Source organism: Struthio camelus, chromosome Z, assembly GCF_040807025.1.
Source record: "Struthio camelus isolate bStrCam1 chromosome Z, bStrCam1.hap1, whole genome shotgun sequence".
Lineage (NCBI taxonomy): Eukaryota > Metazoa > Chordata > Aves > Struthioniformes > Struthionidae > Struthio > Struthio camelus.
In genome coordinates, this window is record NC_090982.1 from 84,339,792 (window position 1) to 84,591,676 (window position 251,885).

At 45.0% G+C, this 251,885-nt stretch overlaps 7 protein-coding genes and 1 long non-coding RNA gene across 21 annotated transcripts; 5 read left to right on the plus strand and 3 right to left on the minus strand.

Annotated features, from left to right (window-relative positions):
• The first annotated feature begins 16,881 nt into the window (after positions 1–16,881).
• On the plus strand, positions 16,882–26,171 carry LOC138064376 (sialic acid-binding Ig-like lectin 15). The gene is made up of 5 exons (XM_068926528.1): positions 16,882–17,373; positions 20,300–20,683; positions 23,623–23,982; positions 25,052–25,082; positions 26,075–26,171. The coding sequence occupies exons 1-5, from the start codon at positions 17,322–17,324 to the stop codon at positions 26,169–26,171; spliced, it is 924 nt and encodes a 307-aa protein (XP_068782629.1). The 5' UTR covers positions 16,882–17,321.
• On the minus strand, positions 25,619–85,950 carry LOC138064374 (ectopic P granules protein 5 homolog). Of its 4 annotated transcripts, none has more exons than XM_068926516.1 (44): positions 85,853–85,950; positions 81,793–82,731; positions 79,581–79,824; positions 78,617–78,753; positions 77,911–78,018; positions 77,295–77,368; positions 75,096–75,204; positions 74,383–74,497; positions 73,753–73,903; positions 72,320–72,475; positions 71,703–71,860; positions 67,761–67,915; positions 67,073–67,213; positions 66,647–66,811; positions 65,263–65,382; positions 63,683–63,942; positions 62,242–62,382; positions 60,667–60,811; positions 59,528–59,725; positions 58,878–58,988; positions 57,944–58,063; positions 56,898–57,064; positions 56,482–56,709; positions 54,148–54,271; positions 53,070–53,214; positions 52,411–52,582; positions 51,289–51,451; positions 50,577–50,719; positions 49,118–49,274; positions 47,956–48,150; positions 46,598–46,811; positions 45,647–45,807; positions 45,321–45,528; positions 44,444–44,519; positions 43,407–43,510; positions 42,394–42,569; positions 40,510–40,695; positions 37,826–38,035; positions 37,551–37,695; positions 35,318–35,560; positions 34,270–34,489; positions 32,643–32,858; positions 31,577–31,691; positions 25,619–30,067 (listed from the first exon to the last, which is right to left on the minus strand). In XM_068926516.1, exons 1-44 carry the CDS (start codon positions 85,910–85,912, stop codon positions 29,885–29,887), a joined length of 7,758 nt encoding a protein of 2,585 aa, XP_068782617.1. In that variant the 5' UTR covers positions 85,913–85,950; the 3' UTR covers positions 25,619–29,884. The 4 variants fall into 4 exon arrangements, with proteins under 4 accessions (XP_068782617.1, XP_068782616.1, XP_068782618.1 ...); XM_068926515.1 differs by having other exon boundaries at positions 65,263–65,385; XM_068926517.1 differs by lacking the exons at positions 81,793–82,731; positions 85,853–85,950 and adding an exon at positions 80,827–81,760 and having other exon boundaries at positions 65,263–65,385.
• A 1,232-nt stretch (positions 85,951–87,182) lies between these two features.
• Positions 87,183–113,665, minus strand: LOC104138507 (proline-serine-threonine phosphatase-interacting protein 2). Of its 6 annotated transcripts, none has more exons than XM_068926521.1 (15): positions 113,474–113,665; positions 102,273–102,373; positions 99,557–99,634; positions 98,393–98,427; positions 96,392–96,498; positions 95,135–95,197; positions 94,516–94,614; positions 94,153–94,198; positions 93,257–93,336; positions 92,293–92,391; positions 91,275–91,371; positions 90,868–90,949; positions 89,675–89,709; positions 89,096–89,153; positions 87,183–88,724 (listed from the first exon to the last, which is right to left on the minus strand). In XM_068926521.1, exons 1-14 carry the CDS (start codon positions 113,663–113,665, stop codon positions 89,104–89,106), a joined length of 1,164 nt encoding a protein of 387 aa, XP_068782622.1. In that variant the 3' UTR covers positions 87,183–88,724; positions 89,096–89,103. The 6 variants fall into 6 exon arrangements, with proteins under 6 accessions (XP_068782622.1, XP_068782621.1, XP_009664443.2 ...); XM_068926520.1 differs by having other exon boundaries at positions 87,189–88,911; XM_009666148.2 differs by lacking the exon at positions 113,474–113,665 and adding an exon at positions 111,306–111,449 and having other exon boundaries at positions 87,189–88,911.
• Positions 113,666–114,062: 397 nt separating this feature from the next.
• On the plus strand, positions 114,063–122,297 carry LOC138064377 (uncharacterized). 3 transcript variants are annotated; one of them, XR_011137615.1, is made up of 5 exons: positions 114,063–114,723; positions 114,843–115,021; positions 116,883–117,104; positions 118,008–118,274; positions 122,107–122,286. It is a non-coding gene; the product is annotated as an uncharacterized lncRNA (long non-coding RNA). The 3 variants fall into 3 exon arrangements; XR_011137614.1 differs by lacking the exon at positions 122,107–122,286 and adding an exon at positions 118,387–118,476; XR_011137613.1 differs by lacking the exons at positions 116,883–117,104; positions 118,008–118,274 and having other exon boundaries at positions 122,107–122,297.
• On the minus strand, positions 118,449–126,623 carry ATP5F1A (ATP synthase F1 subunit alpha). Its single transcript, XM_068926519.1, has 12 exons — positions 126,136–126,623; positions 125,103–125,181; positions 123,842–124,011; positions 122,845–123,018; positions 122,591–122,757; positions 122,296–122,444; positions 121,146–121,297; positions 120,791–121,015; positions 120,577–120,684; positions 119,759–119,903; positions 119,387–119,537; positions 118,449–118,658 (listed from the first exon to the last, which is right to left on the minus strand). Exons 1-12 carry the CDS (start codon positions 126,193–126,195, stop codon positions 118,577–118,579), a joined length of 1,662 nt encoding a protein of 553 aa, XP_068782620.1. The 5' UTR covers positions 126,196–126,623; the 3' UTR covers positions 118,449–118,576.
• Positions 126,624–126,930: 307 nt separating this feature from the next.
• Positions 126,931–137,787, plus strand: HAUS1 (HAUS augmin like complex subunit 1). Of its 2 annotated transcripts, none has more exons than XM_068926527.1 (9): positions 126,931–127,006; positions 127,689–127,863; positions 129,024–129,159; positions 130,207–130,341; positions 131,302–131,425; positions 132,217–132,282; positions 133,931–134,002; positions 135,934–135,981; positions 137,467–137,787. In XM_068926527.1, exons 1-9 carry the CDS (start codon positions 126,986–126,988, stop codon positions 137,548–137,550), a joined length of 861 nt encoding a protein of 286 aa, XP_068782628.1. In that variant the 5' UTR covers positions 126,931–126,985; the 3' UTR covers positions 137,551–137,787. The 2 variants fall into 2 exon arrangements, with proteins under 2 accessions (XP_068782628.1, XP_068782627.1); XM_068926526.1 differs by having other exon boundaries at positions 126,969–127,384.
• Positions 137,788–145,644: 7,857 nt separating this feature from the next.
• Positions 145,645–192,223, plus strand: ARK2N (arkadia (RNF111) N-terminal like PKA signaling regulator 2N). Of its 3 annotated transcripts, XM_068927696.1 has the most exons (6): positions 145,645–145,878; positions 160,740–161,556; positions 180,117–180,299; positions 185,294–185,420; positions 187,025–187,084; positions 189,204–189,286. In XM_068927696.1, exons 2-5 carry the CDS (start codon positions 160,833–160,835, stop codon positions 187,050–187,052), a joined length of 1,062 nt encoding a protein of 353 aa, XP_068783797.1. In that variant the 5' UTR covers positions 145,645–145,878; positions 160,740–160,832; the 3' UTR covers positions 187,053–187,084; positions 189,204–189,286. The 3 variants fall into 3 exon arrangements, with proteins under 3 accessions (XP_068783797.1, XP_068783798.1, XP_068783796.1); XM_068927697.1 differs by lacking the exon at positions 187,025–187,084 and having other exon boundaries at positions 189,204–192,223; XM_068927695.1 differs by lacking the exons at positions 180,117–180,299; positions 185,294–185,420; positions 187,025–187,084; positions 189,204–189,286 and adding an exon at positions 168,011–174,786.
• Positions 192,224–201,948: 9,725 nt separating this feature from the next.
• ARK2C (arkadia (RNF111) C-terminal like ring finger ubiquitin ligase 2C) lies at positions 201,949–247,280 on the plus strand. The gene is made up of 8 exons (XM_068928483.1): positions 201,949–202,082; positions 234,963–235,272; positions 236,953–237,078; positions 240,120–240,249; positions 241,175–241,279; positions 242,021–242,116; positions 243,183–243,289; positions 243,997–247,280. The coding sequence occupies exons 1-8, from the start codon at positions 202,022–202,024 to the stop codon at positions 244,112–244,114; spliced, it is 1,053 nt and encodes a 350-aa protein (XP_068784584.1). The 5' UTR covers positions 201,949–202,021; the 3' UTR covers positions 244,115–247,280.
• Positions 247,281–251,885: the final 4,605 nt, after the last annotated feature.

A 251,885-nucleotide genomic window follows, 5' to 3' on the forward strand; every position in this document is an offset into this window, starting at 1 on the left:
ACAACAGCACCTGGTGCTCACTGAATGCTGCCCTGCTAAGGCCTAGATATACCCCATCTAACCTCAGGACCCCTCACTGAAGCGCCAAAGTTTGAAGTCTGGTTGCCCCAAGGGAGAGTCAGTGGAGAGGGATAAGCACTTGAGTGAAATAATTGAATCCTTCCTAAAATAGATAGCTAAGATAAGTAGGAGCATTTTGACTTTCTCTACTGACTACTTTCTCTACTATTTTCTCTACTCGACTCTCTACAGCCTGTGCTGAGGCTGAGGGCAACTAGATGTAATTTTACTTTACAATCAAGTTAGATGGAACACATCTGGGCTTTAAGAGTAGATCCACAAATGGGTTAGGTCTGCAGTGAACTAGTTCTGAAGATGTACCACATGACTACAAGTTGGCTAATTACCAACTTAAGCCTAAATTCGAGATTAGATTCTCAAAACTGCTGCCTAACTGTGCCTTGTACCCCAGAGGCACACTGAGTCTTCACCTGTAATGTGTCCAGAGGTAGGAATAGGAACACAGATTAAGAAAACTAAATTTAGACATCTACATGTTGGTATCTGCATTAAGTGTCTAAGTCCTGCTATAGGCAATGGAAATCCAGTCAATGATGTCCCATCAACTGCAGTCCAGACAGCAATTCAGCTGGCCAAATATAGGGGTCAACTTTAAGGAAAGCTGGATCACTCTCCAGACTGCATGGACAATATTGACTATAACTACATCGACCGTAACAAAAGTGTGGATACCTACTCAGGCAGAGACACCAGCAAGTAGGTTTGTCAACCTGGGAGGTGACCCTGCCCCAGACGCACAAGTCCTTGCTCTTGGACACCTACAGACCCATCTGCATCCTGAGCCACTCATGCCTAGCCCAATAACCCTCACAAACCACGTGCTCGCCCATCTAGCTTGCCTGGAGGATCTAATCCAGCAGGAAGCCTGAGTATTTCAGAGCATGCCCACAGACCCCATGCACCCAGATACCCCAAGAGGAGGAAGAAGTGGCATTCCTTTCTCTGTCTTTAACCATACCTGTAATCACCGCTATACCACATGGAAATACGCTATCCTTACCGATATTGCTATATGCTCTAATTATCTCCATTATGTATTAATTTATACAGAGACTGGAATCTCTGCCCTACTGAGTCATGAATGTTGACAGATTAATGAGAAAACACAAAACACAGATTAGTGGGTGGCCTAATTCTAGATAGTAGCCCGAAGGAATGGATAAAGGTTCTGATGGACTTAACAGAAGTGACACTTATGTCACAGCTTCCTCAAAGCCTTCCTACTGGGAAGCTCCCAGGTAGCTCCCTGCCCACCACACTGGCTTTGGTGAATCTCACTGATATCTCGTGATATTCTCCAAGCTTAGACATCTGCCTCTGGCCAAGAACACCACGGACAGCATTACAACTCTGTAAATTTAATCCATCTGGCTGGCCTTAATGTGCATTCATTAGCAGAAGATAACATTAGAAGTAGGCTAAATCAATATAGACAAAAGATTAGAAAAAATTGAAAAGACAGTATATACCTGATCTTAATGTTAGTTGTACCAAGTTAAGCTAATGGGATAGCAGGAGAGCATAAAAAGCAAGAGGTAAGATGTGATTTTTCACTAGTAAGGCTAACAAAATACAAGCTCAACTCTCCAGAGCAGAACAGGTATATTTGTTTGCCTTATCTAGCAAGAGTGTCACAGTAGATAATAAAAGAGATGCTCTAAGACAATTTTCTTTTCTACCTTTAGAGACACAAGTTAGACTCCCTAATAATAAGAAACCTTTTCTCTCATCTTTGTTATCTGTAGCTTCACAGGCTTTGTACTGCAGTCTTCCACTTCACCATGGATGAACTGTATTGCACATTTCTTATTCACTGTGTTGTATTTACATTTTTAGTAAAGTACTTACAATATCCTGCGCAATTCTCTAGAGCGTTTCCTTGAACTCCCTTGTAAGTGCTCTCTTTATGAATCCCTGATGCAACTGGGGAACTGTAAGCAAAGCACTTACAGGCTAAGAGCTGGACCAGGGAACCTCCCAGCTTTTCTGTCCAAGGTTACATTGAAAGCAAAGAACATCACTTATAAGTGGAAAAGGCCTCTTCTCTAAATAAAATTAGGTGTGAAAATGAGCGGGTTGCTCTTCAAACCAACGTAATGGAATTACACACTCATAAAATATGAGCGTGAGTTTAACTGGGGTTTAACTATTCATGGAGGAAAAAAAAATTACATTGATTTCTTTACATTCAGATGCTAAAACACAAACGGGAGACTCAGGAGTCAAGGGGCATCTGTCTAAGGAGTCTTCACTGCTAGTCTGTGAAAAACATCATCACCTTATTTGTCAGCCCTAGTGAACTGGCCACTCATCTCATTAGCTATCCTAATGCTGACGACCTTTTGTGTGGGTAAAATAGGTAGATGAGGTCCTTCCAGTGCCTTCAAAGTCTCCTAGCTAACTTTTGCAAAATTGCTGTATAACAAATAACCAGAGTCAAAGGTTCTGGTAAGGTATTTCACAATGATGAGTTTATTACTGTGTGCTGCAGCGCATACAGTCTTGTGCTACAGTCGTATTACGTGACTCCAAGAAATTAAACTATTAGATATGGCCTCCCTTCCAAGTATCACTCAAACACTACAACATGCATCTTTCTTGTATGCATTAATTATTATTCTTCATTGTTTGTAGAAAGTAGGCAGGTTATTGCTGCTAGCTCACAAGCCCCTCCTAGTTCCTCAATCAATTTAGGAGTGGTCTGCTTTTACTGCTACTGATTTTGAAGACACAGTTGCAGTTCAATGTCTTAGGCTTTCTTCTTTCGGTGGCACATGAAAGCCTGGCTCTAGAAACATTTTGCACCCATTATGGAAGGTAACAGTCAAGGTCCAGTAAGACTTAAAAAGCAGTATGAAACATTTTGCCACAGTTACTTTACGACCAAAAATTGGGGTTTATCTAAGCATAAAATTAACTTGGTTTGTGACACGGAAATACTGAAGAATTCTACTGAAAATCAGAAGTCAAGAGAATTCAGAGCTGAAAAATCAGAGCCAAAGAACAGAAACAAGTTAGTTTCAAAACCTGAAATATTTACCATTTTCTGGTTTTCAGCTATAATTATTTCCTGAAATCAATACCCAGTACAAGAGGTAGAGCATGGAAAAGTGAACTGTTTTAGTCCTATCTCATCTTCTCAGCCCCAAGTTCTCACCATGGTTTCACTATTCATTTACTGTGTATTTTCATCAAATTCTTTTCCTGAGCAAAAATCTCCCTATGGAACATCTCTTGTGGCTTTTTTTTTGTTAGGGGTGACCAACAAGCTACATAAGAAAGAGCTTGTGTTACCTCTGTCTCCCCTGACTTGAATCTTCTCTTGTCTGCAGGACAAGACAATAAGAAAACCTACCTCCTGTATCTGGAATAACTTTTTTTCACAATAAGGTTTTCATTATACATTCCCAGCTCCTCATCATCTTCCCTTTGCTTTCTTCTGCTTCTGTGAGCTCCCTCTCCTCCTGACTTCTGCTGTTTTCACACAGCTTCCTCTCAAGTCCATTTTCTACCCTTGCTCCTTCCTATCTTAGAGGATAGCTGCTCGTAACCTCAATCTTCCTAATACTGACAACCTTTTTCCTTTTTCCTTCCCTTTTCCTTTGGCTCCTCTCCCTCTAAACATCCTATCTTTGCTTTCTGATTGTCTCTTGGGACACCTCCTCTATCCCCAGTAAAACTTTTTACTTCTTCACCCCTTCATTATCGTGGTTCCTCACCAAGACCTGCTCGCTCTGACCCTGCTCCCAGGACCCTCTGCCCACTCCGCTACAGGCACTGAGGTGAGCCCCCGCTGGAGGATGATTCCTGCATCCTTTGATTGGGGTCACACAGGTGCTAGCAGGACAGCTTCATTAGCAATGTGCAGCGCAATCGTACTTTTTGAATGCTGACCGTGGGGTACATTTATGCTTCCAAGTCCTGGGCTTGGAAATGTCACCCTTCGTTCTGCACCAAGTGATCTTGCAGTGATCACTGTGGTAAAACACACTTCCAACACGTTGGAGGTTTTCAGAGGAAAGGCAAAGGCAAGTCAGATTTGCCGTGTTTACATGAAGAGGAAACAACAACACATTAAGCACGAGACTTCTTTAACTCTCGTGTCCAGCACGGTCTCTGTGTGGACCTTCCTAAGCAGAATAGAGTAAGAGGAAAATATAAGGAAACAGTTTCAGCACCAAAAAGGAGGCAGAGGTTTACAATGGCACTTTAGCTATTTTTAGAACAGCTGCTACTGTGCTTACTGTTAAGAATACAGAACAGCAGTAAGGAGAGCATTAGTGTTACTACACTGTGCTGGCGCTACTTACGGGCCAGGACTCCACTGCGCAAGCAACTGTTCATGCACAAAATAAGATGGGAGACCTGTGCCTGCAAAAGTGCCCAGGCAGGTCATATGGGACATCTTGCCACAAGATGTGTTTGACGTCTCCTATGAAACGGACCCACACAGGCAAACATTCATTTTAGGTAATATATCATGCTTGCTATATGTGCGCTTGAGCTTTAAAAAAATGTTAATGACTTTATGATTGGTTTGCAGTTTTACTTGCAACAATACTGGATGTTAGCTTTGCAAAAATTAAGTTTGGAAAGTGCTTCAAGTGTCTATAGCCTGGAAATGTCAAAAGGCAGAAGCACCAGATTAAAAATGGACGGATACACAATTGCATACAAGATATATGCGTAAGCACACACACTACATGTGGGTGTATTTGCATTATAGTTCTTCTTCCCAGTCTATACGAATTCTGTGCATTCTGGGTTCTCTGGAAACTTGGAGGAAATCACGCCACTCCTGCATATGGCTATTTCTACCCAGAACACTTGTGTGTGACACTTTCCTCTACTCACAGGGCAGAGGAACCCACAGCAAGTGGCAGGATCGGACAGCAAATGCAGGATCTTCAGCCATCTCCTGCTCCCTGAAACGTTCTGCCTTCACTCTTAGCCAGAGGAAGATACAACCCTTTCCTATGGGAGGTTCATACACCCCCTGCATACAAAGCAGGAGTTTTCATCTGAACAGGAGGATCCAGAATGATAACCCCCTAGACTCATCTCTCTGATTCACATGAGCGTAACCCAACAGATCACTTATCTTCTTTGACTTACCTACACAATTTAGATAAGGATGACTCAACCCTACCTACACACAGAACATCTTTAAAATACACACCCGCCTCCCCTGGAGAGAGAAATCCCACTTGTAGTTAAGTGTTGTGCAGTGGTGGGAGCTTAGCAACAAGGCGCACTTCTGTAGGTAACCTTTCTGCCAGCCACTGTTGGCCACACAGCAGCTAGCAGGCTTTCTGCACGCAATAAACACAAGTTTCATCCTAGGTAGAAGGAACACAGCAGTAATTTGGAAAAACTGTGCAACAGTGAATCACCAGCACACAAATTGCAAGTCAAAAAAAAACCATAAGGGGATATTGAGCTGCTGCCCTTTGCCCCAAGCATCCCCTTCCTGTTTTGGCGATGCTGCAGTGAAGGGCTCATTGCGCCTCTTCCCTCTTCCATCCCCCCATTCCTGGAGTACTCTGAGCATGTTGTTAGTGATATACATCATCATCGATCCATCTGAAGAAGCACTCTGGCTTCTCTGGCACCACTGACCACTTAGACGTCACTTTGCCACCACATGTCTCTGGATGCCAGCAATAGCATTGCAGCTCTTCCAAAACAACAGTGGGGTCTGAAAGCACCTCTACACAACACAGTCATTTTTGTATCTGTCAGAGAAGAGGTCCTTAGTGAGATGGGGTGTACAACCCCCGCAGTGTGCAACCACAGTTTGCTCTGGGGCTCTCACATGCCCCAGCCACAACAGTGTCCACCTGTAGGCACAAGCAGAAGCGGGACCCTTACTTGAGTTCACTCAGCCCTTGCAGCCCTCTGCAGCTCTGTGGAAAGTACATACCTTTCATTTCTCTCCTAAAATACCTAAAGGTACAGTATTTCATCTCCACAGGGTGAACTCACATGCACCGTTGCCCAGGGACAAGAGCAGCATTCCCGTAGGACTGGGAGAGCAACAAAACTGTTACCAAGGTATTCAATTCAGGTTTCATGGACTCCTCCCTCAAGGTAAATTACATACTATTTGATCGCTCTTTATTCACATAATAAGGAAGACAAGGTCTGACTACTTAGCTGAATCAGAAAAGACAAAAAATGGATTCTGGAAAGAGAGGTTCCACACAGCACTGCCTCAGACAAACCATCTCACCCAAAACATAGCAGGGATTTCATACGAGGGAGAATGGGATTACATTCAGCCAAACATGACTAATACAGCATTGGAATGAACTTGCTGTGTCAGAATTTTTTTTTCCCAAGCCAAAGATGAAAGTTGGTAAGATGCAGAGTCAGAACTGCATTAGTTTCAGAAAGGCAAACGCTCACTAACATAGCAAATGATAGATGCTGTGAACTGAAAATCATGCTGGGAATTAAGAGAAGAGCAGGGACCAAATCAGAAATGGAGATCTATGCTTATCCCTGAGAACTTTGCACATGTGCTGAAACAGGGGGTGACAGAAGTAAGCTACATCAAATGTGTTTGGGAAAAGGGCTCAGTTAGATTAAGACATCCAGACTTTCTCTGCTATCGTAAGTTCTTTTTATAGAAATGTTTATTGTTTTATATTTTGCTCGAAACGAAAACTTCCCCAAAAAACCTTCCCCCAACTGATACCTCTGGGAATCTTAAGTCCTTTCTCATCTTCAGCAAATTTTTGTCAAACACAAGATTCAGAAGAAACAGATGCCAAAGAAGAAATGACATTTTCAGGGACTACAGTCTCCGTAGCTCTGGCTTAAACCCCTCTGAGATTTTGGGGAATGGTCCCTCACAGCAAGTCAAACCACACATCAGCCGCTTTCCAGTATAGCTGAAAATCATAGCTGCAAGCATTTTGCTCCTTCCCAGGGTGGTAGTTCTGCAAACAAGCAGGAATCCAAAAGACTCCCATGGACAAACCAGGCAGAACCAGTGCCATCCTTCAAGCCACAGCACGTGGCAGGCCAAAGACTTTGGAAGTCTACGATATCAGAGGAGGAATGTTAGAACAAAAGTCATGCAGGAAAGGCACATTGTCGTTATAATTCTCCCAGAGGAGGTCGCTAACTTGTGTGCTACAGATTTACGTAATAAAGCCAAGGAGGTAACAGAGGGCCTATTTGCCATGTAACTGATAATCACATTGGCAAGTTTTGCAAGTTCATTTGTTTCATTGTCCTTTCAAAGAATGATGGCTATTCATAAGACTTGCAAAAGCCTGTGCTTTTAGATGAAGCTGTGAACAAGCAATGAAAGAAACGCATCTAAACATCTGTGACTTCAGACACGTGGGGCTGTCCGTGCGCTCTTCAAATATACATAGCCAGATTTCTCCTGATCACAGGAGGGGTAACCAGCCACCGGTGCTGGAGAAGACAGCTGCTTTCAGGCATGTGACAAGGCCATCCACAATGTAAATTCTTCTGGGAATCCATCCAAAAGCATTCAAAGGATAACTGAATGGCATTTATACATTCAAAGAGAAAAAGGGCTAAAGGCTGGGAAACTAATATTTATTCAAAATAGTCAAGCTTGACAGGCAAGTAAGTGATTACACCACAAAGACTGCACATCTCTGTTCTGCCTTCCCTTGCTATATCATGGGCTAATCTTTCTACAATATGATTATCTGCTACAGGGTAAATAAAGCCTTTCGCCTACAAGAAGTTGGCTCTATTTCACCTATGTGCGCTAGACCAAAATCCATCTGTATGACCCAGTCACCTGCAGTCCACTCCTTCAAAGCCTGTCTGGATGGTGTTAGTCAGCCAGCTCCCCATCAGAAGGGGAAACACTCCTTTCCCCTCCTACTGATGGAAAATACAACAAGGGGGAATCTAGGGCCAGATACATATCGTTATTTAGGTACTTAAGGACATACTGTGACGAGGTGATTTTTAAACATATGCAGATAAGCTCACACCCAAACCAATGGATTGCGGAAATCTCAGAAAGGGTTTACTTCTACCTTTTTGGACTGCAGATCATCGTCACATTTTTGCCCAACCCCAAGATGCACCTCTTTTTCATCCCACTTTCTAACTGCGTTTCCTCACTTTTCCTCACTTCACCTTCTGTGTGTTGAGCAGCTTCCCTCCTCTGGCGCAATTTGACTTTCTGATCTTGCCTCAACAGGAACACTAAGCTTTCATCAAGGTCCCAGTGGTGATTCAACGGCCACTTGCACAGATGGCTGTAAGCAGGAGGTACTAAGTGATGCAAATTGATGTATTGTTTGTTTCAACTCCACGTGTGGTGAGAACTGATATGAACAATGCACTCCCTCAAACACTTCTCCTCCAGGTTATCAGCCTCTGATCTTAATCCCAGGAGTCGATGTCATAATTCACAACACTAAATGAGTGTGAATTCCCCTAGGCAGGGACCTTATCTCACTTTGTATTGAAAGAGCCATGCAAGCTTATGGCAATAGTGCAATTAAGTAAAGGTTACAGAGGCCCAAAAGTGTTGGCCTGAGCTGTTCGGGAACACCTCTATTTTATTAGAGACCAGAGAAAGCAAAAGTAAGTGCTTTTATACGCTCTAACTCACGTGTCTCCTCCTGGCATTTTCACCAGTGGGACCTCCCAACCCAGCAGATTCCGGTACCAACACAGAAACTGCCAGCCTTGGGCACCTACCAGCATGCATGTGAGCAAGTGCTGTGATCTGAAGACAGCATTCAGCACACTGCAGAACAGTGACTCAATAACCTTGAAAGGAGTTTGCCATTTATTGCCACTAAAATCTTCCATTGGCTATCAGAAAGTTCTTGTGAGGCAAAGGTAGATAAGAAGCGAATACATGGGCAATAATATTTTAGTAACATGCTCTGTTTAGCCCTCTTGTCTGCACCTATCAAAATAGCACACCCTCTCTCAGCACACTGAACTCTAAAATAACGACCCCAAATGAGATAAAATAGCAATACAATCCCATCTCCAAATCACCTTCGAGGGAACTCCTGCTACAGACAGCAAAAATGATTCCTTCTCCTGGCTCATCCATGGGAAAATCACTCCACCAGGGCAGGCAAAGTTGCCACAGCACTGCCTTCATCTCAGCTAGTTCTTCTCCCAGCTAGAAAAGGAGCTGAGCCTGTATCCCCAGGCTCTCCTGATAATTCAGCTAAAGGCCTCCTTTTTCGGTAGTACCTACACTGCTTACCCTTCACGCAGGTCATGAACTACCTACACAGACTATTGGCAGTGGTACCCTCAAAGGCAAAAGTGCCTACAATACTCTAATAACGGCATGCCCTTAAAATATACTTGCATCTGCCTATGACTCAACTGCAGATTTAACTGCAATACAGACAATGCTGGGACAATCAGATCAAGGTTGTCAAAGAACATTGCTTCTGGATGCAGTTCACGGGAAAGTCATCACTCTGTCTTGCCTCGTGGATCACCTCAACAGCTTGACTTCAAGAAGCCCATCCACAGCTCACCTTTCCGCTCACGTTTTCCCTCTGTGGTGGGGAAGGGCCCGAGTGCCTTGCCTCAGTCCTTCCTCTCGCACGTGGAAACTCAGTACCTAGGTCAAATTCAAGTTTTGGAGCTCAGTAGAGGAGCAAATGGATGAAAACCATGTGTGTTATAATGGAAGTTATATACTAGGTCAGATTAGGCAGTGCAGTGGTCGTCTTTGCCCTTTCAACCTACCCTTGAAAGTCATCACCTTCAAACACGTATTTAAGAGTGAGCACAATGGCTACATGCTCACACAGAATGGAGAACCTCTTGCTGGCACTTACAGGTGCATAAGCTGAAGAGTAGTCAGAGCACCTCCGGAGGTGTAAACTGACAGATTATGCCAAGAGGAGTAATTCAGCTGATGTCTGTAGGTGAGCAAGGGAAAACAGCTGCATAGTCCAGGCCTTAATCACATTTCACATATGTGCCAGCTTGGGGCAGTATGGTTAAAAACAAAACAAAAAAAATTGCCATTTGGGTCAACGAAATGCTATGAACTATTAGACACTACAAAAGCGCTGCAAATCTGCCTCTAAGGACTCAGGGCATTAAGTGCTTCTGAGTCTGTTTTGAGTCTGCAAAATGAGACAGCACAGAGGCGATGGCGACCTGAGCTGAGACCATGCACTGGTCCCATTGCTTCACTGGCTGAGGCTGTTGTATTAAGGGAAAGTTCAGGACCTGCTTCTGATACCCTGTGCAGTCATGGATGTAATCAGTCCATGCTCTTTTCCCAAAGTGCAGAGCACAGGAACACAACTCCTATCTCAGGGAAGAGCTTTGAAACGCACAGATAAAGGAGCATAAATCTCTTAAGTCATCAAGTTTTGCTCATTCAACAAGGAAAGATACAGCACACAGGCTTTCTTCAAGGTAGAGGGGGAAGGGTGAGCCAGGACTTCTTTTGTTGTGACATTTCAAGTGCCTTTAATGAGACATATCATTTGGATCAGGCTAAAGGACAAGGTTTAGTGGCTCTGTACTGCCAGTTGGCTCACCCCCTTTCTCATTAATTCCCAGCATCGCACATAGCAATCTGCTCTGTGCAGAGCTTCAATGCTTAGCAGTCCAAGGGAAATGAACTGCCCAGTAGCGACTGCCTTGCTTGGCCAAAACTCCGCATGCACAGTTGAAACTGCAGACAGGACCTGTATGCAGGAGGTACCTGTATGAATGCTGCATCTTATGCAGAGCGCTCATTTGGCGTTATTATTCGCACGATGGCACATCCAGGGTAGGGAGGAAGGACAGCAGTGGTTAACTGGACCCAAGCTCACTTAGACTTGAGAACCATTGTGTTCAATCTTAAAACTCTCCATTGGTGTCTTTAAGCAGCAGTCCAGTCCCAGGTCTCTTTTAGGTTGTCAGTATGGTAACCTGATGGTGCTATCAAGCATTTCAAGTCAAAGCAGTGATTAAGCCAGGTGCATCTACACTGTTAGTTATGCTTATGATCAAGCCTGGTGCTGAGACTAGATGATCCTACTGTAACCTCTGCAAGCCCATAATAAAAAGTTACTCTATCCTGAGCCCTAGTGCTGCCTGGAAAAGGTGGGCACAAGTGTTATCATGGCCCCATATTCATTTTCTCATATGGTTTTGACCTGTCTTGGTATGGGCAAAGTTGAGCATACCACATCCCTATCTATCAACAGTTGGCCCAAGATGCTTTGAACAATCAGGCTAAACAGCCAGCAGTGGGGACAGAAAGTCTCCTTTTAAAGAGATCAGGCCTATTCTTCATTTCAACATATGGACATGACTGCAGAAGTCAACAGATATGTGGACAACGCCTTACTGGAGAGAGCCTTCCTTATACGCTTGTTCTTCCGTCCATGATCCTCTGCCAGCAATCAGACAGAGGCTGAGTTTTTCCTACAGTGATGGTCTGCTAGAGGAAAAATACCCAAATATGGATTTAACTTCTTTCGGCTTAATTTCACTAAAGGCAACAAGGGCTCACCAGCATCCCTGTTGATACCCCATCAATTCTCCACTGCACGTTTGATGATGGAACAGCCCTAGGTATTGCAGCAACAACTTCGCAGGTGAGCAGCTGAACCTGGTTTCAAATGGGATCAGCAGGAGCTCAGCGCAGTGGAGACCGTGCCCTGTAGTGGTGCTGAGTGCCAGTAAGCAAGCTCAATGTCACCTGCAGGAACGCTGCCTGGCTTAAGCACCCTCCATCCCTTATTAACCCCCCACCCCGATGTACTTTTCTTGCGCTGTAGGTTCTTTGTTTTTTCCCTCCAGCTCTGTGAGGATCAAGCAGACACACAGGGGAGTTTGGCGGCCCATTCTGAGAACTGCAGCGGCTCCCTGAGAAACTCAGCTGGCAGAAAACAGTCGGAGGGAAAATTCCACTGGCTTCTTGGATTCACCTCCCAGCTACTTCGCAGGCCCAATCTCTTCAGGGAAGTGTGCCAGATTTGACAAAACATAAGGCTTTTGCATTGAACATGTGCAGACTGGCACCCTCAAAGGAATAGGGGCAGGACTTATACATGCCACTGAAATAATTAAAGTAGAAAACCTTGGAATTAGAATTAAGGCTCAGAGGGAGGGAGGGAACAAATGGCTCCAGTCTGGTCCTGGAATAAGGGGGTGCATTGTCAGCAAAGGCACCGATACACCAGCACAGAGGAAAATCTCATTGTGTAGGTCCTCACTGCAATGAGTGCTGACATGCCCTTCTCCAGCTACATGCTGCAACTTGAATGCACTTCGCTACCCTCTAGGACTGGACAGGCACTCAGATTGCAGCAGTTTAATACAGTGTTCAGCACAGAAGAAATCCAGAGGGTTTAGCTAGCAAATTGCTGTCTGCCAGCAGATGTGGTGCACAGGATATCACTGGAGGGAAGGGCCCATCAGCTAAGAAATCGTTCTTGAGTGCTTTCTGGTCTCCCTGCAGAGATTGTCAACTGTCCCTTACAAAACGCTGCTAGAGACATTAGATGGAGCCAGACAGCAGCAACATGGGTGGATTCAGGAGACTCACCAAGTTGTAGCACTGGTTAATACCAGCAGTAGGAGAATGATGCTCAGCGTCAGCCATCTTTCCACATCTCCTCTCCAACGCTAACCTCTACAAGAAATCAGCCAACTAGGAAAGGTTAAAAGAAATTAGGAAAAGCTGCAAGGCCAGTAAAATATTTGTACTAGCAAGATAAAGCCACTGACCACTTGAGCAGTTTATTTGTACATTATTCACCTTTTCTCCTGTGATTTTGCTATCAGATTGTCCTTTTAAATTGCAAGCTACGTGATATGGCATGTAACTCCTTACAGTGCTACTAACAGATAGTTAACTACAGCCACAGCCAGACACAGACCTCCTGAAACCACACATCTCCCACCTTTCTCAGTGCCACTAGCACTCAGGGCAGACAGCTGAGGCAAAGTCCAGGGAAGCAAAGGCTGATGATGACATTTGCTAAAGGCAGTGGGAACTAGTCAGTACCATGTTCTAAGGATGACCTTCAAAAACCTAAGACTGCTATTTACAGGACCACACACAGCCATAAAGGTGATGGGGGCATGAGATATTCTCCATCCGTTGACAAAGAGCATGCCATGAAGTGGCCATACCATTAGTAGCATAACAGATATCTCCCTTTACTTTGCTAAAAATTTGTCCTTGCCTACATTTGATCGCTACTGATACTTTTTTTTACAGGCTCACCTAATTTTAATTACAGATTCTTTTTATTTAAATGGGTTCCATCTATCTTCCAAGTGGCAAAACACACAAAAAAAACCCCATTCCTCCCTATTTCTCTAGATTCCTTATATTTTCATAGCACAAGAAAGCAGTGGAAACTAGGGTATCTCTGGAACCAGATCTGCCATTGATGCTTTTGTACAAGTACTGAGGGAGGACATTAGCCAAGTGGCATAAAAATTGCTGTACTTCCCTATGGTCCTTAAAAAAGATTTGTCGTGAAGAAAAAGGACACTTGATAAATATGGAAGGCTTCCTGTTTTGGGTGTTGGATCGGAGGCAGCCTTCAGAAATCTTAGACACTCTCTCAGCACAAAAGCAGAGGAAAAGGTCATTACAGCTGATACCGAGTCTGAATCATATCAATCAAGAGAAGATGACTAGAACCATTCCTTCATGCCCACACTCAGCTTGTGCCAGATGGCTTCCTGTACATCACCGCAGTTCAACAACTTGCATCAGCAAGATGCTGCTCTGAAAGCAAGCCTTGTAGTCAAGTCGCTCTCAGTGAATTTGCACACGTGCAATTGTCTGGAACGTGGTACATGAGCCTGCTGATACAGTGCAAGAAGAAAAATGGAGTCAAGCTCCCTTGCTCCCAGCAAAACTGCCAGAGCTAGCCCTTTCCAGGGCTGAAGAATAAGACGCTAATTTGCATTTCACCTCAGACTGGCACCTTTGCTGTGTTTCAATGCCTCTGAGAAAGCACAAATCGCAGCCTGAGAGCAGAGACTAATGTTTGAAGAATTTTATTTGCAAAAAACACCTTTCTTCCACTTATGTGAGTTGCCTACCTAAGCTGTATGCCCCTCAGATAGGAGGGAGCAAAATGCTGGTCAGCACAGGCAGTTTCTTGTTTGTATATACTGTGTTGTCAGGGCTTTTAACAAGCCTAAGAACACCGGTATGGCAAAAGGCAAATGCAATTTGTCTGCTGGAAAGGAGGAGAGAAAAGATCAAAGATTAACATACTTCTGGTATCTCTATTAGTGGCTGAAAATGGAGACTCAGCAAAGCACTTAGATACACAAGACATAACTCTTCAGAGCGCATGGCGCTCTGGAATGCACGCCGAGCAAGGACAAGCAACATACCGGTGTCTGAGCATCAGACAAATGCCTAGTAAAACCCATCCCAAATATCTCAAACTGGGCTACAAGTCTTCATTTACCTCACAGGACGCAACATTTACCTGCTCGAGACATTGCACGATTCCAGCTGCCCAACAAAGCATTAACTCTTCCTAACCACCAGACGTGTTCCAAGACATGGTCTTAAACACACGGTCTGAAGGCAAAAGTCATAGTATGTTGTCAGCAGGAGGAGTATACAATTTCAGAACAAAATAGCACTTTTTAAAGCAAATTGGTGTGTGATGTGGAGGGGATCATTTTTCAAGTATTTTGCAAACATTTACAGTTAAAGATTTTCACCTCTCTATTTTCAAGCTGGGGAAACATTTCACTACTAATAGTGAGATCGTATTTCTCATGGTCTGAAAAAGTAGTCTGAAAAAAACAACCAAATCCAAAAGACTGATACTTCTGCACTACACTGGTGACCCTGCTAGCAGGACGTGATAGGTTTTACACCCAAGAGCTAGGCAACTTCTTGTCCACCATTTCTTCCAGGTGTCCTCCGTACCCCGAGGCTACCTCGGTTGAAGTCAGTGGCCTGACAGCTGCTCAGCAAGGTGGCACCCACTTCTTTGCCATGGTTCAAGCATTTGTAAGCACTGTGCAATCATTATGGGCTGTACTCCCTATACTTTAGAAAGCAACAAAATTTTCTTCCGACCATTTCCGTAAGTACTGGATCAGACCCTAAATTACTGTATTCACACCACTGTAAGGAAAATTCAGCCTGCCATATAGAGTGGGCAAGATTTACCAGCTATTCGTCCAGAGGCCAAAACAAAGTGAAACATCAGAGAGGAAGAGGTTCATGATGACTGTGAACTGCAGCTATTCTTACCATTGATTGTTTAGGCCTCACTGCAGCAACATGCTTTAGGCGTGGACTTTACTTAAAGATCAGAGTTGGTGAGACCCACTGTGCTAAGAATGGGAAAATCGCAACCCCAAAAAGTTGGTAGAACAAATAGACAAAAATCACACACAGCCCATGACGGAAAATGGGGAAGCTAGCCAGAAAAGGTGTATAACAGATTGGATAAGAGTGCGGATCTCTCATCCACCGTTTCTGCCACTCAGATGCCCAGATTACTCTGCTGACCGCAGCATATGTTACTTCTCACAGATCTCCTGAAAGTTAGGGAACAAAGGGAAGACCTGGCATCAGTGTTGTGGGGAAGTAGTTAGGTCTCAGGCACAGAAAGTAGAACTCATTACTAAGCAGCTTTTTCTTACATTGGCTATGGGAGCCCTCCAGTGGCTGCACACCCGCTGCTGTCCAGAAGAGGAATCACAGAGGTGCATCTGTCCCGCTCCCCAAACAGGAGAGAGGCAGCAGGCTCCTATAGTGGACTAGCCTCAAGGAGGAGAGGAGGGAATCACTCTTGCCTCAGGTCTGAAGCAAAAGCCGCAAACTTCAAGCTAAGCCCAGAGAGGGAATACCCACTCCAAGACTAAACTTAATGTCACTGGATCACTAAATGGGAGAGAAGAGTGAGGGGGGGCACAAGCAGCATTTCATAAGCCCTGATCTCTGCATCTCAGCAAACTGCACAGCAAGTTTGCTAAGGCTAAGCCCAGGAGGAAATAGCAAGTATTTGCATACGGATTCTGAGCAAAAGCTGGAGTTCAACTTATTTCAAATGCAGGATAACAAGAAGGAGGAAAATGATTCATCATCTGTCAGAATCATGGGAATCTGGGCAGAACGATACCACGGGGCACTACAAGAGTGAGATCACAAATCTCTGCACCTGCTCCACGTCCATGATATTCAAGATATTCATGATGCTGAAGATATTCAAAACACATGCAATTCCTGCCACCAGCACAAAGCCATCAGAGCTAGGGAAGCCTGGTCAGTGATCTGTTCTACTTCACGTCTCACCACAAGTGAGATTGCAGCCTTTCTACCCACATCTCTAGTGCTGGTTCTCACATGGTAAACCAGAGAGGTCCTTTGTGTGATGCCCTGCATGACATGCACCATCAGATTCACCCAGTGAGCCCTGTGGATGGTCAGAAATATGTATTTTCGAAAGCGGTGGAGGAGCCTACTGCTGTTCTCACCCAGCCTTACAGGCAGTAGATGATATCTTCTAGATAGGTGGCTGGAAGACTTGCTTGGAAATAGAAAACCCAAGGGCCAAAGCCACTGGAATAAACACAAGACAAAACAAAGCCCATCTACAGAGATGTAGGCCAGCAGAATCTATTCCTACAAGTCCAAAAGTATATTTCTCACTGATATGATGAAGGGGAGAGATTCTCATGATGAGAAGTAGCCACATCATTTCCAAAACAATCTCAAACAACAACAGCTTGGGGCACAGTGGTCAAAGGCCACTGAAAGAGGTGGGGTTCTACATCCAGGGATGACAGCAACCAGGAAGCACAAGGGGTAGAGCACAGCGGGTTTGCAGAGTCCAGATTCAAAATGAACTGCCTCAAGCAAGGAGAGTGAGGGTCTCACTTGCTGTCCTCCTTTGGTAGGACTTCCTCATGATCAGCAACCAGGGGGCACCTGAAAGCTGGTCCCTTTTGTCCCATCACACACATGGAGTGGGAGTTTACAGCCCCAGTCTGCAGCCCCCATCCCACCCCCCCACTTCAGCTGGAAAGTGGTAATGCTTTGATTTCCTCCCTTCTATTTTTCACATGATTGACCACAAAACTATTAATATCTGAATCCAGTTCCAGTTCAGCCAGACAACTCATTCCCTCCAAGGAGACGAAAACCACAGCTTCTTCCATTCCTGGAAAAACCTTTTGTGGCTGCAAGACCAGTAGCTCAGATGTAGCTCTGGTTTGCTGATACATCTCAGTGGCGAACGTCAAGCAGCATGAAAGAGTTCGGTTTGTTTCTTCTCTGCCTCCTTTGCATCTTCAAGAAGGGTGAGTTCTGAACTTGTTTTTCTTCTCGCTGTAGTCAAAGTGCCAGTGGAATTTACTGGTACAACTAGTTCTCTAAGAATTGTCCAATCCATCATGCTGCTTAAAAGGATCCTGATTCCAGATGTTTGTGACAACACTGGAAAAACCTGAAGTTTGACTATGCAATTGTCAGAGGTGTCTTTGGTTTGTTTCCTTTCTGTCTTAATTTTTGGAGGGAATTCATCTTCATCTAACTTTCCCCTATGTTGTCAGTTAGATGCAGCATTTTCACCAGCATCCAGAAACGCTGCTTGACCTTCCTAGGAGTTATTTTGCAATGCATGCAATTTGCTCAAATTCAACTGAACACTTAAGCTCATGTTTAAGTAGGTGCTTAACTTCCATTAAAATTAATGGGATTTGGTTAAGGGTACTGTCAAACACTACTTGCTAGAGCAGGGCTAGTTCTTAACGGTGTCTGTGGTGGTCTCCAGCTCTTGATCTTGTTATCATGTTTGTGACTGCAAATCCTTTCTACTGACAATTGGCAGAAGCACTTACCTGACAGCTCCTTTCAGGAGTTATCTTGCGTGAACAACTATTTTCTGCTATTTGCCTGTGACCTTTTATTTCTTATGAGGCCTTCAATCCCAGGAACAAACGGAGACTGGAAAAATAGCACGAGGAAGCTATGGAAGACCCACCATGTCGAAGCTTTAAGGATGTAACAAAAGCTCGACAAGGAAATTATACACCAGATGCTGACAATTCCGTCCACTCATAATCTGGGGTCTTCAGGTAGATAGTGTTTCTATAGAAATGGATGAAGTTAAAGACATTAGAAGGACTTATTTTTAACGCTATTTCTCATGTGGCAGGCGAGGGAATGTTTATGTGCTAACAGAATGCTCTTTGCTTAAGGTAAAACAAAGTGCAGATGAGAAACGTGGCAGAGAAAAGCAAATCACGTACCAAAAAGTACATGATTTGCAGTCCTCCAAAACTAAGGGGTTACACTGACACACTTGAGTACACAGATGAATTATTCAAGCCACAGTCAACAGTGACAGGAATGGAAACAGTAGAATGTCAGCCCTGCATTCTCTGTACTCACAGGTCTGCCTCTGATCAGAGAAACGGTCAGAGTTATGGTAAGATTCAGAAGATCCAAAAGAAATCAGAAAGCTAATCAATAGCAAAAAGGGCTAATTTTGTAGTGTCAAAATAAAGAACATGAAAGAAACTGGAAAGCAATAGCATTCTATCTTTGTACTGCCAGTTCCCAATGTTCAGAGTCCACGAGCTTCATGGAGCTGCCGTGGCCATGTAGCCTGCTGTATCAGACTACCCAGGCTGCGAAAGAAAATCGTATTGTTATAGCAAATGACAAGGCAGCCCAACTCCAGACCTCAGTGATTAAAATACCGGCTTGGCACCAACCGCAGAAAAATAACTTAAAGAGAATCAGTCCTGTACTGGCCTTGGTACATTGTGAAGCATACAACAGGTTAGTACTAGCTGCCCAGTCATGGAGAGATTTGCCAAATGTTACAGAGAACAGATATGAGAATAAGGAATAGCCCTTATCTTCAAATTTACTTGTACTGATTAACCTGACAGCTGAATGCCCACAAATCACAGTGAAGCCAGCAGGATCAGGGATCTGCAGCAATTATTTATTGGAGGCCGTTACATTTTCCCCAAGTATTTTCCTCTCAGCTACTGAGGGGAACACTACTAACTTGATGAAGCCACCAATGAAGCTTTTTAAGACATAGATGTAGCCAAAGACATTCCTGAAGCCACAATCTGGTGCAACAGCTGTTGTAACTGCCATCACAGTCAGTAAATATACATATCCATATAGAAAGGGAAGGGCTTCCTACAGTTCACGTTTGTTAATGCTAGGGGTTACCGGTGGATGGAAGTGGGATGAGACACCAAGTCTTCCCTAAATATGCATCAAAGAGGGGGTGCGCTGCTTCGGCTGAAGGCTATTTTAATCAGATAGAAATAATCAAATTGAGTCTGGAGGCTATAAGGTTCAACTCCTCCAACAGTGCTAGGATTCACCATGGCCAGATTTGGCCAAAAGAGCAAAATTCCAACCGTTTGCAACATATCAGCTGGAAAATTCAAAATTTCCCCTGTTGTGACAGAAGGACAAGGCCTGCCTGGGAAGTTACCGGCAGCTAGAGTCCATATGATGATAACCTGCTCTGATAACAGAGGGCTTCCTTCCTCCTACAAATCACATGGGAGGAGAGAGAGGGAACTTATCTATTCACACCAACCTTCGTAAGATGAGCATCTCCGAGTCTATATTTGTGAATAAGATATGAGAGGATCTAAATAAGAGGTCACTGTGTGACAACAGCAGCATTAGCTGTTAAAAATATCAGACGTTACTACCCTCCCCAGAAATAATGCAACCACCAACTCATTTGCATAACAAATTCTAAAACACAGGAGTGTGTGTGCGTGCATTGGGGCACGCTCAAATACAGGGCTATCCTACTGTATTTCGGTGCTGATAGTCATTGAATTTCTGGATACGTTCAAAACTTTTGTGCTTTTTTTCAAATTCCTCGCCTCCAAGCACACAAAAGAAACAAGTGGCAACTGCAAAAGACTTATCACAACTTAAGGTGCTACTGAAAAGCAAGATGCCTGCTCAGACAGCAAACTGCTTTCAACATGAGCTAGCTAGACAGTCCCCTCAGTTCAACTGAAGATCAGTAACTAGGCACACCACAGTGACACAGCTGTTTAATCACCTGGAAGCCCTCAGCAAGAGCCTCAGTCAGCACAGGGCCCACCAAGGGAACAGAGCACCCATTTTGACTAAGATTAGAGTAGATGCAGAAAGGATTCCCTAGAATTTTCCTCTCCTTCCCCATTCAACGCTCCAGGTAAATCAGTCTCAATTGTCTCTTTTTGCTTCTAGGTCTGCAGTCCAGTGGCTGGTCCATTCAAGTCCCATCTGATGTTACTGGTGAATTAGGGAAGACGGTCATTCTGCCCTGTACTTTCACACACCCCTACAAAATATTTGACCGGACCCTCACTGCCATTTGGAGGATCAGGGAACCTTACAATGGTACAGTCGTTTTCAAGTGCGTTGCTCAAGGCTCCAGTGAACTCTGTAAGACTGCTGTCAGCTATAAAAACAAATACAAACTGCTTGGCAACCCACGGCACAAGGATCTTACCATCAGGATCGACAATCTGACCTGGAGTGACAGTGAGAGATATTTTTGTCGAGTGGAGCTCTCTGGAGATATTCACGACAAGTATGAAAGCAGGAATGGGATAAAGCTCCATTTGATCGGTAAGAGAACATGAGAGCCAAAAGAGGCACCACCACCCCATGGGGAAGTGAGAGCGCCAAAAAGATGAGGAAATTGATGAGACCAACCAGACCAGTGACAACAGATGTTCACCTGAGATGCTCTTCCAAAGGGCTGGCTATTCTAACCCTAGTCAGCCTGGGAAAAAAATCTTAACAACGGGGCTGGGTACACTCTTCACCCTCTAAAGTCTTCCAGTATGAGGTGATACACACAACACAAGGAACGGAATAGGAATAAAACAGAGCAGAAAATGTGATAAGGAAACAGCCAGCCTCTGGCTGCCAGGGGTAAGGGTCAGCCAAGTCCGGGGCCTCCCACTTCTTCCCTGCAGCAGAAAATCTGTGCAGCTAGCAGTCAGCAGCTCATGGGGTAGGGTTAAAGATATCCTTTTTGTCAGGACTTAAACTGGAGAGCTCAGCCAGTGAGTATGTGTTAGGAAACAGGCCTGCATGATAACAGGGGCTCAGGAAGACAAGATATCTGGCACCCCTGTGCCAGGATTTGTAGGTCTAAACTTCTCTGGAGCACGAAAGGGTAAGTACAAACAACTCTGACAAAAGTCAGATCCTAGGAGCTGGCATACCATCTTCATAGCTCTCTATGAAGAGGCCTCTCTATTCTTCCCCTCTCACAGCCACACTTACTACCACCATCAAGCTGCTTCATTACAGCGCCTTGTCCTCACCACACAGGATCACAACCAGGCCACAAGCTCCTTGGTCTCACCAGAGCGTGGAGCTGCACCTGGATTAGGGGAGGCAAGGAGGAGCTTCACCTTCTCTTGAAGGTGTTCACAATCTCCAGCCTGGACTGTGAACCCTGAGCAGAAAAACCCTGAGCTTGTACTGAGGCCTGTTACCTGTCCCTGTCTGCGAAAGCAGCATCTGAAGCTGCTTTAGTTGCATGTAGCTAACTGAACATAATATTGTCCCACTGGAGACAGTGCAGTCCCAGGCATCTCCAGACTTGGCCAGAGATCCCTTAAAAACCACAGGTGCAACAGGGACAAGGCAAAGCATCTTCGACGGACTGCTAGACAGCAGTCACACAAGGTGAAATGCCTATCCACACCCTATCAGTGACAGGAAAAAGAGAAGCTGCAAGAGGGACATATGAATCCCCAAATGAGTTCAGGACCCAGGCAACAGTTGTTAATGGGCATGATGGACATACACAGGGACAGGACAGGACATGCTCCTTCCTGAGGAGTCTGTAGTCTAAACAGACACAGGGCAGGAGGGAAATACAGACACAGCGACAAACCACACAGCAGCTCGATGCCAAAACCTCCGTCTCAAAGTTACAACTTGCCCCCACCCCAGCATCACACTGCTCCTACTGAAACCCATAAGGCCTTCACAGTACAGAAATCCAGCATAAGAACTCGTTGCTGCAGCAGGACTTCTTGTTCTTTTTCAGCTGATAATCTGGCTGAAAAAATACCTTCTTCCAGGGCTGCTTAGCATGACAGGGACACGGCAGAGTGAGAAGAGGGTGAATTTCCAGCACAGACCACACAACTCTACCTGCACCTCTTCACTGTGTTCCCTCGCAGGCATGTCCAGGGCTCCCACACTGCGTGTGGCAAACTCACCCCCAGGCTGCTATGTGCTCGAATCACACCAAGCATTCAATTATAAGGAGACCCAGTTCAGGAAAACTCTAATTCTATGTCTGAGGGTGTGCTTACAGATGTAGAGAGTGCTGGTAGACGCACAAGGTCTCGGGAAGAGACTCAGACCTTAACCAAGAGTGCAGAGATACTGTGCGTTGCATCATTTTGCTTGTGAAGTGAAACTGCCTTACCTCTGCTGTGCACTGCGGGGCTCCAGACAAGGTACAAGCATGAGTTAAGTTACTTCTCAGGAACTTCTGTGTATTGGAAGCTCTCATTTAGAGCAGCTCCTTGGCTTTCTTAAGTACCCCTATCCAGAGCATGACCAGGGCAGAACGGCAGCAAGATTTGTGTCCTAGAGGCTGCCTGAATTTAAACACTAGAGGCATGATAACCAGCCTTACCCTCCTCCATCTCTCCAGTTCCCTGTATAGTTCCCTCCGTTAAGACTAGCTTGGTCATGTCAGCCACACTTCCTTGGGAGACTAGACCAAATGTGACGTGTCTAATAAAACCTCTCAACATTCTGCTTCCCCCAAATGCTCTTCACCACTGTTCATTCAGTCATACAATCTCACGTGCTTCACGTACAGGATATGCAGTTAATAGCCCTGTCTTAGTATCAATGTGCTACCCTAAAGCAACCAGGGGGCCAAACCTGGTGGTCACTATCAGGCTGGAGTGAAACACCAAATACAGACTGTACCAGAGAGGGGAAAGGAAGTAAGTGTCCGGACAATAATTCATCAAACCTGGCAAGTCTCAAGCACTGAGCAAAGGACTTGCACAAATGGACCCCTCCCCATGGGCTCTGCAGGTCACAAACCAAGGGAAGAGCCGTGACATACTCAGAAGAGAGCACCACAGTCACCTGCTCCGTGACCCACTGCCAGATGCAGCCAGCCTGTCCGAAAAGCTGACTGGCTGTACCCACTGCCTAAGTCACAGATGGCACTGGGCTGTAATTTATGGTAAAACCACAGAAAACAGCCCATCTTCAAGGATGGTTGCCCTGCTATAGCACAGTGCCTCTGCCTTGTCCCATCACACCAGGGTGACGTGGGCTGAAGTCAATAACAACTTAGTAATCTGCCTAAGAAACAGCAGGGATAAAACACAGTTCTCATCTCTACGCATCAAGTGAAAAAGTGGGGGGGAAAAGTAAAGTGAAAAGTGAAAGTGAAATTTGATCCCAGTGGTACCTGTTATAGCATGTTGAGAGTCTGCTATGACCAAACATTTTGCATGAGAGCTGGCTTTGAAACTCAACACACTCTCTCTCTTTTGCTCCCATTTCTGCAGCTGCCCCCAGGATCATCAACATCACCGTTAGCTCGAATGGAGATCGTACCTTCAAAGCACGCTGCACAGCTGAAGGGGAGCCAGCACCTTCCCTGACATGGACCGGCCCTCACTCCAGCAACTTCACCTCCGTCACGAACACGAATCACCAGGTCACCAAAGAGCTCCAGTACCTGACACACGATGGAAAATACACATGTACTGCTGTCAACAGCCACGGGAGAGCAGAAGGGGCTGTGTACTTCTATAAATTCAAAACGTCCAACAGCTCCCTTTTCCTGATCCTGATTTTTGTACCGTTGGGAATTAAAGTACTTGTTTTGCTGGTGATAGTGAGCTTTACTGTTTTCTGGAGAGGAGGTACGTATCGCTCACTATTTCCTTTCGTAGTCTTCCTCCATCAGACCGGTAACAAGCAAAGCAACGCAGCAGATAAAATCAGGCAGGAGATTTTTTTACGATTATTTTCCACCTTAGGAAAATGACATTTATAATGGGAAATCCAAGAACAAGTAAAAGGAAACTCCTGGCTGGCTGGTCACAGCCTGCAGAAGTGAGGTCTTATTCTGGAAGGAATCTTTAAAAAGACGCAGTGAACAGGAGTTTCCCTAAGCTTGAGGAGAAACGTTAATAAACTAACAGATGTGCAATTAGCTGAGAAACCGCTGCCTACGAAGTCAGATTTTTGTTTTGGTTTTTTTTGTTTTTTTTTTCTGGGGGGAAGTAGACTAATTACTAACTTTTTCCATTTAGCCCTTGGGCAGGATTTACCTTCACTGCATTCCACCAAATAGTTTAATTTCCCAGGGTCAGCATCCTCATTTTACAGATTGCCCATCTCAGTCCCCACGGCCTCGATATCAGAGTGCTTCATAATCATTAGTGAAATCTCATCTTCCCAGTGTGCCAAGGCCATGGGAGCAGGGAAACATCTAGTTGTCAGAGATGAGAAACAGCTCACAGCGAACTAAGAGACTGCCCAAAGGTCATACAAGAAACCTCCAGCCAAGAAACCCAAAGGCCCCTGGCTCCCAGCAGAGCACCCAGCCTAACGCATCATTGCTTTTGTGCTACACTGCAGTGAGGATCAGTCCAGGAAGAGTTCCTGGGTCTGGGTCTCAGGCCAAAAGAAACGTGACACCAACAGGTATAAAAATAGTCTGATAGCAGCAGCTTGCAGGGAGCTACTACTTGCCTTGAACTGCAGGAGGTATAAGAACAGCCAGAAGTACTTTGCTCCTTATATTCAGGTGCCTAATTCCTACCCTCCTGAAGGCTAACCACAGAACTAATCAAACTTTTTTTCCCCCATTCACTGGCATTTTATAATCACCCTGTAGTGCAGTTTCCCTAGAACTCTAGGTCAGTTGTGGCTTCCCAGCTCACTCTGACCACACGGCTAACTCGCATCTTCCTTCTTGGTTAACAGGTCCCTTCACTACCCCAACCAGCCTGGCCCGGTAAGAACATCCTGCCTTCTATTCATGTCATCCAGTAGAAAGTTGGAGATGGCCAAGGAGAGAAACTTGGCCTTGGTCTTGGCAACAACCTTCTGGCCTGAGAGCAGGCTTCTGGGACAAGGACAGGGCTGGGCTGATGGCCAAGTGACCCCACATGAGGGACCACGGCCCGGGCACTGCAGGGAGCGCGTTCTGGCTTGGGTATAGGTGAGAACACACCCTACTGATTTGAGGATGAGCTGCTCTGAGCATAAGCGCCTTGGGCAGCAGCTTGCAGAGATTAGACGTAGCAGCAGCAAGGGACTAGCAAAAAGTTCAGGTGGGCCACTGGCCCAGAACACGGTAGGAAGCTGTGATGAACTAGCAAAAGAACCATCCACCCCGGGATGGGTGCAGGAACCGGTGGGATGGGGTCACGTCCAACCTGAGTTACCCTGTAACCCTTACTTGATGTCTCCTTCCCTCTTGCACATCCAAGAAACGTGGTCATCTGAGCAAGACGCTTAGGTGCACACCAGCAGAGGCAGAGGGGACTTGCAGGTAATTAGGAAAAACATTTAATTGTAGAAGCATAGCTCTGCTGATTTAACAGTCTAAATGATACCGCATCCTTCACTGCAGTATCATGTATTTGTATCATGACAGAAAATGAAAGCTTAAAAGCCAAGATGCTCCATGCTCTGCATATGCATTAGAAGACCCTTAACACTATTTCTAAAGTGGGAGAGGTTTGTCACTACCCTCTTTAGCTTCTGAAACAGCAGACAAGCAGTAGTTAATGCTAATAGTGTTGGAGGTCATTCCGGAGCCTTTAAGATGCAAAACATTAGATGCAAATCAGATACTGAAGAACCATCTGCTATAGAATGGAGGATCCATAAGCAACAGTATAACACATCCTCTGATGCTCCTTAACTCTTAGCTGACGCCACACAGAAAGACTAGTGCAGCCAAAAATGCATCTTCACCTTATTCACTTCTCTCATTGTCAGGCCACAGTCACAGGACTCCACCTATGAGAACCTGGACCGCAGGCACTGCGGCAGCCCCACTTCGCTAACAGAACGAACTGCAGCACCACGAAGTTAAGGATCTGGTCTGTGACACTTGTACCTGCTTGCGCGGTTTGATTTCCTGCTTGTCAGGTGCAAAATCAGGTCATTTTAGGGTGCTTAGCTCCCCAAATATAAGACTGCAATTGACTGATATGTGGAAGATCAAACAGGACTTCCAGGTACATGTTCTCCCTCCTGGCTGTGACTTACAAGCAAGAGCAGCCATCAAAGGGAAGACGGATAAAGAGAAGGATGCAAAGGGAAGATAAAAAGGCGGCTGGAGCTGGAAGAGCAAAAGAGTCGTCTAGTCAATCTGTAGTTTTCAGGCTGTATCAAGATAGCGCTTAGCAAGCGGATGGGAGTCTACCATTTCCTCCTGTCTTGAAGTAACTTTTTTTGCTACAAACTTTTTTTCAGAACTACTTTTTCTCCACTCCACTTTTCCAAATACATGCAGCTTATTAGAGCCAGCAACTGGACTATTCTGCTATTTGAAACTTCAGGTGTGAAGAAAAACTGTTGCAATTTCTGTAGATTTTTTCTTTTTTAATTCCTTAACTTCCAAAAGAGGTGTTCTGGAACTTTAAAAGAAACCTTAACTTTCAAGAGGAGCCCAAACAAAATGAAAACAGGAAAAGAAAAGTCTTCAGAAAGCTGGGAGAGTTGAAAACAGGAAATTGAAAAGGTGGTCTGTACTGCAAGTTCACTTGCAGCTCTTGCTAGTACTACCACAACTGGTACATAAGTAAGTGCACATGCACACACAAGCACTACCTCAGGGCTTTGAGATAAATGTCATGACCATCTGCCATTACTTCTTATTCAGGCCAAATACAAAAAACCCTGGTCTGGGTCACTTGTGAATGGTGAAAGAATGGGACCAACGCATTGCCAGTGCCAGAAAACAGCACTAGGCTAGAATACAGGGCCACATCCATTTATCCCTTTGGCCAAAGGGTGTTCTTTCACCATGCATGAGTAGACAGACCAAGATCTCAGCTTTCATAAAGCATTTTAAAGGGGGGAGAGGGTGCAAGGAGACTTCCCATGCTTTTCCTCCCTCTGTTTAGAAATACTTTTTTAAGATTTGATTTGGGAACAAAAATACAAGTATGGTAGAGTAAGTGGATTTGTATTCTTCCCTCCTACCAGTGCTAAATTAGATCAGTTTAAGACAAACGGAGACGGCACATGCAAGCTCTTTACCGCATCAGGTGTAACACAGGACAGCCTGAATGCAAACAACCTTCACCAAGAGGTTCTGGCAAACCATTTCAATTGTAGCCCATAACGAACAGTTCTCTGAGGAAAAATTGCAATTGGCTGAGCTTCATCAGTAAGAACAGCCTGAAAACATGATCCCATCAATACCACGTCCTTTGAAAGACTTCATACATCAGCCTCTGCAACAATTATGGAAAGGCAATAATCATCATGCCTGTACAGAGAGCCACACAATAAACAGGTTTGTTTAGACTTGAAAATACTGCAGACAAAGAATGAACAGTTCACCTAACATTAATGACCCAAAAGTCAGCATCTAGCTTTCATTGTAGGCAGAGTGAGAAACAGGTACCACCAGAGGGCAACTCATTGCATCTGTTTCAGACAGTTTTCTTGATGCGACGCACACGCACCTTCAGACCTGTAAGCTGTAACTACAGGAAACGGGACAAAAGGAAAGGGTGACACTAAAAAGCCCCAAGAGATTTGTGGAGTTTTACTAGGACAGAGAAGCATCACTTCTGCCATTTCATAGCTGAGCTTTCTCCTGGGCCCTGGGAACAAAAAAGACACTGTTGCGTTACGTACACGTTAGGATGAACAAAAGCAGAGCGTGGATTTAATCCCCTCATTTCAGAGAGAAGGCTCCCTAAACCTCCATCAACTGAGTAACTGAGTGGCACTCCCCCAATCACACTTTCATCTCCAAGAACAAAGATGCATTACCTGCTTGGAGTCTTTCATCAAGTTGAAAATACCATGGTGTTGGTCAGGAATTACTTGATTTTTCATTTTATTTTGCATGGTCTTTGCAGATAGAGCATGTTATAAATACATCATTTGTAAAAACTCAACAGCTGAAACATTATCATTTTAAAAGTGCTTTTCATACATATATTTCTGGCTTTTTCACATTTCTTATACACCAACTGATAACATCGAACCTAATAAAACCAGTGTTTTTCAGTCTTTGGGGAAAAAAGAGAAAAGAAAAAAGCAGCAAAACATATTCTTCCAGTTGTGAAATTTCCAAAAGAGTCTGTTAAAAACCATGCTGCATTGATGGTTTCATCTGGTTAATATACAGAGGATGTACATATACGTGTAGGCTCGCAGATAGAGCAAAGAACTGTAAGACCACATGAAGGTGAAGGTGATCCAATGACCCAGCTGGCATAGTTAGCAGGATCTGTCAAGAGAGAGGTGGTTTGTTCTCCAGCACTGAAATCCCAGGTAAGTGCAATCCTTCAAAGCGATTCGTTATTGAATGGACAGTAGGTAGCACACTTCCTTTCCCTAGTGACCAAAACTAAAGTTTAATGTGTGACCATGTTCTAAACACAAAGGCACAGTTCATACAGGAAGAAAAGAAGCTGTCATTGCTCCTTCACAGAGGTCTACAGATTGGGACTACAGGACCTTGGGCCCCCTGGAATAGGTCCAAGTTAGGCAAGCAACTTGGAAACTCACCTTCTGCTTTCCCTAAAGAAAGGTGCATCTTACACTCAGACAAGGCAACAAAACCAGAGATCATTAAGCTGAAATAACAGATTTACAGGCTCATTGTCCATGCTTTGGCAACAGAATTTTAACAAATGATCACCAAATTCAATACAAGAAAAATAGCTTTTCACAGTGTCATCCAAAACCCTGTCACATCATGCCCAGCTACGAATAAAAGAATAAACTTCAAGCAGTGTCCACTTGACATACCACTATCTCCTAAAGAACCAGACTTTCAGAATTAAGGAATCCGTTACCTAATGTGAACATAATCACCTGTTCCCTTCCCAGATGCTCAGAAATCCTGAAAAATCAGCTTCTAGACGTTATCTGACTTAAAAACAACATGGCCAGAAATTAGTTGCATTTAATTAAGCAATATGGAAGCAGACCCACTAGGTTTTAGAAAATAGGAACAAAAAATAAAAAATAAAAAAAACAGTTCTTTAGTTCAAATTTTAGCTTGTATTTAGAGAAGTGGGAGAAGATTGTAAACATGCCTTTCAACTACAGAGTTCTGTGGGATAGCAAAAAATTTTTTAAATGCTATGTTCCCAAATCTAATGAGTTTGCAAGTCTCTGAACACACAATCACATAAGATTTAGAGGTATCTTGGGTAAGACGGTCAAAACCTCTTTTATACACAACCCTCCATCCAGTTTGCACTGGCTCAAGCGATGACACATCGGAAAATGAAAAGGCACAAAGCAAAAACTTAAGACGCTGCAGGAAACAAGGATGAGCTTTGCTGTCTAATGATTTGTATATCTCCCCCACAGGTGTGTACACACAGGAAGACGCGCAGGTCTTTTCAGTAGACAAAAATTGAGCAATTCCACAGGCCTACATATCATAAGAGCTTTAAAGAAAAAGAAAAGGATAAAACTTGCCAGTGTGCACTCACACCTCTGACTTATTTAAAGTGGAACTCTGCAGGTAAAAGTTACTTGTGCAACAACAACTTCAAATGTAAACCAGAGTAATCCAACATTGCGTGAAGCTTTCGGAGCTCAGTGCCGCTATCGGATGCTGTCCAAATAATGCACTTCTGGGTAGAGAGTGTTAACAAGGAGAGCCAAGAGATTATTGCCATCTCGAAGACAATGTTCTGGATGCTTGATGAACTGAGAAGCCTGGGAGAGCTGCTCTTGATAATCCATGTATTGTTTGTTTGATGCCATAGATTCAAGAGCATTCAGTGCCTATAGATACAAGGGAAAACTGCATTAGCTGTGTAAACTTCGGTCCACATCTTTTGCAGGTGTAACAAACCAGTTGCTGAACCACCATAAGCACGATTCCACTGGAAGTTCCTTATCAGCTAGAGACTATGGAGTATTCTGAATAAAGCATTTGTACAAATATGATCAGGTAATACTGCTTCAAGTCACCTCATATTTTCTAAGCTGTTCCCTCCCTGAAATCAACACAACAGATGTTCTATTTTAAGGCTTGCTATGAATCTGCAATATAAGTGTTGACATATATTTACATCATGCACTAAAGACATCGTCTTAGGGGAATCAAAATACACATGAAAATACAAACTGCAACAGTGTCTTACAGACATCTTTAACTTTCACAAATGTATTACTTTGCTCCCAGTAATAATATTACAGGGACAGCATCAGGCTAGAATTTGTATGTTAAAAAAAAAAAAGTTCCTCACCTATGTTAGCAGTACCGCCTACGGTGAACGTTGTAAATGAAATGCGTGCAGAAAAATCTTATTTCTCAGAGAACAGAAACCTTATGCACCTACATACCGAAATAACATGGATGGCATACAAACTGCAAAAGGAATATTTGTCATAGGGCTTTTAAGTCCTGCTTTCACATAAGCAAGCGTTAGTGCAAATATCAGCTTAGTGTCATTGCAGCCTATAGACTGTCCTGAAAAGCAGGACAACCACGAGACAGCATTGTTTATCATTACTATTTTTTATTCCTTCTGTTATGTTCCAAAGTTTCTGAACTCGGGCTTTATGGACATAAATTGATCTGTACCTTTTATTTTTTAGTTTAAGATTAGAAACGGAGACCTTCGTATTAATATAGAAGGCTGTGTGAACAGGTTTACTTGGGAGTCAACTTAGGGTCCCTTTAGCTTAGGGCTCAGACATACAACCCTCCAACCACAGTTCAACAAGTTACCATCCATCAGCTGAAAAACAGTGTGCCAGCTCTCAGGTCCATGACAACGGCCAGGCAAAGCACAGTAGTTCAGACTCAGCTTTAAGATGTTTCAAGCCACTACATTTTAACTTGCACTTGATGTGAACTGCTGTGTACACACTATTGATCACAGCAGCTCAACTGGAACCCAAAACACACCCAGGTGGAACGCAAGAGCAAAGTTTTAAAAACTCACACCATCTCCAAGCCCACCCTGCCACTGTCTCTGGCAAATTCCAAGATGGTGGTTTGAAGTATAGGAAACGTTGCATGAACTTGTGATACATCCCATTCCCATGAGGACGCAAGGGAGAGCAACAAACTATTTCCGGATTCAGATGTAAAACGTTAACCAAAAAATTAAACACAGGAGAAAAAGTCCAGAGCGTATTCATTGCTGAATAAAATCAAAAAGTTCATACAAGGATTTAGCCTGAAGCTCCAATGCTTGCAGTGACCCTTACGTGCCTCACCACACAAGCCAAGATAGCACACAGAGAGAGCAATCCAAGAAGCCAATGACCGGCACACAATACCTGCTGGGCCTTCTGCGACAGCTTCGGCTCTGAACCCACTTTCAGGCGGACTTGATTCTCTGCAGGAATCTGCACCAAGAGGAAGGCGGACAAACTGCGGGCAACCACCCGGAACCTTACACAGGGAAAAGGAAAAGGGACATCAAATTTCAAAGTCCTCAACAGCACAAACTTAAAGTTCTGTCCTATGAGACATCTCTCACACGGGAAACAGTAGAGGCTTTGGAGGATCTTTTGAATGCATGAAATAAAAATACTGTAACATATACCCTACAAATATATCATGATATACACTAGAGGGTAGTATAATACCATGTATATCAAATGTGGCACCTCCCTTAAGGCTTAGCTATAGCCTTGAGGTTGCATCTGAAATATTTGCTTAACAGCCTTTGAAACATCCACATCACCAAAACCAAAGGATGAGCTGAACAAGAATAAGATTTCAGAGTAATTTCAACAGCATCAGGATTGCATCCCAGGAGGTCTTTATGAAGTTACACTTAAATACTATGTTGGATTGGTGCTCCACATACATTTACGTATTTCTCCTTGGCATTCTTTCCACTTTAATATCTTACAGCCAAGTTTGCTCTCTCTCTTCAGAGAGGAAGCTGAGTAACAAGCATGTATTTCTTTAAACATCTCTTAACATTTCCCAACACCTCAAGGTTAAGATGGAACAGGCAGAGTGCATATAATCATACAAAACACTTGTGATGCGAACTGGAGCAGCCTTCCACAGATGAGGTTAAAATATTTTCCTCTAATAAACAGCCTACCTACAAACTCAGAGATGGTAGCTGAGCCAGAATCACACCCACTGCAGTTACTCTCTGATGTAAGTACTCTCTGATGAAACTGTAGCTCACTACAGTTTCTCTCTGATGGGTCCAAGTAACTTCATAGATCTGGGGACAGCTTTGATTCAGAACATCTTTCGACATTGCTCGACAGATGTATGATCTGCTCGACAGATCTATTACAGTCTGGATTCAAGCTGCAGCTTTTTTAACATGACAACTCACATTTGAATCAATGAACTCGCTGCACCTCCAATCCTTACCTGGGTGACAACGGAGACCTCCTGCCTAGCCCAAAAGCACCAAGTATGCCAGAAGTCAGTCTCTCTTCAGCCAGCTGACTCTGCCTGCCCTGTATTGAGAGCAGCGTCCGAATGACGGATTCCATCAGAATGGCATCATCTTGCTCCATCTGAATTAGGGATAGCTGCATGGCCTTGTGCCACCAAAGAAACAGCTTTGCCTCCTCCTTTGCTGAGCTTTCGGTAGATTAAAAAAAAAAAAAAAAAAGTCAGAAGTATAGGTTAAGAAGATTGTGCATCTCCCCATTAGCCCTGTGAAGACTTCAGGTGGTAAGTTAACAACAGCTAATCTTAATTTATCAAGTCAATGTAAATTATTGTGCAGCTGAAACTCTTATTATTATGGACTAGATGCAGAAAATAACCAGCAGGTGTTCATAGCCTGTAAGAAGACAAAAAACAACGCTTCCTTTCAAGCTTTAAATCTAAGAATTAATGATATTGCAGCCATAAGTGCATTTAAGCCTATTCTAAAACTTGGTCTAAAACTGATGAAGCTGGATCTCTACCCCTTTCCTTTACTTACCATTAAAACACCTTAGGAAGCACTAGCTGTTTCCACAATAACTTAGACTTAAAGATATGATCTTCTAGAAGAGGAAACATCAAAGGTTTTTGCTGAGCAAAGCACAATGTGAAGTTCCCTTGTGATATTTTTAAGTCTTCCTCAAACAGTTGCAGTTGAAGGTAGTGAGCTCAAGTTTTCCACATATAGCACCAGCACGAGCTTTCTGCATCAAACCATCCTCAGATTACTCTACCCAGCTGTTTCCCTCAGGCCAGGCACACTCAGTTTTGAGGCACAAAACAAGGATTTAACTGGCTGCGTAAGGTGGCTTTGCTGGCTTCTCCCAACTGTGGTACTCAAATTACTACAACTGTAAGCTACCTGCATTAGTCAAGGTATTCTCTGAATTCCAAGAACACAGAGGGAACGTGCATTTTCCTAAAATGTTCCCTCACAGCAAGTAGGAACACTATCAACATTAAAATACAAAGATATTCACCAAGTTTACTAAATTCTGGCAATAATTTTAGCAGCCTGTAAATACAGCTGTTAAACATTGTAAATACAAAGTATTACCATTCTAACACTAGAGCTATCTAGAGCCATCCATCATGTTGTCCCACCACAACCTTGTTTCCCAGAAACACACACCTCTAACTTTGGTCACCCCACCAGACACACTGGATTTTATTCAGAACTGCTGACATTCCTCACTGCACAGCTCTGAACTCAAGACCTTTAGAGTATCAAACTAAGTATTTAGCACATAACCCATCCCACCTAGTGGACATTCTGGAAAGTGAACCCCACAGTGATTTAGGATTTCAGTAGTAATTTTAACTGAGCATAAATCCAGGCTGCCATTGAAATCAGGCTCCTCTGATCGAAAAGAAAATAAGAGAAGTGTTCAACCAGACAAAATTTCCCCTTGTGTTTCATCACATGGCTATTGGTCTTGGCACTGGGGTCAAAGATACATGGAAAGATCGACTATCACATCCAGCAGCCAGGTTATAGTGACTATACAACTACAGCCTTACTTAAAAGTCAGGCCACATTCAGAAGACTCGAAATCTGTACCTTGGATACACTTGCTCTAGCCATTTGCTAATGGTTTGCAAGATTTTCATTTCATTGGTAAGCGTCTGGTCAGTGTTTAGACATTGTAGCAGGTAGACATATAGGGTCAAATAGCTTCCCAAAGACAGACACTCCTGCAGGAACTCCTCCATGGTTAGCTCAGGAACTTGGAGGGAGGCAAGTATAGGGCCCCAGCCTAAATCCTGGTGGTGAGGATACTCTAAAAAGAAAGCAAAAGGACAGCACAAACAGCATAAGCAAGCAGTGCTTGGTAAAACCCAAGAATGAAAATTACCTTACTGTTTTCCTTTAAATGGCAGAATTCAAACTGTTTTAACTGTTCCAGATAATCAGTTTGTGACACCACTGTGATGGCTAAAGATTAAAACAAACCAACCAACCAACCACACACACCCTGTGTGTGCTGCATCTCCTCAAGGTCAAAGTGAGATGTTTTCCCAGGGTTAACTTAGTAAACTTTAAAATTTTAACTATGGAATTGTAAACATTTCCTTCAGGTAGACTGACATGTTATCAAATAGAGCGTGGTAGAAATCATTATGGAGATCTACAGGGTTTATGAGGGGGTGCCACAGAATTTGAGAGATTTCCCAGTAGTGCTCCCCCACCCACCCAAACCAGTTCACAGAACCCTACAGGAGGGGACACGAATCTCTGTTTTGTCCTCTTGGGATGGTTCTTAAAAATTATCCACCTCCTTAGCTACAAAAAGGGCAACCATTACACAGAGCAAATCAGTTTAATAGAGAATTGACAGATACAGTTCCCAAGGAAACAGTTAAAAACAAACCCAAAGCACAATGACATAACTTCTTTATATCTAATTCTCACAGCACATACATACGTGAAAGTTAGGAGCCATCCAGTACAGAAAAAGGAGCTCTGATTACGAAAGGCAGACTAAAAACCAGTTCAAGCTATCAGGCAGCATGAAGTTAAAAGGAGTCCCGGGTGATTCATATTTAATGGGCATCAAAAGACTGATCAACGCTCTTGACACAAGCGGCAGAGCAAGCCGCCCTCCTACCTTCAATGAAATAAGCTGTGATGCAAGCTTCTGTCGTCTCAGCCATATGCCGGACAGAGGCCAGACTCTGACACGCCGCTGTGAGAAGGGGCATCGCCAGTAATCCATGCACTTTACGGTCAATCCACCTTCGCAGGCTTCCCCGTAACGACTCAGCTGTTGCGACGCTGGAGTTGTTCATCATCATCAGTGTTTCTGTGAAGAGGCTGCTGAGGGCCATATGACGCGTTTGCAGATTCATATCTGAAAGTCAGAAATCAGGGAAACGCAAACCATTTCAGCATATGGAGGCTAGGCCTTAGATGACCTACATTCAGCTTCATCCCCATACACTCCTTCAGGTCCTGGGAAAAGTCAGTTGTTCGTTACATACCTGCAATAAGACACTCTCGTTCCTAATAGCCTATTTCCTTGATGACTTAATTCATAATTTACAAAACAGCCAGAGTCAGTTGATAAGACTGTACAGCACCCAGTATATCTAAGCCTATTTTTCAGTTAGGGACTTTCAGCACTACTACAGTGCAAATAAACGGAATAGTAAAGCATGTTTATGGTCTCCAAGAAAGTGTAGGTATAAAACTACAATTTAAAGCCCAGCTCAGAGCCAAATCACCAAATTTTTAATGATTTTATATGAAACATGATCAGGTTGAGCCCTGAGATTTTGCAATCCTCTTATGCATTTTAGGCTACCTCTCAATCCCAGCATTCACATCCAGAATCTTTTTCTGAAAAAAGATTTTTGATTGTTTAAACGCATTAACATGGGCCATATATAAGTGTCCTTGAAGTGCACATATTTCCTGCACTTAGCTCTTAAAAGTCTAACTGCAGAGCAGAGCTTTCCACGTGCTAATGAAAACATAGCGTTGCTATAACAGAAAGTTTTCAAGCAACGTCGCAGATTGCAGCGAGGAAATATTTCAACTGCGCATAAGGGGAAAAAAATTATGCACAAAGAGGGACTAATTACTGGGAAAAAGTTTCCCAAAGTGGCTATGAAATCCCCAAAGTGTCCCCAAGTCCCTCTAGGTCAAGCACAGAAGCTAAATCTAACGCACACCACCTCTCCCCTGCCACGACGCCTCAGGGCTCCTGCTCCACAGCCTGGTTGTGCTGGGTGAACACCATGGAGCTTTCATCCATCTCTTTTAGCCCCTTAACACATGCACGTACATGCACAGGCTCACGAGATGGAGCTGATCCTCTTATTATTGGAGCTCCTTTCTCCTCCAAATTCCCTCTGAACTTTCTCAGCTGTCAGGAGCGTCAGCAGCAGCAGACAAGCCCTCATTTCTATTTCAGCCAAAAAGAGTTCTTCCAGCTAACTCTGTGGCTGCCCTACAGAGCTTCCCCAAGTTGAGACACAGACACTGAGACCCATTTATCAGTGTCACAAATTTTCAAACTGAAAATTTACAAGGGAAGTCATCTTTATTATAACATTCCTGATGTGATTCCAGTAACTTATCTTGACAACACTAAAGCAAAAAAAAAAAAAAAAAGTGTCTGCAGTTTTCTAATAGAGGGAACACTTCTGTTCACTTTTGCTAGTATACTTGTGTGGATCGTGGACAGGACGTGACATGACTCCTACCAAGCACTTTGCTGTAATACAGCAAAATGACTAATTTGACCCAAACACTTATTCTGCTTGGAGGAAGGTCAGGATGGTACTAGTACCAAAAAACTAGGTCAGTAAAAATCCTGGGGGTATGGACACACCATACTACTAATGTACACCAATGTAATTTCCCTACTTCAACATTGTAAAATTTCCTGATTACAGTGTTTTAGAATCCTTGCTTTAGAATCACTTGTTCGACTGCGAGCATGTATTTGAAAGTGTCTTTTTTTTTTGCGGGAGAGGGGGAGAGGCACTGATAGCAAAGAAAATCCCCTCAAACTTTGTATTTTAAAGGTTCTTCAGGTTCAAACCAATGACAGGGGGAAAATCCATCTCTAACAGATCTAACGCTCCTGGACTAGGAATATTGTATGCTGGCCAGTTTCAGCTGTAACATAACCCATTTTTTCTGTTGGTCCTATCCTTCTTGACAGCTCTCTGGAGGATCATATTTTTGTTTTGTTACCTAAAGCAACATGTCCTACCCATAAGGGAGACTTTACAGTAATGCAATTACATAGTCAATAAAAGTCCAAAAATCCGTACGCTAGAATAAAGGATCTTGACAGCTTTAAAACAGTTCATCACCTCATTTATACAAACCTGGAGGATTAAAGATGATTATATCATCTAGCAACTTGGACATTTCTTGTTCCAAAACTGCAAGAGTAATCTTTCCGCTTTGTTCCAAGGTGCTAAGAAATTGAACCACTTGGTGAATATATGCTCGGCACTTCAGCGTTGCATCCTGTTAATTAAAATTTAAAAAAAAAAGTCATTCCTAATATTATTTCCATGGTCTATGTATGATACATAAAAGGTGGGCCTTGCAAGTGACCAAAACAGCTTAAAGACACTGCAGAAACAATTCAACTTACAAGGTGGATGTGAGTGTCCGAAGATGCACCAAAGCCTGCTGAGATTTTTAGGAGCTTCACTATCAGTTCAGCTGCTGCATCCCTGGCAAGGATAACAGAAGGAGGATAGTGGCTGTTGCAGTAGCTGATGATGCTTTGATAAGATGAGATGCCCACAAGTTGCCAAGGAAGGGAGCTGGTCTGTCCAAGGAGATTAATTACTGGTGATTCCTGAAGATTTAAAGACATGATTCTGAGCTCTACCTTCTTTGATGTTTTAAATTAACATTTACAATACTCGATATTGGATATAAGTTCAGACTTCAAAGTTTGAAGTAGCCAGAGCAGAAAACCCACAGAAATAAATGATTGCTGGGAGTCCAGCTGAAAAGCAGCTGCTCATTTCAGCAGCAAGCAAGCACACACATTTCGCCTCTACTAGTCACACAACGGTATTTAGACTGCTGCAACAGTCTTAACCAAGCACTGCGGCCAAAGGGAGACACATTAATGTTTGATATCTAACTATATAAAGAAAGTTCAAAAGAAACAGAGACCCTAAACAGGTAAGGCAACTCGAGCGGAAGTTAAAAAAAGAAAAGTAAAAAACAAAGTTCACCGCAGATCCAGGGGCAGAAGCCAGGTCTCAGAGTTTTCTATGCACTGAATTATCTACTAACCTAGAGGGCTCGTCAATTATGCGTTCCTATAAATAACATCCTGAACAGTACCAATAGCTGGCTACAACATCCACAACTCTCACAGGCAGTGCGAGTATGCAGACTGAAGTTTCTCTGCCAAAAAGAAGCAGAAGGTCTAGCCTCAGCTACCACCTTCTTCCTCTCAAGGGTTTCTCCAGAGAACAATAAAGAGCAGCATCACCTGGACGCTGAGAAGTATCAAGTTACTTTAATTTTACAATGAACAAATATTGGAATTGTGTTGACAGCCAACATAACCTAAATGCTTTAAGGATTCAGGACTAACCAAATGAAATTATATCAACGAGAACATTACACTGGTTACAGCAAGTTGTTGCTCAAGTTGCCCTCGTACTGGAATACGAGGCTCAGAAATAAGAGTTTGACATTTAGGTCAAGTTGCCACAGGAGCACACTGGGAAGTAAAAGCAGAGTAACAGCATGCTATTTGAAACACATTCCTGGAGGCTAGAAGGAAATTCCTAAGGTTGACTCACACAACATACAGACAGGTATCTTTTGAAGCTTAGGAAACTTCTCCCAGGCAAAAACATTCAAGGTAAAAACAGCCTGCTATCCACAAACTTCAGTAATTTTCCTAAACTGGAATACAGCGTTGACCAAAGGCCGTGGTGACATCTTGACAGAGCATCATGCAGTGCTTCACAGGAAACAGAAAACGGAAGACACTGCACATGGGAAAAAACAGATGTGAAAGGGGATTTCTTGGAGATTTCCCAGCCGCTCTGGAAGAGTCTCCCAGAAGCAGTGCACTAAATTGGACTATATCATGCACCCACAAAGAGCTCTTAGCAAAAGCAGGGTTTGGAAAGTTCATTGCAACACCCCGTGTTTCTCTTTCCTATTCTAACACTTCTTTTCTTTCTCAGGCAAATACTGAAATGCAACCGTAAATGTGACAAGTGCTGAGGAATCAGAGATGATGAAATTTGTCTTCAGAGCGAGGAAAAAAAAAAAAAACTCAACCACTTTCAAGAGATGCAGTAAACTTTCCCCAATAACTCGTCACAGACAGACACTGACAGGCTTCTTAAAGATATATTTGGTCTTCAAGACATTATATCACTGTGACATGTCATCACAGTCTATATGTCATCCTGAGTTAGAAGGGGGTGCATTTTATGGTAAGAAATAAATGTTCGCAAGAAGCAGTTCTGAAGCCTGAATGACAGTTATTTATAACTTCCCAGAAAACATGTTAAAATAAATGAATGGATATTTTCCTCTTAGGCAGCTATAAAAGTATAAAGCCTGATTTCAACTATATCAAACTAGGAGTGATATTTCAAAGTTTATTGTTTTATAGTCCTGGGTGATCAGAGCTGGAAACCCACACCATATGGAGCCTGGCTTAGCTTTAGGTCCTTAATGAAAGCAGCAGGTATCGTGACACTACAGGGGAAACGGGTAAGGGCAGCATTAGACTAGCCACACTTAAAATTGCGAGGACAGAAATAACGAGAGATGCATCTTCCTGCAGAGAGGAAAAGGCTACCGCAGAGCCTGGAACAGCACAGTTCATGAGTGGACGCAGGACTCGTTTGTGGAGTCTGCCGATATTACTATGAAGGATCCAATACTTAACTACAAAAGGAAAAGCAATTGCACAATAGCTTTACATGATAACTAAATTTTTTAAACACTACTGAAACTGACCCCACATATTTGTTCCCTCTCCCCACCCAGAGTGTCACTTTGTGACTCCTGGAAACTGCCAGTACTTACTTGTTCACTCTTTAAACACAACTGGGTAACAGCTCTTATAGAAACTTCTTAAAATGAACAGCAACTCTTCCTTTCTTCATCCAAGTGATACCAAATGCCTCACATAAGGACTTAAGTCTTAGCCATCTCAGGAGTACTACTGTGCTCTACACTTACATCCTACAAGTGAAGTAGTAGTCACCACCTGCCTCCTTGGCATGGCAGCAAAGTAATCTTCTTCTTCAAAGGCAGACAGGTCTGAACCTTTGCAAAACTCACCTCTTTGCCTATAAGCTGCTCCTCCTTTGCCAACAGGACCATCATATACAGCAAACAGACAATCATGTTGTGAGTCTCAGGACGGGGGTTGGGAGTCCAGGCATCAGAGAGGACACTGACCCAGTTTATCTCACATAAAACATAACCCAAGAATAAGAAACAGCTCTTGGGGCTGCCTCTTTCAATCTAGCAAGGAAAAAGAAAAAACAAGGCATATCAAACAATGTAAAATAAAAATAAATCCATACTTTCCAGCTCCTTAACCAAACATAAATCTACAGTAGCATTCTAGGTCAACAGCAGTAGACACACACCACCCCTCCATCACTTCCCACCCCCCACCAAGAGTCACCCATGTAACCTTCTATCCCTCTCAAATAACTGGTACTTTATGCTAAGCTACTACAAACCAGAAAGAAATAATCTGTTAAGTTTAATTGCATGATTGCAAAGATTTTGTTTTGTTTTGTTTTTTTAATTAAAGGAAGACAAAGAAACTCTAAAACCTGTTTAGAACTGCATGAAGAATTCAATCCCTAGAGAAGTAAATCCTGGAGCATTTCTACCCTCAACTGCAACCTTACATTGTAGCAGACAACATGAAAAATGAAAAAAGAAATACTGGGGATCACTCTTTCCATATGGTAATTTTAACGTCAAAACCACTCCACAGGCAGTGGCAACATTTATATATAGACTCATTTCCCCAGTCCATAATTATTATGGCCTACAAATAAAAAAAAGTACATTCAAAAGTCTTAGGAAGCGTCCTCTATGATGGCATGCTTTCAGTCGATTAACAGCTATTCCAGAACATGAGAAACTCGCTACCTACTGACAACCACAGCAGGACCAAACTGATAATAAGCATAATTATTTCCAAGAGGTGCAAACATCCAACGACAATAGGCTGGAAGCAAGTGTGTTCTGACTGCTGCCCACTATCCCCGACTCCTAGTATTGTTTTAAATCTTCCTTGCTAATTAGCGCTGATCAAACTCTAGGCCTTTCATGGCAAGTTTACTAGGGAGTTGTTCTGTTTCCCTCCCCCCCGCCAAAGGGAAACACTGTGCAGAGACTGCAGCGTGAACAGTCAAGACGACCACAGGAGTTTGAAGTGTTTAAATCAACAGTACGGCCTCGGGGGTAAAGGAGATTTGTTCTTCTTCCTGCCACAGAAACCATAAAGACTTCTACAGGCTCATATGAGACCAAAGACTCAAAAAACTCGTGTCAGATCTATGCATCAGCAGTACCGACTCACAGGCACGCAATTACCTGCTGAACTAGCCAGGGTACAAAACATGGGAGTTAATGCTGCTTTTGAATTTACAAGCCTAAACTCTTCCAATTGTGAGAAGATGGGTAGTATCTGAAGCAGTTAATAGTCTGCTCATACAAAGTCAACTCACCAATGTTTTGTGAGCAAACCTGAATCAGCCCCAAAAGGGGCCAAAAGATAGATACGTTATGTCAAGCTTTTAACCTAACAGTCAGAGGCCTAAAATTTGATTCACTGCATCAATCGAGACTTCTCAGCCTCAGTTCTCAGTCTGTTACAGCACTTCCCTACCTTGTAGGGTAGTACGAGAATAACACTGCAATAGCGAAATATACGAACTCTAACTACGGATATACGAAATACATATAATAAATGAGACGTTCAGATACAGCAGTGACAGACTACAAAGTCTGCCTTACAGCTCCCCACAACTTCATGTAAGACTCAATAACACTCCTTCACAAACACCATGCATCACAGAAAGAGCAGCTGTGCTTTCTGCAATAAACTTTAAAAGCTTACCGGTTAAAGAACTGTCTCGAGCACTCCATTACTTCCAAGGACAACACAGATTATGAACTCAACACATACAAGGTACTCACTTTAAAGAACTCTTCCATAAGCATCCGGTCTGGATGCATTTCCTTCCACGGAAGCCTTCTGAATTCAGTATGGAAAGCATAGAGGATAAACTCTGGCATTCTGGGGGCTGTACAACACTCACAGTAATGCATTAGATGCAACCAGAGCGCCCCACGGTGGCCTGGCAACAACTTATCTAGAACAAAAGGAAATAGTCCAATTAACACCAGAAAAAACTCCAGGGAAGCTTGGTTACAGGAGAAAAATCCAGGTTTCAAGACAACAAATGATAACAGCAAGTTAAAAGGACATGAGCCAAAGGCAGAGGGAGGGGCAAAAAGCAAACCAACCCACCTCTTTAGGCTTTTAGATTTTTGGTCTCTAAATCCACGAGTGTGGAAATTGTACAGATTTCATGCCCTATCTCGTTCTTTCAGAAAAGTTGCTGGACAATAATCTGAAGTTAGAAAACACTCCTTCCCTGTAGGACTTCACTGCTTTTACAGATTCTTTAAAAAGAACTAATGAATCTGCAATCTTAGGATGATATGCCGCGTGGCGATATGGTACTTATTTCCTTAACATTAGTTTGAATTCTGTTCACCCCTAGAAGCTGTTGGCTGTTAAGCAGCGTCCGTGAAATGATTTGGTGGGTATTTTCCATTCCTATGTCTAGTTATGCACTAGACTCAACAAGCAATGCTAAATACAAGCTCAAAATGACTGAACCTAGAGATTAAATTACCCCTCCTGGCTAGCTGCTGAGACACATGCATTGGTCGCTGCTACATCCTTTGCTTTCCTCCACGTTAACTGTACCATCTATCAATCACTTTATCCGCCCATGCCACAAAAACAGCTGTCTTTTAAGGCTGAGATAAAGAAATATGCTGTTGGTACCCCCTGCAGTCATCATCTTAGCTAAAAGCCCCTAACAAACGAAAGAATCCCTTGTCTCACATCTCAAAAAACATGTTTTGATGAGAGAGAACAGAAAGTGCTGCTAAATTGAAACAGCATGGACTTCACTCACCTTTAAAGCTTTCGTGCAAAAGCTCGACGCAGTCTGTAAACAAACGGACCATGCTGGATGCTACAGCAGTGTCACTCTCTAACCAAGGGTAGCAGGGCTGGTTACTTGAGAAAACAGAGGAAGTGAAGCAATATAAATTTCAGGGCTGACTTACCAGCATAAATACTTAGACAATTTAAATACTGTAAATCACAGCAGACGAATATAGTACAGGTTGTCAGCAGCCCTTTCAAATTCAATCTTTAGCACCATCCTTTTCTCCCTTAAAATAGGAAAATATTTTAATGTCACAGTGAAGGCCCTCAGTACCATTAGGCAAGCAGAGACTGCTTATTTGATATTTCATAATTGAATTACAGTTCAAAAGTGCAGAAATTTCTGAATGTCAGCACATATCACCGGCCATCAACCTCCTAATTAAATGCTGGAGATGCCTTCACAACTCAAAAGGCTTTTGGCTTTGAAAGAAGGTTGAATTCAAGTGTGTAACGTGAGAAATAACTCTTCTTGTGAAAACAGAGGTACGCAAGACAACTGCCAGTAGACCACTGTAGGACCAATTTAGCTAGATCTCTCTTTATACACTACTGGCATTTGAGGTTGTACTTGACTGGATATTTGGGGAGGGTGTTTGCTTTTTTTTTTTTTTTTTTTTTTAAACTAGAGTTATCCATACTATGGAAGCTAAAAAGAAATAAATAAATAATCTAAAAACTGTATTTTAATGCATTTCCAGAACTAATTGCAAACTATGTTCTTCTCCTCTCCACTTCTCGAGGAGTAATTGGTTATATTTCTTGTACCTAAAACAATTATTCTACAACGAGTCAGGAAAAATTGACTTAAGCAACACATGATTTAGTTCCATAACTGTTAAGGATATGACACAAGTAATAGCTATTTAAATTAAGGGTTACAATACAATGAGTTGGGGGAAAAAAAAAAAAAAATCAGGTGACAAAGTAACCCATTACTACAGGGCTAAAGTCCTTACTTCAGCAAAAATTGATTTAATTTTGAAATGCATCAGTACATACCTTGCATCTTCCTTATCTAAGACCAGTATCCACGGTTTAAAGAGTCCAGCAATGATTGAATACAAGGACTGCAACGCTAGAGGAAAATAAAGCATAAAAGTTCACCTAACGTTAGCAACAGTATCCAAATCACGCTTTTCTAGACTCAGATAAAATGACCTTTGCTTATTCCAACATTAAATCAATTCTGCACGGTCAAATAAAAAAAGAAAGTACGATATGATCGTCATTAACTTCAGTTAACAAAACAATTGTCTTAAATTTAAACAACAACAACAAGCGTTTTGCATTGTTTAGATGTTTTATTAATACCACTTCAACCTCTACAATCTGAAAGATGCGTTATTATCCACATTTTAAAATTGCACATACTAAAAGAAAAGGTTTGTAAGGCTATTTTCTCCAAGTCAAAATCAAACTATGATAAAATTCAGTAGTCTTTTGCACTGAGCATAAGCTGGGGAACAAGAGACCATATTTTCCTTCGAAGAAATTTGAAAGCAAGTTCTGGATCAGGAAGTGAAAACAAGCTTCCTCCAAGAAACAAAGATAAAAAAGGAAGAAGTGCCACACAGCCATAACGTAGCACCGACATATCCTTCCTGTCCGCATTTTAATGGACTCATCATTGCATAAATATAGAGCGATCAAAATTTTCTGAAAGCTGGCTAAGCACAGCAACTGCCCTTCCTAGCACCGCAGCTCCCAGGGTCTGCCAGTGCTGAGATGCCAGAAAACTCCTTAGGATGGCACTCATATCCTTGCAGAAACCCTCACAGTTAGGATTTTACTGTATATTTAAATGAAACTATCTTCAACAGAAGAGATTAAGAACAGGATCAGCTTCTTTAAGTCATTTACTATTAAGGCACATTACCCGCTAGAATTCTGTTACTGCCAACAGGCTCCTGGGCTAAGCTGACAACTTCAGTGTCAATGAGCCGCTTAGTAAGATACTCCAGAAACGTATTCACTTCAGCCACGTAAGGACTCCACTTGGAAAACAGGCCAAAGGTCCTGAAGTCCACTGAAGCCAGTCGGAGTTTGCAGAAAGAGGTAGAAAGCCATTCTATCGTCTCTCTAATCTGTGAGAAGCAGAAAGCTACAGATCAGCTAAAGAAAGCCTGCACGGCAGTTATTTGTCACTGGCAGGCCTCTGTTTTAAGGTGTAAAATGTAGTTAATCAACCAGAGAAGTGCCCACCTGTTCTGCAGAGAGCAGAGCTTCTGCAGCATCCCGCAATGCAGGACTTCTGGTAGAATCACTCTTCTTGAAGCTTCCCTGTTCAGTCACCGAGAAGCCACAGCCCAAAGCTTTCAGTGATGCCTTCCAGCAGTCAGGGCTCAGAAGCTGCTCCGAAGAGCCTTTTGGAGAAAGAGAAAGTAAGCACTTACGAAAGTCACAATAAGGATATTTATTCCTTTCTCGATACAAGCTAGAGAAGCCTGAAACTGGAGCTCTCTAGTACGGAAAAAAAAAATTTGGTAAGGCAACGCTTTGAAAACATCAAGGTTAAGGGCAAGAGACGTCCAACGCCCAAGCACAGGTAACGTAGATGCCAAAGAGGAATGTTAAATACTTTCTTCTCGGAGAGTTTCCCAGGCACTTCATACATCCGTGGCTACCATAGTCTACTAAGAGATAGTTGCTGCTCATCACATAGTTTGACAGAAAGGAAGCACTGCTGTTCCCATTTCAGAGGCACAGCAGATTATAGGTAAAATCTAATGTCAAACAGAACGTGTACAGCAGACTTCAGTATCAGTCCCAGGTCTTCATAATTCTTGGTTTGACAGTGAAGACTGCTCAAGAACAGGGATGCTGCACTGCAGATGGTGGCATAATTACCAAGTGCTTCCATTAACAGAAAGCTCTTCTTGGCCCTTCTCCTGTAACACGGGCCGAAAAATCCGTCATCACCAACGTGCGTACTTTGGTCTGCAGAAGAATGCTGCTTTCTAGGTAAAGCTAAATTAGGCCTCATACAATCGTATCGCGTAGCGCACACACAAAAGCGCATAAAGAAATCTAAGGAAAAAAAAAGTGTAAAATCATTCTGTTTGTTGCTGTGTAACTTTTCTAGCCTAAAAATACAGACTTCACGCAATAAAGTTCTGCGTGAAAGAGTTGGAACGCATTGGTTCAGATACTCACTGTGCATGAACAATCTTAAGAAATCACTATAGTGATCAGGGAACTGATACTGGAGAAGGTTGGTCCAATGCTTGCAGAAGATATTAAACGGCATTAAAATATCTTCTTCAGGTTCAAGGCCACATGCATTGAGAGCCAAGTGAATAGATTCCAGAAGCCTGGTGCGTTCAGATAAAGGCGGCTTAGTAATGTTTAACCATTGCGTAAGGTCGAACTACAACAGAGAACAAGAAGCAGTTATAAGCAGAAGCTTTAGCATTTAAAAATAAGTCACAATATCTTTGGGGAGATGGTGAGGAATAAATTTTTCGGGGAAAAATTCAATTATTTTTTTTTTTTAATATATATTCAAGATAGACCTTAGAAATTTGCATTGCATCATCTCTAGCTCTAAACCAAGGTAACCCTCTCTAAAGGGATATTTAGCATATATTTTCAGCATACTACAGAAGTTCCTGACTTCATGAAATAACCTTTTTTAATCTGTTCTCCAATTCAGAAAAGTACATGCACATTTCTATTCTTTAGTACCACTGCCAAACCTTAACACTCGCAACCGTTCGACTGGGCTAATCTGCATAAGACCATTAATTCAGGCAGCGAGGCAAGGCCTTTGCAGACTCTAGGCCACCTGTTCAGACCTAGGTCAGCAGTGACAATGGTGATTTTTGACACTAAGGACGACTCAAAGGCGTGAGGAAACTGGATCATCTGCTGCTCACAGCTGCCAAACCCCATCTCTGTATTACCAATGAAGAGAATCAGCATGATATCAAAGGATATCCTAACTTCACTGATAATACGGGGAGCCAGTATCATGCAGCCCTGAAACAAGAGACACGCTAATTACTTGCTCTTCTCTAGCACTGGTGTTTTTTAAAGACTGCATACGTGGCACCAATGTTCTTCTCACCTAACAGAGGTGAGAGATTCAGCCATCATTCCCAATTTTTATTTTATTTATTTTTATCACAAATCGGGATTGATTGCCTTTTGGGATGATAGGCTCTGCAGAGATATCAGACAGAAGAAGCCATCAAGAGCCTCCATACTCTCATATCAAGAGTAAGGGCACACTGAAGAAGCAGCCCAAGGAAACACACACTGAGGCTATTTGGGCAAGGAAAGCGTAGCTTAAGCTTCCTATTCAGTCTTGCCCTCAGCCTCTCCTTAGCTTTATTACAACAAGCACCATTCATATGGGCAACAGATACAAACCCAGTACTTTAAAATAACTCTGATGGCTAGTTCTGTAGATCTCTCTCTTCCTTAGCCTAAAGTCAGAGTCTTTAGGGATGCAACACCTACACAAGCAACCCACAAACCAGCAAAAGAGACAGCATTCTTGAGTAATTTACCTTTGTCAGCAGCATGAAGACAACATCGCTGTTATCGTCACTTAGAAAGGCCACAACTTTCTCATACAAAATCACAAACTCACTAGGAGAGGCAACAGGAGTGAAGTAAGGAGAAAGGAGAGTACAGAGCCTTCGATTCTGGAGGATTGTCTGGAGGAGACGCTTGCACTCTGATTTGGTCCCACTGATAAACACCTGAAAAATGGGAAATGGAGAGAAAAATGGCCCAGTATGAACCCACTGGAAAAATACCTCTTAAAGCTTTTTGCCAGGACAAATACACTTTTTCCCCACCAAAATAGCTTTCTCAAAAACAAATCGTATGTGATCAGTTTCAATTAAATACTTCCACTCCACAAAATCTAACTGTAAAATAAACGCGTTTACCTAGCACGCTTAAGAACAGCGCTTGTAGCCACAGAAGCGGTACAAAAAAAAAAAAAAAAAAACACACCTAGAAAGCCAGTTTTTCTGATGGGTTAACAGAAGAAAACGAATCCATATTTCAGTAGCACTAGCTGACTTCGGTAGAAATGTAAACATAATTATGACAAAGGAGAGCTCTCCTGCACCTTAGCCGTCAGAGGTGCATAAGGACAGTCGTACATGGAAACAAACAGCATCTAAGAGATCAAAACAACTGTTTGGACACAAAGAAGAGGCTAATGCTTTTTTTCCAGAGCACTCATGTAGTAAGCTCCCCAGAGCAAACAACAGGCGCTTGCTTACGCTGTCTGTTAGCAAGCTTCTGGCTAACTCCCGACTACGAATACTGCAAGGCTTTAGAACGGAGGTGCCTAAACACAGAGGCTGAAAACACGTCAGCTAGGAAATAATTAACAACAGCAAATTATAGGCCAAAACTCTATTTTAAGCACGGCAACTGCCCACAACTTAAGTACTTAAGTACCTACTTCGACATTTAACACATCGAATATTTATTGGCCCTAAGCAGACATCTCAGAGCAACAGGTTTTTTTTTTTTTTTTGCTTATATGCAAGCTTGAATTCTTCTACAGCTTTGCATACAGTTGGCTCAGATAAGAACGGCACAGAAGCTCAAAAGTTAATTTTTAAGCTTCCAAAGGTTTTAGACCCTCATTACCAGCAGGCAATTGGTATACATGTTAGGCACGCAAAACTGGAGAGAGAATAAACTCACTTGGCCTAGGATCTCGACGCAGGAAGAGAAGAACTGCCTTGTGGGAGGGTTGCGCTGGGTTTCATCACATACATACTCCACTACTGTAAAAAACAAACTAATTCCAACCTTCTGAATCGCTGGCAGAGGCTGCACCTTGTAGATATTTACTAAGGCCCTGTTTAAAAAAAAAAAAAAAAAGCAGATTAAACTTAAGTATGGAAATCAATCTACGGTAAGAAAGAAAAAAGGTTTCTTGTCAATGTACGGCAATTAAGATGGGCACTTCAGCGTTACAGAATAATCAAGCGAGGTTTATCTTAAGTAATTTCACTACCTTCAATGGGTACCTCCAAACCTCACAGTCTCCATAATCAGAGTCAGAAAGTGATCATTAAGACAGTATAGTTCAAGAAGAAAAAATAAAAAAAAACAAAAAAACAAACTACTACTCCCTCATGTGCTTAGGCCATCTGAACTACATTTGTCCTGCAAGAACACTTACCTCACTTTACTTGTTAACTTAAAAGACTCAGTAATAAAAGAATGAAAAAAGGATCAATCTTTTCTAATGCACTGTCAATTAAGTGTTTTATTGAGCTCAAATCAAACCCTCCGCAGTCTGAGTCTGAATAAATTACGTTAAAACAACACTGGCAGAACATGGAATTCCACAGATGTAAATCCCAAGGACTGGATCATGTAACAGAATTCTTCAGGTTAATGATAAGAAAGAGCAAGCAGAAATAGCTGCTGTTTTACTTGTGGAGCAAGTATGCCTTGTAGGTAGTCAACTACATTTAAAAACAAACAAACAAAAAACAACAAAACCCATAGTTTTCCAACACCATTCTTCTTGATCTTCTAGACTTCAGCTAGAAACTGGGATGAAGTCTTCAGGAGGCCTTCAGGAAGAAAAGGCCTTAGGCTAATCTATTCATTCACCCCAAAAGTCAGATTATATAGTCCTCTTCCACTGCAATACATTTTGAAAAGTTGCTACGATTGTTTCAGTCATAACTCTCATCATCACAGAACTACCTTCTCTACTATTAGAGGGAATGGCCTACAGACACAGGTATTAAAAACGACTAGTTATAGCTCACGGCTGATATAGCTGTGGTACAAGTTGGCTATTTCTCAGAATTTTACAGAGCATCCCTGGCATTACAAAACTTGCTTTTACAGGGTTAGAAGGGCTATTCTAATGCAGAGCACAATCAATTAAAGTAGAATCCAGTGTCATGTGCCACGTTGAGGCTGAATTACGTGCCATGTTGAGGAGTTACCTCTTCTGATAATATGTGGAGTTGCTCCTTTAGAGGTCTTTGTTACAAACATACAGGTCTCAGGATTCAGACTCTGTTGTCCAGCCAAGCTGATACGCATTACCAAGAGCACACAAAGCACATTGTCACTCCAATACACAGAAAACTAAGTAAAAAACAACACTGCCTAAAACAGTGTCTGAACAACCTACGTTATAAAGTTTTCCACATGTACTGCTGCTTCCACAACACCCAGAGAAGGTGGCTTTGTAGCTTCTGCTTGCAGCTGTCTCACTTCTTTACGCAAAGCATGAAGCTGCTGGCTCACTGCTTCGTTTTTGTGCTTCCCTTCAAACTAAATGAGAAAAAGGTATTCATTTCAAAATAATATCTCCTGCTAAAATTCATCCAATGCTGCAACTAATTGCAAAAATGAGGCAGAGCCCGGCAAGCAGCTCAGAGTATAGACCGTTTTCCCCAAGAATTTTGATCAGATTTAGTACGTTCTGCCCAAGTGCTCGTTCTGGGCCACGATCCTATTTAATTATCACATGGTGATATGATCTATGCCTTTTATGCAACACTTAGTTCACAGGGACTGAAACTTAGAGGGGATCAAGATATTCACATACTGAGCAACATTCAAAAGCTTCTGTAAACGCTTTCATACTTTTGTTCTTATGAGCGAGCATATTCCTACGTTTCACACATCAGGAAGCAGCTGAGAGCAAAAGCTGAGAAATACAAACTTCACTCAAGGACTGACTCTTCTGCAGCTGATCTGCAGCTCCTTTTGAGCAAGGATCATTAGGCGTTTAAGGGTACATAGCACCACCAAACCAAAAAAATCCACTCTCATAACCATTTAATCATTTCAATAGCCCCAAAACAGCCCAAGAACAGAAACAAAGCCATGTCTCTAACCTGGACTGTTAGAAGAGCTGCTCCCTGGCAGCCTTTATTTGAACTTCCTCGGCACTCCAAATGGAGGGTGATCTGTTCTTCCCGGTTGACATACAGCTTCGGTATTGTGTCCAGTATCTCACTATTGAGAGCAACATGCTGGGATTCCCAAATGGCTGCAGTTCTGAAAAACATTTATTGCTAAAGTTACCAAAGTCTTTAGCAAAAACAGTAGCGCTAAGAATTTAAAAGCAAGAGGTAGGACTTCAATGTGATGTGCTATACAAAGACACGTGACACTCTTCTAGAAAAGATAAAAGGTTATTAAATGAAATAGAGTTAAGTTTCAATGTAATACTACCTCGAAGTATCAACAAGTGGCTTAAAAACAAAAACTACTCAAGTCTGCATGAGTTTTGTTTTTGTTTTTGTTTTTTTTTGAAGTGATTCTATTACAATCTGACAGGAAATTAAACCATAGACAATACAACTTCTTCATCAGACAGAAAGACAGACTGTGGGATGATTCAGTCAACAGAAAAAAGCCCACTTAAAATCGCTGCTGGAAGCATTTAGATACATCCCACCTTGGCCTTCGGCAAGGTTGTTTTTTTTTTTTTATATTGTTACTAACCAACTACATTGGGTGAGACTAGCTATACATTCACTAGCGCTCTTTGAAACTCTGAAAATACTTCAGCTGGATTCTCTTAGCAAGAGCATTAAAAACAGTCTCCGCTCTTTCATGCGCAAAGTTAACAATGCCAGAAATCAGATTTCTCTCTGGAGGGCTCCACTGCCTCAAATAACCATCACTGAATTTGTTTAAAAGGGCAACTAAATTCACTGTCAACAAAAACCTAGGCTAAGGGGAAGCTTGGTTTTATGAAGTGTTCCAAATAAGAAAAGAAACTGCAGATGTTAGATGTGAGCTGATGTAATCTCAGTCATTAGATACAACTTGCACAGTCAACAAAAGCAGTGGAATAACGATATCATAGCCAAGTTAAAAACACGGGGCCAAGAAGCAGAAATTAAGTACTGCTAGTCTTACGCTAACACTACAAATAAGGCTGCTATAAATGGCAACTGAAAGACAGCTAGATACACTAGTAAGGCAGAAAAAAAACAGCTAAGTCTTACTTGGCATGTTGCTGCAAGATGTTAAGGTCCATGCGTATAAGCTGAATTGCTTCTTTCTGACTTACTAGACTGGCAGAGGAAATAACTGGCACAGGAGCTTTCACTGGCTGAAGTGGAAGAGGGGGCTTGGGAGTATCAAACTTCTTCAAATTATTCATTATTCTCTCTTTGGCTAGAAAGGAAAGTGGAAGCACGTTTTGTCAACAAGAAAAATTTAGAAACAAATGAAACTAAAACATTACTTAAGAGAATTCTGACTTTTTTTTTGTGCATGAAGCATGTTTTTAAACAATGGACAAATATTTATTTTCCCCAGGATTCCTCCCTTTTTATTATCACTGAGCTGATCTTTCTGTTTGCGTTTACCAAGTTTATTTCACCCAGCTCATTTTCATTCACTAGCTGCCTTACACACCATGGGAACCCAGGCCCCACTGCTTCTCTCTGTTTCCCTCAACCATTCCTACTCTCTATTCCTCTTATTTTCTACTTCTTACCCCATTATTTTTAGTTCATCTGACAGACGCTCCTAGTGCCAATCTGTTAAGCCAAAGGCATCTTCCTTCCTCTGCAGTGCTATGTTCCTAAAGGAACCAGGACTTCCACACGTTAATAATTCCCTCCACCCCAGCTTGGTTAATGTTATCCTTATCTCTTACCTAATAAAGGGTTAGTGAAATCCATTAGCCCTACGGAAGTACTAGGGGCTGCATGCGATTCGAGCTGAACCTGGAGCCAAAGGTTTAGGGCTTCCTGAAACTCATGGTGTATGAGTTCAACGTTGACATATTCCATCCACAAATCCTGAGGCACAGAAGAATCACATTATCGTGACCGTTTTGTTCATTACCACATACCATAAACCCATCCCAGTAGCTGGGGCACTAAAATAATTAAATCAAACTAGAGCCTCTGGTTTTAAGTCACAGTAGTATATTACTAGGGGGGAAAAAAAAAATCTAAACTACAAAAAAAAAAAACCCACACAACAGAAGTCTTATATATATAGATAAGCCATGAAAAGCATTCATGACCCTTAGAGAAGTCCGACAAACACATGTGGTCTAAATTCTAACCAACTAGGAGAGAGAGGAAGAGACAATTAAAACTCCTCTCCTTTTAAAAGAAGCGGAGGAAACCAAATTGCCTAAGCATGAGTGACTAAAATCAGAGTAAAGCAGGCTGCATTTCAATACTCACATATACTGCAGAGAACAAAGCAGAAATACACTAGGAAGCACAAAAAGAGGCTCTTCCAAAGCCTCCCTCTCAAAGCTCTTTTAACTATTAATCTCTCTTCAGGCCGAATGGACAGAATAATATACACTTCCCACGTGCTAACTTAAATTTGATCCAGACTTCTTATAAACTGCCAATGTGAGCAGACTTGTGCTTCCAGTCTTTTGTTATTTAAAGATTCAATTTAGATAATCTCTAAAGTTCTCTGAGAAAGCAAAAAAAAAAAACCAAAAATTATAGAACAGTACAGAATAAGGCATGTCTCAATGAGAACAGAGTCAAGAAGCCTGCGCATGAATGCTGACTTAAATGTAAAGCAAGGCAATTGGGACAGCATGGGATTTTTAACAAAAAATGTTAGAATTGTAAAGCTACCATACTTGCCATGGGCATAGCAAAGACCAGTGACACTAAGTCTCTCACACTACTAAAGAGCATCCACTTTACCAAGAGAAGTGAATTTTGGATCCCAGATTGCCAATGTTATAAGCACTTCACCTGTTGATTCTGCATGATTTTAGCAAGTCTATATGCATCATACTGCTTCGGTAAAGAAGGAATGTACGTGTCTCCTTTCTGAAAACTCTCTTCTTCTAACCACAACACAAAAACATTACAAAGCCTGAGAAGAAAAAAGGAAAAAATAAATTAACATGAACCTTAATTGCAGGCACGTGCAGAGCATATATTACACGGTAGACTGATTCTAGGAGTTAAAGTCAAGGCAACAAATCATGCTGTAAGGTGACAAGGTTCAAAATTTAGATGTTTCAGATGCTCTTAGTTCAGTGGAAAGACACTATTTAGAAAATACAAAGGGCAATAACCAACACAATTTTTAAAAAGAAAAATATTTATTCTAAATAGCATAGGGGACTCAGGACAGGAAACGTCTCTTATGTCAGGAAACTACATCTATAACCCTATTCAAAAGGCCAATGAAGAAAAAAAAAAAAATGTTTGAGCAAGTTTGGCTCCTTGCCCCACCGCTTCTCTAGAGAGCCTGTTCCAAAAGCTCACACCTGCAATGAATTGCTACACCTTCTAACTTCTTTTTAGACTTAAGTTCATGTCTGGTTTATTCTCAATTCCTCCTCTGCTAACACTGTATTACATATATAAATATATATAAATATAAATATAGATATAGATATATATATATATATATAACATATATATATGTAATACCACACATTTTATTCGCTGGCATTCACTGCGCGTTTATAGCGAGTAAATACATCCCCTCTATCTACTTCTGCTCACCTAGCTCACAAGCCAAGTTTCTGGTCATGTTCCTCAACTAAAACAAGCTTTTTCCATTCTAGTAGCTTTTCTTTGCAGCTATTTTAGTTGGAATTTATCATTCCTTCTCACTGCTGTGCAACTCCATACATAGTATAGCAAACAATATTTAGCCAGCGTCTAACTGATGAATACTACGCATTCATTCATTATATATGTATTGTTTTACAGCAACCGGAAAAACTTTGCCCAAAACATACTAGAATCATTTTAGTCTTTTCCACAAACAGGTCATCCTCAGTCATTCACACAAATCCTTTTCCCGGTCCTTTCTAACATGCGTTCCCAAACAGGCTGTAAGGTCTCGGGTCGATTGAATGGCATTAAATCTTCATGTCGTGCTATTAAATACCACTAGCAAACTCATGTTTTATAACCCAATATAATTGATGAGAAAATAAAACTGGATTGGTCCCAAGATTCAGCCCTGACAAACTCTACCAATATTTCCCCTCCCGTCCAGCTGGCCGTTAAACTTCCTGAACATAAGATTTACTTGGCTGTGGAGCAGTCTGACTTTCTGATGGAGTAGGGAAACCCTTTGAAATGAAAGGCTGACAAAATATTAGTCAAACTATAGCCAGTGAGCATGTCTGGATTATTTTTCATATAGGACTGAAAAGGATTTATCGTTTCCCTTGTTTGTACAGTATCTATTGACTGCTGAGGAGGACGCATTTAAAAGCTTAAATGTGTATACGCAAGCCCCCAGAACCAGGGACTCCTTCCAAATAATCCTTTCAAAGATAGTTTCTTGAAAAATCCAGATACTGTAACACGGCAAATATTTTTAAGGTAGACTTCTCAAACCAGAAATCTCCGTGTAACAGAAAAAAGAAACACGGACTTCAGAACAGCACAGTTAAGGCTGCAGCGTGCACGAGGTACAAGGCGCTGAAAAACAGCCAAGTTAAGACTGCTGACAAAAATGAGTGTTCATCAGCTGAGCTGCAGTGACCGACCACGTGCGTCATCTCAGCCCACTCCAGCACGAGGAGACGCTCTTTCACAAAGCTCTTAGTTAAGCAAAGTCATATCACTTTCCGGCTGGTATGTGCAACACTGACTGCTACCGCAGCTCAACTTCAGCACAGCAACTGGGCAAACTGCACTACCTGAATCATGCGTTAAAGTCCCAAGTTCACTGGTGATGTTACTCAGACATAAATTGGGCCCTAGTCCATGACAAACAGACATAGACAAAGTAGCACATTTACAGTGAGTGATACACATATAGGTAGTGGCTATGTCTAAACAAATATTTGACCAATATGGGGACAACTTTAAAGAGCAAAGCTCTCCCAACAGGAGAGCGACAACTGTATCAACGTTTCTAGTAGTAAAATCAACCCCCTCAAACAAAACAAGTTGCAGCAACAGAAGGGCAGACTTGACCATGACTCCACGCTTACAAGAAACGTCTGCGGTAAATCTAGCTCAGTCAAGGGTCACGTCCCTTCGCACCTCCCACTGCTAAGATTATGCTCGAGTAATTGCTCAGGTCGTTGTGGTGGGAAAGGTTTTCTCTACCTGACGAGTTCCTTATGCAGTTCTGGGGAAGTCAGGTAATCTGATGAGCAGCTCCCCTTCTCCGGTGATCTGTCACTGCCATCTGCAGGGCTGTCCACTCTAAGTGCTTTACTAGCAGCATGGTGAAAGTCTGCTACCTCTATTAAGCGCTGTTTCATTTCATTTAACAAACTAATATGAGCTGCACTCTGGAAAAACTTTCTTCCAATGCAGCCATCTACAGGTAACCTAAAAAAAGGAACAAAGAAAGCTCAGTAAAAAGCGTCAAATCAACAAACTGACTTTTGTTTAAAGAAGTTGCTGGTACCCGCCGCTTTCAGGTGAGTTCTTAGCATGAACCATTTACTAATCTCGCTTACGACGCGACACACTAGCGCTTGCTATTCTGCTAGAGCCTTTACGCTCAATGGACTCACCCATACTGTGGTCCTGGCCGGTGAAGGTAAAGGAGGAAGAATTTCTGCCAGATTAGTGGCATGAGAGGGTGATCAGCAGGAGTAGCAAGGGCCTGGTGAGCCCAGCGGTAAATCATTAGCCTCTGAAGGGAGGGTACAATGGGCAGCTTCAGCTGGGTCTGGGCTTTCTGCAAAAAGAACATTTTCAAACAAGTGTCCCACTGCAATTCCCTGTAACAGGCTGTTTTCCATGGAAATAGATATGCAAACCAAGGCACAAGTGTTCTCCAGACTAGTTCCCAAGGGCTCAAGACATGTGCCAGCCAGCCTAGATGTAGCCCAAGAAAACCCGTTTCCTTAAAACTTCCAGGTTAACTTCTTCATCAAAAGACACTGAAACAGCTGTGAGCAAGGACAGCCCAAAAGTTATACTCCCAGACTGCAGAGCTTTGGTTTCAACTTGCTTCACTCCAGACTTTCTAACTGAGTTTGGGCAAGGAACATTGCAAATATGGTTTAAAACACATCAGACTTTGTGCCTTGTTAAGGGAGAGACCTGAACAGTTCTGAAAGTTTTGGAAAATAATTCGGACACACCCGCAAGCAACCAAATAGAAAACAATAAAAGCCCAGCTTTGTGTGAAATTCAGATCATCTGAAAAACACTCTTTGAAATATAAGGAGTCATTTTCCAACCTGTAAGATAAAGTATCTACACTTCTCATCTCAGGGGTATAAAATAAATCCACCATAGATCAAAAGGTGTTCAGATGACCCAGGAAAAAAAAAATCATATAAAAGTACTAATTACTGAATTAAGTTTTCTGTAAACAATGATATATTAAGACCAGACATTTACCTAGTAGCTTTTAAAGGCACCATTCAAAAAAGTAAAGGAAACCGTGCCAGAGGCATATATTCTCCTGGACAAGCCAAGCAGGTAAGGTCTTAAATAGTTATACTTTTGTCCTGGTAAGAAAAAGTGCCTAAAGAAAAACTAAACAATCCAAGAGAATATTTTCCTACAGCAGTTTTCTATAAGAGAAGAGGATAAACAGTTCTCTCACCTTCAAAGCTTGATCAGGAGTTAAGGCATTAATAACCAACTCCCCCTCCACGACTCTGCGAAGCTGTGAGTCTTCTTCAAATATTGACTCCATATTTAACACCACCCATGAAAACCAGACCTGTACAACCCAGTAATAAAGGAAATACTGATCACAAAACGGGGCAGGAGGAGGAGGGGATTTTTGCCGTTTTCTTAACCAGAATGTTTTTTCCAGATTCTCATTAAAGTTGCAAAAGCGGTATCACACGAAGACACAAAAAATCAGCAGTTTCCTCCCTGTCTGCATTCATCTACTCCCTTTTGTATTCTGTTCAAATTTGTGCAAGAAAGAGGAAAGCAGGTTTATGGGACCGTACATAGAACTATCCAGAGAGTTCTAGATTAACTAACCTAGTCAAAGATCATATCAAGGTCTCCCCTCTCCCACATGCACTACACATCTCCAGTTGGGATACTGCCAGGTTTTTGTTTCGTTTGGTTGGGGTTTTGCGGGGGTTTGTTTGGTTTTTTGGGGCTTTTTTTGTTTTGCTTGAATGAGGTACAAAGAAGAGAAAGTGCCTAATATCCAAAATACTCATCAGAAAAGAACCGATCTAATAGTAGAGTAGGTCTTTGCCTGTTTTCCCTCATTAAGCGTGTCAGGAAGAAATGAATAATATTTAGTATTAATTTTTACTAATATATCCAATTATATGAATTCTTGGACACAGATCAGATTAAAGCTTGATCAGTGAAAAACGTCCATCTTCCCTTTAGCGTAACAAAGTCGCAGAATTAGGCTAAATTAGGATTTTATCACAGGAAAACTCAAAAACAGAACTAGGGAGAAAGAAGGAACAAGAGAACATCTGCAAAGACTTGTGACAGCAGTGAACAACTCCCACATATTGCTTATGTCGGGAATGTTCCTGCAACACCATCACACCATTTACCTGAGAGGAATTTGCATTGCCCTCAATGAACGAAGGTGTCACATTGCCTGCCACAATCCAGCTGACAAGCGAAGACAGCAAACCTTTGTCACAATGATAGCCTAAAGCATTCTGCAAGGAAACACAAAACACCGGTTTCTGTGAGGACCCAAGAGATGATTTACAACCTACAAAAACGTCACCGCACCTTAATCTAGGTTCCTTCCTACATCATGTAGCTACTTCACAACCTTCATTTAGAAAGCCATCATTGAAATGCTTGCTTATACTTCCTTTCTCATAGGTGCAAATATTCTGTTTCAGTTTGCCACTGTTTGCTTTCTCGGCAAAGGATGTTCTAAATACATCATTTGTTCTAAATATAGTATTGAACACATGAAATCCACAGACTGCAGATTAAAATGCTACGATAGAACACCTTCAAATGAAACCTGTATTATAAACAGGTTTCTATTATTATTCTTCAAATATCAGCTACGTCATTAATCTTGACCTGTTCCAAACAGACCAGAGAGCACAGCCTCATTATCAATCATCAGGACTGCGCTGGTTACACTTAAGGAAAATATATTCACATAAAATATTAGAATGAGCAACATGCAACTTGACCACCAGCTCAACAGCCACACCAATACACCACACCCATTTACCTTGTGTTGTTGGTAGAGCAGCTTTTGCACACAGTCTTCTTGACTATATTGAAAAGCAGCTTTACATAAGTCATCCAGCAAGAGCAGCGTTGCCCTCTCCCTGTGCCACAGCTGCTGGCTGGTGAGCACCTGAACCCAGAACTCCAGTACTGCCGCTGACCCCACTCCGTTCGGCTGGCTGCTTAGAAAAACGTGAGTCTGCCAAATTAAAAGGTAGAATTACCAAGAGCTTGCACCTTCAGGTAAAGCGTAAGAATTTATTGAAGAACTCTTTAGTTCATATGAAGCTGTGGGCCTATCCTTAAAACAATATGATTTTTACATGAGCATAAAGAGCATTGCTATAAGTTATTTGCCATCTCCAGCCTTCAAGCGAGTTGCTGCAGCCTAGAGATCTGTGAAGTTTTTGCAATCAGCAAAATAGGTACAGAGGCCACGCACAGGACCCTCTGCAACCTGCAGGCATAAACAGCACCTATTTCTGAAGCGTTCCTGCAAGAGCATTTCCCAGAGCAGATGTGTTTCCCTTTAGCCCTTATCCCTCTCTAACGTTAGTAAGTCTTAGTTCATGATCTGTTTGCACTAGAAAAATAAACTACTACTGTTTTCTAAGCCAGTAATGTTTTTCATATCTTGACCATAAATCAGTGGTCAAAAGCAAAACTTTCGAGTGCTAGTATCTGCTGCATTCCTCAAACACAAGTAGGAAAGCAGCGTTATAGTCGCATTCCTTTTTTTAACAGAGTTTTGATCTGGCATCTGAAAATCTGTTTTCCAAGATAGCACATCTGCTTGACATGCTCAGAGTCATATGGATTGCCAGATTTAGAGTAAGGATAGGATTCCTTCCCTATCCCCCTCCCAATATCAGACTGGTACAGACCTTAAGTGTTCTCTACTTCCCTCTGAAACGCTGAAAACGGTCATCTGTTAAAGCAATCCCAGAAACCCAAGACACCATTTTTCCTGTTCTCGAGGACGCAGTTTAAGCCAAAGCGTTTCAGGAAAACAACCCCAACTCTGACCCTGACACAGGATATTCCGTGGCTGCAAGACTGGCAGATTCAGCATCCATTCTGACTTTAAACTCTAAGCCAGTCAAAAAACCCTACCGCTGGTGGTGGAGACAAAACACTTACCTGGATCATACTACTGAGTAACTTAACATTTTCTCCATAGCTCGCTCCTGTCAAGTGCTGTGTCACCTTATGGGTAACCTGCTGGGTCACACCTTGAGGAACTCCACTATCCAGGTGAAGGAACAGTTGGATGTTAGATAAAAACCTGGGGATGTCAACAAATTCAATCAATTCTAAAATTTCTCCTACAACATAATATTCAGAAGAGCTGCTTCTAAAAAATTCAAAATTTATATAGTATGCAGCACAGCTCAGCAGCACTGGTTGACCCCCAATATACAGGGCTTGGCTTCAAAACCATGCTGCAGAGTATTAATTGCTCCACTTAAACCATATCATAGACATAGTATGTGCAATTCAAGGCAGCTTGTAATGCAAGGCAGCTTATCAAGACTGAATACAACCACAACATGCACACTTGCACAAAAGTTAGGAAAAATTTATATGAGAAAGGAGTCTATGCATTGAAGATTATCTACACTGAAGTTACCCTGCACAGAAAATTATAGCTGCAGCACTGCCTGCTTTAGAAAAAGAAAGAAAAAAGAAAAAAAAAAAAAGAGGCATAGGCACATTCAAAACTACTCTGACATTAACAAAATAACTAAAACCTATCCCATAAGTATTTGGAACTGTAGGGCATTCCCAAAACCCATGAGAACTGAACAATGACTAACACAGCAAAATAAGCCTTCTTGCCTGACCTAACTGTACAGCAATGTATCTTGAGTTTTCAGACAGCAAACAGCAGCACATATGTTTGACAGCCCAGAAATTCACTTTCCACCTTTCTGGAGAAGACAACGCTCATCATAAAAACGTGGTAAACCCGAACAGAGGTTCCAGCACCACGTTAAAAAGCATATCCTTGTCAGTACTCCAAAGCCGCAGCATGCTCAACAGAACAGCAGTAACTATGTGACAGAGGCTCTGTCAAGCTAGTAACTTAAATGTGCCGCAGACCGTTTTCTGGCACTGAATCCAAGTGGCATCGAGCAGCCTGCCCATCCACTATTAATCCTCGTACCCTCCAAAAGAGGATGGCCCCATCAAGGTTGCCACTCGGGAACATTTCTTAACCCACTTTAACACCCAAATCCAGCTCAAGAAATTGTTTGGGAGACTGGTAGGTGGACCAAGTCAAAAGTGCACCAGGGGACCCTATCACTAGTTTACCAGGACAGACAGTTGAGGTCTAGCTCAACTAGACCTCCCAGCTGTTGCTCAGCTTACCACAATAGACACAGATAAACAGGCGACATTCTTTAACTATCCAGCTCATCTAAAGACAACCGCTCTTGTCAATACAGCTGTCCTGAGATTGGTTTTGTGGCACAGTGGCACTGTCGTGAAAGACATTTGTACACGTGATGTCAATAGCCCAGGTTTCCATAACTGTGTCATTAACCGGAGCCAGTGACAAAAAATAACTTGGCAAACCAGAAGTTCTTCTAGTCACCTGTGTCACGTTCACACTAGATGCAAAACCCAGAATGAAACATGATACGTTTAACAGTTAATCTTAACTTTCACTTTTCTTTAGCGATAAACATATTAGGAACATATCATGCTTACTGTTCATTCTTCAGGAGGTAATACTGGCAAGAGTAGAACAGGGGTAAAATTTTATCCAGCACATGGACTACCGTTCTCAGGTATCTAGACTGGACGAGTACACCCAAAAGAGAGATCCCTTCGACACAGAACTTCTCAACACTGTCAAAACAGAAACAAAATAAATAAGCAAAAGCATAAAAGTTGGGTGACGGAGCACTGAAACAGCTTGCCCAGAGAGGTTGTGGAGTCTCCTTCGCTGGAGATATTCAACACCCGCCTGGACACCATCCTGTGCAACGTGCTCTAAAGGACCCTGCTTGAGCAGGGGGGTTGGAGTAGGTGATCTCCAGAGGTCCCTTCTAGCCTTTGCCATTCTGTGATTCTGTGATAAGGACTATGAGCAGCAAGAAATAGGGTTTTTTTGTAACCTGAGATATACAGACATTCATATTCTTTATACATAACCTTTGAAGTCCTAGAGAGTTAAATCCACAAAGTTTTTTCTTCAGTTTATTTATCACAAAAGTGATAAGATCAGCCTTATTGTTCACACAGAAGAGGAATGTCAAATGATTCTTCGCAATGCCAAATAGGGTGATTTAAAAAAAAAAAAAAATCAAAATTAAAGACATTCCTTGTTTTTCTCTCTGTGTTCAAAGTCACAAACCTTCCACTCTCAAACCACAACAGCTTCATAATAATCTCAAGTTACTCTAATACTATGAAGGGTCATAATACGCAGATGACAATCTTGGCCTCAAGCAATGGCTGGGGTAGGAAGAACTCTAAGACAGTTTCTCTTTGAGGAGTAAAGCAACGTTCCACGCAGAAAACATAGTAGTCAAAACTCTAAATAAGAGGAAGATAACTAAAGTGATCGGATTCAGAGAAAACAGACCTGAGGGAGTCTTTGACAGAACTCTGCCCCTGTATCTGTACCTTAAGCAAACAGTACATTTGAGTCCAAAGAGCCTTATCTACAAACCAGCTGAGAGCACTCGGAAAGACTGTGCTGGAACACTGTTAGGGCTAGGCAGTTCAGCATTAAGATTATAAAGCTCTCAATTTATTGCTATCAGCATGAGTTTTCTTCCTCCTCCTCACTGACTATCCTGCTAAAAAAAAATTGAACTGCAGGACAAATCTTTCAGCAGATGCGGTTAAAAGTTATTCCTGTCCACAATGGTCACACTAACCCCAGCAGTTTCAGTATTTTTTTTTAAATCACTATTTCACCCAAACATGCAAAAGATCAAAATCACTACTAGCAAAATAAAGGAAACGGCATGCTGTTCAAAACCACTGTCCTTGACAAAAGCTCAACCCTTTGCATCAGAAGCCCTTTATCATCTTTAAAAAGGCAGAGAGATGTTAACAGCCCTTAGTTCATCATTAAGTAGGATGCTCAGCAGCCAGGGCTGGGCATCCACTCAAGGCAAACACAAGAAAGCACACTTACCTATGACCTAGCGTGGTCATTGCCAGCGCCAGGTAACAGCCGATAGGGATGACTGCTTTAACAGCCTTCAGGAGCGGGTGAAGCGTGACCGACTCCGTCATGTCGGGCACACTGTCAGATATGGGGACTGCAGGCCGGCCCTCCTGCACGCCACGGTCATTTCTGTGAAGCTTTAACCTCAAAATCAAACCCCATGCCCACTGATTAAAGGAAGTCTCTGGTGTTTCTCCGTAACGAACAATGCTGGCTAAGTAGGAGACCTGAAACAAAGCAGTAAAACAGGAATGAGAGGAAGCACAGCCATGCTACAGCAAGTACAGCACTAGTCTAGGACGTGGGTCAGCTCAGATGAATTTCCTCTTCTAACATGACCCTAGATCAAAAAAAAAAAAAAAATTAAAAAAAAAAAATCAAAGCAACAGTCATTATTTTTCAGACCCACTACGCAGCACTGCCAGTTAGGTTTACCTGAAAACCCTGTTTCTAAGTTCGTGTTCACCCCCAGCCCTTTTGGTAAACTCTATCAACCTACGCTGTTTGACCAAAGTTTTCCACACTACATATCTGTCTTGGATTCAGTTTTATTTGTACTTAAAAATATATATTTTCATATGTAGCATTATGCACTACTTACATAGTTCAGTAATGCTTTTCTATATAAATGTATAGGTATATTTTCTCTCTATATATGTGTGGCATTTATATTTACATATAAACATAAATATTTATATAAATATATATTTATATTTACACATAACACACACACACACACAATGTTTAGTAATGCTCAAGACCACTGGTGGGAAAAGAAAAAACACACAAAAATATCATCTATCAACCTGAAGACTAAAATCTGCCAGGTTCTTCTTGGAAAGGAAGCCTGTAATGTAGATAGGAAGAGTCTCTGTATTTATTGGCGAGGTATGTTTGTCTGTTATCGTGAAAAGTCTGTCTGGATTTGAGCACGTTTTAAACCTCTGGGAAAAAGTGTTGTACACACTCTTAGAGAGCAGCGTGAATTTCAGATCTGGAAAACACTGCAGAGATTTCATCCTCCCTGAGCAGGGAGTAGAAGAATCTGAACAGAATTTTTACTCAAGTTGCAGCTATAGGGCTCATGCAAGTCAGCACAGACCTAGCAATACAGGTGGCAACCACAGTCGAAATGAGCCAAAAAAAAGAGAACTCATCTAGCTGGCACAAGGCAACAAGCAACAATCAAGTAGTACAGAGAAACAAGACAGGACAGAGCGGAGACAATAAGGAACAAAGTGCGGGAAGAAAAGACTGGGCAAAAACACATAGGAGGAGAGCAGAAAACGCTGTACGATACTGAGAAGACAAAGCCTAACACAACGCTAAGAGCTCTGAATAAATAAATTTAAAAAAGCATTTTGGATTTAACATCCAAGAAAAAGAATTTTTAACCTTGACCCGTCTATCCTTCCATTCCCCTTCTGTAACTTGGGGCCATACCTTCCTCAGTCAAGCGTGTGCTGTAAAAATCAAAAGGGGTCTCGTCCCGCAATTTTTCTATCATTAGCAATAAATTATTCCCTATTATTCTGAAGACTGAATACCTGTTTTATGCTTTCAGAAAGCAGCCCAGCGTATGGTTTCTGGGGGAGATATTTCTGATACGCTTCCAGGACCATCAATGCAACTTCAGAATGGACAGCTGCATCCAGATGAAGAGCATCCTGCTAGAACAGTATCACAAACTTCACTTTATTTTAAAATCACATCGTTCCGTTGCACTAAACAAAAATAAGCCTTAACCTGAACAGCCAGAAAGAGGATGAGTGCTGTAATACTTAGCAGAAAATTTGGCCAGTAAGAAAAATTCTGACCCAACACTGAAGGATAACAAACAGGCATTGAGCATTACAAAGCTCAGCAGCTAAACTATTTCCAGAAAAAGTGACCTTAATAACCAGCTCATGTACCCTTTGTGAATTTATAGTAATTAACACACTATCTATGGATCTTTGGGTTAAATCACTTAGTATAAAGACTGGAAATCTTACAAAACAAAGAAACAAAAAACCCACCATCCTACTACAAATTGTATCAAAATACTGGAATTCCTCTTATCAATTACCACTTTAAAGAAGTGTTTTCCCCATAGCAGAGGGCTCCAACCTAACTCTTATCTCACAGCAAAGATCTCACATTTAAGTTTTCTCAAGACCTACTATTCCTTCCTTTTCATGCATGTTATCAAGAAACGAGGGGCAAAAGTAAAGCAAGCTTCACGTCAGAGTATCAGCAAAGGGAAGAGTTCAGTACAATCAAATGCATTTAGTATTCTGTGTATCACTGTACTCCTATATCTAGTCTTTTAACACAGGCAACAGGACTGTCCCAAATTCATTTCTGTTTCTCTGGAAAAACAATTGACCTGGACTGAGTCCCGAACAGATGGAGCTCCCAGAGTAACCCATTCTTTTCCAGGCTTTTAAATCATGCTCAGGGCTTTGCATCTCTTCATTTCAATTATGAGGTTTTTTGAATTGTACAAAGCATACCTGCATATAATCCTTCAAACTACAGTAACACCAGTGTCATACACACCTCTCGGAGGATTCCTCCATATCGGCACTATATCTGCAGCCACGGATTACCTTAGTCAAGTGACTCACAAGAATTGTCCCATCAAGCTGTTTCCTCTTGTTTAGAAAGAGGAAACTCCTGCTTAAATATCGCTTTTAATCTCAGCTGCATCACTATGGAAAAGCGACACAAACAAATCCTCAGGCAGAACGCTAGAAAATCATCGCTAAGCCTGCAGTGCCATGCCTTCAAGTGCGCGCAAAGCAGCTTATCATACCAAAAGCATGCTATTTTAACTGTTTTCACAAATTCATAACTATAGTCTCAGACTGAGTAATACTTTTTCCTCTCGAAAACTGACCAGGTGTCACGCCTCCTTTTTTTGTTTGTTTATTCATTTTTAATACTTACATGTTCACCAAGTCCCCAGTTTAGACCTTCCAAGATAATGCAGGCTAGTTTATTCTCCACTGTGGTTAGGCTGTTATTTAATAACCAGTCACGAATCAGTGCTATCTCAGATGAAGAAGGCTTCCACAGGTGCAATGGCAGTTCTTTAAACAGATACAAAGAAACCTTTGAGGACAGAAAACAGAACAAAAGGCTAATTGGTACTTAGTATGAAACAATAATCAGCACTAAGCCTTTCTACCACACACTTAAACAGTGATATGATCCAAAAAAAAAAAAAATCAAAAAAAAAAAAAAACAAACCACGATTGACAGCTCTTTACCATGATCCAGGCACACCCAGCTGTATCTTACAACACTGCTTGGTACGGTCTCTTCCCAGTTTTAAACAGGTGCCTTCTTTAAAGGACAGAGGCTAGCACTTACCATCCCAACTTTTTCAATGGTGTCTCTAACTCTATCCAGCAGTACAGAAATAATCTGTGTATGGGTGCTGGCAATTGCTCCCAGGAGTTCTCGACCAACTTTTGAAAATGTCTCTCTTGTGGAAAGACTAACGTAGGACACCTGAGAAGATGAGCAGAGAGAAGCTACTCACTATGGTTGGCCTTCACTGACAGTGCGATATTCTCTCTTCTGGAGAGCACAGAACCAAATTGCTCTTGCTCATCCTGCACAACATGGCTGATAAGTGCAAATGCCTATAGTAAAACTGATTATCCTAACATCCAAGACACCTTATGAAATTGTTACGAGACAACGCCAAAAACAAAGATCAAAACTGAACATATGAACAGTAACAAAAAAAAAGAGAATATACACAAGGAATTTCAGAGCTACAAGTTAAACCTGAGAGAGAAGAATCAAGCAAAGAAAAGTTTTTTTGTTTTTTTCCATTCTGGTTTGGTCTACAGAAAAGCTGTTTTTTCTCCCAAAAGAAAACAAGCATTTTAGGATATTCTAATTCAGTCTTAGATTGTTCGGCCATGAGACCAAGAGAACTACTTGCAAGGTTTATAAGCTATGGAGGTGAGATATGCTTCACACTTTTCATTGCCAGAAAGACCAAGAGCATGTTCATCCTTTTGCTAAACAGACCAGTAACATTACTCACCTCATATATCTCCAGAACAATCATTTTGATAAAATCCTCATCCACATCAGCCCGCTTGGTTTGTGCCATCTGAGCAAATGTGGTAAGCAGACAAATTTCTTCTGAGCAGTTCATTGATTTGAGATACTTTTCAAAACTTTCAAGGTGCTCCGGATCTAGGAAGAAAAAAAAAATGCACAAAACAAACATAAATGAAGTGCTATAGGAAGTATATCATCAATACTTACACGTTTATTCACAGTTCAACCCCAGAGAAGGGATCAGAGACAAAGAAATTCTCATCCCTGGCGGTCTGCAGATTAGTATCCTCTCTTCAGAAGTGACTGGTACCAGCTGTTTTGAAATACGGGGCAAAAAAATACTGTAGTGTGTAGTGATGGAACAACGTGCCCACATGCTTCAGCAAATATGGCAGGAACTCATGATGAAAACTAAGACTATTTTAAGAACAGGTAGAATTTAATTTTTAATATTGACTATGCAATGCTGATCATTCATAGGAGGACCTGCTTGGATCTTTTTGCTTCTAAAAAAAATACTGCTATGGTTTTAGCTTCCAATATATATTGTAGCAATTGTATAGACTAAAAACTGAATTCCTGCATATAACTTAGAGTTAATTAGCACTACAGTCACGAGAAGATGAAAACTAGGCACACATCCAAGCGGAGCAGAGAGGTTTTGATCAAGAGACTTTGCCAATTCCACATACTATGATTTCAAGCAGCAAGTAAACTAGGGAAACCATTCTACACTGATTACAAAAGAGACAGTACTGAAAGCATCTAGCCCTGGGCCTCAGTTACATCCAAGAGTTGCATGGAAAGATCACTTTCATTTCTCGAACTCAGTGAAACAAAAGTATGGAGCAGACTCTTGGAAAATACCTCTGCAAAACAGAGAACTGAAGTAGCACACAAAAGATACAAGATGCTCTTGCTTGGATTCAAGACAAGTCTCTCCTCATAACCATTATGGACATGTTGCAGGTAAGTTTTAAAATAGGATAGAAAGAAGTAGCCAAATGTAAAAAAAACATTTCTCTCCATTCCTCCCTTCAGAGGCTACCACAAAACTTGAACAGCACTTTAAAAAGAAATTGTCTTCAATTCATTCCAAGTAAACTAAGTAACAGGGTCTGCGCTGAAGAGCAAAGGAAGTGTTGAAAGCTGCATTTGGGCTGTAAAATAGCTTGGCCAGTGGTCTGCTTCCTCTGTAGTGTAACATACCAGCAGAAATGGTTTACAGTGGTCTTATCACAGCAGTTGAACATACAGAAAAAGTACTCATTGAGGTACTCAACTATTCAATCTGCACAGCAGAGTGCGTTTAGCATGCTAAGATTAAATACTTCCACTTCGGTTACGTTCTTGTTTCAAGTGCCTTCAAGAATCTTGCAACTGTACCTCAACGTGAGAGGGTCAGACTTAACAACCAACACATCTCATGAAGAAGGGCGCTGGAGAATTGTGCAATTTAAGTTAAGAGCTTCTCAACAGCAAGATAAACTAGATTTTTGACACGTACATGTGAGAGGCAAGTCACAAAGCTGCAGCAAGCTCTGTCCCATCCACTCATCTCCCCTTTCTTCTCATGTTATCTTTTGCCTTAAGAGTAGAAGTCAGGAAGTTCATTTTTAAGGTAGTGGATAAGGACCAAAAAAATATATATATATATTAGGTCACCACTGTATAAACAGGCATAGCAGAGTGAGCCAGAGAGCAGGGAAGGGGCAGAACACACAAGTCATGAACAACCCAGTGACAGCAAATGTCATATAACCTGCCATCACTGTAACCAGGGTCTTCCACGGACTCTGCTCTGCAGGCCCTAACGCCATCCCCACAAACTCACGTCAAGCTGCATCTTGGGACTGAAGGAAGGGGAGAAGAAGAGAGGGAAGAAAACAGGCTCTGTCTAAATCCTCCTGCCTCAGAGCAGAGCAATGTCATTTTCACCAAGCAGTTGCTACTTGACCCAATTTCCTTTCTCATCTGCCTATTCAATTACACAACAGCCCACTGTTAAAGTTGAGAGACCCTAAAAATCAGTTGCCCCTCAAATCTTGGTAATTTCCCTTAAACATGACAGTAATGAAGCTGGACAACATTTCTGGTTACAGTTAAGTTCTCAATACCTAGTGCAATGGAAGCAAAATGACAAAATTGTCAATTCTACATTTATGAAATTTAGGGAGAACAGACATTCGTGTCCACACAGATGTCAAAGCTCAAGAAAAAAAAGCTATGAAGTCATCGCTTACCAATGAAAACGTGTGTTCCACAGTAAATTTAACACTCGTCCCTCTCAAGAACACCTCAAGCAATTAGACTTCCGTGATTTCCCCCAGGGCTTTATTCTACATTTGGCAGCTCTCACAGTCCAGAGGTTGCCCTAACAACTACGTTCCACCGCTTTATTCCATTTTATCATGCTGATTCTGACCGTCTCTTAAAAACAGCTATTCTCCTGCCTTTACATGTGCGAGCCTAAAGCTTTCAACAATGACCAAGCCTCACTAGCATCTGCAGATGCACCACTGTCAACATTTCTCAGAGTTAATTCGGGAGATGAAATGAATAAAAAGGGTCTCCCTGCCTCGCCTCACAAGAATGTTAACGCCAAGGACTATTAGGGTATGATTTATGGGAAACTAAGTCAGCATTTTATCATTAAATGTCAGTCAAAAGATGGTATTTCAGAAGATTAGATGGATTTCACTAAAAGTATTGTTGATTTTCCCTGTCTAGACATTTATGAAAAATACCAACAGGCTGACATAACCCAGTAAGGAGAATGAAGAGGATAAAAAATATCCTGCATCAGCATACCAGGGACTTCAAAACACAGAAGTTAGCTAGATGCAAAACACCGCTCATTACTGCCAAAGCTACAATCCACTGCATCGTATTATGCTCTCTTTGTTTGAGACATCAGCACTTCATAAAAAGTGCATAGCTTCAGTCTTGTTATCCCTGTCCTAATCTGCGTAAACTGACTTACACGTTTGCTGAGTTTGCACAAACATAAGAAATATGCTCAATAAGCTCTCAAGATCTCTTATTGTCTTCCGCTTCCCCATCAAAAAAATTTCTTTGTGTGGCAACAGCTATCTGGGCTACCAGCTAGCTGAAAAGTAAAAGCAACCAGGAGTAAGATTTTTTTTCTTCCATCTGATAGTCCCAAGAGGGAAAGAGCTTGTGAAATGGGGAGTTACTGCTTTGTTTAGCCATCTCCCTGTCAAACAAGTCCTGAAATGTTTTCCACGTAGAAGGCAGCAAAAGGAAAATAGCATTCAAGTACTTTGAAATAATCCTGCCATAGCTAAAGCCACCACAATTACTGCAGAGATCAAAGGACATAAGTGAAGGGGAAAGAACGGATGGCGCACAGAGCAAGAAAAGCATCCAAAGAAGATATGAGATAAGGGCAACATGCATAGCTATGAAAAATAACAAGCAGAACTCCAACATAATAAACTACTGAAGACAAAACTGTTAAGTTTGGGGGGGGGGGGGGGGGAAGAGGACTGGTGTATTTATATGACTAAGAACAGTCAACAGCTCACAACCGAAAGAGAGCTAGAAGGGATACAAAATTCCATGTCTGGATTTAAAAACTCAATCTCCAAGTAATTTTAGAGATCAAGATGGCACCTGATACGATTATACACAAAATGTACCTACTGCTTGGCATTCTTACAGCTCTCTGAAGCAGCCAGTAGTAGTCACTGTTGCAGAGAGAAAAATCAAAAGGACAGTAAATTTCAACCTATATGACAATTCCTGATGAAATGAGAATTCAGTCAAACTGGTGCTACAATCCCACAAACCGCTTCAAGATACTTCTGAGGCCTCTGGACCAGTCATGCAGCCTGAACAGAATTAATGATGCAGCAGTAGCTGAATCAGTTAAAACTGGTTCTGAGCAAAGGGATTCTACCTTTGAGCCTCTGCTTGCAGTCAGCAGGTTGTAGAGTAGAGCAGAGTTTTTCCAGGTGCTCGTTCTCCGCGCAGTGCATGACGAAGAAGAGCTTCCAAAGCATGTTGCTGGATAAAGTTCCGTAAGGCATCTCAGACATGAACAACCAGACTCCCAGCCTGTTGGATTTGAAAAAGCAGACAGAAAGTGTTTTGTTCTGTCCCAACACTTGAAAAGGAGACACATGCCCAAACTCTGCCACACAACAGAATTAGGAATGTGAGAATGTGTCTTCGCACCTCTTTCTAAGCTGATCTCATTCGGAGCTAAGCAAGTTCCCCTAGTCTGATCCCAGGGATCAAGGCTTTTAAATCCCTCCCTATCTTGATACTACCAGTAAACTGAAAAATCCTGCATATTACAGACTTATCTACATTATTAAGAGTAAATATTAAAGCTCCTGCAACTCCCAGCTTTAAATATCTATTCCCAGTTTAATTATCTAACTCCGCCAAGCCAAAGCCGGTTTCCACTGAAAGAGAACATCAGGGTGAAGGAACTGATTTGGTGTGACCTTTTGCCAAGACACTCATTCCAGGATATCGGCTTTTCAATGCAGTATTTTGGTAGCAGCCTACCTTTTGGCCTTCAGAACATGTAGAACAGCTCTAAAGAACAGCTCATCAAACTCTAGTTGCAATTTCTCCACAGAGTAGGGATGCGCTATTGATCCGTATTGTTTATTGCAGCTAACGTATTGGGCCCAGTGGTCACTGACGTGACAAAGTGTCATCCTACACAGCAGAAATAGAAGAAACAAGTTGCAGAAAGATCGTTAAGTACGTCACCACAGTATAAAAACAGAGACACGTGCAACTAGACTAGTCTAGTTACAAGATGAACAAGTTCAAGTCTCTACTCTCTAATTTCTAAGAGGCTTCCATATAAATAACATGTACCTTCCCCACCTCTTCAAGTAAGTTCAGTCTATGAACTCCAGTGCTATCCTTTCTTGGTTTGGCAAACAAACACCACGTACTCCGTTATACGAACTTAGTTTTTTCCTAATTAACTTTTGAGCCTTAAAGCAATCTTACCTTATAAACTTGCAATACATGCAAAAAACCCAGATAGGAGTAATTATGAGAGCACTAACTTACTCAGTATAGCACAAAGGAAAATACGGATTTTGTTTCAAGGAGGACACTGTTAAGTTAGAAAACATAATCATACTAGTCAGGACATATGAAGTAACTGCTAGAGATTCAACAATAAAGAGCAACTTCTCCAAATCCTTTTTCTTATGACAATATAAGGATTTTCAAGGAGTGAAATATCCTAAAACAATTCTAGACTACAACAGAGAGAAAGCAGAAACACCAGTTATAAGTAGTGGTGATCAGAGAAACTGCTGGATTTCCATGATCTTCCAGGACAAGCCTGAGCACATCCCTGATGGAAGTCTGCCTGTCACTCCACACCTCCCCCAACTCCTCTTGCCACAGCATTTCAACCCTGCAATTGCCCACTACCCAGGCAGCTTTGGAGTCCAGAGCTCTGGGGCTTCAGATTCCTGGATCAGCTAACCCTACTCACAGGGCAAAGGCTACCCAAGAACTGAGTTTTCTATTTTATTAACAGCTTTGAATTTTAAGCCAGAAAGAGAAAGACATCTTATGAGAAATATATTTTCTTCTGCAATGGAAGACTCCATAGGAGCAGGGCAAAATTGGCATGCGCACACACACACACACACACACACACCAAATTGCTACCTACTGTTTATAAACTGTTGCAGAAGGCAGTGTTATGCAAACAGTCCACTCTGTCTTATGACTTCAGCACTTCATAAGACCTCATTATGCTGGCAAACACCCACTTGAACAGTGAAGTTACAGTAAGGATGATAGCACCACAATAATCCAAATAACAGACTTTGCAGAGGAAGCACAAGCTCATGCACATGTCTTTACTTGTACTATATCACTTGTGACTAAGAACTCCTCACTTAATGCAAAAGTAACAGAGTCTGTGCAGATTCAATGGTATCATAGAGAAGATATGCTCTTACTTGATCAGCTGACCAATTCGTTTCACAAACTGCCGGTAGCGGGCTCTGTTAAATGTTTCCAGTCCCACAGACAGAAGTTCTACTAATGAGTTTGCAAAAGCAAAAATCTTCATCATCTCATAGGGAGTTGTTTTTTCAGGAAAATAAGAACCTAAAAAAAAAGTATTCATTGTCAACTGAAATTTAAATATGAAAATATAAATAATCTATACAGATTATAAGGTCTTCAGCAAGCAGTATCTTCATATACTTGTCCAGAAATTAGAGAAAAAAGGAAAGGTGGGGGGAGAGAAAAAAAGGAATTGGAGAAAAATCACAGTAACATTACAGTCATCAAGCAAGGGGGAAGAGATTAGCTCTGAAAGCACATTTGTTAGCATACCTCTCAAGCAGATCAAAATTCAAGGGAAGGACTCTAGTATTTTGCATGTTGGCATTGCTATGAATTTGCTAGTGCTAAAACGTTCAACTTGACGTTATCTCATCTATTTCGGCTGTGAGCTGTTTGGGCAGGTTCACTTCTTACTCAGTTTGAAGAGTATCTCTCACAGCACAGTAGCATTTTTGGTTGTTTTAGTCATTAATACATTTAACATAACTAAAAAGAAGAATACTCAGCAGTTGATTTACCTCCAGACTTAATTCCAAGGAACTGCTGAAACAGTTCATGAAAGGGAAACTGTGACAACAGGACAATCAAGTCGTCTTCCAAAAGCAGAATCCAGCTTGTTTCAGGATCTTCATCCTGCAGACAAATTTAGCTTTTAATAGCTTTCCCAGCAAAAGTTATGGTAGAAGAACTTAGCTACCGTACTAATTCCAGTTTGCTTGCTAGGGGAAACAAAGAAAGCACGCAAGAAAGGACAACTGAACTCTCCTTCCCACACACACAGGCCCCTCAATTCAGGCCTGCTTGTGTTTTTATATAACAGCACTCATCAGCTAGAGAACAGAACTAAACATAACGTACCCTATTAGCATAACCAACATAACCCCCTAAAGGGAAGCACATATTCAAATGCACGTCTATTTCCATATCGTATATACATATTGAAATCCATTACGTTGCATTAAACAAGCTGTATTTTTCCCTCCTTTCGCATGCAATAGTTCCAACAAAGTTTAACTTATACCTGTTAACATTCATTACTGGAAACTCAAGTCTCCAGTACTATCTACAGTCATACCACAGAGATGCAAGGAGACAAAAATAGGTCTAAATTTAAAGAGATGCTTTATAACCGAGTAACAGTCACCTTTACTTCCTCCAGTTCACAAGACCAATACAATAAGCTTAAGCAAAAGCATTAAGAAAAAAAAAAAAAAAAAGTTCTTTACTGTACCTCTTCTCCTCCTTCATCTACTAGTGTCCAGTTTCCAGATTCTTTTCCAGATGAAGAGGAAGTTTTTCTTTCACTTGGTTTCATATGGCACATGAAGTCCACTCGATTCCTGAGGACATAAACCCATTTAAGGTGAAAATCACAATTAGAAAAATTAGAAAAAAAATAAGAATTCTGAATTTAGTCACCTCTTAGTTAAAAGAGGACATTTTAAACCAGATACAAGAAAATAACCAGTATGTCAAATACCCTGATGTCCTACAAAACTCACACCAATCTGATGTCTGAATTCAGTTTTCCATCTTCCAAGCAATATTCTGAACAACGTAAGTGGCTAGCACCCCTGTACAGCAAGTCACATTAAATAGGTAAGAAACAACGCTATTCTTTGTTTGTCTACACTAAAAACCCAAAAGTCAAATTAAAAGGAAAAGTTATTGCTAAGAAGAGGTACTTCACAACTATCATTTAAGGCTATCAGCTGGGGAGACTAACAGGGCAAGCGCAGGCCAGCTCCACTCCACATCTTGTACAGCCACATTAGCTAGACACCACATCAAAATTAGCAAGGCTCATCCTAGGCACGCTGAGCTACCGCAACTAAACAACTTCCAGAAAGGAGCCGCCTCCCGTCAAGCCAGCTCCAAGTGCGGCACAGAGATTCAAGTTTGTCTGTCTGAAACCATTTTGGCACACGTTAAGAGTTGCCCTGTTCTAACGCTCACTCATTTATTCTAGCCTTCTTCAAATGAGAAAGCGTATTTGTTTCAACTTCCAATACCGCGAACCTGACAAAATCTAGAGGAAAAATAATTCATATATCAGACCGCCTTATATCTGGGACACTAGTTTTCAGGCTGCGTACTGCATAAATTCTTAGTTGTATAGGCATATACCAGGAAATCAAATGAACATGCAAAAAAAAAAAAGGACTAAAAAAGGTTAAAATCGTAACATTTAACTTCTTATCAGCTAGGAACGTACCGGTAGAACTCTGCACATATCGCTACAAGACACCGGAAGCATATCACCTGAGCGGTCACAGATTTGGAGTGAGGGAGTATCTCCCAGAACTCATACTCTGATAACATGAACATTTTACAAACAGAACACAAGTGTTAAGATACCAGTTTCGCAAACCAAATTTAGAATTAAAACTTGTTCTTGACATGCACCAACCACAACAGCGTCAGCCCTGCGATGGGCAGAACAGCCACAGCGAAAGTTTGGCATTCTTGCATCAACAGTTGGGAGAGCCGCTCCAGACACCCCAGAAGCGTCTACGTTCAAAGTGCAAGCAACAAAACACGCTAGCAACGTGCTAGCAACGTCCTCAGCACGCACTTGTTCCCCAAACAGCTCTAGATAGGAACTGTAAAACAAAACCCTTTACTGTAGGCTCTTATTTTAGTTCCTAAATAGGAGTCCAAGTTAATTTAGGGTCAATCTATCAAGATCCAACTGACAGCCCTACGGACCAGCAGTTTGATCCTTTGCAATTAACATTTACACAAAAAAACATCAGTCTACCGTTCTTAAAGGGTACAGACTTAATGTGTTCGGGCCACAGACTTGCAACCTTCCTACTGCAATGAGCATGCCCAAGTGGGCAACTATCTCCCCATGCTAATCTCTAACAAGCAAATCAGAGAGAAAGGCTAATGACTAAAGAAGAACTCAGAAGGGGAGCAAATTATGCTTATTATGTTTTATCCAAAGCACACAACAACAGTTTTCGCTAATAAATGATTTCATTAACTAGCTTTTCCAAGCATCATGTCTTCCTTCTAGATAAGAGGGGAAAAAAAATAAAGATCACAAACTCCAACTCTGCTAAACCCTTTCCTCAAGCACTTTTGTTACAGAGATAGTATTCCCAGCAGGTAATTGTGGAAACGCGGTCAAGAACGTTATTTCAGAGTTCACAATAACAAACACGCAGGTATGTCAGAAATCACTAGCTATTCGACAGGTGAAAGCAAGTTCCAGCATATGGCATGCAGTAGGGTAACATAATGCCAAGGCTGTAATCTGAGGTGAATAAAAAAAGTTTGAATTTAACTACAAATCTCTTAGCCGTGCCTGCTTTTATGACTTTGCCTGCTGCATGCTTTCAGGGTTGTACAGGTAGACCCTGTACCATTACATTTTCAACTATTAATCCGAATACGTTTATAAAAGCATATTTTTCACACTTACTTGACAGGAGACATAAGCAAGGCAAGAGACTGCATGAAATGAAAGACACCTGAAGGGTTATCCAAGACTTTGATCTGAAAGAAAACATAAAATCCATAAAGTCTAAGTTAACCAAAAGGCAAGTTAGTTTTACCAGAGAAATTCATATTCCAAGTTTCACATTCCTTGTTGCCAGCTTTTTGTTCAGATGAAAAAGTATACACGAAAGACAACTCCAGCCCCTTGGAGGAAATGGTGCAATGGTACAAGATTAGATTTTCTCAACAGAAGGAGGTAAAAAGGAATTTAAAGGGGTAGGGGGGGACACCAAGCACACTAAAAGCTCCACCCAATCCTCAATTCCCTTTTGAGTCTCTCTAGCCAAGGAGGAGTGAGAAGAGGTATTGCATTTCCCTGCTAACCTTCTCGCGGTTGAGACAACGCGTGTGTGCGTGTGTGTCTGTGTGTGTGTACACATATACGACTTGACAACCTCCTCACTGTTATCTTGACTCCACACACCCAGAAACATGCAGCAGTCACAGGGGATTGATTAGGAACTAGACATTCTCCTCTCCTATCCACTCCACTCCCACTCCAACCTGCCAAAAAAAAAAAAAGAATTAAACATTCACACCTGAATGAATGGAACAGCCCATTCACCGATCCCAGCTGGACACCGGAGGATGTGGTTGAAGAGGAAGAGATGGTCACCTGGACAGCCAATTCTTTGCAACACTGACACCTAAAAGGAAAGTGTACAGGAACCTTGTAAATAATTTCAAGGTTCATTCTTTTACAGTCTCGCTAAACAGAAAAATAATGCTTTTTCATTTCTCACACTTTTCAACGAGCCTTGGCTTTCATGGCAAGTAATAGGAGAACAATGTTGAAAGGCTGCTGTTTGGCTTATGAGCTACAGCACCATTTTCTCTGGAGTAGGAAAAAATGTAGTAAAATTGTAAAGTAATTAAAACTAATTTATTTAAAAACCAGTAAGAACAAAAGTTTCCCAAAACTGACAGGACTGAACACTCTTACTTCCAAAACAAGAACAGCAATGCGCAATATTCGTTAAAACACTCATGTCCACCTTGAGCAGTGTGGGCTGCCAGCAGTGATGGCAGTTGGTCATGTGCCAGACCTCATTAAGACTGTTCATCTCCACTGACTTTATCAGACAAGGGAATTCACTTTAAAGATTCAGCAAGAGATTCTGTTCCCCAATGAGAAAAAAATAAAATAAAAAAGGATTGCACATGGGACAGCAGTGAGAGAAACACGACTTCTGAACTGATCTCAGGTCCTCGATCACACAGCTATATCCATGCTCACTCCCTCACCAGTCTCCGCAACCAGGTGAGAAGGTCACTTTGAAACTGAGGGTCTTCGATAACTCTACGAGTGAAACTGAAAAGAACGCTGATACATTCTTTCAGGTGGCTCAAGTCTGAAGAAAGATTTTCTGACTGCTTCGAAACTGTAAATTAAAAACAGAATTAAGGAGCTTTGATGAGCAACTCTTGCAGTAGTAGCATAAGCAGCGGTTTGGAGATTCTATAGAAAACTTCCTCTCTCTGTATATAGATATAGAGATGCTTCAACACAGTGGCTCTCTAGAACGGACAGAAAAGATGACTCAATTATAATATTATATAAAATACTTTAAATAAGTACTGGACACCAATTACAAAAAGAATATACTATAGTTATTCTCATAAAAGGCCTCCTTTCAGCATGAACTTTGTAAGAACCAGCACATTTACTATGCATATGAACAACTGGGGCTGGCGGAGGACTAGGAAGAATAAATACACAGTAGGAGGGATATTTTAGCTAAAAGATGGTATTGCCACAAGCCCAAATCAGTGAGGTGCTTCAGAAAACCAAAAAGATATCTAAGGATTAGAGCTGTGAGATTGCAAACAGCCTTCCAAAAGGATTAAAGCAGCAAGATCCAGCTGGTTTTAAAACAGTCTATAATCAGTCTGGAAAAGGGATTGTATCGTATGCTGCCTTTGACAAGGGGTCAGGATGTCCCACCCCATCCAGTATTCCTCCAGGGTGACCAGTGGCAGTAGATAACCTAGACAGAAGGCAACGCTCCTGCACTCAACTTCTGCTCTACTGCAGGCTAAGGTAAGAGAATTAGAGTTTTTCTGCAAGAGAATAATTTCACTGATCACTGCATAATATCTACAGAAATACTCCTATACATAAATCCCACCACAAGAACTCCAAAACTCCAGGCAAACAAGGTGTTCAGCACCCCGGCAGCACAGGCAGCTGCCCAGACAAGCAACACACCTTGTTCTTGCTGCTGAAGAGCCACCGACCTCAGCAGGGATGAGCTGTTGAGCAACCTGTAGATATAAGACTCCACTTGTAAGCGAGACAACACCGAAGTGTACAAGTGCAGCGCCAGCGTCTGATGCACGTGCTCTGCTTTAACTTCAAACAGCTTTTTCAGTTCCCCCAACACGCTTTCATTCATCTCTACTGTTTGATAGCGATGGTGACCTGACACTTTGCACTGATCTGCACAGACACCCTGAAAAGAAAGCAATTATTTTATGTAAGTGGTTTTTGTCATTTTGTTTGCTTAAGTGTGCTTACAGAAATTAACTCTGGCACAACCCTCCACTCAATAGATTTCAAAGCTTTCATGAAAGTGGCCACTTTACAGATGGAAAAGACAGAAATCTGGGAGCATCTTACTTAGTTTTCAGAGTTGCTGACTGCTGAAGATGCAACAGATCCCAGACTTAAAAAAAAAAAAAGAAAAAAAAAAAGAAAAAAAAAAGAAAAAAAAAAGAAAAAAAAAAAGAAAAAAAACCCCTTCAATAACCCAAAATTCAGCAAATCGATATCAGATGAAGTAACTTGTCTCTATCAGTGACAGATGTGAACAAAATCAGGGTATTCTACTTCCAGCTGAGTGCAACTGCTTTTTAGTTTATGGATTTTCATAAACATTCAGATCTGCTGTCTTAAAGCCAAAACATACACTGACGCAAGCTAAAAGCTTTTACAGGCTCCCAGAGCTCAATATTTATTAGTACTTCCCCAAAATACACTCACAATTTCTCACATGAATTGCACTCCAACTTTTCCCAAACTGGAATTCAAGGCTGAGAACAATCTTCCTCCGCCCCAGCTCTAATTCCTTAGCACAAGGAAACCACAATAAGTAACATCCCTGTTTTTCCCTTTTACGCAGCCACAAAATGTGCTTCGCAGCATGCACTTAGGAAGCTTGGCTTGAATGTATTCTTGTGTTAACTTAGTTATTATAATAACTAACTAAGTTATTAGAATTGATATTAAAAAGACAATTATCTGCACATACACACAATAAACAGTAATTTGGAAGGGACTGAAGCAAGCAGCAAACCGGCAAGCTTCGCCCACTGTATGTTGACCAGTGGAGATGTAAGAGTGAAGAGAAAATTACTTTCAGTGTAGGAACTGATCAAAATAAAACTGGAAGTCTAATAATGTTCAGTAGAACAGGTTCACTGCATTTTTATTCTCTAGTAGAAAAGACTCACACCTGTTCAGTGGATGTCTCTCTGCATCTTCTTAACTCTAAGGAACTGCATAGGAGAAGCACTAGCTTTAGAACTGCACTTGTAGGAAACAACAGTGAAACCACCATACGTAACAGTCTTCAGCGCTCTTACCATCGTGTTATCAGAATCGGTTACAAACAGTATCAGAGAAATAGTTTCATTGCTCCCACTATGACCAGTTCCAAAAACAAGTTACACAGAACAAGTTCAGGGGAAGATTTCTCCGGTGCATGCACCAAAAACCTCCCCAAAGCACTCTGGTTTATTGACAGCACTGCTACAGAGTACTAGGGCCACCCTGGAAGTTGCTATAACCACAGTTACACTTATGGAGCAACAGTTACGGGAATCGGATGCATCTCACACTCCCTACGCTCCACTCCCTATGCTCCAGACAACAGGGTCAGCGGGAGCAGGACTTGTTCCACTGCACCCGCAGCCTCTGCCAGCAGGACAGTCAGGAACGACATCAATAAAAATTACTGCTGTAGGCAGCAGTCCAGATGCAACAGGCAGAAGCAGCACCACGGTAATTTTGAAGTCCTGGCTATAGTCCTATTCCACCATGGATCGCTTGCGCCCAGTCCTTGTGAAGGACTGGAGTGGCACAAACGTGACCCAATCACAACGAGCAGAATTGACTATACACATCTCACTCTGACTGAGTACAAAGGAGTTCGGCTCCAGAAGAGATCATTAACAGAGATTGTGCTATCCTATATTTGTCAAAGTTTAAATCAAGGAACAAACTGTCTTAAACGTCAACAGGATGATATTCTTAAGTACTGGAGGGGGGTTACTGGGACAGTGCAGAGAAGGAAAAGCAAACGTAACCATCTCTTTCACAACAAACCACCCTCAATTCAGTGAACACGATGACACGGAAAGTTAATGTCTGGAATCATGTCCAAATAGTTTTAGTTCAGAAGTAGTTTCAGTAACAGCACCTGCACGGTTTTCTGTTCTTCTTTAAAAGTCCACAGCCTCCCCTTTGCGTTTTGGCAGTCTGTCGTCACGGCCTGCAGCTCAGCCTCAGCCAGTAATAGCTGCTTCCTACAGCGCATGTAGTTCAGGAGCAGTTCATGAAACTCATGCCTATCCTGATGAGCAACACTTCCAAATTCCTCTGCATAGCAGTCAACATTTTCCAGCCATGAACACGGCTCAAAAATTTTCAGCTGCTCTCTGGTAAACGGCACCAGTTCTGGTACAGTTGGGATTTCTGGATACAGCCTTTCGTTGTGTAATAGCGGTTTGACTGCCACTACGGTTGGTCTCTCGTAAGACAGTTCAGCTGACAAGTCTGGATAAACAGGTTTCAATCCCGAATGTTGAACATATACTTTGGATTTCTCACAGAGCTGTGACATGGTAACAGGAAGCTTCTCCAAGGAACGGACAAGAGGATTTTTAACGTCTTGAACGCTTTCAGTTCCTTTGTCCTGTACAAAGCCCACTAGTGTCTGAGAGCCAGCAGCACTGGAATGAAAGGTACTACCCAATACATCACAGCTTCCTGATTTACTGCCAACAGCCTTCCCAAGGCTCTGGGGCCTGCCCAGCTTGCTTCTCCCATTCTTCTCATCATTCCCCCTACAACCCTCACCTAAGGGATGAGCTTTGTGCTCTCCTCCAGCTGCTGGAGGCCCTAAAGTCACTGCTGAAGATACTTCGCTTGCTAAGGTTAAAGTACTTGAGGGGATGTCACACGCATCATTTATAGTTTTTCCATCCTCTGCTTCATCATTGAGCTGGATTTCTGCAAATCCTTCAGGATGTTCCACTTGCACTTTACTGGCTTGAGAAGACACTTCTGCCACAGGCGGGAGGAAGACATCATCAGACTCCTGGATCTGGGGCTCTTCATTACTTTTTTTCTTTTTTTCCTAGAAATAAATTAACAGAGAGTCATTAATAAACAAATCTCTCTTCCCTGCCTCCCAAACCCAACCATCATCAGAAGTAGCGATTGTTAACCGCACAACTCCAAAAAGCCCTTCTTACCAGGTTAGTTTTCATAATACTAAAGGTAAAAAGAAATGCACCAAACACAGATCCTTGTTCCTTAGCTCCTCATTAAAGACTATCTATCATTGGTCAGTTCTGGAATGATGCTTCAGTGTTTCTCCATAAAAAGCTATAAAAAACCCAGAACAGAGTCTGTCCTATTAACGTACAAAATAATCAAAGTACCAGGACGCTGACCTCTACAAAGAGTCACTAGATTGTGCCCCAGTAAGTTACTTAGAAATGCATCTTAGGCTTTATTGAGATATTTTAATGCACTGAAAAGAAAATAATTTTCAAGAATAAATATTAATTTTGAAACAAAGAGAGGTCTGGAAAGCATCTGTAAATTATATCTAAAATCATCATGAAATCTGTACAACTACCAAAATATCTATTTTCTATAGGTGTTACATGCTAGAGAGACAGAAAAGCTTAAAAATAACAGACATTTAAATCGCAAAGAGATTATTTACTTGCAAATTAAGATCAGTTTTGAGTAGACTCCCCATAACCCTAGCCTGAAGTGTACATTTGTAGTCTCCTTCCCAAAGCACAGTTTGTGAAATAATGCTACATATAAAAATCAATAAAGATGTGATAAAGATGCACTTGTAATTAGAGTATACTTATCTGTTTCTAAAAAGAGAAATTGGGAAGAGCTGGGTTACACCCCTCCAGTTTTGAATGACCCACAAAATATAACAAAGAACATAACAGAAATTATAAAAAGCTTCCATATTCCTCCAGAAATAGGGAGGAATTGTGGATATTTGCTGGTAATTTCATGGACACTTTCACCAAGCAGCTGATGCGTGATTTTGTCTTATGAGAGGGCATATAGGAAAACAAGTCTAAACACCAAGGCCTTAGCTAACCTTGATCTCAACTGCCTACTTTTAATTAAAGCAGATGCTCTCAGCTCCCTTACAAAAGGGTAATACACTGGCTTTTGCTTGCAGACTGCTCTCAACAGTGTATTAAAATCTGCAAACACTTTTGATCACAAAACGCTGCTGACACACTCCAAGACTAGTTAGAGCTATGAAGGAGAAGTTAAAAATACATCAGCACAACGAAGCAGAACCTGTAGTTACAGTAAACATCTCCTGACAATTAATTACAAAGTCAGTATTTTTCAGAGGATACTACATCACAGTTTTGTTGACAGCATTGTGATCTGCACGCTTCACAAACATGCAAGACTGCTGGTTCGTTCTTCTCTACAATCTCAAAGTTCCTCCTTGCAGCCCTCGTACAGTTGAAACTCCCTTTATCTCTGAGGAGCATTCTCCCACCACCAGGATATTCAAATGTTACTGTTAGACAAAAACAGCTTCTTGCAAAATTTATGAAGTGTCTGTCAGCTCTCACTTTCGGGGTGGGGGAGGGGGAAGCTGTAATCTTAACAGGTATTTCACCTGAGAAGGGATGAGAGAAATCAGGCCCTGAATTCACATAAAAGCTTAACTTGTTGTTCTCTCTTCTGAGCACTTTGCCTTTAAGTCTAAAGATGACGTTAGCTCATTAGGCTTGTCCTGTGCCTAATCGTTCTTTCCTAGCATTGAAGTGAACTAGTTTCAGCAAAAGACATCTATGTACAGACAACTATCCTTTCCGGAAGTATTTCTGCAATAACTGACTAGCCTTCAACAGTTCTGGGTTCACGGGTTTTACTACCTCACTGTGTTTGAATCAGTTTATCGTTACTGGTCTGCCCAGGCTCAGCTTTGGGCATGCTGTTTTCAGAAAGCCCCAGGCTTCATCCCACTCGGCAGCATGCTGAGCCTGTCTGGGGCAAGGCAGCCCTTCTCCCAGCTCTCAAGAACGACACCTTTTCAAAGGTCTACGGCTGCCTTGGGACAAGGGAATGGAAAACTCCTTACTGTGGTTGGGCCCCAAACTGCATCCTCAAACATCCCTGCACATTAACAGAGAATGAGGGTGCAGAATATAACAACAACATCATCACCCAGAAAGGGAGCAGGTCACATGCAGCCCTGCAGCACTCTGGATTCTCACACGTCCTGATCTCCCAGGAATCTTCCTCCCTCACGAGTAGTTTCATAGTGAATTACACCTGGAAGGGACAGCCAATGACCGCAGCCACCAGAGTCACTGTACACACGTAGTTAATGAACCACCAGTCATCTGTGAGTCACTGCCTTCCTGCAGGGAACTGATTCTCTTAAACAGCAGCCTCAAACATTGACAGCCCTGTGCATACTGTGGCGCTGAATCAAAACACAACCATGACATGCTTACTCTTCCAGCATGAGATTTTTTTTTTTCCTTCCAGGCCTTACTCGCTTTGGATTCAGGAATCACAGCTGTAGTTTGCACTTGGGTTTAACCCTGTTTACCAAATGGTGTTCAATAAATGCATCTGGTTTTTTTCGGAAGACTCTGACAGCCTTTGCTCTATGTAGTACAACTTGTAACAGGCAAAGCAAAAAGACATAAACAATCACATAGATATGCTTCCATTTAAACTCAGCTCCGCGGCAAGATATTTCAGTTCAGGCCTTTCCCATGCATTACTGAAATACTAATACAGCGCAGCTGCAAGAAGAGCAAAGCCTTCGGGAAGCCGATGGCAACAGCATCCTGAACCACGAACACATTCACGTCCACCTAAAAGTTACACCTGGCAACCGAAGCACCGGCTGCTGGAGAAGCAGCAGTACTCCGCGCCAGGCACGGCCTCGCGCGCTGAACGGCTCCCAGCCAGAGCGGCGCGTACGAGCGCCGCGAAGGCTCTTCGGTCCCACGCTAGGCCGACCCGTCGCTGAGAGCCAAGGAGCCCTCGCGCGGCTTCACCTCGAGGGCAAATCCAGCGGCCTGGACGGGCAGAGCCGCTCCAGCAGGCCCCGCGCCGCAAGCATAAAAAGTTTGTTTACGCCAACGCCGAAAAGAAGCCCCTTGTACGGCGCAAAAACCATCGCAACAAACGCCGCCGCCGGGACGCCGGAGACCTCCGCCCGCCCGCCGCCGCCCTACCTTGGCTCTGCCCTTGGCCCGGGCCTTGCGGGGGGGCCGCACGGCCGCCGCCTCCGCCATGGCCCCGCCGCGGCCCCGCCCGCCTCGCGGCTGCCCCGGCGGCGGCGGCGGAAGGGGCGGTGGCAGGAGCCCCGCGCGCGGCCAATCAGCAGCGAGGCGAGTACGGCGGCGGCCGAGGGACACAACACGGCGGCTGCGCGGCGGGGCGGGGCTGGGCTGGGTTGGGCGGTGCACGCAAGTCGGGTTGGGTGGACGCCGCCAGGTCAGAATTTGTCTGCCCCACTTGGAAAACTGCCCGGGAAGAGAAGTTTCTGAAGGCACAAAGTCAGCTCAGTGCTGAGGGGCACGCAGAGGTGTTTGACAGTAGCCCCACGGAGGGGAGGGGGGCACTTCTCTCCCCCCGAGCTGAGGTCTGCTGGGCTCTAGCCCCACGCCGAGAGCTGGTGTGTTGAGAGCGCGAGAGCTCTGCTTTGGGGCGACTTCTGCGCGTTTACTGACTCTGCAGCCCAAGCCTCAGCCTCAGCGGGGAATCTCCACACCCAGAAGAGCCCTAGCCCCACCTATGGCCCTGGGCCAGCTGGGAAATCCCAATAAAGACAAGATGCAATGTGTTTTAGAGCAGGCGCTTTCCCGTCACCATGCTAACCTCGTTTCGGCAGCGGCCTGTGGGAACCGTAAGGAAGTATTGCTAAGCGTAGTCAGAGTTCAATTTTCTTCCTCCGTCTCATGCTCACATGATACCAACATCCAGCACCTGCTCTGCAGAGCTGAACTCAATCAATCACCTACAAGCTGGCACGTATTGAAAACATATTAACATGACTGATGAGTTGCAGATCCCACCAACCCTCAAAAAAAAAAAGGCCAAAACCAGGCAACCTGGGGGGCAAACTGCCTTACATGTCCCAGGCCGAGGGTGAGATTACCTTTGGCAAAGGATTCTGCACCAAACTACAGGGTTTGTTCTCCTTTTAAAGGCCATTTAGATCGCAATAGGATATGAATTCAAAATGCAATAGCGATTCCTGAAGAACTCCATGCTTAGGCAAGTTATAAATTTGGGCCTGTGGCATTGTGGTCTAAGCGACGTAACAGTTCATGGCTGATCACATGTATTTGTTCTCATGCTAACCTTCCCTGGTGCGTTCTCTCCCACAACTCTCTTTGTACTTAAAGAAAACAACTTCTGAAAAAAGGGCTCAGAGAGGATGTGCTCCTGTGGGCTTCCTTACAAGAGAGGCAACTCACCCCTCCTGATCATCCAAGGATGCTTGGAAGGTGTATTAGACCCAGCCTAATGGGAATGAACAGCGCAGAAAGCAACACATCCAGCACACAAGTTTCAAAACTGTTATTTTTAAGTTATATATTTAAAGAACTAAAACTACAATAGATTCCTTCAGAAGAATATTAGGAGATTTGGTCTTCTAGAGAAAAATAGGGCAAATTATTCCTTTACATGTGCACTTTGTACATTTCATTACAATGCAGTCAGACAGAATTTAAAGCTCACTGTGGTCTCTTCCACACAAGGAAATACAGCAAAGCTCCAGAAACCGATGATGGGCTTGGGTACGCACTGAAGTCATGCAGATTCACCTTGAAGAACATCATACAACTGAATGAAGAATCATTTTTGTCACTTCAAAGTGAGTCACGTGGCACCGGATTTAGACAAATAAAATTCTATCCTGATGTCCCTGTGTCCCATCCCTAGGTCTGATGGACGTAAGGCACTGAGGGAGCTGTTAAGTAACACTGCACATGGAGACTTCGGTGAGGCTAACAGCCATGAAAAATGTGTGCTTATGAATCAAAGCAATCATCAGACACGAGGTAACAAAAGGGGCACAAACTTTGAGGAGATCTGATCAGGAAAGAGTCTCATGGCTCCAAGCCAACATTAGTAGCCAAGTTTGTTTCTAATCATGTGTGGTCAGTCCCCAATTGTAAATGGAAATTCTGCTATGGGCTTCAGAGGGAAACAGAACCAGATCCCAGCAGGATTACTGCTGAGTATGCCTCTGGGAGACAGGAAACGTGGTCAGAAAAATATTTTATTGTCAAGCTTATTATTAGAGCAGAGGAGGAAGGGATCAGGATAAACAATTGACAATTTCCCTTTCATTTATGCCATCACTCCAATGTCCCCAAAAACTGGGTTCTGAGCCTGGATCTAGCATCAATATGTGTCCAAAGTGCAGGGAGTCCTAGAAGTTAGCCAAAGTCAGGTCTGCAGAGCCCATGAACCTAAAAAAATGCAAGCCCCTCTACAGAGGGTGGCTGGAAGAGCCGACCGACTTCCTTTCAGATCTTCAATAGCCTTTTAGGGTGAGTGACTTCCCAGCAGCTCTGTAGCAACTCAGCCTCCCTTGGTGGCTGTGCCGAGGGCTGCTACACCAGGCAAGATACAAATCAACTTTCAGTATCAGTGCCTAAACCTGGAGCACATGTACAGCAAAGCCAGACCTGTGTTTAGCATTGTAATCCCTGGTGCTGCTCTAAATAAGCTCCCTGAGACTCATTACTAAAATTAAGTCCAGATTACAAACTTAATCACACTAATGACAAACTTTAGAAGTGGGCCAAAGTGGAACCTCAGCTTTGAATAACCTTAGACCTGCGTAGGATATGTATGCTCTCAACACAAACCAGCGTGCCCAAAGCATCACACAGAGCTCTTCTTGGCACATGTGACTTCTCAGTTATCTAGAGAGTAAAAGGCTCCAGACTCTTCCAGATGAGCACACATTAAAAGAACTTCAAATCAAAATTTCTGCTGACACAGAAGATCCCCTTGTGTCCAGGTCCAGTGCTTATATTCCTTTTCTTTCCCTGAGTGTGAAGATGAGATGTCTGTCTCCAGAGTTTGCTGATGAAAGGAGCAGATTTTTAGCAGCCACGTTCTGAATGTACAAGTAATTATCAGAGTCCTCAATTACTTTCTTAAAACGGAGAAGCACTTCAGTTCTGTATTGCTGGGAATAACTAAAAACATGGCCTCTGCCACGCTGGTCAGACGGACAACATCTTCTGCTTGGAAGTACTGCCCAGAGAACCTACAGAATAGGATTTTTGGTGTCTAAATCACAGCTCCAGCTCAGACAAGTTTTGGGAGGGCTGACGTGATTGTCACTCACAGCTGGTCACCTCCAAATGTCATCCCCTTTCTTCCTCAATGACCCCCCCCTATGCAGCTGCATCTCACAATAAATCCTTTCTTCACTGAATTCAGTTACTTACTGTGGCTGTTAATGATGTATCAAGCTGTAGCCATCGACTGTAACGTAATCAGGATCATCTAAAACACAGCACAAAAATAGTAGGTCTGTTCATGAGGAGCACTCATAAGAGCTCAAGGGACTTTACACAAGGACAAAAACACTACGTACTACAGCCCACCCATGATAAAGGGATGGGAGGCAGGGATGAATGCAGGCTCAAAGAGAAGATTTGCCTCAGACCCTAAGCCCCGCTACAGTATCCCATCACTAAAGCAGCACTGAAAATGATATAGCTAGTGCAGTTTAAGCAGAGAAAGGCCCAAACGGCAGAGGCAGGCTGGATCACAAGCCCAGACATCCTTAAGCTTCAGAAATGCCTATACGCAAGGCTTTGATTAGAACATCTTCCTGGGTGAAATCGAGGCTCCAAAGGCAGTGGCAAACTTTGCAGGAATTCCTGTGGGGACTGGATTTCCTACAGGAGCTTGGCCTAAAGCAATTCCTTTCGAGAGCTAATGGTCATGAAAAGAGAGCAGAGAGGTCTTCTGTGGTGGCAGAAGCCACATAAAAAAAGGACCGACGCCCACAAGTAACTCACCTGGCCCGCTGGTCGGGGTGGGTAAAGGTCCTCTCCTGCACAGAAAGAGACAGAGCTGAAGATCTGCTACAGGATTCTCCCCCTTCCTAAAAAGTCTGTTCAGGCTGTTGCTTGACTGTGTGACTCCCCACACTGCACTACCCAGAGCCTGTGAGAGGGCCCGACGTTTGGCTGGCCTGGGTTTTAGAGATCTATTTCCAAGTCATTTCATGGTTCGTTAACCATCAATAGACTGTTTGGCAGACACGGGAATCAAAGCCGATACAGTGTGGGAGAGGAAAAAATAACTAGAAAGCAATGATTTGGCAAAACATTTACATAGGAGTCTTGGGGCATGACGCGTGCACTTTACAACATTTTGGCATGCCCCTCCCCAAACTGAGACCTCAGAAAGTCATAATTGGGCATGACTCCTGTAGTGACTCAACAACCAAAACGGGACACTCATTCATCTTAAGCAACAATCTTTAGCCCTGAATCTTCCTCTTCCCTGTGGCAGAAGCATCCTTCACTTCACCCTCCCTGCCCAGCTTCTGCCCTGGGATAGTGTATTTTCTTGTCCTCTCCTCTCTCACTGCAGCTGATGCTGTTCTTCCCTCTACTCACACATGCCTTTAACTGATCCAGCCCTCCTCAGATAGATAACAAAGGCAGGGAGAGGAGAACCATGCAAGGAAACTCAGAAAGTTTCAATCACTCTTGGTAGATTAGGAGCCAAAGGCTGCTCTCTACGGGATCTCCAATTGTTTCCAGAGACAGCAAGACACAACACTTGAAATTCCATGGCTGCCCAAGGACTTCTCTGCTGTCCAAGGACTACAGCCCCTCACTTCAATCCAAAGGACCACCGAAGAGGCTTGGTACGAGAACAGATGAGCACAGGGTGTCCAAAAGCACTTTTAGAGTAATGTTCCCAGCCATGAAAAGGGAGAAATGACCCCAAAAGAGAAGTGGGAGCAAAAAACTCTACTCTGAGTGGACTTGAGGAGGTCATTGAGCAGTTTACTATAGGTAGTACATTGGTATAAATCCTGCTGTAGGCAGCGACGCACTGCATAGTCCATGGCAAGTATTTTCCCTTAACACTCCCAAATCAGGATTCCAACAGACTGAAAGCAACAAAATACAATTTTTGGAGAGCTTCATTTGCAATAGCTAATCCATCATTTGAAATTTCGCGTTATATCCCTTACCTTGATATAGGTACAGGCGCCTGACTTCTCACAGGTGTTGCATTTCTCTGTGCATTATAGTAGTTTTCATAAACAACAGGAGCTAGAAAAAAATTGACAATAGTAAAGTACAGACCTTTTATAAGCATGAACTAATTTCCAATACCAATATTCAGCTGCTAAGCCTTTCCTCCTTCCCTGGGAAGACGTCTGATCAGCTTAAAAGCTTAAAAACTACAGACAGGGGAGATCTCTTCAGGGACTGGTGATAAGTGAGTGGCAGAGGCAACAGTGCTGCATGCCAGAGAATGAATGGAGGGACATTAGAAACATTTTTTGCACCCAGACTGAGGCTGATCAGAGCAACACCACCGTGAGGAGGATTAGCGAGTCAGCACTACTTTTGGGAGATGGCACTGAGCTCTTACCTGGGGCCAAACTTCCAGTTTTGCGTAAATTTACAAAAAATTCAATATCCTTCTCAATGCTGCACATTTCTAAACTCTTGCGGATTTCCTCATATTTCTGCAAAGGAGAAATAAAAAGCATTTCTATACATCATGTTGAAAAGCAAGCATTGGGTTTTAATCATCTCTCATACCTGGGTTGAAAGCACAGTGCTCACCCTCAGACACAAGCTTCTGTGGTAGAGGAGGCAAGGGGGGAATTCCTGGAGGAATTATCATCTGTAAAAGCTCTGGTCAAAATCCTCCTGCCTGCATGCTCCTGTTGCTGGCTGGTGGCTGATCAAAGGCCACAGGCCAACCTGGACGTGACACAGTCCAGCGCATAGGAAAGCAAATAAGGCTCTGCTTTCCCATTCCCAGTGCTCGCCAAGGAGCTCCTGCATAATCTTTGGCAAAGTCACTTCCCACTACACTTCCATTGCCTCGCCTTTTTCAGCTACAAGTTTCTTAAGCCAGGGAGAATGGTAAGGGGGCTGAAGACATGGGTCACAGCAGTGAAGGTTGTCGTCTATGAAATTCTAACCGTTATGCCAAGATGCTTGACCGAACTCTCGGAAACCCCTCTGGCTGCGCTGAGGTTAAAGCAGGTAGCCATGGCAAAAGTGGTGGAGGAGACTGTGCAGCAGCAGGCACAAAGAGCTGATGTAGGAGTCTGCACCATGCTGCCCAGCACTTTGCGAGAGTTTATTAGACCACATATAGAGCAGCATAGAGCCAGTCCACTGCTGGTGCCTGGTCCTGAGCTGATTAATCTTCCCAGGTCTTGGAGCCTGAGACACACGGTACAGAGAGAGATGGGGTCTCTGTTGCTCCAACCACAGATACTCACAAAAGCTTAGACTTAGAGGGTCATTATTGTTACTACAGCCTGACAAAAAGCTGGGTAAAAAGAACCCAGATGGGTCAGCAGGGATTCAAAAGAAGACTTCTCCAGTCCAAAACAAAAATGAAGGTTTGGAGAGTGCTTGATTTGACTTACGTCATCATTCTGCACACAGTCCTGAGAGAGCTGGTTGGCGTGAAGCCACAGGGCACTGCGGAAGTAGTTGATCCGTTCGCACTCCTGAGTCTCAAAGAACTGAAAGAACAAAGACACAAAAGGACATGAGGGTCCTCTGTCAGCACAGCGAGAAAGGTCATGACTGCAGTGGGGACTAGTCCTCCGAGTCCAGCTGCTCACACATGTCCTAAGCAGCAGGGTGATCTGAGTTCACATTTCACCTCTTGATCGCATTTTAGTCTTGCCTCTGCTATCTACCAGAGAACTTTACCTGACCCTGAGTAAAGAAAGTGGATGTGAGCAAAGGTACCTCTGACTGCTGTGATCCTACGCTCTGTCATCCAGCAACATCTTTAAATGAGAGTGCATCCCTTTTTGCTGGATGGTTTGCATCCCCAAGTATCATTACAAAGAAATCTATCCCCAGCAAAGGAGCAGGTCAGGAGACAAGTCTCCCAGAGGAGAAACCATGCCCTCTATGCAATGAGGTATTTATATCAGTTTTATATATGTATGTATGTATGTATGTATGTATGTATTGTTTACATATATATATATGTATGTATGTATGTATGTATGTATGTATGTATTAGCAGTTATGACCTTTGCATTGTCACAGTGAAGTGACTGTTCTAGCCAGACGATGGCAGCACCAAACATGCAGGTAAGTAACAGACAAAAAGGTCACTACTTAAGTGCATTGACTGTCAATTTTAAAAGGTAAGGAAAGAAAAAAAAAAATCAGAAAGCTTGAAGCAGTGGAACCTTGAATCCAGTAGCCAAGCATTAGAAACATGCAGGTTAGCTGCAACAAGTCCTGCTGTTTTACTGTGGAGAGAATACAAAGCAGTGTAGGCAAATCTGCTCTAGCCCTAGCTCAAGCAGCAAAGAGAAGGAAATCAGAGGACCACACTGCAGCAGGAAGGCTTTCCACAGCATTTACCTCACAAGCTTTGATGTGTTCTTTCTGCCATTCTTCCCGGATCTTCTCCAGTGCAGCAATATTCTGCTGGTAACTCCTGTCTGTGATGAAAATCAAATTGTCGATTCATTTTAAATCAATTAATTAAAAAAAAAAAAAAACCTTACAGCTCTGTATGTGGAACATCCAAGAGAACAATTCTTAGCAATGCAATGCAGACGTGGAGAACTGTGGATCATCTACAGTACACAATGTGAATGGGACATAGTTTAGCATATGCATTTCCATTCGTTCTGGTTCTCCGCAGCGTGCGAGAGAACTTGCTTGCATTCCTTCCAAGGCATAAATGTGCCTGCACTAGCTAAGCAGAGACTGGATCTTCTCCCTCCCATGTGCAGCCTCGTGGCCTTGATGCACAGTTACGGTGGGGCCCTACACAGCCTGCCCCACAGCTCACCAGAAGGCTAAGCAGACGTGACACATCTCCTGAGTTCACCCTTTGGACAGGGAGATCCATCGCACAGGCACACGACCAGAGCAAAAGCAAGAGCTCCTGCCCTCCCCACCTGCCTCAGGCACTGGGTGCCAGCTTGGCACTGTTAGCATCCCCAGCCCTGGTGCCTGATGCCTGCTTGCCCATACTGCACAGCAGGAACAGAGGGAGCAGTCATGGCTGGGGTCATGCAAGCAGGGTGACAGAGGCTCCTCCAGGGCAAGTGCCTGCCTGACAATATCTCTAGACAGGTGTTTCTGAGGAGCTGCAGCTAAACCAAGAGCTGGAGAGTCCACCCCAGCGTCCAAGTGCCTTATCACAGCTTCACACCTCTCGAAGGGCGACCCTCTACACTGCCTCCTGCCCCAGAAAACACTCCACTCGCCCTCCAAACATAACCAGTACACTTCATTTTCACACTCACCAGAGTCTTCCAGAGCTGACTTTGTCTGAGCCAACTTCAGGAAGAGCTGTCAAAAACAGGAGAAAGAAGAAAGGTATAAGACAGCTGTGGTGTATTGCCTATGGCAGTGCAGTCCAACTGGGGAAGACTACCAGCCCTCCCATCTCACCTCAAACCCCAGAGCTGAGAGAAGAGACACGAGGCAAATTCTGACCAGGAAGAGACACTAGCTCAGCCAGCAGTGAGTCTCTCACACAGCACAACACTGTGTAGAGGTGTAGGTGCTTCCCAGTTTGGAGCACGACCTTGAAACGGTGCAGGAAGCCTGCTGCACTGCTCACTTCCCTTTCTGCCCCTTCCCCATGGCCACCTGCCTCCCTTTACCTTCTCCTGCTGCTTCTGTGTGACCAGATTTGCATTGCGGTGCACAGCCTGCTCTGCCTCGTCTTTGTCCCTGCAGCGTTGTTCATAGAGCCGCTTAGCCTAGGAGAGCCACCAAACGGAGCAGGAACATGTCAGCAAGCAAAGAGATGGAAATACAGCTAATAAAATCTGGCATGCAGGATACTTTAGAGGAAAGCACAGCCTATGAATGAAAAGGCTGGTACAGGCAGAGCACTCAAGTTCCCAGACGTCCCAGCCCTACTGCCTGAGCAAAATGACAACACAAGCTGCTCTTTGCTCAGGCAGAAAAGCTCACGGTGATTGAGTCACTGACTTAAATCACTCTTATCTGAGCCTGCAAAACTGCCACCAGCTATTTCCCTTGCATATTCTTCTGTTTTGTTGAGTAGGCTCTGCATACCGTTTATGCAGACACAACACAGAGAGAACTGAGACAGAGGAAGGCTCTTGTGGTGAGGTCTGCCCCAGCTCCATGTGGGTGCATTTCAGCTGTGCTAACTCGTAGGGCAAGAAACAAATGTACACAACACAGGTACTGCATGTGCCCACGAGTCCCAGGCGTGCGGCTGCAGGAAGCAGAGCAGCGTGTTTGCTGTACCTCCATGGTCTTCTTGTACTGCAAATTCCTGTTTTTGTGAATCGCCTCCATTATGAGCTCTATCTGTGAAGAGAACAGACCCCGTGTCAGCATGTCTCTGACCTGAAAGTTCAAGGGTGAACTACAAAGAGGCAAGGACCACATTATGAGATGGGTTTAGGCACCTTCCTCTACCTGGAGTTAGGTGCTCCAATATTCTAAACCAGTCCGAAACATTCACCCTTGTTTCTATCTAAGCCTCCATTTGTATAAGCAAAGGAGCTCTGTAAATGAAATACTAACAATATAGAGTACTGTATGACCTCCATAGGGCCTGGCAAAATTGGCAAGCCCACACTGGCTTTCCCCTCTGCTGAGGCCCAACCAGCCTCTGGTTCTGATAGTTTTCCCTCATTTTTCAGACAAGGGAACGTCAAGCCAAAAGAAGTTAAAATGCTAGGCCCAAGTCCCCTCAAAATCACAGCTAGAGTCATGTTCCTGGCCCTTACCCTGTAACACAAACCAGCAGACACCAGCGCTCCCAGCCATATTTTAGGAGCTCCCACGGCCACGCCGAAGTCTCCATCACCCCCACAGCCTCTCACACCGCTCCTAACATGCGAGCCCCAGGCGTCAGCTCACACCACAGAGAGGAGGCACAAGCTCCGCGAAAGGGAAGGCACCACATCACTAGGCTGCTACTAAGGAAAGTGTTTGGGGGGGGGGGGGGGTCCCAAATCGTAATGCAAATCTCTGAGCTACCAGTTTGCTGCAGGGACACAGGAGATGGGAACTAAATTCATGAGTGACAACCACGGCATGATGACAACCACGGCATGCGACTCAGTGGGTCGGCAACACCTCCCATGCTGGGAGAACAGCAGGGGACACATCCAGTGCTCCTGACCTGTCCCCAGCTGTCCCAAGCGAGGCACCTTTGCCTGAAAAATCTTCCTCAGCAAGGCTGGAGTCCCTGGAGCCAAGCCCCCGCTAGCTATCACCGGCCCTGGCAAAAGGAGCCCAAATGACAGCACTCAGCCGTGAGGAGGAGGAAGTCGGAGGTTGCTGCACAGCTCACCAGTGTGATTGCAACATTTAGGAGCAAACTCTAGACTTCCCAGAAGCCATGAGCCGCTAGTGGCAGGGAGGGGGCTGGGGCACAGCAGCACACATGGGCCAGGAGCGGTCCCTCGCCAGGGCAGGAGCTTGGCATTCATGCAAGCCCCGGTACACCCTGCGGCAAAGGTGCTGGCTCCCGCGTCTCCCTCAGCTCCTGACCTTTTTCCGATGCAGTTTTTGCTTTTCTCTGAAGTCCTCCATTTTCTTTGCTTCCTCACGAAGGGTTTGTGCCAGCTGGATGTGACTTTGCCCCACATTGTCTACCTCTGCAAAGGAAAAAAACAAATATATATGCCTAAGAAGACTGTGTTGCTCAAGACAACTGCTTTAGCTGACATCAAACTGACCCAGGAGACCTCTTCCATCCAGGGTCCCTTATCATCATAGGCCTCACCTCACACATCCCCTTGTCGAAACATACAAAGCAGTGGCACTTTTAAAACACCCTTAAAACATAGCCTGTCTATGTAAAGAGCTATTCAGGATCAGTCATGACAGGGCCTGCACTTCAGTTTAATAAAACTTATAAACAAGGGAAGTTAGTGAAAAGAGCACGCTCATATTTCCCCCTCATCCAGATTAATTCAGGCGTGTTTCAACACATCACACCCTAACGCACCTGTCTGGAATAGGCATGGCTCTTGGCTAGCAGAGAAGCAGCCTGGGGCACTGAAAAATCGATGCTAAAAACTTCAGGCACATCTTCACTGTCGCATTGAGCTGGCCGGGCTGAAGGAGAGGGGCCATACCACAAAACAGCAGCTCATTTGCACCTCATGAAGCTAAGCTCATTCGGAGCTAAACCAAACTGCAGCATGCCGCTAAGCCGTTTTTGCACTACTAGCTCACGACTCAACAGCAGCCCGCAGCTATTCATGGTTTAGCTACTGCAAAGACGTCGCTCACTACGGACATCAGCCAAGGTACGAGGCAGCAGACCAATCTGCATAGGGTGGGCAGCAGCAGAGCTCTAGCTACACAGATTTGTACAGCACTGGCCCTCTGTGTACAGATGTGGCTGCTTGCTTACACGCTTTCACTGCTCTCAGCCAGGCTGGCTAAATTAAAGCCAGTACATGTGCATTTACCCAGGTGGGCCAGCTGGCTGATATTGGCTCACTGGCTCACAGATGGGCATCTGCCAGGTTTGAGTGCCCATCTGGAGATGCTTCAGAGAGAGCTTTTCAGATGCAGCAAGGGCCCGCAGGACCCCAATTTCTGCTCAAAAGACAAGCTAGAGCAGAAGAGCAGGAGACAGACAGGGCACCACCAAGGAGCCCTGGAAGGGTTTTTCAGGTCAAGCTAGGGCATTGCAGGTGGACAAGTAAAACTGCTAAAGACGAAGGGATGTATTTTACCTTTGAGATGAAGTGCTTCTCCCTTCACCTATTGCAGTTCAGCAATAAGGCAATGACAAAAGACCTCAGGACCCACGGCAACGAGCGGGCAGCGTAACATGGCCAAAGCACCATTTTTTAGATGCTCTGATCAAAAATCTAAGAGAGTCCAGGAGGGACTCCGCACAGGTGGGCCTTCCTTCTCCCGCTTTTGCCTGGAGCCCTCAATCCCCAACTCAGTCTGCTGGGCTGTGGGTCTCCAAGAGGCTGAGCTAGGCCAGGAGACATGTATGTAGTCCTAGGACAACCACTGACTTTCAGAGATTGTTTCACCACTTTTCCTTCCCCATGCATTTCTATGCATCTGCCTGAGCAGGCACATGCGAAGTATCTACCCTGCTTCTGGTACCCAAACTACCTCTGTCTGAGCTCATTCAGGTATCTCGGCACTGCACTGTACAATGGAAAGCTGTGGTGGAAAGACGGATGTCTCAAAAGCAGGGATAAATACTGGAGATATCTGTGAGGATTAAGAGCCTGTAGTTTCTGACACACTTAGATACTTCTGCTGTGACACACTCTTCATACACTGCAGTTGTTCAACTCGCCTAGAAACCACGCAGCTGGAGGAAGTGCTGGGGAAACCTAAGGAGAGGAGAGGAGCAGCAGGTTGCGTCCTTTGCTCTACAGTCTGATTTTACAGCCCATGACTGACCCAAGTATCATAGAGTTTTGGAGACTTCTCTAGTATTTTCTTCCCAAACAGCTACCTGCAGGCTCCAGTGCTGCCAAGTGTCTTAACAAACTTGAAGAAGTTACTTACGTTGCTTGAAAACATCAAGAGATCTCTTCAGGGTGCTGCAAAACACAGGCACAATATTAAAAGAATGAGAAAGCATTGCCAGGCCCGCTGTGCAGGCTTTACCAACAGCAATAGCAAAGCACTTCTCCTAAACTGGCAAGTGAGTCCCCGACTGGACACTGGCCAAAGCAGCCTGAAGCAGGTTTATCTACCTTCTTTACACTTTCAGCTTTTTCCTTCTAAGTGGGTATAACACAGCTCACTTGCTTAGATATCTACTCTTTATCTTTTTTCCAGACATTGAATATTATTAAATGTTCTGAGTTGCAACAGAAATGTTTCAAGCAGCCTCCCATAAGTACCTCTTGGACTTATGAACATTTTCAACATGTTTTATTGGCCAGTGGTTGGAAATGTAGGAAACTTTTCTCCCTGTTAATATACGGTGATGAAAATTTCAGAAACATATTAAATAACAGTCCAAAATAAAACTGTAAACAAACAACCAGAGGATATCAAACTGGGCATGTATGATGTACAGAAACAAAGCAGGCAACAGAAGATGCCAAGGGTCATCAGGGAAACGGAGTTAGAGGACTGGGCACACTGGTTTTCTCCCATCTCCTCGGGGGGGATTTAGAGGTGAGGTGCTCTAGCTGTCCTCTTTCTTCCAAGGGCTTGCCCAGGGAAAGCTGGCAACACCACACGCTTCAGAGCTAAATTCTGCTTACAGCTTGCCATATCCACTCTGAGAGCCAACCACGGTGGCAGCGCTGCCCGCGCAGGATGGCAACGCAGTGCCTTTGAAGATGTGCACAGTTTGACTCAAGAAAGTAAAGGTACTTTCCTCTAGCTACAAAAAGTCAGGAGCAAAACCTAGGTCTCCTGATCCTCACCCCTCTGCCTAACCACCAGGCCACATCTCATCTGAGTGTCCACGAAGCAGTGCACTTTGGTTAGTCTATGGCTGAAGTGAAGTTGGTGGAATCCAGCTCGATTACTGGCAAAAGCCAACCTAACTGCCCTTCTTCATTCACAAGACCAATTTCAGAACATCTTTCAGTAACATCGCCATTGCATTTCAAGATTGTTTTATCTCTCACCAGCCTCCTTCATTCACCTCCTCCTTCATTGTTCCAACTAAGGACACCCATCAAAGCAAAACACACACGTGACCGAACTTACTTCAGCTCTGTCTGCCCACAGGGCTTCTTCTTTGACAAGTTAATGAGCTCCTTGCCATATTTTTCTTCTATGATTGCCCTGTTGAGGAAAGAGGGACGATAGAGGCGCATTTCAGAAACTGACTCTTGTTTTCAGCAGAAGTCAAGAACAGAAGGAGTTTCCCAAGAGATGCCCCCTGAGTTTGGACAAGGGAATAGCGGACGAGATGAACAACATCCCGTGACTGCAGCGACGGTGCTAGCATGGCCATTTCCCTCCCAGGCCACCACAAACCACCCAGTGCTATATGCAGAATCCTGCCGACTCCCGACCTGGTTATACAGGAAGGGAACGCAGTCACACTGCTGTGACCCAGCACACAACCCTTGTGGGTTGACCACCCACAAGGAGCTAAGATCCATTCTTATTAGATATCTCATCCAATCTCCTGTCCTGCCACAAACAAACCACGCGCGGTTCGTTGAAGTAAGGCTGTTATTTGCAACTACCCAGTGGTCATTCTAATGAAAACACACTTTGCTTTGCCGCAGCTCTGGTACCGATGTGTAGCCCTCTCCATCTCCCAGTAGCTGATGGTTGTAACAACCACCTCCACAGGTGATGGAGGACTACGCAGGCTGGCTTAGTCCAGTCCTGCTGGCTAAGTCCAGTCAGGCAAGTCATCTGAGTAGGTTTTAGCTCAGTTTCCTAAGGGAGCAAGGTTTGTGTGATCACACATTTTCTGCACCTTGGTCATCAGTGTCTGTCTGTACCTCCACACAGAGTGCTTTCCAATCCACTGTCTGATTTCAACCCTATCGGATGGAAAGGATTAGGGGGTCTCAAAGACAGTTCAACTGCCCTACACTTGTTCCAAAATTCAGCTGGGCCGTTTCAGTTGTTTGAGAGTTGTACAGGACTTTTTAAAATGAGGCAATAGCTACCATCTCCTCCCCTCTTCTCATCTTTAGAGATAAATTCTGAAGAAAAGCCTACCTCTTGCGGTGGTAAGATCTAGGTAACACCTTTGAGAGATCATATTGTCCTCTCTTCTTTGAAGAGAGAGTTCAAATACAATACACAAAAAGATCACAAGAGAAAACGTGGGTGTTGCACCCATTGGGTGCTAGCACCAATCAGCCTTTTGCAGTTGGTTTGAAAGCTGTACGGACAGTCAGGGCTGGACGTGCATGATCAAATGTGGATATCTATGTCTGAGCTAGCTGCCCTAGCTGGCTACAGACAGTCAGTGGAGAGAAACAAGTCCTGCTACAGGCTTGCACTAGAAGCGCTACTGGATAAAATAAATTGTTTCCTAAACTGTCTTTATTTCTAACTCAGAGGCAGATGGCTATATTGTTATTTCCACAGTTTGGGGGTGGCGTTCACTTCATTTACCTCTTTAAAAACTATACAAGCTTGTAGAGGAATGGAAAAAAATAAAGATTATAAATTGATTTTTTTCCTCTATCTGACCATTTTCATGAACTTCCATTTGAGATATGGCATCAAATCCAACAGGCATGTCCTCTGTGGCTGGGACTGTGTAATAGCTGTAGTATTCATGGAGAACTGTGCCATGAACAGAGAGGGATACCAGTAGCAAGCCCCGGTTTGGGAGAAGAGCACTCTTGAGACAGCCTGAACTTCTGCAATCTCTTCCTGGCTAGATACATTGGTGAGGACCTACAGCACCTTCAGCGGTAAACATGAAAGGGGCACAGGGTGCAGAGCATGCGTTTTGCACTCTCTCCACTGTCACTGATGAGCGGGCTGCAATTCTCATGGTTCAAGTACTCAGTGGATGGTTCCTTTGGCAGCTAGAAAGCTCTCATTTTGCTGGAACATGGGGTTTCAGACTAAACAGATGTAGGTGCATTAGACAGATTTTAATTGTAAGTCCTCCTGCTCTTCATCCCCATTACATGTGTTTCAGGCTTTTTTGTCCCAAGTTTTGTATTCACAGGTTTGTTTCCTCCAGTTCTGAATACCGAAATCACATTAATTCAGGGTTGTTCTGCAACAGTCTTTGTTTTTAGCCATTGCCAGCCAAGTGAACTATAAAGCCAAAATACTTTACTAGACCATCTCAGTTATGCCTTTGTAGCCTACACAACCTCCACTTAGGTCAAGACCTCTGATTAATAAACATGCTATCTAATGCTATTTCTTTTTAACATAAAGGCTGTAGGCTATCCACAATAACACAAAGACAGGAATAAAGAGCTCAGGACTCCTTGCAGTTTTCCAGTTCTGTCTGCAAAGACACGTGTCTCCCATGCTAAGATATTCAGCTGATTTTGCGCAGGCTGAACTGTGATTCTGCAGGGACACTCGGCACGGTGAGCTTCCTGGGAGAGCGTTTCACCCAGGCAGGTTACCGATGCCTTGCAGCACATAAGGCTGAAGTATTCAACTGCTCCTGATTCCTCTTTCTTTTTTACACAGATAATTCAAAATGTGAGCATCGGTTGAGCCCTGGGCTTTGTAACTAGCAGCATCAGCTGCTTAACAATTGAGGATTGCTGAGTATGGGACTTCATACCACAGTACCAGCCTTGTAAGGAAAGGACCATGTAAAAAGACAAGCTCCTCATCATTCAAAAATCTAAGATGCTTTACACAGTGAATAGCTAAACACAACAGAAGACAAACTGGGAATATAAGAAACAGAAGTGAGTGCAACTGCTTCACTTCCCAGGTTCAACCAAATCCATTTTCAGAGGCAACTCCGTACCTTTCCTTCAAAAAGTCTTCAAACTCTTTGCAGTTCTTCCTGCCGTCATTCAAATGTTGAATGATGTTGTCATAGCCAACCGTGCTCGTCAAATCCGTACTCTGAAAACACAAGTTAAGAACAAAAGTCACATCCCTATCAGTGCAGTCCGTGGCCGTTGTCACCTCTAGCAGGATTTACACAAGGAATGGCTCAATCAGGAGCCAGTGTGCCAGTGCCTGTTTCTGTTTCACCTATAAACTATATAAAAATATACAAACTTTTTGTTTTGGGCTAGGAGGCAGTTCCAGAATGAGAAAAGTGAAGCCAATTCAGGACAAGGATCTTTTATGGCTTTCAGAAAACAGAAAAGCTCAGCCTTAGTTCTACAGCATCGTAGAAACACGCTCTCCCCCGGCCTGAGCGTGGCTGGCCCCAAGGCACATCAAAACTGCTCCTTTAGCGCTGTCTCCCCTCCAAAGCTGGCACAGCCCTTTCCATCCTGTCCCTTCACAATGCCCTTCTCTGTTCTGCAGTTGAGGAACCGAGACACAGCCCAACAGATTTAGATCCTGAAAAATATATTTGAGAACTTGCATAGCTTTCAGAAGAAAATGGACCTATGTGGCTCACTCAGGTTTATACTGCAAAAACACAAAGATTAAGCCCAGATCTCCCATGGCCCACACAGCATAATGAGACATCTCCTCCTAGGAGTTTAGCTGTCCGTGCTGGCGTAGTGAAATAAAATGCTGAAAAAGCTCCAAGTCTCGAGATACATCCCATATTACTACTGCTTCTCCCAGTTTCTGCAGACACCAAGATTCATCTTGGTTATCATTCACTTGCACTACTCTGGGCACCAGCCTCATCTCTAGCCTTGCTGAAGGACCCCCACATCCAGGTTGGAGGTGATCTCGCAGATCTTTCTGCCCAGGATGTCTATGCTGCGGGCTGTCCTCACCGCCCACGCAGTAGCGAGTGGATGCACCCAATGGCTGCTCCTGCAACAGCCTTTTCTTTGGCCTTGTGAAAAGCAATCCTGTTCCACTCACATCAGTTCAAAACACTAGTGCCAAGATCATTTCCCCCACTACCAGGTCCTCCTCCACCAATGCTGCATGCCCTCCGCGAACCACCAGCACCTCACATAGGTCTTCAGTCTCCCAGAAATATCACTGCCACTGAAAGGTCCTGCATCCTACCACCGATGGGGCCAACTCCCATCTTCCCACAATCAAGTCCCAGCTCTGCAGTGCCACTCACGCTGCAGAGAAGCTTGCCATAGACTTTCCTTCAAATTATTTCTTAAAAATGCATATTTTGCTGTGATGTTTATTAAAAAAAAAGGATACCTATGACAATGATGTCGATGGGCTAGGATGAAGGTTAAATAACACAATCCCATTCTTTCCTCATAACTCTACCATGGCCATATGCTCCATAGGACAAAAAGTGGATTTTTGTCCTACCATTGGTCAGGATTTACCACCCTGGGAGCCTGGGCCAAAAGCAGGACTCCTAAGTGCTATGATAATATAAAGAAGAATGCTCTGACCATGAACCCTCCTTCTGCAGAAAAAGCCCAAAGCAGATGCACGGAGCTCAACAGAAGGTGCTACCTGGCATCTTCTGCAAAAAGAACTGGTTTGTGTTGTATGGGACAGTACGTATAGGAGCAAAACATATACGGAAACAGGCTGCAGAAAGGAAGCAGCGGCAGAAGCAGATATGCAGCTCAGAAAAAGGAAGCAGAAGCCACAAATAGTTATTAAAAAGCTTAAGGAGGAATAATGGCAGGATGGAGAGATTCAGGAAATGGTTTAAAGCAAAGATGACAGTGTGTAGATAACTGGAGGGAAAGCGTGGGAGGCAGAGGGAGAGATTTCTCAGGAGTTTGTACCCAGCATGAGAAGCAGGACTAGTATTTGTGGTAAATCACGCATTTCAGCATTGCGGACTTCCCTAAGGGGTCAAGGATTTGAAAGTCAGTGGCAAGAAAGCAAGACATAAAGCAGAGATCTGGTGAAATAGAACCAGCTGGAAACCCCCGGGGACCACAGGTCAGTTTTTCTCTGTCTGTGCCCTGGACGGGGAAGAAGGCACTCTGGAGCAGGACCCTAAGGGGCGAGCTGATCCCCAAATAGCCTCTGTTCGTTTAATGAGCTCACACCTCCCCAAAGTGAGCTTATTACTGAAAACATGCAACTGGTTCGCAGCTTGTGTTGCATCTTTGCTCATGTGAAAAAGGAAGCACGCTTACGCTGAAATCAATTCTCATGACGGTTGCAAAATTCAAGAACATCCTAACTTGACTTCCTATCCCCCATTTAAAAGGAAATAAGATAGAGGCAGAGAGCAACTTAGCGGCATACGTGCTGCTCAGTCAGTCTCAGCCTGGGAAAAACACAGCAATCAAACAGGTAACCCTCTATGTGCGTAGCAGAGAGAGCGCTAGTAACTGAAATAAACAGGGAATGAGCTCTCAAGATCTGCACACACCACTCTGGAGGTGGTCAGGAATCCCCCTCCCAAAAAATCCCAAGATTTTCCCAATAAAATAGCAACATTGATCCAAAAAAGGCCCAAATTAACCCATCGGAAAAAAAACCAACTACAGTTCCCCAGCTGCCCACCTCTCAATTTCCTTTTCAACCTGTAGATGCTCTGGACGAGCCAGAAGAGGCCAAATGTGGGGTCTGCCCAGGCCACCATCGGGGACAGCCAGGCTGCCTGACCTCCATCTCCCAAACCTCGTGTCTGCCTCCTTTCCCAGAGAGTGGAAAAGGAAACCAACCTTCCTGGCTTGCAACCAGGAAGCCTATAATCCCTCCATTTCAATTGTCTTAAGATGTGTTTAGTTTTTACCCTCTCCCTAAGAAAAATGGCCATTTATTTGCCTTTCCAACAGATTCAGATGCGTTTTTGCTTTCTGTTTTGGGGAATGAGCCATTTTTTCCCTCCTTCCTCCACGGACAAGGTGCAGAAGACAACCCCCAACCACCCACAGAAGTCAGGGCTGGCTGGCTTGTTCGGAGAACAAGAACGAGCCAGAACAACCTTGCCCTTATCAATGGCTCTTTTTGGAAAGAAATGTTCACGAAAATGCATTTTGCATTTTCACAACCTCCTTAGCTCACAGGAGGATGGAGATAGAGAAATAGTTACCCACAGGCCTACACCCAAATGGCTCCTACACAATGCTTTGCTGCCTGGGCCTGACAGCTCACTATGGCAGACAGAAGTGCCCAGGGAGGATATGACATGTCAGCACAAGTGGGAACAGCTGGTTCACCTGGCCCCAATACTGAGAAAAATTGTGACGGCATCCATCACCAAATGTGCGTTAAGCTCTTTATTTTATAGCCCTTCCTCCTCCGCAAGAAGGATTTAACTCCTGCATGTATGTACTTCCTAAGCACCTTCAAGCCCAAGCCTGGACCAAACTCTATTGTGTGACATGTTATACAGAATACAGGACATAACCGACCCCAACACCAGCAGTAGTATAAAACCAGCATAAAACAAGTGGATGCTGGCCCACGGGAAGAGGGTCCTTGCCCAGCAGAAACTGTGCTAGGCAGAGTAATGAGGCAGGGAAACAACTTTTGCAGGTCGTTCTGGGCAGATGTCAGCACAGAAGAATGAAGAACAATGCAACAGGTTGCGGGATCTCCCAGTGGCAGGGCTGGGAGGTAGCAATGGAAAGGAAGGGGAATAGGGAGAGGACAAAGCCATGGATGCAGAGGGAGGACAAGATTTAAAGATGAACATTAAATACACTAAGTCATAGACAACCATGGAGTAGGATGGAGTCCTCAGTCAGGGATTTAGCTAAAGGAAGGACAGTACAGATTTTAGGAACTGTTGCTAAAGGAGGTTTTGTACTTTAAGTCAATTCTCCATTCTCCACTAACGCAACAGCTGAGCAGGAAGAAATCTCCCTGGTAAACAGGGGCTGGCCGCGTATCGGCCGTACAGCTGCTTCCTGACAAGCACCAAGCAAGCAACCCGAGCCACGCAGCACCCGATCCTCCCGGTCATCCTGTCGGCTGGTAAAGCCAGTGCGCCACAAACACGGCATGGTCCTGCTGTCGCAGCGCACAGCGAGCAGAAGGGCTTCAAGGCCACGCTTGTGTGCCATGAGTCCCAGGCTGGAGGCACAGCAGCCATCCCTGGTTGCACCGAGCCCTCCTCAAACTCCCCCTACACACAGCGCTTAAACATCCCCTCGCTCCCTGGTGATTTCTTTTCTTTCGAGTATTTAGCAGGAATAACGCAGAAAGTTATACAAGAGCAGAAGTTCTCCTTGGAAAAGGGAAAAAAGAAATGGCTGCTCTGCCGTCGTACCTTAAGAGAACAGAAGTTACCCCAAAATTGCTGCCAACCCCAACTTCGCTCTGCCAAAATCAATACCTTTCTTCCCTTCCAGGCTAGAGACTGATTTCCAGCAGGGCTTCAGCTTTCACAAAACCAGTTCCCCTCCGTCCTCTGCCGCCATGAACACACAACTGCGTCCTCCGTCCACAGCCGCCAGCCTTTTCACCGGAAACTGCTATACTGGCTTGTGCATAAAACACCTGCTGTTGGAAAGGTGACCTGAAAAGCTCTGATGGGGAACGGGTCACAAAGCCCATGTTATCAAAGCACGTTTGGCCAAAAGCAGGTAAATGACCTGGATGAATTACACCAATGGGGAGGTTTCTACCTCAAAGCACCAAATCAGATCCCACCTCCTGTATAGGAGTCCTTCAGGGACACACACGGCGATGGCTATGATCTGAAAAGCATGGATGTAAACTCTTCTCCAATTTCAAGCAGTCTCTGGCACCGCAAACATCTGCTAAAATTGCCAAGTTTTCCCCCATCGGGAGCCTTTGGCAGGTCTGGGAGGAAGCTGGGCTGATATGCTCCAGGGATGCGCGACAGCCCCATCTCCTACACACGGCACTGCCCTGCCCGCGGCAAGACCCTCAGGCAACGGGGAGTGTGCCGTCAGCACCCACCAGCCCCACACCACCGTCTGAGCCACCCAAACCAAGCTCAAGACAGAGCTCAAGAAAAACATGGCACACACGGGATGTTCCCGCAGGTTTGGCTGCGGGAAAAGACCCATCAGCACCCGGGAAAGGGGGAAGTAGCTGGAATAAAATCAGATTGGCTCCTTCAATCTGCTCCTCCTCTCATCAGCAGCAGGGTTGGGTGTCATCAATAAAGTACCTGATGACAGAGGGATTTAAAAAAAAACACCCAGGCCCATTTCACAGCTGAGAAACTGAGGCACAGCTAAACCACTCATCGCCAGCGTTCAGCGAGTCAGTGAAGAGCCAGCGAGGGAAGCTAGGTCTCCGGCTCCCAGAACAGCTCCCAATGTGCCACTTCCCTTATCCGACGCAGAGAGTCCTCAAACTCCTTTTCGTACGAGCTGAACGTAAGAGTTTTGCAAAAACAAAGTCGATAGGTGATGAAAATTTGACGTAGTTTCACAGCCTTCACTTGATGCAAAGGCCAGAAGGATTTTCTTTTCCTTCCAAGGGGCTCCTTCTGAATAACGTCTCTTTAGCATCAGGCTCAGCCCATTGCCACCAGCCTGAATTTGGCTTTGGGCGCTTAAGAACTGGCAGAGCCCTTACTGGAAAGGCTGACGCATGTTGGATATGCAAACTGGAGGGAAGCAGGGAGGGTATCGTGACCGGCACAAACCAGGCTGTGGTTTGGGACACGGTCCAAGGCGGGGGGGAGCCCTGGCAAGCAATGGCCTTGTGTCCTCTCTCGCAGGCAATTTTGGCTCAGTCTGAACTAAATGGTGCTGGGGGAGGAGTAAAGATGCCAAAACTCATTGGAAAAAAAAAAAAAAAGGAAAAGGCAGGATCTAGGAGCCTCCAGGAGGATTTGGACCCAGCATATGCAAGCTGGGGCACAACGCATGGAAAACGAGAGGGACATCAAAGAAAGAACTAACCATGACTACACTGCTGCAGCAAGATCAGGTCTCAAGGCTGCCTTTGCTCCTTCAGTCCCTTCCTCTTTGCCAGCCAGCTTCTCACCTCCTGCCAGTGCAGCACGAGACCATCATGGTCTTTACCGCCTCTTGGACTCCCTAGTGGAGCTATTAACGGACATGCTATTTAGGGTATTGTCCATGGAAACTGAAAATAGATCATTTTAGGTGACAAAGCAGCAGCTGATGTTTCCAGAGAGCGCACAACGGATGTAAAACGCCGAAGGAATGGAAACTCCCATTTCAAGCTTTACAAAAGCGCTCCAGGGCTCAGCACAGCTCAGCGCTACTTACCAACAAAAAGCAGACACTGCCTGCTGCCCAGGTTTGCTCTATTCCACCCCTATAGATTCCTATAGACCCCCTATGGGAGAAGGAATTTCTCTGCTCATGAATAACTCCAGCAAGCTGAAACAATTTGAAGTTTCACAGAACAAAAAAGTAAATAAGGGATTCAAATCCACACCACACGTGGAAAAGTGCCATTTCCGTTCTGAAATGTGTGATGCTTCAAACTGGCATAAAATTACTGCCTGGAAATTTGCTTGCATTTTTAGCAAGAGGGGCTAAAATGCTGTAACATGGCATCTGGAGTCATGCTATGACTGCATGAGTCACAGCTGAAAGGAAAACTGTTTGATTTGACCTTTCCATTCTCTACCCCACTTTTCAGTGAGGTCTCCCTGCAGACCCATACCTTACAAAGACAACGGTGTGGGAGAAAAAGCTGTTGGTCCTAATCTCCCCAGAAATAAAAGGGTTTGGGCACAAAAAGATTTGGAAAGTGTTGCAGTTTAGTATTTGGTCCTGGCATTTTTTAACCATGCCTTTATATACACACATCCTCAATTCTTCACAGCTTGAGCTGCCAAGTAAAATCAGAGCTGGGCAGCTGTGGAGCCAACAAGCCAAAACACTCAGCAAGGGGCACTGCGCTGCTCACAGAGTCCTGAGTACTGCTTGAAAGATCTTTATTTATGCAGAGGTTTTAGTATCTCTTCTCAACCTTACGTGCTTAGAAAAACACAGCAGTAGAGGGATGTCTATTTTAGTATTCAGAAACACTGCGCAGAGGTAAATGGCTGTGCTATTCTGGCTCACAGGCAACGCAGTCTAGTCTCAAAGTTTCTCAAGGTCCTGCAGAGGTTACTGGGACCAGAAAAAAATCTTTATGCTCATTTCTCCAGGGCTCAGAGGTAGCACCAAGGCTTTTTGAGGTATCCCTTTCCCCAAGGAGAATGAAAAAACAGATGGCAAAGCCTAAACCAAGAGGACGGACCCACTTCACTGCAGGTTGAAGTTGCTCTTAGCTCTCGTTCAGTGCAGGCGCCATAACAGAAGAAATGAGTGTGGTCCCTAGGGCAGTGTAGGACCCCAGAGCATCGTCCTACCACCCCATACGATGCAATGCCTGCCCCAGAGCAGCACTGACTGCACTGCAAAGTCAGCTGAATTTTTTATGTTGGGAGAAGGGGGAGCAGTTTGTATCCTCCAGCTGTGCATTTTTTCCCATAGATTGACAGCCCACTCGGACACATACCTAAATTCGAGGGCTTGCCAAATTGTGGCTACTTGTCTCTATGAGCACAAAGAGTGCAGAAGGGGTTGCAAGAAGCTGCAGTTCCTCTCCATCATGTAACCAGGTGGGTACAGCATACCAGACAGAACTAATCGTAATGGGGAGGAACAGCCACCTTAGAATGGCATCCTATGAAAACCAGCATTTCAATTGATAATTTTCCATGCAAACTTGTAAGAGCTGTCCTCGCTCTATACGAACAAACGCACATCCTGAAAGTCCCAAATATGTATGTTAAAAAAAGAATAACAGGCCATCAAATTCTATGCAAGTAGATCTGTGCATAAACCCCACCTCACTCCTTTTAAATGGCAGCCTGAGGATTTAATAACGCTACTGATAAACTCCACAGTACAAAGACAGTCCCGTTCTAGAGAAAGACAAGTGGAGGTAGAGGGAAGTGAAATGGCACACCCAATGTCACACTGTGAGTCAGCAAGCAGGGAAAGAACCCAGGAGTCCGGGCTTCCAGCCCCCCCGCAACCACTGACCATGCTCTCCTCTCATCCTACCCCAGGGTAGCGTGGAAACAGGAGCCTCTGTGAAAGGAGCCAGAGTTTATCCCAGACCAGCCTCACGAGGCCCTGTGGGTGCTGCACAGCTAGAAAAAAACGCAGCAAAGAAGAAGAAATAGAGCCCAGGTCACTGTTTCAACAGGAACGACCTGAGCTGCCAGAGCACTGGGTTCACCTCCCCAGCAGTGGAACCCAACCGACCAAGCTGAATTTCCCAGGGTGCAAACAAAACATGCTGTCCTAGCCACCCGCTACACCTTCCCCCTTGCAAAATATCAGATACAGCTAGTGATAACAGGGGCCCGCTACAAGGAATCGCTGGTTCCTTTTCAGACGCTGCATCTCCCTTGTTCTGCAGTTTGGGGCAAACTATTTCTTTTCCACTGCACTTAATTTCTGCTGAGAGAGATGCAAGAGCTCTTTGCTATGCACCGGGGGGGATACGTAAGTCTCTTGCAGAAACTTTGTCACGTACTTTGTTAGAAAATGAAATACATAAGTGCATCTTTTACTCCAGACAACTTGACTGAGCCATAAACTGTTTTACTAGAATCACTTTTTCTTGATGTGAAAAGTTAGTATTTGTGGGCACCTAAAGACTTAAACACCTACATCTCCTTTTCAAAAGTCACTTAACCTGATCAACCTCAGTGGAAGTTAGCAAGTCTCAGTCTTCAACATCATCGTCTCTGCACATCTTTCTTATGTGTTACCAAATACTTCTTTTCAAAGAATCCTGCTATACAATCTGCAGATAGAAGGGCACTTGTTCTTACCTTATTCTAAGCACGATGCTCTCATTATTCTATGAACCTGCTCTCTGGGCTGCGAGTTCTTAGCCAATAGACTTAAAGTCTATTTTAGCATTACCATCGCCTCTGTTTTTCCCACCTAGTTTTACAGGTACCTACAATGACCACTATGTTCTGATCAGACCAAATGCCTTGCTGGTGAGTTACCTGAAACACTCTGCAAGAGCAGATTTGGGGAGAACCAGGCACAGATATCCAGGAAATGAATGAAATGAAAGAAGACACCCCATGAAGAAGAACAGCAGGTTGCAAAAACAGATGAAAACAACACCCCATGCTTGCTCAACTCACAGCAATTGCTGCAGAGGAAACAAACAAGATGTTAGGCATATTTTTATTTGTAGTGCAGCTGTGAAGCTGCCTGCAAAAGAGCTCTCTTAGCGCAGGCTGCGGGATGCAGCAGCGCTTGAGCTGGGGCTGTTCGGGGGCAACGCCGGCCTACGGCGCTGCTGCCCCCCACTGCTGCCACAGTCCCCATACTTACAGCTTTGGGCATCTTCCAACCTTGGCTCCCAGGTGAGCCAGAGCTTTAGATAGATGCAAAAGAGCAAGACCTCTTCATTCAAAGCAATTTATGAGCTTATGCTGAGACCTAATAAGATAAGCAAAAAAACCAAGCAAGGGAACAGAGGTTACAGCTGCAAGACCACATGGTTTCCAAACAATTTCCATCCAACATATCGAGCAGCAGAGAACAAACTCAAAACCGTGCTTTCTCAAAGCTATGCCTCCGCTCACCCAATGGCAAGGCCATGCTATGAACCACATCAGGGAACAGGTTCCAGTACAGGAAAAAATAGACACACGCAACCCACCAAAGAAATGAGAACAGTCGGGGTTTACTGCTAAATCTGTCCCCAGACGAGGTTCACAGCACAGTCCCATTGCCTGCTGCTGCAGCAAAGCAGAGGGTGCTGCAGCCCACAACAGGGGCTTCGAAACGAGACGGGGAGATGAGACTAATGTCACTTTTTAAGTTAATGAAACCACAGCCTACGGTCTGTTCGTACTTGTGATGGGGCCAAGGTCCCAGTAGCCAAAAAAAATAAGTCACTTCTACTCTCACAGAAAAACTCGGACATTTATTGTCATTCAGCAAAGTTCAAGCTTGTCCCTACAAAGAAACTCGGCAGTCATGATTCACAACCTGCAGCGCGTCAACGCTGCAAGCCGCAACGCTGCAAACGCCTCGGCGTTTGGGGGGTTTTGTTATATTTAGACTTTGTCCCATCAACTGCAGGGCTGAAATCCTCTCCCTCTGCCTCCAGCCCATGCCTAGCTCACAGCACCCACTGCCACCAGCGGAGGAGAAACACAAACTGTGACGCTTCCTGGAACAGACGCAGCCCTCCAGAAATTTTCCCTTTCCCGTAGAGTTGTCCTGGCCACTGCAAAGTCATCTGGTTCAAAAAGTAGAGTTCTCCTTCCTCTTCCCTTTTTGGTTTAGATGAAGTGAATAAAGAGGAAAGATTGCAGGAGGAAGTTAGCACTCTCTCACTGTACGTACAGCATGCGAAAGCCGTAAAAGTCTCATTAAAACTCAGGTGTTTCTGCTCATCTCTCATTCCCCTTCCCTCCCAAGCACCTGCAGCTGACACACTGTCCCTTGCGATTTGTCTGTAGACAATTTGGGATAGGATCTGCCTTTCCCATATACGAAACGAACGCAGCATGGTCTTGAGCTCTCCCCTGAGTCAATATTTGTCACACTCCTCTCCACCCTCAGCTAGTCCGACAGGAGCAAACCGAAGAGAGACTAACTCCTAGTCCCAGGGTTTGCTTCGACATCGAAGCAACCTTTCCGGCCGTGGGAACTGGTTCGCAAGCAACCAGTTATTAATAGCGAAGCCTCAGCCCAGCGCCGACTTGCTGGGGCACGTTTGGGCTACGTGGGGCAGGTGGCGAAGCCAAGGCCCCCCCGGCTTTTCGGCAGCGCTGGCGGCGCGCGGAGCCGCCCAGCCTTTAGCGCCGGTGGCCCGAGCCTCACCGTTTTCGCGGGGACGCCAGATTTCAACGGCCGAGCGGGCTAGGCACACGGGTGGGAGAAACCCCCAACGCGAAGGCACCCCGGGGACCGAACCCACCCCAGCCCGGCGCGTCACCGGCAGCCGAAGCCGAGCACGCAAGCCACGGACGCCCGCCGGGCTGCGCGGAGGCTGGGAGAGGGTCCGGGACGGCGAAGGCAGCCCCTCCGAAGGGGGCAGCTGGACCCTGCTGACGTCCCACCAAACCGCTCCTCAACCGCGGCCACCACTGACCCACCTGGGTCCTGGTCCAGCCCCTGCCCCTGTCCCCTCCGTGCCCGGCCCGCTCACCCAGAAGTGGTCCCTGAACTGTGACTCCCTCATGCTGCTGCTGCTGCTGCTGCTGCCGCCGCCGCCGCCGCTGCCGCACTCTGGGCTGGACCCGCTGCCCCGCCCCACCCCGCCCCCAACGGTCCCCAACGGTCCCCAACGGCCCCCAACGGCCCCCAACGGCTCCGCTCGGCCCCCAGCAGCCCGGCTCATCGGACGCGGGCAGTGACGTCTCGCCGGGGCGAATTCTGCCCAAGTTCTTCGGAAAACTTAAGGGTTTTTCCGTTCGTTTCTTTCCGGGTTCGGAGGAGCAGGGCGCGCTGCTGAAGGCGGGCGGGCGGGCGGACGGACGGTCAGCTGCGGGCACCGGAGAGGAGCGGAAACGCCGCCAGGAGAGATCTTTGAACGACGGCCCAAACGCCGTTTACTCGCCCGGAGGGAAGGGGCACCCAGACCTCCGTCCGATCAGAAACGCCCCGGCGGGCTTTGGCCGCGTCCCGCAGCACGCGGTGCCCGAGAGGAGCCCGCGCCGGGCTCGCGGGGGAAACGCGTCCTGACCCAGGCCAAGGGGAACCGAGAAGAGCCGGTTTGCGAGGAAGGAAAGCATCCGACTGCGGTAGGACTGAGCTTAGCTTGGCTCTTACCGCTTACGGACCGTGCCCTGCGCGGGCCCGTCTCTACGCTGGGGCTAGTTGGCCCGGGGCGCTGATTATTAAGGAATTGAGCTCCCCCAGTTTGATGAAAATAGGGGGTCGGACGGAGGAGACGTCCTCTAGCTGAGATAAGGGCAGCGGCGTGAACTCGCACGTTGTTAAGCCGCTGAAAAATTCTCACAGGCCAGGGCCCTTACAAACACCTCAACTTTCGGTGAAGTCCTGCCAGAACTCGCTGCGCCGCAGACGCCAAGTCCGGCGCACCCAGAAACACGCCCGTAGGGAGCCAAGCGTGACTCCTTCCAACGCTTTTGCGACAAGCTCCACGAATGACTTGTTTTCCTGAGAACATATAAGTTATCGTAAGCACAGAGCCCGCCATCCGGTGCTTGGGGGCACCCCTTCGCACGGTGGTGCGTGACGCAGCCGGCGCTGCAGCACAACGGCAGCAGCTCTTAGGAGCATCCCGCCGCGCTTACCCGCCACAGGAAAGCAGGCAGCAAGGGCAGCTGGATACCAGAAGGGGATTTCAGCAGAACAAATAAAGTACTCGCGCTGAGGAGGCTTTGCAGACAGGAACTTTCTTTGCTCTGGGTTCCCCAACCTCGCCACAGGAAGGTACGGGCTCAATAAGATAAATTCACGGGGAGGAACTGCACTACAGCTTGCTAGAGTTTGGAGGAATAGTTTGGGAAAGTTTCACAATGCATGCGTCCTGTTCTTATCTCTTGCCTCAGGAGTTTGCAGTTGCTGCCAGAGACGAGACCCAGGGTCAGTGACCTCTGAGCAGTTCTGAAAAAAAGGAAAGAAAGATGAAGGCAGATGACACTGCATGGGAGGAAAGCCTGATTCACACGCACTGCAGTGACCTGCGGCCACTGCTTTAGCGCAAGGGCAACTGAAAAAGTCCAGTAAGGTAAATAAGGCATTTTTTCCTTGTTTAAATAAATCTGCCCAGTTGTGATACAAGAGGCCACTGCCACTTGGCAGACATTTGAGATTTATACTGAATAAAGCAAGTCTACGTGGATTTTTCCTTCAATGCTAGTGGCTGCAGTTCTTGCCATGTTAGCAGAGGCAGCGTCATATTTGTGTGTGCTTTCACCCCAGGCTTTGAAGAGGTTATACCAACCTCATCTAAAAATGTATCAGTTGTAGTGCAATCTGACCAGCTGCAAATATACAAAAAACTCCAAAGCGTGAAATCTGAATAATTTTTTAGTCACATTCACAGTAGCACCTCAGGGCTGTGCTTGTATTTGATGCTTTATCAGGGACGGACAACCCCACTAGAACTTCTCATAACGTTCACGGTATTTCTTGCTGGTATCGATTTCTTGCTAAGACCTGTTAGCCCATTTTGGACAAGGGCTCCGTGAGGTTTCACGTGAGCAGTCTCTCATTACTTCTCCTACATACATTCATACATTCTCCATCTGATCCCATCTCACTGGAAGGGCACACTGTGAGACAGGCAAATAAGACCAAATGGGTTTGAGAAACAAATACAGCAGGACAAAATAGCGTGGCTCGAGGCACAGCAGCTTAGAGCAGTGTACGCAACTGTCATCGTAGATACCACAACGCAACCACACATCACAACTTTGGTAGCGATCACACGTCGATTCAGTATTCTTGCAGCATTAAGTTTTATCTGACTGCACAAACAGAGCAAGCAAAAACAGACACAGAAAAAAATGCAACACAGAGCAAATGGTGCCAGAGCAGCACAGCAGGTTGATTCAGGAGTAGCGGGCTCATCTGAAACCTTGCAAGTGTTTCCTTGTTTTAGAAGTTTTCCTCCATTCTGGTGGTTTCTGTGATCTCCATTGCTGTTTGCTGTTAAGATGATTTACTTAGACCTAGCCCGTATGTACTCCCAGGATGAAGCATGAAGCCCTTCAGTAGTTATGCTTTCTCTGCTTTTCAGCACCACCCCGCGGCCAGAACATCCCACAGCACCTCACAGACTTCCCAACTGATCTCACTTGGACTCACCAACCTTGAGCTCGCTGTTTTCTGACTGCAGCGGTACAGAAGTAAAACTTGGCACAGCTACACACTAACCAACAAGTAATTTAGGCTCAGTCATTGCAAAAAGAATAAAGAGAGTAGTAAGCTAAAAATGCTATCTTGAAAGAGATTTGGAAGGCAGGTATGTTCCAAATTTGTATTGCCATATTGCTGTGAACCATAAGGTCAGGTTAGCACTCTTCAAACGGGAACATATGTAAGCAGCTTCACAGTCATATAACAAGAGCTAGTGGATAAGGTGTTTTACAGACAGTGTCTGATAATAACTATTGCCACCTTCGACAGCCCCATTACATCCAAGTACCACTTTCAGGGCAGAGAATGCTTAGACTACGCAAGTATTTAGGGCAGTCTAAGCAAAAAGGCTGAACCACAATATTCTCATGCTTATGAAGCTTCCCAGTCCCATGTTCTTGCACCACACAGAGAGAGATGGGATTGTGAAAGAGAAAAGTAATTCAGTGGGAAGCCCTTCTACAGGAGCACAGTGTTACTTTAACCTGCCAACTCTTCCTAGTAAAATGTGTGAAGCTACCAGACTAAAAATAAGTTAGCTTTTTTTCAGAATTTCATAAACATATTTTAGTGATACTTTCCATAGCTTACATAATTTGCTTCTGAAAAACACAACATTAAAAGATAGCAGCTTTGCCTTAGTGTGTCTATGGTATGTACATAGGTGCTAAGTTATTTGTAGTAGCAGTGCTTGCTCTTGAGAATTTGTTTTTTCCTCCCCTACACAGACAAAAGGAAAGGATACTGACTGCAGTGATCCAGAGACAGGAAACTCGGTTGCCCCACACAAAGCAGTTCCTTATGCTCTGCTTCAGCAGTGCTTGCAGCACTTAGCGCTTGCACTTAATCCTTAGCATGGATCCTGCCAAAGGCCCACCACTTTGCTTAGTGTCCCATATTGCCTGACAGCAATGAGACACTGAATGGGACCTATACAATCCTGTTGAGGGGTAAGTGGGATTTCTTAACTACCGAAGGGAAGAGAGGGCAGGGTGACTGCCTAGAATGCTGTTTCAGAGGCAAGTGCTCACACTCTCAAAGTTAATCAAGCTGATACTACAGAAGCTTGTTAGCCTATAGCTGTGTGAAAGACTGAGACAAATTGCTTTCAGCTATTTAAAATAGCAACACAGGTTTGAACCCTGAGGCAGGAGGCTTCTATAAAGGGAATAAACTGGAGTTCGAACAAAATAGCCCCAGCAGAAGCCCTGAATAATCACAGACGCTGCACAATGTAAACGCTCACCTAGGATGAAGGGCAGGGTTCTAGTGTACCAGAAGAAATATGAATACACCACAAGTGGGATGACAACCTGAATTAACCGGCAGGTACTCCCCTCAGTGTGAGGGCCAAGGCAGAGCTAGAGCATTTTAAGCTAAGGGCAGAACTGAACTCCTCCCCACACCCCCCCCCCCCCCCCCCAGATACACATTCCAACACCATGATCTTGCGCACTCACATAAGGCTCACCAAGTGTAGCATGCAGAAAGTCAGGCACAAAATAGACAGTCAGGTCTATAATTTCCCTTGCCAAGCCATTAAGGATTGCAAGTTTACTGACAGGACTAGAGTGAACTACCGAGAATGATGGCATTTAAATCTGTAGCCGTTTGAAACAGCTAAATGTGCAGTTGTCTCAAGATACCAGGACAGACAGTTCTGAAAGAATCAGTCTTTTGAAAGCAAGTATAGTAATACTGTTTGAAGATTGACCTATAGTAACAGCTTACTATTCAGCTGGTCAGAGTCCCCCCGCCCCACACCCCTTTCACCTACAACTTCTAGAATGCCATACTCCAGCTGCATGTTTGATGTTTAGACAAATCTAACCTTGCATGTGTCTTTGTGGCAGGAGACAACTTCAGAAGCAGCTCAGTTTCTGCCAGGCACACTTCTATTGAGCTTCCTTTGACAGGCATAACTTCAGGAAGCTCAAGGCACCAAGAAAATGAGTTACGCAGCAACCAACTTTGAGAAATAGTTTGTTAGAGTATCAGACTTGTGGCTGCTAGAAGAATACTAAGAGGTCCAGATCAGCTGTCTAGCAAATGACTAATGACTCTCAGTTCTGTCACTATGGGAAATCCCTAAAACACAAAATCCAACTGCTACCCCTACGGTAAGTACTAGTACAGTTGAATTTGATCCACTCAACAATAAACACCTCCTGATTTTTCTGAGTTCCTTTAGCAAGCCTGCATCCAAGTTAGTTTAACCCCTTGTTCTCCTAGGCACGTGTTGCTAAAGTAGACAAGTGGAAAGCCAGTAATTTAGAAGAGTCAGAAGAACCAAGCCTTTTTACATGGAAACTTTTATTCTCAATGAGATCTGTACATTCAAGTCACACATACTTTTACATCTTTGATGGAGCTGGAGCACGGGATCACAACAAGTCTCGTCTGTGTGAACACGGTTAAGAGTTTATGCCTCAAAAGTAGACAGGAAACTTGTGACTATTTCCTTCAACTTCGCTTCTGTCTGGTCAGAGATCTTCCCTTCAGTCCTGTTGAGACAATTGACCCAGGAGTAAATGTTTGCTCAATCTCTCACTAAAGCAAGAAAACTATACAATGAACCTTCCAATTTCTAATAAAATTAGCAAGTGAGTTAACACACTTTTGCCTGATGCATGAAGCTTTACCACTGAAACTATACTAAGCTCCCTTCTCCCCAAGAAGGGGTAGTACTCTATAGGAACTAATGTTTGTCACATACTTTCAGAATAGCTGTACCTAGTTCAAGAAGGTCCTGTCTTCAAGATAAGGACACAACAGTTTTAGACACAGAAGGCAGGCAGGTCATCTGACTCGGGGAAGACAAGTTAAAACCATTTGACAGCAAAGGACTGCGGAAACACTCAAGCCTCCAACAGCCAACTCAGTGGCAAGGCAGGCAGTGAGCAGCACTTAATCCACAGTACTGTAATAGCTTGAAGCTATCAAAAATTTGGCAACTGACTGGGCAAACTGATTTCAACACCAAATTACAGGAGACGCATGCAAGTAGGTTTATTTTAAGCTTCAGGTAGATTTCTTAATTAAAAACTGCAGATGAGAAACTGAGCTCCGAACTGCAGCTTTAGAGCCGTTAGCAGGTTCATTTAACTTCTGGAGTTCTAGAGACAGGCATAAGGCCTGATGTTTTAGGATACCCTAACAGTTCAGTGATCAGTATCTAAGACTCCAGTTCTCAGGTCAGCGTTCTCAGAATGAAGATAACAAATCAACATACCTGATAGTAGAGAGGAGGGCCTGGTGCTGGCTCAGAACATGAGCTAGGAAAGCACTCTCAAATTTAGTGATTTTGCCGGGCTCCAGCTTGTCCAAGTGACCTCTTACACCAGCATAGATGACTGCAACTTGCTCCTCAATAGCCATGGGCACTGCATAAAAGAAAGCATTCATACCATTGGTACTTCTCACATCAGGATATACCAGTACTATACACGCTTTCTTTGAAGATTGACTGCATATATAAAAAATATGGTTCAAATAAGCCTGCCATTCAGCATGTCCACAGAACGCTGTTCTTAACACAGCCACAGAAACCCACCCCATTAGCACACTGCAGGAAACGCAGACTCGTTACATCCAATGCACTCACCATACTGTCCTTGCTTGAGGAGCTCTGTCAGGCGCACACCACGATTCAGCAGCTGTTGCGTGGCAGCATCCAGATCAGAACCAAACTGAGCAAAGGCAGCTACTTCACGATACTGAGCCAATTCCAGCTTCATGGTACCTGCCACCTACAAGACAAGACACAAGTCAGACTGAGTTTGACCACCTTTAACATGAGTTCAGCAGTTTGCAGATTATCTTCAGCTAACAGCTGTCACAGGTCATTTTGCCTTGCATACAAATCAAGTGAATCTTGAACAGATTACGTGTATTTCCACAGTTGGTTTAGCCTTGTAACTTGCGCTACAACTCGCACTTCAGACTTTCCCCTTGCCACCTGATCATTTCTACTTCAGAGTGATCATCTGAAACATCTCCCAGTCTTAGGAAAAAGATAAGGAGAATCTAAGAGTAGGTAGGGGGAATAATTGGATACCAAGAGCAGAGCCTGTATAGGGCATGCTATCCCACCCTAAAAGGGTCACAGTTGATATTTCATACCTAGATTAAAAACAGTATGGGGTTAAGCAAGCATTCTCTATACCCAAGTAGATTAGTACCCAGTTAAGCATGCTGAAACTTACTAGTGCTGCATCTTTAAGCAGCTCATCATTCCCTTCCCACCTCTCAGCAGGAGAGGGAAACAAAGATCACACAGGTTGCTCTTGGAGAACTTGAAAAACTGCACAATACTTAGGAATTCATGTATGTTTCCTCTGTATTCACTACATGCTAAGAGTGAAATGGGTTAGACAGCCTCTACTCTACTCTAATGAGAGCGAACAGCAGTTTCATGCTTACCTGCTTCATAGCCCTGGTCTGAGCAGCAGAGCCTACACGGGATACAGAGAGACCAACGTTGATAGCTGGACGGATACCTTTGTAGAACAGCTCAGTTTCCAAGAAGATCTGGAGGAGAAAAAATGTTTTATCATCTTAGTCAGATGTCCGAAAACTTTTAGAGACCTGCCACTAAGTGACACAGAAGTACTGACATACATAGAGCGAGTCCTACCTGTCCATCAGTGATGGAGATGACATTAGTTGGAATGTAAGCAGACACATCACCAGCCTGAGTTTCAATGACAGGCAAGGCAGTCAGAGAGCCACCTCCAAAGGAATCATTCATTTTGGCTGCTCTCTCCAGCAGACGAGAGTGCAAGTAGAACACATCACCCGGGTAGGCCTCGCGACCAGGTGGACGACGCAGTAGCAGAGACATCTGACGATAGGCAACAGCCTGTACGGTATAAAGGCAGCTCTCAGACTTCACTACTTCACTGGAAAGCTTGCATATCTACACCTGAGGTGATCTTACAGCTACAGACCCCAACACTAGAATACAAGCTCTATAAGCAATGTTTCCTGACCTGCTTGGATAAGTCATCATAGATGATAAGTGCATGTTTTCCATTGTCTCTGAAGTATTCCCCCATGGAGCAGCCTGAGTAGGGAGCCAGATACTGAAGGGGTGCAGCATCAGAAGCTGTGGCAGAAACCACAATAGTGTACTTCATGGCATCTGGAAAGAATCACAGACACACAACACTAAGTATATTACCTTATCACGCCAATAATTAGCAAACATAACATGCATGTGAAGTACAAGTTACAAGGCAGACAAAACTAGCTGCGGAAGTGAGACCAGGCAGCATCCCTACACTGTTACCAGAAGGAACGCTGTGCTACATTGGCATGCAGGTTCTATCTGACTAGCTCCAGGAGTTTTAACAACAAAGTTATAGCAGCTAATTTTTAACACTTATGGACTTCTTTCCCATTCAAAATGAAGTTTAGACTCCAATCAAAGACACTTAAGCTCTAGAAGTCACTCAGAGGACTACAAGTCCCTGGTTTCCTGGCTTCTGCAAGGAACTACCTTAAGTACCTTTTGTTTCACAGTCCCCAACAAATTAGCCTCGTTAAAACACATTTCTTCTGCTAGATATGACTCTACTTGACCAGTAGGCAAGAGGTAAGGTGCCTGATCTCTTGCAAGCTTTGTTACAGATGCAGCATGAGTCAACAAGATGATGGCATCTTTCTAGAAACACTGATTTAGTCCATTACACACTGGGCAACAGAAGACTCTCCACTAAACTTGCAACTGTCATTCACACTGATTTGCCTACATTTGAAACAAATGCTACATCCATAAATACTTATAGATCGTAACTGGAACCAGGCTTGCCTGACTGCCAGGAGGAAGCTCTCTGAACTCCACTGAAAAAACTAGAAAGCAACTTCTTCAAGCAATCTAGTAGTTTTGGAAGGGTTATTAGTCTTCCAATGTTCTGTGGTGAAAAGGGTTTTTTCTTTTTTTTTTCCTAGATACCTAGGATTTCTTCTCCAGAGAAGCGGTTCTCACAGAATTCTGCCTACACTTGCAACTAGGAGAGTTCGTGGCAGTAATCAACATTTCAGTCAGTCAGCCACTACTTTAAATTTAGTACGCATTGTAACAATGACAACAGGATTATCACCAGCTCCCATCACAATCAGCCATCTTCACGTCTGTACCTGCATCAGTGAGCCTCTTTACCAGCTGAGCAACAGTAGATCTCTTCTGACCAATTGCAACATAGATACAGTACAGCTTCTTCTTCTCATCTGTTCCATCATTAAATCGTTTCTGGTTGATTATTGTGTCAATTGCAATCGAAGTTTTCCTATGTAACACAAATAGAGGTTACTGAGTTCAGTTGCCTGTGGCTCTCCCAACCTCTATCCAGTTTTGTGTTTAGCTTTGTACATTCAAAACACACTGTATTGAAGTCTCTAGATATGAGAATTTTAGCTTAGACATTTAACTTACCCAGTCTGCCTGTCACCAATGATCAGCTCACGCTGGCCACGGCCAATCGGCACCAAGCTATCCACAGCTTTAATACCCGTCTGCATAGGTTCACGCACAGAGATCCTGGGAATGATCCCAGGGGCCTTTAAGCCAACTCTCCTACGTGTCTTAGAAGTAATAGGACCCTTAAAAAAAGAAAAACACAAAAACTAAACTGTTGCAGTCCATGACAGAGAAGCAAGTAGAACCAGTAAACACCTAGTTACACTTACCTTCCCATCAATAGGATTGCCCAGGGCATCCACCACACGGCCCAGCAGCTCTTCCCCAACTGGTACATCCACAATGGCACCAGTCCTCTTCACAACATCTCCTTCCTTGATCAGTCTGTCATTACCAAACACGACAACACCAACGTTGTCGGGCTCCAAGTTCAAGGACATGCCCTAGGACAAAGATCATGTCATCCTGAGAAAACCCATATCAACATTTCCAGTGAATTCTTGCTGGTTTAGTACTTAAGTGATTATTCTACAGCGCAAAATATTGGATAGAGGCTGCCTCAATCTTTCAACCTTCTTTGTAACAATAAAATATTCAGTATTCTCTTACATCCAATGCACGCATCTTTTCCCATACTGCGGAGAACCTGCCTAACTCTTGAACTTTATTTAATAATTTGTTACACTTGTAGCAGTCTAGCATGAAGTCACTTCTCTCCCCAAAGAGAACAGAAAAGAAGAGCAGGGTTCAAATAGGAATTGGACAAGGGGAAAAAAGATCTGGTTTCTTATCTGCTTCACTAAATTAAAAAGCAAGTTAGCTCACTAAAAATGACCTAGAAGAGGTCTCTGATTTTTAGGGAGCAGTCTAAGCCTTTTTAACTCTGGTCTGTTAAGACTGTAAGAAGTCAGCAAACCGTACACTGTAATGGAGCTTAGAGGCCATTCTTCACCAGTGAACAGAAAAGCCAGCCTGAAACTAAAGAAAACATCATCCTATGGCAGATTAGGTCTTAACACTTCCCGGGTAAAGGCAAATAAAGCTCAAATGTTGGCCAAGAAGCAGATACCAATATTTGAAAGCAGCACATTATAAACAAAAATAACATTTCCTTTTCACAGTGTTATTTCAACTAGTTACTCCATATTTAAGTCATAAGGAAGTCAGTAAAAGCCCCATGTGGGTAATTCCAAGCACCATCTCAGATTCTCCTTAGAAACGTCTTCTTCATATTTCCAAACTAAATAGGCTTCAGTGAAAGCTTACCTTCAGCCCAGAAGAGAATTCAACCATTTCTTCTGCTTGGACATTTCTTAGGCCATACACCCGGGCAATACCATCACCGATTGAGAGCACGCGGCCAGTCTCCTCAAGTTCAGCAGAGGTGTCAGCTCCCAAAATACGTTCCTCAAGAATAGAGGATACCTCAGCAGTGCCTGGAAAGAAATGTTCCAAACAGGATCCAGTATATTAAGGGGCAGTATGAAATCAGAAAGCTGGTCTTGAGCTGACCTTGGTTCAGGTATGCCACAGGACCAAGCAAGCATTCTTCCTTAGACATGATGCACAAGGGATATTCTTCACGTTACCAGTCAATAAAAGCAGTTTCATCTCATCATTATGAAGCATCACTAACGACTACGTTAAACAGGCACTTATGTTCTTCAGTATGTCCTATGCTATTAGCGACCTCTCCTCTGGAAAGCCATTAGACTAGAGAGATTAGACCCAGATCCGAAAGTACGGAACTGCTAGCTCTGCAGGCAGAGCATGTGACTTGACTGTAAGCATCAAAATAAATTCTCAACTCATTTTTAATCCAAGAGCCAAATACATTTAGACATTTAATGTATTTAAGGAATGAGTTGTTCAACATAACCTATAAAAAGTATTCTCCATCTTCTTCTAATTTCTGTTGGGCAGCATGTCTCCAATAGGTTTTTATTCTCTCAGTTAGGAAGCAGTAACATTGAAATTCATTTCCTAATAATACCTTTAGTGACCTAAACCACTTCAAAAATTGTACATGAACAACTACCAAAACCACAGCTGTTTGGTGCCACTGCCTCCTCTAAACACCAAGATGCTGGCAGTGCAAAGTTATACTCAAGGACACAAGGTCAAACCCAAGCACACTTGGGAAAGTCATCTACTCCCTTCTACTATTATAAAGCAGGAACAAAACCGCAATTTTGAGGCTTTTTCGGATAATTCTGCAGGAGTTGATCACAGAATTGAACCCCTGTAAAGGAGTTAACTTAAGTAAGCCAGGTTTGACGCGTGACCACTCCCTGTGAACAGTTACTAAAAGGTAAAATGAAACCTCACATATATGACTAAAAATAGCTAGTTCACTATCAATCACTGCCCTTAAGGGTTTTGTCAACTGATGTGCACGCCTCATATTCCAAGTGCAAATTATTATTCGTTTTCAACTATTTCTCTAAGTTAACAAGTTTTGACAGAGCAAGTTCTTAAACAGTACTCATATGTGCATACTTTTTTATTATTATTATTTTAGACTCACCAGTTTTCTGAAAACATGTTTTGGAGGCATGGATGTTTCTCGTAGCAACGAATGCTGCACCCAGGGTGTTTCTGGAAATCTAACATAAGCAACATGTCTCAGTTTTGAGTTACACAGCACACAGCTCCATTGACAAAGTGCAGCACTGGAACCAGGTCTAGCATTACTAATAATATGGCAAACTCTCCCAAATTACTTGCTGCATTTTTTTGCGTGGCCTTCATGCTGCACTAGCATCACAACTGCAGCACTGCGGCAACTCACACAGCAACACATCCGCTAAACTAGCCCCTTTTGCTCAGGGCATCAAAAGCTTGAGGCATAGAGAAATCGGTGCCTCCCTTGTGGTTCTGCACAAGGCAAAAATAAAATTTAGTCTTCTAAGGGTTGGCTTCTCTCAGAACAAAATCTAACTGCAAAACTGCTACAGGGTTGCTAGAACATACACAGTTCCAGAAAAAAAAAAAAAATCTGTAGTGATCAACGTCCTAAACGGCTACAATAATCTTACATCTCACGGAGAGCTCCCAGTGCAGTCCCACAGCAATGCTAAGGGCGTTTCTCTGACGGGCTGGGAAGGCCTCCGCGTTCACCTTCACCAGGGACAGCGGCTGGGAGCGGACCCTGACGGATTTCTGCACCCCACCAACACCGCACAACAAACGCGGCGACGAGGCGAGGCATCGCAGCTCGGACCGCCAGGCCTCGCGGAGCCCTCGCAGCTTCGGGGCCGTTGAGCAGCACCCGGCAACGCCACCTCCAACCTTGAGGGAAGGGCGCGGCGCCCCCTGCGCACCTCATGGGGGGGGAGACCGGCCGCTCCCCCGCGGCTCCTGCCGGGCCGGGGCACCGCTGGCGCCCGGCGCTGCCGAGGCGAGGGTGCCGGCACAGCCGCGCCGCCGGGCCGCGGCCGGCCCCCGCCGGAGCGCGCCCCTCCCGCCGCAGGCCGCGGCCCCTCAATGTCACCGCGGCCCCCAAGATGGCGGCGGCGCCCTCCCCCCCGCCCGCCGCTCGGAGGCGAGGGCGCGCTCACCAGGCCGGCCTGCCGCGGCAGGCAGCGGGCGAGGGCGGCGGCCACGCGGGCGGAGAGCATGGCGGCGGCGGCGGCGGCAGCAGGCGGCGGCTCCTCCGGACGGGACTACACAGGACGCGGCTGCCGGCCCCGCGCTCTCTCCACAAAATGGCCGCCGCGCGCTCCGCCCCTTTTGGCGCCGACGCCCCGCCCCGTGGCGGCCAGGCCGGGGGGGGGGGGGCGGTCATGACCCGGAAGCGCTTCCCCAAAGTCTCCTTTCCCCCAGCGCCTCGCCGTTGTTTTATTCTTTCCCCCCCCACCCACCACCACCACTGGAACCGGCGGCCACTCCCAGCTGCGGAAAAACGTTAAAAAAAAAAAAGAGGAAACGGTGCTTTTAAAAAAACAGCCCCTTGCGGCGGGTGTCCTTGAAACGGTCCTCAGCGGGCGGAGGGGCCCGCGAGCCCCGCCCACGGGGCGGGGGCGTGGCCAGAGCCCGGCCCCGCCCCTCGGCTCCGCCCGGCCCCGCCCCCGCCCCCGGCGGCCCTGCCCCGCCCCTCGCTGCCGATGGGCCGGGGCAAGGTGGGGGGCGGCGGCTGGTCAGGGGATAAACGAGCAGCGCAGTAAGCGCCGTGGGCGGGTGCAGCAAGGTCCAGAGCCAGGCGGGCTGCAAAGGCGTCCCTGCAGCGATGCGGCGCGTTCAGAGAGACGGGAACCCTCGCTCTGCTTTTGGGGCGCCGCCGCCTCAAGCCGGGGGGGGGGGGGGGCGCGGAGCGGACTACAAATCCCAGGAGGCACCGCGGCCGGAAGGGGGGGCGGCGCGGGGAAAGCCGGGAAGGAGGCGGGAGGCTCACAGGCGGCGGAGGCCGCCATGGAGGAGAAGATCCGGCGGGTAATGGCGGGCCCTGGGGTGGGCTGCAAGGTGCCCTATCCCGCGGCAGCGCCGAGGTGCCCAGGCAGGGGAGGCCTTCCCACACACACCCTGCCCTCGCAGTTCCGGCGGAGGGTTGATATCGCCTCACTCGCTAACGGCCCGGGCTCGCTGACCTTTAAATACAAGCGAGCTCGTTTAAGGTGCTGCGTAGTAAAAGGCCCCCGTGATCGGTTAGCGGCAGCCGTAACCGCTGCTCGCGCCTGCCGGTCGCGGTGGCCTTTTCTGCCCTGCTAGCCAGCAGACACCGCTCCCGCCCTGACGGTTTGGGCAGTTTCATCTTACCCTGCTGGAATGCCGTTCTTGCCACCTGCCCAAACACCTCTTCAGCATGTCTCGGTGTGTCTGTAGCGAGCGGCACGTGGGAATGGAAAGATTAATTGTTGTCGTCTGGAGATAAGCAAGTCCTCGGGGAAACGAGGGGCTTAAAAATGATTAAAAGTGAAGGGAAATAGTTTTCCAGGCATCTGAAGAAGACGCAAAGGCAGCTGTCTCCCGTTTTTCCGCTCATGCTTTGACTGAGGTCATAGAAGTTTTTCTTCAGGAATTTAGGACTTGCAGCACTTTCCATTTCTCACACTTATCAGCTATTTTGTCTCCGTTCGCTGACTGTTTAATGTCTCTTTTCCCACTTTTCTGGCAGGTTACCTTATGGCTAAAGAAAATACTCGGGGATCAGCCCATTCCACAGTATGAAGTGAATGCACGGACCATTGATATCTTGTACGAGCTTGCAGAACACAGTGAAGCCAGGGATAGGGATGTTTCTTTGCTGATAGATGACAGGAAGCAGAAAGCAGCAGAATACGAAGCAGAAGGTGAGTTTGAAGCTCCAGTCCTCAGTTCTGTCAAAGTTAGAGTATTTCTTAGTGACACTGTAGATTATCTCTGTTAAAATCTTATGAGAACTTATGAAAGACTATCAATAAGCTGACCATTTCTTCTGGTTCAGCTTTTACTACCGTACACTTCACGCTTTCCTTTCAGCAACATTTACAGTGACATAAGGTTGATCAAGAAAACGTTTTTTAAACCAGCTTGAGCAGGCTGTAAGTATGGGCAAGCAGATTAATTGCTGAAACCTCCTGCTTGCTGGGCTGGATAGCCCAGCACTGAAATACTGGCTGCATAGGCAGGTGAGCAACTGCTGATTTAAGAGTCTGAGTTGGTGCTTATTTCCCATTAAGGAAAGCACTTGAGGAATCTGAAACAACAATGAGGCCATTAAGTTATGCTGTAGCTATCTGAAATTAGTATTTGATAATATATTTTTCTGGAGCAAGTGCATGGTTCAGGGGACCATAATACATTTTTAGCATATCACATACTGAAGGATTGTACCTTTAAAGGCTTTTTTTCAAGAAGGAGTTTTACTTTTCTGTGAAAAGACTGATTTTGTATACATGAAGACCCCTAAAAACCCTACTTTTTTTTTTCCCTTCAACTCTTCTAGTGACTTGCCGTCAAATAAATCATGATGGAGACTAGGTGGTTGCATTAGGCTGTCAGAGCACGTGAGCGTTGCCTGTCAGGCGTGGGTGTGAGCTCTGCTGCAAACTCAGACTCCTTCAGAAGGAAGGGTCATCCCTCCTAACGCAGGTCTGTCCTGACAGGCATGCGCATGCCAGGAGCAGGTTTAGGCTGTATTGCCCAGTCCTCTGCAGAGGGAAGACCTGAGCATGCTCATCACCATAGCACAAGGGTAAACTCTTGTTTATATGGGTTTAGACACGCCAGTCAGGGAAGGAGCGGAGTAGCTCCTTTCCTCAACACAGTAGATTTGCTTGACAAGCAGAAATGTGACAGCAGTTTGTCATGTTTAAGTCTTCTTTTAAGATCGCTCTTCCCCTACCAGTGAAAACGTAACCAAAATTTCTGGAGTGGGATTGAATTCTCGCTTCAGAATTCTAGCTGCCCTCTAGGCCTCGCAAGAAAGGTGATATTAAAATGACTAATTTGGCTTGTATTTGTTTTTCAGCTAACTATCTGCAGGACCTTCTTACAGAAAGCCTGGATTTTTCCTTAACTAGTCTGTCCAGTGAGGGCACCAGCTACCTAAATGAGCTGGTAAACAGCGCGATGACACTTGAAACAAAGGACACTTCTCTTGTCAGGTAGTTCCTCCCGCTCCGCACCAGGGCTGATGATCTGTGTTGTTTCCCTCTGGCTTTTCAATTCGACAGTTTCAAACTGTACTTTCACACAAGGAATTTTACTTGTCCAGCTTTTTTTGCACCACTTGGGCAGCTTTAAAGGATGTGGGGACTGTGCACAAAGCTGCAACTCTCGATTCTTGTAGCAGGGGAAGTCTCCGAGGTCTGAAAGGTTAAGCCCCAGCCCGCAGTTAAATCTCTCCTTTTTGCTGCTGCTTTTGTGGTTAGTGGCTGTAGGATGCAACTGCCAGGACTTCCATGGCAGGTATCACAAGCTGGAGCAGCTTTCACTCAGCTCAGGCAAGGCCTGAGGAGCTGTAACTGGTTGCTCAGTCTCAGCTCCTCTCCTTTCCCTCTCTTACCTTGTCTCACTTGATGTCAGGAGATTTCCTTAGCTCAGCCAAAGAGAAAGAGTAGCTGTTAGTCTGCTCTTTCTAGGCCCCTCTTCTTTGCCTAGCCTCACCCATAATACAGTGTGCTGAGCACTGGCGGTAAGGAAAAGCCAAAATCTGCCTTGGAATCCATTGGTTTTTTAATGGTCTTCAGGAGCTTTGCTCCTCTAGCTCTCCTCCTGAGCCGGAGGGGCAGGTGGAAGAGGCCATTTGGGAGGAGGTGACCGAAGTACTGGTGGGCATGTCTCAAGGACATGTGTTTTCAGTGACTGGATGGAGTTTCTCTCACAGGTGGTTTGGCAAGCCAGGAGCGGAGCTCTTGAATATTTCAAGTTTGGAGGTTATATTTACTGGAATGCCAGGTCTTGCCTGGCTCTTCTGCTACTCAGATTGCTGGACCATTTCCTCTTCCAGATGAAATCTTTGTTAGTTAAAGGAAGCACGTATCCTCAGTGACTTCTTTTACTTTCCTCTCTTAAACTAACTGGCATTTGTCAGATGTGTCATCATAGGAGAACAAAAACACAAGTCATTTGTGGAAAGTGTGAAAAAAATAACCCCAAGTTTCAGAAGAGCTGACTCCTGAATGTTCCTACTGAATCTCTCGTTTCACTAGCTTCATCTCTGCCATCAATGATCTGACTTCGGATCTGCATGCGACAGAATCAAAAAACAGAGAAATGGAACTGGAATTGACCAGCATTAGAAAAAAACTAACTGCAGCGCTGGTGCTGGAAAAGCGGTTACAAGAGTGAGTAATGGGTGAAAAAAGGGAAAGATGTAAGCAGTACTGCTGATCTCGGCAGTGTAGTATATCGGCTGTGATCACTAGGCAAGGATCACTGAATTTTCAGATTTATGATGCGTATCTAATTCACAGTATTTGGCATCATCTATCAAAAGTCATGTGCTATAGGCACTTCCCAGTAATCAAAAGACATTTGGAGTACCATCAAAAACATTGTTTTAACCCCAAAATGGACTAAAAGCCGTTGTCAGATACGGGCTGGTGTCTTCCACCAGTTGCTTTCAGCTGAAGTTGCAGGTGAACCTGTTTTGCTTAGCACAGTTTGCGTGAGTGTTGTTGTCAAAATGGAGTAGTCAGGCAAAACAAAAAAGATTTCTAGATAAGAATCTCCTTTAACCAGTTTATGGTAGACCTTAAAAAAAAAAAAAAAAAAAAACTTGATTCCCTAAAGAATGTAATCTGTTTGAAATGTTTGGTGAAGCGTAGCATCAGTCCTTGCTTTGAGCAGGCATTGGTCCAGATGACATCCACAGATCCCTTCCAGTCTAATTATTTTCTGATTTTGTTATTTAAAGCCGTAACGCTAGGGCTGCTTGTAGCAAAGATACCGTAGCTGTGTGCTTCTCCCTGGTTTGCTATGGCCCTTTTCTGATTTTAAGTTTAGCTAGCTTAGCAGGTCTCTAACTGAATTAGTAAAGTACACAGTGGACTGTTGTTCTGTGCTGTTAGGCAAATGGCATTCCCCTTGGACAGTTATATCCCATGGCCTTTGCTAGGCTGGAGATGACTGCTGTGGATGGTTCCACTGGAGAATCTTGCACGGATATATAAGTGCTTTCTCTGTTTTCTCCCTTCTGGTGTTGGTTATATTGCAGAGTTTAGCTTGACCATAGATGATTAAGTAGTATGTATATACTGGTATCTCTTTGAATGTGAAGATTTGCTTGTTTTTATATTTTTAAGGGACCTCAAGAAAACAGAGGAACATTTGGAGGTAGAAAAAGCAAAAGCTGAGAGTCGATCCCAGAACTTGAAGTTCCTGAAAGACAAATCTGAGGATTTCAAAATCAGGATCAAGGCTGCTGAGGTAGATGGAAGGAATTTTTTAATGAGACCTTGGGAAGTAGTGGCACAGCTATGGCTGGGTCCAGAATTGTACTTAGAGACATCCCTGGAGCTTCCCAGACTCTGGAACATTGGACTCTGGTACTCCTAGGACTCTAGTTACCATGCTTCAATTGTTCCTACTACGCTTACGCTTTTCCCCCATGACATCCTATGGGAAACGCAAGGACACTTTTCCTTCTTTCATGGAGAACTGTATTAGCTCAGATTACCTTGTGTTTACTCCGAGGTACTCTAATATAATAGTATACAGCCAGTGAGCAGCAGAGCAGCTTGCTCACTGTGGTAGCTTGTGTGTCAAAATTCTGAATATAGCCATTTTTTGAGATTAATGAGTGGTTAAACACTGAAGGCACAAGTTGTACTGTCTTTTCATTCACCTTTCTTGCATCATGAAGGGTATGGGAATGTTTTATGTAATTCTTGGATGCTGTCCAATATTTTGCCAACTCTGAGGTGGAAAACATTATATTAGACTAACAGCGTTTTATTGGAAAAGCTCTTCCCAGCCTTTGCTGGGAATGTTCTTCTCCCACTAGTTTTCTGGAAAGATTTGTTATCGCTAGTATAAATTTTAGTTGTAGCTGATTTCATATACCAGCAAGATCTATGGTTCAGATAGCACGCATTTCTGTTATTGTTAGCAAACCCAAGTTAATGGTAACATCTTTCTCCTCTCTGTTATTTTTTGCTGCCAGTTGTGTCTGTGTGGTAGGAGAGTACATACTGTACAAACTGTCTTTTCGTTTGTAGGAGCAGCTTTCTGCCACAGGGTTGGACCAATCTTTGACGCATCAGTCATTAGTGAGCCTGTCTGAGGTAGGTCTTTTGGTACAAGATGGATGTTTCTGCAGTGGTACGGAGCAGCCTTGTTTGTTGGAAGGTTTCAGGAAATGTATTTTGTCATTCGATTACCTGAAAAGAGGCCCAAACAAAAATCCCATAGGCAGATACCTCTGAAGTGGGGAATATCAGGTGGGTCTGCCTCTCCTAGAGGCCAAGAAGCATTGTTGGGTGCTGAAGCTGTGCCTCTTCTTCAGGGTTAAATGAGCACTTGTTTTGGATTTGGGAAGAAGCTTTCCCTCTGGACTGATTGAGCGGAATCCTTTTTTTGTTATATTTTGGTTTTCCCTCTTTTCCTCTTTCTGCCTTTGTCCCTGATTGGGAACGTAGTCTACTAGAGAATTTCCATGTAATAAATGCATAGCTGCTGAAGGAATATCCGCAGAGAATTGGCAGTCCCTGGTCAGTCTGCTGTCTCTGTGATCTCTGTTGTAAATGAAGTGGACATCCTGTGGAATATATCCTGTTACATGGTTGCCTGTGTTTTGGGAGTTACTGGATAAAATGACCCAGGTGATTCCCTCTAGGGTGTATGGAATAGACTTGCTCTCAAATGCTTCTGAGCAGGGGAGAGAGGCAGCGTGAAGTCCAAGTTTTGACTTTTATGGTGTGCCTTTTTCTTGCACCTTTAAATAGAACATTTTTGAATGTATTGTGAGCCCAGTAGGGTAGTAAGTTAAAGGAAATAGCGTGTTTGATGTATTATTAACTTATTTATTGGCTTTTCCTGCGTATTAGTTGCTCTCTACGCTGAAAATAGCTTTCTTGATTTTACTTTGCGGTTCTCATGAACAAGCACTGGGTGGCAACATTTACATTGCACTGTGATTCAGAAGAGTGCTAACCAAAAATCATTTGCTTTGGAATGTTACATATTAAAAATTACAGGCAATTTTCTGTAGGTCTTAAGTTTTGTCCGACCTTTGTCTTCTAGAACCTGAATATAAGGGCAGGTTTGATTCACTAGCGTTCCTATAGCTACTTTGCTGAGAGCTCAGTTAGTTGGGCGGCGTGGATGACTTCATAGTGGATTTTTTGCTTTAAGTTGATTGTTTGTAAAGGGGTGAGAGCTGTAGTTCTCAGCTCTAGGGAGAAGTTATCTCCCTGTGCTCATCAAATGAGCAAATCGAAGGAGCAGTGCAAGTGGCAGGGGAATCTTCCTTTGCTGCTGCATATGCAAAGCTCTGTTTTTGCAGAGAAGCTAAAGGCACGAGAGCGTAGCTTCTTACTTCCTCCGTTCTCTCTGTCCTGGCCTACAGTAAGGTTGCCGACAGAAGACCTCTGTCTGGTGGATTCTGAGTTCAAAAAACTCCTCTCCTTTCAGGGAGGTAAGAGTGGGTGATTATACTGTATTAGAAGCAGCTGTGTATTTTCAGCCAGGAAGGACAATTAATGTATATGTCGGTGTTAAATCTGAGCTGGCTTTGACTGACTGATGACTATGATAACTGAAAGAATGGTAGATCTTTATTTTTCCATAGCTTTTGGGAAAGATCATCAGAGCTCTAACCAACATGTGTGAATTCTGAAACGCTGTAGATAATTGTAGATCTATTTCACTGATTTACATCACTTACACAAGTAAAACTGTAGAATAAACTCTGCTGCTTTGTTCTGTTCACAGAAACTGGCTGAATTAGAGCAAGAAATTGTGCCTTTGAAGAAGAAACTGGAGTCCTACCTGGATTTAACTCCTGTAATTATTTCTTTCGCAGTTCTATTGTATTACCATCAGATTAGTTTTAATGGAGTTCAAAATGTAAAGACTATCGTTGCGGTGGTTTCAGTGGACAAATATTTGCTGTTCTAAATCTCTATCGGTCTGTATAAACAGAAGATTGTACTTAAACAAAAGGCTACTTATTTGTTGAAGAAAACCAAGAAATTAAGTGTTTACCAAGCAAACTGCTTTCTTCTAACAAAATGCGTAGGAACGTGACAGGAACAGAGTGGTGGGTGAGCTCTGTATCGAGGTGAATTAAACAGAAATTAGACAGAGAAGTTTGGAGGAGGAAATCCTTAATATAAAAATATCTGTAAGTTTTACCAGTAATTTTAAGTACACAGATCAGGCTGTCGGTATGGTGGATGCAGCACACCGTGCAGGGGTTGAAGCTCTGAGCAAGATTTAAAAGATTATGGAGAAGTACCCAAATGTAGGCTCTGTTTTTCTAAGCAAGTACTCTGGCTTTTGAGTATTGTCTGCTCCATCATTTCCTTTGGTTTCTGTAGAGGGTGCTGGATGCTCAGCTCTTCAAAAAAAGCAGGTCTCTTTTAGGCAACTAAACTGCTGTCTTGAGAGCCAATGTCTCTGTATCTGTTCTTCATTTTAAATTTTGGCTTTTGTCATTATTGGTCACTCTATCGGGAGTTTCTGTCAGACTGGTGCACGAAGCACCTTTTATTTAAAGGACTTCAGTCATTTCAAATTAGGAGAACCCTCGTTACCAAAGACTTTCGGTTAAGGGGACTTCTGTGAACAACTTTACAAAGACTTAAAGAAATCATGAGTAAACAGGGGTTTTTTAGTCCATAAAACAAAAGGCCTTGGCTTTGCACAAAGTCTGCACGTTGGCCGCTTGTGATGCTTGGGACCACTGAACACCAGTTTTTCTCATTTCCTTTGAAAATTGCCCTTACTTTTACAGATGAGTATTAAGGACTTCTCTCTTTGGCATTCAGGGGAGATGTGGCAACAACTGGGGAGAAATGTGGAATGGGTTTTGGTTTTATTAAATAAACCTGTAAACTAGACAGTCACAGTTGAGTCTGACTTACCCGATGTGGCCCCTGTTACCAATGTATCTGAGCACCCCACAACCTGTCATACAGCTAACCTCATAATCCTTCTGTGTGAGAGGAGAAAAAAATTCATTCCAGTTTTATGAATGGGGCATAGAGGTCCAGAGAAACAGAGAAACTTGTTCAAGATTACATGGAAAGTCTATAATGAATTAAGTTTCCTGCCTGCTGGACCACCCTTCTCTCTTCACCCTCTCAGTCCCTGCGTTGAGTCCCTGCCACTAGACATATCTTGCTGCAACCTAACTTCTCCCTCATGTAGCTGCTGCTTTCTTCCTCCTACAAGAAAAGGATGCAGGGAGAGGGTGGAACTGCTTGTCTTTTTAATCCATCTTACTCCAAGAGGCAGCTGCCACCGCTTTCCTCAAGCAAAACAGGCCGTTCAAATTGGATTAGGTTCTTCAATTCCGTGCTCCCCCTCCACCCCGTCATCAGTGGAGACGGGGAGGGCCCTGGTGCCTCCCTTCTGGTGCAGGCAGAACGACGGAGAAAGGTTTATCCTTGCACGCAGCTAGAAGCGTTTTGTGCTTTGGAAGATTCGTGCCTGGATACATTTAATATCCAGTTCCTTGGTTGGCAGTTTTTGGAAATTCATGTTTTCTTAGACATTAGGTCTTACTAAACTTTAGAAACATACCCGACTGCCCAAACCAAAATGATGTTAAGTCTCTGGATGTCAGTACGTTTTGCATGTAAAGAGTATATGCAAAACTAATATAATTATTCCTGAATTCCTCTACGGCATGTCATTAAAGTCTTGCAGTAATAGAGGGACTTTGTGTTTCAAGCTGAAATACTGCTTTTTATACCCTTTTCTCTCTTTAGAATCCTTCCCTTGCACAAGTGAAGATCGAAGAAGCAAAACGAGAACTGGTAAGAGTTTTTAATTTTTCATAGAGACTTAAATGGGTGCTGTCATTCCAAAAAAACCTATGTGCATTAATTGGCTGTGGATTTATCTGCCGCAGATCGTAGTCTTAATGATCTCCAGAGGGAAATTTTACTTTGGTAAGGTAGAAGCAGTGCGTATTGGAAGGAGGAAGTGTTGGAGGGGTGAAGTCTAAAGCTACAAAGACAGTTGGACATAATGATACAGTGGGGATTAGGCAGCTATATCCTTTTCGATTTTGTCTGCTTCACCTGCCAGAGTGTTTTTTCACTCGTGTTGCAGCTTCTTGGTCCCATGACCTGCATTTCTGCTTCTGAATTCCCAAAGGGCAGTAAGGCCTATATTTTACTTAATGACTGCCTTGTGGCCTGCCTTGTGACCTTCCCCTATGAAACATCATGCCCGATTCATCCGTGCTTGTATAACCTGCAAGCATGATTGCTGGGAAACGTTTCATCTCAAGTTGTTGCGGAAGTTTCTGTGTAACTTCTCAGGGTGAGCTGGGCCCAATTTGAGCACAAAACCTGTCTTTATATGTTTGGGCTACATCCTGCTTGCTTGTGGACACCATGCATGATATTTGGTGATAAGCCTTACAACTGTAATCAGAATTATGGTTACGTGAGAGTATTTTGTACATTTTTGGGTGGGCTTGCTTGGGTTGGCAAGACACCTGTTTTTGTTTTAGAAATATAGATTCGCCTTACCAGCGTGAGGCCTTTATCAGGTCAGAACGCTCACCTCTGGAGTGAGTACCTGCTCAGCTTGAAAGTCTCACTGGGGCACAGTATAAGGCCATTCAGCTTGTTTAGCCCTTCATTTGGTGATTTCTTTGTAGTTCTTAGAAAGGAATTTTCCCTTTGTGTTGTAAGCTCAGTAATAAACAGTCTCTGATTTACCAGCATTCCTTAGCTGTGTCTTGTTGTAAGAAATTGAGAGATTGGAGCCCGGTGTTGCATTTCTGCTCAGCCTGGTGGTAGTTCCTAAAATTATCACACGGCAAGGACTGCAGGGCAGGGCTTCATGAACTGTTAGTGTTTGAAATGCTCTGCTTCATCTGGCAGTGCAACTGGATTGAAACTCTTTACTGCTACTGCAAAAGGTATGATGACCATTGAGGCTAACAAGCCTGTTTGGCTTATTGTGTTCATATACATTTGATGCATAAAATGCCTCAGTTAACTATTTAGTTTAGATTTGGAAATTGTACTGAGAGCAGTGCAGTATGGAAAAGTACCAGATAGCGTCGGGTCGTTTCGTCCCTGGTCTTTGGCACGTTGCTAACTTCAAAATCGCTTAGATTGTCAGATTCCCATTTGCAGTAGTGAGAACTTCTAGTTCAATACTAGGTTTAATCAGTCCTAATAATATTCCCGATGTCTGATCATTGTAAAAGTATTTGTCTAACAAAGATATTAGAAAACTGCTTTGCAGTCACTGAGTCCTCTTGGTCTTCTCTCTCTTGCTAGAATGCCTTGGAGGCGGAGTTCTCATCGCAGCTTGACATGCTGACTCTTTCGATGCCAGAGCCCAGCAAACTCCGATTCACCTGAAGTGGCCTGCATGGAAGAGGATGTCCTTTTTAATTGTCTATTTATTTGCACTAGTAAAACCTGTTGGACTTCTAAATGTACTTAGGCAGGTTTCTGCCTTTCTCTCCTCACTGTTGGATAGCACACTTGTGGTCTTTCGGCAATCATGCTCGGTTTTTAGGGTTCGTGTAGCGCTGTATTTGTAAAAATCACCCATTTTCCCATGAAATAAACCCCAAACACTCTTGTTTCCTTAAACAGTTTTTTTCCATACGTGATACAGATCTGTAGGTGGCCTCCAGATGGCAGCCTTACCAGGTAATGTCCCTGTCAGGTTTTGGTTGACCTTTTTACCTCCAACAGTCTAACTGATCCAGAGGTTTGGCTTCCCTCTTCCTCCCAGTCCAGGCTCTGCAATGTGTTTTTTTTTCCCCAGAGTTCCCTCTGTGGTGGTGCAAATATGTTAGGTCAGACTCTACACCTACTAGAGCATTGGGTTTTTGCTTATTTGTTTTATTCTGCCTTGCCAGCTCAGAATTGGGGACACATCAAGTTTTTCCACACATAGTATGTGTAATGTATACCACGTCTGTGAAGAGAAATTCTCCTTATGCCTAGAGCACATGTAAGTCTGGGCATTTGGGGCACTGAGAAATGTAACTGCTCCCTTCCATTTAATGTCTTCAGCAGGGATGTGATACATTAATCAAAATGACTGATACGGAAAATGTGATCTAGGGCTCAGAACAGTAGTTCCCAATGCCTAAGTCCTGCAGTCTCTGAGACAGCCAGCAAAGGGGATTTTCTTTTTCTGTATGATGATGGTCTGCTTTCTTGGAAACAAATGCTCTGACTTATTTCAAATTGGTCATAGTTCCGGCTTCACACGGTAACAAGTTTTATTGCCTGTGTAGGTAGGTAAAAGCTGAGATGAAATGTGCCGGCAGCGACCCCCTAAATTTCCATAGTGTCTCTGCAGTCTGAGAAAATGGAAACCCATTGTACTAGCCTGGAAGGTTTGCCTTTGTTCAAGACTTGGAGAGGTATCGGTCTACTGTTGACAACTTTTTTTTTTTTGAACGTTATAAATAGCACTAAGCAAGGAGAGGTAGGAAGGTAGCTTTATGGATACTGAAGTAATAGCTTCAAAAACAACAAATGGTCTTTACAGTAAGACCTTTCTAGATCTGAAAATACATGGGTATTTTTGCAGATCCACTGTGGGCTGTGATCATGTTGAACGTCAGTTGTCCCTTCCAGCTCTGTCAACTCAAATGGGTCCCCAGAAGCCACCTGTTCCCTCCGTGTCTCTACCACACTAGCCATAAACACCCCCAGCATTTAAAAGCTGTTTTGCACTGAAAGACAAGAGTCCTGCCTCTTCTTCCATATTCCAGAGGAAGCTGCTGTTTAGTTTCAGGTTTTTCTAATTGAAAGGTTAGGAAAGGATTATTCGCCTTGGTTTTATGACCATTCGTCCTTAACTCTTTCTAGCCTAGAAGCTGAGGTAGCAAGAGCAGTGTCTTTTGTACAGACGGACTAAACGGGCTAAGGGGAAACTACCTCCAAGAGGTAACAGATGTGGAGCGCAGAGCAGTCGTAGTAGTGTGGTACGCAGTACAGGTACAGCCATAGCTTGTCAAAGACCAGACTGAAAAAAGGCAAGCTAGTGGTCTTTGAATCTGAAAAGCAAAAGAAAATAAACTGATCTCCTTTTCCATTGGGGAAAGGAAAAGAAGTCATAGACTTCAAAGTCATCCTATGGTATTTAGGTAGACACTGGGGAGCAATTTAACAGGAAAGCCAATGTAAGGCACTGGAGTTCATGGCCAGTGATGGCTAAAGGATCTTAATCACTGGAGGTTTCTAAGAACGATCAGAAATGCTTTGCTTAAACATTTATAATGGTAGGGGAAGTCAACCATGCTTTGGCCTAGGAAGATAGATTTGATGACTGCTTGAGGGCGCTACTGGCCCTGGTTTTCAACGAGAGCCTTGAGATTTATTCAGCTTAGCATTAGACAAAGGCCTTTTATTGCCCGTGTGTGTTATCATGACTCCAGGCATGGGCAGATTTCCTGAGGCTGTGGCACCTCCCTTGGCACCCCCTAATCACACAGTACAGCTCCAATTGGGAGACTTCAGGGTTTTTTCTCCCACTGTGCCCCTGGGGCAGCTTGCGCTGCTCCCCCTCACTTCCCGGCAGCAGAACTGATCACAACATGCAGGTTGGTTCACAGTATGTGCCAGGGGACCACGTGCTGGCAAATAGCCTGACTACGGACATCAGCAGGGCTGGACTCGGACTGAAGAGCTGTCCAAATATAGCTGCGTGTTGCTTTCTCGCATGGGAAACGTCAGGAGAAAAAATACCCAGCAGCTGCATCTTAGCCGCAGGCCACAGCTGAGCTGCCTGCAGCATATGCAGCATAAATCAGCTGCCAGGTGTCAGGTTATACAGCACTGCTTTTGATAGATACAGGGAAAGTTCAATACACTGGATTTATGCAGCTAGTGGATTTCAAGTAAGATTTCTCAGCCCTTGAATTACGCATCTGCACGGGCAGAGTGCCTTGCAGAACGGTCAGGGGCGCCTCATGGCAGCATGGTCACTTCCGAGCAGTCCAGCTTTCTCGGCGCAGGGATCGGACGCCAGCGCGGGAACCCCTTGCAGAAACATCAACTCGTGAGTCTGAGCAGAAAACGTTTGATCTGGGGCTTCACCTTTTGCCCTGGCAGCTGCTCTGCATTTCCACAGGGGTCACAGCAGGCCGTGAGGAGCTGCTGCACGTGGATGGGGCTGCCAGCCGGACTGCTCGCCCGTCGTATTTTTGGAAATAACCACCCAACTGAGAGCGACACGACTGCTTGGAGAGCATTTCCTTTCCTCCTTCGGCCCACGTTCGGACTAAATCAGCTCATCTCTCTGAACTCTGGGTCTGGTTTTTAGAGACGCCATGTGTTAACAGCTCCAAGCTGAGAGCCCCTGCGCCCGTGCTCTTCACGCTACGAGGGGCTCCCACAACTTCTGGGAGCAGCTCTTCTCTCTGCGGGAGTTTGAACAGCCGTAACGCGTCACCGCGGGACTGCAGCCGAGGTCAGACGGAGCTGTGGACTGCTCCACTTTGCTTGCACAGCACAAAAGGTATGCCTGCTTTATCGTAGTGCATCCAACTCCTCCGCCTAGAAAATACTAGGATCCACGTTTCCCCCCCCCCCCCCAAAAAAAAGTAACTAATTAAAATTACACACTTAGACACGTAAACCTATTGGTCAACCTCAAGTGAAACTTTGCATAAATGTATGTTTTACCACAAAGTGATATACTTTTCTTATCAACCTAACATTTAACTTAATAATTGCTTTAGGAAAAAGAATAGAATTTACCCTGAAATAAACTAAGTGATATGGATTTATTTAAAAGAAAACGTTTGGGTACTAAAGCAAGAATAACAAGAATTAAAATGACAGAGAAACATAAACTATATGGGGCAAAACTCAGACTATTGACTTGAAATATGTACTTATTTGACTACTCAAAATTCATTGAATGAGACAATGTGGGCGGAAAGTGTTTGGGCTGTATGTTTTGGCTATATTTTAGCTAGTCCATGTTGCAGAAAATTTCTATTTGCTGCAAAAATTCCATTGCAATTTTTTTTCAAGCTTCCTTTGACCAAAAGGGTCAACAATTTTTTCATTCACATACATTCTTAGTCAAATGGATGTAGAATAATAATATGGAATCTTTGCCATTAAGTACATTTAAAACATATTAAAGTCATTTCCTATTAAAAAAAGAAGATTATTCCATTTGGTAATGTCTCCGGTAAAACATTCCAAATAGTCTTCCATTTGGGGAACTTTTAAACAAACACAAATTTGATATTGCAACATTTCTGTAGAAGTATTTAAGATTTTTGTAATTATGTCTAGTACTGAACAGAAATGTGACTGTGGTCCTTACAGGTCTGGGAAAGATTTTGTATTTCTGAACTATTCATTGAGTTTTTAAGTTATTGGGGCACTACTGAATTAAAACCAGTAATTCTGGCCTGCTCGGCTTTGTACGTTGCAGGAAATCCTTCACCTTCATGTCTGAGCGCACAGTTGCCATTAATAACTTCAAGTGGCTTTAGAAACATTTCATGTTTTCTTATACACTGGCTTCATCACAACTGTTCTGCACCAGATCTGACGGGAGGATTTCTGCTTCTCTAATTCAGAGATATTTCTTCTGCAAAAATCACCAGCGAATAAGCTGAGGCTTTACCGATAAGTATCTGTTTAAAGTAAAACTTGCAGCTCCTGCTCATCTCTCCCAGCTGGGTACCACCTGTGTGGTCGGATACAACTCTGCCTCCATCTGCCTGTAAGCAATTCAGCATTACGCTGTCCTTCCTGAAACACAAAATCTCTGGTGAAAAAAAACAAAAAAAATCTTAAAAAAAACAAACAAACAAACCAAAAAGCCCTCCAAAACCACAACCTAATCTAATGAATGCGTCCCCTTAGCCCCTTGCTAAACGCTCCTTTAATGCTAATTAAGCAGCACAGCACAGCTGCTTAATTAGCCATCAGCGGCTGGAATAAACCAGCAGCAAGTAAAGGTTTAGCTGTCCGTCTTTCTCAGGAGTTGCGGCTAAGGGATGGGTGTGCGCTGGGGCTGGACGTGGTCCCGGTGAAGCTCTTGGCGTGGCCGGCTGTGCAACCGCTGCCGGTGTCTCTGTCCCCTCGCCTGCCCTCCCAGGCAGGCGGCGGCCGGCCGGTGGCTTCGGGAAGGCGCAGGAGCGGAGGGAGGTGAAGCCTTGGCTGGAGTTCAGCTGCGCCTTGGCAGTTTCCAGCGGCTTGGCAGCCTGCAGCCCGGCTTGCAAAACGGGTGTTGTACACGTTACTCGGGAGGTGGAGTTTCTACATATGGCTGTCGCGCGGGCTGCGTAGCGATACAGCTGCGGACGCCACCGTGGGCTGAAGGGCGCCCCATCGGTGAAGGGTCGTTCTCTGGGGGCCGAAGCCTGGAGCTGCCGGAAAGCTCTTGGTCCCTGGGGGCGAGACCCGAGTTGCGGGGCCAAGGGGGAAACCAGCCGGGAACGGGGGCAACGCTGCCGGCCTGCGCGAGGGCGGGAGCTCCGAAACGCAGCCAACGCTGAAGCCCTGCAAGAAGCAGCTTTTACTGTGACGGCCCTTTGGAGGGGCTTTCTTCTCCCCCTCCTCATCTTTTGGCCTTTCTCCCCGAAAGTGCAGAATCCTTTCCGCTATTTCTCCTAATGTGGCATTTGAAAGCCTCAGACAACAAAGCTTTTACCGCTTCCCTTAGGGAGGCGATTTCCAGCCTACGGTTCCCTATTGGCGCCCTTTCCACCCTGACGCTAGGCTTCAACGTGCCCCTTCTTAATTTCACCCCGTTACGATCCATTAGCGTGTCGCCAAACAGCCTTCTCCCTTCCTGCCGCTTGCTGCCTTCAAATATTGGCAGCTCGCGCGTCTCACACCCGGGTTTCCAGGGGTTTGTAGGCCCCGACCGAGGCGGCCGGCGGGCTGGGACTGGGGGGGTTGGGGGTGTCTCGCAGGGGGGCGCACCCCGGGACTGTGCGCCGCACAGTCGGACGTCGGGCGGGACTGTGTGTGCGGCGTCGTGGGGGCGCGTGACTGGAGTGGGGGGGTGTCACACAGGGGTGTGTGTCCGGATGAGGGAGAGAGTGTGTGAGGGGGTGTGTGTGTGTGAGGGGGGGGGGGGTGAGGGGGGGTGTGTGTGTGTGAGGGGGTGTGTGTGTGCGAGGGGGTGTGTGTGTGGGGGGGGGGGTGAGGGGGGGTGTGTGTGTGTGAGGGGGTGTGTGTGTGCGAGGGGGTGTGTGTGTGCGAGGGGGTGTCTGTGAGGCTGTCACACAGGGCTAGGTGCCTGGATGGGAATGAAGGTGGTGAGGGTGTACGTGTGTGAGGGTGTGGGTGTGTGTGAGGGTGTGGGTGTGAGAGGGTGTGTCACACAGGGCGAGGTGCCTGGATCGGAATGAAGGGGTGTGAAGGGGTGTGTGTGAGGGGGAGTGCGTATGTTTGTGAGGGTGTGTGTGTGTGTGAGGGTGTGGGTGGTGTGAGGGTGGGTGTGAGAGGGTGTGGTGTGTGTGAGGGTGTGGGTGTGAGAGGGTGTGTCACACAGGGCTAGGTGCCTGGATGGGAATGAAGGGGGTGTGAGGGTGTGTGTGGGGGGGTGAGGGTGAGTGTGTGAGGGTGTACATGCGTGAAGGTGTGTGTGTGTGTGAGGGTGTGGGTGGTGTGAGGGTGGGTGTGAGAGGGTGTGGTGTGTGTGAGGGTGTGGGTGTGTGAGAGGGTGTGGGGGGGTGTGAGGGTGTATGTATGTGAGGGTGGATGTGTGAGGGTGTGTGTGTGTGAGGGTGTGTGTGTGAGGGTGGGTGGGTGTGAGGGTGTGTCACGCAGGGCTAGGTGCCTGGATGGGAATGAAGGGGGTGTGAGGGTGTGTGGGGGGGGTGAGGGTGAGTGTATGAGGGTGTACATGCGTGAGGGTGTGTGTGTGTGTGTGTGTGTGAGGGTGTGGGTGGTGTGAGGGTGGGTGTGAGAGGGTGTGGTGTGTGTGAGGGTGTGGGTGTGTGAGGGGGTGTGGGGGGGTGTGAGGGTGTATGTATGTGAGGGTGGATGTGTGAGGGTGTGTGTGTGTGAGGGTGGGTGGGTGAGGGTGGGTGGGTGTGAGGGTGTGTCACGCAGGGCTAGGTGCCTGGATGGGAATGAAGGGGGTGTGAGGGTGTGTGTGTGGGGGTGAGGGTGAGTGTGTGAGGGTGTACATGCGTGAGGGTGTGTGTGTGTGTGAGGGTGTGGGTGGTGTGAGGGTGGGTGTGAGAGGGTGTGGTGTGTGTGAGGGTGTGGGTGTGTGAGGGGGTGTGGGGGGGTGTGAGGGTGTATGTATGTGAGGGTGGATGTGTGAGGGTGTGTGTGTGTGAGGGTGGGTGGGTGAGGGTGGGTGGGTGTGAGGGTGTCACACAGGGCTAGGTGCCTGGATGGGAATAAGGGGGGTGTGAGGGTGTACGTGTGTGAGGGTGTGGGTGTGAGAGGGTGTGTCACACAGGGCGAGGTGCCAGGATCGGAATGAAGGGGTGTGAAGGGGTGTGTGTGAGGGGGAGTGCGTATGTTTGTGAGGGTGTGTGTGTGTGTGAGGGTGTGTAATACAGGTGCCTGGATGGGAATGAAGGGGGTGTGAGAGGGTGTGGGGGTGTGTGAGGGTGTATGTATGTGAGGGTGGATGTGTGAGGGTGTGTGTGTGAGGGTGGGTGGGTGTGAGGGTGTCACACAGGGAATAAGGGGGGTGTGAGGGTGTACATGTGTGAGGGTGTGTGTGAGGGTGTGTCACGCAGGGCTAGGTGCCTGGATGGGAATGAAGGGGGTGTGAGGGTGTGTGTGGGGGGGTGAGGGTGAGTGTGTGAGGGTGTACATGCGTGAGGGTGTGTGTGTGTGTGTGAGGGTGTGGGTGGTGTGAGGGTGGGTGTGAGAGGGTGTGGTGGGTGTGAGGGTGTGGGTGGTGTGAGGGTGGGTGTGAGAGGGTGTGGTGTGTGTGAGGGTGTGGGTGGTGTGAGGGTGGGTGTGAGAGGGTGTGGTGGGTGTGAGGGTGTGGGTGACGGTATGTGTGAGAGGGTGTGGTGTGTGTGAGGGTGTGGGTGAGGGTATGTGTGAGAGGGTGTGGGTGGGTGTGAGGGTGGGTGTGAGAGGGTGTGGTGTGTGTGAGGGTGTGTTTGTGGGAGGGTGTGTCACACAGGGGCGCGTGCCTGGCTGGGAGCGTGCGTGACACAAGCGTGTGAGGCTGGGGGTGTGTGTGAGTGAGTGCATGCGCGTGTGTGTCACACAGGGGTGCCCACCTGGAGGGGAAGGTGTGTGTGGCAGGAAGGGGTGTAAGCGTGGAGGGGTGTGTGCCAAACATTGTGGGGGGGGGGGTCTGGGTGTCGCACAGGGGTGTTCACTTGGAGGGGAAGGGGGGGGGGGAGCGCGTGCGTCAGCCTGGGCAGCGCTGCGCGCGCCAGTCCCACCGCGCGGTCTGCGCGTGCGCGCGCCACCCCCGCCCTTCACCCCGCTGAGGGCGGCGGGGCGGGGCGGTCCGCTGCGGCCGCGGGGGGGCGCTGCAGGGGGCGGCGCGGGCGGCGGCCGCTCTGCCCGGCCGCTCGGCGGCTCGCAGGAAGTGACGCCGGGCAGCGGAGCCCCGCGGCCTCCGGTGACATTTTCTGTGGCGTCGGGGGCGAGGAGCGGCGGCGGCGGTTGCAGCAGCAGCAGCGAGACCCGGCTCCTCCCGGTCGCTCATGCCCCAGCTGCTCCCCCGCGAGGGGGAGGCCAGAAGGGGCCCGCGTTGTCCAGGTGAGCGGAGCCGGGCCTGGCGGGCGGGCCCGGCCGCGGGGAGCGGGGCGGCGGCGGCGGCGGCACCGTTAGGCGCGCGGGCGGGCCCGGCCTCGCCGCCTGCGCCCGTTGCCTCAGCGGCGCTTCTGTGCCGCCTCGCCTTTGGCCGCCGCTTCCCGCACCGTTTGCCCTCGGCCCCCGCGGTGGAGGAGAGCGCGGGTCTGGCGGAGCCCTGCGTGGTGGGTAGCACCGGGGCGGGGGGGGGGGGGAGGACGGACGCGCCGTTATGCCGCCATCGCCTGAGTGAGTTTTGACCCCCGTCGCGGCCGGACGCGTTACTCGCGAACGGCGAAGTCCGGTCTCGCCGCCGTTTCCCCCCCTCCCCTCCCCTTGTTGTTGTAACCTTGCCCTAAGTCAGCCGAAACGCTGCCTTACCCCAGCTCTCCGGAGCAGCTCCTCATCGCTTGTGTTTCTTAATGCTTCTGTCGCCTATTACGCGATCGTGTTATATGTTTGGGGAGAGAAAAAAAAAAAAACGCTTTGAAGAGCAAGGCATTTAGGCTCTCTAGTTTTATCTTGCTTTTGTTTACCTTGAATGATGTGGGCTTTTATATATATGTGTGTGTGTATATATATGTATATAAAATACACACACATATATACACATATATATATTTATAAACGGGAAAGTTCATGTTGTTCATTCGTTACCTTACCCGAGCGCCCCCCTTGAGCTCCTAATGTCTAGTGGGTTGCAGGTGTGGTTTTGAGCGACGCAGCAGTCTGAGAAGAATATAAATTTTAACTGTGCTACTGTTTTTGGTTTAGTTTTTTTTTTTTTAAGGAAAAACTAGTCTGAACAGACTTGTAATGTTTGAACTCCTTCCCCGATTTCAGTACCACAATGTCCTTTCAGTAGCTGCGTGAGAGTCTTAAAGCAGAAGGCCACTTTTTGAAAGACTCCCATGTCTTCTTTTTTTTTTTATGGTCGTTTCTATAACTGGTAGGGAACGTTTTCAGCTCTGTTAAGTAAGACATCTAGTTATGCTCATGTCACTGTTGTTTCCTTAACAGTGAAACTAAACTACTTGTATTGAAGTTTGTATGCACCTTTTTCTGTGAAATGATAAGTGCACTAACTTAGTTATACAAGGTCTCAGTTGTAGGTAGTTACATACATAAAACTAGCACCGAGTACCTAAGTGCATTTCAAAAGCTGTAAGAACTTTATGAAGATGCTATGATATGAAGTGTAAATCCTGATTTTTTTTTTATTGACATCTAATTCTACATTTTAACATCAGAGTAAAATCTTTGAACTCTTAGGCATCTCTTTAAAAATGTAAACTTTCTCTTAAATCATACAAAATAGTTTTTACTTAGATCTAAGTCTTTTCTGCTACTTGTCAAACATAATAGGCTAAGTAATAGCTTCACTTACAGGTAAGAGCTAGCGTATTTCTGGTGTTCAAGTTAAAATTTTAAATATGAACAGTGTAACAGGTCTCCCCTTAAAAAACTAAACAAACTTTAAATGTAAAATATTTGTTTTAGGGTATCTTATGCTGAAGAAATCTATTAAGAAACTTAATGTTTGACCTCAGTGGTGTGCGGTATACTCAAAATAGGTGGAAACTGGGTGTAGTGCGCTCTTCTTTTGAGGCATTCATCTTGTGGTTCTCCTGGCCTAATTAACACCCTTAATTGCTGTTTCTGTGATATGAGCGCTAAAAGCCAGGCAGTCAGAGCAGTGCAGCTTCCCCTGTTGCCCCAGCAAGGGAAACATTGCCTTGCGGAATAAGTTCTGGGCTTGTAACAAGCTTTAGGTAGAACAGTAAATTAGTTGGGACGTGTTTGGTGATCTTAAACGTTTTCCTCCCCCCCCACCCCCCACTGAATTCAGATCACGTGTGATACATGATGTAGAAGCAGTGAGATGACATTGAACCTGGCTATCCAAATGACAGTCATTTTTGAGAATCACTTTCTGAGTTCTTAACACAGTTAGTGATCTAGAGGGGTCGAGTGCTGGCCAAAAAAAAAAAAAAAAAAAAACTCCAGGGAGGATAGTTATGTGCCACTAAAGGCTAGTAAGATGTTCTGTGATTCTAGCATACCAGTAATGCTGGTTCTCTGTCCAGGTGATTAAGAGGAGGGACGAGAGGGAATGATGGAAGGTAGTATGTGAGTATAGGCAGCTGGTATTCGTTAAAGTGTGAGGATAACAGTTCTGACTCATTTTTCAATAGTTGCATTTTTAATTATAATGTGTCAACTATTTCTGTTTGCTCTTCAAACTAATTAATTACTGGTTGGCTAGCATATAGGCATTGCAGAAGAGGTCGGATGAGAAACTTATGAGAAATCAGGAAGAGGAAAGGACTGTGGTCTTACACGTTTAAGCGTATGATGTGTATTGCAGTACAGCCTGGCCACCTATGCTTCCACTTGATAAGTGTACAAAGCCTGCCTGCTTGGTAGAAATTACAGTGTGCACTCAAGTTGGGAAACGAATGGATGCATTGAACAAATGGAGGGAGGGAAAAGGGGAAGTAACACCAAGCCAAGCAGCAAGGCAGTTAAGAATAGTAGATAGGCAGCGGTCACAATACATACAAAACAAGCACTGCTCTAACTGATAAAAAGGAGGTAGGAAGGATGTTTGTGCCCATTTGACAAATGGGCAGATCACAATGGCAGCTGACAGTGTGGAGGAGGTGGAGATTAATGAGATGAGGTTAAATAAGACTGGATGAACAAAGAGCAAATCTAGAGAATCCTGAGGGGCTTTGAACGCTAAGCATTAGGGAGAGAAAGTTGGTGTAACTTGATCGGAACAACGGAAAATAACTGCCTTGGTTGTCCTGATCCCTATCTCCTTACTACTTATTTACCATTAAAGTGTGGGTTTGTTTGCCTTGCCTTTAAGGCCATAACTGATTTTGTTCACTCTTCCTATCTGTTATATACTATCATGTTGAATCCCTGCTCCGCCAAAGATGCGTGTGCCATCTATGACCCACCTGTATATCAGTGTCTCACATAAGCATCTGTTACTTAGATGGTAGTCTCTATGTACCACGCTGTTGAAGTGGCTGCAGGCTATATTAACGTGCAGAACTGTCTCTTAATCCCTTCTGGCTAAAATATTGCTGTTAAAAACTTTGAAAATTTGAAAGCTTTTCAAATAAGTCATTTGCAATTGTTTCAAGCAACCTATATTTCATTTTCTGTAACCTTTCAGTATTCGTGTTTTGACAGTACTTCTTGACAGAATTGGGTCTATGGTCATTCTCAGCTTGCATGTTTTTATCTGCAGTTGACTAAATGACTTATAAAGCTGTAAACATTGACAGAAACTGAGTAGCAGATTTAATAACACATTTACTAGATCAAAGTGAAAGACTTAAATACCGTAGTTGCACGCATATAACCTGCACCTCAAAACAAGCCCTTTTAAAGGGGAGGAAAAAAAGTTCTATAACTTGAAAATCCTTGCTGACTTGAACATAATCAGCAGCAATGGGGACCTGAAGATGAAGCAGTAGTGGAAGAAAGGGGCAGGCTCAATATTGGGGAAGAGTTCTGTACACTGTTGTGTACATGCACTGTTCTGTGCATGTTGCTGCGCAGTTGCAATAGACAACCGAAGCCTTATGTGCAAGGAAATAAATCAACTTACTGTTTTTTGTCTCGGTCTTCCAGAACCAAAGTTAAGCAGGAAGCCATCGCCCTTGCCTTTAAGTTTAGCAATACAACTCGAAAGCAGCTGAACTATTATGGCACTGGAATCTGCCACAACAAAAACAAATGCGTGGAACTTTAAGTGTTATTTTCATTGTAATTTGCATTATCATTCTCTCGCATCTTTGTTTCAGATTTTTAATGCGTAATAAAATTCGGAGTCTGTGAGTTGAGATATAGGAAGTAGCTCCTACAAATGTATAATTCTGAGCAAAAAGAAAACCTGAATAAAGAGACTTTGTAAGTGAAAATGTGGCTATAGCATAACTATGATGAAACAACAGCAGAGGTTAATAACAGCACATCTCTGAGCTAGACTGGTGTGACTGATACCCTCTCCCACTTACTCAGTGTTGTTGTCGCCGAGGGTTAAAATTTGAATTTGTGGTTCCCTGTTCAGAAGTCAAACTCGTTAGCGTTACCTCTTTACTTGTCTGGTTAGCAGTAATGGATGCCATATGGTATAGTGATTTCTTCGTGGATGTGACTGTTTCTGCAGTTCGGGTACACACTGATTACTCATTCGGGCCCGAAAATGAGATACAACTCTGTCACTGAGGTGTTGCCATTACACAGTTACAGATGCGCTACTGAATGCACAGGGAGGTCGAGTAACATGCCCATGGTCGTGTGGTGAGCTGGCTTTAGATCCAGGACGATCCAACATCATATCCCTTCCTATTTAAGAGGATGTTTAGGGTTTTATATCAGTTTGGCCATGCAGTCTCTCTTTGAATGTTCAGTAATTTATTGAAGTAGCAGAACAGCACACAAGCTTTAGCGATATCACAGCTTGTGATATTCAGTCTCCAAGAAGAAAGCTTCAAAGCTGCTGGGACTCAATCTGAGAGCTTTTTAATTGTAAGTAGAACAGGTGGTCACTTAATTAACTGCAGGTATTTAAGACACTTTGAGGCTAGGATATTTATTTCCGTATACTTGGGTCATAGCTTTGGATTTAGAGTGAAACTTTTCCAGTGCCCTGTAGAATCTTGTTTTGCTTTAAAATTCCCTGAAAGTAGGCAGGCAGAGCCTGTCTGTCACTGGATAATGTTGTTATTGCGACATTCCTGCTAGAATGCCTTATTTCACAGTGCTTGGTTGTCAGTCTTTCAAGGTTGTTTTAGAGAAGGTAGACTTCATTTCCGTTCATCCGAAATGATTAGAGACCAAGTGACTCACTCACAGTAGCAGAGTTGGGAATAACAGCGAGCCAGACTTTATAATACCAATTGTCTGTGAGATGATGTAGTTTCTACCATTTCAGTAATTTGTTTTTCATTGGGAGTAATACATTTCCATGATACCCGTTTAAAAGTGCCACTGTATGATCCAGTAATACTGTAAAACTTTCTTCTGGAAAAAAAGAAGCAACCCGTGGTAGTCAGGTTAAGGCCAAGACAGTGCTCTTCTATTGTGCTGTGGCCTTGTAATCAGCTGTTAATTGCCTGTCTCCCGAGTCTGTCCTCCCTCTTCTTGCTCTCCGAGAACGAACGCCAACTGTTGCTCTAGGGAGGGCTTCCGAGTACCTTGGCAAAAGCAAAATTTTAGGGAGAAGTTGAGTGATGAAGGGTGGATTGGGAAGCTGCCTGCTAGTTCCAAGTACTTGCTACTGTAGTTGGGATTGCAGTGTAAGATAAGGCTTTATTAGACACTGTCTCCTAATAAAGTAAGTTGAATGCAGATACCGATATCCTGAGGCCTCATTGTATTCAGTAAAATGCCTTTGGGAGATGAAGTTGTCATTTTGGGGAAGAATAGGCTTGTAATTAGCAGTGCCCATGAGCTACTGATTAATACAACAAGAGTTGTAGTTCCTCTGGAACTAGTAATACCTTTTGATCAGCACTAAGCAGAATATGTGAGGAGATGGAAAAAAAAACATTCCTTTGTTTTAAAAAGCCTGGAAGATGAAATTTTATTTTCCATGATTCCAATTAATAAGTCATCTTAAAGGCTATTCACAGGCTTTGGATCCCAGGCCATGCTTCATTTACAGCTTTTACCAGCTCACTGTAACAAAATCCAGAAACTGCTGAATATTGCAGAACTGTGCTAGGGAAATTTAGTGAGCGTGTTGTCACAATTAGCCAATTATTAAGGGCTTATGAGAGTACAGACCTTATTTACCTCAATTTTTTTTTTTTTAAAGCTGGTTTTATAACAGACACTTGATTTCTCTTGTGTGTATGTGTTGTACAAGGTCAAAATGTTCTTTCTACTGTTTAACATTCATGTAGTGAATTTCACTGTTTGTCTGCATGGAACTCATCAAGCCACAGCAAAGTGGTGATGGAATAATAAGAACGTGTTGAATGAGCGGAAAGGGGTTGAATAAATACTCCAGACTTGATGCTTCCCCCCACCATCTCTCCTTTTGCCAAGGAAGCTGTATATATTGTCTATGTCGGCTGTTGCTAGCTAGTAGTTTTATTCTTTAGAAAGCTCTGACAGCTGATCCTTTTTCTTTTGGCTAAATAAAAATAACGCAGAAAATCATTATGGGATAGATCATGTTTTTATTTGAGAATACCTAAGTTGTTTTTCTTCATACCTGCATGGCTACCATCTGGTTTTATTTTGCTCTATTTAGAGCTGATAATTTAGTATCCTCTTAGGTATGCTCTTATTTAATCGCTGGAGTCAAATATATGCAAAATCCTGTATGTGCTGAGGGAAAGAAAAGTGTGTTTCCTTGTCTGTCGATTGTCCTCTCTGAGTAGAGGTCAGACGACTTCACCTACAAATACTATGGGAAGCATCTGAGAGTAAACATAGCGTTAGCAGCATTGTTCATAATGTAAGTGGTTTCTGACCCTGTCAGTTCTGGTTTTGAAATATGTAAAGTAGATTCTGTTTATTTGTAGAACCAACTTGTATGTACCTTGTACTATTTTTTTCATGTGCCAAAAATTTATTCTAAATGAACTCTCTCCTGCACTATTCCTTTTCCTTGTAAGGCTTTGTTCTCCTTCCATAGCAGGCCATGCTACCGTCTCACTAATTCTTCTTGTGTCCACAGATAGCGGTCTACACCTGCAGTGCCCTACAAGAACTTCACATTTTCGGTTGCCTTAGTTTCTTAGGGAGCCTCAGTGAGGAGCCATGCATTAGGATTTGTGAAGGTATAGACTAAAAGGTTAGCTATCTAGATTAGGAGTTAGATGTGCTCTTCAGTATGATTTTGTAGCACAGGTGGACTTAGTGAGAAGGTAGTGGGTTATACCCGGTGGAGTTATCCCTGTTGCTTACTTAATACTTAGTCTGTGACAGACTAATATCATGAATGCTTCCTTCAGTTGGAGCTCTTGAACATGTAGCAGCTACAGAATAAATTGCTAACAATCTGTTGTACTCTGAAGTCACTTGGCAGATCTTATTACTGGTCTTAAAATGATCGAGAACTTGGTATCAAGAACAGCCCAATAGCAATTAGTTTCTTATTGCTACTGGAATATTCATAGTTTGAATGCAAATGGATTTACCTTTAGTGTAATGATACCATTTACTTGAAAGTGCTATACCTCCTGCAGATTCATTTTATAATAATTAAATTTTACGCTTCTAAAATAACCTTATTCATTTGTTGTTTTCATTAATAGCTTGTGGATGAGAAAATGCCTAGAGGTCTGGGTTTAGGTTACAGATCCTTTCCAGACTTCCTGTAGAATCTGGACACGTCAACTAATTTCTCTTCTTCAGTTGATTGGCCCGGGAAATGGGTATGGTACTTCCCTATGTGACAGGAAGGTACTGGCTTTATACAAAGATCTAGTACTGGTGTTGAATTCAGATATGTGAAGCTTTAATATACCTGCAAGTGTATCTCTCATTTTCTGTATATTAGCATGAGGTAAAGATCCAAAAATAGGGCTGATCATAAAATACTTAAATAATAATACTTAAATAAAAACTGTGTAGCTTCACTTAGTATCTCAGTGTTAGGTCGTGTTTATTGGAAAGAAATGGAGGTCATAAATTCATACCACTGCTGGTTCAGTGACATTGGCCCTCAGATAACTTTAAGAGAACGTGAGATGCTGATGACTCCCTTTGTCTGATGCATTAGCTCCAAACGGAGCTACAAAACAGCAGGTTCAGGTTCAGTTAGGTAGGACTTGACAAAACAAAACTCACTGGTTATTGAGAGTATCTGCCCTCTTAATTTCAAAGATCATGTAATTTTGGAATGATGTTTTGCAGGATGAAGTGAATCAGTCCAATGCTCTCCCTCACCTCAGGCCTGTCACAGCTCTCAGGTGTGTTACGCTGCTCGCCTTTCTCTTTCTGGCCCTCGAGATTCCCTGAACTCATTCAGCCAACTAACCCAGCAGGAAACTCCCCGCTGTGATAAGGGGAACAGCTTTCTTCTAGAAAGTTGCATTACAAAAGGACTTGATGGGTGCTAGCTGGCCCTGCAAGCAGGCAGATCCACCTCTTTACAGTGCCAGTGAACTGTTAAGATGGGCTCAAGGCTGCTGGAGCTGCCGCCTGTGCCCCACGGCACTCGTTGCTGCTTTGATATCTGTAAAGAACAGAAACGGCAAGGTACAGAGGATTCATTTGTGCTTGTCTGAGCTGGACCTGCTTTGATTTTGCAGGAGATAGCACACGCTTTTCCTGTCAAAGCTGCACTGCTATTGTAACGATCTGCAGTTTGGACCCATTGGCAGACAATACAATCTGTGGTTACTTTCTGGATATTACAGATGAATGTTCTTAATAGAAAGCAAACCTTTACTCTGAAGATCAGGATTAGTTTGTTATTGGTGTTCCCAAACGATTTAAAATCTAGCTCTTCTGTGAGCTTTACTTTGACAGTGGTAGAATAGTAGACCAACGTTTCTTGAGAAGAAAAGCTCTGTTTATAGAGGATGGTATAAGCTAAAGGAGGAAGCAGAGAATAAGTTTATTTTGAATCATAAAAATAAATAAGCAATAGAGAATTTTGTTAATATCAAAATCTTAGGAAAAGATGGTAAATCCCTGTGCGTATCCTTGACAGGTGATCTATGCAAACTATACATGGCAGAGAGAAAAAGAAATTACACTTACGGCTTTCCCAGTGTTGATTTCTACTAATAATTTTATTGAAAGAACAGTGAAAACCTAACGGTGGATCTGTTAATATTTTTAGGAACAGACAGTTATAAAAGCTGCCACTCTCTAATTTAGAAGGAAGAGAGTGCTTTAGACTTTAAATCACAGCCCACTTGAGAAAAGGGTCTCAGTGTAAGAGAGACATGAGATTTTAGACGGGTAAATACAACCAACTTTGTTCCTTTTTTTCTATATGCTAATGAATTTATCCTTACAAGGATTGTGATTCTGTGGGATTCCAGCGCAGCTGGTGAATGTTTCTGGAACCCTGTGTACAGACTTGTAATCTAACCCATAGTTGGTAGTTCTGTTTTATTTGAAAGATGCAGAATATGAATGTTTATGTGCGCTAAGCATTACAGCGTGAAAACATGTATTTACATGTAAATTCTTGTTTCTTATTGATGAAAAATGTTGTTCTTCAAGGTTGCAAATGATGCTTCACAAACCTTTTTTTTTAAATACTTGTACTTCTTACTCCATCTCGGATAATTTGTATACACACCCTGTGGTACGCTCAATAGGCGCTGCAGAACCAGTTGAAACAGAGCATTATTTTGATCCTTTCTTCTCCTGCTTCACACCTTCATTCTGTTGGCTGGGAAAGGGTCCTATTTTTTAGGATTGCTACCAGGCCTGATTTATGAATCATCTGATAAAGAGCCAGCTCCACTCCCAGAAATGTGCCTTAGGTAGAATTGTATGCTAGTGAGTCAGCTTCAGGGCAGTATTTTCAAAGCAACACTATATAAATTACACAGTATCCATGTGGGGGTGGCTTAGTGTTATGAAAAATCTGCTCTAGAGCATCGCACATACACATCCACACAAATTTGAGTCAACTGTCTTGAGTTGAGTACTGGTTACACTTGTGTTGTTTTAAGCATTTAGGTATGCGTTACGCTTTTATAAGAAAATAAAGGGCATGTTCTAAGAATGTACAGTATCTGCAGAAAGGAGATAAAAAAACAGTACAAAAGACAGCAGCTGGGAAGTGCAGCAAGCATTGATATTTCCACATTTGTCTTGATGCAATTTAGCTTTTTCTGATAGAGATCTAATTATTTGGACTGATTGGTTTTTAATTACTTGTGACTACTTAGATTGTGATTACTTTATTGTTGGACATATCTGTATGTGCTGTTAGTACTAAGATATCGCAGATGAGTTTGAATTAAACAAAATAAGTGAGTTTGCTCCTAAAGGAGAGGAAGGCATTGCAAGCAGAAAAAAGCATGACAGACATGTAGAACCACCTACAGGGGTTTTGGATGAAGGTTCAGAAGTGTCTGGAGTTACTGGCACTTGACATCTTCAGAGTCGCGTGGTTTTCTGTCGGGGTGGACTTGACTTTGGTGTTTGCCAGAATTTTGCCTTCTTGTACTGTGAAGTGGGGGACTTCTGTCGTATGGTCAGTTCTTTAGTACATGCGCCGCTTCTGTCCTTCCCCTTCTCTTCTTTACGTAGTCTGTGAAATGTCTGATTCGGAATTCTTACTGCTTCTGTCTGTCTGCTTACACTTTTAAAAGACAACTATTTTACGTAATTTTATTGGCCTAACTTGTTACTACCTCTCTTTCTGATTCTTTATGTCCATCTCTGGTTATCCTGGGTAAATGTGAGATGATATAGTCCACTGGTGATGGAAATAATTGTTTATGTAGGTATGAGCCATGTTGTTTTTAGCATGCTGTATAAATGTAAACATTTATATTTAAACTTAGCTTGTGTCATAGAAGTTGATATTCTACTTCACAGAATATCTTCTAGAAGGTTGTTGATGACTTTTTTCTTTTTCTCTTTTTTTTTAGTTCTCAGTGCTAAATGGTATTAAAAACGGTTGCAAGTATTTGGAATGCTTTGCCTGACTATTCTTTCCGTTTAAGCAATTGTTAGAACTGGCACAAGAAAGTTATATGGTCATAAACAGGGCAAAGAAGTGGTCTGATGGACTTTGAATAACAGGAAATGTGTCTATCATAAACTAAAGTTACTCTTAAGAGCAAACTGCTATGGAAAGCTGTTAGTACTGCTGAACTAAGCATCTCACGTGTCCACAGCTGGTGAGAAAAAGGACTAGCTTACACTTCGTTGAAGCTAAGCATTCCTTATAGTGAATCAGTTCAATAACATGTAAGATGATAATGTACAATTAAGGTTAGGATATCATGGTGTTTATAAGAGTATTTCAGGCCTTACCATTCGTTCATCATGGGTAGAAATTAATTTCCTTGCAAATCCTTGCATTTCGGAATTGGAAAGAAGAATATTTACTTTAAGGAGCATGTATGTGGCCAGCTCTTGATTGGTAAAGAGCATACATGCCGTATTTGACGCTATTCTTTGTGCAGTGGAAGAAATGACCTAATAGCATGAATTCCACAACAGTTGTTCTTGAGGAAGCTGCTAATACCACTTTGAATTTACCTTTTTGCTTTTTTTTTTAATCTGTTTGTGTCTTCAGAAATCTCTTCTTGCAGCAAACACAGCTGTGAAAGAAATAGTCAGTACCCTCTAGTGACATAAGAACCCATGAGTTCTACCTGTCGGCTGTTTGTCGTGAAATTTCTCTTCATGTAAAGAGGTGATCTGGTCCTTGCCCTCCCGTCCCTGTCCTTTCTGCCAGCTCCTGCAGACAGTTTCACTGGTGTTCTGGTTTTGTCTTCTGTTGGTTTAGTGAGCTGAGCCTAACCGAGAAGGGATGGGTTAGTTCTGTTACATAGGAGGGAATAAGACTGCACGGTCATGAGTAGGCAGTAAAAAGGGAGACTATCTCTCTTTGAGGCAGGTGAGCTTTAGACTGGCTCAGCTGCCCCTGCTAATGTCCCCTTTAGAATCCTTCTGGATTTATTCACAATTGTGCAGTACTGATAATGCACAAACTAGTGCTTTATGCCTTTAGAAATGAGTCTATGATTTCACTCTTTGAAAATATTTCCTATGAAAAGGTACAGTTGGATATTTCTTCTACATATTGGTATTTTCTATGCGTGGTTGGAAAATAAAATAATTTCTACTAGAAAAATCTAGTGCTGAAGTTCTTCTAGAAATGCTTTTTTAAAAAAAAAAAACTTCAGTGTCTGTGCATCAGAAAAAGGAGAATGACATTTCTGAGCAGTGTCTACGTAAGTATCCGCTTGCATCTGTAAGCATCACAGACTATCTTTCTGTGCCATGTTGTTCTCTTTTAAGAAAGAAACTGGTCATTCTCTTAAGGTTACCCTGAGATTACCTCTTCTAGTACTATTACCATAAAAGCGAATGGCAAGAAAGGATGGGAGCATTTCAGTACAGTCTCTCTTTTTCTGTCTGGTTAATACATTTCTCAAGCAGAATGAAGCAATATGTTCTTTTTCTTTGAGACCTGGCTTTCCTTGGCATAGATTTTTTTTTTTTCCCAAAACTATCTGCATTCTTCCCTACAGCAAAATCTGTTTGAGTCATGACAGACATTTTTTCCCCAAAGTAAATATAAAGTTCCCTTTTCATATACTTATTAGAATTATTGGGGTTTTTTATGTGCCAGTTCAAGAGATCTGGAGAGTACAGGCCTCATCAGAACAAGTATTATCTCCACGGGCACAGAAATACGCATCGTTGTCGACCAGTGTTTGTGCCTTCTTCTCGCTAAAAATATCATTCACTTACCCCTGTGTGAGGGGAGGAAGGCACAAATTCCTTAAAGTGGTATAGGTGTGTACCCCTCAGACTTCTGTATTTTAAGAGTATAGGAGAGATGCTGTCTGCCTTTGCTGCTGATACAAGTGGATGTGCTGTTGGCCTCCGAATCACTCGGACTGAGAAAACTGTGAGCCTGCTTGAGTGAGGTGGGGACCTACTGACCAAGAGCAGGGAAGAGGCTGAGGTCCTTGGTAGCCTTTTTGCGTTGTTTTTCACTAGTGAGGTCTGCCGAGACCTCGCAGGTCCCTCTGCCTCCTAGCAGAGGCTATGGGAATGGAGCAGTGCGTGCACTAGAGGAGCTGGGACGTACTCAGGTCTGTGGGTCCAGATGAGCATCTGAAGGCGCTGGTTGATGTCAGTCTGGGCAACAGGATGGGGTGCGCTCTCAGCAAGTTTATGGACCGTACCAGGTTTAAGGGTCAGGCTGCTGTGCTGGAGGACAGAGCTGTAAATCAGAGGGACTTCAGCAGGCTGACAAACCTCCCGAAGTTCAGCAAGGCAAGTGCAGAGTCCTGCATCTGGCGTGGGCTAACCCCGTGCAACAGGATAGGCTGCAGAGAAAGCAGCTCTGCAGGAAAAGGCACTGGCGGAGAGGCTGAACGGGGTCGGCAGTGTGCCCTGGCAGCAGAGGCGACCAGCTGCATACGGAGCTGTGCTAGCAACAGCGTGGTCAGCAGGGTGAGGGAAGTGATTTGTCTGCTCTGTTTGGCTCTCGTGAAACTGCATCCGGAGTACGGTGTCCAGTTTTGGGCTCCTCCGTACATGAAAGGCATTGCCAGAGCACAGTGATGTATGAGGAGAGGCTGAGAGAGAGCTCGGTTTGTTCACAGCACCTTTCTGAAGCAGGGATGTAGCCTTATTCTGTGCTACAGATGGGGTAAAAAAAGCAGCATATAGTGTCACAGGAAGCTTGCAATAGATCAGGAAACTGAAGAGGGAATTTTCTGGGTACAGAGGTGTCTCTCTAGTTCCCCCGGTCTTCCAGCATGGATGGTTATCCATGCTCTCAGGCTACTCAAGTATTAGTTCTCCTTGTCTGCAGAAATGTCTTTTTTAAAAACAGCAGATGAAAACTTAGCATTGATTTTTATTTTTTTTGTCTTAAGTATCTAAATTTTCTTTGAAGTGTCATAAACTTACTGTTTACTACGTTTTTAAACCTATAAACAATTTGTTCCACACAGTTTGTCTGTAAGTGGATGTGGTAATTGAAAGGTTTTCCTTAACTTCATTCTGGGTTGAATTCCAAATTAACCTTTTGGCGGAAGGTAGAGCGTGAAAAATGGAGATTAAAATGATGAATATTGTATTTCTAAAAATTTTCCCTGAAGATAGTTAGGTACTTTTTTTTGGTTGATAATGTGCAAGTTGTCAATCAGCTAGGTAGCTTGTTCTTAATATTTGCACTGAAGCAATGCAATTTATTAAACTATAACTTGAAGTAAAATGTAGGATACTGATGTGAGTGGATACTGTTTCTTGCTGGCAGCCCATGCTATTTGATGCTGTCTTCCTGACAGATTTTGAGAGAAATGAGATCAGCGTATAGGTTTTCCTATAACTAGTACTTGTGTGAGAAACTTCCAAAGAGCATCTGAACGGTACATTTGATAGTGCTGATGATGTCTTACGTGAGACTTAGTAGCATGATTGTTCTCTTTTGAGAACAAACTGGTGTTAAAGCAGAGCTAATGCTTCTAAAGGCGTTATGTGTAGATATAGGGAAGCCCGTATTCCTGATGATTTGATGTCATTTCTTGGCACTTTTTATAAATTTGTCTTTGCTACGTGTGATTCATCATGCTCAACTGGAGGAGCAATTCCACTGGGAAGGTTGTTTGTGCTGTGGCTCTGTAATGTTCAACAGCTGTTCTGTTTCAGCTCAGAATGACTGGATTTCTTCTATGTCATATTGATACTGTGAGTTTGCAAATTGCCTTAAAAACACTTTAAGTTTGAGGTCTTGTCCAACTGAAAGTGCATTTCTTCCAGATATGGAACCTGGACTATATTCCGGTCTGTCCAGGTAGATGACTCCCACGTCTGGGAACTTTCAGTCTGATGTAAGAGTTAAGAAATACTTCTATCATTTTTTTTGATCTGTTGTGATCATTTTATTGAGATGAACTGCGTTGTACGCAGTAACGTTTTTCATGGGTACCTAGAAGGAAGAATAGTTTGATGTAACAGAATGGGTTCACTTGGAAAAAGTAAATGAAGAGAACCAAAATTATACTGAACTGTACTGGCTGTAACTGAAAACAATGGTTTTAGCTGATGAGTTGGGTAATATTGTGAGGAGTAGGAGGGACTGAGTTATTTGCGTGAATTATTCTTACTGTTCTGTTCTCCTGCAGGTTGCTGTGTTGCTGAAATCCATATCTAGTTCACCCAGTCTTCCAGACAACGTGCTCCATGCTCTGAGCCCCGGAGGAGCTTGGCGTTCTGAAATGAAGATGGAGGCGGTGGGAAAAGCAGAAGAACTCGTTGATTCAGAAGTTCCACCAAAGACTTCTGAAAAGCCAGAGACAGCTCCTGATGAAGATGGACCGATAGAACTGGAGACACAAACTCAGAAAGATAATGCGCCCGCTGTAGCAGACTCTACAGTGCTCTCCTCAATGCCTTGCTTACTGATGGAACTGAGGCGAGACTCCTCGGAGTCTCAGCTGGCATCTACAGAAAGCGATAAGCCAACGGGTGGTCGAGTTTATGAGAGTGACTCTTCTAATCATTGCATGCTTTCCCCTTCTTCCAGTGGGCATTTGGCTGACTCAGACACATTGTCTTCCACAGAAGAGAATGAGCCCTGTCAAGCTGAAGCTGCTGTAGAAGGCGACCCTTCTGGGGTGTCTGGGGCTGCAGTCGGGAGGAAATCCAGGCGATCCAGGTCCGAAAGTGAAACTTCAACAATGGCCGCCAAGAAAAACCGACAGTCTAGTGACAAGCAGAATGGCAGAGTTACCAAGGTAAAAGGTCATCGAAGCCAAAAGCACAAAGAAAGAATCCGGCTGTTAAGGCAGAAACGGGAGGCAGCTGCTCGCAAGAAGTACAACCTGCTGCAGGACAGCAGTACCAGTGATAGTGACCTGACGTGTGACTCGAGCACGAGTTCATCAGATGATGATGAAGAGGTTTCAGGGAGCAGCAAGACAATCACTGCAGAGATACCAGGTAGAGGATGTTTTTTAAACTGAACTGTAACGCATCTGACATCGTTTCTCAGCTGTCATGCTAAGTTAGATGAGTGACACTTGAGAAAAACCAGGAGAACTGCAGCTCTGTGTAAATTTGAAGACTGCAGTATATTAACAAGGCATGGCAAATTTTAAAATCTGTTCTGAGGTTTCAGTGCGCTTTTGCACGCCAACAAAACATAGAAATGGTAAATTGGAGGAAGGACTACCTTTGAAGTGTGGAATTTTCAGATTTTTTTCCTTTGTAAGCCTATACGAACTCCTATCAGTGCTGTCAAATCCCATTAGATGGTGATAATAAATACATTCTTAAGATAAGTGGCCAGCTTTGCTTTAATATAGTAAGACCACAGCTCTGCAGCTGTGTTTGAAATAACGTGGCATATCTCTTGCCTATCTTACAGTAAGGCCCTGTTCACTATTGCACTTGTGCTGTGCTTTCAGCTCTGTGTTTCAGTGCATGACAAATCTATTTAGCCTTATTGTAATTTACAGTCTTGCAGATCGCAGCTGGTCACCTATTTTAGGACATAAATACGAATTTGTTTACACAGGTGCCCAAGCTATTTCCAATCCTAAGTTTTTAACATTTTAGACAAAGGTATTAGCATTTTCTTGTGTCAAAAGGATCTATGATTTCTATATTTTTAATTTTCTGACACATCCACATTAAAAGATGGGAGCAGCAAATTACAGGGGCCTTCTCTTGATTTTATTAGTGAAAGAAAGATGAGTTCTTCAAGTTTCTTGTCTGCTGAGTCTCTGTTATTGAATTAGCCCAAATGCCGTGGACAGGATTTTGTGTGACTTACTCTTGCAGCATATTATACCATAGAACCGTCATCATATGGTAATCTTCGTATGGCAATCACAAATAAAATCACATAAAAATAAACCTTTTGGCTTGCCAATTTTTACTGGGTTACATGCCTTTTTCCCTTTTGTGCTAGAAGATTTTGGGAGATAAATATCATCTTTATAGGGCAAGAAAATTTAAAGGAAAACTGCATTAATTTGTCTTAACTTAGTAAACCAATATTTGCTAGTTGAATTACTTAAAATATTAATTTACATCAGATTTTACAAGTAACTGTCACTGTTTTAACTGACTTCATTAAGGTGAATGATTCTGGACGTCACCATGAGAACTGGCGTTTTTCCCACATATTGCTAGGAAGCAGGTTTCACAAAGGAAGTTAATGTTTATTATTGGAAAGTCTGGGAAAGGCATATTTCTCCTATAATTGTTGTTTAGTAAAATTTTAACTACCTAGTAAAAATAACTGTAGAATCTCTATTATAAAGTCTGGCTTCTAACTTTCATGGTGAAGTGCCTTGTTATTGACTATATTTACACTTTGGGCAATTAAGGCCTGAGTTAAAGCCCATTGAAGAAAACTGTCTTTCACTGAGTTTTGGGGCAATTCTCTCAATCCCTCCTCCTTGAGAAACAGGGTATGACTTTTTTGAAGTCACGAAGTGCCTTGTGACCCAGAAACATATCACATGGTATTTTCAGATCTGCCTAGGTTTGATTTCCATTGCCTAGATACTTCTGAGCTTACTCTAGGATACTTTTCTACGTCGTTAGGCTCTTTGGTACTTGAACTCTAGGTGTTACCATGAGAGGCTTGCTGTGAAAAGGTCCCATTGTAATGGATGGAAGAACCTGTTGATTTCGTGATTATTACACCAAGGCCTACTTCTACACGGGATGCAAGATGTGGGAGTGCAAAAACCGTCTTGGGGAACAGTGACCTGTATTTCTTACTTCATAGCTCTGCATTCATCTATCTGATACTAAATTACATTGAAGACAAAAACTTTCAAGCTGTCATTCTGGGATTAGGTACAATGTGTATCTGTCAGATTGCAGTTTTCCTTTAAATAAAAACTAGTTTGGTTTGTGGGAAACAAATCTCTGAGTACAAGAGAAAAATATTCGTTATAGAGATAGGGACAAGGTGGACCAAAAATGCATCCTATGCTATTTCTGGGTTAATGAAACTTTGTGATTGCACTAGGTGCGGTGGAGCTATGAGCCTGACTAGGATTGCAAGGATTGCTCTCCATTGCAAGTGACTAATGGACAGATTCACACGCCATCTGTGATTCCTCCTCTTGGAACTGGCAAACTGCTTAAGTTAAATAACTTTTCTGAATAAAAAGCCATTACAGAGCATTACACTGTGCAATCGTCAAGATTTAGGAAACGAACAGCTAATCAGAATCTAGTACAGGGTAGCCAAAAGCATTACCTGAATTTCAGGCCACAGGTATCCTTTGAATATAATCGAAAGATGAGAGTAAACTTCAAATTTAACTTAATATTTGAACTTCAGTATCAAGAAACTGCAGTGCATCTGTCAGAAGGACATAAGCATGAACAAAAATTTGCATTTACTTTTAAAAATCTGCGCATTTTGATGCGGAAGAGTAATACAGGTAGCCTGTGTTCCCCTTAGTCTAATCATATTTGGATGCTTTAGCAGGAATGTTAGTTACAGTCTCAAATGTAGCTTACTATCGGGACTCATTTTCAGATGTCTGTTGTCTGAAAACAGCTTTGCCAACAGAGATGCTCTAAAATTTTTAGCAACGATATATTGTGGCCATCATCATATACAAAGAGAATACAAATATTCTGGCTCTTAGCTTCTATCAAAACACAGTGTTACAGAAGACAGTTTGCTACCTGTGTCGTCTGAAAATTGAAGTGACTCATTTGAGAATGCAAATGTCACGTCACTAGGTCTCTTCCATTTCAAGAGGGTAGTTATTGTTTCAAACCATCTATGTGACTGGTTCAGAAATATGTTTGGATTGATTAGTGAGGAAAGGAAAGCGTTCAGTGAAGTGCATAATGGTGCCATGAACATCAGTAGTGCTACTAGCTTCATTTTATTGTACGTGCACACAAATTGTGAACCAAGCAGTTGTTCAGTAGAGTGTCAGTTCTCGCTGCTGTACTCGAATGTAATAACACACGTTAAAATACCAACAGTCTTTTCTTGGCAAAGACTAAAAAGTTGTGACGAGATCTTATTGGTGATACTTACGTATATGTACTGCGAGATCACTAGAAACCAAGCACAATGTAATATGGTATTCTGAAAAAATGATATGCTATCAATTTTTATATGAAAATGCAGGTGTGATATAGACTTCATGGACACTACTAAGAGTCTTTTCACTGACCTGAGCACTCACAAGCTTGAGTTCCTTAGTTCAGTAAATGCCATGATTTTTGAATTTTTGCAAATTAGGAATAATCTCGTTAAAATATAAGGTTGAGCCTCTCTGTTGGCATTTAGGATTTTCCTGCTCTTTAACAAATACTAGATAGCATCCACTCTGGGCAAAAGAGGATGATCTTTAGTGATTCTTGAAATAGATTTTGCTAGAACTATTGTTGTTAAAAGTTTTTCCTTTGAATGACTTCAGATTTGACCATGCAAATTAACTCTGAATAAAATTTGCATGAAAACAAGTCTGGACACCAATATTTAATTCTATGTAAACTCTTTGGTGGAAGGAAAGGATTTTTAAAAATACAAATATGATATGAAAAACATGTCATTTCACCACCACTGTACTCTCTACAGCAGAGGGGGAAAAAAATCTAAACTGAAATAAGCTTAATTCATGTTTTAGGCTTTCCGAAGTCTAAAGTTTGAAGTCTTATGTTGAAAAATGTGTTATGGCTCATTTGTTTAAAGAAGGAAAAAATGTTTTTAATATGCCGCAATCCAGAGAGGGGGCACAATGCACAATGTGGATGCTGTGAGCTGGTTTACCTCCTCCTAAGATTGGTGCGTAGACCTTGAATGAAGCATCTTACATGAGATGAGTTTCATGAAAGTAACTCGGAATGACAGTTATTTAGGAATAGGGGGAAAAAAAATCTGTTAAGAATAATTTGTAGTGAGATACTCATTTTAAAAATGTAGGGTAGCATAACAAAATAGGAGTCCACCATTCCTAGTTAGAATGAAGGTGCAATGTATTTTCTTTAACTGCTGCAGTGTCAGTTTGCCTAAATTAAATAATTTTGGATGTAGTCATTATTTGGGTAGTACTTAATGATTCCATAAAGGGATTAACATGGGGGATTTTTACAAGGTGTTACTCTGCAAGAGATACTGTCCTGAAAATAGCAATCGGATCTTATCATACCTTTGTGCTTGATAACTTCTTCTTGACTTGACTTCTAAAACTACAGTTGTAAGTTTACAGATAGCAAAGGGACTAGTGTGATTAAATGCTAGTGTCTTAATATTATCTGAATGCATTTTAGGGCTTAATTGTATAACGCTGAAGGCTACCCAGTTATGTTACGAACTTATATCCTGTAATATTTTAATTAGAACTGCAAAGGAAGTATTTGAAACAGATTGATTTGCTGCTACTAGTGTAGATGTCTAATGTGTAGATACAAGATGCCTTTTTAAAAATGGTATTGCAGGGTAATATATATTTCAATATACAGTCTCTTCAGTTTACAAAAGAGTTTCTCTCAACTTTGACTATGCTAATTCATCCTTAGCTTTAGAAGCCTAGCTAGATTACATCTCTCATATCACCATCCGTGATTTTTATTTCAATTACAATTAAAACTTACTCAACAGTACTTAAATATGTCTGATCTTAAACCTGTGGAAGTCAGAATGCCTCCCATTTAGTCTTCTGATCTTTGGGAGGAGATCCTTGATCAAAGGATTGTAAATAGAATCATAATAGGTGTTCAACACTAGGGTTTGGTTGGTTGGATTTTTAGCTAAAATGCAGTCAACAGGATTGGAGTTACTTGGTATGAAGTGATTTATTTCTGAGCAGAAGAACTGAATGCTGAATTTCCAGCCTGTCTGATAGGTAAACAGATGAGACAGAAGCCTTAAAAAGCAGGTTTTGTACTAGGTCTTTGGCCCTCAAGCGTGGCATTGCTAGCTAGGCACCACTTGGAAATAAAAAGAATAATCTTAGGCTATGTTTAGGTGTTACTGAAGAATTTATGTATACCTCATTTAAATAGCTCTTAAAAAGAATGTATTGTTTAAATAATATTGTAATTTCACAGTAAAGTCCCAATAAAGAATTAGTGCCTTATGCTTTTATTAGTAAATATTTGTTTAGGTTGTGCAATGGCGTTTCTCGTTCTTAAGATATTTTCTATTACTCTTAAACTAGGGATCCCACGAATTTCGTGTTTACCTATTAAATTGTCAGGTTATATAGCTGCTTTGGGTAGTTTAATGTGATGCTTTTCTTGTTTTGAAATGATCTTAAGTAATGTTAATATATTAGGGCAGCATGCACATTATTTATTATTCTTAAAAGAAGGCATAAAGCCTCATATTCTTGGGTTTTTTTGTTTGTTATTTTGTTTTTTCTTAGAGGATTTCTGAGTGAACTCTAAACTTAATATAGATACCACTGCCTTTTCTTTTTGATCTATACAGTGAAGTAACTAGCATGGCCTTGTTTCCTTGTCTGCTAAAATTGCTCCCGATAATCCCAACATCAGTCACTTAATCATCTTTCTGATGGATGTAAGGAGAGCAGTTTCCTTCTAGCTAGACCCAGGCTGTTTTCTGCTGGGTCTAGCTAGAAATGCTAGGAATAATGCGCTGCCAGCCAGTTCATTTTGAGATTAGGGGTGCAGTTCTAGTGGATGAGAGTTTTGCCAGTGATCTCGCTTAAGTGTTACATGGATTACTCCTGTGATACAGCTGTCTGTCTTTCAGAACGAACAGAAATTGTTTTCCCCTTATGTATCTGCATAATATTCTACATATCTGTTTGTGTATATATGTTTGTGCTGTATATTCTCTTCCTTGGTGTTTAGTATGTTCCTCCACAAGTAAACTAAGAGCGGTAAGGTTTGGGCTTGGCTACTTTAAACACTGCAGTCGCTATATCTGTCTTCATCTCTGTGATCTTGTGTACAACTTGTTTGTGTTTATCAGCCCATCATAAAAGGGTTCAAATATCTAAGTAAAATGTATACTTATTTAGATTTATCAATTAAATGATAGTAGTTTGGACTACAGCTTAAGAGAAGGAAGCTGCTTGTCATTGTATGATGTTTTGGGTTTGAATTCAAGTAAGTTAATCCAAAATTGCAAGGGAATTGGACTAATTTGGTTTATATTTAAAAAAAAAAAAACACTTTGTGACAATTGTCTGATAATTCTAGAATAAAAAATAATTTTGAAGCCAAAATTTCTAGTATAACCTCAGTGGGTGTTAATATCTTTTTTTCCTTGAAGTTAATGCTGTTGGTTAATTTGGTGTTTGCCAATTCCTCCCCCGGTGTCATATCCAAGGGACGCAATTAGAAAAGTTTGTTTTCCTGAGTTAACATGCCTTAATAAACAATATTATGTTCTTACTAAATGATGTCTTATCAAATGGCCTCAATGTCTTTAAAGCTGGCTTCAGTCGTGCTGGGGGATCTGGAGGAGCGACCAGGGATATTCCAGGATTGCTTGACAGGGGCACCGTGTGGGATAGGAACTGCATAGGCAATGTCCTGGAAGAGGCCATGAACTGCTTTGCCGAGATGCAGAGGCAGACAGAGGAGAAATTTCGCATGTGGATAGAAAAGCTAACCCGTCTTGACACGGATGAAGAAAGCAAGCAACAACTGGAGCCCAGGGAGCCTAAAATGCAACTAGTTGGCCAAAGAATCCCCCCTACCACGCAGTCAGGGGCATTCATGCAGATGCCTGATAGCCAAGTACTTCCGCAGCAGTCGTTTAATTCTTACGTGGGCTATCAAAATGTTGATGCTACGCTAGAGTTTCCAGCGACTTTTAATAACAATTTTCCACCTATCTTTCCAGAAAATGGGAATATTGCAGAGCATGATTTGAATCAGTCACAAACTTAAAACACATTAACTTTACAAACTTGATGTTGCTTTGGATTATGCTAAAAGGTTTGCTTCTCTCTTCATATATGTTTGTTTTGTTTTTTCTCTTTTGGGTTTTATTACCATGATATCATTTTTTTTATTTATAGAGAATGTATATGTAGTTTAAAAAAACCCAGCACACAGTACACCCACGCGCATGTGCCAGCACACACATACAGATACTTTTAACAAAAGAACCCACTCTAAGCTGTCTTCCCCAAACTTGGGAAGATAGAATCCTTGTTTAGATACCCCAGAATCAGTAGAGCTGTGTTTGTTACAGTAGGAGCACTCGGAGTATTCGTCCAAATGCTCTTTTTGCATGTTAAAGCATTTATATGATGAAATCAGCTTTATATTTAAAGATGCAAAGTACCCTAGAGAATGAGATTAGATACAGACCCATAACATTTCCTTAGCTGTCCTCACTCCAAGTTTTACAACTGGAACATGTCACACATTAGCTTTTCTTCTTCCTTTTAAGGCAGAAATCATAAATAAGCTTACCCTAAAGACTTAACTATATGTAACGAATGTGCACAACTATTTTTCATCTCCCATTTAGTAGTTCATTTTTTGTCCAGAGCTTTTATAAATGTCACTGCTGTGTTGCATATGGTGTATTTAGAGGAAGCGGCTGTATTATATTGTGTGCACAGATACCCAAATATATACATACACATGTATGTATTCACCTTGGGTGGAAATCATATCTTCTAATTTTAGGTGCCTAGTTTACTCTTCTGCCGAGCTCCTTCTGAGTCAATGGAAAGAGATAAGCACCTACAAAGATACCTCCTGGCAATGTCTTTCTCTCCTATTAGTTGTCTAAACTCCCTGTATAAACAATTTAGAATAGATAACTTTCAGCTAAAGTGGGGTGAGATGAGTCACACCCAGAGTATGTGTGTGTGTGCATGCATGACCTGTGCGCACAAAACATTGCTGCTTTCTGATGTATATACGGTCAAACTGTATCTTTCCTGCTGGAATAAAGATAGTAGTGTCAGTCCTGAGATAAGCAGCTGTGGATGGATGCATTGAGTCCTGGCACAGGAATTTAAAATAAAAGGCTTAATAGTCAAATTAGTAAACACTGTGGTGGTCTGAAGGTATGGTTTGCTGGTCTGGATCAGGCAGTAAGAGCCTCTGAGCCGCCTTTGGATGCCACTGAAATCATTATTTACTTGTGATTGGGAATGCCGGAATATTAGTTTCATTTAAATAATACAGTAACTTGCTATTGTGTGGAGTTTTTTTATACTGATAGCTATCTTGAATAGGCAGGCTTGAAACTGTGATGTTTAAAGTAGGATTAATTTAAACTATATATTAGAAACACTTATTTAATTCTTCTATTAACAATACACACAGGGATTTTTGGTCACCTCTCTAGTAAGGCCTTCCTTCATATGAAGTAACTTCTCCATAGCTACCAAAAATGTATATTTATCATCAGTTAGGATTTGTTAAAAGTTTCTAATACAAATCAAATCAAAATATAGTAATGGAAATTAAAAGTTTTTGCATAGATATAATTTAAGCAAAAGAGAACATTGTAGGTGTCTCTTGGCTCTGTAATCTTGTTTTTTAAACCTCAGTCACTTCTGAATTTTTTCAAATTATTTTAGTGTAAAATAAATTTAGTGAAAATACCACTGTATCTTCTGTAGGCCTGATTTCTACCCTCCTCCAAAAGTCAGTGGGAGTTTTTCCATCAGTATTCGTGGGTTTTGTATCAAACCTGTAATGGGAACTCCAGAAACGCGTTTCATTCTCAGTTTAATACTAATGTTAGCGGGTTAATATTCTTCTTGGCCCAGACTTTTTTTTTTTTAAAGTATATGATGCCCTCATTAAAAAACAATGAGCTTAGAGAGCTGTATTATTTTCGGAGTAACTGTTTGAGAGACTATGCAGGGGATAATTTTTAAGTACTCAAATTCTTTACAGATCACCTTCATGCATAATTTTGATACAAAGATTTTGATATGAACTTGTAAGAAACTCCCTAGTCTGAAGTTGCGTGCATCTCTATAGGCAAACTTTAAAGGAGTTATTTTGTGTTTAATTGCAATTTCATAAACTTGTCCTCACCTGTTTAAAAGCCAGGATCCTTCAGGGAAGATTAATTGCTGATTTAAAAGATACTGAATCCTTCTGGTGTTCATAGATTTGATATGTATACCTTCATGATGATAAGAGCAGCATATTTTAAAGCATGACAGCTTTACGCATCTTCCCATGCATGCAGAAGTGGCTTTTTGCAGTGACTGTTTTTTTTTTAATGTGTAGGAGTCACTTAACTCAGTATGTCTGTAAGCATGCCCTTCACAATTTTTATAAAATAGTGTCTATAGAGCAATTAGGTATTTTGAAACAAATGGTGTAAGGAGATCAGTTGGATTTATTTTTCTCTCAGACTCATGAAGACTTTTATGTACTGATCTCATGAATGGATAATAGTGGATAATAATGAATAACTTTGTTAGGGACGTAGCCAGGGAAATTCCTGCCAACCTTCAGCATCTTGGTTAGGTAATTTTTTTTAAAAAAAACTGAAGCTGATCTTTAAGCATATAAATAAGATACACATTTGGATTTGGTTACTATAGGCAACGATAAAAACCTAGCTGTTACTACTGTTTTTTTTCATGTAAACAACAATGAATATGAAAGAACAAGCAGCGGATTATAGCAGCTGAATATACGGATTTTTAAACTATGCTGTTTCTAGGGTGAATTAAATCAAAGGCATCCAGAAGCCTGATGAGTTTATGGTTCGTGTTAGGTATAATTTTAACTTCCCCATGAAAGCTAGATAGTATTAAGAATACCTGTGCAAGAGCAGTGGCTGTAAATGGTTTTGTAAATGGTAAATATTATTTTGTTTGGTCACTCTTTTCCTTTGCCTCAAATATGGAGCAAGATCGTCAGCTGTCAGAAATCGGCTCCTTCAAAGTGGAAGTAGAGTTTGGTTCAGACAGTTGAATATCTGCTCCTTTAGCTTGTTTTCTGTGCGAGGAAGTGTGTTTCTCCTTCTAGGAGATGAGAGGGGATCGCTTCGTTGCTGTCCTTTAGGTGTAACACGACATGCTTGATGGAGATGATTGCAGAATTGGCAGGTTGTGCAATTAAACAGAAGCATCTGTCGTCTTGCGTTGTATTATGCATTTAAAAGATGCAGCCTATTGCAGGAAGCTGACCTTCGTATCCTGGTGCTAGTGAGGAGTCTGTTATTTCAGATGTATGTGCAACAGCGTTTGGCATGTCTTTGACAAAACAGACTTCTGGATTCCCGATACGGCATCCAATTTCAGATTTTTTTTTTTCTTGGAAAACTGGAAATATTTTTGCTGTATTATATAACTACAGTTATGTTTGTCATGGTTTCCATTATAAGCTCTTATTTTCAAAAGGCTTTGACTACAAACTTTCAGGGAGTTAAAATTTCTTCAGCTGAAATTTTAACATAAGTTTTAATCTTATCCACTCACTATTTTAATAAAATAGTTTGGCCTTATTTAAGGGTATCAGAGGAAAACTGTTCTCTCCAATGTGGAGCTATAACTTTGAATGTATTTGCATGCTCAGATATCAACTTATTACTTCAAAACGACCAAATTTAAGTTGAGGGAGAAATCAGTAGGAGTTTTGCACAGATGTGGAGGATGATAGGTTATAATTTAGAGTTTCTCTAATTACACTGTGTTTTATACTTCAGAACGGAGTGAAGAAACATTCTAGTTTCTTTAAAAAAAAAAAAAAAAGTTTACTTGTGATCTTACAGTTTTCCATGAAAGAATAAATGCATTGTCAGATATTCAGCTGGTGTAAATTGGCATAATTCCTGTGTTGATGGTGCCGATTTAAAACCAGCTGATGAATCTGGCCTATTCAGTTTTATACGTTGGCGTTCTTAATGCTGCAGTAGGTGTTGATGAGCACGGCAGACATTCGTGCGTGAGAGTAAGAGGACGCTCATGACCACAGATTCAGGGTTTAGTTGCAGGTGAAACAGAGCTACTTCATTAATATATATATATATTTTTAAACTAGTGCAAATGAAACAGAAATCTTGATATAAAATCTAAATTTAAATGTCACTAAGGATCCCTGTCCAACTAACAACTCGGTAAATGAAAATTTAAAGGATCTGCTCCTAGAGTTGGACCCTGTGCAGAAATCCCTAGAAGTCTCTCGGGGTTTCGAGGGGGTATGATCGCAGGCTCGGAGGCGGCTGCGTTTGGGCCGCTTCCCTCCCTTTAGCGGGGTATGATGACAAAGGTCTATAGGAAATTCCACCCTTGACCCGAGTTAGTTCCGCATCGTTTTATCTGAAGGTTTGGGGTTTTACTTCACATGCCTTTAACGAAATGTCTGTACTTTCAGGTTTTAGTCTGAAAAAACTGTTTTTTTCCAGGTAAATTTTGTTGGGTATGTCAAGGAAAGGTAGTGAAACTAGTCAGGGTTTCTGTTGCAAAAAATAAATCCGCTAAGGGGAGGGGGGAAGGAAAAAAGTTCTCAGATCCTTCAGTTATACTGAGCTTCAATTTTACTTGTAACAATATTAGGACAAAGTAATTCAGGCAGAAATACGCATCTCAGCTATTTCGTGAGTTCTCAGTGTCTTTTAGTGTTCTTGCAGGATTGTTACGCTATTTTGTCAGAGCTGCTAAAGTTAAGAATGGAGGGCCAATCTTAACTTAAACTGAGATTATATTTGGCAATTATTTTACAAATTAAACCATATTTATTATCAATGATTTTTCTTGTTAATGTATTTTTTCTCTTCCTGTATCACGTGCTGTAAATGTGTGGGTTTTTTAATACTATTTCAAGGTCATTAGAAGTTAAATCTTAGCCCCATTAAAACCCAGTAGAAAATTTCTACTCGTTTCAACGGGGCTAGTATTTCACCTCACCTTAAAAACAGAGCTTAGTCTGCAGTTCAGGGGAATACCTCAGTTGACTTTAATGGGAGCCTTTGCCTGATCAGAGCGCGTAGGTCGGGCCCACGGGGTAGATGTTTGATTCAGAATCAAAGCGATCGAGGTCTGCGCTGTGGCCCCTGCAGTTACCTCTGAAAGTATTTGAGCAATTGCGCTGTAAAATTTGTACTGTAGAAGCTAAATACTCAGGCTGATTGATAAAAGATGGACAGTACCTTGCAAAACGTGAAGCTCAGAAACCTGCCTTTCTCACAAATGGGATCTCTCTTGTACGGTGGTAGGTGTTAGATCAGCGAAATGAAGGCACATGGAAGAAAAAAGTGTATTAAGTTTAAAAAATAAAAATAAAAAAAAATCCGCTGCTGTGTTCAGTCTCAGACTGATCAAGCAGAGGCTTAGCCTGGCCCATGCAAGTTTTGCATTTTGTCCTCAGCAGTCTTTCCATGGGAAGATGCAATTTCCACCCATAACCTGGTGGAGGATTCTGGAGGGGCGGGTGCGTGCGTTTGCCTGCCTTTTGCTAATGTAACTTGTATCAACATAGGGCTTTTTTGGCTAGCAGAGCTTTGTAGGAGTAGGATGTGACTGTTTTCAAAATCCTCTTGCTACGCTTCTGCAAGCAAACCTCTGGGGTAGAGACCTGGCTTATATGTCTGTTTCTGCACTTAATCAGTCATCAGGTGGCAAAACAAATGATATGATACATGTCAAATAAAAAGCGCACATCATTTCTTGGAGTTTTCAGTGCACAGCCACGTTCCATGTGCCTTTGCTTAACGCACAAGGAAAGTAACTTTATTGGGTGTTTGTATATAATTCAGTGAAACAAATCCAAGATATTTTCCATCTAGTCATCAAAAAGCCTGAAAGAATGAATGTTGAGCAGCAAGACTTGAATTTTTTGAGATCTCTTTTGGTGTGATATATCAAAAATGATCCAGTCTGAGAACAGATGCTCATTTAATCATGTCGTTTTGATTTTATTATTACAGTTTAAAAAAAAAAAAACAAAAAACTTTACTGTTTGAAATGAAGGAAAATATGAGGAACGTGAATTTCATCAATAATTTTTTTTTCACCTTATGATTTTAGGGAGAATGTTGTTACACTACTATTGTTTTTATTGTATTTACAGTGTATCCTTTACCTAACCTTGTAAATTTTGAAATGTAACTACTGTAACCTGGAATAAATAAATAAATATAAATAGTAATAAAGTGTTTCATGTTACTAAATAACACATAAAAGCAAAGATTCCTCCATTCCCCCTTTGGGGAATTGTTTTGGGGTTTAGCTAGCTTATGCCGTTTGAACTGCACATGCTTTAGGAAACTGTAGCTCTGGGCGTTGTCTTAATAATACAGGTTAGTATTGTTTATCTAAAACATAAGCTGTCATTTCAGCTTGTCGTCTTAAATGTGAAGCTGTTCTGTTTGGATCAAAGTTACTGATACGTTTACTGTAAAACTATTTTGCAAGTCACTTAGAACGAAATCCTCTGGGTCTCAGGTTTTGGCGTGCAATACGCTTTGATTACGGCAGTGATCATCTAATCTTAAAATTTATATAATTATAAAAGTCCATTCCATGTTTTGCCTAATCTTGAAGTAAGTAGGACTGTCTCCTAAATTTTAATGTCAAGTGTAAATGTGGGACTTGTTGGGTCTCTTTCTTTTAAAATATTATCTTTTAACCAATGCAACTTAATTTAGAGTACTGAGGTTCAGATGAAACAAAGCAGTAGATATGTTCGTAGAGAAGATTCAGAAGTGGTATCTGGGAGTGAGACTAGAAGACCCTGTGTCGGTTTAAGCTTATGAGTGTCTGGATGCCTTTGCGTTTTGCCTTTTTAGCTTTTGCGTGGCTCAAGAAAACATTCTTAAATGCCATTTTTAAAGAAATCCTCGAAAATTTACCAGTTAAAAATAGCTCAGTAATTTGAGGGAAGTGCTATTTTCTGTTAAGTCGAACTCCTCTGCTTGTTAGCCTTGGGCAAGCCACGAGTCGCTGTTTGCCTCAGTTTCCCCTATAGGCAAAACAAAGACAATAGCCACTTCAGAGCTCTTTGAGATCCACTAATGGAAAGCTTTCCATAAGAGTAAAGTGGTGTAATTATTATTGCTGCTATTGTTGTGCCTGTTCTGTGTGTTTCGAAGCTTAGGGTGATATTCACACCCAAATAAGGCTCCATGTCTCATCGTCGGAAAGACATTGATGACTCCAGAGGGCAATTCAGACCGCTAAAATTAGGATTTTAATTTTGGATCAGGGTTGTCCCCTGGAGTCTTCAGTCCTTTTCTACTTCTTGTGGAGAAAATATAGTGAAGTGCATAAAACAGTGTACATCCCATCCCTAAGGCTGGAATTGAGCTTGCTGAACTTCAGCTGTCTAAAAATGAGGTGCCTTGTCTGAAGTAGTTGCCTGAGCTGTCTCTGTTTACAGGGGGTAGTGAGGTGACCCAAGCTGATGATAAACTGCCATTTAGACCCCCAGTTTTCTTCCTTCCTTCCAGGATGAGGTTACTTTGCCCCCCGAAGTTTCTCCCGCTGTTGATTATAGAGGGAGTTTAGGTGCCTGGCGGAGACTAGATGCCTGATTCCAAGCAACCTAAAGAGGGATGATGACATTTTAATGGCTTAATTCCCCTTTCAGCTTCTGCTAGCTAATTTTTTTTTGTTTGTATGATAAAGTGACCTAGTATGGTGGTGCACAGCTAAACAGCCGTTTCAGCACACCGGTAGCGGGTGCTTTGTGTAGGATGACGTTTTTAACCTACAACTGCAACTTTAAGGTTGATTTGCAGCACCACCACCGCTTGCTTGTGCCATTAGAGTGACTTTAGGGAGCAATAGGAGTATATATATGTTATAACGCAATATAGATCACTGAACTTTGAGATGTGGCTCTATGAAAGCACACCAGGGGCTCGCACACGTGAAATTACTGCATTTGCTACGTTGCAAACTTAAAACTTCGTATGCGTAGACATGGGTTTTTGTGCATGTGGCTTTTACCTCAGTTGACTCAAGTGGAATTAGTTGTGAAGAGCTCTGTAAATTAAGAGACAATTGGATACTTGGAAGCTTTGTCCCTGTAATGACCTCTGCCTCTCAAGTCTCCAAAATCCTCCCAGTCTTTCCCTTCCCCCCATTAACGTTAAATGTCAACCGCTATATTTTGCTGCTGGTACTCATTAACTTTCAGCCTTGTCTTTTTTTTTAAGCATTTATTGCTTTACTAATGAATTAAAGCCTATCACCAGTGTAACATAAGTCTTTTGGCTACCTCAGGTTCTTAGAGGATTTGATTTGTCTTAAATATATTGTGTAAATGACTGACCGAAGAACCTCCCACTTCTGCTTTATTGAATTTTGATTCTGTCGTGGTTTTGTTTTGGTGTCTGCTTTTTCTGTCTTTTGAAACCCTGTTACTGTCAATTATTACAAAAGAGCAGCACCGTTCCCAAAAAAAAAAAAAAAAAGTTGATAAAAGTTAGAATTGTGCTTTTAGTTAATCCTTCACCTTTTCAACCTGAAAGCATTTTTTCATTTCGTGTTTCCTAGCTGAAGTGAATTGGCCTTATTTCTTGGTACCACGCGTTCGCTTTGCGTCCCACCATCAGCCGATTGTGTCGTTGGCTGGGGAAGTATTATTTCCAAATGTAACCCCTCCTCCCCATCCTTGCGGTGCTGAAAAGGAAACAGGGAATTTTTAGAGAATTTTTTGGTAAGTCTGGGCTGCAGCTTTCATCTCGTTGCAGTTGTTTACAGCCAAACTGTACATCTCTGCTGATGTAAGTGTACCCTGGACAGCTACAGCTAATCGCAATGGAATGATTTTTCTTTTTTTGTTTTGGAGCATCCACAAGCTCTTTGCTGTGCTGTGTCTCTGGGCAGAGAGTACTAGGGTTTTTTTTAAGTAGGCGTTACCGCTATTACATATGGAGGCATTTATTGCTTATTTCTTTTATGCGTGCTGAGAATCAAAGGGTTTTGTTTGAGTTTTGTGACCGTTATCTTGGCCGAGTTGGTCATTTACTGGTGATAGGTATGGATGGCCCTGGTATGGGGGAGACTTTTGTTTCCAAATATGATTTTGAAAGGCAAGGCTGAGAAAAGCAAAAATATACCTCTGCTGTGAATATTTTGTAAGTAGTCAGCTTGTTTCTTCCAGATCCTTAAACTGGTGGCTGTTAAACTGACAAATATAATTATAGTATGTAAATTCTATTGAAAATATTTTTATCTGTTTGATGTATGCTAAATTTAAGCTAAGTTATAAGGTGTGCTGTTTGGAAGTGTGGAAGATACAAGAGTGGAGCTACAGATAACAAGTTTATGCTTGTATTTCCTACTGATGAAGACTTTCACACAAGTTATTTCTATGGGTAGGTGATGAGAATATCACTCTGCATGTATATACATTTATTATACATTTTTGCATGATTATACATGTAGGAGTGGTACAATTTTGACTTGAGACTATTGGTGCCTTTTGTCCAAATATAATTTCACTTGGGTAGACACGTCTGTCTAAATTAATTTTTGCTTCTACTTTTGGAGATCTTAGTAAGAAGTGAGAGAAACAAAAATCTGAAGGAATCACACATAGCTCCTGAAATTTTAGATAACCTACTGTGAAAATGGTCAAACAGTCAATATTGTACTTGACCCTCGTATCTTCTGCACTCAACTGTTTATTTTTATAGATCACATAATATATGTTCACGCTGAACTCTGATGATAAGACTGAAAACATTCCCCTCCATGTGTCAGTCCAATTGTAACTTCTGCATGTAATTCAGTCATAGGCTTGCACAAATAATTGACCAAATATCAGCCAACTTAATTTTAAACTTGATATTCCATTATTTTGTAAATATTTTTATGAAGAAAAAGATTGTCTTTCAGTTAAGTATCCGAATTTCTTTTCCAGTCATAATCATCAGTGTTTCATGTTGCGAACAGTTTGGTCTTTAATACATTGACATTTAACTACTCATTTATTTTTGTCGGGTCTGTTTTAAGTTTGTAATATAACATTGTTTTATGAAATTGTTAATTTGGAGGCAGGTCTGATCTGAAATATTTTGTGAATTTCTTCATACGTGATTGCAAAACTGAGCTCTAGTATAACTTAAGCAATATGGTCACTCTTTAATGAAGTGTGTTGCTAACCACAAAATAGGAGTTTCTTAAAATATTGTGTTGAATGATGTTTCAGGGACCAAATTAAAAACAAAACAAGCACCTTAGTAGTTACAGCTTTTTAGAAAACTAAATTTTAAGCTTCTCGTTCATACTGTTCTTTTCGTCTTCAGCAATAAACATTTAACACTTCTAAAAGAAGCCAATCTTTCCTTTAAAAAAAACTTTTGTTTTTTGAGAATCATTTTTTTTTCTTTAATCCTTTTACAGTTCTGAAGCTCCTATCTTTCTAGAGACGTTATTAGTGTGCTGTATTAATGATAACCTTCTTTATATATCGTACCTCAGAATGAAAAAGCTCTTCAGACATTCGGTTGTCAAAACTGCTTTGGATTTACGGCATTATACTACCAAAGCAGCTGAGCTTTGGCCCAAACTGTTTTTCCATTCAGCACTCATTTCTGTGGATGAAGTCTCAGCCCAAATGAAGTTTTGGTTCTGCCACTGTGGGGGAATGAGAACTTGAGCCTTTCTCACCCACTTATCCATAAACTGTAGTTACTAGATGCGGCCTTATATTTGAATTAAAATGTGCTTCCTTTCAAAATTAGGATATTTTTCCCTCCTCTCTTTGCTTCCACATTAATTCTTGTCTTGAATTTGACTTTATTCTGAGCCTCTTTTCTTTCTAGTGTGCTCTCTAATTATAAGTTGTTTTCATTCCTCACAAAGAAAATACTCCATCCTAACAAAATAGACCAAAAATTATCTTTTTGTTGTTCCTCAATAGCAGTTATCAGAACAGTGTCAAGCAAAATCTCTCCCTCTTTTGCCCATCAGTTTGGTGGCCAAAGATTTATGTGGTGAACGTACAGAATTAAAAGTATATTTATCACGGCACGTTACAGTTTTGTTTTGTGTTATTCTTTATCTTAAGAAAGCAAACCCAAAAAACACTGCAGTTATGAAAAATTCTCCTGTCCTTGACAGGAAAATGTTATGTAAGGAAACTTGCCTAATGTTAAATTTATTGCAACTGGATCAGTTATAACGGAAAGTTTTATCAAATCAACCCTAAAGTAATGTAAGCTGTCGTTTGAGTTTTATAAAATTCTCTAGTTAAGTATCTTGTCTTGTCAAATTTAATGTCCTGTAGTTCAGAAAACTCTCTCTTATTTCAAACGGAGGTTCTTTATCCTTCTAGGATTGTAAATGCAATGTTGTCAGATATGGAGACGTTTATGTGTTCATGTAAAAGATGATGGCCAAATAACGGATACGATGACAAGACAAGCTTAAACCGCTGTTTTTCTTACGTCTGTGATTTCTGTGTATGCAAACATTAAAATGTCTCTGAAATCTCAGCCTGTATTCATTAACTGAAGTTTAATAATTGATAGTTCCTTAAGAGCTTCCTATAGGAGAATGCATTGATCCTAAAAACAAGTTATTTCTACTTTTAAAAGTGTCTTTCACAATATGCAGATATCTAATACCCATTGCTTTTCTTTCTTTCTGCAGATGGACCTCCAGTTGTAGCTCATTATGATATATCAGACACGAATTCAGACCCAGAAGTGGTAAATGTGGACAATCTGTTGGCGGCTGCAGTAGTTCAAGAGCACAATAATTCTTTAGGAAATCAAGACTCAGGATCTACCTGGAGGACCAGAGGGCTGCTAGATGAACTGAGTGCTGATGCAGGTTTGTTTAAATTCTCCTCCTCTGATGTTTGTTCCAGCATCTCAGCCAGTGTCCTGCCTTCCTTCCTTTCAATATTTTTATAATTTATGTAGCTTTAAAAGCACCTTGGGTGGATTATGCAATACAACTGTATGTTTATGAACTGTGTTTATTAAAAATGCCTGACATTTATCCCATTATACGGCTAGTAAGAATTGACAAAAATTCCTGCAATGTATTTTTTCCCACCCCAGTTTTCTTACCTCTTTTTCTACTCCTTTCCCCTGTAGTTACTCTTTGGAATTTAAATCTGTGGGGGTGTTTTGGGTTTTATATGAGGGTGAGTGAAGTGCTACTGAAAGGTTGATTATGATCACCCCTGTCCTCAGCTAGTAAAGTGAGTAACATGCTAGTAAATGATGAGGTCATAATCTCGCTTTAGTTATTGCAATTGTCTGTGTATTTGTCTTTTTTTGTCTCTCGTTTGTCTTTTTATTTCCTTATAATACAAACATTAACTGTTGCCTTATGCCATCTGCATGTCTAACATACTGTAGAAGATTGGACATACCAGCATCAGATATGGAAGGTGAGAAGGTGCTGATAAGAGGGTTTAGCATCAAGAGACAGGAAAGAAGTTAGTTTTAAGAAAGCAAGAGCAGGAACATTGTGGAAGGGTGCAGAGTGCGTATACCTCATAACAGTTTTTCAGCTCCACCTAATACTTGCAGCCTTTCACTAGCGGAAGAGTTAAACAACAACATGAAGCGCTGCTATGTTTTGGATACAGAGAGTTAGGGGGGAATATTTCCTGTCAAGCAGTATGAATATTATTTGGGATTTCAGATTAACTAGCCTAGATAAAGCCTTTGGAAAATGAGAAGATATGGAAGTAGTGTTCATGCTGTGGAGAAAATATCCTCCTAAGGTCTTTTTTTTTTTTTTTTTTTTTTTTTTTTTTTTTTTTTTACTTTTAAGAAGTTGAAGATTTCTTGTTATGACCTGGGCTATTTGGTAGAGGCTTTCTGTGCTCAAAGAATATTCATTAAAAGATAGGGAGGAGGACTATAGTTAATCTTCAAAGAGGTTTTCCACTGTTATACAGTGAAAGTCCATTATATGAATGTAAGAGTCTCTGTGATACTCTTTTCACTATGGTCTTTGGCTGGTTATGATCTTCCAGTCTTTTTTAAACTGGCCCGTGTTTTCCAAGCTCGCTAGTATTGTTAGCTGAAGAGCAGCTGACTGATAGTCAATTAGCCATTTGACCTCTAACAAGCCCACTGCTTTATTAAATGATGTATTAAATTATTAGAGCAGCTGAAGCTGACTTTATTATATTAGCATTAATGATTTGGTACTTCAGTAGAAAGAAAGGAATGTAAAAAAAAAAAAAAGTGAAAGTTTATTACCAAGCTTCTTTCCACGTTCCTCTTATGACTACAATGATGTGATGTGTTGGAGATTTGTTTTCCTTCCTCCATCTCTATCCAAGCGGCCTACCTTTTGCAAGGAAGGGCTTGCCAGGTAAAAGACATCTGGAAAACTTTGTGAAACTTCTTTATCCCTGACCCTATGAGAGCTTGTCTCAAAGAATTCTTGCCTGGTGCTGGGACTGTCTCATCTTTTAAAAGATGAATCTTTTTTCCCCCTGTCTACATCTGGCCCTGGAGCTGCATACATTCAGGATGAATGTATTCTGACTCTATAACATATGTCAGTACTGACGTTTCCTTACCGTGACTAGGACTGCACATTTGGAAAGCAGAGTTTTCAAATCTTGCATCTTGTTCTCACCTTAATCATAAACCAGCATCTAGTTTAGCAGACTTTAAGTGATGTATTCACATGGGAAAAAAAATAACATAAGCATTATCTGAGTGAAAAATCTTACTAGGGCACACTGTCAAATCTTTGTGGATGGGCAAATGTTTTGGGCTGTTTTGCAAGTTCTGGTGTTGAAGGGTAAACAAAACATCATCTTCAGGCGTCATCTTAATCCTAGTCCAAAGAAAATAACAGCCCAGGCAGGTTACTAGGCATGACGTTTGTATGGGTAGAGGCTGTATATCTATCTGTATGCTATAATCCGGATTTACAATGAGCTACCTGTTGTAATATATACTTTGCTAATTGCGGTTTCTCTACTGCTGACTTCCTTTTTGTTGTCTGAACTTTAACGATGATAAAAATGTGATAATGTACTACTCTGGGCTCTCGCTTACAGCTCTGGGGATTCAGTCTCGGTCTGTTTGAGAGCTTTGCCCCTCTGCCATACATCACCACATGTCTAGCAGAGGTTGCAGCACGGTAGTATGTCTGCCCTTCAGTCACTGCAGCTAGCATACGAAGGCAGACCGATCCCAATAGCAGTTTGTGTGAATCAGCGAGCAGTGAATGGGAAGCGGCCAAGGGCTGCTAGCGTTCTGCTGCCAGTGCTATAGCAGCAGGAACTTTGGGGAATGGGGCGGTGTGGACCGCTAGGGGTAGTAATCACATACATTGCCTGGTTTGCATCGGCAGCACTTGAATCAAAGCCTCTGAGCGCTTCTATTTCATGCTTCACAAGTATGCCCAGCTGCTTCTCTTTAAGAAATACATGTAGCCCATTTGAGGACTTTCTGACGGTCACTGACATCTACCGAGAAATGTTCAGCTGAACCGTCTGTTAGAAAAAGTCCGTCTTGGCTATTGTTCATTTGAGGTTCAGCTAGCAAATCTTTTTTGTCTTGTGAGGTGGAAAGCGCTCCTCCTTGTGCGTTACGGCACCCAGCTTTCCTTCCCTCCCTAGCCCTGCTGAGATACTGTGGCAAGGGCCTTCGTTTTCCAAAACTAGTGAGCGTACGGTATAGTCTCTATCCTTTTTTTTTTTTTCCTTGCATCTTTTCTGAATACTTTAAGCAGTCATTAGAATATGTTCCTGGCACTCTGCCTAAATTAATTTCTTCTTTTTATATCCTCTTGTCCTCTACCCTGGGGTATAATCAGTTCTGCATGTTTTCACAGTTTTGAAATGCTCTAGGTCATTATTGCATCCTCCTCCTCCTCTCATCTTTGAGGAGATGTCCAGTCAAACTAGATATGTATAATATGTCCACTTAATTTTTCTTGCTCTAAAAATGATTCTTCCCCTGTGTAATGCAGCTGTGCTAGTTGTTCCCGAAGGTAGTCTCATCTCCTTCAAGGCTTCCCAGCTTCCCCTCTACCGCTAAAGAGAAACAATAGGTTGAAACGTTGAAATGGTTTATTTTGTGTAAAATAAATATTCATTTCCTGTTTTGCGTTTTTTGGGCAAGTATTACTTGATATTTCACAACATACCTTCACTAACTGCAGTTAAGTACTTTCTTAGCAGTACTTGGCAGAAAATGTAAACCTGCAACGCTCCCTTAGAGTTTTTGGAAAGGATTTGTTGCTTGACGAACCGGTTAACTGGATAGCCATTGAGTAACTGTAATAAAAGGACAACGTTGCTGTATGTAGAGCTTACGAAAAATAGACTTTTCAAGAAGAATCCCTAAATGGGATATCTTCATATGTGGCATGTATAATTTAAACAGTCTTTTGTCATGCCTGAATTCTTTAAATTCTCTAGAGGCTCTTATACTAATATTAGAAGAGTGTGTCGTGAATATGATGCTACTGTCTCTTATTTAGCATCGTATTTCACCTTAAGGAAATGCAAATCAATTTAGTGCTAATGGCAAGTATCTCCTTAACCAAAATCCTCCTCAGCCTCTTGGAAAAAACAGTCAGACTTGCCAGTTTCCGAAGTTTGTCTGTATATCCTACTTATCTGCATTAGAAGAGAGAATCTTTCTGAAATAGACAAGTCTAGTTTTCATACCCATTCTCCCTGCTAAGACTAGCTTCCAGTTAGGCTGCTGAGTTTTCATGATGAGGACAGCAATACTGTAAGCACCGAGATTGGTGCTCATTCTCTACTTTTTTTGATTCATTCCCTAGATCTCCACGCAGCCTTACATGGAGTTCTCTCCATGGAGCCTTACATGGGTTTAGGTTTGTCATCTGTGCTGAATGGGGCTGAGGTTGCACTGGTGATCTTGATATGGCAGTGTATGTCATACTCTTCAGTCTTTGGAGTCACTCTACAGTTTTTATTCAAAAACTATCTTTTTCTGGGACAGATTGTTCAACCCATTAGTATGCCCTTGAAAGGGCACGTTACCGCGATAGTCCCTGTGCTGCCACCCTCCAGTGGCTGGGGAGACACCTGCCAACTAAGTAATGAACTGGAGGCCTGGGGTAAATTCCTGATGAGGGAATTCGGGGTCGCACTAAAGACCTTGAGACATTGCAGTCAGCTCGTATACGTACGGGGTTATCGTCATCTGAGAAATAAGATTGTTTCCTGGAAGATGGTAGAACAATTCTGCAGGCAGAAAAGGTTGGTTGGCAGAAGAGTCTTAGTTTGGTTGCAGGAGACGTGGCTGGCTTTGGACTGTCAGCTGCGTGGAGCAGTGTGACAGAAACTGATGGCTTTGTTGTTTTTTCATTGACTTGCTTCCTCTGGTTTAGAAAGATAATGACGCTGAGACAACAGGACTTTGTTTTTCCTTAGTTTGTGTGATGTTTCCATCCATCCTGTAGGCTTTATTTGTCACAATATCATTGGATTTGATTTATTGACAGTAGTTTGTCGCATTGTCCTATTTCAAAGATGTTTAGGAACAGTCTAAGTCTTAGCATTTTTGTAAAACAACGGTTGGAAGACTAATTACAGCTAAAACAGAGAAGTTCTTGACACATTAGTTTGGCTATTGAGATCTAGACCGTCACTAGATCGATTGAGATTGAATAAATCCAGTGATTGTCATCTATCAGGCTGTCTTATGCAAACTGAGGGTTGGAGAAAATGATCTAGTTAGACTTTTCCAATCTAACTTTTTCTATCTTTTTTTTGGTTGGTTTGATGAGAAATGCCTTTCACAGCTGATTTCTGAGTCATTTAAGCTGTTAAACATAGGCCGTATTTGCATTTTCCTAACCTATAGGTCATTTGGATCCAGGATACCTTGCAAGTGACAAAACCTCTTCTGGTAATGCCCAGATCAATGAAGAAATCAATATCGCCTCTTCTGATAGCGAAGTAGAGATTGTTGGAGTTCAGGAACATGCCAGGTATGAATTTGCTTTTCTTCCTTTTTCAGCTTAAATATTTATTTAATTTTGTCAGAATAAGTGTATTGCCAAAATTAACAAAGTGAACAATTGCTGGCTTTCAGTATTATTTTTATCCTTCCATGGCTGATGTGAAAAAGGTAGCAAGTGTTGCACTTCTTTTTTTTCTATACTACTGGTCATGGTAATGTCAAAAAGTGTTTTTCTTTAGAATGATTATCATCTTCATATATATTTAGATTAAGCTCATGGTTCAATATCAAACAATAACAGGTTACACATATTTAATATTGAAATTGGGAAACATTGGTAGGAATTCAGTCTTTAAGGGCATAATGTCTGTATGTAAATACATAGACCAAAATATTTGTGTTGATCCCTGTTTCCTTTGGAAATAGTCACCTACCTTAAGCATTTAAGTACTTTCCAATTCATTTAATTAATCAATTGCCCTAGGAGTAAAAAATACTATCAGTTTTGCAGTGGCTAATGTGATAAGATAACGCCTCTAGCCTACAAATACATCCTTATGAATCTTAGTCTTATCTCAAGATACAAGATAGTTCAAATCCCCGAACTAGATCAGCGATAAGGAGGAAAAGGTAGATGAGGAAGAGAAAATAGATAAGGAAGTCGGAGGTTTCTCAAATTCTGATAGCTGCCCAGCTCTGCTTCAGCTCTTATTCTAGATGGGCATGTTTTCATGTCTCTTCGTCGTTAGTCTAGGGTCCTTCCTTGGTTTAAGGTATGATGAGACAGTTGAACAAGACTGGCATTTCCACACAGAGTGGAGAGTTCACTTTGTAAAGTAAAAATAGTTGTGATTGTAAACACACGAATTCTGTCTAAAACTAGTCCGCTGCCTGATGGATGTTTGGAGGAGGAAAGGAGCTTGAGGGGCATGGGACAGAGCTTTTTGTCCGTGTTCCTTTACCACGTCTTCCTTGAGGAAAGGAAAAAGGGCGTGTGGGACCTAAGTTTCCAGGTGGGAAACTGCACAAATAGTGTGAGCACAGTCCAGTCCTGTTGGATGTGAAAAAAGGCCTTTTAAGGTGCTGAAGGAGGAGAGACTTAACTTTTAGAATACTGAAAGTCATTCCATGACTGACTCTTTTGGGCAGATATTAACTCCTTAGGGACTAGCCCTCCTGACTGTTTATCCAGCAGCCCCAGTGCTTGCACAATCTTTGTACTAATGACAAGTACCGTTGACTTGTCCTCCGTTAGTAGTTTGCGTGTGTCCAGCACTATATACGTGCATCCCTTCTGCTTGAGGTCCCCCTTACAAAAAAACTTTCCACGCTGATTACCTCAATAATATTTAACATGTACAACAATGGGAATGTTAAATAAATGTACAGTTGCTGTTTAAAATTAGTTTTGGTAGATATGGACCTATTTTGCATGGAAATAATAATTCATGCTTCTCGGCAAGGAAGACGGACATGTAACGCTTTGTTCTTGAAGCACGCTTCCCTTGCTGTGCTCGCCTTTGTTGATGTAACCGCTCTGCCGTCTATCAAAGACCAATTCTTGTCGGTTCCGATAAATACTTGCACGTTTTGGTTGCCTGAATCCTATTTAGAATTTTATTTCTCTTGCAGGTCTAGGCTTGCAGTTATGAAGTATTGATGGGCTTCTGACAGGGTTGTCGTTTGGACAAGGTTTAGGTTTTTGATCAGTATTTTTGCATGCTTAGTTAGTATGATGTTTGGATTCAGTTTTTTGCTCACACTTTTTTTTTTTTTAATACTGTGCTCCATATTTCATGTTGTTGGATTGGTGTGAGTCGTGAAGCTCTTTGAGTTTGTCTATGGTTTGTAGTGTTTCAGATTGCTAGTGAATTGGTGGTGTTTCTCATCATTAGAATATTACTTGGCATTGACTTAGGACACCAAATCATATTTTGCAGTTTATTTTAATTTGTGTCCAGTAAACTTTTTATCATGCATGTATATAAAACAGTCCTCCTCTGTTTCTCCTGTTTCTCTTTTTTAATATTTTGTTTCCTTTACTTGATATCTTCCCCTTAGTTACAGGTTGGAAAGCATGTTCCCTAAGCTACTGTTTGATTGAACGTTTTGTTCTTGGCTGCTTGTGTGACTTGTTTGAGGGTATACACTTTTATTTTTGCAAGGTATCATTTCTGTGAGGAATTTTATAGACTACTTTGTGTCATCTGCAGGGAGAAAAGTTAGCATTAGCTTTGCATAAGCACTGAGAGGACTGCTCTGTATCAGAATGATGGACCATATATAACACGTGTCATATATATTTTACTTGGGTTACAGTTTTTCCTTGTCAGTTATGCTTGCAGGTATTTCTTCTTAAAGTTTTAAAAAAAGATTCCCTGCATTTGTTAGAGTTCCAGTCTCTTATTACACATTTTTTGTAGGCATGTGTTTTAGGTATGTATTTTAAAACTGAAGAAGTAATAGAAAAGTCATTCTGAACATCACATCCAAAATGAAATAGCGTATCTGAGGAAAAAAATGTGACATTTATATCCCGATACATTAGAGCTTGGAGAATGAGATTTTCCATTCTGTTTCATGAAACCGTCTCCAACCGGAGACGAGAGATGAGCATAATCTAAGTAGTTCAGAGAAACTAAATTAAACCACCTAGAATCAAAACGAACATAACGTAAATGTCAAGAAGACTTGACCAGTGTAGAAGACTCTGGTTTGTGAAATGCAGTAGCTGTGCTATCATAAGGAGGTGGGCAAAGGTTGCCCAGCAGCCAGACATCTCCTGCTTGTATAGGCAGCCAGGAGCAGCTGCAGCACCCACCAGTGCTTACAAGAGCAAAACAATTTTTGAAGCACTGGGTATAAAGTTTTACTGGCAGTTGTTTAAGATTTCCAGCTGTGAATGGAGTGACAATCTTAAAGACTCCGGTAAATTCTTGTCGTTAGTTCATCGTATAACAAAATTAATCTTTCTTTCATTTTATTTTTTTCTAATTATTATTATTTTGTACTCACTTGTCACATATCCATTGTCAATATAACAAGTAAAAACACTGTGCAAATAAGTAGATGTGCTTCAGTTCAGCAAGGCACTTGAGTGTATGCTTATCTTTAAATACGTGATTTAGTCTTATTGACTATAATTACTGAAAGCTTAAATGTTTTGCTGAAGTGGGGCTGTACTGATATACAGTGAGCATTTCCAGTATGTTTGCAATTTTTGAGTTAAGATGACCAAGTCAAAATCAAGTATAACAGCTGTAATAACGTAGGTACAAATGGCTCTTGTAATTATTGTACTGTAAGTATCATTATGTCCTTATTTTAACATGGTTTTGATTTCATATAGAAACAAATCTTTTCTCTTTGCCTCATCAAAATTTTGTCACTTCGTTTTTTTTCCTCTTTTTTGAAGTCCAGCGGGTAAAATGACTAGCTGGAAACCTTCTGAATAGTGCACAGCACTGCATGTGATGGGGCAGACTTCTTCAAGATCCTTGGGAGCCATGCACACGTTTCATAAGAAACATTGCTGTACACCCACTGGCAAAATTAACTTCTTAAAAAACCCAAACAGTATAATTTGAAGTTTAGTCTCAGCTTTCTTACTGCTAAACTTGCAGATCAGTAGGTATTTAAAGTGTCATGGACTCTACAAGTGGAAAACCCCCAAGGAAATTTTGGAGAGGGACATGTTAACAAGATGCAAAAGTGGTTTTTTAAAAAAAAAAAAAAAAAAAAAAAAGAAAAAGAATCTGGTGCCTGAAGTGAATAGTAGCTTTAATCCTTTTTGCTTTTTGCCTTGCTACAGGTGTGTGCATCCGAGGGGAGGTGTGATTCAGAGTGTGTCTTCCTGGAAGCATGGCTCAGGCTCACAGTACATTAATGCTCAGCAAACGCAATCATGGACAGCTGTGACTCCCCAGCAGAATTGGTCTTCACCCCCAGAAGTAGTAGACCTCACTCTGGATGAGGATACCAGACGCAAATATCTACTGTAACGCGGTGTCACTGTGTTTTTGCCCCCATCCCTTCTCCCCTTTGTGGCACAGAAGTTCATTGGTATAGCTTCAGCTTCAGAAGCCCTATTCCCGGCATTATGAAATGCAAACTCATGAAGATTTCCATTTCCATACACATGTAGTGTCATTTTAATATCATGTTAAACATTTGTACCTTCTCAAAGGAGGATTCTTCCCAGAATTAAAACCCAATAGCTCCAAATTTAAAACACACACATCTACAGTTACTAATTTTTTGTGCATGTTAATCTGAAGAAATAATTGTGTATAAAGTTCTGCTCTCCCACCCTTTCTCACCTCCAACTTCAAAACATTTTTAGTACTGGGTTTGTTTGTAGAAATTAGTGTTTTGCTGTGTGCGCCTCAGTGATTTTGAGAAATGCTGTGTCCTCACTGATTTCGGTGGAGCTAGGGGTATCCAACACTTCCGAAAATTGGGCCGAGAGTATTTATACCCAAGCTGATTTGGTTATGTTACCAGCAAGAGGGACTGTCTGTAATGCAAAAGGCCCATAACATATGCACTGAACAGCTTTTAATTAAAGGATTTTTATTTTCGATATAATTTATAGTTTACACTCTTTTCAGTGCTGAGTCTTCTGCCTACTTGACTACTGTGTTTCACTGATCATTTCCCACAGCTTGTTACAGTCTCATAATAGTAGTGACTTAACTAGCAGCTGCGTATTGCAAAAGCACAGAAAATGGCAAGTAATAAAAAGGCCCAGCATCCCTCTCCATTTTAAATATATCCGAATTTTACGTATATCTGAATCTTGCCTGGGGTAGGGGAGGGAGGGAAACAAAACATGTTGCTCAGAGTCCTCATTTCTACTGTTTGCTTATTTGCTTCACTGACTGTCTCAAACTTGTAAAGCCCCTGTCTGGCAAAGCACTTTAGCAGAGGAGCAGCGTTAAGCCCCGGCAGTTCACTGAAACTAGTGGGGGCATTCAGATGCTTCAAAATCTGCCCTAGAGGATGTTGCAGGATCAGGGCCTAAGTTTGTAATTGTTTTTTAACTAGCTCTGCACCATTTTCCTGGCTTTAGGTCATGTCTCTTATCCTAGTTTTGGAATTGCTTTTTAGGGTATGATCCAGGAAACGCTTTCTACCAGAATATTTACTACACTGAAATCAGTGGAGCTACTTATCTGAGTGGCCACGATTTTCTGTAGAGTATATTGAATTTCCTGGCCCTTCGTCTGTCATTTTGAGGCTTTCTCAAGGCAAAAACCAAAGACTGAAAAACAAGATGATGTTCACTTTAAATGTCTATTGTGCAATTAAAATGTTCCTTTATATTCAGATGTTTTTAATGGAAATTTTATACAGCTCTATCATCAGATTTTTGCCATTTAAGGCTGAACAGGGAGTAGACAGGACATGAGAAGTCCCGTTTTGCTTTAGTGTTGGCTGGTTTCGAAATTTATTTGGTTTCCAAAATTTTTCTGTGGGCAAAAAAAAAAAATAGGAAATTAACTTTATCACATAACTTTAAAAATATATATATCTATGGTGGTATAGTTAGCAACAAACAGCTTTTTCTTTAATAAGCAGAAAGGTTATGACTGCACTTTAAAGAACAATTAGTTAAGGGTTTTATATTCCAGTTTAAAGCTTTCTAAAACATTGAACTGTGATAAGTGTATTGCATGACCAGAAAATATATGTGGTGCTTGTAGTGACCGATTTCTGTCCTGGGGGGGTGGGAGGGAGTGGAGCGAATGGAGTCCGTGCTCATTGCAATCGGGAAAAGCCTGCGTCCTTGGGACGCTCTCGCAGTAGCGGCTATTGATCTGTTTCTCCTCATTTGTCAATCGTGCAACTCCGCCGGCGTTTCAGTGGCCTAGCACTCATGCTGTCAGTTAACTTTGGAGCAGTGATTTAGTGTGGCTGCTTTTTACTGTTTCATGAAGTCTTTTGAAAGATCAGTTTTGAAGAAAGCTGCAGGGACCCATTTGTAGTCCTTCTGTTCAAAATGCAAACTAACTATCTGAGGTTTTTTTTTTTTTTTTTTTTTCAGTTTGTATATGATGTGACTTCCATGTATATATAAAAAAAAGACTGTGTCCTAACCAAACTTCCTCCAATTGTGCACTGTGTTTGTTTAAACAAATCATGTATTGTAGTCTGATGCAGGTTTTCTTTTATTTAAAACACTACATATTTTCTTTTATCCTTAACAAATTTTGAAAGGGTAGTGATCTGAAAACCACAATCACTGGATAGCTAAGAAATATATCTGTGTTTTTGTTTTACTTTTTTTGTTGTTCGTTTCTTGTTTTCTTTTTTCCTTTTCTTTTTTTTTTTTTTAAAAAAAAGAGGGCAAAAGGTGCCTGGACGTTTTTGCTCTTCTCAGCAGGAAAGTGAGATGTTAGCCATTGTGTGGCTAAGAACCAATGCACTTGGGGCCTGATCCAAAATCCGTTGGCGTTGACGCGGGGCTTTCCATGGACTTCAGTGTGCGTTGGCTCAAGCCCTCCTTGGTTGAGCAGTTCCTGTGTTGCTGGAGTTTGAACTCGGAATCTTCTCTAGTGAAGACGAATCATCGCTTAGATCGTAAATGTTTAAAACGTGCGACTCTAGTTACAAAATTTGATTCTTGACACTCATTATTTAGTTCTCGTTTTCCATCTAGTATTTAATGGTCTTTGGAGAAAAAAAATAATAATAAAACAGAGTGTTATATATATATAAATATATATATTTTTGGTGCAAGATGAGACCTTCTGTTTTTTGAAATAAGTCTGTAGCATAAAGGTTAAACTATTTTAAGACAAAATAAAATAGAGTGTATTATTTAAACAATATCATCATGTTGGTGATTTTTTTCCGTTTTCCTTCAGTATCCTGCTGTTTGTAGAGTCCCTAAAATAAACCCTTTAAGCTCCGTGACTGGGTTACAGTTACCCAAATTCAGCGTTACTCCTTCTGACATGTGTTTATTTTGAATGTCTAGAATGTAAACGTGATTTCCAGACCACAGAAGCTTTCTTTTATCTCCTAGACCAGGGCAAGAACAATATTTCTGATTATAATGCTGGCGGGGGTGCCGGCGGATACGCAGGTAGCAGTACTGTGAGGCCCCTGTCCATCGCACCCTGCACTTCTAGCAATGCCGTTTCTGTGCAGTCGCTGTCTTCAGGCACAAAACATGCTTTTTGGGTGCCCACGCAGCCTCCTTACTGCCGTTTCCGCATTTAAAATGGATGGGTAGACGAGGCATGAAGCGCTTGCCAGGTCCTCGCGGACCACAAGAGATGGTGCCACGCTGAACAGGGTTTTGGGAACCACCAAACTTTACCAGGGGATTCACTGCTTCAAAGGAAGAGGGTGACGGTAACTGTACTTGCATCGTGCTAAACTTAGTGCCCCATTGCCTTCCAGTCTTCTCAGCCTAATATGGAAGTAGGAAGAAAAGCAAACAAATTATTTTTCCAGCTTGTCCTGTGGAGAGGGGAGTTTGATTTAGTTCTGGTGTTTTTATCAAACGAGAAGGCTCTCACTAGTGTGAATAAGGAGGAACGTTTATCCGTTTATTTTAAATATCAAGATGGAAAACGAGAGGGAAGTTGGTTGGCTTTTCAGCCCCATTGAGTTCTTGGCTTTTGTGAATCTTGAAAATACAAATTATGGGCCTGGTGGTTGTTTCGGGCACTCATGCAGAAATCAAAAATTTCATTTCAGGCGTATCGCCAGCTGAGGGAGAGCAGCTGTTTGGTGCAGATGTGGAAAGATGAGAGCTGACATATTCCTTAAATATTTTTTCTCCACCACCAAGAGGTACCCTGAGTGTTTGGACTTCACCATACACAGTATTGAATGCTTAACATTTCTCCTTAGTCACTCAACACATCCTTCATAGCTTGGACTAGTTTGCTTTATGTTGCCACTTAGCTTTATGGGAACCGTCATTTTTGAGGTAGTCTGAGAACTGACCAAAGCTTGCCGAGCAGCTTTGATTTATGTTGCTTTTCTCAGTGAAATCGCTGGAATGTAGATTAATTTATTGGCTGAAAATACAGTTTGTCTGCCCTGAAATGGGAACTGCAAGGGTCTGAGTAAGTGAGTTAGCTGTCCAGTTCCCTGGAGGAGCTGTAAATTCAGCACCCTTTGAGTTCACCACCTCCGCTTTCTGCAGTATTGCTGCTTTTTCCCCTCTCCTTTTTGGGCCATAGTTTGTGAACGTCAACTTGCTGTAGCTTTCTCTCCGGAGCATCACAGGAACGGAGCTGAAATTTCCCTTCTCTGCAAAGGCAAGGAGCAGCCCTCCTGCAAAATGCAAACTTTTGACAGACAAGTCCTGCATCTAGATGGATCCCGAGTGAAAATAAGGCGAGTGCCCTCCTTTTACTGGAACTGAACAGTGGCTGAGGAGTCTGAAGCCTCGGGTCTATATCCTGATAACGGTGAGCTTATCAAAGCATAAATGCGTTTCTGCGGCGGATGCCCGTGAACGGTAGGGGTACGTCGTCAGCCTTCATTTCATCCGAGAGGAAGCCGGGTTGCGCTCCTCGTAGCGCGACCCCGCAGACGGGGAGCACCCTCTGGAGCAGAGCTATGGGCCGGCGGCTTGTTGGCTCCCAGGCTGGCTTTTTTGTGATGAGTCCACTATTTCCCTAGGAGACAAACCCAGGGGGATGCTGCTGGCCTCACGCTATAAAAGTGCTGCTATGCTGAGCTACGACGTAGCTGTCATGGGGAAAAAATACCCTACCAGGTCACAGGGCCACCGCAGGGTTCACGTGGCTAAATGCCAAGCCGTGGGGTACGAAAGTCTGCTAGCGAGCTCTGAGCAGCCTGGCTATGAGCCCATAGCTCCCGGGGGAAAGGAGGGTTAGGGCAGGTTAATTATCCGAATTAATTCTCAGCAATCATATCTTCTCTCATTCCTCCTTTTGCTATGCCTAAAGCTAAGCCTTTTAGTCTTCTCCTCAAAAAAGGGGCGCTGCACTCCCCTGAAGGCTGTAGTCCCTTTTCTCTCTGCCAATTCTCAGTCACATTCATTTTTAATGGCTGTAGGTGATGCAAATTGAAAGCAGAACTGCTGGAGTCCGACCAGCACCTTCTACAACGGGTTTCCTATGTGTTGTCTCTAACAAAATGCCGTAGAGCGGAGGATTGCGCTTGGCTTGTCCATGGCTTTGTAGCGCTGATCGCTTTTGGCTGGCCCAATAAGGGCCCCCAAACCTTTCCTCTGTTTCTCTTTGGCCAGGTCACTATGTGCACCTTCAGCTCTGTGTTATCAAACTCCATGTCATGTGTATCACTCCACCTCATCCAAGCTCATCCAGTTCTTCCAGAGGTGACAGGACTGCACGAGTCTGGGCGATCAGCAATTTTTAATAGAAAACGCCAACTTCATATGCCAAGGTCACTCGCAAAAAACGTTAAAGTAGCTTAGTTTCAAAGCTGATCTCTCTACGGGAGCCAACGTCTAGCACGGTCCCCCAGTATGCATTTAATTGCCTGCATCCTAAAATATCCCGATGTCCCTCCTAGCTGCAATGACGGCCCTTTGGATCACCCCAGGGCTCTGCAGCGTGCACCTCGAGGAGAAGCTGCCGTTTGGAAACGGGGAGGCGCGGGAATTCCCCGTCTGCGCTTCTGGCTACGCAGGAGGTTCTGGCCCTTTGCGTTACGCTCCGGCAGTGCTACCTACCGCTGTCCTGTGAACCCAAAGAGGACCTTTACCGTCAGGGGTGGCAGGGCTGGAGGGAGGTTTTTAAGACCCGAATAGGACCTGTGTTGCCCTCGCATTGGGTGCGGTGTTCTTACTCATAGCTCATCTTACCTGGCGCAGGATAGGACAGAGATTCATGAAAGTATAATTTTACTGCTTCTCCGCGTGATTGCCCTCCCCATTCAAGTCCAGTTATTCACGCTCTCCCTGGGCTGCCCGTGACAAAACCACCAAGTAAAAATACCCCTCGAGGGACCTGCGCCAGTTACAAATCACCCGCCGAACGCTCCACATCTATTTTCTGACATCTCACCAACCCTTCAGCTCTGCCAGCGTTTTGCACCTCTAATGATTTCTATCATCCACACAACGAAGCGTTGCAGGACGCAGTGACAGGCTGGAAACCATCTCCTTCGCCGGGCTGTCGTTCTCCACTCCATTAGCACCATCTCGTCCTCGTTTCCGAATTGCTCAGAGTTGCAACAGTCCATCCGAGACCTCTGCTAGCAGGGAAGGGCACCATGAGAAAGCCTGCAATGAAGCAGCCGTGAGGGCTGATGAACAGATTTGGGCAAACGGATGGTTCTGCTGGGCGTTTGGGGTTGGCACAGTGAGGGAGCCTGTAGGTCCCACAGACAAGTATTTAGGGGGAGCAGTAATTTATTGGTAATTGGTAGGTGACTCCTTGACTGCTCCTGCAGCTTTGCATCTTCTGGAGGAGGTGGCCGACCCCCTGAGCAGAAAGGTTGCCTTTCACACTGTGGGAGTGGACCTCAAACGAGGGGCAGCCGTCAGAAATCACCCTCAGTTTGTCAGAGAGCAGAACTCTTCAGAGAACTGTTTTCGGTCTGTTTTGGTCTTAAAGTACCTGGTGGGTCTGGAAAGGTAAGAGCAAGAGATTATCTGGACAGAGTTCTGGCAGCTGAGCAGACGTAGGAGGAAGAGTTTGGAGAAATACCTGCATTTCTGTGCTTTCCCAAGCCAGCCTCGCAAACTGCTGGCGGTTTGTTCTTGCAGGTCCAATTCTCCCTGAAACAAAGGAAAAAAACAAGCCTTGAGAGTCACCTAATGCTTAGGCATCGTGTTGGGCTTGGGGAAAGCCAGAGCAGCCGGTGGCCAGGGGCTGGGAGCACTGTGGCTGTATGCGCTTGCTGTGTTTGTCTGTGCTTTGCAGTGTTTGTTTTTGGATGTTTTGTCCAGCATCCCCAGAATACAGCAAATAACCAGCCACTCCACCGCTCCCCGAGGGAGCAGCAGCCCTTTATCTGAACACCTAAACCAACCTCGTGGCTTTTTGGTGTCTAGAGGCTTCAGAGAAGGTGCGACGCTGCTCAAATTATCATGCATTACTTAACGCTGGAGAGAGTAAACAGATGCCTTCGCTTAAATAATTGAGGACGCTGTGTCCTTTTCCTGCGGTGTGTCCTTCCGTGAGCAAGCCAAAGGTCTTCTTGCAAGGTGCTTCCTTGTGGAGCTACTCACAATTATGTCAATAGGCGGTGTCAGACATAGCGTTGACAACACCACCACCACCAGACCAGCGAAGCAGAGGTCTTTGTACCGATGCTGATGTATTAATTTGCCTTGGAGGCGTCTCAGCACCGTATTCGCAAGCAAAGCTTTCGTAAGTATACAGGTAAACTGGCACGGTGTGATTCATTTTAACTCCCTCCTCCAGCACGTCTCTGCAAAACCTGCTGGCCACACAGGCTGTTGGAATAGCAAACCAGCACCATTGCCACCAACCTTAAGCCCCAGTTTATCTGCACAGGCTGTCAGACATACCCTCAGTGAAGAGCATCAGGTAGCCCCAGTGCAGTCCTTGGACTCCCTTTCTGGAGCCGGACCCATGTCACCACCTGGGGCCCTGACCTGTAACACCTGGCACATGATTAAGTGTCAAGGAACAGCATGCTGCCCTACCACTGCTGTAGGAAGACAAAAAACTCTCAATATTGTTCTTAATTCACTTTTTTCCATCATTATGCCCACTGCATACTATTTATAGGTCAGAATTAAGGCTTTTCTTGGTTTCTCAGGTGAGCTGAAAGTCCAGACTGAAAGTTCACCCTAGGCTTTGAAGTCTGCTGTCTACCTGCAGTGACCAGGGTATAGGGGGAGCTTGCAACTCGTGGGATCATGGCAAGTCACCCTCAGGGTGAATTTACTGCTTCTCTGCTCCATGCATTTCTCATTTGGCAATGCCTAGGGCACGTCCTCTCAATTTATGTCGCTTCACAAGCTCAAGCATGTTGGTGAGGAGATCTGTGGTGCTCGGCTGATGGCAGGGGGTGTCCATGGTGGAAGCAGGAGGAGGAACAGACAAGGAGATGTAAAAAGGGCAGGTTTTGATGGCACCCACGTGAGCAGGTCATAAAGGTCACAGCACATCTGCCTGCAGCTTCCTGGGACAACCTAAAGCAAGGGACTGCCTACACCCAGGTGGAAACAAAAGCAACCAAAACACAGGGCAGATGCAAACCATTAAGAGAAGATGGTGGGAAGACAGCAGGAGATTTCAGACACCCAGATAAGGAGACAAAACACCGAGTAAAGAAATCCTAAGGACCCTGCAGAGGTGGGACAGGGTGGAGACACAAAGGCCAAAGTCATTCTCAGCTCCTGAAGGACACAAATGACACCTGGAAGCAGCACCTGGTCGCCAACCCCAGAAGAACCCAGGACCGCTGCCTCGGGGCTGGATGTCGGGGCTGGTGGCTCCTTTTTAGAGTAGAAATCAAGAGATGGCTGCTTCCCAGTCTGATGACAGATAGCCAAGTGATGGAGAGCAGAGGGCTACTGTGCTTCGCAGCAGGACGTGACTCATTTCTCAGCTGCTGGAAATGATCCAACACCCCGAACAACCCTTTTGCCCTTGCGTTTCCATTTCCCTACCCGAGCGCAGGCAGCCTGACCCACTGCTGCAACCTGGCACACCAAGAGTGGGGCTCGTTTCTGCGGAGCTCGACTGTCCAAGCTGGTTTTCCCCCACCACCTCGATGGAGGAGGGACAGCAGCTCACGGCAGGTGTCTTGCATAGGCTCGCACGGCTGGAAGCGAGGTGAAGATGCTGCTTAGTTCACCCCTTCCCCAGCGGTCTAGCCCCAGTGCTTCTCTCCCACCGTCACTAGGATTTTGGCTGTCTGTACCTTTCCTTCCAGGAAGGTAAGTCTCTCCTTGAAGGCTGCCGTCAGCGGGACGCTCTCGTCCGCAGAGCCGGACGCAGCCCCTCGGCTCCTCTCCCCCGCAGCTCTCTGCTGGTGGCTCCCCCAGCATCTCCCCGTCTTTCTGTGCCTGGCAGCGAGACGGGGATTTGCCCTGGGTGCCTAAACCCACGACCGCCCTGCCCGGCGGGGTCTGCCCCGACGTGATTTAACGCCAGCGACGGAGGACCGGGCCGAGAAACGCTGGCGGGACGAACGTCCCCCGCTCTTTCGGGGGCTCCCACTGCACTGTGGTCGCTCAGCATGTAGTGATTTAAGGGAGGCCAAAAAAACAAAAAAACAACCCCACCATGGACCCTGGGTGCAGCGCTCACCGCACCTCTGGCCGCCGACGGTTGTTCAGCCCCGAAAGGCCGGGAACGGCCCCGGGAAAGGCGCTAGATGGCACCAAAGGCGGACGCGGTTTCGCGGTTTTCCTAAGCCAGCGCTGCAGAAACCCCCGGGTTAAACCTCCCCGAGTGGGGTTGGGGCGGGGGGGGGGAAGCAAAAATAGTGCAAAGTTACTCGTAAAAACGGAGCTATTTTGTTTCCAAAACGGTCCAGCGCAAACGGCTTAGAGGGTTTGCTGTGCGTGGGGCGTTTTGCTCTGGTGGCGTGGGAGGGCGATTTGGGCACGGGGCAGGGTTGGGGTCAGACGTCAGGGTTTGGAGGGAGCGGAGATTTCGGATACTGGGAATTAACCGTACGGAAGGGATCGCAGCCGCACGGCCGGGGCTGGGGGGAAGCGGAGGGCTGATTTTAAGGGCAATCTGGGCCTTTTGTGGCTTTGCAGACGCACTGGGCTTTGGAGCAAAAGGGTGTGCAGGAACGGGGTGAAAAACCTAAAAACTTAAAAACAAACAAAAAAAAAAAAAGGCCGCACTTTTTGTCTGTAAGTAGCCGGGGTTTGGGGGCAGGTCTCCCCGCAGCCAGGCCGGGTCCTGGCATTAGGTCGGGGCCACGCAGCCGGCAAGGAAAGGGTTAAGCAGCTTCAGGTTGCAAACTGCCCCGTTTTAATCCAGATCGGGGGTGGGAGGGGGGAATAAATAAATAAATTAAACAGTAATCCAGGCGAGCCAATCCATAGCGCATAAACGTTAGGAGCCTGCCGCCTGCTTAAGCCCTCCAGCTGTGCGCCGTGGATAAAAGTTAAGCGCGGATTAAAGAGGCTCCCGGCCCCGGGGTAGCGGGGCCAAAAGGACGCGGCCAAAAATGTAGCAAAAATAAGGAAAAAAAAGAGCCGGAAACGGTGCAAAGGGCAGCAAAAAGCCATCCCTCGGCGTCGCGCCGAAAAAAGGCTCTCGAGGGCCGAGGAAGCGGCGCGTCCAGGCGGTTTTAGTCCTTTGGCGAGTTAACAAAAACCTGCATTTCGGGCTGATGGCAAATCGTTCTCACGATTTTTTTTTTTTATTATAATTATTTGTCGGTTGTGCCCTGGGCTGCTGCTCCGCAGAAACCCGCGGGGCTGTTTGCTGCTCCGCGTCCCCTCGGGCATCGCCCCGAGCCGCTTCGGGGGCCGCGATGCACCAGTCCGGCGCAACCCCTTAATCGGTTCTCAGCCTAACTAGGGCGGCCGGACAATAGGCTATTGTCTGTCCCGCCGCCAGTTCCCGCGGGGCTTCGCCGCAAATTTGAAATGGCTTTTAAAAAATAAAAATAGAGCGGGTCAGAGCTCTCGCCACATGTCGCTTTTCTCATGCAAATACTGGGGGGGTTTCAGCGAGGGTGGGAAGGGAACCGAAAAAAATCAGCGGTGTCGAGGTGCGTGGTGCGCACGCAGGTGCGTAGGGGAGCCCGATGCGTTTCTTGGCGTAGGGGATGCAGGGCCGGAGGCGAGAGCGCTGCGTGGATGTGGCAACGTGTGCGTGTGGGCACCCATGGCCCTGTGTCTGTGCACCCCGTGCACATGTGTGTTTGCACCTTTGGGTGTGCAGCATGCATGTGCCAGAGTGCGGGTGTGTGCATCTGCGTGCATGTGTCTTCCTGTGGGCATGTGTACCTATGTGCAGGTGTACAGGTGTGCAGCTGTACGTGAGCGTGTCGGTGTACATGTACGTACAGGTGTACATGTGTGCAGGTGTAGGTATCTGCACATATGTGCGCATGTGCAGGTGTGGGCAGGGGCAGGGGTACATGCTAGTGCAGGGGTACATGTGTGCACACAGGTATATGTGTGCAGGTGTGTGTGTGTGCACGCAGGTGTGCATTTGTCCATACGTGAACATGTGCAGGTGCACGTGTGTGCAGGTGTGCATGCATGCAGGTGTGCACGTATGCAGGTGCACATGCATGTGCAGGTGATATGTGTGCAAGCACATGTGTGCATGTGTACAGGCATGCACATGTGCAGGTGCACATGTGTGCACAGGTGCACATGTGTGCAGGTGCACACGGGTGTGCAGGTGTGTGCATGTGCAGAGGCCTGTGTGTGCCTGTGTGCATGTGTGCAGACGTGCATGCATGAGCAGGAGTGCAGGGGCACACGCGTGTGCAGATGTGCATGTGTGCAGATGCGCATGTGTGCAGGTGTACATAAGTGTGCAGACGCCCATTTGTGTGCAGATGTGCACACATATGGATGCACGTGTATACATACCAGCATATACGTTGTGCTGGCATGCACTTGTGCAGATACCGATGCATGTGCAGACGGGCACACGTGTAGATTCATGTATGTGCAGATGTGTACATACATCTCCTGGTGTGCATGTGTGCAGATGCCCATGCATGTGCTGATGCACATTCATGCGCAGATGTGCACCTCTGTAGATGCACATGTGTGCAGGTGCACATATGTGTGCAGGTGTGCACGTGTGCAGTTGCACACATGTAGATGCATGTTTGTGCAGGTTCCCATATGTCTGCCGGTGTACATATGTGCAGGTGCACATACCTGTGCAGGTGTGCATGGGTGCGGGTACCCATGCATGTGCAGATGTGCAGGCGTGTAGATGCACATACGTGCAGGTGCACATGCATTGTGCCAGTGTGGACATGTGCTGATGCTCATGCGTGTGCAGATGTGCATGCGTGCAAATGCACGTGTGTGCAGATGCACATATGTGTGCAGGAGTGCATGCATGCCGTTGCCCATGCGTGTGCAGATGCACATGTGTAGATGCATCTATGTGCAGGTTCACACACGTCTGCCGGTGTGCATGTCTGCAGGTGCCCATACATGTGCAGGTGTGCACGTGTGTGGGTTCCCCTGCGTGTGCAGATGTGCACACATGTGGATGCACGCGTGTGCAGGCGCACACATGTTGTGCCGGTGTACACTTGTGTGGGTTCCCCTGCGCGTGCAGATGTGCACGCGCGTAGATGCACGTGTGTGCAGGTGCCCATGCGCCTGCAGGCGCGCACAATCGCGTGCAGGTGCACGTGCGCGCAGGTGCACCCGCGCGCACGCGCCCTCGCGCCCGCGCGCCCGGCCCCGCCTCCGCGCCTGCGCCCCTGCGCCGAGGCTCCCCGCACGGCGGCGCCACAGCGCGCTCCACCTCCCCCTCCCTCCTCCCCTTCCCCCTCCCATCCCGCGCCGCCCATTGGCCGGGGCGCGGCGGCGGGGCGGGGCGCGGCGGCGGGCGGCGGGCTCCCATTGGCCGCGGCCGCCTTTGTGTGAGCGGCGGCTGCGCCCGGCTCCCATTCGAGCGTCGGAGGGGCCGGCGGGACCGAGCCGGGCCGCTGCCGCCGCCCGCCCGCGCGCGCCACAAAGGCCGCAGCATGGTCCTGGTGCACGTCGGCTACCTGGTGCTGCCCGTCTTCGGCTCCGTGCGCAACAGAGGTACCGCGGCGTGCGCGGGGGCCGCGGGTTCGCGTCCCGGGGCCGCTGCTCGCGGTGGGGCTGGGCGGGGGGGTGCCTGGCCGCCGCTCGCCGCCCCGGCCGCGGGGGTCTGCCTCCCCCCCCACCCCCCCCAGCCACCACGGAGAGAGGAAACAAACAAAAAAAAAAATTGGAAAAAAATATTTTTTTTTATAGGCTGCTTTCCCCCCCCCCCCCGCCAACCGATTAATCCCCGTTTTTTATTTGTTTATTTTTAATTTAATTTATTTTTTTGGCTTCCCTCCTCGTTTTTTGCCCGCTCCGGCGCAGCCCCGCGCCCGACCCGCTCGTGAAGCTCCCCCGCTCGCCCCTGCTTTAATTTCCTTTTGTTATTTATTGATTTATTTTTAAATTATTATTATTTCAACACCCCCTCCCCGCTCCTTCCCCCCCCCCTTCCCCACCTTTTTTTTCCCCGTCGTAGCGTAGCCACCAGGCCCATTTCCAGCGTAGCCGTAGGCGATAACAGCCATTTTTGTATCTTCATCTTGTTTAGCTAAGTACATTGCACTGTAAATTCCTGTTAAGTGGATTCATTTTGCTTTGGTCGCTGGATGCGCTTTCCGCCGGGGGGGGGGGGGGACGGGGGTGGCAGTGGGGGCCGTGGCCCGGCGGCCGGGCTGGGGTCAGTCATGGCCCATGTGAAAAAAAAATTAAAAAAAAAAAAAAAAGGAAAGGAGGGGGGGAAAAGTGGGGAGGTGCAGGGAAAAATTTCGGCGATTTGTTATGATGGGTTAAATTTAAAAGGAAAAAAAAAAAGGGGTGAAAATTTTGCAATGGTGTGCGATTTGTCAAAATTCATTAAAAAAAAAAAAAAAAGCCGCGATTAAGTGCGGTATACCTTAATGCAAAAAATAAATAAAAATGGGGGAACCGGATCTGTGGTTGCATGGAGGGGGGGGGGCGGCGGCGGCAGCACCCCAGAGCCACTCTCAAAAAAGAGAGGCGGACTACTGGCAAAATGGGTTTCCATTAAACAGGGATAAACATATATATTTTTTTCCTCTGCTGTGCCGAATTACTTCCTGGTCTTATTCCATGGGTAAAATTTTATTTTATCTATTTATTTATTTTCATTTCTATTTATTTATTTACTTATTTATTTATTTCTCCTGTATTATATTTATCCTTTTGGTTGTGTACCTCCACTTTTTTTTTTTTGTTTGGTTGGTTTTTTTTTTTTCTTGTACTAAAACTAAAGCATGGTCTGTATTATTATTATTATTTCTTTTAAAGAAATTATTTATTTATTTAATCTCTCTCTCTATTTATTTATTTATTTTATTTTTCACATTACCTAGTTGCCGATGTAAAGCTCTCCGTAGAGGCATTACCCTGCTGAAATGTAATGTGCTGTAGCCTGTACATCTGCTCCGTGTACGCCGCTTTTGTTCTGTTGCCCTTCCATGGCATGGTGGGCCTTGCCTTTTTGTATTGTGTGCATGACGACATTGTTACACACGACTCCACTAATACTAATATACGATCTTCTCAATAAAGAAACTAGTTTTTTCCTCTATTAACCTAGTGTGCTTTTTCTATTGCTGTTCTCCCATTTATTGTCGTATCCTGCTGTTTTTTGTTTTTTTTTTTTTTTGGTTTTTTTTTTTTTTTAGATCTCCCCCCTCCCCTCCCCTCACCTCCTCGCTTTCCCCATCGTGAAGGTTTTCCAGTGAGTGGATTTTTTTTTTCCTTCCCCCCCCCCCCCCCCAACCCCCAGCATCGCAGATATGGGGGTTTCTGACCTTTTTCCGTCCCGTATCTCCCTTCAGCGTTAGTCCGTGCACACCTACTCTGTAGGTGCGCGCTGCGTGTTGCCGTCGTGCCTGCCTATAACTCCGCTTCGCAACGGAAGAGCAACAACAACCACCAAAAAAAAAAGTGTGTAAACACAAACCCTCATTATTAAGCGAAAGGGACAGGTAGATATTTAATTTATATTGTTTCATCCCCGCTACGACATGACACATCTCATTTCTTTTTTTTTTTTTTTTTTGCGCTACCCATCTGCGGAGAAGCACGTCCTCCGCGTGGGGGGGTGGGGGGGGAGAGGAAACATTATTTTTAACTGCCCCCTTTGGTTCGTGAGATGCAAATGAACCCAGAAGTGGAAAAAAAACCCCTCTCATTTGTTAGCTGGATATTTAACATATATATATATATATGAGTGCCCTGCCCACCATCTGCTAGGCGAGAACTTGCGGTGGCCGCCCCCCGCTATAAATACCGTCCCTCGGGCCCCCCCCTGCACCGCGCCGGGGGGGGGTCTCAAACCCTCGCCGACGCTCCAAGGCGAGCGGCAAGAGGCGAGGTCCGCCGTCTTCCCCAATACCCCCCTGCCGTCGGGCTCTCAACTCCCGGCTTGCAAAAAGTTCCCGCCAACCTTAAAATATTGCAAGCAGGGAAAAAAAAAAAAAATAATAATTGGGGGGGGGGGGAAGTCAAACCCGCTGCGGTCAACCAGCTGCTTCGCTGCAGCTGCCAAGCGCGTCCCGGTCGCTGCCACCAAGTCCTCGCTCCCCCCTCCCGGCCCGTCTGCCGAAGGGGGGTTTGCAAAACGCTCCGGCTGGGGGGGGGCCGCGGGAGGTTTGCAGACGAGGCCCCTTTCGCCGCGGTCCTTGGTGGGGGGGGGGGGGAAGCGGCCCTGAAGCGAGCCCATCGCCGCCCATCGTATTTTCTTATTTTTTTCCCCCTTTTCCCATCCCCGCTTCTTCTTCATATTTCCTTTTCCGTGTCTCTCAATGCCTGTCCAACCATCCTGTCCCGTCCCCGTGTCCCCAACCCGGTGCGAGCGCAGGCGGGTTTTCCCACGGGTGTCCCCCCCCCCCCCCCGCCTTTGTTCCCGCGCCCCCGAGGAGGGATGCTCTGCTGCTCGCTTGCATGACGCCAGAAACGTGCATGCCTGGCCGGGGGCTGATCGCTTCCTCATTGCGATTATTGGTTCCCCCCCCCCCCCTTTACCCCGCCACACGATTTTATTCATGCAAAAAAAAAAAAAAATGCACCCCCCCCCCCCAGCTCCCCACCGACCCAGGTAAATGCTCTATATACACCCAAATCCGCAAGCAGCTGCCCCAACGTCGCCGGGGGGGGGGGGACACAGCGCAGCCAGCGTCATACACCACGTTGGTGCAGACGGGGGGGGGCGTTCGCCGCGAGAGTGAAGTACCTGCCTCGGACGGGCTGAGAGCCCGGTTGTGCCCGGTCCTTTCGCCAAACCCTCTGGCGTCCCCGGCCCCTCCCCGGCCCGCGGGAACGGCCGGCTCCAGCCGCACCGCGAGCAGGGTTTCGGTAAGCAAAGTCCCAAATCCTGCTGATTTGGGTTTCGGTAAGCAAAGCCCCAAATCCTGCTGATTTCTGCTCGGCTCGATCCTCCCTTGGAGAAACCGGACGGAAGGAGGCGAGAAAACGGGGAAGGGGGGCGGCGGGGGGGGGGGGGCGGACGTTGCTTTTGGGGTCCGGTGGGGCGCGGATGCCGGGTAGCGAGAGCATCCTCTCCGGCCGAGCGGCCCGCGGCGGAAATCGGCCTTTCTGTGCCGGTTTAAACCCAGCCTTGTGGCCGCCTCGTGTCGGGGCGGGTTTTGCACGGGCGGCGGCGAGGAGCTGGGCTGAGCCCCCGCGAACTCGTTCCGCGGGTGGCGCTCCCGGGGCTCCGCTGCTGCTCCCCGCGGCCCGGGCCTTATTCCCACCTGCCAAAAAGCCGCGGCGGCAGCTCCTTCCCCCCCTAACTAGATCACCTTAAACATCAGCAGTCCCCGACGCCGGAGCTGCTTTCGCTACGGGGAGACCCCTAAGTGCCGGCAGCGGTGCCGCCGGCTGCGGCCGGCTCGCTCGGGAATCTCGCGGGATTTGGGAATTTTGCCATAAGCCTGCGGCTCCCGGCGTCGGGTGATAGCCTAAGGCTCTGCTTTTTGAGCCAACGCAGGGCTAAAACTCATTGCAACCGAACGCTAAACCCCGGGAATCAACTATAACCTGGGGGTTTGGGGTTTTTTTTTTGTTGTTGTTTTGAAGGAAATGCAGTGATTTGGGAAGGCGAAGGATGAGGTTTTTTTCTTCTTTTCTGGCACGGCCGCGGGGCTCCAAGCAGCAACCTCAGCTGGGCAGCGAGAGCTAGGCCCCGGAGGCTAAAAAGTTTGGGTTTTTTTTTAATTTCCCCCCACCTCTTTCTGGGGACGGAGCGGCTCGGACAGCAGCCGGGGGCTGCGCGGGAGGGATCGCCGCTTCTCCAGCTGCGCCCCGGCGCTCGGCCGTTACTTCTTCCTTGGTCTTCTCTTGCTCCTACGCTGCTTTAGGAAGGAGCTCGCTCTTCTGGGGATGGCCAAATTCGCTTAACCCTTTCTGCTCCTCCTCCTCCGCTTAGTGTCGCAGTCTCCCGGGGCCTTTTCTCGCCCGCTTTTCGGGTGCGCGAGGCGCGTCCCAAAAACCTCAGTATTTGCGACGCCCCTTTGCTAAAGGAGACCTTGGAGGCCGAGGCCGGGACCTTTGGACCCCCCCCCCCCCCCGCCCCAAAAGCACTCGCCGGGCCACGAAGCCTTGGGTTTCCTGCTCTCCTCCGAAGAAACGGCACCCGACACACAAGGAGGGCACAAAGTCACTGCTCGGGGGCAGGCTGGGACCTCCCTGCCCTCGCCCCGGGGCGCTCCTCACCCGTCTCCCTAGATAGCCGGGGGTGATGCCAGCAGCTCTGGGGACCGTGGAGCCCGGCGGCACGGCTCGCTCACTCACGGGGACGTGCCGGGTCCTCCTCGGCCTCTTTCTCGAGCGCAAGCTGAAGCATTCGCCGTCTGCTAAAGCAACAGCTCCTCTGCGCGGAGCAGCGAGCGCTCCGGGACGGGGTTCGCTGCCCACGGCGCCTGGCTCCGGCGCAGACTTAATTCGACTCGCGGGAGCTGCGGGCCGGTGCTGCGGAGCCGCCCGTGCCGTGCCTCGGTTTCCCGGACGGCGAGGGAGGTTTGGCGCGTTGCGCCCGGCCTCCGCGGAGAGCTGGAGCATCAGCTCCTTTGGGGTGAGGACTGCGGCCGCTCTCCGGCTTCGGCAACGCTTTTGAGTGGGAGAAGCAACGTCTGCTGTGTGCGGCCCGGAAAGCGGTCGATGACCTTTTTTTTCGCTCTCTCTCCTTCAACCCCAGTATACGTTACTGTCTTTAAAATAAACACCAGTGCCCGGTCCCTTGGGCACCCGCCGCAGCTGGCTATTGGCAAGCATCCCTGGGCCCCCAAACAGACCGTTTCCCACTGGGCTTTTTTGCCGTGCGTGTCTGGGCTTTTCCCGCTTGCGTCTTGGCGGTGCCCGCCTCCCTTCCTCCGGCTGCAGAGGCAGCTCCCGTGCTCGCGTATCCAAACGGGTCCTTGTTCCTCCTAAAGCTACGGATGCGTTAGGAGGAACCGCTCTGGGGCAGTGGACGATTCACTGATGTTTCCCAAATAAATTGAGACCTGCCCAGTCTTGTTTCCACGTTGTGACTGCTAGGAAAGTTGACATCCATGTAAGGATGATACTTCTCCGCTTCTTCTGGTAGCGGAGAAGCTGCTTGCTCTTATGCCCCCCCCCCCCAAACAGCGTTGGGTTGGGCCCTACTTGGCACGGCCACGTTTCCGCTGCGGCGTTACCTGGGTTCGCCCAATACCTCGCTTTTCGACAGCGAGGATGAGCTGGCGTGAGGAAGGAGTCTCGGATGTGCGGTGAAGCTGCCAGGATGCAGGATCAGGCACCAAGTCCTAAAGGTCTACTCTTGCTCGCACCTCCATGACCCCCCCCCCCCAAATCCATCGGCTTGGAGACAGTTGCTTGGGGCTGGTCCTGGGCTTTATACTGTAGGTGGAGGTATTAACACCTGAGGGGTTTAAAAGAGGCAATCGGTAGCGAAATGGCCACAGTCTAAAAGCGTCTTTGTTTTTACAAGAGTTTGGTGCCGCAGTTGCCGTCCTTATGAGCCGATCAGACTCTCTTCAGCCCTTGCACGACGTTTGCTGGCAAACTTGCGCAGCGGCTTTCTAAATCTCCGCGTCTGGAGGTAATTGGGGTGCTAACGCTGGCAAAGAGGTGTCCCTCAAAACCCAGCAATTTCCCCGTCCGCCGGGTGGCGAATATCACGCCTCTTATTTGCCTGGCGGGAAAGGAGCTGTAACCCTCGTGCAGACTACTGCTCTTGTTGTTGTCGTCGCTATGTGCACGTTCCTCTTCCTTGTGGCCGGGCCTTTAATATTAATATCTTAATTTCATTTATAAATTCACTTATCAGCTTTCATTAGTCATCCCGTTAATGATCCTAGGCAAGAAAATTTGTCATTTGACGTCAAAAGGCAGATTAAGGGACTCCTAGAGCCTTGGGAAGCGGCTTCGTTCCGAACAAGAATTATACTGGTTGGCATATGAGGCTAATACTATGTATAATTTGCATCAGCTGCTCAGGGAAATGAGTGATTATTTTATACATTTAGCCGAAAATAAGAGCATTTCTTAATCATGAATGGTGTTACGTTGCCCGCACGCTCTGCAGCGTTATGAATCACTGGTCTATAAACATCTCGTTGCCTGGCTCACGCCGGTAAGCCGCGAAGGGCCAGATCCTGCCCGCTCGCCGCCTCGGAGCGGTGTTTGATGGCACAAGTAGCTTTAATTGAAATAAAGAGGCTCCCTCCAAACTCAGCGCTAGGAGAGACCGCGAGCAGATGAAGCTCTGCGCAGCCAAAATCGAGCGTCCTCAGTCTCGGTGTGCTGGGAGGCGAGGGTGTTGGTGGCTTTCGGAGGTGGGCATCCAGGGCGCAGCGGGGGGAAAAACTCAACATTTGCTCAAAAGAAAGAAAAGAGCAGGGCTGGACTCAAACGGAGGAGATGTAGCATGCACTGGCGCTGACCCTTTCAGGCCCATGGCTCGAGGCAGGCTGTGCTACGCGCTACGGCATGTTGGAAAAAGCCTTATCTTGTCCAGGTGCTGTTTGCGATATCCCACAAATCTCCTGGGGCCGAGATAAGGAAAGAGGCTGCCTTCCGTGCAGCGACAGCGAGGAAGTATGTGAAGTTGCCAAAGGGGAGTGAGGGGAGGAAGAAAAGAAAAAGGCTCAGAGCACGCGGCTTTCACTGCTGGCGTAATTGCAGAGGGAGTGCCGTGGCGCGTTTTCGGTGGGATGGGAAAAGGTGCCAAAACTTGTGAACTTTCTTACTGTTTAAGAGTGCCTGCTTCAGGTGTCCCGTGCCAGGACTTGGCGTGAACGGGCTTCGCGGTATTTGCTGGAGACCGTGGGTTCTTGTTAACATTTAATATCTCAGGCTAATGTGATCCAATAAATCCTGTGGGTTGCAGCCGGAGCGGCCAGGACTTTGTCCCTGATGCACCAAAAACTCTTCTCTGATAGCTTCCGTTCAGCCCTCGCTGACCTAAATGGGAACTCCCAAATTAATTGGAAATAATAGAGGATTGTGTTGCAAGCGCCACCCTGGGGAGTCTGGAGATGATAACGAATGTGGTTTGGGCTGCAAAGGCTGAGGGATGACCGACAGCCCTGGGAGTGCAATGTCCCATTTGCAGAGGGTGCCACTGCGCATGGACGGCTGCTGCCTACGCAAGGTTGGGTGTCTGTAATGGCAGGAGCCGCAAAACCCATCATCCATCCTTGTTTGCCTTGCCGCTCGGCTCCGTCTCTGACTTCCTCATTTATTGCATTAACTCATGGCGGCTGAACGTCTGTCTTTGACGTGGCTTCTTGAACCCACGAGCTGAAAAACGGCAACTCATCGGCAGCGCGCGGGAACGGCGGGCGGGAATCAAGCCCCACAGTGAGGGATGTGGTGTCCAAAGCAGCAGCTGGGGCGATGCCCAGGTTAGTGGTGGCTGCTGGATTAGCAGCTCAGCTCATGGCACTTCTCTTGCCCTCAATTGCTTGAGACCGGAGCTCTGTGAAAACAGATACATCTGTTTTTGATGATGATGATTATTTTCCAGGTCACTGGCTGAAAATTTACTTTCCTGGCTTTATGTTGTTTTGGGGTTTCTCAGCAAAATGGGGAGGAAAAAAAAAAAGCTTTTAAGTGGTTCACTTGAACTGAGATGAAGCAGGCCACAACCCTAGAAGTGAAACACGATCTTAAGGTAAAGTCCAAAACAGCATCAGCTGGAGGAAAAGAATAAAAACGCTGCGTCATAATCTCTCAGTCAGGTTATTCATACCAAAACACTTCAGCTAGCCGTAATTTTTTTTTTTATTGGAGAGATAGAGCCAGTATTTCGTCCTCACTTGGGCAGCATGACGCGATCAGGCAAAGGAAGAGGCTGCCCCAGGGCCCTGTCTTTGACTGTGCCCAGGAGCTGATGCCGGGGAAGAGGTTTGCAAGGCCAGAGGCAGCAGCAGATGCTTTTCCAGGTCTTTCTGCCGTTAACACGGGGGGGAGCAGCATCTGGCTGGTCATGCGGAATGACTACAAGGGTCCTTTGGCCCCTGTCTGTGCCCTTCATCCTCCGTCCACACGTCCTTCAGTAACGGTGGGCTCACTCATGTAAGCTGCTTTGGCGTGAAGGGACAAATAGCATGTTCTCAGTGGCCTTCTTCGACTGGCGCAGGAAAAATCTCTGTGCCACACGCGATTAAAAACTCGCCCATGGAAACTCTGAGTGTTTTGCCAAAAGACGTAACGCAAGTGCTCTGGACATGAGAGTGTTTCGTCTTATTATGAGTCATCAGCACAGAAAACTCTCTTCTGCCAGATCTGTATGGCCTGTTCGGCCATCCAGGTGCTTCTTCTCTAAAACTCTAAAAAAAGCAACCAGGCAAGGCTGGAAGGGTTACACCAGGGACCCGAGTGGAAAAAATTATCCATGGGCAGTTCTAAGTATGGAAGAATGGGATGTAGGCCAAAGGGATGGGAAACAAACCCAACTCCTCATCCCTTGGCCAGTGGCAAGGTCCACCCGTCAGGAGTCAGGGTGGAGGAGGGTGAGGTGGCGCGAGGGAAGCCAACACACGCTTGTTAGGTGCCAGATTTCACACTTTCTTCTCCTGTAACAAGCAGTTCTGAGCACCGTTAACCGTTAAATCAAGGGCCAGACCTCAATAACATCCGGGAAGCTCACGGTGGTTTTTGGGATGTGCTATGCTGCACTCGTCCAGACCGCGCGGGCTCGATGTGAGCTGTGCTGAACCCCCTCCCCTGTCCTGGGAGCTCCTTATGCGTGGCTCTTAACCTGGGCTCTTAACCTGGGCTGACCTCTACGCTGGGGGACGCGGGCGCAACCCCGTCATCCTCTGTCCACAGAGAAGCAACATTTGCTGCTCTCCAGCAAATATGCTATGAGGCTGATCCTAGATCTTAAGGCCAGAAGAGATCGTTACCATTGATTAGTGCAGGGAGTTGGACGAAATAGGCTGTAAGCCAAACCTGGTTATTCCCCCACCAAAGCCCATCATTTCGGCGTCCAGCCTGTTACATGCAAGACCCAGAAGTGGTGCTCCTGGCCAGCACTGCTGTTTGCGCTCTATTGATTTGACTTCTCCACCTTTACCCAGTTGCTTTCCCACCACACACTTTCTCTAGTTGTTTTATACATCTGCCATGTTTTTCCCCTTGTGAGTGGTGGGTTTTTTTGAACTGCTCCTTCCTCGCATTCATTCTCCAGGTGCCAAAGCCACAGAATCGCACAATGGTTGAGGTTGCAAGGGATCTCTGGAGACCATCTAGTCTTCTTCAGGGCTGGGGCTTACTCTGGGGCTCAACTTGTTGGGAATGCTGGAGGTGCTCAGGCAGGCTGGTTGGGTGCGTGGGGGGGTTTTAGGCAGGAGAAAGGCGCTGCTCTCCATGGGATAGCACACCCAGAAGACGGAGGACCTCCTTAGGAGCTCTGCATTTGCTGCTGGGACCATGAGGCTGTGCTGGTGGCAGATGAAGAACAAGCACTGTCCTCTCCCCGCCGCCCCAGGAGGACGGCTGTGATTTATACTATAATAACAACCGGTGCTGGGAGCACAGTCAAGCGCTCTAATAACAGGAACATTAGCTTTAAAGCAGCACTTCTCGTGCAGAGAGCACTTTGCCAGGAGAAGGGAGTGTGGGCAGGCGACGCCGCAGCGAGGAGCGTTGTGTGGGGCTGTCTGCCCCGGCACCCCTCCCTTCACACCGCGGTGCCGACTGGGGATGGGGTGCAGGTCCATTGTCCAGCCTCGCTCCTTCCGGAAAATGCTTTGTTCAGACGGGGGGTTGTCTGAGAGACACTTTCCAAAAAAGTGGTCTGTCTGAGGGGAATGGGGGGGCAGCAAGGGCTCATCCCGTAGAAGCTCATGGAGGCCCCACATTTCGGACAGAAAAACAGGGGGATGAAAATGCTTTACAGAAACCCAGTCATTGAAAATATCCCTTGGGGAGAGCTGCCATCCAGGCCAGCTCGGGAGCTAGATGCTCACAGCAGCGCCGGGTGCCTCCTGTAAGGCAGGACTGAGTGAGCGGGTGCCAACAGGGAGGAGGGACGTGCCAGGGCTTCAACCACCCTATCTGGAGCTGCCTCCTCCGCAGAGGACCTTGGGGGAGCACTCTCCAAACCCAGCCCTTCAGAGGTAAGTTGGATGGAGCGGGTGGGTGTGCGGAGCTGGCATCCTGCCCCAGGAGCTGAAACACTTCTTTCCAGCCCCTAAATAGACCCAGCTCCTGGTTGCTTTTCTTTCTCCATGTTTCAATGTAAAGAACAAGTCCGTTCCTAGCGCTGCCGTGACGCATGTCCATTCGCGTCGCTCCAGGAAGCTGGAGCTTTTAGAAAGCCAACAAATATAATGAGACTTTGTGATTTAAACAACAGCAACACAAAAAGCCCCCAACACAACAGTGACATGAAAATGCAAAGCGTTTGCCAAGGTCCGGACACCAAAAGGCTAAAGAAAAGGTGCTTTGTTCTTATTCAGGCCTCCCGCAGAGGGCCTGCTCCCTGCGCGCCCCGCAGTTTGAGGTTGTCTGTGGTGCAGCCTTTAAGCTGGTCTCTCCTCCCTCTTTTTTTACCCTTTCAGATTAGCAGAGGCTTGTGCTGTATGTTTGCTCCTACGGCAAGGGTTTTAGTGGAGCTCAGGTGTGGAAGTGCTGGGTGATGGTAGAGGAGAGGAGTGCACGGCACAGCTGTAAGCCCAAGTGGCTCTCAGCTAAGCTAAGCTAAGCATGGACCAGGACGCTTATCTCCATGGTGGACCACGGGTTCTTGAACGTTTACAATAAAATTAGCAAAACAGAAGGGACAGAAATCACTTATGTGGCCAAAATGGGTGGAATGCTCTCGGCTAAATCCAAATGAGAAGTACCAACACCCGCTGTCCAAGCAGCGTTCTCCTGCATGGCAGCCCTCGCTGGTGGGTCTCACTGAGGTCCCAGGAGTGTACCTGGGCTGAGTGTCTGGTCATTGGCTCCTTCTGGAGACCAAATTTGCCTGACAGGTTGGGGATCTGAGCACCTATCTGCTAGGGCTTGGTCAGCCAGTTCAGGCTATGTCTAAGACAACCGGTTTAGAAATTAGCAGGATTGCTTAAGAAATACAAGACAAGGGTTTTAGGCCGCCTGAGTATCCTCTTGCCTGGGTACTGAGGAGCGCTGGGAAGGGGAGAGATGTATGCAGAGAGGAGAGCTCAATTTTTGTCTGTCTCTTGAAGCCATGCCACTCTGGACCTGCAGCCCGGGAAACACATGTCTGAGAGCTGGGGCTCACGGCGGTAGCACGGCTGGTGGACTGCTCTCCACAGCTCTGAGAGTTGCCCTCTTGCAGCAAACTGCCTTGCATTGGTTCGTTCATGCATCAGGGTGATGGGAAATAAATTACTAGGTAGGAAAAAACCTGAAGAGGCAAAGGAACAGGGTGTATACGATTTGGCCCTGGCCAAATCTGCACATCAGGTGTAGGCTGAAACATCTGTTTTTGGTGAATGTCTCTCTGCACTTGAGTCCATAAGAGAGCAAGATTGTTTTATGATATTGTGCAGTTGCCCGCAGCCCTGAGGAGCGCTTGGTAATGAAAGATAAAGCTTTCCGTGTAATACACATGCCAACATCGGTAACGATAGTGATGCATCTTCTCCATTAGCTCCCTCCCACTGATTGATGGGCCTGTCTACATGAGATGAACTGTAATTCAGCTCTAGTCCCTTTCTGGCTTCTTGGCCTGCCCTCTTTATTAACTCTTGTAGGATAAACTCCCTTGTGGTTTCAGACCACTTGGTAATTGCTTCAGTCTAAGTGACATCTCCTACGGGAGGATGAGAACAAAACCACCTCCTTGTGAAGGCCAGCTGGCTCCTGGGGCCGTGCCGGGAGCATCTTTTCTGGGTTGGTGGTGACACAAAGGTGAAAGATGCTGTCAGCTTCACACTTAGCACCTGCAGAGTTGGCAAAAACAAGAGGACTGCAAAAAAGAGCACATCTAGGGGCTTTTAGAAACTTCTTTTTGTGATGGGGGAGGGTAGAGGGGAGCTTTTTGCAGCTCGTTTTCAAGCTTTCTCTTCAGGCTTGCTGATGAAAGTGATGCTTATTTCTGTCTTTGGATGAAAGCTGAGATTCCCCCATGCTCTGGCAGATGAGGACCCAGCTGCAAGAGCCCTGTAGCCACCCTCTCTCTCATGCGCCGCCCCACAAAACACGCAAAGGCATATTGCTGGTGGGAACAGCTGCCCTAGGGTGTGATTTACTTCAAGCTTGGGTCGGGGGAAGAAGCAGTGGGTGATCCTCTTTGCCAGCCTTCCCCTAGAGAAATGGGCCACGGCACCGTGGGCCACACCTGGAAGGTGGCAGAAAGTCAAGGAAAACCAGCAATGAGGAGAGAAGGGCCACGCTGCGGGTTGGGGGTGCTGGTCAGTGTGAAGAGAGGTCCTAGCAATATCTACGACCTCCTGCTGAAGGCCACAGCCCTCCGTGACTGTTTACAGAGCTGCAGGGACCCGGCCACATCTGATCTGGGCAGGGAGGAGGGGTGGCCCTGGGTGGGTTTTTGCAAAATGAAGCGAAAAGGGAAACTTTTGGCAAACCAGCATAGCTGAACCTCAGTTCTGCCAGACGGCTCTGAAGTGATGGGCGCTTTGGTTGAACATGACACATAGCCTCATAGGGAAAATTGGGGATTTAGGAGTGTGTCAACTCTGCCCCAGCTGTATCTGTAATATAAGGGCCCCTATGCGTTTAAAACTATATTCCGGTTAATGCTAGTAGGACATTACACTGCTGTGCTGCTAGCTGGAAACACAGGTAGCCAAAATCCATATACTCCATTGAGCAGAAGAGTAAATGAGCCAAACCTGGGGTTCATTCATTCAGGAGGAAGTTTTCCATCTGTACAGCTTTTGTTGTTACGCTCAAAAATAAGAACACTTCTCATCGTAAAATGTCAAAAATCAAAATTCACCCATCCAGATTACTCCATATGTGCGAAGGGAAGGTATTCGGAGTTTGGGGGCTTGCAAACTTCTCTTTGGGGCTAGATGGGGTATGATTTTGTAGTATCTCTCTCTTAAAACTGCCAGGGAAATTTTAGGAGGGCCGCCTGTCTCTCCACTTGTACTCTAGAGATGCCAGGCTTAGGTGAACGTAAACTTAAGAGCTTGGATCCTCACTTTAATTCCTTTTTGTTTGTCACCAAGAGCTCTGTGGAGTCGATAGAGTTTGTGACTTGGGAGCAGATTTTATTTTTTCCCAGTTGCTGGGGTGAATCTGAAATACACCTTTATAATTACTACTTTTTCTCTCTTGTATTTGATGTCTGCCAGAACCACTGACTGATGAGCATTAGACAGGTTAGTACTATTCATGCTGCACTGTTTCATGCTGCTGACTCCTCTTCAATGTGATGCCCACCAGGACCCCCAGGTGCTTTTCTGCAAAGCTGCTTTCTTGTGCCGTTGCACGGGGCTATTCCAGCCCCGATGCTGGACTTTGTGTTTGCCTTTCCTGAACTTCCCTTGGGCCTGTTTCTCTAGCCTGGTGGGTCCCTCTAAACAGCAGCCGTGTCTCCAGTCTGCCAGCGCCTCAAAATGCAGAAAGTGGTGGGAGAAAGCAGCTTGCTGGGCTCTCGGTGAAGCCAGGTGGCTGGTAGTGGGGTGGCACGGGCAGAGGTGCGGGTTGCAACCCAGGGCAGCTTCCCAAAACCGAGGGATCAGGAGCACAACGGAAAAGCAACTCTATTGCCCCTACCCACCACCAAAACAGAGCTCTCCCTTCTCCTCGACCCTTCCATAACATGCAGCGCTAGACATTTTCTTCCTGCTCTCCAGTGGAGTCTCCCCCTCCAAAAAAGGGGGCTTTCTGTGAAAAGGGAGCACCTCTTTCCTGGCCACATCTCCCAGGCATCTGCGCAGGGAAAGTCCAAAGCTACCACGGGTCTACCCGTGGTCATGTAGCCACTCTGTGCCCACAACCAGGAGCAGAAACCCACTGTCCCCAAAACGCTGGACACACTCCCGCTTCCCTCGGCCAAGCTGTCCAATTTCAGCCCTGAGCAGGAGAGAAAATGAGTCCTGGAAGAGCAGTGAGCATTTGCCTTCCGGGCCTTTTTTCTTCAGTTTAAGCTGTTATTCGAGGCATCTCCGCAGTTGGCCCAGCACGGCTGGCCGGGTGCCTGACTGCCCAGTTGACGCTTTTCTCTTGGGAGCTCCTAGATAAGGAAGTGTTGAAAAAGCACATGTGGGTCTGGATGGGCAGCGGATGTGCTGGCACAACATGATGATCCCATCTTGGCCCCTGTGGCCTTCCCTAACGTTGAGTACGTGCCTTTGCTCTCCTACCTTCGTTTCTCCGTCTGTGCAACACAGCGATACCCATCCTGCAGGCGGGTGGAAGAGGGAGCTGCCACCGCGTGTAAAATTCTGTGCAACAGTGCACATGTGGATCAGTCTGCTCCTTAGTAGGTAAAGTTCCTGCAAAAAATGTAAATGTAGATAGGGAAAAGTGAATCGGTGGTTTTCACTCTCTTTTCCGTGGTCCCTATTAAGGAAATGTGCTACAGGAGATATCTGGAGAACTGCAAAACCGTGGTCAAACGTCTCTGCTTTCTTTAGGAAACCGTCATATCTAGAAACAAAGAAAATAGCCGATGGTTGAGATTTTTGACAAAAAATAACAAACTCAACTCTTTTCCAGTGTCATGGACATACCTATATATCTTTTTTTCTTTTTAAAGAACGGTTTTAATGTTCTTCTGCTTTAATCCAGGGTCAGGCATTCTCCCAAGGTCACGTAATACAGTAGCAAGAACAGTGACTCAGATCCTATCTTTTCTATGAGATCTGCTTGAAAATAATGATCTGGGGGAAAACGAGGTTGCCGACACTAACATTATGACCTTGTTATCTAGATGGGTACTTCAGTGCTCTGATGAATAGTTTTGCTTTCCCCATATGTTTCACAGAGCTTAACTTTTTGAGTCTGACACCTACTTTTGGCAGTGCCAACCGAGACGGTGCCACCGAGTTTTGTTGCCGCTTTAGAATAGCAGTGGATTTGTCAAGGTAAATCAGATCTGTAGTCACCGAAAGGGAATTAATGTGAAATGCCTCGATGTTAGTTTTACAGTCACTTTAATAGGCGTAACTACGCTGTTAAACCGTTCTGCCCTTATTTCACTCTTATTTGTACTCAAGTGGAATAAACACTCTGCTTTTAGGAGGATGAATTTTACAGAGGAAAAAAAGCTATTATAAACCTCCAAGAGCCTTGGCAATAATGGCGCAACATCTTAAAGGCTGAAACCCAGACACCGTTTGCTGCGGTAGGGCTTTATGGTTCTGCTTCATCCCCTTCCCCTCCTCCTCCTCATCCTCCACTTCTTTCCCCTCACCCCGACCACAATGTTAAAACGTCTCTGATCTGATGCTACCAGGCCCGGGATGGGCTTATCCGAGCCCAGAGACCAGGGATCCCGCAACGACGAGGATCTTGTATCTTCTTTAAATGCTCCGGTCCCTCTTTGTGGCAAGCAGGAGTCTGACATCGGGGGGCAAAACCTTTAATCTTGGCTATAAAGTGAGAGGCTGAAATATGTTGCAGGGGGTGAGGGCTGGAAACTGAGGTAGAACAGCAGTGCTGAAATCTGTTTTTTTTTTTTTCTTCCGTCTCTCTTTCTTTAAACGGAGGTTCGTACAGATTTGTCACAGGTCAGGAAAACTTAAGCTGTGATTTGTAGAAGATGAATGGACCTTTAAAATCAATTTTGTGGTCCCCCGTGTCTGCGGGGTGCCAATCACTGTGTGCTGGCGTTGACCGCGCTGCCCGGTTCCTCTTGCAGGATCATTAAGATGCTAGAGCCAGTGTCATTATGTGGAGGCTGAATCGAGCCGCCCGATAATGGAATTGAGCTACCTGACCTTAATGTGTGACTGATATTTAATTTGAAGTCTCTCTGAATGCTGGCAGGCTGCAATAGAAACAATATCAGCCTCGCAACGCACAGCCTCAGTCCCAAGAAGACATCAAAATAAATTAAATTTAATAATTAGCAGAAATCCTCGGGGCTTCGAGGTCACAATTGGAACTAAACAAGGTGGATTTTTTTCTTCTTCGAAACCTCGCCGATTCCTGGCAGGATCTTGTGTGCCATGGGGAGGAGCGCGGCACAGTCTGTTCACCTTGGACTGCGGGAAAATTCTGTGGTGGTCCCATGGGTGCATGTCCCCGTGCTGTAGCCATTACCGTTGCCCTCTCAGTTGCCTTCGGTTCACTAGGACAATGTGCCTCGAGACCCAGACCCAGGGGGGCTCTCCGGGTGCAGATATACCCAGCGTCAGGGGTGAGAGAAGGAAAAGCAGGAGAGGGCACCCCAGGGCTGGGGCACTTCATCAGGGGTGAAGCCATAGGTTTTCATCCCAACCTCAGCCAGATCCTGCCCCACGATTGCTGAAGACAGGTAGTAGGAGGAGGTGTCACAGCTGGGACCCCAAACTGGCCTTTCGCCGTGCAGGTTCCCTCCCTGCTGGATTCGGGAGCTGGTCCTCCCCTCTCTAATTACGGTCTCCTAAATGCCTCCTGAAGATCCAGAGCTGTCGCTTCGTAGAAGGTGCTTTGACATCATTTGGGAAGGAGAGGTCTCCAGGCTCTGAGATGCAAGAGTGACCTCCACACGTGCAGCTTAGCCCTGAGCTCTCTCACTCTGAGGCTGTGAGGCTGTAGCTCCTGGTAGAAACTCAACCCTGCAGGTCTTCTTTGGCTCCTGTTACCGGCAGTGGCAACATACTAATCAGCGTGGGAGCCCCTACCGAGGTTGTAACTGTAAATGCCCTGCAAGCCTTGGGTGCACAGCAGGCCTTGCTGGTCATATGGGAAGCGGTGGCTTTGGCTCCCTAACAAGTCACCAAGAGCCAGCGAGGATGCAAGCTCCCGGTGAGGGATATGCAGGTGTGCAAAATGCCTTTCTGTGGGAGGCAGGTAGAGGAGAGGATCGGGTCCTCGTTCCGCCATCCAAAGCCAAGTTTATTCTCTTCCTCCTTCCAGTTTCTTCCTTTGTAAAATGGGGTATATTAACCAGCTCAGTCCTTATACCACTAGGCAAGCGCTCTGCAGTTCCCGCGTGCTATTTAAATACAGAGTTCGCTACCTTGGGAGCCCTGTGATTCACCACGACACGGAAAGTCTGCTTGAAGGCTGTGCCGAGAGACCAAAATCAAACAAATTCCAAATGGTCTCACAAGTGAAGCTGAAAGGTCATAACAATATCAAGCGAGGGGTCATGTGTTGCACGGCAGGCCTCTGCTAAATATCAACCACAGATTAGTCCACCCTCTCTGAAAGGCTAAGAGCTATAAAGACTCTGAATTCCTTCTGTCGTGTGTTCAGACCCACAGCATCTAAAAATGGCACAAGCCACCTATCAAAGGGAGATACAACTTCAGGAACAGCAAATTCAAGGGAAAATGTCAGGCCGGTGAGGTATGTGAAAATGAATTTGGAAGATTCACGGGTTTTTAAGGCCAATAAGGGACTTGTAGATCATGTGGCTGGTGCTAATTAATTTGGCATTTTGCCAAGTGTTGTCGTCCCTGTTTAATCAGCAGCTGTAAAGCAGAATGCTGTCCGTCTGCCAGTCTCACGTCCCAGCTCCTGGGCTGCACCTCCTGAGCATCGCACCTCATACGGTTTGAATGGAGGGACAACCACTCTGAAAGAAGTGGGAGCGGGCGATAGAGGAAAGCTCAAACCAGTTTGAGGTTTATTAACTGCTTGTTTAGGCCTTAGCTGAGCTGGAAAAAGCAGTGCTTAGTCAGGGTGTGCTGTACAGTTGGATCTGCTTGGCCATTTCTGAATATCCATTAGATACATCACCAGATCCTGTATTTCTTTGAAAAATCTAGCTTTTTAAAGGCCTTGTCTGACATGAGTGCTGTCTGTCCGTGCAGGAACTGTGCCAAACCCAAATTTCATCGGGGAAAGAGGAAAAGCAGAGTCAAGGAATCGGTTTAACTGGGCGTTAGATTCTTGCGGAAAAAGTTCAACAAGACGACAGATTTCTCACCGAGGTCATCAACCTTCTAACACTACCATGCTAATATATCTGGCAAAACCCTTGGATCTTGTGCTGACACGGGCTCCTGACCTAACCGGATTCAGTAATTCTCCCCTAGTCCAATTTCTGGTGTCCCGATCTCCTATGACCTCCACAGGTCCACGACTAGGAGTTCAGGGAGCAGCTGAGCCTCACCCCCATGAGAGCTGGTGCACAGCTGTGCACATGCCCGGTGCAGGTGTGCAGTCACTGTCGGCTGGGTATTTCACAGGAGCTCCTGCATTCAGGAGTCTGCTAAGCTGCCAGCACCGTCGGGCCACCCCAGTGCAGGAGCAGTGCCAAAAATGATGGAAATGCACTTTTTCGTGGCTGTAGCATCGTTCGCTTCCTCGCCTCTTCCTGGCAGCTCACCCCACTCCAGTCATTGCCACTCGTGTTTATAGGGCACTTAACCAGCCCTATAAATGGTTCATAGGTTGCTCCGTAACCTGAGCGAGCTACTCAAAAGGGATGAGAAAAAAACTTTCTCTTTATTTCTTTGTTTCCATCCACATGGCCCTGAGCGCTGAATTCCCCCTGATTTCCAGTTTTGTTTCTCAACAGCAAGCCTGGCTTTGGAAAACAAGCTAATGGAAGTGACCCGGTGCCATTAACAGGCTTCTCCAAGGGAGTTTGCTGGTCAAAGGATTAGTCCAGCAGCGCCAAGGGCTGTGTAACCTCTGTGCGCCCGCTGCGCCTGCTGGTTATGTTAAATGGCAACGTGCAGGTTTCCAAGGTAGATGTAATGAAACAGCATCCACTTGAGAGAGGAAAATGTTTCTGTCTGAGTGGGCTTGGCAAAGCCACTGTCAGGAACAGTAAAAATCATAACAGGAGGTCAGTTCGGGTCCCATCCAGGCTATTTATTCCTGCATGCAATAGGAGGAGATAGCTCTTTAAAAAAATACTTTAAAGGGAGATGAAGTGGCCTGCCATTGCCTTGGCAACCCTACCTTTGATTGCTTTAGGGTCATCCAGTTTAGCCTGTCCACTGTCCTGCGCCGTGTCCCCCATGGAGGGGCCCCTTCTCCTCCCAGCAGCTCTGCCGGGTCCGCAGTGCTGCCCGTACCGCAAGGCACCCACGACGCATGATTACATACTCTGTGGTTGATTTAAGGCAAGGGCTCTTGATCCAGGCCAGTTTCTCACCCGGTGCCACCCAGTTTAGCTCTGTTTGACCCATTGAGCTAGTCTGGGAGGGAGCAAATTTCTGGAGGCTGCTTCTTGCTTGAGGAAGAAGGAAGATTTTGCTGCTAGGTTCCTTCTCCTCCTTCCCCCTGCAACCTCCTTGTCTGGTTGAGCGCCCCTCATTCCTCCTGCAGTGGCTGAGCATACCTGAAGAAGAAACAAGATCAATAATTGTAGGTTCCCTTTGGACTATGGCTTGCATATGGGCCTTTTTTGTCCCCGGCTAGTTTCATTCCGGATTTGCTGGTAGTGTCTGGGTCTTTGATGTTCACCTGCAGCTCTGCAACACCTTTTTGGGTCGAGGTTTAGATCTAAAAGAAAAAAAACAAACCCTCCAGTGAAGACAAGCCCATGGGGTGCAGACAGGCTGCCTTCTTCCCTTCAGACAGATTAAAGTTAGCATGAGTAGTTTTGCAGTGTGGACACACCTGGCATATTGACCTGGTGCGAAGCAAATGCTTCCCAACCTTGGACCGTGACTGGCGCTTTCTCCAGGAGCCAAAGAGTGGGAGCTGGGTTATTTCCCATCCAAATGAGAGGTGTGGAAACCTTTTGGTTGAATGTAGCTTGGATGTGGTGTTGCAATCTGCTCACCTAAAAATCCTTGTGAGGGCATGATTGCCACAAGCAGGTCTTCCTTTTTTGGGTGGCTGCATGCAGTTGCTATGCCGTGTTGGGTAGCTTCACATCAGAGCCTTCTTGCCGTGACACCTCCTTGCTTTAGTGTCGCTTGTGGCTAGTGTTACTCGAGGGCAGACATCCAAAAGCCCACCTGTATATTCAGGCTGTTTGCTTCTGATTCCCTGCTCTTTGGTTTGGTGAGTCACCTGGACCCGCTGCTGGTGCACATCTACACCATGTGCGGGCAGTGCGGTGGGTCTCAGGGTTGCTTAGATAGTGCTGGGCTGCACTAACCGTGTGAACATCTGAAAAACGAGATGTCACAGGGGCACAATTAAAACAGTAATCCGTCCTCAAAATGTTGCCGACATTGATTAAGGGCTTGGAGAATTTTCCGGTGGTTTAGCCCTTGCTGAACGTCAGGCTTTTGCTTAATGTGCCAAAGATCCGGCGTTGCGAGTCACCTCTGGAAATCCCGGCTGGGTGAACAGAGCTGGTTGCAATGCGGGCACTGCACAAAAGGCATTGATCCTTTTAAACAGCGGAGATTAAAAAGGCAAGATATTTGAGAAAGGGCATTGTGGATTGTGTGTATCCAAAAAAAAAAAAAAAGGCTGCCATTCCTTCAGTAAGCTGCTTTTTCAAAATTATCTGAAGGTAGGAAAACAAATCCTAAACATTTTTCTTTTCTCATTTTACATTCTTAAGCTGGGAAAAAAATGGCTTATGAGATTTAAGCTATTTATTACCAAATAAAACCGCATCTGGTCTGTGTGCTTCGATGCCAAGTTTTGGCCTCATGAGAGCACAAATGTCGAGAGTTATGAGCCCCTCGAAAGTGAGGTTTATGATGGAAACATTGACTTAGGCTTAACTCTGTCGGGGCTGCCGGATGCTATTAGAGCATTTTAGAAGCTGGGAAATAAGGGAAATAAGAAGCGGCTCATGACATGGAGCAATACCTGCAGCATCCCACTTGATTGCCACCGGGCCACCTGCAGGGCTTCTGCCTGTGACATTATCACTTATTCCTTGATGACCGCTTCTCGGTATTGTATTTACCGGTAAAATTGTGCATTTCTTTCTAAAGCGTTGTGTATGCTACAGAAATTGGATGTTCTTGATGGAATAAGCAGGAATATGATTTCTATTCCCCTGGCAATGGCCAAGCAAGTCCCTTGCAATCAGCCTCCTTTGACTTCAGTTGGAGGGGAAATCATTTGTAAATGGATGGATTTTTAAGCCGGAAGGGACGGATACTATCATCCACTCCGTCCTCCACGGGACTCCTCTAAATTAACTCCTGCCAGAGCCAGGGGACGTCCATCAGGAGAACATCCAGCTTTAGCTTTAAGGGTCTGGGAGTAGGATGCGCTTGCAGCTGCTGGGACGCAGCCTGGACATGCTGGTCCTGGCTTTTGCGGCATCCTTGGGGCCTTTTCTGCATTTTCTGCCTCCTTCCCAGTTCTGGCCCAAGGCAACATCCCACCAGGATAAGCCCTGGCTCCCAGGTGACACAGCAAAATGCTTGGGCTGATGCTTGGGGAGCTCTGGTTTTGCTGATTATCGACCTTTCTCCTAGCACTTTCCCCAAGTCACTTTCCCTTGGATAGCCTACCACCTGCAAATGGGACCTCTATGGGTGGCTTTACATTTGGCCCTATAAAATCCCTATTGCTGTCTGCATAGAGATCTCCTTTATATATTATTACAGCAAGGCTTAGCAGCACTAACTAGTGCCAGGGCTGCGTGCAGAAATGTAAAGCAAGAGCTATTTCTGCCTCAAGAAAGTCATGCACGTACTTAAAACACAGTTCGCTCGCTCCTGGAATGACACATACCTATAAACTTCAGGATATCAGGTTTAACAGGGAGTAGGCTTCCAGGATCTTTGATTTCAGCTACAAAAGCTCCTCCTTCTCGGGGGATAGAAGGGGAATTGCTGGGAGGCGGAGTGGCAGGGCTCACGATAGCCAGGGTTTTCCTGGGCTCCGGTTCAAGTTAGGTGAGCAGCTGCAGGGCTGCTCTGTACGATGGCTTTATTGCCGATTAGCATCTCATATTGCTTGGGGATAAAAATCGATTTGCAATATCCTTGGTAAATGTTATGCGCTACTCCTAGCATGTCTCAGCAAGGTTTCAGAGGAAATCTGAAGGGTGGCACAACTGATCCCTTTGCAGGGGGATGTCCTGGGTCCTGACTTCTGTCCTGACCTCTCACTGCTACAAAACTCCTTAGCCTTCAGCATTAATAGTGGCACTAATTAAATACCCACCACTTGCCACTGCTCTTTCTTTAATTGCCTGCCTGACCTCTTGGTTGTCCCAGGACTGCTCCCTCCGTGAGGTCTGACGGATGTTTTCAGTGGAGCATTTCTGCAGGTGAAAGGGGCTGTGTGTGCACTGTGGTCAAAAATCTGCAGCTTTGGGGTTGATTTGCCAGAGAGCCATGGGAAGCTAGCAAAGGAGAAAGGCTGCACTGCAAAAACATCCCCTGCCCAACCTAATGGGCCATTCCCAGAAACGCTGAAATGTTCCACAAGTCTCCTGACAACCTGTCCCAATTCACTGCCACTTGGAGCTGTGGTGACATGCTGGGTGGGACCTACCACTCTGGGCTTCAGCTGCAAATAAACACATAAAGAAAAGGAAAAATCAGCTGGGAACTACAGGGTGACAAAAAAAATCCGTGCATGCAAAATGGAGACAGATGACATCAGTGTAGGATAACCATCCCCAAAATGGCATCCTCTGGCTTTTCAGGAGCCCCTTCAAATGCTGCTCCAACCTCTTCCTAGCAGGGACGTCTAAACCAGGTGAGACCAAATCATGCCCCAAAACACCTCTCTCCCCTTGACAGGGAAAAGCTGATGCCCTGGGGAGAAAGCAGCTCTTCAGATGATGATGGTCCAGGTCGGGCTGGACTCATGTCCCCATAAAAGTCAGGTTTTCGTCCCTCTCCTTGATGTCTGTGTTGCGGCTACACTGGACGAAGCTGGTAGGTCACCCAGGCTCTGGTGGCCCTGAGGGAAGCTGGACAAGGGAGCCAGACTTGCTCCAATGATGACAGCTCATATATAAGGAGGAATTAGTGGCCGGACCCCAAATTCCAGGACTGGCCAAAATCAAATCCCTGGATTCACCCCACTGAGAGCTGATGGAGATTGTGATGGACCCACCTATTTAAATTCAGCCAAATGCCCCTGTTTTGGAGGGAAACTGAAGCACGGAGTGATGGCACGACTCTTGCATTGTCTTTGGGGTTGGTATTCCTGGGGTCCCATCTCCAGGGCTTCGATTAAATGCTGGTTACCAACTGTCCACAGCAGGTGGTTAGAAGCAGCTAAGGGTTTTTTAAGTCAGGTCCTCAGCAGCTCCAAGTGGCTGGCAAGTGTTTCGGATGCTGCAGGAGTAAGGAAGCACTGGAAGCCCACGTATTGAATTTCCCTTTCCAGACAACTGGCTGCAGCTTCTTGTTGCCTGTCAAAGCCGAGGGCTCCCGTGTCAGGACATTTTCACATTGCCAAGGGATAGTACTTGCTCCGAGTGTCTCCCCCAGGATGCAGGCGGCTTCATTTCTCCCGGTTGCTCTCTGCAGACGGGTCCAGTTGAAAGCCCTCTGGCACGCTGGGATTTTTTTTTTTTTTTTTTTTTTGCTGAATTAAGGATGAATTCCTTTCCCCAGATGACTTTTCCCATTTCCAGGTTGGGGAAAGGCAAGGAGCACTTTCTCTCCACGCTCGAAAGCTGCTCCAGGTGTCCCCAGTGCAGACTGGTGGCTCCAGGGCTCTTCTTAACACAGCAGTGTTCAAAAACAGATCCCTGCCCCCAGTTCGTGCGGTCACGCAGCCCCGCGAGTGACATGCAAGCGCTCAAAAGATGACACTGGCCTGACCAAGGGATGTTTGCATCTTCTGACCAAGGGGACCCCAGGCTCCCTCTAATTCCTTTCTTTGCATTTTGTTTGCAAATCGGGCTAGTAGTCCGAACCCTGGAGAAGAGTCCTGGAGCCCGGGAGCCGGCCGAAAAGCCCCGCTGCTGGCGTGCGTTTGCCGATGCGACACATGCAAAACGGGCTCGCCTTTCGGACGCGAGCCAGCTGCGACGGCCGGCGCAAGGGACAGGTGAAGTAACCCGAGCGGCCGGCCGGCAGCCGAATCCCCTCCGCGTTTCGCTACCCGTCTCGTGCACATCCGTTTGGCAAAGCCAGGCCCGGGGGGTGCCCCCCGTTCCCGTCGCCGGGAACGCACATGCGTGTGCTCGGCGCGTGCACGCCCGGCAGCTCGGTGCGAAGCGGCGGCCCACGGCCAAAGCTCCCGGGAGCCAGCGCTTCCCGGAGCGGTGCCGGGCACGGACGATCCCCCCTGGGGATCGGGGAAAGCGATGCCGCACGTTTCCCACCAGCTGCTGCGGCGAGCCGAGCTGCTGCGGGGTTCGGTAACGCCAGAGGGGATTTCTGCATCCCTCCGCCGCTGCTTTAAACCCGGCTCGGCCAAAACCGAGGGCCCAGCCCGCTCCAAGGTCGGCAGCGGCGGGATTTCACGAGACTGTGAGAAACGCGGCCGTTCGGGGAGGAAGAGCTGGGCTGGGTGGGAACGAGCACGCCGAGCTGCGGGGACCACCCATCCCTCCGGACACGTTAAAATAGAGATGAAAGCCTGGGAAAGGAGGAATGAAAGTGGGACCATGACGGTTTTTCTTCCAGCGCGTTTTGACTTTTTGCGCAACGAGCCGAAAATCACAAGTATGCCCTTGAATACCGTACTTGAGAATAAAGCTCTAGCTAAAACAGAGCGTGCAGCACGAAAGCAAAAACTCAGACAAATTGAAATGCATCGGCGCTGCTGAAGTGTTTCTCCTTTCCCCGCTGAAAATACTGCTGAATTCAACACGCTCCTGTGAAACATCATCCTCAGCAAAACTATATATACAGATATGTGCATATATATATATATATATATATATATATATATACTTTTTTTTTTTTTCCTCAAAGCTACTGGAAAATGGTTCCCTGAAAAAGGGACGTCTGTATAAACAGACATCTCTGTCCCAGGCTCCCGCGACGGCTTCCAGGCTGCCAGGCCGGATCTCATCACTGTTTCTCCCAATTCCCACCGCTCGGCGTTCGCCTCAGCCCTTCCTCTCCTCTCGGGTGGAAACGTGCTGATAAACGTTACTTACTGCCAGTTTTAAGTACAGTCGGTTGAAAGCACAGTTTGGGCTCTGGAAGGAGTCGGACCCTTTTGTTGGTTACGTCGGGGTCCCCTGCGTGGACCCGGGGAGGCTCACATGCCCCCTCGTGCCTTGTAAATGCCAGCTTGATTTTTTTTCCCCTGGCTTTTAGCCAAAAGCAGAAACTTTTTTGCTTGTAACTCCAAGCAGAATAAGGGGTAAAACGTGCGGTTCGCGTACGCCGGGGCTGCAGCTCGGGTTTGCTCGCCGCAGCGGGGCACTAGACGCGTAGGACGGCAGGCTTCGCCCCGGGCTGGATTTGAGCTGGATTTGAGCTGGATTGTGTATTATTTTTGGCACATTTCTACCAGTTTCCTAAACAAAACGACAAAGCTGTTGGGGAAGGTGCTGAAATCGAGACGGATTCCTTCCCACCTGATCTGTTTCTCTCCAATTCTTTCCTCCTCCTCCTCCTCTTTTCCTCCCCTCCCTGTTCGCCTTGCCTTCAGCTTGCTGTCCGCTAACCTGAGGCAGATGGTTGTGTTAAATGCATAATATCTGTGTCTGTGCAAGGCAGCTGGATTTTTACGTGCCTGAGCACACAGTGGGTTTGGCTAGGTTTGGTCTGGGGATTTCTATTTTTTTTCTCTCCCCACGCACATCATCATCTCCCACTCCCTCTTAGCAAGTTAACGCAACCTGATTAATAAGGGTATATTTATAAATAATTTGCAAAAGGTTTAATACATGACCAGCGACCCTAAGGCGGGGCACCGGGCAACTCGTAGCGTGCTTGCAAACAGAGCACACGTCTCCCGTGGCAGCGGGTCTTCGCGGGCTCACGGCCCCCCGAAACCAAAGCCGTTCCCGGGATTTTCCCCTTCCGGCGTCGCAGGACCTTGGACTCGACGTTGCCTTCCCAAGGTCTCCAAGGGGCGTCTGCACGGGAAGGCGAGGGCACGTCCCGGGCCGCTCTCGGCTATTGAGATAGCTCGGTGCGCGCACACGGGCTCCTCGTGCCTCGGCAAGCAGACCAGGTTGCCTTCCCCCGGGGGAAAATTCACACGCGTCGCAGGCGGCTTAACGACATAAGACAGATTTTGTTTTCCTTTCCCCCGCGCCGGCGCTCCCCGGGCGGCAGCTGTCTGCTCGAGATGCCCATCTCCAGCGGCAGCTCGGGGCCCGATCCTGCGGCCCCCTCCCTTGCACGCCCGGCCCCCTTTCTCCAAAAATACCGCTCCTGTGAGGAAAGGCAGCAGGAAGAAAAGGTTCCCATTTCAGGGTTTTTTTTTTTTTTTCTTTTTATAATAGCCCCCGTCTCTCTGAGAGGGTTACCTGGGAGCTTTGCATCTCCACGACGGTCAGTTTTTAATGAGCACATAAATCCCAATACCCTTTGAGCCTTACTGGGGAAAATATTGGCGGAGGGGTAAATTTGCATGTGCATATATATCGCCTAATCTCGACGGATGCTGAAGGACCAGCCGTTCTCCCGGAGCTGGAGAATCCCCAATGACAGAATTCCCCAGCACGTTTCTGTGATTAGATGTCACCTAGAAACCTGTAAAAACATATGAATGTGTCATTTCTAATGGTCCACCTGGGAGCCCTAAGGAATCCTGAGCGTTCCTTCTAATGAAAAAACATCCAAGCTGCTTCAAATAATGTACAGAAACAATAAATATAACTGTAGAGCTGTGGGAAGAAAACTGTGGAAGGGAGAAAGCAACAGAGGGGAGGAAGTGATGAATTTCCACGCAGTTTTCCACTACATTTGAGCGCGGCGTGAGTGGCAGGGTGGGAACTCTGCTGCACCGCTCCCCCTTCCACGATGGCAAGGGGCTGAACAAGTCCAAGCATCCGAGCTTCGGTATCGTCTGTTAACTTTCTAAAAACAAACCGGTAGCTCCTAAATTTGAGACTGCAGCCTGTAATGCCGTCTTCCAGCTAAACATTGAGTGCTTTGTAAATAGCCGTTAAACCACCTTCCCAGCAGGCTTTTCCATTTAGTATCACCTTTGCGGCACAGGTAGGGAAACTGGGCCGTGGAGTAGCTGAGGTTCATACCTGCAGAAAATACAGAGCAACTGCTAGGTCAAACCAGGGTCAAAAAAAAAAAAAAAAAGCCCAGATTACTTATTTCCTTTTTAACCATTCAAAACTGCCCAACTGTTTTGCACTACCATATTCACCAGAGGAAGCATCTGTATAAAATCAGGTATTTCCAGCTACGCTGGGAGGAAAAGACAAACAAGGGGGGAAACAGCCCTCCTGGTTTTCTAAAAATACTGCACAGATAAGATGCTTGCATTGAGACAGGCATCTCTGATCTCCATGACATTTTGCCCTCTACCAGTTCACGGGAGACTCCAGAAATTGGAGTAAGTTATCTCCTTTGCAGACATAGATATGACATGTGGCTCATCTCAGAGCTGCTGATCTGATATTGCTTTGAGCTATCATCTGCCACAGAAAGAGCGTATAAATAAAAGGAAGAAGCAACAGGGCAGGGAAAAAAGGATTTCTGGCTGGTGGGTAGCCTGATGGAGAGCACAAAGAAACTTATTCTCCGGAGCCCAGATACGTGAGACCGGAGCTAGTTGTTCCAGGCGAAAGGAGCACCTCAACAAGCCTTGCACAGCAAGAAGGACCCTCTCCTTCTGGTACTTTGATCTGCCTGGCTGACTGGACACGGGGACACAAGCTCCCTATTGGCCTCAGGTCAGAAGCCATCTGCTGCAAAGGCACGGTGCTGCCTGCAGCCTTAGAGCAATGAGGACCACGTTGCCTCTGCATCGAGGGCACTGGGCTTTCCTTTTCCCTGCCAGCTGGAGAAGTTGCGTACTTGCAGAAAGGACCACTGCAGCTCATAAGCCCATTAGCTAGCTTTGAGGTAGGCCATAAAAAGCCATCCAAGAGCTGGCTAGCACCTCTCCCTGTAACGTCAAAGTATCCCAATGGAGAAAGATGACCTTCAGTAGCCTGAGGACCGCAGCTTTGGAGCCTGTTGTGATGGACACAGAGGTCTCTACCTCGCTGATCCCAGAGTGGTGCTGCCTTCCTGCAGCCCCTGGTGGGAAATGTGGCCCGTGGAAGATGCGCTTAGCAGCTCTGGAGCTCAATATACACAGTTCCCAACCTCCTTGTCTCCGCTGTAAATATGTTCTCCAGGCTTAGCTGAGAAGTGAAAATGACAGTCCTGCTTTTACAGGGAGTAGAAACAAAAGGCGGGCTGATGTATCTGGGTTGATGTTGTTACAGATTGCTCTCGGCTGCGCCAGACATTACTAGCTACACAAAAGGCTGATTAAATACATGAATCAAATTTTCTTGAAGCATTTTATGGGCAGTGATTTTTCTACTGCAATGCAAATATGACCTGGAATCAAACTGTGACTCAGGGAAGAGAAGGAAGATGTGCTAGTGGATTCATCATTAACAGGCCCTACTAATGTGAGATCTTCTGTTGTGTCGAACAGGGGTCAGCTGCCTGTGAGCCAGATTTGGGTGTTGGTCATCGTGAGTTATCTGTCTGGAGTAACATTGCTTAGCTGGTGTCAGCAGAGTGGCACTGAATTTGCTTTGTGTGTGTGAGATCAGCATGTGCCCTTGAAAAGAAGTCTCCACCAAGACCCCTTGTGGCTTGATACAATGAGTAGAATTGGGTAAACTTATCAATAGATAACATAGGGATGAAATGTTCTGTTTTGCACTGTTATTTGTTTGCTAGGGCTTTCTGGGGTCCACCACTCCTATGTTTGGCAAGTATTCGCTTTTTGTTGTGCCTGCCGGTTTGGCTACGCCAGCTGCCATTATTTCCGTATGGGACTGGATCACTGCTAATAGGTGTAGATTTGCTGAAGTGTTCCCTGAAGTCTCTGCTTTTGTTTCAACATCCTCATCAGCAAATGGATTAGCTGTAGGGAATAAACAGCTTCAACACGGGATGGTGAATTATGTTAAGATGACATGCTGGTTTTTATTTAATCATATGGTCTTAGTCGCATCTTGATAGTACTTTTCCTATGGAAGGAAACTAGTGAACTAGTGGGTATTCAGAAAAAAAAAAATCTGGTAAAAACTGCTTGACTTCATGGAAAACTCTAAATTTGTCTGCTCAGCTACTTTTGACAGAGGGGTTCATCAGAACATGGGTAAAATCAGACTGCAGACAGCCCGGTGAATATGAACACAGCAGTCTTCAAAGGGGGCACTTCTCTCATTTAGCTTCAGTAGTCTAAACGTTGGTTCCCTTTAGATTCCCTCTACTTTCTGGACTGCAGGGGAACTGTATGATCAAGTCCCTTGCCAGGACTGTCTTGGTGGGGGATGAAAAACCCAGATCCAAAGGCTCTTACAACAAGGCCCACCTTGTGCCCCTGGTTTATCACAGCTCCTTGCCTGGGAAAGGGGCTAGTCCATTCGCCTTCCACTAGGAGCAACGGGGTCTTGTTCAAGGGGGAAATTGATCTTGAAAGAAGTGATCTGGCAAGATTTCCCCCAGTTAAAATGGTCGATTTTTCTTGTCCCCTTCCTGCCTGGTGTCCTCTGTTCCTACCTTTCTCTTAGGACACTAAGTGCAACTGCTTCCTGTGTTGCAATGGGCGGCTGTGTCTTATTTAACCGCTCAAGGGGATGAACTTCACACAGGACTGCTTACTCTAGACATTTAAAAATCAGGAATTGGACGCCCAAAATATAATAAAAAAAAATCCAAACTGTGAAAATCCTTTTTCTTTGTCTTCTGCTTTCTGAGAGCTGAGCCCAACTCACCAACTGTAGGTACCTCAGAAGCACATGCCTCCAAAGGGGGATTCACCTATTGGTCTTAGGTCCTGTTTCATATCTACGTACACATAGCCACTCCTCACTTAGATGTCACTTTTAGGATAAGATGAATTGTGCTCTAGAGGCTCTTCTCTCTGCACTCTCTCTTGAGGAGACATAGACTATCTTAGACTTGGATGTCTAAATTTTGGCTAGAAGGCAGGTGTCTCCTGTCCAGTCATCTCAACTTGTAGAGGATCAAGGATTAGTAGATGGCTTTAGGTCATTCAGTCTGCAGAAGAAAACCAAATCCCAAACCCCATCCTTGCTCTAGGAACCAAATCCCGTCATCCTGCGTTTGTCCTCACTGATGGGAGGGTTACGGTTCCCCCATAGACTCTCGGGTTTGCTGGAAGCTCGGAAAAGGTCCTGCAGGCATTTTACTGAATCAGCTTAAAGCCTCCCAAAATGCAAATGAAAGGTTGGAAATCCCTGGGTAAGGTTCCACCGGGCTTCAAGAGAAGAAATAGCCTCAATGTATGAGACCTTACCTTTTTTCTACTTTTCTTCTGGGCTGCAAGATTTGTCCCACGAGAAGCAGGGGGATATCACTAAGCTTTGTTATCCTATGTTGTGGTAAGCCAGTTTTGCCGGAAATACAACCAAGCTGCTGTTCGGTGGCAAAGGTTTGTGTGTTTGGGTGCGTAGCAGGATTAGCACTTTGAATTACTCTCACACCTTTCCTTCAGGCCTCATGAAGACCTGGGATGGTTAATGGCTCACCTGGGAGAATTGTCTGGCCAAAGCTATTCTCCATCTGGACAATTTGTCGCTGTTAGAGGTTAAGTAGAGGTTAAGAGGAGTCCCTCTGCAAGTGCCCAGCAAATACAGCAGCTAAGAGGCATCTCCCTGCTACTGCGTGGCTTTGCCCGCTGTGGCTCAGAATCTCAATTTCATTTTTTTGCTTGGAGACTCAGCCTTTACCACCCAGCAGGGCACAGTGAATTGGGCACGGGTCTGGGGCAGCAAATATAATTTACAATACCAGGGGGAGAAGTATGTCGGTGTTTCGCGGGTCTGGGTTTGTAGCTCTGTCATTGAGGAATGGTGGGTCTGATCCCAGCTCCTCCAGTTTTAATTAACAGGGTAGTCAAATGGTGCCGTTAGCTGACAGCGTGAGTGATTATCACCTTCAGAAGTTCTGCTGTTGGTGGTACGTGCATTTGTTACATGCCAACAAATGCACGGCTCTCTCAGAGGGGCATTATGGAGGATTAGTTCGTATCTGAGAGACGCTACATGTAATTACTTATGCACTGCTTTGCAAACCGTTCCTTTCTGCTAGCACTTCTGCTGTTATTTCTCTTGCTGGCATCTGGCTTGCTTTGTGCATCTTCGATTTCCATAAGGAGGTGAACAGAAAGTGCTGAGGGCCACTGTGCTTGCCTAGCCCTGTCCACCGACAGACGGGAGATGCAAGCAGAAGGGTTCTTAGGATCTGGGTCAAGACACTGTGTGCAAGCCAGGGACAACACTCAGTGTCTCATGGTGCTGTTCCTCCTGGAAATTTTGTGCCAGTCCCAAAGACTGAAAAAAACCCCATACCCTGTAGGAGTTTTTAAGAAGTTTAGGCGTTCAAAAGACTGCATAAATGGCAGGTCACCTGTTCTGGGGCTGATCCTCAGTGGAGAGGCATTTCTAACAGCTCACTTGAGAAGTCTCATCCTTCAGCTCTGAGCTGCCTTTCTGCCTAGTTTAAGAGCCCAGAGTTTTGCTGTGACGCCTGTAAGTGCTCTGGAAATGTAGGAATTAATGCGCTGGACTGAGCCAAGGGCCTGTCTAAGCAAAGGTCTCAAGGGAGATGGAAGCCAGTGCCAGATGTTTTGAAAAAAGCCTCTGCTAAGGATGTCTCTGACACCTCATTTCTTCCTCATTCCCACCACTTTAGTAGGTGATCTCATAGCAGTTCATGCTGGGTTTGCTGTCTGTAAGCAGTTCCTCCATGCATGCAGATTATGAGGCCTGGCTTTTGAAAAGGGGTTTCTTCAAATACCCAGGATCTTAATCTCTGCTCTCAGAAGTGGAAGATGTCAAATTCATGTCCTGCAGTCAGTGAAAGATAGTTTCTTAGAGCAGAGATTATTTTCTTGCCTATAAGACATTTTCAGAGGGACAAAGAAACACCTTGCATTGTACGGGAAGTCAACAACCTTTGAAAAAATTCTGTGAGCCGATAACCTGCAAAAGCATAGTTAAGATAACTGACTTTTTTCCTTCTCTACAATGTTGAGACTTTTTTTTCCTTCTTCTCTTTAAGAAAGGCAAACCAAACCAAGCCGAAAGAAAGTTTTCATTAGTATGCATTTCAGTTTCGCGCCAAAAGTTACTCTGAATCTAAAACCCAACAATTTTTTACCAAAAATGTTTTGGAGGAGGAGAACTATTAGTCAAAATTGACATTTCCCTGTGAGTTGCTCTGATTTCGGCTAATGGACCTGTCCTTTTCTTCCTGCCTTGCTGGTGGAAGAGAGCAGCAGCCACCTGCCTACCTCTTGCTCCAGCTCAGCAGCCGTGTGACCTGCCGTGACGGCCGCCCTCTTCTCTTCCAGGTGCTCCTTTTCAAAGGTCTCAGCATCCCCATGCTACCTCCTGCCGGCACTTCCACCTGGGTCCCCAAGCTCCGCTCTCAGCCGACTTCGCCCTGCCTCCTGCGGTGCAGCCTCAGCCGGGGCTGACACCCCACATGGCCCCCGCACACCAGCACAGCGGCCCCCTGCACCAGCCCTTGGCACCGGTGCCAGCCCTGCCCTTCCAGGACGTGGCGGGACCCTCCTTCCTACCTCAGGCGCTACACCAGCAATACCTCCTCCAGCAGCAGCTCCTTGAGGCCCAGCACCGCCGGCTCATGCCCCATCCGAGGTAAGGGCGTTTCGGGCTCAGATAGCTGGAAAACTGGTTTTCTGGGGGATGCCCAACAGGCTGCCAGGAAGCTCTTGCAGTCCTCGCTGCCGTGAAGCATCTTTCGCCAAGGGCGCAACGCCGGTACAGTGCTTGCTGAGTGTGCTGGAGCTTTTGCAAGTTGGGCTGCAGACCCCCAAAGGACTTTTGCCAACAGCTGCGCTCCAGCTTTTACCTCTGGCTAGGCCCTTCCCACGGGGATCCAACATCTAGTTTGTCCCACGGTCAACTATTATTGTCCCACAGGAGAATCACGACCACAATGCCTTGGTTTTGCAGTGAACCAACCCTGGATCAAAGAGGAAGCAGTAGACTGCGTGCAAGAGCTACACTTTTGTAGCTGTTGTTTCAAAACCACATGAGAGATTTTATCCACATGTTCCTTAAGTGTTTGGTTTTGTACACAAAGAGCTCGCTGCTCTGCTCTAGGCTTCCTGGCTGTGCTCTGGCTGCATGAAGAGAGAAGGATGCTGTTGATCTGAAGCATGTTCAGTCAAAAAAGCGGCCTAAATTCACACTGGGCTGATGACTGCAAAGAGAATTACTGCTTCTCTGCAGAGGTGGAAATGGATGTCTGGCCTTATTCTGAGTCTGTTTCTTGAGCAAGAGATTTAGATAATATGTAGGACAGGAAGACGTTTTTGGAAACATATGGAAGCAGTTCATGGGTTGCGCCCGTGGATCAAGGGCCGGTGAATGAGCCTCTGTGGTAATGCTGCGTTTGGGAAGACGGCTGCAGAAGGAAAAGTCTTTCCTCCCCCACACTTTCTGTCTGCAAATTGTGCATTCTTCTCGTCCTTGTTTTGTTTTGCATAAGCTGGATTTTAGGTGGATTTAATGATTAGTTAATAATTGGGTAGCGAACATATGCGAGGCTGAGGCACTGATGAAACAAGTGTTTACCTCTTAGTCATAAGCCAAATTCATATAAAACCATGGAGTACAATTCCACGCGGAAACGGCTTCCATAAACGCTGTCAGCATTATATCTGCAAGTAGGTTTTCTGAGAAAAGTGATCCTGGTGTAGAAAAGGTCTTACTCACTCCCAAGGCCCATTTCTGCAAGCAGCCAGCACCAGCTGCATCGGAGGGAGATGTCCAAAACCTTACAAGAGTGGGGGACACAGTCCTGGCAATGGGGGGGTTGTCCCTCAAGAGAGGAGCCTTTGTGCTGCAGCTGCCTGAGAAATATTGTATCTAGCAGTTTGCTGCTCCATTTGCTCCAGCGTTTTCCTGGAGATTTACTTTGTGATGGCTCCCTCCCCATCAGTAAGCAGGGACTCGGTAGGGAGCTCAGGGTATGAGTCTGTAATGCAAATCCTGCCTGCGCATCCAGCTTGCAGCTCTCTAAATATAGACGTTTTGGTATCTGATGCTGATCAAGTAGCACACATTCTTCCTCTGAGTGAAGGTAGTCCAAAAGGACAAAAGTCATGAGGCGGGCCTGGAGCCCTTAGAAAAACCTCGCAATATTTTCTACCGCTTTCTGTTCCCTGCCTGCAGGACAGCAGAGGCAGGGGAGAAGGTGCTGGACCCCAGCCTTGCCTGTCCATCACACAGAAAAAGGTTGGATGGAGAAAGGAGCACACCTGCGCGGTGTTTTCCGTGCCTCTAACACTAGCTCATCTCCTCCTCCTGCAGGCGGGCTCAAGAGCGCATGTCTGTCCAGCCTCACCGCTTGCACCCCAGCTTCGACTTCAGCCACCAACTGCAAACTCCACAGCCCATGGGGCCCCAGCCCAGGTACTTAGCCGAAGGCACGGACTGGTAAGTCTTCTACCTTTCCCTAGTCTTTTGAATGAGGTTTTAAAAAAAACCCTAAGCGGGCGGTTGGGGTTAGCCAGCCATCTTGCCTCGGTGCTTTCATGAAAAGCTAATGCTTGTACTCATTAACTATAGCACCGGTAGCGTGCAAAGAGGGAAAACTCATGACTGGGAGGGCCACGAGCACATACTGAAGTCCTACGCAGACCGAGCAAGTGCATAGCTTCGGCGTAGTCGTTTTCTGCAAATGTTTTGCTAGACGTGTGTGATAACATCGAGGCATCGGCATTCCCGAGCTCTTTCCACCCACGGACGTAGGGTGCACCTTAAATAGCAACCTTCCCCGGGGGATTTTCCCTCTGTAAGGCATCGCCTCTGGTGAAGCATCGCCCAGGGTCTTTTTCCTGCAGACCAACATCTCTGGCTGAACAAGATCTTCTGCAGTCCACCATTGCTCAAAAAGAGCAGCCACAACCCTCTCCGTGCCCTAAATTAGGGAGGTCAATGCTACCCTAACCCATAGAAGTAAATGAATTAATATTTGTTAATAGTTTGCACACTATAGTGTTCAATATCCTGGAAAAGCTGAGGAGGAAACTGGTTGTTCTGTTTTCAGAGCAGGTTTTGAGGTCTTGCACAATTACGAAGCTATAAGGCCCAAGTTCAAAGAGTAAGAAAATAAAAGCACATTTCGAGTAGCTGCTTGTTAGCTGAGTGAAGCCTATTCTGTGCACTGAATGGAAAAAAATAGCAAGTGAACACGCAATCAGAGACGATCATAATGCGTATGCACAAGGGGGCCAAAATAAAATGGCACAGGACATCTCAGTTACGACATTTCTGAACATCTAAGTGCTTTGCTCTGCAAATAGAGAGTTCTTTGAACATAGGATTTTCTCTCCTCCAGGGGTAGTAATACACAGCCTAAAATATGGCCAGATCCTTCTGCCACTTTTTTCTCAGATGTCCCCATTACTGGTGCCACTGAGATCTGAATTTGGCCAATGTGATGTTGTTCTGATCAGTTTGCAAAGCAGCTGATGTTCAATTTGGATGGAGTCTGTCTTTTTGTCTCTCTTGGTGTGTCTTGTGCTTAAATATAATCATTAGAAGAATCTGATAAAGCATCACTTAATGTTTCCCTCTTCCTCTCCCCCTCTCCCCACCATGTCATTCCACAACCTTGTAAAACCTGAAGAGCGGGGATGGCAGGAAAGCATACACTGTAAATATATGTATTTGGTGACTGACTTCTCCTTGGGGCACTTGGACAATTTTGCCCAGTGACCAATGTAAAAACATTTGTCTAATATATCACCACATCAGCTCCGCTGGCACTGGCTTGAAGGCAGTAGTGTGCGCCTTCATGTGAAGAGGGGATGGCAGGAAGAGCTGGAGGTGATCAGTCATCTTGGACAGCCAAACCTTGATTAAAATGCTCATATGAAGAAGCAATAAACTCCTATTTTGTTCCTGAAATGATCTCATGAATAGACATTTAGTGACTGCTATCCAGTCTTTTTGTCTCGGGCCTTATCCGTCAGTTAATAGCTGTTGGCAGCCCGTGCAGTGCAGGCGTTGCAGCTCTTGGATCTCACAACTGAGCATCAAGGTGCTGTGCGTGGAGCACACCCTAGGAGGTGATGGTTGGTTTTGGCTTTCTTCAGCTAATGCACTCTGCTTATCCACGGCAAAACAGTGGAAAAACACCGTTCCATGCAGTATTCTGCTCTGGACCTACAGCGTCGCTCTGAGAGCCTAAATATCAGATTTTAACAATTGGATGCACAATTGCACAAATGGTTCAGCAGCGCTGTTGCTGCAACAGCTTACGCAAGTTAGTAGTTGCCATTAGTCTTTGAGACATCTCTTCACCACTTGAACTCAAAGCACTTTGTGGACAGAGCTATTATCATGGCTACATTTCAGGCAGGGAATTGGGAAGGCAGAAAGGAGATGGCCAAGTCATGCATCAGGCCAGCGGCAGGGCTGGGAATGGATCCAAGGTCTCCTCATTTCCAGCCAAGCCCTCCGTTAACCTGGGAATAGTCTTGAACGATGGGATAAATATCTGAAAATGTGACTTGGGAGATGGAAAATGCTCTGTGCTGTGGATTCCCACCCTGGTTGCGCTCCTCTTGGATGTCTCCTGAGTTTTATGATGGCCAAGGTTTGTCTATCTAGCTGCCTAGCTTGCTCCAGCTGGCATGGGACAAGCAAGGTTATTAGAGTGCCGGCTTTTGTAATTATGATAAAGCGAATGACATTCACAGCACTTGTTTTGTGAGAGATTCTTTTCGCTGGAGCAACAAGGGATCAGCTAATTGGATTAGAGATGGAGATGCTGTGTTGGGTCTCCACTCCCAGCAGCGAGGGGAAGAGGGTTGTGTGGCGTCTTTGCCTGCCGGATGGTGCCTGCACGAAACTGAGGCATTTGCAGGCACGTTAATGATTTTTGTTTGACGGAGGGGTCCAAAGCGCCGTACCGCAAGCTGGGAGCTCGCCCTCAGGTTGCAACGTGGATCTCAGTCCTTTTGAAGTCTCACCATTGAGATAGGTTGTTTTTTCTGGAAGAGTTGAAGTGCCCAAAGCCACCGAACTGAGTCCTGGCCCAGGTGCTCAGCCAAGTTCCCGTTCTGCTTGCCCAGGCCAGGCTGCAGGAGCAGGGTTCAAGAAGAGCATGTGCTTCATCCAGAAATATCTTAAACCTATTACCTTTTCTGGACAGACTGTGGTCCCAGGGCTCTGAAGTTAAACTGCGTCCATAAAGCTCTTGACTCTGGCTAACACATATGCCAACTGGCAGTAGCCTCACGCTTTTGTGCTGGCTGGGGAAATGGTGACCATAGAAATCCGAGGAAACTCAATTTAAAGCAGTAGCATCACCCTGGATTGAGGCATTGAGATAGAGGCACCTATGGCAGGCGAGATCCCACCGGTGGGATGTTGCTCTCTTCTTCTGTGAGCGTGATCTGACTTGTCAAAGGCAACAGCATAAAAACCACACCATCAAAATTGCATATTGTTTGGTCTTGCGCCCGCAGGGATCTCAGCGTCGACGCAGGCCTGACTCACGCCCAGTTCCAGGTCCGTCCGGTCCCCCAGCCCTATCAGCATTACTTGGCTACCCCGAGGATGCACCACTTCCCCAGGAGCACGTCCTCGACGCAGATGGTAAGTGAAACGCTTTCTCGGCAAGATGTTTTATGCATTGTCTGCCAGCAGGCAGTCAAAATAAAGGCTGCTATCTCTCTATCACCTGTCTGCTGAGGATCCCACTTATCTCCGGCTGTGGGAGGGAGCATTTGAAAGGATCGTGTTGCATCAGCGCTCTCTGGATTAGAGAAAGGGGGGGGAAAAATTGCAAGGGAGGACGTTCGGCTGCTTTGGAAAGATGCAGTCGGTGCTATTACTCCAGACTGGTGCTTGTTGTAACTGAGGGTGAATCTGGCCTTGATCCTTGGGAAAAGGCTCCAGCATGCAGATGACTTCGTGGGAGGTGTCTCATTCCCCATCATCCCCATGCACGTCCTCATCACGCAACTGCCAGCTGCATCGGCCTCACCGTTGTCTGTAAATTCTCTGTTGCATAGGCAGAGACCGGGTCTATTCAGGGGCCCTTCTCCTAGCAGGGTGTTGTATTTTGAGTTGAGCCACACAGGGCTCTGCTAGTCCTTAAAGCATCCTTGGAAACCCCATGGTGGTGTTATTTCCTCAGCATCTTGGAGTCAGATCTTGACACCTGCGCCCTATGGTAGGGCAAAAAAAGTCAGAGCTCAGATGGAAAGGAATCCACCCTTTTTAAAAAATTCTCTTTTTAAGCTAACCCGTATAGAGGGCCTGGAACCACAGTATTATAGGTGCGGCAGAAATTATTGCAAGTAGTTTGTTCAGACAAAATGTATGTTCTAAATTATCAGTTTATAAGAGATTTACTTAATAAACCTCATTTTTTCTTGTTTATTAAAAGGCTTCCATTAATGAAGGTGTCAGTCTGCTCTTTAATTTTGCATTTTTAAAGTGCTTATTTTAAATCAGGATACATGAAGGGTTTTTGCTGTACTAACACAGGCGGCTTTATCTTTCTCGCTTCTCGCAGGTCGTTCATGAAATCAGAAATTACCCTTATCCTCAGCTTCAGCTACTTGCTCTTCAGGGCCTGAATCCAAACAGGCACACATCCGCTGTGCGGGAAAGCTACGAAGTACGTATCTCGCAGATTGGAATTATTATTAAATTTCTAAGCCCTGGGAAAGCGTGCAAGCTTTGACGTAAATTCGTACAGCTCCGCTTTGCAGCGCGGTAATCGCAGAGGGGGGATGCAGGAAGGGCAAGGATGGAGATACAGGCTCTGCTCAGTCTCCTTGGGTCAGCAAAAGAAAGGGGCTGAGATGGGGCCAGCTTGGAAATATCATCCCCGTTCCCGCATCACCTGGGAAATGATGGGGAAGTGGCACTGATTTGATGAAGTGCTCATGAGCAGGTTGAGGCCTCTGGCAGTTTCAGTGTTAATCGAGAGGCGAAGGGGTTGAACAGTTTTGGTAAAAGACGGTCTTGTCTGGGTCTGCCTGAGGTTGACTCTGGCTCAGTTTATGACTGTAAGCAAAGTGCTGATTTTTTGATAGGCTTGCATTCCCCTATCAAACAGAGATCAAGTTCCACTTTAATTTCTGCAATATTTGACATCCCGCTCTCAGCTCTGCACCTTGAGCCCCTAGCTCAAAATTTGAGCTTATCAGCTCAGGCTCCAGGGATCAAATCCATCCTTAAAGCCCAACCAAATTGCTTTCCATGGAAATTTTCCTAGGTAAAACGTGGTGGGGAAGGAGCGTCACAGGCCAGGGCCTGGTTCCTGGTGGCTCCCGCCGGTGGCTCCCACTTGTCCCTGGGGCCTGTGTCCCAGGCATTCTCCTGATGGCTTTTTCCTGCTGTTTCTCTGCTGAAGGAGCTGCTGCAGCTGGAGGACAGGCTGGGCAGCGTGAGCCGGGGCGCCGTGCAGAACACCATCGAGAGGTTCACCTTCCCGCACAAGTACAAGAAGGTGAGCTGAGAAGCGGCAGTGCTCGCAGCCAAGAGTTGTAGGTATGCAGAGGACAGAGAGAGGATGTCAGTGGGTAGTCAGCCTTAGGGCTGGCAAACCAATGCTGTAAATTAAGATATTCCCAAAACTGGGGAGGAATGTAAAATACAGACCTGTCCAGGCCTGTCTGTCACTGGCTATTTGACATATTACAGGGGTCCCGGGCTGACGTGTTCGTGGGGCTCAGCTGGCTGTTTCTCACTTCTAGGCTAGGAAGCTGTGGGCCAAATTTTCAAAAGGGTGTCAGCCTTCTCCCACCCAGCGCGTGCAATTTCCCCCCTCTATGACTTGTCCACCCATGGTAAGAAAGTGCACACACCGAGGGGGCGCTGTGCATGCCAACCCACCCCTGTCTGCATGCAGGTGCCACTGCCCGCGGCGGCAGCCTTTGGGAGGCGAGGGAGCCCTTCTGCTGCACCAGCGCTTGCTCAACGCCCTTGCTTTGCCAGGGTATCCCCTCTGGGAGAGCCCGCCCCCTAACCGGTAGGAACTTGGGGCCAAAAGTCTTCTCCCGGCTGGGCTTGGACTGAGTCAGATAGAGCTAAATAGAAAAGGGGAGAAATGCTTTTTTGTGTAGTAACCTCACCTGCTTGCTGAAGGTACCTTGCATTGGCCAGGTTGGAGGTGATGCGAATCCCTCTGTGTCTATCTTGGAGTGCTTGTCCCTTGGATGAAAAAAAAAAAAGGATGTTAATAAGACTGGATGTGCGTTTGGGAGGAAAAAAGTGGGGAGCTCTCAGATGAAGCCCTGCCTCGCGGGACAGAGTTTGCGGACGAGCCCGTGCAGCTGCCATGCCTGGCAGTGGCGCTCCTCTGGGGCTCCCTGACACCTTGGGGTGCTGCCACCATCCCCATGGCCAGTGGCATCCTTCCCGCTCTGGATATTTTGGCTGGGCAGACTTCCCTAGCCTGGTGGATCCAGCCAATAGACGAAGCCCACGTCATTCACCTTGGTCCAACTCCACAGTCTTGGGCAAGTGTTAGAAAGTCCGGTCCTAACTGATTTATATCTCTCACCTTGCTGCAGAGAAGACCGCAGGAGGGCAAAGCTGAGCAAGAGGATGGCGAGGAGTCAGACACTGACGAGAAGTGCACAATCTGTCTGTCCATGCTTGAAGATGGAGAAGACGTGAGGTATGATCCGCTCCCCACTTCCCTTTGCTCCCCACTCCACCACCTCTCCATGCAATCCCAGCTGTGTTTTTGGGGGGTAACTTGCTGTGGGAGTTGTGGAGGGTGGTCCTGGCTCCTGACCTGACAAACCCCCCCTTGGAGCTCTGCAAGGTCCAGGCAAATTAGCATTATTGCATGGACGTTAGTATGGGCCATGTGTAGAAAAAGGTCTGCAACAGCAGGAGGGCTGTTTTAAATAGTATTTTCCAGATTTGGATCACCTGCATGAAGGCCGCGTAATTGATTGGCGATAGGCCACGTTGCAGGTAGCAGAGGAGGACAGATCTGAGGACCCTGAGATGGCCACGTGGAGCTGAGGGATGTTAGCACTCGGGCTTCAAGGATGACCAAATTATGGTAAAAGCCCGTGACCCTGGGCCATGGTCTCCAGCTCCTACCCGCTGGGAAGGACGCAGATGTCCCCCCCTTTTCACAGCTGTTTGCCAGCAGCAGTCAGGGTCATTAAACATGGCAACAACTTGCTTCAGGAGCGTGTTGGTTTTTTTGAGTGTTTTTCAGCCTAGAAAAACTCTGTCATCTCCAACACACTGCCCCCGCAGTGGCCCTTTTCAGGCCAGCCTTTCCAGGCTCTCCCACGGTGTGAGGCTGGTCCCATGGACCTCCTCTGGCCATGTGACCTTAACGGCAAGGCGCTCTTCTTTCCGCAGGCGTTTACCGTGTATGCATCTCTTCCACCAAGTGTGCGTGGATCAGTGGCTGGCCACCAGCAAGAAGTGCCCGATCTGCAGGGTGGACATTGAAACACAGCTCGGCTCGGACAGCTGAAAGAACTGGCTGGACGCACCATTTTTCCTTATCAGGTCGTATGGCCATCAACCCTTGCAGCAAAATTTTGCCTTCTGAGCCATTTGATTGAGAGGAAAAGTCTGCAGGCACGTTAGCGAGAAGGAGGAATTGGCGGTACGATATCTAGCGGTAGGAGATATTGCACGTACAGGATACTGGCCCAGTGAAAGGGAGCTGGCGTTCCCGGAGCTCAGAGACCCCGTGCTGCAGAAGATTTAGTCTTGAACACGAAGGAACTAGTTGTGGTAGTCTGGCCTGTCAATCCTGCATTTCATGAGGATTGTATATATACCTCTCGAATAAGTAGAAACACGTTAGGGGTTCTTTAGCTATTTCTATGGATGGCAGCTGGAGCATGTTAGCTTAAGAAATGTTGTGTTTGATGCCCTACTCATCTTGTGGTGGACATGTTGCTGTTACCTAATTTGCACCAAATATTTTTCCATAGATTCCTTATTTTGGTGCCTGATTAATACATTACAGAGGGGGAATAGAAAGGTCGAACTTTCCCACCCTCAGGAGGGAAGAGGCGAAAAAGCAAAATCCTGTTTACAGTCAGAAGGGTTGCGCTCTTTGCCTCTGTCGCATGTACTTCCTTTCCTTGTGTTTACAGTGTGTTGCAAATTAAGAGACGCCTGAAAAAAAAAAAAATTGGGAATGAAACGAATGAAGCAATAGGGAAACGCTTCGTTCCTGCTTATCTGCTGGTGCTGGACACTTTCTGTAGGGGCACAATATTGACATGCATTCTGTTTCTTTTGTTTCTATATCTTAATGAAGTAGCTTGACATACCAAATCGGAGGAAGGCCACGGGCTGTCTTTATGATTGTAATTTTTCATACCACTTTCTCCTGCGAGCTGTAAGGCCTGTTGGCTTTGGCGGCTGTTGCTGGCGCTCCACGTTTCCCCCGCCGTGGCGTGGACCCCTGCGTGATGCAGGACGCTGTATTGACCCATTACCGTGCTTGCCACGACGGATGCACCGCAGCGCGGGGCTGTCCGTGCATTCGAGGGCTCCTAGACTCTTTGCCAGTCAAAAAAGATGATTATAGGGGTCAGCTCCCGTAGCTGTGCTTTGGAGTATAGCTGCTCGGAAAACACGCTAGGAAGGTGATGGGCGATGCGGGCCTCCTTCTCTGCAATAAGAAAGCACAAGCCAATCCGCAAGCTAAAGGTGGTGTTCAAAACGGAGAAAACCCAACCCGGCAAACTTTGTGTGAAATTCCCAGTGCCGCGGTCCTTTGCCCACGTCCCTCTTTTCTGGTCCCCAGAGGGACGGAGAGCTCTCATCTTCTGCACGTTGCCTCACCCCCGGCAAAAAATTGCAGCGCTTGAGGGCTTAGAAAGAATAAGAGAAGAAGGATGCAGCTCAGGTGAAATTCGGAAGTCTATTTTTTTGGAGTTTTTTTAATCCACTCTGGCTCACGGGCTGCTGTGGAAAATCTCTCAGAGCAGTTCTGATAACAGGCTGGGAGAAAAAAGGGAAAATTCTCGTTGTCAGTAGGAAAATGCTGACGACAGGAGCATTTCAGCGCAGGAAGGGAACACAGTTTTAAAGGAGGATTTGCTGCTTTCTAGAGGGGCTGGATTTTAAAATCTTGTGAGAGTACGCGTATCTATACACACATGCATTTTTATATATATATATATATACACGTATTTCACTCTGCATCCATACGGAGCACAGAGCGACTATTAAAATGAAACCAGTGCTAATTTATCTGTCTCATTACAATCATGCACAAAAACAGAGTTAGGAATTAGTCCCTGAAGTGCCAAAGGAGTGGGGCTTTGCGATCCAGGCTCCTTTTGAAATACCGACTGCAGACTACTAGCCACGAGGCCTTGGCTGCAGCCCGTGTTAGAGCTGGCCTCTCCAGCCTCTATCCGAAAACCCGCCGGAGCATCGGCGTTTGCAACCGAAAAGCCTGTTTGTTTGGGTTTTTTTTCTTTTTTATGATGCTTTTTTTTTGTTTGTTTAATGTAGTAAGGGAGCAAAAGAGAGATGCAGAGCAACAAGGAGAGTTAATCAGAAACTGTATATATTTAAACACTTATGCGGAGGGGATGATTTCTGGTTCCGGCGAGCACCCGTTTCGCTGGAGCCCAGCAGCGCTCTGGGAGCAGAAAGGAAAGCGGAGGTTACCGCCGGCGAGATCGCGGGAGTGCTGTGAGCTGGCGTTGCTGACCCCCGAGGCCCGGGCTGCGTTTTTCCGCTCGGGAGGACGGGGTTGACGAAGAAGCTGGGGGTCCATCCTGCCCGGTCGCTTTGCGGGTTGAGCCCGGGAACGGTCGGGCGGTCGAGAGCCTCGGGGCGAGAGGCGGTCGGTGGGGAGCGGTGGGTCTCGCTCCAGCAGCAGCAGATGCAAACAGCGTTAAAAGCACTACTAATGCCACTACTAACATTGATGCAAGAGCAAGACGTTGCTTCTAATATACACTGTAAGCCAGGCTGCAGGGCAAGGAGCAGAGCAAATCCCGGCCCTCGCTTGGGGCGAGCCGCGCGGTGGGGAGGAGACGAGCGCTTCCGACCCACGTGGGTGTTTTCTTTTTTTTTTTTCCCCCCCCTTTTTTTTCCTTTTTGTTTGTTTTTTTAAAGCCTATGCGAAAGTATTACTCTTTGCCTAACGAACAAGCACAGTTTTTAAAATGGGTGAAGAAAAGCACCCAGCTCCCGTGGTCTCGTGTGAATGACGGATGCCGAGGTGCGTGAGGACTCACAGCGCCTGAAGTTGCATCGGTGTGCCAGGTTCCCTTGCGTTTAAAGAGTCTGTGCGAGCGGATTGCGATAACAGAGTGAATTAAAAACAAAACAGAAGAAGCCACCACCACCACCACCAACAAATTCTCTAGAAACAAAACATTGATAGTTTACAGGGTTTTGTGAGTTTAAATGCCTTATATTTAACAATCATAATTTATGACTAACTTGTAGATATTGTGGGTTCTTATTTAATTATTTTTATAGTTGTTTTTTGCATTTTTAATTATAATTTATTTATTTAGAAATTAATACTAATTTTTTTTATTACTCCTATTACCTCATTTTTGCATTGTTTCTGGGAATGGAATGCTTTGCATGCGTCGGTACTTAAAACAAAAATTAAACATGGGACGTGTGTGTGTGGGGGGGTAATGCTTGTCAAAAAAGAAAAGAAAATAATAATAATAATTATCAGGGTGTGTGATTACGAACTGTATTACTGTGGTGCTGTTACCTTGGATACATTCCATAAAAATGCAAACCTTTGATTCTGTATGCTGTGACATAGTGGAAAACTGCAATATAGTGACGGTGTTTAGCACACATATATATATATATGTATATATATATATATATATATATATACACACACATATATATATATATGAATATTATTTGCACTCATAATCAAACTCGGGTGATCCTTCCACTGGCCTCCTCGCGCCTCGCCGGCGAGGAACGGCGCTCCGCAGAACCAAAACCTTTCCGTCGCTAGCCTGGGGCCCGCAGGCGATGCCCGGCGGGTCCCGCCGCGAGACGTCGCCCTGGGGGGCAGCGCCAGGGGGTCCAGAGGGCTCGGGAAGGCCAGCAGGGCGGCCCCGGGCGGACGTCCCGCGGCGGTGGCACGGGCAGAGCCAGCGCTGCCCTTCCGCGAACGCCTCCTGAACAGCAGGCGCGTGAGCAGGTTCAAGCGCCCTGGATGATATTTTAACCTCTAAGCCATAGCCGCCAGCACCCGCGCAAGAGGACGGGGTGGGAGGTGCGTCTTATCCAGCCGTTTCCCAACCCCGTGAGGGTCCGGATGCAATTATTTTTTTGGGGGGGGGAGGGGAAGGTGGTTTTAGGAGGGCACCATGTGCCTAAACCTTTAATTTTTTTTTCCTCTTCATCCCTTCAGGGTGCTGCTCTGCTTTGTCTTACCCCGTGCTAAAAACCCGTCCGTGTTTTTCCTTGCTGCTTGCCAACGCTCCTCCCCTGTAGCCCGGAGCTTTGGTTCGAGCTGTGCAGGGACACGGGTCGGTTGCTGTCCCCCTCCCCATCCCTGCAAAGACACCGTGAAAGGGATACGTAAAACAAGGAGCGAGCAAACAAAAAATCCTCCCCTTTGATGGCACGGGCTAGTGGAAGGATCACCCACACTTTTGTACTCCTACTGCTGTTCTGTTGTGCTGTGCAACATTTTGCTACATAGACTATTTTATAGAAGAAAGCTAGAAAATTATTTATTATTAATATTAAAGCAATAGCGCATCGAGGAAACGAAAAAGACGTTAGAAATTGTGTAAATGCTTAGATTCACTTTTGGTGGATTTTTTGTACTTTATTTATAACTAATAAAACGAACTGCATTGCTAACTATATACCTGTGCCGCGCGGAAGTGACTCGGTACGGCGCGCGCCTTGTCGCCGTTTACCCCGTCCCCCGTCGTTCCTCGGCTTCCCGCCCCCGGCGGAGGTTTGCTGAAGCCCTGCGAGGCAGCAACCCCCACCAAAGTCGGTGCCTAAAGCCTCCCCAGCAAAATCAGCCAGTTTGGGGTGAAGCCCTTCGCTTTTGGTAAATTGTTTCCGCCTCTTTCTGGACGGGAGCGGCACGCCAGCGCACGAGGACGTGTCTCCCCTGTCCGTCGCCCAGTGAAAAGCAGTGATTTGTGACCGAATCCTTGTCTCCTTGGGTCGACGCAAATTCTTCTTGCACTGCTTATGTGTTTGGATTTGGAAAGGTAGATGAGGTGCCTTCAGGGTGCAAAATATACTCTCTCTTAGCTGGTTGTCACAGGGGGTCATGATGGGAGCACGTGGGTACCCTGGGGCAGCTGCCGCCTGGGTGCTCGCAGCACTGTGCGGTTACGCCTTTAAATAGTGCTGGGATGTTATCGGCTGGAGCTGAGGTACTCGCGGACTCCAGATACGTCCTACGTTGGTGCTTCGGCTTTGCGATTTGGCACCAAAACTACTTTCTAGAAGCAGCCTGGAAGTTGTCTGTTTAAGACAGATTCGTCCTCTAACTGCAGCCCGCGTTGCCTCTAGGATATCCTAGGGGGTCCTGCAGAGATCCTGACGGATCTGCCATCCTCCCAACGGAGAACCATATACCTCCCTGTGGCGTTGGGTTTTTTTAATAACTAAGGCAAGTGAAACTTACTGAAAGAACAACAGTGAGGCTCTTCCAAGCCAAATGCATTTGAAGGTGTTTCCAATCCTTTGTCACCTACTGGAGGATCCAAGGAGCCCTACACCCAACCCTGCATCCTCTACAGCCCAGTTTAGAGGTCCATGTGCCCAGCACCTGGCTTTGACTATGTGATAGGCTAAATAAACCTTGTAGCCAGGCAGCTGCTCTCGTAGAGATTTGGGTTGCTGTCGTTGGGGATTGTTGGCTCCTCCAGGGACTAGGGATGCACCATGTCCAGGCAATACCGAACAGGCTGACCCGCCTGGTCTAGCTGGGAATTCCTCGTGGAGAGCTCGCTGATGCCCCTTGAAGGGGTAGCGGAGGTGAGCGCCGTCGCCAGAGATCACAACCGGTTTCGTTTTCAAGGTGCCGCCATGGGGATCTGATAACGTGTCCTCTCACAGCAGCCTCCTGGGGCTGGGAAAGGTCGGCCCTGATTTGTGTCTTGTGGTGACTAAGTCGCCGGCTGGCCCCAGGCTCCAGCTCGCAGCTGTACAGACCTATCGGTAGGTATCAAACTTATTCTTGGCTTTTACGGGGAATCTTTTGCTTGTTAAAAAGGACATCTGTGCATAATGTCAGGGTGGGGGAAGATGATAGCCAGCATGCTTCTCAGCCTTGGGTTCTTCCATCTTTGCCCACATAAGGCTGGTGTGGCTACATGATGCTGTGGAATATGTTTCCTAGATATTTTAAATAATTCTCTGCATCCTGGAGCAAGAAGCCACCATTCCTACCCAGTGTTTGACACTGCAAAGGACTCTCTGGTTATACTCATCTTCACTGACAGCACCAAAGCGCCTTCATCAGTGCAATGCTCCACCAGGCTCCCAAAGTGAGCCTTCTGCTGGGTGCTACCACCTTTGTCCTTTGCTCTTGCTTGTCATTCGCATTTATGCTTTTTGGCTGAAGGCACATGCATTAAGACCATACCCATTAAGAAATAAAGAATAGAAAAAGTTAGAGGGTTGGAGGTCATGAGCAGGAGCCATGCATTTGTCCAGCGTAGAGCTTCGAGGCACTGTACCCCTGCAGGTAGAAATTGCCTGAGCCCTGCAGAAGGCACAGCGCGAGGACCATTTTGACTTCTTTTTCACAAGTTCTCCACTCGGGCCAAGACTGTATTGCTTTTAGCAGCTTAATGCAAATCAGACCCTTGGAAAAATCCCACTCAGACTTAATACTTTTGTAGCATTAGTTGTTGTAGCAACAGAACGACTCCCCAGAGCCAGGGTGGAGTTGTATTTTGCACAAACAAGGGGCATTTTTAAAGTCTTTAGAAGAAAAAAAGCATTTTTTTTTTCATGCCTTGCCAAGGTCATCTTCCTGGGAGACAGTGGGGTTGCTGACCCCTTATTAGCAATGTCTCCCTTGGCCCTTTTTTGGGAAGCATTGCCTGGAGTTCAGCACAGCTCTCAGGCTGTCTTAGCAGGGGCACAACATGCACATGACTGTTTCTGTCCAGGGATGGGTAGACGTTTTTGATGTGAAGCCTGATATTTTCAATCCCATCACCCACCAATGCAGCAACTGCAAAACTGCAATGCACCAAATGCACCAAAACAAATTTGGTGACCTTCCCCCCCCCAAAAATAGTGCATTCCTGCTTCAATGGGAGCTTGATCCATGGATGTAGGTACTCCTATATCAAAAAAATCCGGGATTCCTCCCAGCTATGAATTTGCACCGAGGCCATGTGGTCTCACAAGCACATTTTCATGCAGCTAAGGAGTTTTTAGCAGTCTGTTTGCCTCGTATGGAGGGAGTGTGGGTGGATGGGGAAGCGCACCCACTGCCCCAAGGGCTGGGGGCAGGTCCCCAGTCCCGTGACGCCTGTTATTTCACAGGGCAATGATTGGTAGAGGTTAAAGTGTTAAAGCACGGCTACACTGAGCTGTAAAATCCGCATCTCAGCATTCCTGGAGTCAACTGGAAAAGCTGGCGCTACAGCAGTTTAATGGCAGAACTCCTGTTTCCCTGCAGCACAAGCGTTTTGCTAAAATTTGGCAAATCTGTTGACAGGAAGGCTTTTCACAGCCCTGGTTGCCCTGGTTGTTTCAGAACACCCACCAGGGAATCACCACTTTGCAGTGATGCTGCACGAGTGCAGCGAAAGCAAAGGCTCTGGGCTGCGTGCGCGCCCTCCAGCCGGCTGGGGAACATGCAACCAGCCCAGTGTGGTCCCAGCAATGTGCCTACTAATACCAACGCCTGCCCGCAGTCCTCCCAGGGCCCGTGCTGCTCCTGCGAGCTCCTGGGCCCGGCTCAGTCCTTGCTCCGTGCTTGGCAGCGGCAGCCTGCGGTGGGGGGGATGCAGCAAAGGGCTAACACAGACACTGAAAGCAATTATTCTCATTCCCATCGGTAGGTTTTTTTGATCGCTGATGAGGTTGGTTCATTTAAGTAACTTGCTCTCCAAGACCACGACCTTTTCCCTTGACCAGGTAGGGACTGGGCAGCAGGACCAACCAGCTCACGTCCCCCCGGCAGCAGCAGCGTCCCCAGCCTGCTGCCTATGCCGGTGGGATGCCAGGATGCTGGGGCTCAGTGCGTTTAACCCCTTTTCACACAACGTGCTTGTTTAAAACTGCCT

Excerpts from the sequence above, each read along its gene's own strand:
- LOC138064376 (XM_068926528.1), top strand. The coding sequence starts at position 17,322 with ATGAAAGAGTTCGGTTTGTTTCTTCTCTGCCTCCTTTGCATCTTCAAG. Across the intron at positions 20,684-23,622 it reads GATAAAGCTCCATTTGATCG|CTGCCCCCAGGATCATCAAC; the intron begins GTAAGAGAACAT and ends CCATTTCTGCAG. Across the intron at positions 25,083-26,074 it reads ACCCCAACCAGCCTGGCCCG|GCCACAGTCACAGGACTCCA; the intron begins GTAAGAACATCC and ends TCTCATTGTCAG.
- LOC138064374 (XM_068926515.1), bottom strand. The coding sequence starts at position 85,912 with ATGGCGGAGGCGGCGGCCGTGCGGCCCCCCCGCAAGGCCCGGGCCAAG. Across the intron at positions 78,754-79,580 it reads TCTTCAGCAGCAAGAACAAG|TTTCGAAGCAGTCAGAAAAT; the intron begins GTGTGTTGCTTG and ends TTTAATTTACAG. Across the intron at positions 50,720-51,288 it reads CAGCTCTTCTAACAGTCCAG|TTTGAAGGGAAGCACAAAAA; the intron begins GTTAGAGACATG and ends TTTCTCATTTAG.
- LOC104138507 (XM_068926521.1), bottom strand. The coding sequence starts at position 113,665 with ATGAGCCGGGCTGCTGGGGGCCGAGCGGAGCCGTTGGGGGCCGTTGGG. Across the intron at positions 89,710-90,867 it reads GCGCCTGTACCTATATCAAG|GAGAGGACCTTTACCCACCC; the intron begins GTAAGGGATATA and ends CTTTCTGTGCAG. Across the intron at positions 89,154-89,674 it reads CACCCCGACCAGCGGGCCAG|ATGATCCTGATTACGTTACA; the intron begins GTGAGTTACTTG and ends GCTGTGTTTTAG.
- ATP5F1A (XM_068926519.1), bottom strand. The coding sequence starts at position 126,195 with ATGCTCTCCGCCCGCGTGGCCGCCGCCCTCGCCCGCTGCCTGCCGCGG. Across the intron at positions 121,298-122,295 it reads AAAGAGGCTCACTGATGCAG|ATGCCATGAAGTACACTATT; the intron begins GTACAGACGTGA and ends GATTCTTTCCAG. Across the intron at positions 121,016-121,145 it reads ATGATGACTTATCCAAGCAG|GCTGTTGCCTATCGTCAGAT; the intron begins GTCAGGAAACAT and ends TATACCGTACAG.
- HAUS1 (XM_068926526.1), top strand. The coding sequence starts at position 127,340 with ATGCCGTTCTTGCCACCTGCCCAAACACCTCTTCAGCATGTCTCG. Across the intron at positions 127,864-129,023 it reads AGCAGAATACGAAGCAGAAG|CTAACTATCTGCAGGACCTT; the intron begins GTGAGTTTGAAG and ends TTTGTTTTTCAG. Across the intron at positions 135,982-137,466 it reads AAGAAGCAAAACGAGAACTG|AATGCCTTGGAGGCGGAGTT; the intron begins GTAAGAGTTTTT and ends CTCTCTTGCTAG.
- ARK2N (XM_068927697.1), top strand. The coding sequence starts at position 160,833 with ATGAAGATGGAGGCGGTGGGAAAAGCAGAAGAACTCGTTGATTCAGAA. Across the intron at positions 161,557-180,116 it reads AATCACTGCAGAGATACCAG|ATGGACCTCCAGTTGTAGCT; the intron begins GTAGAGGATGTT and ends TTCTTTCTGCAG. Across the intron at positions 185,421-189,203 it reads GGAGTTCAGGAACATGCCAG|GTGTGTGCATCCGAGGGGAG; the intron begins GTATGAATTTGC and ends GCCTTGCTACAG.
- ARK2C (XM_068928483.1), top strand. The coding sequence starts at position 202,022 with ATGGTCCTGGTGCACGTCGGCTACCTGGTGCTGCCCGTCTTCGGCTCC. Across the intron at positions 235,273-236,952 it reads CGGCTCATGCCCCATCCGAG|GCGGGCTCAAGAGCGCATGT; the intron begins GTAAGGGCGTTT and ends CTCCTCCTGCAG. Across the intron at positions 241,280-242,020 it reads CTGTGCGGGAAAGCTACGAA|GAGCTGCTGCAGCTGGAGGA; the intron begins GTACGTATCTCG and ends TCTCTGCTGAAG.